This window comes from Pezoporus flaviventris, unplaced genomic scaffold (assembly GCF_033815535.1).
Source record: "Pezoporus flaviventris isolate CSIRO_AGI_PZ_B2104156 unplaced genomic scaffold, CSIRO_AGI_Pfla_v1 ptg000001l, whole genome shotgun sequence".
Taxonomy (NCBI): domain Eukaryota; kingdom Metazoa; phylum Chordata; class Aves; order Psittaciformes; family Psittacidae; genus Pezoporus; species Pezoporus flaviventris.
Window position 1 is genome coordinate 51,847,324 of NW_026892549.1, and position 288,358 is coordinate 52,135,681.

General features: G+C 39.6%; 1 protein-coding gene across 6 annotated transcripts; it reads right to left on the reverse strand.

Moving 5' to 3' along the window:
- Positions 1–71,240: 71,240 nt before the first annotated feature.
- GULP1 (GULP PTB domain containing engulfment adaptor 1) lies at positions 71,241–227,242 on the reverse strand. Of its 6 annotated transcripts, none has more exons than XM_061457850.1 (12): positions 227,016–227,242; positions 151,455–151,547; positions 139,466–139,527; positions 114,392–114,463; positions 104,479–104,577; positions 101,647–101,784; positions 99,187–99,303; positions 98,726–98,818; positions 87,686–87,910; positions 84,470–84,608; positions 78,523–78,617; positions 71,241–71,555 (listed from the first exon to the last, which is right to left on the reverse strand). In XM_061457850.1, exons 2-12 carry the CDS (start codon positions 151,480–151,482, stop codon positions 71,484–71,486), a joined length of 1,140 nt encoding a protein of 379 aa, XP_061313834.1. In that variant the 5' UTR covers positions 151,483–151,547; positions 227,016–227,242; the 3' UTR covers positions 71,241–71,483. The 6 variants fall into 6 exon arrangements, with proteins under 6 accessions (XP_061313834.1, XP_061313844.1, XP_061313870.1 ...); XM_061457860.1 differs by having other exon boundaries at positions 78,512–78,617; XM_061457842.1 differs by lacking the exon at positions 71,241–71,555 and adding an exon at positions 75,265–76,619.
- Between the last annotated feature and the right edge of the window lie 61,116 nt (positions 227,243–288,358).

Consider the following 288,358-nt stretch of genomic DNA (forward strand, 5'->3'; position numbering starts at 1 on the left):
TTTCTATCAGATGTATGGCTGTCATAGGTTTACAGGGAAGAAAAAAAAAAGAGAGAATATCAATCACATGCTGAACACCATCTTCCTCAAAGCAAATAAAAATAATACCATCAAAAGAAGTTCAGGGGGAGGAAGAAAATAGATACCAGTATTCTGTATTCTGCTTTTGAAGAATCTCACCTGTCTGTCTCATACACAGACAGAGCTATCTGTGTCAGGGTACTTGTATCAAGGCAAAAAAAAAAAAAAAAAAAAAAGGGCAGGAATTAAACCCAGAATGTAAACATGAAAAGAGCCCTGAACTTGAATTAAGATGGTTACACTGCCGAAACAGAAAAATGACTGAACAAAGAAAACACTAGTCCTACATAGAGTGCTACCTTTCAAAAATCCAGAAAAATCTCAGGTTTAGTATTGTGTTACTTAATGGAGTGAGATAGCTAGGTGCTTACCTTATGAATTACATAAAAACTTTATACCTTATTCCCCTCAATATATCAATTCCCCTTTATATCAATTCCTCTCAAGCACTTCAGAGTTATCCAGAGTCTGTCCAGATTTTTAGCCAACAGATCAGAAGTTTGCACCTGCCTGTTCAGATCTCTATTGAATTGGTGGTAACTTTCAGGATCATAATGCTGTGGTATAGAAGTGCAATTCAGTGCCTGACACTGGACAGCATATGAGCCATGTGAGAGGAGTTAGGCACAGAAGATTAAGCATCCTCTTAAATCAGATCCCTACTGAGAGAATTTATAGGTCTTTAACACCAACAAAAATTGGCTAGTATTAACCATGCAGCCCAGCAGGACTGCAGAGGTACGCATGCAGGAATGCAGAGGTTCCCAAACATGGCTTCTTTCAAGAAGGGTGATACCAAAACTTAAAATGGGTCCTTTTCAGCAAAGCTAGTAAGCTTGCAAGCCATGTCACAACCATGCATCTTGACCATTTTTAGTTATCTTCAGCTTGGAGATCTCTGCCCAGCTTTCTCTTGTGAACACTGCCCATGAGTACCCAGCAGAGAGATTCAACATGGAGCCCATAGAATCAGGTTGTCAGGGGGAGAGGAGGGAAAGCAGTAGCTAAAGGTAATATTGAAATGTTCTCCTGTCTACCTGATGATGTCTGTCTCACAGTGGTAATAGAATTTAGACAGTTCAAAAGCCCAGGCCACATTTCAGCCTGTGCAGGTGGATTATAGTGCCACTGCAAACATCTGTACTGTGGTAACGCAAAAGCTGTGCTCTTAGAATGGTCCTCCAGCCTTCACCTTTGGCTCCACTCTCTGTTGCTGTGCTGGAGCCTAGGAGGGGGTCTCCAGGGAGCATTGTGCAGCTGTCTAGCAGAGATCTCTTGCCAAAGTAATTTCCTTTCAACAGGAAGCAGGCTTTGAGAATACCTTAAGCATCTTCAGCCTTCTACTTGGTAGAAAGATACTGGAGGCTTGGGGATATTTCTCAGCCACTCTAACAGCAATTGAGTTTCCCTTAATACTGTACTAAAGGGTAACATTTTAGTTCTGCCTTGGAAAGGTGATTGATATATATTGAACAGTCAATGCTATTTCCTGTGCAGTTTTCTCTCTAAATGTCCTTTCCAGGTGTTGCCTCTTGCTATAGTTTGAAAGATTGGTAGAGATTATAGCACTGAGTATAGAGACCAAAGAATATTCTATTATGAATGACATCCTAGATGCAGTATAACTATATATAGCTATTAATTATTGAAAAGTGGATTTTTTTTCTTTATTTTTGTTGCAGCAATGGTAATATACAGAGTAATAAGGATGAAAGGACATTGTATAAATTACAGATTACTCGGACAGCTTCCCTAGTATTTTCCTATTTTCTTTTCCCTGGTAAGACAAAATGCTGTAAGGAAAATCAGTTATCAAGAGGCTTAAAAACTACCAGTGCAATGGCTACTCTAGACTGCAAAGTAATGTGTTTACTCGTATCACACAACAGAACATCATACAGACACAGACGAGTAGGGACAACCAAGCTAATATGACATTTCATTACTTCACTAAAACACTAATGTTCTTGCCTAATAGAATAACTTTACAGGTACACCTTTCTTTTCAAAATAGACCAATTATTGTTCTCTGGTATATAAAAAAGTGTGAAGTGATTGGCCTCCCCTCCACAACTTTAATTCCTGCATTTTTCTTGTTGCTGTGCCCAAGACCATTCCCTACATACTTAAGCTGCTATAGTTGTAAAATAAAAAAGAATAAAAGAAAGCATACATCATTTTCAGTGGATATATTTCATGTTATTTAGGAAGTAACAAAAGCATGGGCACCTTTTTATAGAACAAACCAAAACAAAAACCTTAAAATACATGCTCTAGAGTGACTAACATGGACTTCTCACTGTGAACTCCTATGAGAGAAGTATTGCAGGTTGGACTCCAGCATGTTCTGACACGGTAATATAGCCCCTTTTTCACTGTGTTTCTCAAAGACTCCTGTTCCAGTGTACTTTTACTGGAAAGAGAATTAATGTTTCCTCCAAATTCCAGACTTCCAAAGCATATTCATCTACGGCCTTAAATCTCCTTTAGAAAACAAGGCATCCACACAGTTCCATCAAGCAGCAGTGGAAAGGCCCAGAAGAAATGTCTGATTATCCACATCCCTGAAGCCTGGTATTTTCACTGATACCTAGGACATTTGATATGAAATCCACTAATCAATCTGATAAAGTAGTAATGATCTTGTTTCCTTTTAATCTAATGCTTTTGAAAACCCCTGCCTAGTTCTAGTTTAGTATCAGTATTAGTTTCAAGGAAAGATCATTTACGAGGTATTCACTGTCTTCAAATTACATGCTTGTGATGGATTCTTCTGTAAATCCCATGAATGAGGGATAAGAGTAACAAAATCATTTCAGTGTATATACTTAAAAAAGTAGCTTTCCACATTTTTTATGCTGACAATCCAAGCCAAATATCACATGGCTGTTAGGAATGATTTATTTTATCCCTCCTTGCCACCATTGTGGGCATTATTCAAGAAAGTCAAAGCAAAATTCTGCAATGCAGTTCATCTTCCACCTGTTCCATTTCTACTGTGTTTACTTCTGAGAAAGGATAACATTACAAGTGTATGGCTTTTTCTTTGAGTCCAGGAGAATATGTCATATGCAGCTTTTTTTGAAACCTATTTCGGGCAGAATGAACAAGCTGTGCTAAAAGATGTTAGAAAGTATGTTTTTCCTGTCTTGAGAAAATGAACCAAACCACCTCCTCCCACATATTACATTTAGAGGCGGGGATACACTGTGAGTAGCAGTATTTAGGCCTACTTTTGGATATTGGTGGCTGATAACAATAGTCTGGGAGCTCAGATTGATGCTGCAGGTTGCCAAATAGTGCTCTGTAATGCCACTAGGCAGTGATGGTTTTTGCATTAGACTTAAAAGCATTGCCAGCAGAGGCACCACACTATTGGCTAGTAGTGTGATTCCTGCAAATACTGGTTCAGAAATGGAGCAAGTTGCAAAATGCCTCCAAGCATGCCAGCACTATAAAGTACTTGATTTCCCCACCTCTTTGGCTCCCTATTCCTCCCTGAAATCCTATTTCACCTCTAATAACAGGAGTATATGCATTTATGTTCTGAATTTCCAGCTGCTCCTAGCACATGCTTTCTGTGCAACAGTCCTGGATGCCAGGAAATTCTAGAAGCAGGGACATAACACTACTCCTACCCATTCCCAGATCTCTTCCCCATTTCTCTATTAAGAAGTTGAAAAAAAACAAACAAAAAAACCAAACAAACAAAAAACACCCATAGCTTTTGTGGAAAGCAAAGTAGGCCTCCAACTAGGTCTTCTCATCAGCTTACCTGGATAAGAAACTGTTGATTATTCCCAGCAGCCCAAGCTGCTTCTCAAAGGTTTATTCCACCTGTACCCTCTAACAGAGCAGCCTCTTTAAGTTCTGTGGAGATGCTGTGCAGCCTCAGAGCTGGGCAGGCACTTCCAGCCTTTCTGGGCAGCTCCACTTTTCAGTGTAAGAAACTGGGAAAGCTTGGGGCAACAGTGCAGGATGCAGGGCAAGACAGATGCTGGATGCAAGGCAGCAGCCACCACACACAGGAGAAGCTGCTTGCTCCACAGTGGTCAGCATAAGGCAGCATGTCATTTCAGGACACAAGATGCTTATTTTAAAAGATTTATTATCTGACCACCATTCTCCTAATGTTGTGGTTTGTTGGTTTTTTTTTCCCCCTTTGTCTGTTTTGGCTGTGTAATGACTCTATGCAGATTTAAAATGAAGCTCATTTGTACTCGGTTATTCAGGCAACGAAACAATGAGATTAATTCACAAGAAAAAATGAGAATCCCATTCACCTCCTGTGGGCTGTGAAAGCAACCCTTGTGCCAGGCAGCAACAACAGTGGAGCTCTAATTTAGCTCAAATTTAGCTCAAATTAGGGGTTATTGACATAGCTACAGCATGAACACAGCACTGAGAGGCTTGGGACATCTCACTTCCTTCCAGCGGTAGTGATGCATGCCCAGGAGGGCAGCTCACCAGCAGTGGTGACCACACTGCCTCCAGCCTGAGACACCACTGGTGCTCTGTGTCCCAGCTCCCATACTGCCAGTGCCTGGCAGAGCCCTCTGCACTAATTTGTACTCAAATCCCTGAAGGTTTAGGCTTTATCCTGTTGTGGAGGACACACTGGTGCTGGCAGTAGGATTTGCTTTCCAATGTCAGAGAAAAACTCGAAAGGCCCTGGGAACATCCTGTGTAAAAGCATAGTAAATAATTGTTGGTTTGGGACTTCTTTTATGACATACCAGAAAAGAAAATAACATCAGTAAGGAATACTGCAATTTTATATGATGCAAAGAAGAGCAATCTATTACTTTGTGAAATGTAACAATGACTTTTTATCTGACAATGTCCTCATCACATCAACAACAGGCCATTTAATAGAGGAATTTATGGTGGCTGTAGAGATTGTGCTGCTTAGGACAGACACCATTCCTGTCCTGTTATCACCCTTCCAGTTTTCCCAACACTTTTGTGGAAGAAGGTAAAGGTATAGCAAAGAGGATAAATACAATTTCTGCTTATCCTGTCAATTCAAGCCATGTAATTTTCAAAATCTCAGTATTTCTACTGTGTTAAAACTGCTTTTCTTTTTTCCTGTTAAATTCAGAGATCTATTTTTAGCCTTTGTAATATCTTTACATGTTTCTGAACTGCGCAGTTCTGCATAGTTGAAATGCATAAAAAGCTTCAAGCCATAGCTTCTGTGAAAATTATTCCTCACCTGTGTCTTAATTTCTAAGGAATTTAGGATTCCTCTTCCAATAGCTATTGGTGTCTAATAAGGGAGGAAAGGTACTGAGAATGAGAAAAAAATTATGCTTTCCAGGAGACATTCAACATTTCAGATCAAAACAAAATTCCAGAACAAGTTCTGCAGATACTGGCACCAAAGTAGAAATGTGGAGGAATACCACAATGCAAAGTTAATTCCCCCGGGCCTCCACAACTTGTGCTTGCTTAGAACAGCAGTTTTGTGTGGTAATGAGAAAGATGTAAATAAACAGGGCAGAGATGAACATAAGACAGTTTTCTGATAGAAGAAGAGTATAAAAACTGTTGACTGGACCTAGGTCTCAAAACTACCAGCATTTCTCTTTTCTGGAAGGTATCTGCTGTCATAGGAAGAAACGGGAGGTATTGGAAGCAAGCAATGTAAATGACTCCTAAAGCCTGAGTGGAAGACTGCCGCAGTAAACAGAAAGATGAAGTGCCACTCCCTAAGGACATCTCTACTCAATACAGGATCTGAAAATCCTCATTGCTTTGTTTCAGATCCACAATGTGCAAATCCAGACAGTTACTGCAGTTTGAAACCACCCCACGCAAACAATCATAAGAGTCTAGAAACTGCTGAGGTGAGTAGCTCCAGAGAGGAAGCCTTCAACACTGTAGCGGAGGGACGCTCAGCCTCCGGAGCCCTCAATTAAGAGCAGCAAAAGCCATCTAAACAGTCTCAAGACCTCGACAGGACTTGCCCAGGAGCCGGCAGGGTGACGGCAAGCTGACGTGAGCAGCTGACTCACAGGGGACGGTGCCAGGAGGGACGGCACCAGCCCTCAGTAGTTAAAAACTTGCCCCAGGGGGAAGAGTGATCCGCAGCTTGGCGAACACGGTGGGCGAACGGGGCGTAGCGCGCAGTTTGCGCAGGCAGGGCGGGTGAGTTGGTGTGTACAGGCCTCATAAAGAGGACGTGGCCTGGGAGCTCTGCTCTGGCTGCCGTGGGGGTGGCCATCGTAGGCACCCAGACAGAGCCGATGACAGGGGAGGCTACAGCTCAGAGCTCGGGAGTGTACAAAGTGCCTCTTGAGGCGAGGTTGCACAATGGGCAGGGCTGCACTCGGTGCGCCCTGGTGGAGGTCTTGCTGCAGCAGGGGCCTGAGCTGCGGGACGCTGTCGGTAAACGACGTCAGGGAAGCTGAGAGGAAGCAGGACTGTTTGTCCCAGGCCCAAACTGTGCAGGGGCCTCAAGCGTCCAACCTAGCTCATACAGGCAAGAAGGAGGGCATTCCAGAAAGCTGGGAGCTAGTAACAAAAAAAAAAAAAAAAAAAAAAAAAAGGGGGAAGAGGAAGCAAGGGGAAACAAGGGGCTTCGTTCTAAATGTGACGTCTCCACCCGGAACAAGGGGCTAACGAGGAAACACCTGAACAATTGGCTACAGCAGAAAAGAGGATCGCTACTGGTGCTGCCAGAAAAAGCAGCGAGTCATAGTGGTAGGGGACTCCACTTTGAAAGGCACAGAGGCACCCACTGTTGCCCTGACCCAGTCTCAAGGGAGGTGCATTGCCCACCAGGGGCTCAGATAAGGGATGTTGCAGAGGGGCTGCCTGATCTAGTAAGTCCCACTGACTTGCCCACTTCTAGTGGTCCATGTGGGTGCTAGTGATACAGATAGCAGCAGCCTGGAGAAAATTAGGAAGGACTGCAGAGCCCTGGTGGGGGGTGGAGGGGGTAGGGTCTCTGGAACTCAGTATTTTTATAAATTCTCCAGGATACAGGGGAGGACCTTAAAAAGGCCAGGTGGATTTGTCAGGTTAATAAATGGTTAGGGCAGTGGTGCCATAGTCGGGGGTTTGGGTATTTAGAACATGGGACTCAGTGTGGGAGGGCAGGTGTGCTTGAGGCTGCTGGAGTTACATGACAAGGAAGGGGAAGAGCTGTTTTGGTAAGAGGCTTGCCAGACTGGTCAAGGATGCTTTAAACTAGATGTGTTGGGAGAAGAGGGCATCATTCCATTCCCACACACCCAGTCAGTTGCCAGCACCTATAATAAGTGCTCAGAGCAATGTAGAGATATTTCAGCTGCTGCAGCCAATGAGCTGGCTTCATTCGGAGCTTGGCTTAGATGCCTCCTATATAAATGCCTGTAGTATGGGGAACAAACGAGGAAATAGATATATGTGCATGTCTGTGGGGATGTGGTATAACTGGTATCACAGAAACATGATGGGATGGCTCCTATGACTGGAGTGTTGGAATGAAAGGTTACAGGCTCTTTAGAAAAGACAGGCTTATCAGACGGGGAGGGGGAGTTGCTGTGTATGTCAGTGATAGGTTGGAGAGTATGGAACTCTGTCTGGGGACAGGTGATCAGTTAACAGAGTTTGTGGGTCAGGGTCAAAGGGAGAACAGCCAGTGGGGATGTTGCTGTGAGGATCTGTTACAGACCGCCTGATCAAGAGGACTCTGTGGATGAAGCGCTCTATAGACAGATAGGAACAGCTTCAAGGTCGCAGGCTGTTGTCCTCATGGGGGACTTCAACCATCCTGATGTCTGTTAGAGGGGTGGTACAGCCCAGCACAAGCAATTCAGGAAGTTCCTTGATTGTGTGGAAGACAACTTCCTCTTGCAAGTAATAGGGGAGCTGACAAGCAGAGGTGCCATGCTTGACCTCGTGCTCACCAACATGGAGGGGCTGGTTGGAAATGTGATGCTTCAGAGTAGCTGATCATGTTGGCTGTAGCAATCATGAGATGGTCTAATTCAAGATCCTCAGGACAGTGAGAAGAGTGTGCAACAAGCTCACTGCCCTGGATTTCAAGAGAGCAGACTTTGGCCTTTTCAGGAGCCTGCTTAGTAAGGTTCCATGGGATATAGCCCTAGAGGGCAGGGGGGTCCAAGGCTGTTGGCTGATATTCAAAGTTCCCCTGCTACAAACTCAGGACTGTTGCATTTCAACTAGAAGGAAGTGTGGCAGGAGGGCCAGGAGACCTCCATGGATGGATAAGGAGCTGCTGAGGAAACTTAGAGGGGAAAAAAAAGTCTTCTAAAAGATAGAAGCAAGGACAGGCAGCCTGGGAAGAATACAGGGATGTTGTCCAGGAAGCTAGGGACCAGGTTAGGAAAGCTAAGGCCCAGTTAGAATTAATTTGGTAAGGGAATTGAAAGATAACAGAAAGGAATTATATAGGTACGTAGCAAATAAAAGACAGACTAGGGTGCCGCAGAAAATACATGGACTCAGTCAGAGATCAGTGCAATCAGAAAAAAGCCGTTTATTGCAAATCCTTAACTCCTTAAATGCTATTGCTTACAAACACTTACAGTGATTTGCCATAGTACGATTGGATACATGTCTTGAAGACCCTTAGCGACTAACATATAATTGGCTAAGCACAGGTGCGAGAACTTGACCTCGAAAGCTTGCCAACAGTCCACAGTTCTCATAACTCGGTGAATTCCAGCTTCTTATCTTGCTTGCTTAAGCTTCCTCGGGCCTCTCATGGCCTTGCTGTGTCTTTCGGGATTATTCAGAGTTCATGTACCAAATATTCATTCTCCTGTGAGGACACTGTCTCCACACTAGGGACAACGTGGGCCATCTCTGGAAGCTGTCAAGGAGAACTGGCTACCCTGGATTTGGAGAAGGCTGAGGTTCTTAATGGCTTCTTTGCCTCAGTCTTCACTGGCAAATGCTCCCATCACACCATGCCAGTCTTGGAAGGCAGATACAGGGACTGTGAGAATGAAGGCCTTAGGCTGGCTGTAGGAGAGGGTCAGATTCGGGACCGTCTGAAGAACCTGAAAGTGCACAAGTCCATGGGACCTGATGAAATCCATCCGCGGGTCCTGAAGGAGCTGGTGAATGAAGTTGCTAAGCCTCTGTCCATCATATTTGAAAAATGATGGCAGTCAGGTGAAGTTCCCAACGACTGGAAAAAAGATAATATTTTCAAGAAGGGGAAAATGGATGACCTGGGGAATTACAGACCAGTCAGTCTCACCTCTGTGCCTGACAAAATCTTGGAGCAGATTCTCCTGGAAAGCATGCTAAGGCACATGAAAAACAACAAGGTGCTGATGACAGCCAGCATGGCTTCACTAAGGGGAAATCCTGCCAGACCAATTTGGTGGCCTTCTATGATGGGGCTACGGAACTGATGAACAGGGGCAGAGCAGTTGGCATCATCTACATGGACATGTGCAAAGTGTTTGACACTGTCCTGTATGGCATCCTTGTCTCTTAAATTGGAGAGACATCAATTTGATAAATGGACCACTTGGTGGATAAAGAACTGGCTGGATGGCTGCACACAGAGCTGTGGTCAACGGCTCAATGTCCACTTGGAAAATAGTAACGAGTGGTGTCCCTCAGGGATCAGAGTTGGGACTGGTCTTGTTCGACATCTTTATCAGTGACGTGGACAGTGGGATTGAGTGTGCTCTCAGCAAGTTTGCTGATGATACCAAGCTGCATGGTTCAGTTGATATGCTGGAGGGAGGGAATGCCATCTAGAGGGACCTTGACATGCTTGTGAGGTGTGCCGATGCCACCCTTATGAAGTCTAACCAAGCCAAGTGCAAGGTCCTACACCTGGGTCAGGGCAATCCCAGGCACAGCTGCAGATGGGGCAGAGAAGAGATTAGAGCAGCCCTGCAGAGGAGAACTTAGGGGTGTTGGTTGATGAGAAAATGAACATGAGTGGGCAATGTGTGCTCACAGCCCAGAAAGCCAACCGTATCCTGGGCTGCATCAAAAGGAGCATGACCAGCAGGTCGAAGGAGGTGATCCTGCTCCTCTACTCTGCTCTTGTATTCTGCCCTCTGCAGTATTGTGTGTAGTTCTGGTGTCCTCAACATAAAAAGGAGAGGAAACTGTTGGAACAAGTCCAGAGGAGGACCACGAGGATGATCAGGGGACTGGAGCACCTCCTGTATGAAGACAGTCTGAGAAAGTTGTGGCTGTTCAGCCTGGAGAAGAGAAAGCTGAGAAGGCTGCATGGACACCTCATAGCAGCCTTCCAGTATCTGAATGGGGGCTATAAGAATGCTGGGGATGGACTCTTCATTAGGGACTGTAGTGATAGGACAAGGGGTGATGGGTTAAACTTAAAATAGGGGAAGTTTAGATTGGATATAAGGAAGAAGTTCTTTCCTGTTAGGGTGATGAGGCACTGGAATGGGTTGCCCAAGGAAGTTGTGAATGCTCTATCCTTGGCAGTGTTCAAGGCCAGGTTGGATGGAGTCTTGGGTGGCATGGTTTAGTGCGAGATGTCCCTGCCCATGGCAGGGGGGTTGGAACTAGATGATCTTAAAGTCCTTTCCAACCCTAACTATTCTATGTTTCTATGATATAAATGGTAGACAAAATAGAAATGACTGAGGCTAGCACTTCTTTGGTTTTTATCATTTCTTAGTTTTAACCTGACTTGAAGGAACTGCACACAGTCCAAACCCAAACAAAATATTGCATTAATTTTTTCTTCCAGGCTTAATATTCTTTTCTTTAAAGCAGGACAAAGTAAATTTATTTTAATTACTCACCTTACATACAATAGAAGGGTATACAGTCACAAATAAAGCCTGCCACAATTATAACCCCCTTTTGAAAATTTTAATCAGGGAATAAAGCTTTTAACATGTTTTCTAGCTGGTAATCTTGAGAGATCTTGGTTCTGCTGAGGTGGTATTCTGGAGTTAAGGTATGTGTTACACATTCCTTTTGGTAAACTCAGCACTGTGAAAGGCTGTTAGCCCATTTTCGAAATGGTCAGGCAAATCCACTCTCTTCTGGATCTAGAACAATTTACTCCACTTTTGCTTTTTTTTATTGTTGTTCTGTATTGCATGAATGCCAGATACTGATGTTGTCTGAAAGGTTAATCTAACTTTACTCGATTCGTTTTTACCTTCAAGTTGCCTTCCTTTCCATACCTTTTGGACAGCTAGCCGACATGAGTAAGCAAATACTTCTGCTTTTATGGTTACTTTTGTGGCTACGTACAACTTACAGTCTCCAATAGAGTGAGTGAGGTATGAAGACCTGGTAGCGCAGTATAACCAATCTGGTGCATGGTATTCTGGGATGAGCATTCCTCATTTTCCTCTGTCTGTACTGTCTCCTGTAATGAATTCTTCACTAAGATGGGCTGATAATGGTCTACCTTCTGCATTTAGAAATTGACTCTCTTTGAATTCTTGTCCTTTTTCTTATGAAATCTTTATTTATAAATCACAAGAAAGAAGAAAGAATCTCCCAAACCACTCCCAAAACTCAAGGCCTGACATTAAGCCTCCCTGGCTGGAAGCATAATTTCAAATCCCCATGTTTGTAGGAGAATTTCTGAATAGTTTCATAAGATGGTCTCAAGATGAGAGAAAAACTTAGTTACTTAAACCAGATAAATTAAAAAACAAAATTTGCTCAATTGTAGCTGCATACTTCATGCCAGTTTTTCTTACCCACACAGACTAGGAAGGAGAAAATAAATACCAATAAATTGAAGTTGCAATTCTTCATATGCCTTGATTGTTTAGTACATGCTTACTTGTAACTTCACAGCCAATTAGGATTCATAAAACAGAACTTATGCAAGAACATATTTAGTGCTTTATTAGGCTTTGTTTGGCCCACTGAGCAGAAAGACTGTTCTTAGTGTGAAATGGGCAAGTTCAACAAGAGAAGCCTCCCTGGAGCTCAGAAGCATGAATAAGCAGAACAGAGGAGGGCTGATGTGTGGCATGCAGCCCAAGTCTGCAGTGGCCCATTGTATTTTGTTTCAGTAATTGCTGAAAGCAGGACAACATGGACTGAGGGAATATCTACAGGACAACTTAATTCACTTTTTCACTCTATGAAAAACCTTAACTTGAATCCACTTACTTGCTTAATTTTGGAATATTGGGCCAGATCCAGCTGAGACCTTGGCACATCCTATTATGCTGCTGGGATATAATAAAATAACAACAATGGAAGTCCTGAGGAAAAACATCCCTCATCATGCTCTGTATATACAAAAAAGCAGAGCTTGAGGCCAGGCTAATGGAAAAAAAGAAATAAAAAATCTGTCATTTGCTTCCAAACTCCTGCTTCCTTCTTTTAGCCTACTAATGACTCAAACTTTCAACTTCAGAAAGCTCTGCTAATTTATGAATAGGTTTTTCCTATTTTCTTGCTCTTCTTGAAGTTTCATTTCTATATTTGCTCAGATTTTCTTCAGACAGTGTTGTGGGGGAAGGGATGTTCAAAACAAAGCTCAAGAAAGAAGAGCCCGTATTATAAGAAGTGTTGACTTTCAAAGAACTACGTGGCTTAAAATAAGTGGAATGATCTGTAGCAAACATGATCCCAGTATAAGTACAAGAAACTGGTTTATCTTACACTGATAACTTTGCAAGTTCTAAGCATAAATCAAGCCATTAAACAGTGCCATAAAATGGTTAAATGTGAAAGACTGCAGTGAGTAATTCAGCATTGCAGAATATGGTAATAAAAAAAAATTCCAGACCAAAAAAGGAATAGCATGAAAAGTGGCATGTTGTAGATAGTTGGCTGCAAAGCTCTCAAACATCGTTGCTTAAAGCAAATAGTAATGCAAAGAAAGTCAAATAGTAAATATTCTTCCTTTGTGGGTTAGGCAGCGTGTGCTAGCCATAGACATTTTAATACTTAACACTTCAGTCAGCTTGTTATGAAGTTAATACCATCCACACTATGAAGTAACAAGCTAGAGGGGCATATGGAAAGTAGTATGGCAAATTTAGCATATTAGAAAATATGCTTAGGAGGTTGGTAACACAAACCTGCTGGCAAATCCTTAAAAATATCAACCACTTTGTTTAAAGAAAAAGGTGTAGTGTCTCCTCAATGACTTGCAGCATGGGGCCTGATAACAAAGCATTCCATTCATAAAGATACATGAGTCTTTATAAAGAGACCCAGAAGTATTTCCGCATTATGCAGCTAACCTCCCTCCCTTAATTTTAGGGCAAATAGGCATTTGCTTTTACTAGATTAATTTATGAGATGTTGATTGTCTCCACAGCCCATAACAATATTAATTATTTGCAAACCAAAATAATTTATTTCCATTCCCCTCAAGGCCCTTTGGTTCTTTCTAGAGGAAATGTCTTTTTCTGTTTTGGTTTGTCAGTAGATATTTATTTATTATTTTAGGGCAGAGGTTTGTTTTTTTTTTTGAGGCATTGGAGATGGAAAGGACTGATTTAGTCATTTAGGACTAACTTAGTCACAGGCATGGTCTTGCAGTTCAGCCCATTTATCAAGTGACCTTGGTTCTTGCTATATTTCCCCATGTTACTGTCTTCTGGCACTCATAATAGGGGAATTCCCCTGAGATTTAGAACTGAGTCTCCTTTCTCATCTTTTTCCTTCTGTCCTTTGACATTGACCCTTTGTCCCTTACCTTCTTCTGCATGGCTTCATCTTTGAAAAATGTTATTTTACTTAATATAACTTCACTTCTGCTTTTCTTGGTAGATGTGTTAACAGTGTAACACTTTCCCTCTTATGGACAGATCACTGATTGGGAATACCAAAAAGTACCCTCTGGTGTTACCATTTTTCTCTAGCTTCCTGAGACTCTACTATGCAATGAGGATATCTCTGTCTTACAGGGAATAGGGAAGTTGAGGCCCTTGGTAGAGAAAAGTGTCTCTTTACATAAACAGGTAAATCCAGAGGAGATCATTCCAATATCTCAATGTTTTTTCTCTTTAAGGAATAAAAAATGCCAACAAGTCCTTAAAATCTGGGTCTTGAAGTCTTACAATTATATAATGGTCTGGAATGGATGGTTTAGAAAGACACTCATTAACAGATAGTTTGTGAATTATTGCTGAATGTAGCTAGTTTTCCAAAATTTGAGCTACATCCTGGAGCTTGACCCTGGCTGAGTCATCGGAATGACACTAATGCATAAGTGCTAAAAAGAAGAATAATGTACCAGTGAGCAGCAATACAAAATCTGTCTCCACACTGGTGATGTTTAAAGGCTGAAGTTTTAAAGGTTAACTACTTACAGTGAACAACATGTGAGTCTTTCAGTCTGCTGCTTCTGCCTTTTGGTTGCTACTCTCAAAGTTTCTATTGATAGATCTGAGAATTTGATTTAACGTGGCAGGCTTTGATGATTTTAAAATGTATTTCAGACACAATAAATGGCTATGCTAATAGCTTAATTGATTAGCTAGCTTTCTCTTCAGTGCTTTACTCTTTAACTAATTCCTAGTTTGTAACACATTTGTCAATACAAACCTCCTTACTCTTTGAGCAGAAATTGAAAATATTATCCACTAAATACAGCAGTTTCACTTTGTCAGTGACCCTACATAGGATATAGATATAATTTCGATTTCAGACTGAATTGAGGGTAAGATAATGAGTTTAGCTTCATGTTTATCAGTTAATCCTTTTCCATTAGGTTTTCAAGTACGATACGAGTTCGATTTGTTCTTCCGTTTGCATGTATGTTTTAAAAATCTCTGCTATATTTTTCTTTTCAAATGACATAATTTCTTCAGGATGTGTTTACTTTTGTCTTGTTATTTTTGCTGGAAACCATGAAAATAAACAGCTCCTTGGCAGCCATATATATCATACTGACCCAATTTATAGCATCTGCCTTGCAACTCTGTGTGGCATCATTTGCCAAGTGTTCTGTAACTCCAAAATAATAAGAAAATAATAGTGAAGTGTTCATACCTTCCATGCTCTCTATTCTGTATCCCACATGTCCCACAGAGCCTACATAATGAAATGTTTTGTTTGATAGATTGTTGAGTCAACACAGAGAAATAGAGTCAAACCCATGCTGGAAGTATTAATTGAGCAATGCTTATGGCTCCCCAGGCCAAAGTTCCTGCATCAGCTGTAAAATATACAGTGCTGTATCCATTACTAAAGGAAGCTGTTGAAGAGTAGTGATTAATTAGCAAATTCTAATGACAGAACAGAATATCATTCAGCAGACAAGAAAAAAAAACCCAAACAACAGAAAACACGTGCATAAAATGGTACCTAAATTCTTTGAATTAAATTTTGCTTTCAGATACGTATGTGTTGCTTTCCTCTGATTTTTAGTACACTGCTATTAACACTGAGTTGGGTTTTTTTTTTGGACTTCTAAACTGTATTTGTGAACAGCCAACACATACATTTGTGTATTTGTGAACTGTACAAGTCAATTTGGTATACACAGTTTACTATGTAGATAGCACTTATGCAGCCTTCTTCTAAAGCCTTACTGTGCATTTTGGAACATTAAAATTATTTAAAGGAATGAAGTATTCACTGAGCCTTAAAATTACCTTTTTTCTTCTTTTTAGCTCGAACTCTGGAAGACTAATGTAAAAAGAATTAGTACATTTCTTTCTGCTAGCTGTAGATAGAATACTTCTCTTCCTCCTCCTTTCCTCTTATACCTGCCCAGAGAGAGGCTGACAAGATTATATTCTGAGATCTGCAGAATAGAACTGAAGAACTCCACCCTATTGGTTTCCGAAAGCTGACTCTTTCATCTTCTCAGCTGTCATATTTCCTTTGTGCTTTTTCTTTTTTTTCCTAATATAGCTTCCTCCTCAATGAATTTCTGTGATTTTTCCAGTACTAAATATGTCAGCCAGATTCTCAAGATTTTCTTCATTTCCCTAGACTTTCTGCAGCATGGCTGTTTTTGCTGGAGCATGTTAAAAATTATATTCTATATGGCTTCAGAAAGAAATGATCTAGTTGATGCCTCAAATTAATTCTTTGGAGGCTATCACTTGCCCTTATTTTGAGCGATACTCTCATTGCATAGTTTATGAGAACCAGCTATCTGAAAGAAATAATGAGATGTAAAAACTGTGATAGGTAGGGAAAGTAGCAGAAAGATCTTTTCAAATGGGCAAGCTGTGAGGTAGGTAAGCCTAATGATACCTTTCTTACTCATTATTTTTTTAAGAGAGATGAATTGCCAAGAGACAAAGGAAAGCATGACAGTGCAGAAGCTGCAGAAAACATCCCTGAGGCTGAAGCTGGCCCAAGGCTGCCCCTCTTACCATGACGGTATGAGCCATCACTTGTGGGCTGTAGAAGCATGGCTAGCCAGCCTTACTCTTTTCTCCCCAAGACCTTGCATTCCTTCTTGAAGTGGTGTCTCAGAGAAAGAAGAGCTTTACTCTCTCTCGCTTAGGAGGCTATTCAACTGGTGTCTCCTGCATCCTGCACCTGATTCCATGTGTACTACATTAGAGGCCCATTTCTCCCTCACCAACACCGGAACAAGCTGCTCATACCAGAATGAATGTCTTCAGGCATATTGCTTGATTTCCCAGATGGCTTATGTCTGCCTGCCATTTGTATATGCTCTAAATAAAACCTGTTTTCTTTTCAGCAGGGCCTGTATACACCATAGCTTACACAACCACATAAGCATGAGTGTTAGACCTGGAATTTTCAAATGCGTTTATCAGATTCCTTAACTATTTTATTTCACAGAAAATATTTTGCCATCCAAACTGCATTAAGGTTTCACAGCACATGTTCAGCAACTTAAACAGTCAAATAAACAGAAAACACTTGAATAATCTTAATGGTTTTGGTATCCTAAGTTATCTGAGTCATAACAGGTATGGAGAGATCAGACCAGTAGGGCCATTAAATCAAAGTTAAATCATCAGGTTTCCCTGAATACATAGAAAACAACATAATATTTTAAGTCATGGACCTGGGCCTGAATAAATGTACTTTTCTTTTTCTGCATGAGCTAGATCTGCAGCTGACTAGCTTGCCACAGAAGCCAAAGTAGGGTGGGAGAAGCTGGCGTCTTAACAGCTTTCCCACCCACACTTCCATCTCATCTCTGCCCTAAAATTGTCCTCTCAGAATTGTCTGGCATCTCACACGATCAGGAATTATGAAGAAGGACATATATAATTCATTTTATCAGCATATTTTCCTTCCACTCCCCCCCCCCCCTTATTCAGATTTTGCTTCCATGCACAGCTGTGTCTTAGAAGTCCCAGCACTTCACCAGATCAGCTGCTTTCATGGGTGTTGCTTTATGTCTCAGTCGTTGGAGGAATGTAAGTCGATCAGTCAGGAATAGGTCAAAAGAGGAAATAATAAGAGTTTCCCACACACAGATACTTGTTCATGTCTATTCAAAGATGCACCGTCTGATAATTACTGAGGAATTGGATTTTTCATTATATGACAGTCAGAACAGGGAAACTGATTTCTGCAGTGCTGAGATCCTAAAGTATTTTGAAACCAGTTTTATTCCATTAAAGCAATTAAGTGTTTGCAGCTATAAAAGATGACTGAAACTACCCTTTAAAATCAAGGCTATAAAATCTCTGCTTACTAAGTGAGCATCATGTAACTGCTTGGTGAGGATGGAGAAAACATTCAGAATGTTATGCTACATGCATTCTCAAACATAAAAACAGCATAAAAATTCCACTTTCAATTAAATACAATAATACTAGTTCAGTACTTAATTTGAAAAACTTTCTAATTAGTTGACCCATAGCAATGCTCCACATTGAAGCTACAGAAATAATATAACAGTTCTGAAAATTTACATAACATACAAGTTGACATTAGTATATCCTACAGCATACAGTGAATATTCTAAAAATATTAGTGAAAACTGCTACAAACACTGGGTTGTGTTCTGCTATAGTTTTGCTTTGGAAGTAGTGAGCACCCATAGCTATTAGCGCCTTTGCCTTTAAAGCTGTCGTCTCACAACTGTCACATTACAGTTATTTCTGCTATATACTTGTGAGTTTTGAGAGACTATAAGGACCTGGCTAACCTACATCATTTCTTTCTACAGTGCACTGTAACTGCATTTAAAGTTGGTATCAGTCATCAAGCTTTTAGATACTATACAAACAAAAAGCATATTTTTGTGAATATCTCCCTGAACAGTGATAGTTTGTTTACAGAGTTGCTCAGCAGCTTCACTTCCCATTGACTTCAGTTGCTGGCTCCTCAGGTTTACAAAGTTTTCAAAGGGAGGAATGATGGAAAAGGGAGCATGTATACTATTTTAAGAGCTATACTGCTAGATTTTTTTAATATTTAGATCGATTCAGAACAGGTATTTCAGTTTATTTCTAAATATTTTGCTATAACAGACTACTATGTGTGCTTAGTAAAAGCAAAGAAAATCGTAAGCCTTTTAGGGTTTTCAAAGCAGCTGAACCAATTCTTTGCCCAGCACCCACTGAAATTTGTTGGGATTTGACTGTCTAATTCCCCTATACTTCACTGAAAATACCATCTTTGTGGCCAGCTGTGGAAAAGCCTTAACACACATCATCTCAACACACAATTAAAACTAAAAAGGGAGGCCAAATGCCACAAAATTGTGCAGAAATTAAGGCAGCTCTGCATTCAGGGACAAGGTAAGATAAAATGTCAGATCCTAAGGAAGACGAGTATTTTAGCATCATCTGAACTACTTTTCACCAGAATAAAACACAGAAAATTCTAAATAGTTTGATTTTGAGGAATTAGCCTTGTATAGAAACTATTTTGTAGTGAACGTCTATGTGAACTTTTGCACAATTACAGTTAATTAGCAGGCACCCTGATACTTTATGACCAAAAGCTTACACATGTGAATAGAGTCATAGAATCATAGAATAGTTAGGGTTGGAAAGGACCTTAAGATCATCTAGTTCCAACCCCCCCGCCATGGGCAGGGACATCTCGCACTAAACCATGCCACCCAAGACTCCATCCAACCTGGCCTTGAACACTGCCAAGGATAGAGCATTCACAACTTCCTTGGGCAACCCATTCCAGTGCCTCACCACCCTAACAGGAAAGAACTTCTTCCTTATATCCAATCTAAACTTCCCCTGTTTAAGTTTTAACCAATTACCCCTTGTCCTATCACTACAGTCTCTAGTGAATAGTCCATCCCCAGCATACCTGGATTCCAGATACTGGAAGGCTGCTATGAGGTCTCCATGCAGCCTTTTCAAGGCTGAACAGCCACAACTTTCTCAGACTGTCTTCATACAGGAGGTGCTCCAGTCCCCTGATCATCCTCGTGGTCCTCCTCTGGACTTGTTCCAACAGTTTCCTCTCCTTTTTATGTTGAGGACACCAGAACTACACACAATACTCCAACTGAGGTCTCACAAGAGCAGAGTAGAGGGGCAGGATCACCTCCTTCGACCTGCTGGTCATGCTCCTTTTGATGCAGCCCAGGATACAGTTGGCTTTCTCGGCTGCGAGCACACACTGAAGCTGGCTCATGTTTATTTTCTCATCAACCAACACCCCGAAGTCCCTCTCTGCAGGGCTGCTCTGAACCTCTTCTCTGCCCAACCTGTAGCTGTGCCTGGGATTGCCCTGACCCAGGTGTAGGACCTTGCACTTGGCTTGGTTAGACTTCATAAGGGTGGCATCGGCACACCTCACATGTGTGTCAAGGTCTCTCTGGGGATGGCATTTCTATCGAATTGATGTCTCTCCAATGTAGAGACAATAGTTCCATTATTGTCAACAGGAGCATTATTTATGCATATGTCTAAAAATCTTATAATTTACTTCTGCATTTCACTCTCAAAAATTTTATCATAATGTCTTCAAAATGATGGAAGATTTTATGCTAAATGAAACAGAATAAAATTATAATAGGTACGGTAAAAAGTGTTTGTTTCCATCCTTCAAATTTTTCTAAACTCTGAGGCTACAGGGAGTTAGGTGTTTTCCAGACATCCTTAGTGTTAGAAGCTTTATATTAAGTGAACCTTAGAGAATAATGGGTTCCTATTTTTCTGAAATAAAAAGCCAGAGTTAGCCAATGTTAGGTGAGTGTTTTGAGGACATTTAAGAATGAACACAATCAGAAATGCCACAGTGGAAATATGAAATATGAAATACATGAGTTTACAGAAACTGAAGTTAATTTTTTTTTTTATTTTTTTTTTTTAGGCAGAGAGACTGTATCCCAAAACCTGTGTCAAACTGGAATACTTCGGATTCCACTCCCTAATTCCTGAATTAACACTGCATAGTTAATATCAGCTTTGGCCTTCTTACATCTATCCCATCCCCAAGATTAAATAAAATGGATACAATAAGGCAATGATGACATGTTTGGCAATATTTATGAACCCCAAACTATACAGCCCTGATCTTTCAGACCTTACATGGCAGAAATTCTGATATAGTTCTTTTCCTCATGCGCTTTTTAGGATTAATATGTTTTTCACATGAAGTCTCTTAGAGATTTATTTACTTACAAGAAAGCTTCCTACTTCCCAGACTCATGCTGAATCATCTAGAATCTAGATAATCTCCTAAATTACTCCTCTTTTGGAAATTTAAACCAAGGCATAGCAATTAATAAATAAAGGGTTCCCCCCAGGACACATAAGCACAGGGAGGAAATAGTCTAACCCTGCCCTGATAGACTTACAGGCCAAGTTACAAACATCTGTCAAGGTAGTTTGGATGTACGGTTGCTCTCTGAAGTTCCTTGAGTCCATTCAATCCAGAACATGAATGATTTGGAGTCTTAAATTCCTACTATTTCTGTTTTTTACTGTGAAGGTGGTGAGGCACTGGAATGGGTTGCCCAAGGAGGTTGTGAATGCTCCATTCCTGGCAGTGTTCAAGGCCAGGTTGAATAGAGTCTTGGGTGACATGGTTTAGTGTGAGGTGTCCCTGCCCATGGCAGGGGGGTTGGAACTAGATGATCTTAAGGTCCTTTCCAACCCTAACTATTCTATGATTCTATGATCTATGATTCTATAATATATGTTTTAAGGAAAAGCAAAGACGGGAGGGGGGGTAGTGGGGAAGGAGAATAATAATTTATTTACAAAATATTAATGAATGTTTCACTCTTTTTCTGCCAATTTAACATTTAAGTTTAATGGCTATAAAATGTCAGTTTCTCAAATGTGAACATTTGGGAAAACATCACTGGTTTGTGTAAGCAAAATCACATACACAAAGCAGCAATATTTTTAATAAAAACACCAGACACTTTTTTCTAGATTCACTGTGGCTATATGCATAGAATGGCAGCTTCTGCTAACCCAGTCTGACACAAATATGCTTGGCCCTTTTAGCACCACTCCTAAAACTCCATTTTCCCTAGGACAATGCTAGCCAATTGGCTAACATTAGCTCCTGTCATCCCCTTTACTCCAGTTGAGATAGGCTAAAGCTATCTGAGACCAGTGTGAATCACAGAAACTCCTTCTTGCATGAAATCCCCACTGCTAGCTGCCTAGTATATAACAATGATTCATAAGGCCTTCTAGGCTACATGCCAGCACTAGCTGTAGCCTTGAGGTTAACTTCTCTGGTCAGCAGAAATGACCAGAAAGAAAAGCCAAGAAGCTATGACTAAAGCCTGCATTAAGAACAACTTTTTCACCCCTACGTAACCCCATAGCATCAACCCTTACTGATACTGTGTATCAACACACATCCATTACCACTTTAAAACTCATTAGCTGCAGCACAATGTTCAAAATTTCATTTTAGTTCCCCTTTCAAGTGAAATTCTGACCTGTAGTTGTCTTGCATTTACCCATTATCCAGTCTGTCATGAGACTTGGTTTCAGCACTGGCTCATATCCACCTCCAGTGGCTCTGAATATCTCTTTCGCAATACTAGCTAGGTCATTGCTATATTGAGTCTTTAACCATCACATTAAACATAAGCTTGAGAGACTGGATCCAATCAAGAGGTCCTTGCCTGATTTATCTATGAACAAAGCGTTACTCTTGCATGAAGTTATAGTTCAGCAGCATTCAACGTGTCTGAACCCTAATTTCAACCCAGCAATAGACTGATTTTCCTCAAATCTGAAATTATTTGAAACTAAAAAAAACTAATTAGGGTGTTTCTGTTGGCATTAGTCCTTTTTTTTCTGTGAGGATGAAACATATTTCAATTGAATGTAGTTCAAGCTCCTTAAACACTGCCAGCTAAAACACAAATCTGAACCTAACCAAGAATCCTCTCTGAGTAATAGAACTAATTTTAAATCCAACATTTTGGCACTGTTAAAACTAGGCAAACAGCTTCATATGGAGCTGCTGATTTACTCTTGTCTACATTAAACTTAACCCTAACACTAACCTTAGCCCTAACCTCAGTCACAGACCAACACCTGCTACCACTACAGAATGAGTAAACTGTTTGGGTCCTAAGTGAAAGCTGTAATCCCATCCTGGAAAAAATGGCCCCTTGTCAGTTCAAGCACTGACCCTAATTTGTTCACTAGCCCTAACCCGATTTTTTTTTTTAACTAGTCCTCTACAGGCCATAAGTGAGAACCAGCCCTAAAATTAAAAGGTTTCTAAATCTATACAATAGCCTTAGATTATAATCTCCTGCCATTTGAATCCAAAACCTCAGCAAAATCTCACCCGCATTCATCAAACAATCTGTTTTAAACATCTTTACCCTTGGTGCCTCATTAAAGCAGCTGGATAAATTGGCTTACATAAAAAAAAAAAAAATTTTTTTTAAGAATCTGCCTTTCAGACTCAAAATCATAAACTACCTAAGAAGAGGTAGTTTATGAAAGAAAATTTTGCATTTATCTTACTAGATCCCCTTAACCCAGCAAGTTTCCACCTCTGACTGAAAAACCACGAGTTGTCCAGCTGGCATAAAGCTCAGCCTGTGCATCTCAGCTGGCTGAAACTTCGCCATCAGTCCACTGACAACATTCTCACTGCTTCTGCTGGCTAAGCCAGCACAGGAAACATTCAGATTTGCTTTTGATCCTTAGATAGTGCAGCTTTAGAAAGAATGAACATACTAGCTGGTCAGGGTCAAATAGGTAACTACATGGCAATTTTGCTTGCTATGGTAATTTTCTGACTATAAGTGATTTCTCACTGTCATTTTTATACCACTCCTGGCAACTTGGCTAGTGCCAAACTGACCAGCTGAAAGGCATGTGCTGTATTACTTTTTTTAGGTATAAATACAACTTTTTTACTCTTTATACAAAGTAAAAGTCCAGGTTAAAAAAGGTCAAGTGAATCATTAAACAGAAGAACCACAAAATATAATTAATACTGCTAAAAGTACATATCCTAGCATATACAGTGCAATTTTGCATGTTTAACAGGACGCTTTTAGGTATCAGTTCTTCCAGGCACCTGCGCTTCCAAAAGTAGAATCAACTTTAAGCAAGTATACAAGCAGTTTGAAGTGTGACATCACCTGAGTTCAAGAAAGAAGAAAAAAATTAAATTGTAACAGTCAATTTGAAGCAGGGCAACTGGGAGAAGCAAAGCTGTACAGATTGGACTCCTGTGTTTGCCATGGAGGGATAATGTGAGACCTGCCTGAAACTACAATAGCATTTAGTTATCCGTAACTACTGCCCAGGTCCTCATAATTCTAAGGATAAATTTGAACATCTCTAGGTACAGATACATTTTGCTTTTTCTCTATTTCTAGGAACATTTCTGGTGATTGACTGCCTCCTGGACAGTTGCATTGTCATGGGAAACCCCAGAACTGATAGTATTGCCAGTTTCAGTGATGCCAGAATACAGATGTCTAGACAGGGAATGTATCGGTACCCTATCTGGTCAATACTTGGGACCTATGACCTTTTAATAGGTGGGATTATTGCTTTTTGCATCTGATGCCCAGCTGTTTTTTTGAGGTATATCATGGTTTCACTTGTGGTAAGGTGAGCATTCATGCCATATTGCTTTTTCTGTAGTTCGTTTTCTTTCAGTTGTAGTTACTCCAGCCATTGAATCATAAAGAATACAGAGCTAGTATTACACACACCAGGTTCAGACTGTGGTGAGTTGTTTTACTGTTAGAGCAACACTGTTTACTTTGACCTGATATTATTAAAAGATGCATAAGGACAAATTTCTGTACTACTTAAAACCATCCAACCTCCTGTGGTAGGGAGCACAAACCCAAAATTTAAGTAAGACTTGGTAGAACTTTAGGTCATTTTGGACAATCAGTTTGTTTAATGCTAAGTGTCCTTTTTGATACCTCTTTCATCTTGGAAGTGGAAATACTTCTCACTGGGATGGAAGGGGGAATGTTACTGGCATTGACTAAAATCAGCAAAACTTCAGGGTTTAATTGGATGAAGATTTTTTTGTCCAGTAATCATCTGAACTGTGGTATGTGTCACAACTGTTTGAACTCTCTCAACAGTCTTCCTGGATCTTGGTAAGATCAGTAGCCAAAGCCAAAGACTCAGATAAATACCAGATGCCAGGTGCTTGGTGTCTCTGGACTTACTACAGTTCAACAATATTGACTCATACAGGGCGCTTTTCAGTTTGCGGTTTCCACTCAAGGTCACATTTTAGCTTGCATTAGGCAATATACATGTGAGCTGTTCTTAATAAGCAATTCCCATTTGGAAAACTGCAATCATAAAGCTCAGTTACCTCAGTTTCTCCTTTCTATTGAAAACAAAATTTACAGGGTATCTGCAGGTACCTACATAGTGTGCCTATTAAGCCAAAGCCCAAGAAATGGTTTCTCTAATGGAACAGTCAGTTCACAATAACTGTTGTGACAGACCCCTTAGACAAAGGAAAGATCATCATCTCTATTGCACTGGAGCAAGCCATGTACTCTGAATGGCACATTCCAGTTTTAAGAGGTAACAGATATGCCCAAGAACACATTCAATAACATTGGTCCTTTTCAAAACTCATGGAGTCCCTTCTGACTTATTCCAAGATGTTATTAATCACCATGCTGTTAGTGAAGACCTCAAAAGAAATTTTGCTTTGGTTTAGAGAGTTTATACAAAAGCACTTATAAACTAAATACACAACATAGAAGAGTGTGTGCAAGGGAAGAGGTAACAAGGAAGACAGTAGATGAAAAGATATTAAAATTATTAGAAGAGTTTGAAATTTCTTTGATTTCTTTTATTCTGTGAAAGGAAACCTGGATAAAGAGCTCTGTGAGGAACAGCAGACATGGCAAGCCCAGATTAGGAGGAAGATGGGGAAGGAGTTATGGAAGAGCAATCAGGAAAGGAGAAAATAATTCTGAGAGAAGAGAGTTACAGTTAACAGGAATAATGAAAGACATGAAGGAGAGAAAACAGTGGAAGGAAGAAATCAGCAATCCTGACATACCCTGAAAATCAGACATGGCAAATTGGGAGAAAAGTGTCCAAAGTAAAAAAAAATAAGGCTCAAAACCAACTCTGCTGCTGTTAATACCACTCTGAGCCCCAGAGTTTCTGACCAAGAGAGGGAGTAGGAAGAAAAGGCATCTGACTGCCTATTGGTCTGGAAGCCAGCCAGCAGCACTGCAAAACTTCTACTTTTCTTACAATTTATTTTTTAATTTTTGCAACTGATTAAAACCCTTGCTCTCTGTGCCTTTTCTAGGAGGAAACCTGGCATGAGCAACATTGGTTTTGCTCTGTAATTTCTTCCTCTTACAATGCTTATGTTTTGGCTTTTCCACTATAAAAAATGCCTTTGCCACTGAAGCACAAATTATTCCACATCACAGCACTGAATTTTAGTTAGTAATTTTGTATATAGCAAATATTTTAAATTATTAATTGTCGTGGTTTAAACCCAGTCAGACAACTTGTATTGCTTAAATCACCATCTTCTACTTTTCTTCATTATATCAAAGACTAGATTCTTTGCTGATTTTTATAGGTGTTTTTTCTTGTTCAGCTTATGACATAAATCTGTATGTAGCAAGTCTGTTTTTTTCAAAAATTTTTTAACAGGAGTAGAAGTCCTAAATTAACTATCAGTCAACATCTTTCTTCCTGAGGATTTCTAATAACTGAATCAACCTCCAAAATTCTGCTAAAATCCTCATGTGATGATTTTCATTATTTCCAGGACTCTGTAAATGACCTGTTTGAGGTCCAGTGCATAGCCAGAATAATTAGTTTCTTTTTCAAACACATTTTGCCCTGAAACTTCAGGATAATTGTAGTTTTTCCTCTTATTCATTTGCAACAACAAAGCAGGTCAGCAGGACTGAGGGAAACTGAAATAAACTAGAATAGGAGCTGAGATGGAAATACTTCAATTGAAAATCTGCTCTCAGAAATGCAGGATTGGTTTTAACCAAATTAGAGATATATCAGTTTGCTAGTTCAGCATGATACCTCATATTTTAAAAATCACAAATTAGCAATTGTTTCCTATCTGAGGGACTAGGGTTTTTTGTCCAAAATATCCTGCCATGGCAGTTCAGGGTCTGGGGAAATATTAGTTGCTACTGGTTCTTATAGTAGTGCTTCTGGCTATGCCTGCTCCAGTAAAAAAATTTTGCCTGAGGACATATTTTGGGCCCTGAGGCCAAGTGGATTCCGATGGTCTATGTCAATGCTAGACAACTGCTTTCAGTCTCCAACAGGAAGGTTCCGGGAGATCTGTCTATGAGGAACAGTCACTAGAGCCATTTAGCTGCCAATACACCAAAGTGTGCCCAGGAATTGTTTGAGTACAGCATTGACTGGAAAAGGATTAATTCATGCCAAGTAAAGTTCTGTTTACTAGCACAGATGTTCACAACCCCACGCTTGGAAATGTTCCCAGGCATGCTTAGATTCAGTCATGTAGACACAGCCCATAGGTATAACTGTGTTTCAAGGGGACCCATGCACTAGAGATGTGGTTTCTGATCCATATGTAGTGTAGATACTCTTTTATTGGTGTCCCAGAATCTCCATGGGAATAAGTAAAAACAGTGGCTCTGTTCTGTCTCTGTTTAACATGGGAAGGAGGGAAAAAATTTGGGGTGTTTGGGCTTTTTAATAAATCACTGGTTTGCATGAAGTATGTTCTAGGTAAGCCACACAATGAACACATTAGAAATTTGCAAAGAAAAACCCATGTTGGTAGTGGATGTTAAGAAGGTCTTTTATCATTCCTGCTCATCTTCAAAGCAGTTGTGAAATTTATCATATATATACAAAAGTTTCTTTTTATGGATTCAGAAAATATTGCTAAGCCACCCATGCTACACACACTCAGATTCAATAAATTTTGGGAAGGCTCAAGTTCAAATCCATTCCAGTTGCCAGAAAAACACACCAAAAAGAGAGCAGCAAATATAAACCAGAACAAGAATCTAAATAAAATACATTGTAAGGTTCCCTTATCCTGTTGTATTCCAGTAAATTATGCATGCTTTTCTGTGTGTTTTGGCACTAGGAAAAAAAATACAAAGCTGCCTCTTAATTCTGCAAACATGAGAAGTATACATATCCGTTACAAGAAGTTACTTCAGATCTGCTATGAAATGTTTTAAGCAATTTATGTCATTTTGACATCTTGTCACTTCAAAGCAAGAATGTAACAATTCATCACAGGAAGAAGAGTTTCCTGAATTGGGCTTTGCAAGGTGTAACACAAGTGAAGTGCTGTACAGCATCTTTCAGTGTTTACTTTGATTTTTGTTCAAAAGTAGAAATGCTTCAGAGAAATGCTTTGACAAATACCTCCTTTGTGCAATTCTCAGTATCTTCAAAAAGTCATGGACATTTTTTAGTATGAATACAGACACGTGCATATATATGGTTTGTGCCTGATTGTGGGAAATGGCTGAGGAAAAAACAGGGTTTGTTTAGTGGATCATCATACTCGAACTCATTAACAGTACAAAATAAACTATTTTCTACCTGCACCTCAGTTGATGTGAATGTTCTGCTAAATGCAGTCCTCAGAATGATTGGCTAATTTTTGACAAACACAGGCTGCCATTGGTCTGGCTGCCATTCAAATGTATATAATTGTTTCAGATTGAGCCAAGAGCATGATGAGGCCATGTGAGGCCAGCAAAAGGGGAGGAGGGAAAGTTTGGATAGGAGGCTTCCTGTATGGAAAACATCTGCACTGGAGACAGTGATACTGCACTTTCACTGTAGTGCTGCTTAGATATTTACAGAATTACACAGCATCAGCAGGACCCATTGCTCACCCAGCCTGCCCAGGTACGCTGCTTTGGGTGACCCAGGGATGCAAGAGCATGTTCAGAAACACATCCCCTTCTCCAAAGGCAGCTACCTTATTTAGTGGTGGCTACTCAAAACAAACTTTTGAAACAACTCTATTTTGTCATCAGTTTGAATGTCAGCTTCCCCCCAAAATAAAATCTTGTAAATTGTTCACTTTATTTTTCATTCAGAGTGGTTGAATGCCTGAGCTATGAAGGTCTGTGTTTTCACAAAATGTAATTAGGAAGTTAAAAGGTTTGTTGTTTTTTTCCTACAAATTTTACCCTGTCAGTTCTAGTGACCTTCTGAGGAGAATGGTGTAAATAAGTTAACATTTTTAAGAACTTGTTTCATATATGTCTTACACCTGAAGCCAAGCAGCAAAAGCCAACTCATGTAACTAAAGAGAAAGAACAGTAACAGAGACCGTAAGAACAAAAGAGATGTGCAAAACAACAGTTTTCTCTAAAGAAAGTGTTAACTTATTTTAAAAGATGATAGTCCTTATGTTTTCCATGTTACAGGTAACAGATTTCTTTTTCTGGTATAAACACTATTTAGTGAGCATGCTTAGGAAGAACATCTTGAAAACCAAAGTGATTATACATGATACTTCATCCTGCTGACATCCTACAGGAATTTGCCCTCCTAAAGATCATTTTAGTGTTTATCTCTCTATAACAGCACTTCTCACTCATGTGCTCTCCCTCTTTCAACCACTTTATATCCAGATTAACCTCCCTCCACTTTATATACAGATTATCAAACAGGAACGGAAGGCAACTTGTTCAAAGTTATGCAGCACATAATTTCCTGAAGACTATCCTCCAAATACATAATAAAGTATCAACAGGAGAGGCAAGACACTCCTATGGCTTAGGAGTTACATTAGGAAAAATGTGACTCAGAAAGTGTCATGGCAATAAAAAACAGAGGCATATAAGGAAGTATGGAATATCAGAAAAGACCCATTCTGTGGCTGGATAGGATAGTTTACCACTGTGATGTTACCACTTTGCATGCATTTCTGGTGTTTATCCTTCTAAAAGGATCCATAAAATAATTACACCACCGTTTCAAGAGCTGGAAAACCTACCTTACAGGATATTAATGGAGATCCAGTGAGTTGACATGTTAAATATGCTTAGCAGGAGATAGATTGTGATTTGTAAGAAACTAGTAAAACATTTTTAATTTATCTGATAAATTTTATAAAAATAAAATCTAATAAATGTTAAAGAATCGAAACCCAAAATAGAACAAAAATTAGTATTAAGAATTAGCTATTAGAACTGTTTTTCATTTTATGACATATGTTCAGGTCCTTGGACACTTTCCAACAAGGCTCAATACCTCTTAGAGCTGATAAAGCTCTAGCACACATCAGTGACTTGCTAGTAAGCTCACTCAGAACAGACTGCAAATCAGAATTATCACATTATTCACTTCTGAGCTTACTCTATGCATAGACAGTGAATCCCACATAAAACAGCAAGATGCAGTCTGTCCAGCAGATGGACTATATGAGCTGGAAGGAACACTACACACATATGAAAGGATAAGGTCACACCATAAAGAACAGCAGTAGGAGGGAGTAGGACAGGTATTGTCCATTCCTACCCTTCTATTTTCATGAGGTATTAAGAGATGTGATAAAGAAGAGATACCTGTTGTCAGGGTGGGGATAAACAAATGGTGTGGGGATGCTAAAGGAGGTAAACAGGTCATTTCCCCCAGAGTCCCAAGGTCCCAATAGAGGATAGCAGGTTTCTCCTACACGAGCAAGATAGAGAGGTCCTCTCCACTCTTTTTTACCATTGCAGTCAAGTGAGGCAAAAGCCAGTTCTGAGCCAGCTTATCCTGGCCTCATGTGACCTTAGCAGAAGACGACAAGAAGGAGCCTAGCTATACAGAGCTTGCCAGTGGGTGCAGTCACTGAGAAATTCCGTGTCAGACTCAGTACCTTGACTATCTGCCAGTGATCCAGCATGCCTGAACATTGCTTCAGAACATTGCTTCAAAACATTGTTGTGTGACTTCAGTATGTTAAGAAATAAGACTGATGCAGCAAGCGATGTTACAGTTCTCTATATCCAATTAATTTGCATAGAAAAATACTTTTGTAAGAACACCACTGAATTCTTTCTACTTGAGACAAACTATTTATGTAAGTTGTATTGTTCTGGCATAAGGCAGCTACTAAAAGCTATTATATTGTTTTGTTTTATTATGTATGACATTTACATACATATACATTTTCTGATTATTAACATGAAAATAAAATATGAGATTGATTTTTACTTTTAATCCTTATTTTCATTTGCATTTTGGGATCATCATTCTACAAAACTGATATACATGCTCTCAGGCTGGAAGCAATTTTGTTTATATGGCATGAATTGTTGTTCTGAATCATAAAATCCTATGAGGAAACCTCAATTTCTGCTGTAATTGTTTCCATTAAAAAAAACAGGCCATTTCCAGCATATAAACATCCACGCTGACTTTGGTATTGCCTTGTAAGATGAAAAAAATATCTTGTGTTTGCAAGGTTTAAACCATGACAGTAAGAAAAACAATTTCAATAAAGAACAAAGCATCATATTCCCAAACAGTGGATTACAGTAGCCCAAACTGAAATACCCACCTGACTTATCTTTGCATTTAATTGGAATATACCTCCTTAGGAAGACACAGTAACAAAGAATGGAAAAACAACATTGCATACAATTTTTACTAAGAATTGATACACATTAGTTTGGATCTGGGATCTTAAGACTTTTCTTTATGTGCCTTAGCACATTATTTCTACAAATCTAGGGACTTTTGATTGCTTTCCTTGTACATAAATTATAATTCATGTATTGAAAAAAACAAAACTAAAACGAGGAGCAGACATGACAGCACTAGAGAACTGCCTGCTGTTTCAGCAAAACTATTAGCTACCCAGCTCCTCCGTATGCAGCAAATGAAACTGAATGATTAGATTTCCTCTTCTGGCAGTCTCACAAATTGCAACCAAAAAGGAGCAGGCAGTTTTTTTCTACTTGTATTCTGCAATGTATCATATGCACTACACAGATTTTATTTGCTCTGACTCCTTTGGATCACATCTCTCCATCTTTCCTGAGGTGAAAAACATAATCCTTGAGAAAACAGATTGGTAAAACTGGAGTGGAGTATCACATACATATATAAATGTTTCTGAGTTTAATCATGGTGGGATGAGAGTTGAAACTTCTGGACACTAAGAGAAAACACTATTTCCTTGGTCAGAAAGAGGAAGACTAAAGAGATAAGTCTGGATAAGTTTTTATAAAAGCATATTCTTCAATTTATCTTAACTATGAAGAGATGCAAATATTCTTCTTATCTTTGATAAAAGAAGATAGCCAGCTTCTTTTCTGAATCTTATGAACTGGTGTTGCTTGTTTTCCATGACAGATATTTGCCTGTCTTTTTCTCATGGAAACACATTTTCTGCAGCTTACTCTGTTTTGAAGACTGAAAGTGGAAGTTCTGAAGTGGACTTCAGTATGTTGCAGACAGCAACAGGAGAAAGCCCTCTACTTGCTCACTATCCATTTGTAAATCAGACCTATTCGTTACAGTTGCAACGTGGGAGAGGGGAGAATAGGACTGAAGAAAATACGGATTCAGAGTTAAAATTGTGCAATCTGATCTCAGGTTGTAAAACCATTGTGCAACCTGATCTCAGATCTTAAAAGAAGCAAAGTCCTTAAAAACTGACAATTGTGACGATAAAATTGTTGCAGAGATCATTTCTTAGGATTTAGCCTACCAAATCAGTCATTAAAATGGTTTGTTATCTTGGTGAAACTTTGCTATCTGAAAAATGCAATAAATAAGGTATATAAGATACCTTATAGATATAATACATAAGATTAGATATAGATATAATACATAAGATTGATAAATAAGTAATGAATACCTGGGTAAACACAAGTTTTTGTAGTACAAGTGTTCTAACCATACTGGCAAAGAGTGCATAAATCATTAGGAAGAGGCTATAAGACTAGCAATTAGTGTATATATGACTACCCCACTTAAAGTTATCCTTAAATAAAAGCAGAGAATGAATACTGGGGCACAAAACACAGTCAATACTTTCCACCTCATACAGCTTGGGAAAGTGATCTCAGCCTTCTTACAGTAAATGTTGAATCAAAGGAATGGGCTCTACCTGTGTAGACTAAGAGCAGACACAGTGAGTAAGAGAAAGGAAATGCAACAAATCAGCAAGATGTTGAAATAACCTTTCCAATGGGGAAAGAATGCAACATGGATCAAGTTAATCTGAGTGAAGATGTCTGTCATATTTTCTTTCTTGGCAGTGGGCAGTTCAAGCTAAAAGGCTAGAAGCACCCTTGACTCAACAGTAACTGACTGGCAGCAAGCATGAAAGTGCATATTGCACAGCCAAAGCAAAGCCAAGCCATGTGTGCCACCCGAAACCCAGCACAAGGCTTACACACTTTTTGGACTTATGCTAGCACCTCCAGCACTATTGCACGATAACTGTCCCAGCTCAGATCAGAAGCAATACAGATTAATTCATGCAGTGCTGTGCTCAAACTCTGCCTTTTGGCTGCCTTTCTTTGTCTGGAACCACCACACAGAGCACTGTGTTCTCACTTAAGCTGCATCCTAAGTCTCTGAAGACCTATTGCTATGCATTTAGTGATCAGGATACAAGTCCTTCACATGATTATTATTATGCTCAGAGCACTTAGAAATGTTCTTCAGCATTCATTTGGCTTGAGGTGGAAGCTTCTGAACCCTATTACCACATGAAGGACTGGGAGGCAGGGCAACATCATTTTTACTACAGACCTGGGCAAGTCTGAACTCCATTGCCTCACTTTCCTATTTTGCAGGCAAAGCATGCCTTAAGTATATGCTGTATATAAAAGACACAGAAATAAGTGTATCCATGAAGTGTCATCTGGCACTGCCTGGGTAGTACAGCCCCAGAATAAAAGCAGAACATTTACATTAACTGTATGTTGCACTTTTCAGAGAACAGAGGCTGTCAGAGTTCACATCCTCTGTAGGCTGTTGCAGAGAAAGATGCCATTAAGTCCAAAACAAAGTCCTATTCACAGCACAAAGAGTAATTTTGCTTGTGTACAGCACTTCATGTGTTCATATGGTTGCATCATATTAGTTATTTAATAAGATAAAGATGAGTTGGAATTTAACATGTCTGGAGGCATTTCTGGTTTCCAGGAAGCGTCAACCCTATTCACTCTTCAAAACTGAAAAAAATTTACATCCATGATCCTGTTAGGATCCACCTTATTCAACAAACCAGTATTTTTATAAAAGCTCTCTACCTCTTTATCTTGAATCAACTTATTCTCTACAGTGGTGCTTCATGACCCCTTGTCACTTTAAAGAGTCTAATTCTTAGACCTTTGAAAGGCTAAGTTGTAAGGCTGGAGATAAGACAGGTGTATTGCTTTGGGTTTGGGAGATACTCCAGACCACAGAAGGCAACCACGCATGCTGACAGAGCAGTTGCTTCATCTGTTAAACACCATAATTGCAGGGAGTGAAGGTGATAAGATTTGCATGAAGAACAGTTTGGGAATGAGCTCTGAGGCCTTGGTGCTTGACAAGCCCTGGGGCGATGAGTTGAAACATTGAAGGACAGGAAAAGTAAACAAGCAAGCCTTGGGAGGATGGGCCAGGATGTAGTTGTGGGGGGAATCGCAGTTGGAGGCCAGAGGATGTGGGGGTTGTGAGAGGGTCTGCAGCATTGTGATTGGACTATTTACCTGGAGAGTTTTACAGGGGCCAATGAGATTGAACGTTGTATGTATGTGCAGGTCGGGAAAGTACTGAACAAGGGGATAAAAAGGGCTTGGTGGTAATAAACGAGGATTTGAGTCTCTGCAGCAGCTTGAATCTGTGTCGTGAAATGCCACAAATAATGTGATCTCTCTTCACTGGAAATGTAGAAGTGTAACATGCCTGTCCATGCACAAGGGTGTAATGCATCCAGACACCCCTGCAGTGAGGGTGGATGGATGCAAGACACTTTTCAGGGGACCCAGCCATCTTACAGCTGCCACCTCTGCAGCAACACTGTGAAGAAGATGCTGTCTGTACTCATCTTCCACTGATTTGCTATTACTAAGAAAGGATAAGCTGTACATAGGGCAGAAAAAAAAACAAGCCCACCTTCACAAAGTCACATGGAAATGTGTAATCAGACCAGGGGAAACACGAAGGCACAGTAAAGACACAAATAAGTGGAAATCTAATTTAGCAAACATCATTAGTTTAGGACTATCAGCCCTACGACTATCATTGATGGTTTCCAACAAATGCATGCTTTTTTCTTACTTAATGAGGTACTGTGATTAATTGCAAAAGGACTAATACAACTGGCATCATGATCAAATATTTTTTGAAATAGCATGCAATTTTTCAATGTTTCAGTCAATAAATGCAAAAAATCAGTTAATAAATTCTATATTATTTGTTCTGTAGATGACTAGATTGTTCTAGTGCTGTTTTAAGGAGCTATGACGTTTACATAAAGTCATCTACAAATCATGGTATATGTGCGTAGGCTGCACTTGTTTTTATTCATAGCCCACATGAAATAGTATTAGAGAAAATAGGATAAAAGAGAACAGTTTTTAAAAGTACATTCCTGGAACTTGATCCTGTGCTGTATTTTCCTAATTTCACCTCAACAAGTTGTCTCTACTTAATCTGTCCTTTTCAAGAAAATCCTGGTAATGTGTGGGAAGGACTTAAATTTTCCAAAACTTGGAGACAAGCTAGAGCATTGTCAAGAGAGGATATTTTTCTTTGTTACTCCCTGACAAATACACACAAACTGTATGTATATGTCAAGATTTCTGACATTGCCATGCATCACATTTTTTTCTCTTTTAAAGGACATTTCAGCTAACGATGTGTTAGGTAAGCATTTAGGGCCATCTTGTAAATAACAGACTACCAAATCAGTTATAAATATAATAAACTAATACTGAACAGTTATTTTTTTTAATCTAAAGATCACATATGTTTTCCTGAAATAAAACGAATTCTGTATAACTAGATTTTCTGTTTGAGAAATTTGCAGCACAAGGATGTTTATGATTTCTGAATGTTGAAAATCAAAGCAGACATTGATGTGGATGGTTTTGCACATCTAATGGCTATACCTAATTTCATCTGACAGTCTTCTTTCTTCTGCTCTCAGAAACAGAGATGGTGCTGCTGATTTTTGATAAAGGAGCTGGAAGGAACTAACTATTTTGTGAGTAAGTTTCAAAGGTACATTAAGTTCTTTTGCTGTATCTGCCCACAAATGGCAAAATATGTTCAATGTGCAATTTCATTGGAAATAAGGGAAGAAAGGAAAATACTTCTGCCTTGCTTGCATGAATGCAGTAGCATTCCTAATATACACTCACAACAACACATGCATTAATTTTTCATAGTAACAGCTCATTCTGTGTATGTGTGATAATAGAAAAAATATTTGGTTTTATTTTTATCTGTGTGCAGAAGGGCTAACATTAATAGGTAAATAGTTTTATTCTGTCTATCTCAGACATGCTTATACTCAACACATTGTATAAGATGAGTCAGAATTAATGAGAGGCACTGTTACGCTAGGCAGAGAGCATTTTCTCTTTCCAAAGATCCAAGAACACTAAGCAATTAAAGCTACTACTGTAGTATTTTAAATATTTAAATATTGTAACACAGACCTAAAATAGTTGAGTAGTGTTGACACCAATTGCACATTCCCCACATTTCTTTTGTATTTTTATTTTCTTAGCCTGATGCTTTGTCCTTTGGGAAAGCCTGTTTTATTATTTTAATCAGGGAATGGTTTTTTTTTTAGTCAAATAGAGATGCGTGAAATGAGTTTTCCATATTTCTCTTTTTATATGAAGGAAAAAACCCCAAGCAGAAAAAAGTATGATATATGTTTTATTTTTTTTTCTGACCCTCTTTCTGCTAGTTAACGGGTTTTGTTTGTATGTATACATAAGGCAAGAGATAAGAGAATTAAAGTCTTGGAACTTGCAGGTCTTGATACAAAGAGTTGGTAGAAAACATACTCTAGGAAAAAAGTCTTGGAGTTGTAGGAAATTTCAAGTCCTTTATAAGAAATTTTAGATTGGGGAAATAAACAACTAGGAGAAAAAATAAGACATATTTGATAATAAAATATGAATATTTGAATTTATGATCTTTCAATGCATCATTCAAAAACTCTATACCAGCAATGTGAAAATCTGTGCCACCTCATTCATGGAATGCCCAGAGTTAGTAATTAATTCATCCAAAAAGATGAATGTGACTTTACTCTTTACTTTTAAAGAGTGCTGGGAAATGTGCTTCAGCCATGGACCACTTTACTGGATTACATTAATTTGTAATGCATTTCTTCAAAATTTTTTTCTTAATTCAGAAGGAGAAGTGATTTATGAAATATTTATATGCTTTTATGTAATTAACTGAGGTAGTTCTCACTGAAAGGTTCATGCAAGGATTCCTTCTGGATATGGAATTTTACCTGATTGTGCTTTAATGGAGACAGCCTAGCTAATATGCAGAAAGAGATATTTTCAGTAAAGCTGAGACATAAGGGCAGCAAGTCCAGACTTGTAATATATTTTGTATACTATATATATAGCTCTTCAAATTTTAACTTCTTAATTTGGCAACTATGTTTCAGTTTTTTAAGCACATACTTCTCTTTCGATTACTGTGAAAAGCCACAAAACAAACAACAACAAAACAAAAACAAAAACAACAACCAAACAAAAAAAAAAAACAAAACCCACCAAACCCCAAGCATACCACCCTCCACCCCAAAAAAAACAGATCGTCTCTGTTTTACCTACTTGCCTATATATCCTCTTGGATGGTTTTGATAGATTCTGTCTTGGCTGCTTGGCTGCATTCATAATATTAAAAGCAGTGTCATAACTGTTTATGGGAAGTCACATAGGTATACAGGGAAAGGATTTGTGTCTTTTAGCATTTAGATTCAGATCTTGGACAATCAAACATATAAGGCAGAGCTGAGTATTCCTTTTGCCAAATCCTTGCATCTATGAAGCTTGCCAGACAATCAAGTAAATGAGAAGAGTCACACTGAACCAAATTAAATTTTCCTTTTCCTGTGTGGAAGGCTATCGCACCATCAGAAGCTCAGCTCAACACAAGCCCACAGGTGCTTGTCCCAGCCAGAAAGATACCCAGAGGTTGGAAGCTCATGCAGTGATGTTAAGGCTAAAGGGAAGCTTATGTGATAAGCTGTTTGATTCTCCAAGTATTATTATTCATCTCACAAAGCTGAAGGATAAATAAAATTGTACATAAAAGGTAAAAATGAAAACTAGGTTTAACTCCAATGACAGAAGGAGAAGAGATGTTGCAAACCAAGTGCCATGAATTGTTTTGGTACCATAAGTGCTTCAAATGGTTGAACAACACAATTAAAAGAAATTCATAGAATAATTTTAATAGATATAATTTATCTCTGAGATTAATGTCTGATCTCTAAGAAAGATCTCTGTTCATTTTGTGAAAAAATTATACACTGGAGAAGCTAACTATCTACTGCTGAAGGGCTTTGTGAAACGTTTTCTTACTGTGGTGGCAGGACATAGGACAGTGCGAGGATTCCCCTAATTGTGAAAAATTCACTGGGGACAAATAGATCTCGTAATCCAGAGCTCATAGACTGAAACTGTTTATCGTTTAATGAGAATACGTTTCTCAGGATTAACACTTGAATAGAACTGTCAACAAATAGTATCTCTGCCATATTATATAATGAATTTAACTGTCTCACTCTTAGGAAATAATTGTATTTTAATAAATTAGCACTCACTGGAGAATATCTGAAGAAACTGTAAATCAAATGAAATGTTATTTAGAGAGGAAATTGTGAGAGTGATGTAACTAACAGCACATCAAAATGAAACATTTTGTCCCTGCAAATGCTCTGGAAATAGGCAGATATATTCTATGCTGATTACAGTGTTACAGGTAACGACATGACACCAATAAACCTACCACAGATTTACACCACGGAGCAGAGTGAAGCCATTTCTCTCATCTAATAAGGCAAATGGATGATAAAATCATAGAATCATAGAATAGTTAGGGTTGGAAAGGATCTTAAGATCATCAAGTTCCAACCCCATTGCCATGGGCAGGAACACCTCACGCTAAACCGTATTACCCAAGGCCTCGTCCAAACTGGTCTTGAACACTGCCAGGGATGGAGCATTCACAACCTCCCTGGGCAACCTATTCCAGTGCCTCACCACCCTAACAGGAAAGAATTTCCTCCTTATATCCAATCTAAACTTCCCCTGTTTAAGTTTTAACCCGTTAATGTACTCACTAAAATATCTGTTGGCAGTTGTGATGGGTGCTCCCACAGAAAGCGATCGTATTCCTGGGACAAGGAGTTCACCAGCAGATGCCGTGTTTTACTTCTAGCACTGTTGAGGGGATGCTGTGATAGAGATACAGGGCAGGAGGCTGCACATTTCTGTCCCAGAGAGAAAATGCAAGAACAATCACCTACTGATACAACCCCCACTATCTATCATGTCTAATTAGTGCTCTGCAGATGAACAGAGAAGATTCCCATCCTAAGGACTACTTTGACATCTGTCCATAGCTCCTGCCCCGTATCCAGTGGATAACGTAGCTATTGCTCCCAGCAGCCTGGCACAGAACTGTGTGCTGAATACTTTCACACCTACCTGTGTGAGGCTTTGTTGGCTGATTTAAATAAAGACATTCAGGATGATTAAACTGCCTTCCAGGTGATCATCTTGTTTTAGAGAAAGCAAGAAGCTCCCAGTATCAGAACTTACTCAGTTATATGAGGCAACAGCATGTGCTAGTCCATGGTCATCTTCTTGGCTGCTACCCACCTGATAAAAACAACTGCTGTGAAAAATTCAAGGACCATGCAGAATTTAGCTGTTCTATGCACGTGTTTCAGCAATGTATCACCCAAATGAATAATGGATTACCTTTTAAATAGCAGCCTTGCCATAAAGATGTTGAAGTCCTCAGATAAAACACTGCTTTACCAAAGAGGCTCTGCAATGGCATTTGTAAGGGTTTAATGTTGTTCAGTGTTGCCAGCAGCAATTCAGTATGCAGAGCCATAATGGAAAAGTACCATAGAGAACAAACTCAGGATCTATGCAGTGATCTGTCCATCTCATAGGACCTCAGAGGTGGCAGAAATGATAACCTGAGGCTAAACAGGCCATATTAAAGCACCAGTCCAAACAGAAAAACCTGCACAAGTTTCATAGGTGAAAGTGTAATATCTAACCACTAAACAGGAGACCTACAAACAGAAGGAACTTAAATTTGTCCTCAGACTAGCAGTCACTCTACTGCAATCCAGAAAATTCAAGTGCCCCACTGAGTGACTAGATGAATAAATCCAAATCATTTCTGTGAGGAACAGGAGCAGACAACTAGCACTGGAGCACTGACAGCTCTGCTACTTCATGCTGCATCTCTCATGCTGGCTAAAGACAGCATCTGCATGGGGCTTCCAATGTGAACTTTTAAGTCTGATCTTTGTAGCCCAAAAATGCAAACCCTGTGTCATGCACAACAGAGAGTTAGAAGTAGCACAAACCAAATTTCCTATAAATATGCCAACCATTGTTCTTATACCATTATTCATTTGGGTTGGTACAGATTATCTAGGGAAGGGGATGACTTTATTACACATTATTACATATTCAGCACTCAGCAATCTGCTCTCTGATGCAGTCAGTCAATCCCATGTCACCAGTTCTGGGAAAGAAAATTCCCTTGGATCAGCTTGTAATTCTGGCTATAAAAACTTTACCTTTCCAAATCCCCTTCTCTCCTAAATGCTTTGGACTTGATATAAGCTATGGAAGATTTCCTGAAAGGTGGGCTACAGCAGAACACAGATGGGTCCACAGATCACAATATCTCTTTCTCTCTTAAAGCTTTTTGATTCTGCTGTTGTATGTCACTGATCTGTGACAGAATTCGATCTGAAACAAGAAAGGAAAAATTACCTCCCACCATAGTGCTTGAGCTGGTCCTAAAAGTGCCCTTGATGATCCAGTTAGCATTTGCTGTGTGCAATGCTTCTTCATCTCTTCTCTCAGTGGAAAAGTGTGTGCATGTAAGCTGGTAAGTATGTTTGCATCAGTGTTTTGCAGTGTGATTTAATCACAAGTAATGCACAGGATTAGCAAAATGTTATTTTTCATGACCAAAAGAAAGCAAATCCTGATGTCTTGCTCTAGCATGTGATAAAAGCAATGGGGGATTACCCATTTTACATATTTTCAGTTTGTCATCACATTTCTTTGTCCTTTTAACAAAACAACAAACAGGAGATGAAAATGTGGATTTTATCATGAACCTCTAGATATTTTTCATCACTATGAAAATCCCTTATACATAACTGAATTTAACTAAAGGAGATTCTGATTTAGATAGATTTAGATAGCGTGTGTAGCTGAGACTTACTCAGCTCTAGGACAGGATGTAATCAAAAGAGGAATCTAATTGGCACTTACTGCAGTAAACTACTTAGATTGTATAAACAATAATAATCATGTCCCAGATAGTAAGTTTGGGTTTGGGACTTTTTTAAGTTAAAAAGTAAAGCTGAAGTATTCAGTTTATTAGTAAAATACAGTTAAAAGAAAGTATTTTTATATCTATCAAATTTAATGTATTCACTTAAAATGTGAATTAAGTAAAGCATATAGATGAGCCTAGATGGAAAATAAAAGATGGGATTCACTACTTCTGGATATTTTGTTAAAAGAGAGCCATATATATCTTGAGCTTTCAATAGGATTTTTTTCTACAGGGCTGTGAATTTGACCCCTAAAGTCATTTTAGTAGTAGCTGCAACATAGGTAGGGTTCTGGTAACAAGGATTTTCTGCTTATCAGGAGATGTAGCATTTGCTGTCAGTAACTCCAGCTGGCACCAAGTAACTTGTCTTTCTCATCACCAGATCTGGCCTCCTACGTGTTGAGAATTATGGTGTTTGTTGCTTCACATTCTTGCCCATTTTCTTTAGGACATGACCCTCTTCCACAAGGCTGGGAAGTTTAGGGAGGAACTCCATCAAGAAAAACTTCTTGGATGTTTATGCATACCTACTCATAACAAGGTTTAGCTGCCAGAAATTTTTTTATATTTACTCCATTTGCCAGTTTTCTATAAAAAACAAAAGGATCTGGAATTAAATGATTTGCATTCAGTACAAGCCATTAATGTATCCAAGCGCTGTTGGATGTTGAAGTAGAAAGTAATAGCTTTTCTTGATAATGAAGTCTTTCACAAAATAGACACCATATTTTACTTAGCTGTGGACAGAAATAACTGCTATTGTGAATATATCCAACTTCTCATAAAAACATTTTCTTTATCAACACTTTGTTTTTATCAAACTTTGAGGAAAAGATTTTCCTGACCAGTGCTTTCTACCTCTAAGTCCTCATGTAGCTTAATAAAGGTAGTCAAGGTTTTAATAAAGTTTAATTAAAGCTACATACCATGGAATCATTATGTGCAGCACATGTTCACTATGTTCAGCATGCCTGCAAGTGAACAGTCCTTTTGCTTATTCTAATCTTCAATGGAAACCCATCAAAATGTCAAATATGTTTGCAAACTGACCTGTAATCCAAAACAGTTTGCCTCAATCCTCCTGATAGTGTTGATGTGAGTTGTGTCAGTAATTAAAGTTTGGACTAAGCAGGAGACAAAGCTGCAAGTGGCTACAGTTCACAATGTGGAATACTGTAAATGAAGACAACAAACATTAGCCTATTTTACAAATAAACATACATGCTTAAAAACTTTTCTGTTCTGTTACCAAAGAAAGAAAATTAAATAAATTGAGCTGAAGACCTACTCTGGCGTATGAAATGAGTAAAATAAAAGATGATAGGAACAGAAATCACTCTTTAAAGAAAATACAATTAAAAAATAAGGCTGTTAGTAAAGCACTGCAGAGCTCAAAAGGCTTTTTGAATTACCACCTGGAAGTGACACATATGTATTTCAAAGCATGCACGCCAGGCCTATAAACATGCAAGTGTGCATGTGTTCTTGAGATGACCATGTCAGCTAAGGATAAAGGAAAGCATTCAAAACATATGTCTCATGAGTATTTTCCAGAAAAAAGTATAGTTGAGGGGAAAATAAAATAAAAATGAAAAATATAAATAACCCAAACAAAATCCAACTGAGAAACAGAATTGAAGAAGCTCATTCAAGAGTCTTCTCAGTTTTCTCTTAAAAAAATTATCTATATATAGGGCCATAACTTATGAATAATGTTGTAATATTCTTATCTGTCTCTTTCTGGTAAACAATAGACTAAATAACAATGAAATAATGGAATACATATGTGGCTGCCATTCACTGGACACATTAGAAATTTTCTACAATTTCTACATCTGTACTTGTATCCAGAGTAAACCCAAGACCCTATTCAGGCTTTCCGTCAGCAAACAGGGATCCTGCAACAAGCAACCTGCAGTATCAGTACTCAGATTGTTTGAATATTGTGAGTTTGAAAAAACAAAAAAATCCTTCATTTTTGCTGGACTAGAGCTGGCGACCCTCCCCTCAAAGCTGCCTGATCTGCATTTGAAATGTAACCAGAAACTGAAACAGTTGGCAACTAATTTTGTCAGTTGAAGATAAGGAGGTTTTATTTCTGGTATTGAGGTGTAAAAATAAGACTAAAACAGACAAATAAATGTGGCAAGTTTCTAAGCACTTTACTCCTTGTGCCACCTCTCTGAAACAAGGACAAATGCAAACCTCACCCCACCTTCTGAGGGGTGACTTGGATACTATGTGTAGTAAGAGTCATTCACCATTTACACATTGGGGTTTATGGTACATACTAAGTGTTCAGCGAATGCTCTATTTCTCTACTGAATATTTCTAGGTTGTTAATTTTCATTGCTTTCTAAATGCTTACATCAGAACCAGAATAATTGAGACCAGGGCAAAACAAACTTCAAGCTTAGGTCAAGCTGCTCAGGGCCTTGTTTAGTGCAGCACAAAATGCCTACAGGCATGGAAAGCCCAGAAACTATCTGGGCTACCTGCTACAGTGCTTAATCAGTTCAGCTGCAGATTTGTATCCAGCAGAGTTCCCCTACCTGCAATTTGTGACTTTTATGCCTCATCCTTTTGCTTCATCCTTTTTGTCTTCATCCTCTGAGAAGAGCCTACCTCTGTCATTCCTGTAACATTCACCTCCAAGGGAACTAAAGGCAGCAATGAGATGCTCTCTGCCTTCTGCTCTCCATGCTGAATAAACCTCAGCCCCTCTATACTTGACACGGTCCAATCCCAACCATCTTGGTGGACCTCTGCTGGACCCTCATAATTTGTCAGCATCCCTCTTGTCCTGGGATGCCCAAAATGGGACACTGTGCTCCAGATGTGACTCCACAAGTACCACATAGAAAGTAATAATCACTTCCCTCAACCTGCTGGCTATGTCTATGCTACAAATGTTGTGTGTTTATTTTAGGGCCCCATGAGGATCTGGGAATCAGCCTGGGCCACTGGCCAGCTTCTATGCTCTCAGCCTTTCTTTTGCTTCCTGCCTTGGGGCTCCTGCAGACATTTCTTCTTCCTTCAGCCTGACCCTTAGCCTGTCCTTTCTGGAGTCATTCCCTAACTAAACTCATCTTTAGCTTTCATCTATCTGACAGGGTCCTAGCTCCATCACATATTTTGTAGTCACACTGTGTAGCCCAGAAGATACAAATTATTGGTGTGCTTGCTTTATGGCCACACAGCACATCTTTGTGCTAAAGCGTGGAAGAACTTAGATCAAGATCCAGACATAATAGGGGTGTTTCCAGTACAAAAAGACTATTTGTCAATAGCTACCACACAGTCCTCCTGCATTAGGAACAGGAAATGCTGTGGTATCTCAAACACTGCCATATGAAAGAGTTTTAAACTCTTAATTTTTAATACTCTTAGACAGTAACCAAGTTGCTATATTCATCCTGAGAGCAAACCACAGAAATTCCCTTAGTCTGGTACGTTTGTTTTCTTGTCAATATGGAGAACCTTAGGAAAGACTGACAGAAATGTGTACTATGCTCATATGTGCTGATGTTGCTTCAGAGAAGCCTTGCAACATGCTGGCTTCCCCCACAAGATTTGAATGTTACTTTTGTCTACCAGCTATATCCAATCCTTGTGCTCTAGATTGCAAACTGTGAATATTCTCTTTTGTACTACCTGTTTTCATGCTGTGTAAAAACACAGATGTTTACTTTGTTTTTTTAAATGCTTGCTGTTCACAGACAGATGTGTGCATTCATACAGGTCCATACAAATCAGAGATGCACACACTTGAAGCAGAAGCTGCTTGTCCTTGTTAGGTATTTGAGAGCTGCCTCCTTTGTTCATGTTTCGCCTGTTGTTTGCTAAAGCAGCTGGTGAGCAAGAGGGACCCAGGCAATTTACTTCTCAGTAATTAAGCCCCAAGAGGTCACATGACTCATGCCCTCCACTTTTCCACAGATGATTTCCATCAGCGGTTGGCAGGGATCTGCCTTTAGGAAGGCTCCCAAACAGATGCTCTGCACAGACTGTTTCTGCTTCTCTGCCACGTCTTTGCCTGGAAGGGTGCTTTGGGCTACACATGCCCAAAAAGGAAAAAAGGGGGCAGGGGAGAGGGTCCTGGGAGAGTATATGAAAGCCCCAGTAAACTACTTCGTTACATTAACAATTAACAATCTTACACAGAAGGGAGAGGAAGTCACAGGCTGCCTTGCAGGGACTATCGGACTGCTTGTTACAATCAAAACTCCAGGGATATAAAGACTGTAATGAGAAAACTTGAGAATAATGAAAGATATCTTCATTGCATTAGTCAGAGTCAGAATGCCTGTACTGCAAATTTTACTGTCATTAATGCCAGGTCCAGTTTTGGCTCAGTTACAAACAATCTCCACTCATTACAAACCTGAGGTGTGATCATATGTATATCTCAAACTGTTTTAAAATGCTTTTTGGTTGAACTTTTCTATAAAATGAAGCTATAAAATGGCAGAAATGTACCTCAAGCTGCACGTTTTAGAAGAACTTGAACAATACAAAAGCACAGATTAGTGAAAACTGCAGTTCCTGCTAGGAAAGCTTATATTTCTATTTTTTAAAATGTTAGGCTTCTTGCTTCATTTCAACTTGGCACATCTACAAAGGAAATGTTTTGTAGGAGTTTTATAATAAGAATAGGATGCTTCAGTAATGGAATAAATAAATCTAATGCTGAAAATACATATAATGTGAATTAATTTGCATTTCTGTATTTTATTTAACTTTTCACTATAGGCTAAGCTTGCAAATTAATTTCCAATAGTAACAACATTTTCAAAAAATACGCTATATAATCTAAGCACCTATTGAAAGGAAGTGATAATGTCAGTATGAATTAGCTTATATGTTCCCATCTACAGATGTTAATTTCCCCCCTATTTTAAGTCAGAATTGCAGTGTAAGTGGTGCAATAACAAATATCTGCCAGGACAAGTTTTTTTATTAAGCAAGTCCATTTCACTCAGGTTCCCTTCACACACACACACACACACACACACACACACACACACACACACACCCCGCCAATGAGTTTTACTACATTATGGGGGGTTTTGTTATAATTGACTGCTTTAGCTTTAACCAGGAGAAGTAAAAACTGCTACACCTAAATACAAGACCATAAAGTCAACAGAAATAGTGTCATTGGTATTGACTTATTTAGAATCAGCGCCATTTATACCTTCTTGTAGATATTTGAGAGCCTTAAATTTCATTGATCTTGAGTAAGACTATATACAAAATTATCTATATACTTTTATTGTTTTCAGGGGGTCAAGAACTGATTTAAGCCTGAATTATTTGAAGGAACTTATTTGCTGTATTTGATTTTGACTGCAGTTCCCCTATGTGCCTTGCAAAGTAGATTAGAAACCTTCTCATGTCTAATGACCTTACATAAGGCCAGCTTACAGTAAGCAGCTATCTGCATGACACCACTGTCGTAACTGAGTTTACTTGGCAACACTGGTTTGGACAAGCCCCAGATGAACTCGCCCTTTTTATGTAAAGCAACTACTTTCTCATAAGAGTTAAAGTTGAAAGATAGGCCAGTATGGTCCAGACAATCTCTGTGCTATCATGCATGTCATTAATTATGATTCATCCTTTATCTCAAATATGATGTGCTCATTAGGATGAAACGTGTATTGTTTAATGAGACATTTGACTTTATTATTTTTTCCCAACTGTTCAGGGAAATTTATATGGCTGAGTTTAAAGCATAGCCAAATTGACAGACAGTTTGGCATTAGTCACTTTTTTTCCAAGATTTAGTCCAACAGTGTCTTATTGAATACAGCTGCAAAATTCAGATCTTCCAGATGGTCACCACAATTCTCAGAGACTAAGAAGCCAAGACATTGGTGCCAGCTTATGTAATGAGCCTTAAAATACTGACATGTACAAGCAAATCCACGTGTCTTTACTGTGACTTTTTTCATTAGTAGACATGGTGAACATGTATGATGTTTACTATGAGGTTGGTATTACCAGAAATTAACAGGAGGGTATACGCTTTATGTGATTGGAAATTATGGATTTGATTCAGATTGTTAATGATGGCTTTCATGTGGTAGTGGTAAAGAAGGACAGCAATCATTCCTAGCTTAGTTTCTTCTCCAGGGCATATTGGCTTTCTCATGTCAAATAATGACAGATTTTTAGCATCTGAACAGATAATCACTGCTTTTATTTTCTGTGGCTGTGGGCTGTTCTTAAGGGGAAGAAAAAAACAAGAAAATCAAGTTCCAATCAGTAAACCAGGATTTCACACACACACATACACACACACACACACCCCCCACACACACCCCCTTTCTGCATGCCTAGCTCCTATGGCTTAAATTTCATAGAAGACATACTTTACCCTGTAATGGTTTGTAAGAATAATTGTAGAGGGGAGGTTGTTCCAAGGCTTCTCAGTTTCGTTCACTACAGTTTGGAATCCATCTTATCAGTTTTAAAGAACTGTCTAAAGCTAATAACATGCTCTAAAAGCATTACATAAAGAGAGCCCCGTCCTTGTTATTTAAATACTTGCCTTCCAGTCCTAGCGCTCTCACTTCTTCCTCAGCAACAGAGAACTTAACATGCAGTTGATTTCTGATTTTGAAATCACAAAAAGGAAAGTTATGGGATGAAACAGAAAATAACAATTGATTCAGTTACAAAGCTACAGTTACAAAAGCAGACCCTCATCTTATATGAAAATAAGGGTTGCTGAGCATCTCAAAGGGCCAGAACTGCCTCCTGACAAAATATAACAATATAATTTAGTTTGATACTTCTTTGAGACATCAGCACCTCCCTGAGAAGGAGGAGGAAACTGCATGATATTTTAAAGTTTAGATGATCCAGCAGGCAGTTACACTAATGGCACAACCCTCTCCTACAATCCCATGTGACACTTTTTCTAGATTTTAACTAAAATAATTGTATGCGTGTAAAATGTATTTCAACATGATAAAATTACACTCTTCTTTTGCCCAGTTGCAGAAATCATTTGTTACAAAATTCTGAGAACTGGATTTCTTGAGGTGTTTTGCATGAATTATGTTTTAAATAGTATTATTAAATAAGATTTGAATTATTCTTACAAGGTTATATTCTATTCTAATAACTAACAATAAAAATATACAATACAAATTATAGAATTGCAAATGACATGGTCACATCTTAATCTTTTTTGGTCTATTAATTGGAAAATATACAACTAGATATTTTTATAGATAAGTGTTTTGATAGCAAGAATTAGGATGGAGAGATACTAAGTTCTAGACACAGATATAGACCCCATTCAAAACTCAGCTGAATAAAATAAAATCATGCCAGTTTAAATCAGCTGCAAATCTGGCCTGTGAATATGTTGTTTTCCATTTGGAAGGAGGGATATGCAATATATCAACTAGCCATACCCAGGAAAAATGATCCAAGGTTATTTATCCAGGGAAATCATTAAGCTGTTTGATTTTGCACTGTGTCCATGAACTTTACACACCATTGAGGCTGAACATACAGTTTTAATTCCCAGAAAGAAAAGAATAAAATTAGCCAAAATGCTGTATTTTTCTCCTCTGCCCTATTTAAAAGAGGTTAGTAGCATTAAAAAGTCACCAGTGAACTAAAAGTCACTACCATGGTGCAGAGCTGAAGGCTTATAGAAAGTGACAAGTCCTGGAGAAGTGGAGGTAGTTTGGGAAAGAGAAGAAAGGGAGAGGAGAACATAACCATTTGGGACAAGGGTAACCCAGGCAAGGGGAGAGAGACATGAAAGCACTAAAAGACATGAAGGAAGGAAAGGAGGTTAGATGCAGAAGCAACACACTGTGTAGATAATAAACATACCTTAGGAGAATCTACATTCAAGAAATGCTACACACATTCATATATTGACTATGTTTGGGTTTTGTTTGTTGTTTGTTGTTGTTGTTGTTGTTTTTTTGTCTAGAGGAAGTTTTCCAGAACTCTGAGCACCTTCTGTTCCTATTGCTCTTCTGTTCTCTTCCTCTTTCATAACCTATAAGCTCTCTGATTCTATCAGCAGCCACCTGCACCAGGAAGCCTGCAGCACTTTGTCATGCATCCAGACACCCTGCACCACCTCAAAGAAGATGCTGGAAATTAGGAGATGCTTCCAACTAGTTCTTTCCCGTACCACTCAAAATGCTCAGATCCCACATTGTCCTGGTCGTAGCCAAACATCACCATAAATGTCTGGGTTACCAGTGTACTGTAATTATCACAATAAACAACCTAAATACTCATGCACAATTAATTATGAATACTCTACAGCACGAAGTACTACCTGATGCCCTTGCCACAAGACCTCCAAATATAATTCTTGACAGCGAGGAGCCCCTTAGCTCCATGAGAGCCACATGCTGTGGTCCCACCACATCCATGTGCTCCTGGCTCAGACCGGCCAGCCTCTGCAGAGCACCTTTGCTTCCCACCCCTGGGAGCTCTTGAGATACATCATCATTCCAGGGGTCCAGTAGGGATGCAGGTTAGCCCTTGGGACAAAGCACAACTGCTTCCCACCCAGCTAATGCAGACTGACTTTCTTAAAATACAAGCAGTTCCTGAACATCAAGTCTCTTGTGTTCTGCCTGATCTTTCTCTTGCTGCTGCGCTCCCTGGGGATTGCACAGAATTAATAGTACTGGCACCATGACTCAGTACTACCCACAATATTTATATTGCTGTGCCAGCTTTTTTTGGTAAACAATTATTTCAACACCTTTTTCTTACCAACCTGCTAGACTGAAGATAAGAACACTTAGAATTTACACCATAGTACACAGAATACTTTTGAGGTGTTCACTAAGTTATTACCATCTGCCAGACACTCTTTTAAAATACACCACATCTAGCAAAAGTGGATGTGATTAAATGAGATCTCACAGATGTATTCTTACTGTCTGCGATTAAGCTGAATACCTCTGATTTTTATTTTGTTTTTTATTTCCCCCCCCTAGCCTAAGCTTATCTGTACATACTCCAAGGACTTGATTTGCTGATTTTTCTCACATGGTTTCCTTTGAGATTTTTTATAGTCTTTGGCACAAGCAACAGACTTAACAATTTCCTTGATGTTTGATATTTATTTAGGGCAAATATAATCCATCTATCCTATATTACAATCCTTGAATGTCAATTTAAACACATTTTTCTCAGAATAAATACCATTAATGGCAAAAAAGCCATCTAGGATTGCTAAGGACTAATATTGTGCTGTAATGACTGTGCTACTCTAATACATTCAATCCATTTTACTGGGTCTTACCTTTCACAGGACTTCCAGAAATTGCAGATCTCTTTTGGAGTCTAGACAGGTTTATAGTTTCTTGTATTGAATGGAAATATGCAGTTTCTTGGCCTTCACATCAGTGCATTCTTGCCATACATCCAGAACAATGTTTCTTTAGGCATCAGTATCTCATGTGTTTGTATTCAACCTGAAATATTTAGAATTGTTGCTAAAAAAGCAGACTCTTAGAGTTGTTTGCCAGGTGCCATTGCTTACTAGGTCCTATTTAAAGTCCCTAGTCATTCTGTCCCACAGAGCCCCTGTATCTAATTGTTGTTGTCCCCTTGCTTTTCATTGTTCCCTGCACCACTGACATCACCTGGGTGTTGCAAATCTCTGTTCAGTGTGTTCAAGGCCAGGTGGATGAGGCTTTGAGCAGCCTGGTTAGTGGAAGGTGTCCCTGTATGTGGTAGGGGCCTGGAACTAGGTCAGCTTTAAGGTCCTTTCCAACCCAAACCATTCTGTGATTCTATGATAATGATTCTGGAATGGCAACTTCACTATGCTCTGGAGCTCTTGTGTCCATTGATCCCTACAGATATTCCTGTTCCAGTGACCCTGGTCCCTCCAGATGTGTGGAGGTGGGTGTAGCCTGCTTGCCTCTTGCCACTGGCTATGGGAAATCCTTGGAGCCACAGGGAAGCATTCCAGAACAGGCTGGGCAGAGAGGGAACTCACAGCTGGGGCAAGTCAGGAGACACATGGCAAAGGCAGGATGCTGATCCATGGCAAGGCCTCTGTGGGAATAAAAAGAAGCTTTTCCCCTGAGGGGATTATATAAAATTTGCTGCAAAGCAGAAAACAACAGAAAGTTTCCTGACTGAGACCAAGAAAAAGGAACACATCCTGTCTTTCAAAGACAAAGAGGGCTGGCAAAGGTTTAGATCCTTTTATTTTTATCTCCTTTCTTTTGAGATTTCTCTGTTTCATAAGTTACCTTGTTCCAGATATTATGCAAACAGTTTTGGGGTTTTGGTAGTGTTTTTTTTTTTTTTTTTTGTATGTTTGCTTTGAACAAGGGTTGCAGACAGATCTAAAAATCTTGGCTGACTTGGGATCCTGTCAGCCTTCCTAAACAAATAGTGCTCTTGTCACCCTATCTGCCAATGCACTGATCACTCTTCGGGCAGGTCCAAATCAGCACACAGAGGCTGACCACTGTTGTGGTATTTATATGCAGTGACAAACATGACAACATGATATATTTTTGTTGTATACTCAAGTTTCTTCAACTGAAATGTTTTGGATTCTCTATGATCTCCTGGATGTGAGAAGATAACCTGCTTTCTACAACTTACATCTGAATTGCACTGACTGGCCAACTTCTAATTATTTTATCAGAGATTTCTTCTGGTCCTGCAGTAGTCTCCAACAAAATTTTGTCCTAGATCCCAGTTCCTGTCTTTTATTAGATTTTCAGCACCCTCTTCTCACATCGTGTTCAGAAATCTCTGACTGTAATTCATAACTTCCCTTTCCTTCTTCCCTTTCCCTGGTCAACATCACTTAATTCTTGCACAACACACAAAAACCCGTATGGGCATGCTTTGGAGAGAGTCTCTAAAAGTACAGTTATGCAAAAAGAAAAATGGGCCAGATTAATTTGTTAAGTAAGGAAGTTCCACTTCTGGAAGAAGATCGTTGCTTTCATAAGGAGTTAGCTAGATGATTTAAACTTAAACAGGAGAAGTTCAGGTTAGATATAATGAATAAGTTCTTTACTGTGAGGGTGGTGAGGCACTGGAATGGGTTGCCCAGAGAAGCTGTGAATGCTCCATCGCTGGCAGTGTTCAAGGCCAGGTTGGGCAAAGCCTTAGGCTACATGGTCTAGAGTGAGACGTTCCTGACCATGGCAGGGGGTTGGAACTAGACGATCTTAAGGTCCTTTCCAATCCAAACCACTCTATGATTCTATGATTTTCATGAACATAATTTTTTAAGAGACAAGAAAATTAAGTTTAAACCCATTACTCCTTGTCTTGTTGCTGCAGTCCTTGATAAAGAATCCTTCTACAGATCTACAAAGCAAGAAAACCCTGGTTAAGTGTCTCTAGCATAAGTAAGTTGTTTGTTTGGGGTTTTTTCCCTTCCTTTTTTTCTTCCCCCCCCTTTTTTTTTTAAATCCATGAGCTGTTGCCTTCAGAAAATATTTTTAAGTCTCTTGTTTATTAGCAAGGTGTTTTAAATTATCTTGTTTACAGTTGTAATGAGAGGTATAGATGAGTGGCGACGCTGTACTTTCAATTACACTTCAGATTTGTGGCATAGTATTCCATCTCTGCCTCGTGACAGAGGGACAATCAACTATTTTCCACAACAGATGGAGATTCCTTGGCATGGATTAAAAGCCAATAAATAAATAAATAAATAAGCAACCTGTCTTTTGGTACAATCAGGAAAATTCAATGCTTGGCACCGAGACACCCCACAAGACTGGCCCACAACTGTGTCTCAGAAAACTCCTTATTGCAGATGCCTATATTTTCTGAAGTTTTCACCCCAAATCAAAAATCTAAGTGTCCAGTTTTATCTACTCTCAGTTGTATTCTTTACATGGGAACTAATTTTTTTTCTTCCAGTGAGAAAGCATGCATCAGATACAGGACAGTTTACATCACCTCCAACAGTTATAGAGGAGCCTACAGATATCTTGTAAAGTGACCCTCAAGGCTTTCGTACAAATCAAAATACAATTTCCTCTGTTCACGCATGGAACGAGATGGCCAAAAAGCCTAAGCACAAGTATTTAACCAGAAAGCCTGGCACAGAATGTGCACTTGCAGTCAGCACTGGAGAAGAGGATGGTGGTTAAAATCCCAAGTGCAGAGCACTGAGGGAAAAGACTGAGCATGATGGGAGGGGGTCTTTGAGTCAGTCAAATTAAATCCAGGGATCAAACAAGGATTAACTGGGTTCCAATGGCTCAAAGTGCCCAGAAGTGCTCAGGTACTTCTTAACAGACCTCTGAATTGCAGCACTGTCTCTCCACTGCTGCTATCTAAACTTTCAGTGACTTGCATCAGGTTGTATTTTCCACTGAATTTCTGTGGAGTTTTGATACTGAATTCCCCCTGCTTCCTAAGAAAACCACTTTTAAAATATTGGAAAATCAATCTGCATATAAGTGAGGATATCTAAGCAAGGTTACACCTACATGGGGTAACTTTTAATGCAGTTTTGATGTTCAATTTTCAAATGTCTCAGGTTTTTAATGCAAGGACTCTTGCAAGTATACAGTTTTCAAAGTGAATCATATAATGTTCATCACCAAGAAGGTGGCATGCAGTTGTACCTTCTATTAACAGATAGAAAGAGCAGATGGGCCCACATAATTTAATAATTTCTGGCAACATTAGTTTTAGATACAAAACATTTTGAGAAAAAACACACTAGATTTTCCCCACAGGCATCAATAAAACCAAAATCAACTAACTCTCAAATAAAACAGTCTAATAAGCACATTACTAATTTTTTTTTTTTAATTCTTGCTGTAATTTGGTACAGTGTCACCTTCACACACAATGCTGTTGCAGCATAGCAAGCCACACAAAGAGAGCCATCTGTGTGTAATAGAAATTAAATCGACTACCCTGTAGTCAGCATTTCACCAGGCAATCATTTTAAAAGGCTGTTATGAAACATTGCAGGTTCCTGCTGCGATTTGGTTTCTATAAATATGTGGCCCTTGTAATTGTTTAAAATCATAGATGTGATATGCTTTACTGAAGAGAAGTACAGGAATGGAATTAAATGGGAAATACAGATAAAGTAATAAACAGAATATACCAAAACGAAGATGCTTGTTCTGTTTTTGCTTGGACTTTGCAAGCAATACTGCCAGCAGTCTGATAACTACTCCTTCCACCTTCTTCCATGCTATCATTCACAACTGTATAGCTTGCTACTGAGCCTGCAACAGAGTTTTCTGTGTGAAACACTCAACTCACATATTAAATGGATTTTATACCCACAGTTTAAAGTAGTATGACAAAGTGTCTGGAAAGGACTACAGAAATTTAGTGGACTTGTCTTACAGGAGATATTTCTTATACTAATTCCTGTTCAATCTGTAGGAAGATAACTGGAAGCACAAGTTTTTTTAAAAATGCATAAAATAATAAAATAATGTATTATGACACTTTTTTTTTCTTTTCAACTCTATGAGCTGTTGTCTTTAAAAGGTTCTAAAGACTCTCGTTTAATAGTAAGGTGCATTAAATTATCTTGTTTACAGTTGTAGTGAGAGGTATAGATGAGCTCTCTCCTTGTGATCTTCTTCAATTCTCATCTTTCATCATTTCTGTACTCCCTGCCTGTTAAGGACATATTCCTGCCCGACCATTCTCCCTTCAGACTGCCTCACTCCTAATCCTATGGGAAGTACCTCTTCCTCATGTGTTAAAGCAAACCAACAGGAAAACCAAAACTCCAAACCAACCAAGAAAACCAAACCACCCCCCCCCTCCCCAACATTAGCAAACCTGAATGACAATAGCATCTCTGCTTCCCAAGGTACCACAAGGCACTCACAGCAGTCATACTGAACCACAGGACATTGAAGCCACTTCCTGGGTGACACAATCAACACTAGCATGCAAAGGTTGGAAGCTGCTAATGCTAACATATTTACTCATCCCCCTTTACTTCCCCTAAATTCTCCTGTGGTTTTGACCACTGTTGCTGTGCTCTGGACTAACAGAAAGCTGCCCAGTTTTTATGTACTTGCCATGGTCATGTGCTGAGAGGTCTTCTTCCTCAGCTTGGGAATGCCACAAGGATGAGAGGAAACCCTTCTTGCTCAGCTCCAGCAAGGTTATTTCTGTCTTGCAGAGATTTGAAGGCATGGATGCTGCAGCAGCTATAGGGTTTGGAAGGATTTCTGTGGGCCGTTTTTTCAGATGTAGGTATCTCAGCCTTCTTTGGCCTCTTGCTATATGCATAGACAGGGTGGGACATTCTGAATAATTAATGAATCACTGCTGTTATGGTATGGCTGTAAATGATTAACAATTCAACAGGAGCTGCTCTGCCAAGCTGCTAAAAGAGAACAAAAATGGGACAGGCCTGATTAAACTCCCCTGTTGTGCCAACAGCAGTGAATGTATTTGTGATTCTGTGAAAATAAAGTATATGGTTGTCAAAGTTTCCTTAACAGAGCAGCCCAAGATCTGCAAACTGTATGTTCAGACTTGGATCAAAACCATGGAGCATGTTGGAGTTTAGCTTGGATTTGAGCTTTTCCAGAAACAACAGAAAGTTGGTATCACTTCAGATTAGGGACAGAACAAAGAAGTAAAATCTTCATTGCAGAGTTCAGCTGTGGCCATGTCATGTGAAAGAAGGTCAGGTTACTAGTGACCGTGCTATAAGTTTTACTGTTAAAATTCCATAAGAAGTAAGAAAACCCTCACTAATATTTGACCTAAAAACATTGCAGACCAATCGTATTAATGAAATTAACTTCAGTTAAAGTTTGCTAAGAAGTTTACTAAGAAGTCTTTCATTGCTTTTAATGGTTTGGGATTTTTTTACCTTGGAAATGCTGGCTGCATATTCATCTACATAATTTCATTATAATATTCTAAGTGTGATATCTTTTGGCTTAAGAAACATGAGATTTGTGAAGAACAATCTAGGTTATTAATAAACATTTAAACTTCTTTTCCTTATGAAATAAACAGGATTTTCTATTTCCACTTTAATGTATTCTGTCATGGCCAGAAAATTAGCTAAAGGTTGCATCAAGGATTATGGATTATCTGTTCTTGAAGTGTGGCACATTTCTTTAAAAGCCTGCAGCCATCCCTGTGAAACTGTGTTGAGGATCTAAGACAAAATCTGACTGAGTCATTATGGCCTAACCTCTGAGCTAACACCAGTTTTATTTAGCACAGAATGGACAACCACAGACTGATTGAAAACTTCATATATTAGAAAGGTGGTCATATCAGAATGTCTCTACTATGTGTTATCTTTCTTTCCTTTCTTGTTAGAAGCAAGGCTCTGGGCTCTGTGGATAGATCAAAGCTATTGGTAAGCACACAATGATAAAGCAAAAATCATGTTAATGTCCTTAGATTAAAAAAACAAAACAAAACAAAACAAACACCCCACCAGAAAAAAAACAAAACACCACAAAAATCTTCTGAACAATTTTTAACCTTTTACGTGCGTCCCTGCCCATAGCAGGGGGCTGGAACTGAATGGTCTTTGAGGTCCCTTCCAACCCAAACAATTCTGTGATTTTATGGTGGTTTAGGATGATGTTGTTCTCTAAATGTTTGAAGAAAGAATAACATATTAATCATGTTATTTCCCAGTTTTCATTCCATTTCCCAAACGCAGCTCTTCCTCCCTTTTCCACGTCAAAGTCTGTTCTATAATCCTGTCCTTTCAGTGGCAGCCCTGTATTTATAGGAAAGAACAACCTTAGTTAAGGAGGCCTACTGCTTACAACATAGTACCTTTAGAAGCTGGTTCTGGCAAATTTAAGAGCCAGTCATTGAAAGCCATGCTGGGTAAAATTTTTTCACAAAGAGGACAGTCTTGAACTATGGAGTATCAGCAGATATGGGGAAGGAATAAGACATAAGACTGGACTCCTGAAGAGTGTACTTCTCTACTGCACCCCACTGCTTTACCAGAATACAGGGCAGTTAGAACATCCGACCCACAGGTTGATTTGGCTGAGAGAGAAAATTAACCAAGTAACACTTTGTAACAACTTGTTTAATAGAACTAGGTACTAGGATATGTGTGTATATATATATATATATATATATATATATATATATATATGAAAACACAGACATTAAGACAGAACACATTCTGCATATAATTATAGCCATCTTTGCTTAAGTTGTGAAAATTAAATGATTTTTCTTCTAACAAAACCTCACCAAAATGTGGTGTTTTGACTGAACTGCCCTTCCACTTTTAACTGACACATTGTTATATTTTTTGTTTCTACTTAAGATTGCCTTAGCCATTTTAGAGTAACAGTGTATGTTGCACATATCCAGTTTCATGAAACACCTCCGTCTGTAGCAAGCCAACATAGAATCATAGAATTATGGAATGGTTTGGCTTGGAAAAGGCCTTAAGATCATCTAGTTCCCACACCTCTGCCATGGGCACGGATGACTCACGCTAGACCATGTCACCCAGACTCTTCAGTTTAGCAACAACTTTACATTCTTGATCCCTTTCTTTGAAATTCCCCTTTACTCTTCACTGAAAATGTTGGAGTAAATAAAAATATTCCTCATTTCTCCTGCATTTTTCAGATCTGCAAAGCAAAGCTGGCATTAACTATATATCATATAAATTGGGAATCATTAGGGTATGTAAGCTTGCGGATTGCAGTAGAAGTCTGGGTGGACAGTAGTATTTCTCAAAATTCATAGCAGCATTTATCTGGCAGTGATGAATTCCACAGTTCTGGTTACTTACTGTGTTACTGTGGACTTTTCCAGAGGATGTTTGGGTTTTTTGTTTGAATGTATATATATATATATAGACCTGTACAAAAGCATTTGCATTTAGACACACACACATATAAATCTTTGCATAGTTAAAGTCAAGAGCTGGAGTTTAACGTGTTTGCTGCTAAGCCACTCTTGCCATGTTCTTAAAAAGATGAACAGTTTGTGTTCTTTTCTAGACTGCAGGTTGACTTCATATAAACAAAGATAATTATTATGAACTTCATATTTAAACACTTTTCGTTATTCAAGAGGAAGAAAACAAGAATTAACTGGACTCCCTAGAGACATGATTAGAAATACATTATTCTGATTGTTACAGGGGAGGAAAAATGTCTGCCAAGCCTGGGAGAGAGAAGTACCTATGTTACCTGGCAAGTGTCTGAGGGTACCCATGGAAGAACCACTGTCAGCTTGAAATAATTTGTTACACTCTGTCAAACAAAGGCTATTATGAAAGAATAGCAAATGAATTAAATGCATAATCCATGAAAGGATCACATAAAAAAATACTCCCACGTACCAACATATATGTCTATCCCTCTGACCCAGGAAGTCCTTGCTGTTCGCAGTTAATATGTTCCATGATTTTGAAACACACATTGACTGGAGAAGGGCTGCTTGCTCCATGCACTGTCATGGGTTCCACACACATTGGTCATTGGATATGAAGTCAGGCAGCAAGTACTTGGGAAGCCAAAGAGAATGCCAGAAGTGTCACAGGAGGTCTAATATAAATCTCCCTTTTAACTAACAGGCTGCTAATATGAAAACTTACTGGTTTTGTCCCCAGCCCAAACCTCTCTCACCAACCTTTGTGCTTATGCTTATTAGCCCAGCCAGACTGACCAGACACCAAAGGAAACCGATAAAGCTGTCATAATCTGGCCTGGCTCAGCCAAAGTTTTGGCAGTTTGTGCATCGACAGACTGCATCCTACAGCCCTTTCAGGCTGGGCTGCAGCACACATCACCCTTTTCTCCACCTTAACCACTCCTGACTAAAAAGTGTTTTATCCACAGCAGAAGTCAGGAAAGCCTCTGGCCATACTGGCAAAGACACGGAAGAAAAGCTACTTGTAGCTAATATAGCTGAAGAGGAAAGGAGTTTGTGGGGAGACTTTTGACCGCAAGAGCTAAGAGACTGCCTTTTCACTGCTGCTTGACACATTTCCTCCAACCATCAAGGAAATCCCTCACACAGGATTCTAACTGTGCCCTGGGGTTCCCAGGAATTGAGATGGCTAATTATGACAGCCAGAGGAAGTGGCCCATTTGGGAATTAATCCATCGATCAGTGGTGAAGATGAAGCTGGAAGCTTTACAGTCTGTTTGGATGTGTGGTCTCATCCTTAGTTAATGCACAAGTTTGGAGGATGCACTGCCTTCGGTCCCTTTTTTGGAATTCTTAACAAATAGCACATGGGCCTTCAGCAATACACAGCAGGATGAAACTATTAGCAGGAATACTGGTCATGGAAAACTGTGTGGGTGGCAGAGTTTGGACAGTCAAGGTAGACAAATCTGTGGGGCAACAATTCATTTTTCTGTGTGCATTTAATCTGCCATAGCCACAGACCAGTCCTGAGACAGCACCATGGAAATCAAGAGTACATTTGGCTTGGATTCAATCAGCATTCCTCACCAAATGAACTGCTGAAGACCATGATGGTAACCACACAAAGAAAGTAGTTCCAGACAGACTTTAAGGGGAAGCTGGGACTGACTAGTAAGAAGTAGCTGGTCTGCCTTTCATAAGGTTTAAATACTTAGGCTTCAAGCAAGTCCTATAGCAGTGGCACTTGGAAGCCTGGTTTCTCTCTTGGCAGGTGCTCCAGAGGGAGTAATTAAAGCATTTGAAGAAAAAAAACAATCAAGGCCTATCAAGTGAGGTTCAAGACTGGATTTCTTTTCAAGAGCAAAAAGGAAAGTCCTGTATAAACTAGTCAAGAGACCAGACTGATGAATGTGGCTGTGAGTATACAAACACGATTCTTGTGTCTGCACAGAGACTGCTGGGGTGAGGAAGAAGGGAGCTGGAAGAGTAAGGAGAAATCCATAGCTGAAACATCAAGAGCTCATTTAAGTTCAGAGTAGGGTACAAACAGCCACCATGACATACCGGACAAAACGTATGCAAGACATCCTTGACTCTGAAACACCTATGCAGTACATAGGTTATTTGAGAGTCAACAAGGGCAGCCAGCACTGAGACTTCTAGGCTTCCTTGTCCCTCTCTTCCCACTCTGGAACAGTGCCTCACTGTCCCCAGCAGTTTCAACTATACCAATGACCATGTCCATGGAGCTAGTGCAAGAAGGGCCTGCTGGGCCACACAACCCCTCCTACGTATTTGGGTGCAGTGAACCTTTATAGCAACAGTGATCTCTGTCTTGCATCATCTTGCAGGAGGTGACTTTCTCCACCTGCCTGACTTGCTTAGGGCACAGCAGGGGCCAGATGGCTTTGCAAAACAGCCCAGAGTTGCTGGCTGCAACAGATTTGTTTGTGCCATTGTACACATGCATATCGCAGAATAATGGAACTGGAAGCAGGAGACTGTTGGATGTTACTGGTGGCTGTAAAGGCACATGCAACTTGGCTTGCCTCCTGCTGGACACCAACACACTGAGCACCAGAGGGTCACCTGAACACAGAAGTCCAGACATCACACCCCATAGCTGACCTCAAGGTGTAGAGAGACATCTATTGCGCCACAAACCCACTCCCTAAGGGTGTGGCCTCCTGGAATTTGGCTCCACTGTAGAGGGCTTTTAATGCCCTTGAGTTTCTGATGTTCTTTAAGTTTAAAGGAAGAAGGATCACAGTGGTAGAACACTATAAAAAGATAGAGTTTATACATGCAGCCTGCCATCCAATGGCACTAACATGTAGAAAAAGAACCAGGGACATTTTTCTGACTTTATCCCGCTACACCAACAATGGTAAAGAAACTGGGAAATGTTCAATTCAGCAATGCAACTGGAAGGTAAACACACCCTAACGAATCAGCTTTTAAAAGCTAGCATGCAGAAGACAACCCCAGAACAGCACATGAGAATTTCGGTCAGAAATAATTTTTATAAAACAAAAGCATGGCACTGTTCTCTTTTCCTGCCTTATGAATTTGGCAATGTTTTTCTAGCATATATTCATTATGTGTTGGTATGACATAAACAGTAACACCAAAATAAAGCTAACAGTCAACAGCTGGCTGGACAAAAAAAAAAAGCCAAACTAGAGTATAAGGTGGTAGCAACACTGCCCTACGAAGATGCCCTAAAAAGAGAACTAGACATTACTTGGACTGCAGAAAAAGAGTCCATATTGTGCAGAATTCAAACATACTATTCAAACAGTTTCAGAAGTGGCTGCATCAGTACGTGTGTTTGCAGTAACACCATGTATCAGGTTTTACTGTCCTGTCAAGGAGTCCCAATTGGAAATGCAGCCAGTCAACCTGCACAGGTGATCTCAGCCATGGAAGTTATTGCTTATGATATCTTTGGTCAGAAAAAAATGGAGCAAAGGTCTTCAGGCAGCTTCCAAAACTTAAAAAACCTTGAACTGGTCCTACATTTCAGCAGGTCTCAGTATGCACAGTACTTGCTACTCGGTATGCTCACACATAAATAGGTACAACCATTAGCTTGTGCTTAAAACAGGGCTCTCCTGGAAAGCAGCCACAAGTGCTACTTACAAGCTTGTAACACTGGATCATTTTCAGCTGCATAAGGTATGGGGAAAAAAAGCACAACCATAGGGAGACACAGAGACTACAAACTAATTCAGTATTGCTGGAAGACAGCATACTTTTTGGGGCCAACCAGAATACTTTTGCCAACTTTTCTTGGTAGGCTTGCTTACCCTTTGAAACATCAACATGCAACTTAAGACTCCTAGGAAGAAGACTGGATTTTAAGTTTTAAGAAAGAAAGGTGTCTTGCCATTATTTCTAGGCAGAAAGGCCTGAATATTGAAATATACACAGCCTGTATATTTCACACATTTCCAAACAGTTCTCTAGGAAAATTAAAATAATGAAAAAAGAAAAATGAAATCACAAAATCTAAGTAATTAGAAGAAACATAAATAGTATTCAAACAAACAGAAGCTAGAATGTTCTGTGTACAAATACCTACTCCAAGTTTTCAAAGCTTTCATTTATAAAACATAGGGCTACTGCATTTTTTATATACACCTCTAAACTCTCTCTTGCTTATTGTCTTTTTTCTTATTAATTAAAGAAATTAATTAATTATGGGGAGTCAGAATGTGCCTCTATTCAATCTAAATTCTGCTGGAACGTATATGAAAGTTTATTTGCTCATGGGTTTACTCTCAGGCTGAGAAAAAGTAAGTTTTAAATGTTCTCTGCTTTATAACAGCTGAGAGAGAAGCCCACGTCTGAAATGCCTCCGACATCTGTCTGCACTTATTTACACTGTGCTTGAAATCCTGATGGAGATCGACTTGACATTTCCACAAACTGTCAACTCTGGCAATTTGTATTCTTATCCAGAAACTGCTGTGTATGAAGCAGCTCCCCATTTAACCACCACAAACCTCCAGAGCTGTATTTTGAAGCATCAGCCTCCATAGGAAAAGCATCCAGAATACTCATTTGCACATTTCTGTCTGAACATCACACAATGTCATGTGTACAGGAACAGATACCAGCTTTCTTGTTCTAATGTGAGTAGATGAATAAGCAAAATCTCACTTTAGATAGTTTGTCTCCATTTTTTTTCCTGAAAAATTATACCTATCAATAGCACAGTGATACAGCAGTATTTACACACTTAAAAGATATTGCTTAATAGCATTTTATGAACAAGTTAAAAATTCACAAATGCTCAAAAATTTATCTTTTCAGACCAGTTAAACATCACGAGTGTTTTCTGTGATGTGTTTTCTGTGACGTGTTTTCTGTGATGTGTTCTCATGCAAATTCAGGTTTTTCCTCTTGATCTCACATTAGCTTTCTCATTGCTTCCCAGTACCCTCTGCAACCATAAAGTTTGCTTATGAACACAGCAAAAAGACTGCTAAAGTCATAATCTCGTACACTTTTTCAGCAGTGAATGCCTTTTACAAGTAATGCTTGTGCATTGGATTAGTTAAATACTGTTTTGAATATTGTCTTGTTTTTTTTTCCCTTTGGCATTCAACTTCTTAACTGGAGAGGTCTGTGAGAGACTGAATCTGTGGTCCCAAGAAAACAAATCCCTGTTTTCCTAAGTTTCAATTCATTATGGCTATATGACTCATGTCCCTTTAGTAGCCTTACTGCTTTATTTATTAGAGTGCCAAGAGGCAATTTATCTTGTTTACTTAGGTCTCTAGTCACTAGTCACAGTCAGCAAGGCAGACAATGGCAGCAACAGTAAGTTCTGTGTTTGTGTGCTAGACTAAGGTGTACAGAGAGGTTCCCAGAGACAGGGAAACTGAGGAAGAGCTGACAGCCCTGACAGGAGCTCTCATGAGAGGCTGACATGGCTTGGGCATTGCCAGAGCAACTGCAGGAGAGTGAAACTGCCTGGGAAGGAGTAGGAGTTTGCAAAGATGAGCGTGTGAGAAGGACCCTGTGCCCTGCTTGTAGGCCCACAGGCCAGGGAAGTGCTCTGGGTCTCTGTCAGGATGCTGGACACTCGCCTCAGAGTTAAAACCAGTGCTCCTTCAGAGAAAGCCCCTGGGATGTCTGACACTTCCAAGCAGATGGAACCGGTAAGAAAAGAGACTCAGTACAGGCAGTAGGTTGCAATGAGTGGTCATACAAATGTAAGATGTGCCAACCAGAAATGAGGTACTCCCGGGCTTGCTACTCACAAACCAAGAAAACCTGCTTGGCAGTATTTCAGTTGGTGACAGCCTTGGCTGCAGTGATCACAATGTTGTGGAGTTTGGGATCTGGCTGAGCACACTGAAGATTAGTACAAAGACAAATACTTCAGATTTTAGAAGAGCAAACTTCAGCTCACGCAGAGCTCGGTTGGGAGGGATTCTGTGAGAAGCTTCCATGAAGGACAAAGGTGCTAGCAAATGCTGCAAGTTCTTCAAAAACGTTCTCCTGGAAGCACAGAGCCACTTCATCCCCTTTTAAAGGTACGGAAGTAGGGGGAGCAAGAGAAACCTCCTCAGCTTAACTGCAAGCTTCTAAGTCTGCTCAAAACCACAAGAAAAGTGTACCAGAGATGGAAAAGCAGATGACTACCCAATGAAAACTAGAAGGGCATTGCCAGGGTGTGAAAAGATGCAGTTAGAAAAGCAAAAATTCATCTAGAAATGAAATTATCCAGAGATGTCAAAAACTGGGGAGCAGCTCTGTGGAAAGGGACCCAGGGGTCCTGGTGGACAAGCAGCTCAATACACTGTGTTGCTGCAACAAAGAAAGGTAACAGGATGTTGGGTTACATCAACAAGGGCATCACCAGGCCAGATAAAGAAGTCATTGTCCCACTCTACTCAGCCCTTGACAAGCAACAACAGAAATACTGTGTTCCATTTTGGTCCCCACTATACAAAAAAATCTGTGGAAAGGCTGGAGAGGGTCCAGAGAAGAGTCACAGAGATGACCAAAGGACTACGAAGCTGTATGAGGAAAGGATAAGAGAGCTGGGTTTGTTCAACCTTGGGAAAAGAACATTTAGAGAGGTAGAACTTGTCACCGTGTTCCAGTATTTAAAGGGTGGCTACAGAGAAGATGGAGATGCCCTTTTTACAAGGAGTTGCATGAAAACACAAAGGATAATGGGCACAAGATGCTCTTGAGGAGATTCCAGTTGGACACTAGAAGAGTATTTATCGCAACAAGAACAATCAGTCACTGGAATAAGATCTCCAGGGAAACGGTGGATTCCCCACCCTTGTATAATTTGGGTGGCTGGGCCATTTTTCCTAGACTGTGCTTTTGCCAAGAAGGAGCAAATGATCCCTGAGGTCCCTTCCAGCCTGGTATTCTATGATATTTCTGACTTTTAAATAATACCCAGTTTTTTTAAAATACCTACATTTAAAAGGGCTATTAAATAATGGAACCTTCTATGACATTGCATTACTTCAGTTTCATACATCAATCCATTGCAATGTTACAACAGCATTCAATTGTGATGGCATAGATCACAGCCTTATCTAATCTTTTTAAAAGGTACATTAAATATAATGGCAATTTATAGGTACTAGCAAAATACACACAGTGAATACTAACAATCCTGTCTCGAGGGACAGATCTTAGTGCTGATTCACAACCTTAAAAAATGAGAAAACAGACACAACTGGTAAAGTCAATATAAAAACTTTTGGTCATTAGACACTTCTACTGATAATACGGAAACAGTATCAAGCATTTTTAATGTCAGATCATTAGCTAAAAATACACAAATATTGCCTCACTTGGGAATATTTAGCATGGTTAAGCCCAGTCAGATAAGCAATCCCATAAAGTATTTTTATTTTCATGGGATTTCTCACTAACTCTCACTTATCTCAAAAACTGTCTTACCTTTCTGTCCAAATGTAGTTGCTTGATTTGCATCTCAGGTTTATCTGTCACAAGTTACACCTGATCATGTCATTATTTTACAGGATTGAAGTGTCTCAGAAATTCAGATCTATTCTGGCTTCTTCAAGTATCTAATACACAGAAGGCTGTAAAAACATGAGGAACCCATTCCTGCATCTTTTAAACTGTAGGTGACATTTACCTGGCATTACAATAGCTCTCTTCCACTACAAAAAATTAGCAAAGTATGTATGTGAATGATACTATTGTTCTAACATACCCTAAAAAGTAATGATGATAGTGAAGAAAAAAACCCCCAGATTTCTACAGTCTATCAAGGCCCTTCAAACAGATTGTTTCTGCCTCCCTCTCCCCAAACCATATCTTCTATAGAATCTTATCCCAACATAGTACATAAGCTAAGTATTTTGTCAGTCTTTCCACAGTGTTAAGGATCACTTTATTTGAAAACAGTGAAGTTCCTTTCAAAAATCAAGAACACCAAAATGTTTAGAAAGCACAATAGCTTTCAAAAGTTAACCAGTTCCCAGGGAACTCATTTAGTTATATTCACAGAATCATAGAATAGTTAGGGTTGGAAAGGACTTAAGATCATGTTGTTCCAACCCCCCTGCTATGAGCAGTATTCAGTGAAACACGGCTAAAATACTTCAATCCTAATTTCTGTGAAAAAGCTTCAAAAGCATCTTGTTTTTACTGAATAAAACGCTCACAGAATACAATCATACAAGAAATAAAAGTTGCAACAATTCAAATGACAAACATGGCAGAGTCCCAAGTAGCTTTTATGAATGCTCAGTTAAACAGATTTTCAGAGTTGCGTTTTAGTCAGAAAAGCTTGTGTGTAGGAAGGACGAAGCTGCAAAAGAAGTGAAATTGCTGAAAATTCTTTAGGGTCTATTCCAAGACTCCTGTTTTGGAAAAGCTCTTATCATAAGGAGATTAATCTATATAAACAATTCATTAATAGGTTTACAAAATATCAGGATGATTATTCTTACTGTCATGCTTTCCAGTCAATACTGCAATAAGGACAATTAGCTAAGCACTTCTGTAATGGTGTAATACAGAAGACAGTCCTTCTGGAAGCCTTCATCAGATAAACAACTTTGCTAGGTCCTTAGTATGGTACCATCTACCAGAAATCAGGATAAACGGATGGAAACTAGAGCTTGTGGCAAGCTGGCATCTTGGAGGAGGCTCAGTGTGAGTCACCTACTCTATGTAATGAAGATACAACAGGGGGTAGAAAAAATATTCCTTGTTTCTGGCTAGCTCAAACAGCTCCAATAGCAGTTCTTGTGGACTGTAAATACGGCAAATCTGCATCTTGGCATCCCTCACACAATCCTCGGGCAGAACCAGAGAAGTTATCAAATCAGTTAAGTTTCACCAGAAAAATGCAGTGTTACTAAATTGTGGAAAGTTGGCACAAGATGACATTCCCCCCCCCCCGCCCTTTTTCTCCTATACTCCTTTTCTAATCTATTTCTGTTCCTTCTTTTTCTTTATTGCAAGGCATAAGTTTTGCTGAATTAAATAGTGGAAAACACAGAGGGGAAAAAAACCAAAAAAAACATTCCAAAGGCTCAAATATACTGATTGTGGCTGCTGTCATTCATATGAGCCTTAGAATAGGTGCAATCCATCCCAGAATTCACTGTAGGAGACTGAACTCGCAGGGTTTATTATCTGAAATGCTACATAAATCAGACTCTCAGAAATCTCTCAAAACAAAAGGCAAATTGCATATTCATGCACTTGGAAACCTTTCCCCCATCACACACAAAAAATTATGTATGCAGTCCATGAAATCCAGTGAAAGTCTTGTAGTTCCAGGAAGAGCTTTGGTCTGATGAATAAATAAATGTGCTGTTTCATTTAATCTAAGCCCCGGCACTTACTGAATCTCAAGAAGGCTACATATATGACAAATGTCAGATTTTTATTTTGACAAAAAGTTGCCTACCATTCTGTCAAACTAAATACAAGGATATATTTGAAATCCTGTTCTCTATTTCGTTGATGAGAACTGCTATGTACTTATCACCAGCTGATGACAATGCAATATATCTCTCAGTCTCTCATTAAAAATATGTCTTAAAGGGTGGCAGGGGATGCTGGCTAATTATGTACCAAGCTAACTTCTTGTTTTTCAGCTGAGGGTTACAGAACACCTGGCATTTTTGGTTGCATTTTAAAACATATGGCCAGTTATTTGGACTTTTTTTTTTTTTTTGTGACTTCTGCATCCTTTAATTTTTAAAGCAACAACAAAACTCCAATGTGACAAATTAAGACAACTGAGAGCTCTCCTGCCATTGTTAACACTTTTCTTGTCTTAAGAGGGTGTTCAAAGGTGGACAATGCCTAGTAACTGATGGGATGGAATGAAAATAGCAGCTCTGGATGTTTTAACTAGAGATTTCCCACAGCAAGTGACACTCTCTTCCTTTGCAGAAGGGACTCTTTTTGTGAAGCAGAATTGCTTGGTGAGACTGCGTGCTTAGTTTCACAAATTGAAAAATAATCATCATAATGAAACCTCAGAGCCAGCCCCACTTCTTGGCATGCTCAGTTACCTTTGGGATTACACAACCACGCTTACTTCTGCAAGCGTGAGAATTTTTTTCTTCCTTTCTTCCATAAGTGAAGCCAAAATGAAATAAAATTCGTTTTGCCACATGAAGGACTTGATCTTTGCCAACTTGAATTATTTGATCAATTATACTTTCAGTGCAAATCATATCAGTCATGTGGAAGGACAAAAGACAGCCACTTACAAACCCATCCAAAGTAAAGACAATGGGTTAAGGCAAGAACATCCTGCAGTTGTGCTCAGTAATTTATCAAAGGTGAAAAAGATAAAACACAGACACCAACCATGTATCAGCTTGTTTGATTTAAGAAGAAGTCTAACCTAAGCATCTCAGTTACTCAGGTATGGTGTAATAAGCAGGAAGGAAGAGAAAAATAGTTCATATACAAGAAAAGGAACAGAAAGCAATGAATCTTGCTTCTAGCTGTTAATACAGGTTCAGTGTCATGCCAGCAGAGTAGGTGGGCAGCCAAGTGAAACTGAAATCTAGTTTTCCACATCCACAAAGGGATGATCATCATGATCAGCAATGTGATCCCACAGTTTGAAAAAGTTTAAGAAAAAAAAAAAGTGGAGGTGAAAGAAAAGATACCAGAAATTTAAAAAAGCATGGACAAACCCGGGAGCAGCCAGTCACACTGGTATTTTCTTTTTGTTGGAGTATAAATTTACAAGTAAAAAAAAAAGTCTTATTCACAACTGATTTACCACTGTATCTCCAAACTAGTAGATGATGTTACTATCTTTTCACAGGCTTCTGTGAAGTGAATTGCCTATGGTCACACAATTAGCAGAATCACTTCACATTCCCAGCCTAAACCAGCTATTGAGATTTGATTTTTTTTTTTCCTGAGCAGGAGGAGCACTCCCATTTACTCTAAACAGAGCAAGAACAATCACCCAGACTTCTTGTACTGCTCTCAAAAATATATTTTAAAAGTAACAGTCTGAAGATTTAGCACATGACATTACTGCACTATCTGGAAAAGAACATTGATACAAGTGGGAGACATGTTCTGAGAAAGAATAGCTCATGTTTATAACTCACAGGAGATTACATATACCCCTTACTTGCTAGCCCTGACAGCATCCATTCCCATAAACTGTTAAAGCCCCATTTCCACAAATGGAAAAGGTTAAACGGGTATTGAGTATTACCTTGAAGAGAAAGTTTGCAATGGAAGTAATTAACGGAGGGTTTAAGTTTACCTTTCTCAAAAGCATCAACACCATATGCAACAGCCTGTACTACTAACAGACCTGACTTACAGAGCTTGCTTTGTAGGATTCTGCAAGACTTCAATTACCTCCTTTACTCCTTAAATAACCATCAGGGTCATTTAGTAGCTAAGTATATTTGAGCGGCTACATATATATATATATATATATAAAAAGACAATAAACCCAGCCAATTAAATCCGTGAAACACTATGGAGTTACTCACTAATTATTAGTACTAGGTAGCTGCATATAGAACAAGATTTTTCTCTGTTGATTACAGATTCGTCCCAGCAAATAAGGCAACTTTTACACACTTCAGCACTAAACCATTCTTTGTGGCAGGTTCTGCCCAACAATTAAGCATCTCTCCACCCTCCCTTCCACTGGGCATTTTACTGAATGAAAGTTGTGTTCTGGGATGCAATTTATTTAAAAACATTTATTTTAGGCAAAATTAAACAGACATTTGAGATTACATAAAATACAATTTCCAATTGGATCACATAACCTTTTCATTAAAAATGCACTGTTGTGTTGATGTAAGTATTTTTGTACGGATTGACCAGGTATGTAATATTTAACCATGCCATTTGCAGTCAATTATAATAAAAAACAGTAACAAAAAAGGTTTCTTAAAATGTGCAAATATTATTTTGGTGTTACCATTGATAATAAATGACCACTAAATAGATGCTCATTATGTAAAGCTTTTTAAAGTACAATAAAAATACAAATTCTATTTGTTAAAAAAAGCCATTCCTATGGCTACTAAACATCCTCATTATACAAATTCCAAAATACTATATGACAAACAAAATTATAAAGATTTCTCTTTATGAAACATATACTATTAGTGATTTGATATATTTTAATATATATATTTATATATAACACTCTACATGAATGTTGAATACAGAATAGGAAAGAGGAAGACTAAAGTAATAATCCAATTAATTTTTGTGGACTTCAAAGGTATATGCAGAAGTATGTTGTTGAACAAGGCATAAACATATGCACGTGGTGCTGAATTTGCAAACTGTTTTTTCATAGTGAACTGTAACTGTTACAGACAAAACCGTAAGTATTAAAAAAAACTTCTAATGGAAAAGGAATGAAAACAAGAAAAATCTAAAATTTTGGGGTTTTTTTCCACATCTGTGTGTTTTGAGGGAAAAATACTAGAGTTTTTAAAGTTTTTGAATTGAAATAATGTTCAGTTTGGGCATCAAAACACTAATGATAATTTTCTGAGATAGGTTTAAGATGGTATTTTATTGCTTATGCTGAAGATTAACAAAGAGTATGCATAGACAGATCAGCATTCAACTTGCTAGCAGCTGAAGACTGCAGTTACTTCTGTAACAACCAGTGGGTATGAAAGACTTATGAAGTTATACAGAATTCTTACAGCAAGCTTTAAAATTATTAAAATTATTTAAAATTATAGTAAGACTTATTGCATTAAAGCAGACAGTGAAAAAAAAATCAACAGAGCCTGACTGTAAACACTCAGGTGTTGAAAGTAACTTACAGGACTGAGCCCAGTAAATGGAATGCCTGCTTATATACAAAATTACACAAACTCCTAAGTAAATGCAAGACCATAAACTTCTTTCTAAGTTATGGTTATCATATAATGAATTCCATATTACATACTTTAAAATTCAGCTATAAAATATCAAAAGGGCGGGCAGTTACTTTGTCCAGTCTGCAATCAGCAGTTCTTCTATGCTCATTAAACACTGATAAGCATACTAACAATTTGTTAGTTTATAAAACATGAATTAAGGACCTAAAAGTCTTCTGGATTTTGTAAACTAGTAATGACATATATACAGCATAGTAATGATACACAATAAAGGAGATCAATTACACGGCATCCAGATTTACCTTTTAAGCATGTATTAATGGTTAGTATTTTCTGCATTTTCACTGCAATTTGAACATTTTTTACTAAATATTAAACATTTTATTGCTTGAATATTAAATAATGACTTAAAAGCATAATTTCAAAATGCTGCCAGGTAAAGTATTACATGTAAATCATGCTTGCAGGTCTGCAAACAGAGAGAGGTATGTGCGAGCTTTCTGAAGAACTTCTCCAGGCTCATAGTCATAAAACATAGTAATCTGGGGCAAAATGTGAGAGAAAGAAACATAACAGCGTAATTTAATTCATATTTCATAAACAAATATAACTTCTTACATTTGTACAGGGCAAGACTAGAACTAAGTTGGATTTTTACAGAAGCAAATCTCACAAGAGTTTACATGTTGAAGAAAGCAACTTTTGGCACATGGATAATATCTACGAATACATGTTCAGGATTAAAAAAAACAACCGAACAACACTGTGTAGGATTTTCACATATAGTTTCTTGGCATCAGCACCTGCTGTCTAGTGGGTCAAGACAAAACACTGTGCCTTCAAGAGTTAATCCCATTTTGAACCCCTCCTGCAATGAAACAAAACATAGTTAACTAAAAGGAAAGTGACTTTTTGAGGGTTAAACTCTTTCTAAAAACATCTGAATTTAGCCTAACTTTAGGACATTTCTCTCTTTATTTTGGAAGAAGCAGAATAATGGCTGAATTTTGACCTGACCTTCAAGAGAAAAGTTACCTTTGAGTCAAGAAAATTTCAGTCTGTTAGGTAAAAGTACTGTAAAGTTATAAGCCATTGGAAACAAGGGCTCTGAATAGAAATGCTATGAGAACATCATCTCCAGGGACAGCTGCCATAACCTTCAGTTCACCATTGTCTTAACATACAGTTCACTTAGAGAATGTTGATTGCATGCTATGAAATCAGTAACAGTTGCTTTCATGAAGTAAATGTCTTGCAAATAAAATAAATCTTCTTGCAAAGCAACCTGTACTGGGATTACGCATAAACTCAAGCCTTTCCTCACAATGTACAGCAGTAGCTGAAGCATGCCTTTTAGCTTCGAAAGATAAATCCCAAATCAAACCAGCTTAATTTCAAACAGATTTAAACCACAGGCTAGAATTTTGAAAGCATATCAATAATTAATAACCCCACCAGCTACTGTCATCAGAAGAGTAATACTGAGAAACAGAATAAACTTCCTGGCAATAGTTATTAAATGGTCTGAGATTTTCCAATTAAAATTTGAATATTCCTACAGGCAAATCCATTCTATGAGATGAAGAGCCAGTAGCTCCAACTGCGTCACCCAGTTTGCCCTACCTGGATGACATGGTGCTGCCAAAACTCACCAACATATCTGACTTTTTTTTCCCTTTATTCGCCCTGTACTTCTCAAAGGGATAACAGGATTTGAAAAAATATTTCAAGCAAAAGATATCTGATGCTCCAAGTCAAACACCTCCTGTTGTTCATTTACCAAAAGGATATTATTAATTGATGTAACTGCAGTCACAGATGGGGAAATTCAGAATTAGCCCTACAGTCTATCCTATCATATTGTAAACCCTGCAGTTATTACACTGTGTCTGAAATGCTTACCTTTTGAAGCACTTCAGATATGCTCTGAAGCATATCTAAAGGCTGCTTCCAGTTTTGTGATTGTAAAAGGGATAGTTTGTGCTTCAACCTGAGGATGCTTGATAGAGGTACAACAGAGGTACAACAGCTACAGCAACTACTTTAGCAAGGACAACCATCTTCATTTTTAGCAATCCAGAGAGGCCTTCACAGAACACGCATCTCATTCATGTCCTGCATGCTCTTACCTTTCTATACATTCAAGCACTGTTTGTTGCTGTCTTAAGAAGCTGCACTTCCAATGCCTTTTCTCTGGCTAGCTAAAAGCAAATCAGCTTATACATTTTGGAAGCACATACATCCCACTGCTTTTATGTTGATCATGTGTGATTTTTTAATTTTTTATTCCATACAAAATGGTATTTTGTCATTTAACACTTAGCTTGTGTTTGCTGTTAGTGCTTTGAACTATTTCTGCTTTCTTGAAGAACAATGCTCTCCTTATCTTTCCTTCTTTAACTTCAGACCACTTTCCCCCCTATTTAGTCCTCCTCCTCTTTGAAGATATGATATTCTGCATTTAAAATGATCATATTTTCACGTACTTGGAATGTGATCAGCATTAATCCATTAAGAGATTGCTGCACTATATGTATCATAATTATTTTTAAAAGCATTTTAACTTTATTACCGTAACTATTGTCTGTTGTAAAAATAGTGATGTGGCAGCCAGGTGCTGTTACCAGTTGCGTACTTGAGAACCCAGCTTCTATTATAGGCAGAACTGATAAGGAAGGAAAACCTACTACTACAGTATCAGGAACTGGAGTGTTAACACATTCATACTTTAAAATGGCTCATGCACTTAACTGTCTATAAAAGGAACATGACATTTCAATGTTCATCTGTTAAATGACACAAAACAGACTGTCATTAAATGTCAGATACTACAGTTACTAGCAGGTTCAAAGTTCCATGCCAACCACACGATCAAAAAAGACCAACAACATAAAGAGGACATCAAGGTAATCTAGATCGCCAGCTGGGGATTTTTCAGGGTTTAAAAGAATGTAAACCTCAGAGGTTCAGTTTTCTGTTTGTTTGGTTTTTTTCATGAAAATCTAAGTGAAGGACAAGAAGTGCGTAGGAGTTTAAACCAAAGAATTGGCTTAACTAATGTTCCTATTAAATTAAATGCAGTCTTCAAAAAGGGGGGGGATAATAAATCAGAACATCCTTGTCTAGCGGATTCCTTGGCAAAGCGATTGCCATAAAATTTCCAAGGATCACAAAAGCATGGACTTCAGATCTCCCCAGCCATCTCTATTCCTAATCCTTCAAATTTTGCAAAATAACTCCAAATTCTTAAATGGTTTTTGGACTCTTCAAACTTGTATTTTGGCAAATATACCCTGTATTTTTTAAAAAAAGGCAATTAGCTGTAATCAAGCAAGCTGTGGGAACATAAGGTTTTAAAAAAAGATTCTCCTTTATGTTCAGACACAGCTGAAGTGTAATTAATGCAGATAACAGAAGTATCCTATGCTTCAGTTCTCACAGCTATGCAGAACTCTTCTGAGATTTATATCTGCTTTCAGGAATTTCACTTTATACATACATCTGAACTGCATACATCTCTGTCAAATCCTCTGGCTCCTACTTGAAGCTGCTACATTATTAGTATCCGTTACACAGTATATGTCTACTTCAGACTCTCCACTTCAAAACCCAGCATTTGCAGCTGTCATAATAATGAAGTCAGTTGGAATGACCAAGCAGATTACAAATTATGATTTTTTCTCTTTTTCTAATAAACTCAATTAATGTGTAATGCAGAATATATTTTCTTTTAAAATGACATAATAGTCAGCACTTGATACACATTACATACTATACATATTAAAGGTTACATTAATTTTAATACACAGCATTTAAAGCATTTTGCCTTGTGAAATTCAGACACTTCAGCTTCAAGTAACATGTCTTAAGCATAACACACTGCCTGTTCATTAAAACACATGTGTGCCACGGCTTCCTGTACTTTAAAGATTCATGAAAGAGTAACTCCTCATGTGATCAGCAAATCTCTCAAATCTGCTGATTTTTAGGGAATGCAGAAAAGGCCATTCCCTGTTACTGGACAGGAGTGGAAGGGCTACGAAGTGCGCATCTATATTGCACCTTGCTTCTCTGTTCATATCCTCATGATGACCATGTCAAGTAACTTTTTATTTTCAAGGTGATTTAATACAAGGACTGAACATCTTAGTTACCCAGATGAATAACGGTATTGAACTAAAGGATATGACTGGTCTCTTGAAGAGAGTAGCAAAGCTTTTCACTAGTGAAAGCAACCTGAAAACAAAGCCTCTTCCAAAACACCCACTTTTTTAGTTTCTCTAAGACATGAGCTATTCTGGTTAAAAACAGTAAACAGTAAAAGACAAAGAACTCTTTTTTTCCCAGAAGATAAATTTGCCAAAACCTCACTGCTTTGAGATTGACCCGTCACTTCACAGTAACTTCACTTCATGAGCTTAAGTCAATGCAAACGCTATGAACCAATGATAAATTTACACATCTCTGAGATGATAATTTAAAGGGCTGAGGGTAACTTATTTCAGATAGAAAGACATCAATCCTACTGGCTGCTTCAGGGCATGCAGGGGAATGGCTTGCAGCTCATGGAAGCTTTGAGATTTTAATAAATTATAGCACCTGTTGCTGGTATGATTCATGATCTAGGGAAACTTCCCCTCAACTGCAAGATTTCTGAGAAAACAGACAGATTAAATTTATTAATGTCTGAATGCAGTAAAAATAGTGAAATTAAAATATGTTTCAGCATAAAGGTGGGGGAAATGGAAGGTTGAACAGTCATCAAGAGAGAGGCCTGAGCTGTAAAAGTCACATCTCAGTATGAGTTTTGAGCTCTCCAAAAAGATCAACAGAGACTGGACTGAGAAATGGAACAGAAAGAGCTTAAGTGTGAAATCTGGACCCTCCCTGAAGTTTAAATACAAAAGTGTTCTCCCAGAGGTCAGGAAAATTTATCTGATCCTTTTAAATTCAGAATATTGGATGCAAAGAAAAGCACCCACTACTTAATGGGCTTATTCTCCAAAGCCTCTTCTGTGCTGCACTTTCCCTTCTCTCTTTGCTTACACATCACCTTCCAACACACACATACACTGAGACAGCTTTTCTGCAGACAGGCATATGTTTGACAAGGCATCTGACATAGCTTTACAGGAGAAACAGGGCAAGAGAGTCTGGACTGAGCTGCTCCAATCAGGTTGTCACTGGCTGCTGCTGAGACAGCTTGCTTACCACTCAGTGCAGGATAAGCTGTATTTAACGCCCTCTCAGAGTGAGTCTATATATTTGAACTATTAGATGTGTTCATAAGCAACTTACCTTTGTGTATTTAATGAAATATGTATTTACTGAAAGTCAGACTGTACTTTCATAATGTGAACAGATTCCTTCAGTTTGCATTCCAGAGAAGGAAAGAAGCCTGTATTTTTCTTACATGTTTCTTTACATTTTCCAGAGTACATTGAATATTCTGTGCTTTTACCTTTTGCAGCATCCATTTCACCTTCCTTCTTATCAGCTGTATATCTAACAACCACTGACTTCTAGTACAGCTATCTTCTGCTCATTTCAAGCTTTTAAGTAATTATTTCCAAGTAAAAAAACATTCACAAATGTGACTGTATTACATAAAAATATATGTATCAAAGGTTTTGCTTAAACCATTTCACTAAGGACAATCTGATAACGAAGACTGGAGATTTCACTAGTACACATGGAAAATAAACAGCAATGAAAATAAAGGCTTAGTATTAGCAGCTGATAAGAAAAAGAATCAGCTTTCCTACCTTAAAAAACTGCAGACCACTAAAAGTTTTAAAAGTTACATGAAAGATTTACATATGTACACACATATTCATAAAAATAAAGACACCAGACATGAACACATGCACACTTCAATTGTAAATGCATTAAATATCATTATTAAAAAATGATATACCAACCATCGCTGACGCTAGGCACCAAGGACAGCACAAGAAGATAAAAGAGATATTAATAAAAATATGTTTCAATCTGCATTTTACCACCTAGTATAATACTGTACATAACTTTTGTTTTGGACAAAGTTAGAATTGTTAGAATTTTATTTTTGTTTTCATACCTTGTTAACTTTATACTTGTTCTCAACTGGATTATATATGAACAAGCTTTGTTTCTACATATAGACCCACTAGTTAATTTTCAGTGGAAGTGTCAGGGTATGCTAAGACTGATAGACTAGACGCTCCAATTGCGAGATAAAGCATACAAAACAAAGCTGGAAAAACAAAACTTGTATGTGCAGAGGGGAATGCAGGACCAAGGCAATATTCTTTGCAACGGGGTGTAATAATGGCATCAGGTTTGGAGGTTTTGTTATTGTTTGTCTGCTTTTTTGGTCAAGAGAATACAAACAAGGATGCGAGTTTCTCATTTTATGACTTTGAAAATCTTTGATAAGGATTTCTAGGGTTCCATTCACTGATGTTTTATGAGGTGACAGCACTTTGCAGGCTTATATGCTAACAATCAAACTAACATTACCTGTAATAAGAACTCTTATAGTGTGTGACGCTTGGGTATTTTCATAGGATTCTTCCTAGTAGCCAGAGATGCTACAGTATACTTTTTCCTGAAGTGGGCTATAGACAATGGAAACACTGATGTATATCAGTGTGAGGTGCTAGAAGATTTGCTTTTTGTGCTAAAGGGCTTGGCAATAACATTATTTCATTTACAAAACCCAAGCATTTTTACAGGAATTGCAAAGAAGCCAATTTTGGCTTTTATCTGCTATCTGAAATTATATGGGCCAGAGTACAGGTGACCAACAACCTCAGTTTCTTACTTCACTGTGAGTGGAGTTTGCCAGGGGCAACACCCTAAACTGACATGGAAAATGAAATTTCATAGTGAATAGGAATTAAAAGATTTTACTCAGGAAAACTAAATGGTGTTTAAATCTTATTTCAGCCATTTTGAAATGTTTCTGCTGCTCTCCAGGCAGAAAAAAAGGAACTGAAGGAGCCAGAGAGCTAGCTCTCTTGGACCTTGTGGGATCTTGAGAGAAAAGAGGGCTAGAAGCCCTGGGAACGCTTTCTGCTGAGGAGCCAGGATCCTAGAAATTCAAGTTTCCAGTATTTTCAGCTGTCTGTTTTGCTGGCAGGCTGCTGAAAAACACACAGATAAGCAAGCTGGCAAGGAACTAGCACTCTGGAAAGTCTGACTGAAGGCAGTGAGTTATTCCAAAACTTGATGGCTTTCTCCTAGAACTGCTTCAAAATTGGATCAGCAACTGAACAGATACAATTGAGTGTTTTAGAATCAGCAAACATTTTCTGACAAATGCTTCCACTCAGAATTCTTGAATCAATTCTCAACAGTTTTAAGTGCTCCAGAGTGCCACAGTCAAATACAGCTGGTTTTAAAGGCACCTGAAGCACATAGTTTGCCTGTGGAAATGCTATGAAAAACCAGACTGATATCACTGATGGAAAGGTGAGGGTAAACTGGGATGATGGTGATTGCTAGAACTGAAGAGTAACAAGATCAGTGGATCTGTAGGGCTCTTGCCTCAGCTCTCTTTTTTTAGTTCCCTCAGAACCTTCCCAGATAGGAACAACAGTATCCAATTTGATTACACTGCTGTGAACCCCTAAATTAGTGCAGGTGTCCATATTAATACCAAGTAAGGATCTTCAGGCAAATTCAAACTCCAACTCAAAGACCATGAGACACACAAAAAAAAAGTCAAAACCGTTTTTTTCTGTATGCATTTGTGTGTAGTCCAGAATACATTTTCAGAATACTGTAAACATATATTTCAAGAAGAGTCATACGGCCACAGAAAACTGCATAATTGATAACTTCGTAGTTACCTGCATCTCATCTAGTTTGGACTGAATGTCTGGAGGGAAATCTCCTGCTCCACAGCTAAAAGGGTCAAAAGGTTCTGCTCCAAAAAGGTCTCTCTCTGGAACAAGAGAAAAGTGAGTCACTGAGAGAAAAGGTACGGGCTACAACGATAACTCTTTGAAAAAGCCAGCTTACATCTCCTTAAAGGCTGAACAGTAACACCTCCAGATCTACAACTGATTAACCACAACATCCAAATTTAAAGCCAGGTCTTGATTAGTTTTCCTAAGTTTAATGTTCAAATTTTTCCAAGAACACCATCAACCTCTGTTGAAGGCTCACTCAGATTTCATTAACACTTCTGCCTCTTAAAGGAATTTTGGGGATCTGATAAGTTGCAATTTGAAGAGGGTATCTCCAAATTAAATATGCTCTTGATTTGGTGTGTATGAGGAGTTTCAGAAACGGGAAGGGAACAGGACATCGGTTGTCAAATTTCACCCTAATATTATGTCAGAAAAATATTCTTGCAAACAAACTAGCCTTCATGTCCCCTGTTTGCCACTTCCCACCGTCAGGGTTAAGGACATCTTCATAAGGACAACATCTGCTCTTCATCATGGAAGGGAAGGCCTTCATTTGGTAAGAGTTCCTCAGTGCACAGCTGATATTAACTAACACTATTTGTTAGGGTTTTAAAATATTGGATAAGATCAAGTCAAAAATGAATGAAAAAAATATGGGACCATGAAAAATCGCTTATCCTAAAATGCCACTAAATCTGGATCCATAATGGAATGAGTGCAAATTTCTCTCTTTCAATACCATACATCAATACCATACAGTTTCTCACTTTCCTTAACTGTAGTATGCTTTGTAGAGGTCAGGGGATTCTCCAATCCTTTTTTTTTTTTTTGAACAGTTTTTTCAAATCTTCAGTTCCCTCTACATGTAATGTTCCATCTATACAGTTTTTCTATCCCACACTGGGTTGAACTAAAGCAGTAAGAGAATTATTTTGCTACCCCTACTCAACCACACTGATTGCAAAATTTACAGAGCCAAATTAATAGTCTTTTCATTAGTAGAAATAAAATTAAAAACATATCCTATCTATCTCCTAACTTTCAAAGTTGTCCAGCAAGAAACCTGGGAAGCGTACTACCTACCTTAAAACAATGCTAGCTTAAGAACATGAGAATAAAAGGGGCTATTAGTAACTTTGAAATTACTAGCTAATTTTAGATTTAGAATTTAGATTTAGAAGAAAATTTTATCTGTTACATCCAAGATACAAAAGCTGACAACTGAATACTTAAAACAAAACCCATGTTGCAGTGTTACCAGTCACGTTATAAATACCGAAGCATGTGCATGTAGCTAAACAGTCTTTACTTTGGCATCCCTGTTGTCAGAATTTTAAATATGTAGTTGTCTAAGCTCTTCAACAATTATTGCGCATGTCAGTCTTCTCATGGGTTTTGACCTGATTTATTAGGCTTTATCAGGTTGCACAATAAGCATTTTAAATTATTAGCGGCTACCAGCATTTACTCCCATAATAAAGTACAGAAACAAAAAGGAACTTGATTAATTACATATTTCAAAAACTGTGGCTAAACAGTTCTGAACTGCCACATGGGACTAGGAGATGGTCCAGATCAGAGAGCTTTATTCCAAAAGCCTATCTTACTCAAAAAAAGAAAAATCTAGTTTTTCCTGGCGGAGGCAGACCACCTGCATGCAAAAGAGACTTTAACTAGGGCAATCTAATGTAAAAATTAGGATCTATCTTGTCCATTGCCCCTTTCGGAGCCAAAATGGGTCTGCTCCAGTACAACTACTGTCCTTCCATGCTCTGATGCTCCTATGAAGTAACCTTCAGATGTGCAGCAGCTTTGACTTTCATTCTAGGCTCTACTGGGCAAAAAGTGATTATGCTTTATGCTACTTGTAAGCGTATCTGTTCACTATATAGGTCCGTTTTCTTCTTCTCCTCCCCTCTCCCCCCACCCCAGGTTCTTTTTACCCTTATAAGGAGCTAACAGTTTTCTGTGTGGTCAGACAGCTAAAAGCAGCCAGTTTCAGCACCAAGCCACAGCAAATATTCAAGGAATGTGTTTAGAAAAAAGAAACCCTTTAAAGAACACAACTCTTGCATTTCTTAGCGCTGAAATATGACATCGCTAGTTTGAAAGCAAGTACTTTGTACACTACTATGGATATTATCTCATTCATGCCTTATTATAAGGCTTTTAGTAATGACAGCACTTCTGAGCTCATCAGCAGGAGAATGGCAGAAGCTTCAGCTCTGTTAATATGTTTCCTGTCTTCAGGTGAAGGATAACTTCATTTATATTGTTATTCAAAGCCGACTAAAATTAACTGGTGTATAATTTATTCTAGAGTGAAAGAACCTAATAAACCCTGTACAGAATCAAATTCAAAACAGTGAATATTTCCTAGCTGGGTTTCTATGAAAAATTATTATCTGGGGAGCTATCTCTACCCATTTCAGTAAACCACCTGAAAAACGCCGTAGTAGAACTGCTTCCCTGCATTTAAAATTTGTATGCTATATGAGAGTGCACTGCTAAGAGTCAGGGAGAGAGGAAGTTCCATGAAATATTTTCAATAGCATCATCGGTATTTCTCTTTTGAATAGAAGCTGAAGAACATATGGAAATTGGACGAATACTAAAATTAGTAACTGCAGAGTTGCACTACTGCATGGGATCTCCATAAGCTTTTCTGCTACTGTTCACTCCACCATTTATGGGGGGCTCCTTTTCAGCAGAGGTGGGATAAATTACTCATTTTTTATTTCAGGCAAGAAGATTAACTATAACAATAATATCTTGCCTAGCATACTCCCCAAAATAACTGCAGCAGATAGAGGCATTTCTTTCTCCAATACACAGCAACCAGTAAACCTCTGAAAATGATCCTTTCAAACAGCACATATAATTTCCTTTCCTTTTCCCATTCCTTTCTAAATGGAAATAAATTTATAGTGTGGAAAATGAACCAACAAATTCAAAAGACACGAAATGTTTGTTTTACATTCACAACTTAAATCACAAAGCCATTAACAGGTACATTCTTGTTTCTGTGACATTCAGGACAAGAAACACGTAATACTGGAGGAGCAGCAACCTGAACTCTGCAATAAACCAAAACCTAACAATTCCTAAACAAAACTACAAATATTTGGCATTCTGCATCTTTACCTTAGCTATCATCCAGGCACAGTTTTGTTTACATATACTTTCCCCAGTCCTAGAGCAGCTGTGGTGACAAATAAAAATTAATCATGCTGAAGACAGGCACCCATGAAAATATTTGGAATAAGCTGAGGTAGTAAAGTCCAGGAAGCGTTTCCCTTAGCTGAAGGCTACTCCGTATTTGCTTATTTTGGAGTTACTACAGGATAAAAAATGGTTCCACCATTATTTTGACAACATACTCTTAAATGTCTCTGGAAAGATAGCATCTGGGAGCATACTTCTACATCTGCCAGTAGTGACCTTGGATTGTTCAAGATGTGTTTGAGTGATATAAATGTTGAACAATTGAATAATGTTATTCTCCGGTTCTTTTCTAAGATACAATAATGCTGTGCCTACAAGAAACACATAAAATAATTTCTCTTTTAATTAATTAAATTTAATAAATTATTTCTGTCCTTTAAGATAACTTGCAAGAACATTTGCAATCCCTTACTCCACGAGGAAGCAGCAGCAAAGTCACAAAGTAGAGATAACATAAAAGATGACCTCAGAAAATGGGAGACTCCAAACATCGCTTCCTCTGGGGCGCCACCTATTTGACTTATACTGGAGAAAGAAATGTCAGCTTGCTTGCACTGGCAGCAATAACACCATGCAAAACAATATACTATTGTAGATTATTACAGCACTGTAACATTGCATAGCTTGAATAAGATTCTTACAGGATTTGAACTTTCTCATCAAAGACAATAAGTCTTTGTTTGATTATAAAGTATTCCTCTTCTGTAATATACGTCATATCTGAAATATGCCGAAGTGTGTTCATAGCTGATGAATGCAACCATTTTCAATGTATAAAGTACCATGACAGACTAAAAGAGCAGGAATCAAAAGTATAAAGACTACGATGTTCTTCTGTAACCTCTCTCTGAAGCACGGCACACTGAGGAGCAGAGAATTCACAGATACTGCCTGCGGGATCTCTGAACTACGTTATCTGAATTTAATGCAAATGAATGAAGTACAGAAGAAGCAACTATTTTAAGCAGCACTCATTACTAAATAAGCAATATATTTATAGTAATTTCTGTATTACAAAGCCCACTGACAAAATAATCACAAAACCTAGCTGGGATTCTCAAGACTCCTCAGCATTGAGTGCTGGCTCCCACATGATTTCTAGCCACAATTTCAATGAAACAGCCAGGACAAAGCTTAAAAAAAAACAAAACAAAAACCCCCCAAAACCCCAAAACCAAACCAAACCAAAACCCAGACCAAACCAAAATGAAAACAAAACACCCCCCCCCAAAAAAAAACCCTAAGCTAAAAGCACCCAAAAAAGAAAAACCCAACCCCACCAAAAAAAACAAGCCCAAACCAAAACCCTTGTCATGTACTTCACTTGAAATTATTTTCAAAGCTGTACATGAACAACTGAGATTGATTTTATGGCACTGTCTGTAGTTTCCAAAAAACCAATTTCAAAACAAAAAAGGAGTTCTTGGAGGGAGTGTCTTTGAATATTTTTTTTCCTGTACAAAGCCATGGAATTTCTCTTAACATTCCTAATCTAATGTTCTTTTAAGTTATTTAAGAACAGTTAATATTAACTATTCTTAATGGTTTTAAATTATGTTAATACACCCTTTGAGAGACCCATAGAAATTAATATAAATTAATCTAATATCTTCACTTGAAAAGGAACAGATGTTTTTACTGAATCAATAGCCTGGACATCTACTTTCTTTTTAAATGGTGACAGCCATTCTGAGCAATAGAACCAAAAAGCATGTAGGATATGGTACTGGGGAAGACATTCACTGAGTTAAATTTTACAATGCATTTATAACTGTACACAGCTTTCATTCATACCTGAAAATTCTACATACCAGAAGCATTCCCTAAAAAACGTAGAAACTCTCCAAATGTGGTTTTACATGGTGTCAGGCAGTAATACTAATGTTCCTTACCCACACTAAAACATGAATCAGAAATACAAGATACTACACACAGACTGATACTTCTACTGCCTCTAACATTGCTTTTGTATGTTCCACGCCCCTCTCCCCCAACAGATTTCCAAAGCTTTTAAAAATATAGTGTGGACTCCTAAAAGATTTCCAGTGAAGCCAAGAACCTTACCCTAGCTGCTTTCAAGCCTTTGGAAAATAAAATTGCTATTACTAATCATCTTTTCAATATCTTTTAGGAGTAATTCATAGATCTGGAAAGGCTCATCAACTATAACCGAATAAGAAAGCTGTAGATGGTATGAAAAGTAGTATTAAAAATAGTATTCCAAGACAGTCTGCATCTTGAGGGATTTCTTCAACTCTTCCTTCTGCACCATCATCGCCATACTTACTCCACCTTCTGTCTTCCCCAGAATTGTAGGTATTAGATGCTACAACTGTGGCTTGACAAGGAAAGAACTAAGAGGAAGTAAAAGTATTTCTTGAAGTAAGTACAAAAAAGATATCATAAAAGAAAAGCCATGTTAAAACCCCCAACCAAACTCCTTCAATCTGTATATATAATAATTCAGCAAGTAAATAAATTTGTAACTTGGCAGCAACAATGATGACTCTGGGAAGATGGTATAAAAACAAAATGGCATTATTGAATGTGATTTACAAAAACTGTATTGTCTTTTCATGCAAAATGTACGTAATTTTTTTAAAATGCTTTACTAAAAATATAATGTAAGTAAAATTAGGTTAGATGTTACAAAACTTACTGATCTCTGTAGATCTACTGGGTACTGGAGGAGGCTGTGTACCATTGCGAGTAGGTGTTGATGACTGAGGGGATATGGGAGAAAAGGGAACCATATCAAAGATGTCAGTGGAAGGTGATTTAGGTGTCACACTGCCTGCCTACAATAAGGACAATAAATATTAGGGCAATAATTCACATGAAAAAGATCACAATACTGAATTGTTCAGCATGCAGATAAGAGCCACAGTTTCAGAAAATGTTAAACATAACCATCAGCATGCAAAAACCAGCCCCTGACACCAAGTAAATGGCATTTGCAGATCAGAGTCTGACACATACTAAAACTCTCCGATACGTAAGCAGCATTGTAATTTTTCCTTTTTCAGTCCATCTGGTACAGCCAGAAATGTAACACAGTTAAACCTGAGAAAGCTGGTAACAAGCAGCTCTCTACTGCAGATATATGAATACAGATATCTTCACAAGACTCATTTAAGGTAACACTGCAACAAGAATATGCTATGCTCCAGACAAGTAGTTAAAATTAAAATATACAATCTAAACGCTTCTTGTTCAATAATTCTTCCCTACACCATAACTTACTTGGCAACCTAAAAACCTGTTATGACTAAAGCTTCAAATGTATTTTTTCATTAGTAACAACATGGACATCCAATACACTGAATACAACAGAGTAAAGCTCTCATTTTTGAATGTGAACAGAAGAGATTTCATTAGAAAGGCCCAGGAATTTGGAAGGCTTCAATAAAAGCAAGGAAACGCCAAACCCAACAATAACTAACTATGGTTCTACAGCCATATTTATTTTTGAATGATTCATTCCTCCTACATCAGTCTACTACTTCAAGACACACTTAAGTCAGAATAAAACGAACACTAAAGACAGATGATGAAATAGATTAAAACTGAGATTTGCAAGCTGAAAGCAAAATATGTGTTCAAAACTAGTTTGCATATTAATGTTATTACTTCCACAACACAAAACCCCCTACGTTCTGTGTATCAGAAAGACTATACAGCCAGGCACAGGGAAAGCCCACTTCTTTTAAATAAGATTCAATTTAACCAAAATATATACATGAAAATTATTAAGAAGTTAAATTAGTCACATGGATCCTATTTCAGAATACATGAATACAAAAATCTTGCAAGCACATAGTCTTTAGTACTGCTGACCCATGAGAGAGTTTCTTGGACCTAAATCTTATTTTAGAATGCTACCTTAAGTGCCTCTCCTGCAACAACTGAAGCTGCCCTCTCACAGCACAAAGCACAGATTTCTAATCCAAGTGTAGAGATAGCCCTAACTACCTCTATTTCTCTCTCAAGGATGCAGTAGTTCCTGAGAAGGAAAGGATATTGATCCACAGTCTTCCACTGAATACATTACTTAAAAAGAAAAACAGACTCACAAGTCCTACATTTCCTATTTCTAAGGGATTCTGAATTCATATTTTAAATTTGCATTATAATACAGGCAACTGAAAGCAGCCTCACGACTACATGCCTTGGTCCTCGTAGGGGATTTTAACTACCCCGATATTTGCTGGAAGACTTACACATCCAATCATTCACAGTCTAGGAGGTACCTCCAGTGCATTGATGACAACTTCTTAAGGCAAATGGTGGACGAACCAACTAGGAGAGGAGCTCTGCTGGATCTAGTACTCACCAACAAGGAGGGTCTGGTTGCTGCAGTGACCATGAGATGGTGGAGTTTAGGATCCTGTGTGGGAGGAACAGAATACCTAGCAAGGCCACAGTTCCGGATTTCCGAAGGGCAAACTTTGGCCTCTTCAATCAATTGCTAAGGGAAGTATCATGGCAAAGGGTACTAGGTGGTAAAGGGGCTCAAGATAGTTGGTCAGCATTCAAGGACCACTTCTTCCAAGCTCAGAATCAGAGTGTCCCAAAGGGTAGGAAGTCAAGTAGGGTAGCCAGGAGGCCAGCATGGTTAAACAAGGAACTGCTGGGCAAACTCATGCGGAAAAAGAGAATCTATGGATTATGGAAGGAGGGGCTGGCCACTTGGGAGGAACAACAGGCTCTTACTGCTATGGCCATGGACCTTGCATTAACCTCCCGGCACCTCTGTGCACAATCAGAGAACCAGTATAATTTAGGTCAAGGCAACCACTGGATGTCATCTGCTCCCATTCAAAGCAGGGCAATGGATGTGCTTGACCCAAAGGACACATAATAATGAATCCCACATTCCTTGCTTCATAGAAACAAAACTCTCTGATTCTAGACAGGCTTTTGTCTACACCAGGAAGGTGGCATCAGGTTTAATTCGTAAGTACATGCCATATATTAATCTACATTTCCCATCAACACTGATGGATAATCCTAGAATCTCATGGAGAGAGTAAATGCCAATGTAGATTCTCCTTATTTGCTAAGTGTTTATTAAATGCATTTATCTAGAAGCTAAATAAGTAAGCAGTATTTATATTTAGTCTTGAGTCTCTTAGGAAAAAAAAAAAGGCAAACCCAAACTTTACACTTCCATTTCCTGGCTATATGCCATTCTGCTGAGTTACTGGCCATGTTTGTACTACTGCTACAGCTAGTTCAAGTAAAGCTATAATTTGGTTAAGAAATGCACATTTTGAATATATATAAGCATAAGAAGCACTTTTATTTAGTGAACACATGCAGAAAGCCAGGATGTTTCCCAAATACAGCCAAATGTTACTTACAAATGGAAAAAAAAGTTGAGAGTATAAGCATACTGATATGAAAAAGCAAGAAATATGCCCATTTTGTATAAGAATAATTTTCAACCTTAATTTTGCACAGAGTTTTTATAATGTATGCTAAAAGCTATATAATGGCTGTTTACTTTAATATTAATTCACTGGCGAAACAAGGAAGTCCTTGAAGTTGGATTTTTAGTTTTGTTATTTTTTAATATCTATTCTTAATAAAAATAATTTTAATGAAAGATTAGAGGTAATTAATTAATGGACTAATTTAAACATATTGGGAAAATAGGAATTTATGTTTTGGGGATGAGAGAAAAAAGCTATGTAGAAATAAGAGTAAATTTTCACAAATTCCTCATTGTAAGAGTTTCTCTCAAGAATCTAAGACACATTTGCTCTGTCCTTTAACCACTGTACAAAATGCACATTTTTAATACAAGTTAACACACAACAGAGAACAAAGGAAAGCAAAAAAAAATTAAAAAGCTTTTGCACAGCAGGATTACACGAGGTCTTGGCCAACTGTATTCACTGGTTGGCCTTGGAAGACCACTTTTTGAAGGTGGTGGTATTAACAATCCAGGTGGTAGTTTAGAGTTGGGAGAACTCCTAAGAGTAACTGTAATGGAAGAGGTATCTAAACAAGGAGGCGAATCCTCACTGTTACACCAGAAAAAAGTAGAGAGTCTTTGAAACATATGTTCATCATTATCACACTTTATGTGCAGCAGCTGAAAAGGAATCACAGAAAGAGAAAACATTCTGAGGAATAGAACGTGGGTAACATCAGGAAAAGAAGAAAGAAAAAAAGAGAAAACCAAAATAAAGCACATTTCATACTTCAAAAAAGTTCGTCAGCAACTTGCTGTTCATTGCTACAGTTACAAGATACAGAACCTGAAATTTTCTTAAAACAAAATCGAAAAATACACCACAGTAAGAGGTGACCCAGTATTAAACTCAAACGAAAATGACTTGCTCCTTGATAATCACACCAAACAAAAAGAGAGACATCTTTCCAAAAGTGGGTGTCTCAGATGCATTGACAAATGTCTAAATCCAGTAACATACCAGCAATATCTCATATCTGCATATGTAAATTAGAAGGTAAGCACATATCCACGAGGAAAAGTTACTCTGGTGCTTAAAGCACAGGTCAGAATTTTCTTTCTGCAAACCAGGAAACACATTTTTATACCACCAATATTTAAAGAACATTTTAAAATCTTCTTACAGTACAAGCTCACAGTGCACAAATTTTAATGTTTACATTAATACTAGAATTTGTTTCATTTCCCTGTCCATAGAATTTGAGAACCTAAACATTTATGGACAGTAATACGCTTCTGCCATCTTTTCTGTGTGGATGAATAGCCACTTGAACTTGATATTTTCAGTAGGTATCTCAAAAGCTAAGACTCAGTGTTGCAAAGCAAAGGAATCCTCATGTCCCTACAACAGCAGCACAGGATGCAGGACAAAATAAAACTTTGCTGTTGTGGAAATAAAAATGTTAAGGATTGCAAGATTCCCTGGGCCTCTTTCACAAATCCACAGAACAGCTTTGAACAGAGGTAAATGAGTAACATCTACACCAGAATACAGATGGTAAGAACATACACCTAAGATGAAAAAGGGGTAACTGCAAGGTTCTGGTCTGAATTAGGCAGACAAGAACCTCAAGCTAGCTGCCTCTTATGACTGGGGAGTATTTAACTTTATATTACAGCAAGATTCAGTGTATATCAAGAGCAAAACTGGAGGTTTTGTCCACTTTGATAAAAAACAAAAACCTTTGATTTTTTTCTGAATGGGAAATATCAGCAAAACTGAAAGGCTTCAAAAGAAACGGATCTTGCCTAGGTGAAATTAGGAACAAAGAGCCTGTAGTACTGATCCTGGGAAGAAAATCAAAAAGGAAATGTATTTAAATATTTAAGAAACATGCCCAGCCAATCTTTCTGTTGGGACCAAGTTGTACTCCTATCTCAAAATCTGAGGAAAACAGCTTTGGGCAGTTAAAACAAGGCTTTGGAGGACAGACTGATCTTTGAATCTTAACAGAAGGGACTGAACACTTGTGCAGCCAGTTCTTGGCTAGAGTGAAGAGTTTATATACTCAGAAGGCAGGAATTTCATATGTGCTGTAGGTACCTTGCCTAAAAATCCCTTTGACTTGCTCAGGCTGAAGCAGTAGTAGGTAATTGCAGCAAAAATTTTTAAGCCTGCTTTTCCTCTCTTCCAACAGTGTTACAAAATTGATATGACATGACTACTTCATTAGAAGCTTGCATAGCTCCACTAGAGCAGGATTTAATCAATTATTTTTTTTTCCAGAGTTATGCAAAAAATAAAAAAAACATCTCAACTCCTTTTAACCTAAGTCTTAGTTCCTTTCTTCACAAATAAGCTAGGTTAAGGGTACAGGTATTCAAATTCAGTAACTACGCCATATTTATGAGAAGACCAACAAAAGCATCCAAAAAATCTCTATTCAAAAGTTGTGATTTGTAATTCATAAGAAAAAAAGTTATCACAATTGCAAAGAATTAATCTGTTGCCAAGCTGGAATTGTGAAACAGAGGGTGTGGAATGGTAGTCAATCAAAATGAAAGCAAAAAACTGTAAGACAGAATTTTCATTATTCTTTCAAGAGTATCACTAGAGGTAGAAGACCTGTAATGCTACTGTGTAATTACTACTATGCAATACTTGATGCTATATATATATATGTATGTATGTATGTATACAAAACCCAGATCTCATAATAGCAAGCACCAGAAGACACTAAATACAAACAGAGTACTTAAGCCAAGTATTTCCCTGAAATGCAAAACAACACAGGATGAATAGTGTCCATAAAAAAGCATGTATGTCACATGAAAAGAATTATACACAAACCAGCAAAATGCATACAGGGTGCAAAGCAGCAAAACTGTAAGAACATGTATCAGATCCAGACAATAAAAGGTTTCAAGCCAAAACTGGAATATACACTATTTGTATCATTCGAGCCCTGAACACCGTGCAGTCACATATCCGATAAACCATGATCTTAGGACACCCATACAGGGTGTCAAGCTTCACATGACAGTTTAAGGAATGTGTCTTGTTCTTGGAATGAATTTTCACCTGCAATTCTACATTTGCAGTGTAGTACAGAAGCCCACCACTGGGAGCTGGGACCTTTGTGGTAAACACTGTTCTGCATGTTGCGTCTCATGACTCGCTATCAGCCCACTGTGAGGCTAACAATGGTCTTCTGCTTGCAGCCCTATGTATCTAAGCAGCCCACAGACAGGGAAGATATAGCAGGGAAATGTATTCAACAATGGAAAATAATATACTGGGAGGTCCCAAAGAGAAGCACTGAAAAGAAGGGTTTTAAAAAGTATATAGCATAAAAAGGGTGTAACTTCTGAAACTTAATACTTTTCCACCAAATCATAAAGGAAGAAAAATGTAGTAAAAATACATTAAATTGCCGTTTTATAAGGCAATTGTTTTTTGTCTGAGCTTCTCACTGTGTAACACTGAACATGTAGTATTGGTCAGGTTGATAAATTACTTTCCAATTTGAGCCTTATTTCATCAACACAAGAAAACAATATGATATCATCCTAAGTGAAATGAATATCAGTTCAGTGGACCTGGTCTCCATTATCAGTAGATGTGATAATGTGCCTGTCAAAGGATTTATTTTTTACTCATTCTACTTAGCATGCTGCTGAAAATGTGCACTATTTGGCTCTATCATACTAGAAAATGTAGCATGACTTAGTTTTTGTTAATCAAGAAATCATTTCAAAATTGTCTGCTTTTACTAGGTGTATCAAGACACTGATTGCAATCTTTGAGTCATATTGTCATACGAATCACACAAGCTTATCGATGAATTAGAAAATTTTATCCTTCCTTAGAACATTCAGCTTGGTTAATATACTGTAGCTGTTGAAACAAGTTCAGAAGAGGGCTATGGGGATGATTCAGGGGCTGAAGGACTTCCTGTATGAAGACAGGCTGAGAAAGCTGGGGCTGTTCAGCCAGGAGAAGAAAAGGCTGCGTGGAGACCTCATAGCAGCCTTCCAGTATCTGAAAGGGGCCTGTAAGGCTGCTGGAGAGGGACTCACCTCCAGGGACTGTAGAGACAGGACAACGGGTAATGGGTTTACACTTAAATAGGGAAATTTCAGGTTAGATATAAGGAAGAAGTTTTTTACTGTGAGGGTGGTGAGGCACTGGAACAGGTCGCCAAAAAAAGTGGTGAATGTTCCATCTTTGGCAGTGTTCAAGGCCAGGTTGGACAGAATCTTGCGCAACATGGTCTAGCGTGAGGTGTCCCTGCCCATGGCAGGGGGTTGGAACTGGATGATCTTAAGGTCCTTTCCAACCCCAACCATCCTATGATTCTGTGATACAGAATTGTTGCAGTGGATAACTGCAGTGAATCTTCTAGGGAACTGTGAGTGACTCTGAATTGGACATTATGCAGTTAATTACAGAACCAGAGATTACAAGTTACCTGAGATTTTTGACTACTAATGATATATTAATTTGCTAACTCATAAAATACTGTATAAGCATTAATAGTTTCATTAATTCACTGCTACACCTTCAGTTCATTTAGTACTTTTACAATAACCTGAAATCTGATATAGGCAATTTCAAAATTATTTAACAACAAAAACATAATTGAATTTTAAACCCTCATGAAAAAGTGCTCACTGAACTGAATACAGAATATTAAAAATTGAAAGAGCAGAAGACAGGTGAAGAAAAAGTTAACAATTTCCCACTTGGCAGTCTTAATGGAAACATGAATCAAGTGATAGGCTAAACACATTCCAAAACTGTTTTTTGAAATATGCATACAGTTTCAATGTCTATCTTGGGGTTTTCTCAAGGGCATGGTAAGGTGTTTTAATGAAGGTAATAGATGCAGGTGGCCTACACTTCCAAGTCACAATTAAAGAACTTAAAAAAAAATCTAATCCATCAGTACCGTTAATGTTCTATTCATTTTTAAATGGAGGTTTTTTTGTAACACTGCCATGATAGGAATATGTATTAAATACTACTTCTTCGACAATACTTATGATGAATGGAAGAACATTGTTCTTTTCGGGGCTGTTTGTCCCAATATCTTTTCCTGCTGCCTTTCAATTTTGCTTCTTTCATATTTCATCATTCTCTCTTTTACATTATTTTCCTGAATATTCCTGTTTTCTTCTATCTAACTTCAGAGTCATGCACACGTCACAACTTCCTTCTCTACCTTAAACAGAAGGCCAGTTTGGATGGGGCCTTGAGCAAACTGGTCTTGTGGAACATGTCCCTGCCCATGGCAGTCAGGTTGGAATTAGATGAGCTTTAAGGTTCCTTCCAACCCAAACCATTCTATGATTCTATAAAACATGCTACTCAAAAAGAAAATTTTAAAGGCATGCATGTTAAACTTCAGCCAAGCCTAAAACAGCTTAAAAATCTCTCCTATTCATCAGAGGTTCCCTAGTGGCCTACAATGGTTTACTGCTCAGACAACTATAAAAACTGAGGGTGCTAACTGTACCTAACTGCTAACCCACATGAAGGCTGTGAGTACAGTTAACCCAGGCTGCTTCAGGCAACACTACAAATATAAATAGCAAACAAAGAAATCATGTGAAACCGTGCTCCCAGGGATGCACTGATCTTTGCAGGATGGATTTATACACAGCAACATCCAAAATCTTATTGTGATACAAATTTGAACAGTGTCATCAGAGTCAAACAATAAAATGAAAATCACATTGTCCTCACATAATCAAGACCAACGCAAAAAAGACTAATGTATTGCCAAGCGACCAAAACAGATGAAAATTAAACAGCACAGATATATATAGAAGTAATGGAAACTTTAGCTGCACATGCAAGGGAGTGAGAGACAAAAGAAACATCCCATGCCAACATTTCCCATGGCACATGTAAACACAGCAATAAAGGCATACTAAGGAAACTCCTAGTTTGGTACAGTATGTCCTTGACAGATCTATTTCGGAAAATAAGAAAAAGTGACAGTTTCTATTGCATAACACTTCCGCATTGGCAAATACAGACTTTTTAGGGACTAAATTTCTAAAGCTTTAAAAAGACTAGTGTACTTAAAAGCTTCTATGCAAAAGCAGAAAAGTGGTCACTAAGCAGTCTATTATTTACTGAATGTGCTGAACAAAACTTAAATCTAAATAGTTACAGTACCCTGAGAAAAAAACTGTGCAGAAGATTGATAATTTAATGTTCAACTTTAACAATACATTTTAACGCAGAAGTATTTTGATTATACAACCTAGATTTCTTTTTTTTCATTTCCAACTTTGATCTCATTGCTTTTATAATGCTTCTTTTATATGTTCAGAAAGAAATTTTGTTTTTCCCATACAGTTTGTGAACTAATAGGAAAAGCACCTAAATTAGATTGATAACGATTTATTTTATTTTCTTTCTCTTGGTTAAACCACTTACAGATTTTGGACAAGTCACCATTTGTACCAGTCTTTGTAAAAAAATTTGATGACAGAGATCAGGAAATCATAGAATCATAGAATCGTTAGGTTTGGAAAGGACCTTAAGATCATCTAGTTCCAACCCCCCTGCCGTGGGCAGGGACACCTCACTCTAAATCATATCACCCAAAGCCTCGTCCAACCTGGCCTTGAACACTGCCAGGGTTGGACCATTCACAACCTCCCTGGGCAACCTATTCCAGTGCCTCACCACCCTAACAGGAAAGAATTTCCTTCTTATATCCAACCTAAACTTCCCCTGTTTAAGTTTTAACCCGTTGCCCCTTGTCCTATCACTACAGTCCCTAATGAAGAGTCCCTCTCCAGCATCCCTATAGGCCCCGTTCAGATACTGGAAGGCTGCTATGAGGTCTCCACGCAGCCTTCTCTTCTCCAGGCTGAACAGCCCCAACTTCCTCAGCCTGTCTTCATACAGGAGGTGCTCCAGTCCCCTGATCATCCTTGTGGCCCTTCTCTGGACTTGTTCCAGCAGTTCCATGTCCTTTTTGTGTTGAGGACACCAGAACTGCACACAGTACTCCAGGTGAGGTCTCACAAGAGCAGAGTAGAGGGGCAGGATCACCTCCTTCGACCTGCTGGTCACGCTCCTTTTGATGCAGCCCAGGATACGGTTGGCTTTCTGGGCTGCAAGATGTTTTAGCATTATTTTTTGCAAATAAGAGTTCCACACTATTTCCCAAGAGTTCAGTATGCAAACACGTGACCAACTCCTTTTAGAAAAGTAGATCTGTCAGTAAAGTCACACACTGCAGTCCAGACTGCTAAGTCCAATTTATTCTTGAGCATCACATATATAAAATAGCATCTCTGATATTTTTAAAACATTCTGGAACCAAAAGAGGATCTAAATTTTAAGTCTTGATAGTATTACATTTAGTCCTGCACTTGAATTCCAGCAAATGGCTTTATGTATGTCTTCAGATTTAGTTAGCCAGACTATTTTAAATGACAGCAGGAAATCAGATGATTTTATTTTAAATGACAGTCTGGATGTACCTACTTACAACTGAAGCATGGCAAGATTATGGTGTGGTTTTTTTTTTAAATGTGCAATGAGGCAAACATTTAAAACTATATACGTATTAAGTTTATCCATGCACAGTTTAAAGATTCTATTGTCCTTTTGGCATGAAATGAGAACAGAGATGCAATCTGGTCCTGTTTATGGGAAAATCATGGTCTAGCTTTAGCTTTACTGTCAGAACAAGAAGAAATGGCTTTTGATAAACACAAAACAGTGTCAAGTGTCAGTGAAATAATGCAAAAAGTACTGAACTTCAAATTTCTGAAGGTATTTTCTACCTACTTCATTAATGGGAAGACTAATGTGTCTAAAATAATTAAAGACACAAAAATCAATCAACATCAGATGGAAGAAGCAGGAATAAATAAATGATAGACTGGCACTGAATAAAAATTTTACCATGGTTTTTCAGTTACTGACAAGTGGGAAAGACTTTCCGTACTAGAAAGTATTTTATCAAATAAAGCATGGCAGTGACATCACTTGGTGTCTGTAACAGCACTGTTTCATACTACAGGTGCAGTAAATATTAAAAGCCCTAAGTCTTCTCTCACAGGAAAGGAAAATAGACACCCACTGTCAGCCTGACACTGTGCCTGCTTAGACCACATGGCCTCTGGTCTCCATTCCATAGCAATGCAGGATTGAAGAAGAGGACGCAGCTCAGAACACGATATCTGTGTCTGTATTTGTCATGTTCTGGGAACTGTCATCACAGGACCTTGAAATACCTTCTGTTTCCTTAACCATATACTTGTTTAATCAAGTTGCCAGTGTTGACTTCTGAAGTGTTAAATCAATTGCTGATTAGCAAGTGTGTCTGTGACCATGCATTAATCACTAAAGGAAGAGAACAGTCAAGAGACAGGAAAGCCATTTCAGCACAGCTGGCAAATGTTAAGAAAGTACATGTAAGCATCCAAATACAAAAAAGAAAGCATAAGATATGAAAATCCAAGGTACTATTTAAGCAAAACCAGAAGCAACCTTATAGTCATCTGTAGTTGGCTCCTGAAACTATTTCTTTACAAATTACTGCAATGCTAGTAATGATGGCACATATACTTTTATCACATTTACATATCAACTATGAGGGCTTAAACTTCCTACCAATTCTGTTTAAAAAAGTTTCAGAAATCACTCATATGGCACTGGTATCTCTTCATAATTCAACAGCCCGAATATGAGAGCTGTGAGGAAACCTGAAATCTGTCATTTAATAAATCTCCTTTAAATAATGGGAATGGTTATGTTATATTCACATTATGTAACAAAAGGAGTATCTGCAGGGAAGCAAGTTTTCCCATATCTAACCAAAAGTACTTAAGAAGTGATTCAGGTGAGATCTTACTCCTGATGCTGCATACTCTGCTTCATTAATGCAAGCTATTTTATTTCAGTATTTAACAAAATACTATTGCCAGATTAAGAAGTTTTACTTCTGACAAAATAGTCACAAGATAAAACTGCTATTTTTCTTTTCAAAATGGAAAATTTTGTCTTCCAAAACAGGAAGACTCAGAGCAGCAGTTACAGATATTTTTAGCCATATGGTACTTAAAAGTTTTAAATTTAAATACAGAAAAAAAAAAATCTTTCATAAGTTTTTTAAAACCAAAGTGATCTTTTTCATCATAGAAATTAGTGGAAATAGAAAATATTCTTTGTGCCACTTCTGCTCTTTTTCTAATAGGAGTTGATGTTTTGCAATCTCATTCTTGAAATTATAGTTGAATTGAATTAAAAATATAAAAACCTAATTGCAAACTATAATAGGCAATTGTCTTATGAATTGTAATTTCCTTTCATACATATTTGTTGCTCATAGTAAAAGAAGAGACAGGTATCATCAAATCACATCCACTGCTATTCCACCCACTTTGACATCTGATCCCTTTATTGGACTCAATCTTAAAAATATTTATGCTTTCTTTTCCCTATACTGAAGTCAATTCATAACCTCCCTATCCCATTTCTTCACTTATTTTCAACCTAATTGCTGAATTTATATGTACTTACTCTTATGCTACCATATTTAAGAGCTCTGATTTACAAGGTACACAATTACGCTTAAAACAGACCTACTTGAATGATGTCTCTTGGTACAAAAGTTAATAGCATTTTGTGGACACAGTTTTGTTCCTAAATTGAAGAAAGACATTTTCCTAAAAATGTGTTTGGTTTTGTCTGTTTGTTTTATTATCAGCTGCTCAACTGATTATCTCCAAGAGTACATACAAATTGGGCAACTTGTTCCAATTATTTATTCATTTATATAAATCTATTTTGTGGCAGAATTGATCTAGATATTAAATGGGCTGTTAGATTGCTCTTACTGTAATTCTAATGATGAGGAAACTCAAATCTGTGACAGGATATGTCTGTGGTTTTCTTTTTAAAGACTAAGAAGTAAATAAAACAATAAAATGATGTGTGAAAACTAACAGCTGGTACTGATTTACTATAATGCATTATTATTTTAATATTAATCATTCTCAATATTAAATAATTTTGTTGTAACATAAGTGTTATTTGAGCAATATGAATATTCATTGTACCAGTAGTAATTAACAATAAAACACCATCTAGGGAGAGTATTTACAAACGACTGTCAAACTTACAACTTTTGATCTCACCTTTTTAATAAGGAATGAGACAATACTGCCTTACAAGACAAAATAAATCACAAACTACAGGATATTTTAGATCATTATTAATAATTTTGTCACTAAATGTAATTCCCAAATTCTTCATTAATTTAAATGAAAGAGAAATGTTTCTATCACAAGAGACTTAAGAGCTTGTTTAACTGAATTCAAAGATACATTTAGTTATTGTATTCATAATTAAAATCAAGCTAGCTGCTATCCCAACTGACGAAAATTAAACATTAAAGAATTAACTAGATTGAATTTAAATCTAGCATTAAAGTTGACTACCTATCACTGAATGCTTCATAATTGAAAAGACATCCATAATTTACACTTCCACTGTGGCAGTTATGTAGTATTTATAATTTATGGTGCTCTCCTCTAGATTTTAGTAAAACAAAATGACAGTTCCTCATGGGAACAAGCGTCTAATCAGTATCAAGAGTGTGTATAGACACTCGTGAAAAAATTGCCGTCACCATTATAAACATCCTTTCACATTGCCCAAAATCTAAATCTAAACATCCATTTAAAGTGAAATGGTGTACATGCAGGGCAGGTACAAGGCAGCCCAAAATGCACAGCTAAAAAGCAGTCCATCTTTTTCTAAAATTTTTCTATATGCACATTAAGAAATTTTATTTAGTTTCAGTTACCTAATGTTGTATAGATAGAACACACTTCTAAGAAGAGGGGAGTCATTAGGATAAGACTGCAATGAAACCTGCATTTTTTTCTTATCCACCTAGATACAAGAAACTGTCAGGCAATCATTTAAAAAAGTACTGTTGTCACAATCACCTACAAGAACTGCAGAAAGCATTAGAAATTTCCAATTATGAGGAAGCCACACTTGCTCCTTTTTACCTACCTATCCATGTTAGTTCCTGAGACCTAATGACTCTTCTGAAAGACAGACAAAATTTTTGAAAACTCACTTAGCCAATATCAGTTGTAAGTAACACTATGCTTGTGACAGAAATTCCTAGAAAAATCCCAAGTAGCATTTGTGAACCAGATCCTCTAAGTGCAAAACAGACTTCTTCATCCTCAGAAATCTACTAGAATGAGTATTCGCTGGATTTAGGCAGCAACAAATAGGTATGACAAGGGGATTAAAGAATCACAATTTGGAAGTCTGCAATTTGCATTTCTCTTGGCTTGTCACAATCCTACTGTTACTTCAGTACCGCATTTCAACATACATGTTACACGATTGATCACGATCACTGGAACCAGAATGGATGCTAATAATTATTGTAACAATGATTATAAATTTAGATATAACAGTTACGTTCATGTACTTACTGGAGATGCATGTACTTGTGTTATTCTTAACTGGTTTTCCAAATCTTGAACTTTATTTTTCAGTTCTGTGTTTTCAGTTTCTAATTCTTGAATCTACAAAGTAAGTGGTTACTGCAGCAGGTATTGGGATAGTCATTCATTTCACAACAGCATCTACTGAGAGTAAGTTTCATCTGAGATATGGTGATTTAGAAGCAGTAGTTATTTGATTACCAAACAAGAATTAAATCTTGCTATCTTCCATACTTATATATTGCTTTTCTCTTTAATGACCTTGCAAGATGGCAAAACATAAAATACTGTTTCACAGTTATCACGTCTTTTTTCAGCTTTCTTTTTTTATTCTGTTGCAGTTCTTAGCAATCTGAGAATAATGCTGGAAACTATGCTGTCACAAAAAGCAAATAACAAAATAATACAGTAGCATATTATCTCTTTAAAAAACATAATTCAGAACTTACTCTTTTCTGTAAACCTGCAATTTGTTTCCTTGTTTCAACATCTTTTCCTCCAGATTCCAGAAATTTCCTGTAAGCTAAGTCAAATGCTTGACCAATTGTTAAAGTTATCTCTTCCGCCTTTACATAAAACATAAGATTGAAATTAGTATAAGAAGAATATTTTATATAATTACTTTTATTTCAGATGATCATAAAATACTTTATACCATATATCATGTTCAAAGGGTTTGCTTCATACAACCTGAAGTCAACGCCACAAAGGAGCATGGCAAACATTCTTCAGCAAAATAACTTGACAGAAAATGCTACAAAAGCAACTTAAAAGAACTGCAGATAAAGAAGGGAGACTGAATAGGCAGAACACAATTAGCTAATTTTTAGTACAAATTATGCCTCTAGCTTCTGTAAATACAGATAGCATGCTGCAGTATGTTATTTTCTGTTGATTTCTGAAGCAAATACAGGCTTTTCAATCATTAAATAAACTGTTTTACTTTTAATGGATTCATGTTTTCATATGGATGTTTTGACTCCCTACTGCTTTTAAATCTGGATTTCAAGTTACTTTTACAAGTCCGATAAAATCTCAAACAGTATGCAGTAGATAAATGTATCTCTGATAAAAAAATCTAACCAAATAGTATTTGAATCTATACATGCAAAATAGAATAATTTAGTAGTTCTATGCTGATTCACATCATATATTATGATCTGTATATACACCAGTGCAGAAAATCTACTTTAAAAGTAACAGGGGTAAAAATAAGAGTATAGGACACACAAAGGTTTCAGAAAGAAAATGCTGACTTACAAGAGGCACTAATAAAAGGTGAACACATGGCTATGCCATTTGCCTTAGAACTTTAGTAGACAAAGTAAACACAGTAATAACTTGTGGTTTTAAACAACTGGCAGGGGAACAAGAAATGCTGGAAAACATTAATCTGGCTAACACAAAACTAGAACTTTTATCTCCTTTATTGAAATGAAAACCTGAAAATTATTTTTTCTCATGAAAGCAGAGCATTCTGCCCAATGCGAGGAACATTTTTCCTTTACTATCTGTAAGAACACCAAGGGCTAGATGCATAAAACTGGTATAAAACATATGAGGCTCTCAGGCTTCTACCCATCACTACAACAGTAAAGTCATTCAGTAGAGTTGCATGAAGACCTGAATTCTACAGGAATGAGGAATTAACCCCTCTATATTTTTATTTTGGGGGGAAAAAAAAAAAAGCCACCCAGCCAACTTTATTTAAAAAATAAAATAAATAAATAAAAAAAAAATAAAAACACAAGAAATTATTTTTACCCAATTAGACCAAAAAATCCTGAACCAGTACTGCTTTAAAGAGCAACTGCTTATGTCAGTAAAAGAAAACTGTAATGGACACTGGAAGTATGCAGTCCTGCCTTCTTGGGAGGACAAACAAAAGCTGGCCGAAATAAGTAGTACCAACTGAGGTGGAATTCTTTTAAATCTGAAAGTACTAATGAGCAAAGAGTGAAACAGGAAAAAAGTACATCTAGTGAAGTATCAGGTTAGAGAGAAGAAAAAACGGTGCACGGGTCTGGAATAAAAATGGTACTAATGGGTGGAGACTACAAGGGCAACTTAAAATTATGGGAAAATATGTGGCAAAGAGGTACAGGATAGAAATTTGCAGAGAAATTAACAGATGTATATAGTAATTATGAACAATATCTACTGAAGGCACTGAAGCAATGGAGGTGAACAACAAAATTACCAGAAACTGTGAAGTAACACATAATACTACATAATTGCATATAAACAGAAGTGAATATGCATCCAAAAAAAAAAAAAAAAAATGTTTCCTTAGTATTTCCTTTGCATGAAGCTACTTCATAATAAAACAAAAAGAGAAGCTTCAGATTACAAAAAACCCTAAAACATCCATTTTTGGTGCTGATTCCACTGTTTTTATTTATTACTTTCTGCTAGAATAAACACATGACCCTGTTTCAGCTAGAATAAACACATGACCCTGTTTCAGCTGGACACCATTTTCTTTATTGCCTATCTTAATTTTTCCTGCTATTGCACATTTTTGAACAGTTGCCCTGTTCCATCTCAGAAGAGCCTGTGAGGGTATCTCAGCCACAGGATTGCAGCAATCTCTGCAAAACAGCTGTGCAAACATTTTAAGCTTGGAGGGATGAAGCCTGTTCCTTGAGAGCACTGCAGATGCTTGGCCTAGGATATTGAGCTGGGTAGTAAGAACTGTCCCAGAAAACCACCTTTGATCAATGAAAAAAAAGGCTCACCTTTAAATAAATGCATCTAAGTTAACAAGACATTATAATGGCATGAAAGACTGTACCAAAGTGACCCCAATCAAAAGGCAGGCTGTCTGCCTTTATTAACCATCCCTGGTTTATTTCGAAGCAGAGCAATCAAAGTCACACAAATTCTCTTAAAGCATCTTGAATACTTACACACTTTTCACTGTCAAATACATAGCAAAGATGCTTATTTGATTCTGAGTCTTTGCATATGAAAGTAAATATTCTCTTGTCAGTTTTATCATCAGCACAAAATGATATCCTATGGAGTTGACAGTTGTGCTGGACTTCCTGAAAATAAGAAAAAAAAAACAAAAATTTGTTTTCAAAAAATTACTGTACTTCCTCAGGATAAAGACACACAAAGTACATCTCTGGATTTCCTGATGTGCGTAAGAGCAGGCAAACTGCAGTGGCATTTCGAATGGCTCTCACTGTACATGAAAGTCCCCAAGAATGAAGCTAGAGTATAACAGAAGTTAGCAGACTCATCTCCTAACAAATGTTCCCATTTTTACTCAATGTAAGCAGGAAGTTTTTATTTGGACAGCATTTATCTGGAAGTATTTACTTGGCAGTAATTTCTGTTTTAGAAAATTTGTTTTACGGTTGATCTGTGTCTCTGTGCAATTAATTTTAGGGACTGATTCTGTAAAATACCCTGTTCTTTTTCCAGGTGCGTACCATCTTTAGATTTCATCATCTCCCAGGGTTTATTAAAATGATTTCACTGAAATAAGTGCTTGCCTTTCTATCTTTAATATAGAAATAAAATTACTTCTGTTATCCAAATACAGGAGCATAGAGAAATAAATTAGACATCTAAATAACTGCTTACTTAAGGTGCAACACAAAACAGCTTTTAAACATTATTATTTGCATATTTCAATACTATATTGCACTTTCCATTAAAAAGCATGTTCCAACTACTTAAAAAGTTGTGGTGGCAATGCTCTTAGACTGAGAGAGCTTGAAAAGACTGAAATAAACTATCTCAACTACTTTTTTCGTTGTTTTTCTTCAACAAGTCTCTTCTTGGTATTTTATTTTATTTGGCTTATTGCATGGGAAAGAAGCATTTGTTTTAAAGGAAAATATGCAGTTTAGATATTAACTGTCATCTATTAAAAAAAAAAAGAAGAAAGTTTCTGTGCAGCACTGGGGTTCCCAGATTGCTACAAACTCATAAATAAGGGCATGCCCTCTCTGCATGCAACCATTTAGCAAAAAGATGTACCGTACAGACAATCTTTTCTCCTTGCATTCCTGTTCTCAGTCTTTACAGCCATTCTTCTGTGCATCCTATTTCTCCCATGTCCCCAGATCTATCTCAGATTTAATTTCTTTCTCTTTAACAGTTGCTCTTTAAGTTACATACAACATATGCTTGTTCTGGCTCTTTTACATTTCTAGATCCATGTAACTACTTTATTTCATTTAAGGACAGAACCACTTTTCCACAATCCTCCTTTTTTGAGTGCCAGGTATAAAATCAAGTCCTGATTCATGAGCAAGCCACCTGTTCCTAACACAACTAACAGTCGTCGCATAAACCATAATAGTCATCGCATAAACCAGTATTCCTCTGTAATAATACTGACCTGTTCCAAAAACACATAGAAAAAATTACTTTAATCAGCGATTATAACATGGAATTTGAATAATTTCCCAAAGCATCTACAAATTGTGCAAAAAGAATTGTAGTTTTAAGAAATAAAGTGGGGAAAAGAAAAAGACTACTCGTACTTAATTACTATTTGAGTTGTAATAACAACATTGCTTAGAGATATGAATGTTTCTGCTCCCCTGGGAACTTTCATCCCACAGATTTATGTTAAACCCCGCATGAACAGTTAGGAAGACTAATGTATTTTGGCACTTAAAACTGTTATTTTAAAATAGTTTTTTTGGGTTCACTACCCCCTTCTGCCCTATGACATCGGGAAGATGCAAAACCTGCAATTAGTTGACATGGATATTTGTTGCCTAACTGTTGAAATTGTGGTTATATTAAGAATCTGAACTGAAAATGGATTACAAATATATATATAGCCTTGAACTAAATTTCCTTTACCTCTTCTCAAAATACCACTGTCTGAATGGCAGCAATTACTCCACAATTAAGAAGCAGTAGCAAATAGTTTATGCAAATCCAACATTCACCATACGTGTAAAAGACACGAGAGCATTCAGATGTTAAGAATTACTGACTATTGAACAAATACTTTTTAGCTTGATTATATTTATCTCATTATTCCTCTTTGATTCTGTGAGGAAGATCTTTTGCTTACTACGTAACCCCTTCCAAAATACCGGACCAAACAAAGGAACAGAAAACCCATCAATGGGATGACTTAATGCGCTGAAAAGGTGGGAATTCTCATGCTGTGCCAGATGAAAAGCCTACAGTAGTGCTTATAGCCTGCTACATGAAGTTTATATAGAAATGGGTAACACACTTGAGAAATGTACACATTCTTGGGAGGGTTGATACAACTTGAAAAATAATAATTAAAAGCAAGAAATGAAGGGGGAAAATGAGCATGTTAAGGAAAGAGAGGTGCGATTCCAAGGCAGCGGTATGAAGAATGAGTCACCGAAAACAAACTATCTCCTCATTCACCATCTGAAAAGGTGTTTATCATATGCGGTATTAGCATCTATCACAGTATTTCTATCATCCTCAGTTTTAAGGTTTTGGTGCGAAAGGATTAAAAAAATTAAATCGCACATTAGCTACAGTCTGTATTTTGGCATACCATGTAACTGGGATGTCACCCATGCCTTGTAGTAAGAAATGGTATTTTAGAAGAATTTTTCATAGAATCATAGTACGGTTAGGGTTGGAAAGAACCTCATCTAGTTCCAACCCACAATTGCTTTCATTATAATACTTTTTAAAAACAGAAAACAATAAAAACATTAAAAATCTTTAAAACAGTACTTAATTACTAGTTTAGCACAATAAACATAGAAGTCTCTCACCTTTGTTTTTGGATCTAGAATTTTTACACCATAGATTGAGATTTGTAATTCAACTTTGGGTGTCTTCTGGCCTTCAGATTTCTTGATATGTCTTGCAAACTATAACATGAAAAACAGAACAGCAACCACATTAATACTACGTTTTCTTTATGTTGGGATTTATTTTAATTTTAACTACTTCTCATTTCTTCTGAACTCCTTCCACCTGATACTGTTTCTTCCTTCCTTCAGAAAGCTCTTACAAACAACATCAACCATTCCCAAAGTCATAGGCACAGAACAGCATTTCTGACTGCACACTAACAAATATTCCTGTAATTCAGGAAGAAAATTAAAATTACTTAGCTGATTCTCTTGAAACTTTTATCTGGTGTTTATGCACTTAATTTAAGCTTTTGCTTGAGACTTCTAGGAGAACAGGAGAAACATTAACACCTTCAGACAGTTTGCCAACTGTGTGGTTGTTGAGCAGTGAACACTTTTATGCTTTCCACATCCCACTGTTTCTACACTCACTTCTGTGCACACGCATACAGGGTACTTCCCATATGGAACTTCCCATATTCTCTAAGGAAATCAGTTCTTTTAAACAGGTGAAACTGCTGCAGCTGTCAACACCTAAGAAATATTTGATTTCTTCTACCATATTCTCAAGATTTATTTCATAACAGTTCACTACACAGCTAGACACATGAGTGGGTCAGGTTATGTGTTCTATTCAACTCATTTTCCATCCTTTTGTATCTCCTCTTCTAGTAGCTCGAGTTGACCTGTCTTTCTCTTGGGAACACTGCATCTAAAGTAAGCAGAATACCTAACATTTGCTACTGCATAACAGTTAAGTGTCATGAATTTGGGGAACTTTCTTACCAGAGATACAGAATCGTTCTGTATTTTGCTCTGTTACCAGCCCTTTTCTTCAAAAGTCTCTGACACCCTAGAATGCTATTTTTAAAAGCATGAATAAGGATGATGGTTCACTGATGGCCAGAGGAGTTGGGGTCTCTGCTTAACAGCTGTATGTTTGAACACACTGTCCTCAAACTTGCTCCTACTCAAGTATAATTGAGCACATATTTCACTATCAGTACAAGTTAAATATATAAAGAGCCAGTGAATACAATGACTTTTAGTGGCATAAAGAGTCTGGGACATCAGCAAGGGTGTTCATGTATTTTTAAGAAAGAATACCGAATTACCTGATTGTGATTATCAAGTATTGGACTGCAGCCAACTGATACCTCCCCCATAAATGCCTAAACCCCTCATTTTAATTGATTATTCAAGTGGTAACTGAGGGTTTGGGGTTTTGCTCTGTCATTATTTCTATGCCAGTATAGTACTTGGGAAGTCTTTCCATGAACTCAATTGCTTTACAGAATATGACTGACTCCATCTGTTTTATTTCATTTTGCTTGTAGGCAGCTCTATTCATGGCAAATTATTAAGTGGTTTTACAAACCACCGTAAAAGCACGCAATTAACCTGCTTTTCCCTTCCTCCCAATTTTACTCCTCATTTTGAAAGCACACTTCTTGAAAATTTTAGTAATTAAACATTAATTTATAACTAATCCCATTAACTTCATATAGTAACATAACCTATCTAGTTTACTACTGATTAATGTATCACGTGAGCTGATACAGTTTGACAGGCTTCACAAGTTAGTTAAAACAGAAACCAAACAAACCAACCCAAACAAAGCAGCCCACCTAAACCACTCCATGCCATTCTCAAAACCAACTTAAATCTAAATACCCGTATTACATTTCAACAGCTAGAACACTACAGTCATTAGCCAGACATGACAACTCACTAGTGAAAAAACAACCAGTCAAAAGTCAAGCAAATCTAACATAACTTGTAGTTTTTCTAATGTTTTTCTACATACCTTCTAGTTTTGCCTCACTTCAGTATCATATGAATACAGCTCTTGAATCCTCTTCCTTTCCTATTTATCTTGAAGAATATTTCTCACATATTTGGCGTATACTTTTAATACAGTTTAATGGCTATTCTGATCCCTTTATTTTAATTGAGGAGGGTCATCTTACAAGCATCTTTTTATAATAAAAAAAATAGTTATAGAAAATAAAATTTAAAAAAGTTTATCACTTGTTTACAGGCATTATGGCCAACAACTTCTCTTGACCTTCTAAGACAATTCAAATTTGCTACAGAAAAAAACATAATTTTTCTTTAATAAAAATTACTAATTAAAAATCCCTCAAAATGTGACTTAAATATTATACCAGCAGTTTAACCTGTTTTATTCTTAACTCTCCACTTTAAAAAATAGGAAAATAATAAGCCAATCAATGTTTCATTAGCACAGATATTTTTTCCAAGATTAATATAAAACTAAAATTGTCTCCAAGATAATTTTTGTATGTTTTTTCAATACCCCCACTCTGTCAACTTTCTTTTCTGATTTGTAATTTGATTAAGTCCTTTTACCGGATAAAACTTTGAGGATTTATATAGTCCTTTCTCATAGTACAACAGGGATCTTTGCTTGTCTTTCTTTGCTATGCATTAAATGGAATGACCACAAAAACCACAGATCACCTGGACAGTTTGGGCATCTCAATTTCCAATGTACTTTAGAGTGTACAAAAACATGACTATACAACAGATAACCCTGGGGCAATCTCAGTTTGAAACAGCCTTGTAAGCTGAATGAACTCTGGCTTTTTTTACAGTGCCCCTTTAAAACCAGAAGCTCACAAATATTTTGTGCAGTAACAGAGGAGGCATAAGTAATACTGATTTTACTGAGTTAAAGACATAGTATATGTTTAGAATAATGCTTGGTTTTCCAACTGTAATCATCTTCTCAGAGTCCCCAACAGCTCCATGAGAACTTTTAAAAGTAGGTCTGAATAAACTGCATGAGTTTTAGAACAGCTGGCCAAAGCTTGCTCCAAGTAGCCAAGAAGTCTTACAAGTGAGGAAGTTCCAGAAGATATTCCTGTGCCAATACTAAAAAAAAGGGTAAACAAAATAGCCCTATCACATCTCCTTCTCAAAAGGCTTAAATCCAGTTCAAGAACCGGAGAATTCAAGTGAGATATAATTAATGGTGATCACTATGGGTTTTACAAAAAATGCAGCTTGTCAAAATAGGCAAAGCAGTTGTCTGAGTTTTGAATGCTGTTATATTTGGGAAATGAAGCAATACAAAGAAAATATTAGTTAACTTAGCTACATTAGCCTCCACATGCAGTTATAAACAGGAAATTGTCACTGGGAAGATATGTTTCTAATGTATTCCAGCAGGGTTTATTTCTTAAGCATGACATTACTGAACAATGACCAGAAGGAAAATAATTACGGATAAAATCTGCAGGCAGAAAAAACTAGAGGAAAAATAAGGAGAAAAGTAACTCATGAACTGAAATCTAAACCATTACAGAGGAAGCTTGCAGATCATGAAAGCTGATGAAGGGGCAAATAACAGAGAAAATACCTTACCAGCCAGACCACCACAAATTGCCTGTATTGCAAACAAACCACCTCTGTTGCAATATCAATTTTGCAAATTATACATATGGGAACAAACTTGTTTTCTTGGAAAACCACCCTGTGAAGATGAAAATTAAAGTCTTGATGTCATGGTAGGCTTTCTGCTAACTGTGGACCTGTTCATGAAACTACAGTTGGGAAGATTAATGCAATCCTTGGATATTTCAAAACCATCCTCAAGAAGATAAAAATGGCTGCACTGAATTGGCTGCTTGTGAGAACTGACTCAGACTCTGTGTTCTGAGGTTTTTAAATGCAGAAGGATTGCAATTGACAAATTGGAGAAAAACTACAGGATATTTACAAAGTGTTAGCAGAGGACTGGAAGCCCACTTTATAAGAAACTCCATCAAATCAAAACCAAGCTAATGGAGAAAGAAAAACACGGAAGAATCTCTTCAACAGAGGCATCTAGAGAGACAAATGAACTTTTTAATCAAAGGTTTACTAGGATACAGTAACTGAAAAGTACACCTAGATAGATTTAGAAAATTGGATGCAGTTACTTTTCATGCTTTTCCTGCCCACTCCCTCTTCTGTGTAATAACACAGAACACAGAGATACTGATCAGTAATTTCTTTTATATCTGCCTTTCTCATGACAATGCCAAGTTTGGCTACCTCCCAGACTTGTGCAGGGTATGAACAGCAAATCCTAAACTTAGTCAGGTATCAGCCAATTTGCTTCCTTTTTCTTCTATTTTTTCTACTACTTCTACCTGAACAGAATGTGAGGGACCTCTGGACAGAGGAGATAGAGGAGATGTACATGCATTTTCTTCCCCTTTCAGCACACATTTGAAACAAAGTAATATTTGTAGCTTACACAGTAACAAGATTATTTAAGAGGGTAAAAATCTCTATCCTCCCATTGGCATCAAAATGGACAAGGATATAAAATTATAATGAATCACAACATGGCTTGGGAAGAGATACGATGTGCCAAATTCTTAAGCTGTTAGTTTATACATATATTGCTCTCAGGCAAGACACTCAGATTTGTCCCAATAATCATGTGAGCAGCTCTGTGGGATGGGATAGCTTTTATTTAATTAACATCGTATTTCTCTTGAATATTTTAGGGAAAGCAACAAATACAAATAAAGCTTTTTGCTATTGGTTAACTTAGCTTATTTTTTTTTTCTAATAATAAAAGAAAAAACTTGAATATTCCCTGTCTTTTACTACAGTAGCAGGGAAAATTGCATACTTAAGACTCTTACTAAAATTGTATTTGAAATGCTTGTGCATTAAGTCTTTGCAAACCACGATCAGAGGATTAATCAATGAAAATAATATGAAGAAAAAAAAAAATCACACTTTAAAAACAGCCAAGGGCTTTAGTTAAAGAAATAATGGCTAAACAAATTATAACAAAATCTATTTAAGAGATGCCAAGCTAAACTATTTGTTTCTATCTTAATATTTTACACCTCACTGCACAATTCAAGAGTTTATAAAAAAAAAATTGAAACATCAAAAGCAGATGTTTCTGTGATTTGAGTGTTAATCTTCAGCCCAGGGAACAGGGTGTCCATGACTCATTTTACACAGGCTTCCAGGGAGACGACAGACATTGCATTTCACATGGACGTTTGAGGGCAACACAGTTGTCTAAACTGAGACACAGCTTTATACCTGGCTTTGACAAGATGCTTCCCCTCTTTTCTCGTAACTATATTCATTATAAGGAAAGATCCCTGAAAAACAACAAAAGGCCCTATTTCTTTTGCTGTGACTATGTGTCACCTTTTTGGTCATATTATGGTCTAAACCCTCATGCACATTTTATGTTGGTATAATGAAATTATGACTTCTGGAAAATAGCTGGCAAAAGAGAAGGATGAAGAGGCCACAGATATGCAAACCTGAATCTCTCAGCTGGGTAGGGAGAAAGCTGTTTCAGAAATCCATTTCTGTGGAGCATGCTGTATTTTATTTTCCAAAGACATCTGCTGGATTTGTTTGGGGTTGTGGTTTTTTTTGGCTTTGGGGGGGGGGGGGGGGGCGGGGGGAGGGGTGGTGGGGGGAGTGTTTGTTGTTTTGTTTGGTTGTGTGGGATTTTGGGGATTTCTTGCAGGTTTTGGTGGTTTCTTTTTTATGGTTGGGTGTTTTTGTTTGTGGTTTGTTGGAGTGGCCTTTGGTTTTGGTTGCTTTTTTTGAGAGAGGATAAACAGGTTTTCTCTTCAACTCTTCTCATTTGATGTGCTTTGGTCTTCAGGCTGTCCCTGGCTGGTCCTAGACCACACATTCTGCTTTCTCCAGCACTTCGAAAGAGAACAGCCATGGCTGTAAGGCTTGTCTGGAAACATCTTTATCTCAATATTACAAGATTTTCTGTACTCCACCTTCCTCTGTCCTTTCAACAAGTGAAACCCAGCTTTGACACAAAAGGCAGCTCAGAATAATATCCATTATGGACTATTATAGCCACAGAATAATATCCAATGATGGCCTATTAAGGACAGCAGCAGGACAGCATCACAGCCTGCATGGAGGTGCACTCTTCAATTTCTGTATCCTTATCCAAGGGGCTGAATAAGAATATTTCAAGTGGCTTCACAGTGATTAACTCTTTTTACATTATATTTGGTTATCTTTATTTACAGAAAACAGGAAAAAAGGAGACTGATACCCCAAAATTTAGGTGAGTGAGCAGCTGCACGGTACTTGGTTACCGGCTTGGTTTAAACCACAACATCCCTAACACCCCTCCACACTAGCTTCTTATTAGTGTGCATTTTCTTATATGATGTCCTTTACATCTGTTATGCTGATCTTTTCACCTTTTTATGCCCCTGGCAACCCCTCGAGCACTTTTTCAGAAGGACCAAATTAATACCTACATTCTGATTTAGCAGTTACATCCTTCATTAATCAAGGAAAGTAAACATTCCACTTTATAAAGTGTGATTTGACAGCATAAGCACATGTGAATAATGTAGGCATGTTCTGATAGTTCTGTCACACCTTGGTACCATTTTCCTTAGTTTTTATTTCACTCTATAAATTAGTCAGAGTAGAAAAAACCTGCTTCTAATGAATTATGAGAACAGTTGGCCTTATCTTAAAAATAAAAATAAAACACTTTAAAACATATGCGTCCAACTGTCTTCTTTCTCCTGCAGCACAGCTCCAAGAAATTTGAAAACAGGAGGGGAAACCCTAACTTGAAAAAAAATACTGGATAACTCTCTAGAAAAATTAATAAAGACGTCCAAAAAATCCCTCTATATTCGAATTGCAACTGACCCAGCAAAACTGTCAAGCGTCAAGAAAACAAAGTAGTAGTATTTCAGATAGAACAAGTACATTGAAGCATCAGGAAGAATTTCCTGCAAGTTATTGTATTTTACTGTAGAACATCAGCTCCACCTGCTGGTACAAGTAAGTCCACAGGATGGATGAAAAGTTCATAGATGTTACAGTTTTTGCATAAACCTACGTTTAGCAAAAGAGTCTCTGTGCTGTAAAAAAGTTAAGAGCTTTTGATTTAAAAGAAGTGAAGAGTTGTGTATCAAATGTCTCCTCTAACAGAGCTTGATGACATGAGGGCTTAAGAAAAATAGTTTTCAGTGACAGTATTTCATGGTCTATAAATCACTGTAAGCACATGACTCCAAAAGGTTATTTGTGCCATTCTGCCCCCCCCCCATAAAAATAGCTCCAAATATTAAGAAAGTCAGCTGCTTTTCTGCTAGCTATTAACTTTCATTAAAACCAAATTATGATTAACAACGTGATTCAAACCAAATCCATTAAAACAACAAACCAATATAGCATCACAAGTTACACATCTCAAAAACTCCTACTCCAAAAACCACTGTATATGTTTTCTTTTGATATAAGAAATTAGTTTTCAAGCTGTTTTCACTGGTTTCAAATTTTTAGTTCATATTTTCTGAAAAAAGCCACAGATGTGTGGTTCACACATGCGTAAGTACCTCTAGGCTTCTCTTCAAAGAATCCAGATGCGCAACATAAGTCAGTGTTGAAAACAGTATTCAATTAATTGAGGATTGCTTCAGACATAAAACCTCTTTATTACTTTCTGATTTTTTTTCCAAGATTTTCCAAGTCTTTCCAAAAATTGCCTTTAATTACTTTGTGAGTTTTCCAATAGACCTGTGATTATATAAGATCCCATGTAATACTTGAACTCTAAGCTCCAAACTTCCAAGCTTGATGAAAGTAATGTAATTCTGTCAGCAACAATGCAGACATGTATCTCTCCAAGGAGGCTTATTTAGGGAACATGTAAAATGTTAGAAGAGGTATCTACATACTTCAATGACACAACATGTATATACCAAAAATTTCTACTTTTATGTTTTAGTGCTAGGCTGGCAACTGTTGTCTGCGTGTGCTGTCCCCTCCCTCAAGACAGATAAGCTAGAATAGTTCTGCCTCTTCCTATACTTAACAGAACAGTTACTTGAAATATTTTTTGGTCTTGCTTTCAAAGCAAACTATTTCAAGATACCAAATCATAAAACCCAACCTACCAAAACCCTCCAGTGATCAGCGAGAGCTCAGGGTAGCCTGGAGTTTCCCCAGTTAGACAGACAGAGAGCTGCTGCTTTACTTGGGAGGAGTGTGATAAAACATCATAAAAATAGAACCAAAACTTCTCCATAGCAAGATATTATCTTGACAGATTTCTGCAAGGAATTTACTTTGCTCAGGGTAATAGAACTGTATAAACACAAAATATCTAAACAACAGTCTTCACTCCAGTATCAGCCATAAACTGTATGAAATTCACTCAAAACCATACATTTTGTTTCCACTGGTAGCATGCTGCAATTGTTAAAAAAAGGGTCATACTTACATTAGCCTAAAACACTTGAAAACAACTAGGCAATAATGTCTCTGACGAACTGCAGAAGAGTAAATCTTTTTGGCATAAAATGGTCTAAGAATTGACTAAGCGAATCTCAAGGCAGCTGTACTACGTTGGTAGAGCAAAAATAATGGCAAAGAACTTCTGTTTCGATACCTGAGCAAAAATACTAACCAATCTCGTAAAGATGGCTTTTTTAAGGCAAACTTCAGTCCTAAAAGCTGAGCTGTGAATAGTGTTTCATGACTTCTTTCTTCCTTTATTATAGTAACAACACAGAATCAAACTTTTGTGTATTGATTTCCAAATTTTTCTGTCCATTTCCAAGGAACTTCTGTTTAAATGAATAATGAAAAACCCACAAAAACTTATAGAAAGTACAATAATAGGCAGAACAATTTTTACGTCTATTACGCCTAAATAATGCTCCAATGGCTGTAAGCAGCTAAGCATGAAACAATGGAATTCTACATCAATGTGAGCTAGCAGGCAAATGAAATCAGCATTCCCTACCACAACTCATAGCATTTGTAGAGCTTTAAGCATATGAGCTCTTGCTCAAATAGTCAAGTCAAAGCCATGTTACCTGTTAGCAACCCTCAATAAGTCATTTCACTAGGATACTTTTGAGTAGGCTGCTGAGTCCCTCATTGCCCAAAGACACGTAACCAAGAAGAAATTTTAAATGTCTGGTTTTCTCAGCCATCTGTGTACCAGCACATAGATGGTGTTTGTGCACACAGGCCATTTCCAACACAACACAAAGACCTAAAGGACAAGGCAATAATGCCCCTTGGCTTGTTTTAAGCCCTATTATCTCACTACAGCTTTATTTCCAGACATATCACCAATTATCACAGCTGGAGGGTGAACAACATTCATGCCAGTGTCACATACATTCCCATCCAGTCTAACAGTCAATGTGGATCAGACGTGTTAGTTTAAGGTGAAAAGCAGTCAGGGACAGCCAGTACTCACAGAGCTATCACAGCCCACTTATGGCATGGTCTAACATTCTTACTCCTGTTCTCTGCCATGAACAGCTTACTTTAAGTGGGAGGGTACTCTATGTTTTGCAGCAAGAGGCAACTCACCAAAGTGGGGCTCACAGAAAGCAACATACAGCCCAGAGAAATGCAGGTCAGGCATTACTGATGTCATTAGGAAGAGTTCATTTTCTTAAATTCTCTGGCAAACTGTTCGGAGTGCCATCATGAGAGGTACTCAACAGCCACAAAGTGAGGATGGCAGCTAAAATAAATTGTTGCTACCTAAGTTTGTATTGATGAAGCCCTAAATTTTCCAAAGAACAAGCATTATGTATTAAAGTATATAAACTTTGTATTATAAATAGTTGCATAATTTAGAACTAAGTATTTGTACAGAAGAACACCAAATAACACAAGACATAAGTACCTACACACTGATGAAGAGATTAGTAAAAGCGACTGCTTCTAGCATATACCTAAAACCACAATGTGTCTTATCTCTGAAAACAAGCGAAGAATACATTCCATTTATAGCTTATTAAAAATTCCTTCTTACCTTTAATTTTCTAACAGCATCTCTTACAACTTCAGTGCCTTTGGGCTGCTCCACTTCCGTACTGCCAAGAAACTGAGAAGATTATAATTTGTGAGTAATAAATTATGCCTTGAAAGGCCTAATTAAATCAAGTAATCTTAATTTCCAAATAATATTTTGGGAAGACAACTGTTTAAATACTTGATGAATAACAAATATTCATATAGCTATTTCTAATCAAGAGAATAACAAGAATTAAATTCTAATTAGGCAAATACAAGAATTATCAAAAGCAGCTTTTAAAACACATTTTATCTTGATCCTCTGCAAGTCTATAAATTAGAGATTGTTAAGTACCTTTTCCCACTAGGAAATTACCATTTTGGTAATATAATCTCTTTTAGAGAACAGTGAAACAATGCAAAAAAAAACCCTATGTAAGATACTTTTCATGAATCAACATGAGCCAATGGTTTGGACTATGTTACTAAAACTTTCATACAGTGAGGCAAAACAAATTAAGAAGGCCTGATTTTGCTCTCCAAGCTGCTTGGTAGTTATGTCATAGGTTTAAAGGAACTGGGTTCCAATCTTACACAAAACCAAGGCTCATGCTCAAAGAATTTTTATTAAAGGCCAAATCTTTACCAAGCAAGGTCTTAATGAAAACAAAACATACACCTGTTATTATAGAAAGCACGATACTTCAAAGGACTTTACAATTTATTTGCACGCTGAAATGCCTTTACATTCTTCTATACTGTTTTGCTTTCCTTCTATTGAACGGTTACAAAAAGTATAATAATTCTGCCCAAAATGCATCTATGTAATAATTATTTTGAATTGCCTGGTTTTCATATTGAGGTACAGTTGATTCAAGTCACACCATGTACTTGTACATGCTAAAATATTATTATCAAGAAACAACAACCCCCTCTTTTTTTGTCTAAAGGACACAATTTTCTGTGTAACATGATACACAGAGGTATGTATAATTTTTAAGACTTAGCAGTTTCAAAAGGAACCTAAATTTGCCAAGCTACAGATAACTTTCAACATAGTATCTCTGAAGTTTAAAATCTTATTAAAACTTCAAAACATGTTTACTGTAGTCAATGTCCTCAAGCTTTACTCCTGCGAAGAAACCAATAATTAAGTCCCATTACGTATGTGTTACTGACTCTGAAATATGATGTGCCATCTTGAATACAACAGTGTGTAAATCAAAAGACCACGGACATCTGCTTACTATATTCTCTTTAACAGTTCTCCAGCTAAGAGACCAAGGTTTTGTAGTAACAAAGCAGAAACTTCAATTATTGATTTCACAGAATCATAGAATCCAGAATAGTTAGGGTTGGAAAGGACCTTAAGATCATCTAGTTCCAACCCCCCTGTCATGGGGAGGGACACCTCACATTAAACCATGTCACCCAAGGCTCTGTCCAACCTGGCCTTGAACACTGCCAGGGATGGAGCATTCACAACCTCCCTGGGCAACCTATTCCAGTGCCTCACCACCCTAACAGGAAAGAATTTCCTCCTGTTATCCAACCTAAACTTTCCCTGTTTAAGTTTTAGCCCATTACCCCTTGTCCTATCACTACAGTCCCTAATGAATAGCCCATCCCCAGCATCTCTGTAACCCCCCTTCAGATACTGGAAGGCTGCTATGAGGTCTCCACGCAGCCTTCTCTTTTCCAGGCTGAAGAGCCCCAACTTTCTCAGCCTATCTTCATATGGGAGGTGCTCCAGTCCCCTGATCATCCTCGTGGCCCTCCCCTGGACTTGTTTCAACAGTCCCATGTCCTTTTTATGTTGAGGACACCAGAACTGTACACAGTACTCCAAGTGAGGTCTCATAATGTCTTTCACCTAACATCGCCAATGACTTTAAATAGAGGGTGTGTTCTTCCTTGTGAAAGTGACACACACAGAAAAAGAAGAATAATTCTTTGACATTATGGATACTACACGTGACAGAGACAGAAAGTGCAATGAAAAAAAAGTAACCACAAGTTTAAATGGACAAGAAAGTAGATAATGTCAGATGATGATCTAGGAGGAATGCTGATAATACTAGATATCTGTACACAAGATACCTATACACCACACACCTGGCACAACACAAGAGACAGAGGTAGAACTGCTGTAAAGTTTGTGAGCAGGCCACGGCACACTATATACAGTACAGGAATCCTTCATAGCCACAGGAACTAAGAGCTGCAAGTGTGGACAAGGCTCAAGGAGGAGAGCACAAGTCACTGCTGCCCATAGTGAAGTGGAAGACAGCTGAGCTACTAACTCGCATTACTGCCTTAGAAAACGTAAGCACCATATTAAGCTTTTGCCACAGCTGTGGAACCTGTAAATGTCACTAATTTTTTAAGAAATGTTCCCAAATCCATTTCTGGTCATGAAGGAGAGGGAGAAGTAAGACATCTTAACTAGAAAGATCAATTGCTGAAAGCACAGGTTTAAATGATTGACAATACCTGAAGAAACATACTAACTGGGTTTGCTCAACAAGTTATACAAGAAATAAACAACCAAGATCTGAGATATGTGGAAGCATCATAGAATTGTATTATAGCATCACAACAAGCATTATATCATTATCTATGGAACATAACTTAACCAGCCAGAATTCCAACAGTCATATGCAATAGGCTGTCTTCCAGATGAGTATCTGTTTTAACATTAAGCATCACTATTAAAATTCTTATTGCTCTTGGCAGTTTTGAACTGGATGTGGAGTTAGAGCTTATGCATAATAAACTGTTCAGCATAGGAAAATGTATTTAATCCAGAATTATGAAGAATATTTGCAGCTTAAGTGTTAATATTAATCAGACTGTGCGGCATGGGTTACATTGCTCGAATCTGATATCTATTTGCATCTCTGTTAACTGCACTTGTTTAGCTTGCTTTCTTTGTTGCTGTTAGTTTTTTTAATTCGGGTAAGCTAAAACTTTAGTTATCACCTGCTTACAGATTTCATCCCCAGCTTTCATAAGCTTTTTCATTTTAATCTTTTTTTTTTTCCTTTGGTAAGAGATTAATAAAGAGAAAAGCAGCAATAAAGAGCAAATAGTCTGAATATTTGTATTAATTAGACTGATGTAATTAGGAGGGAAATATTAACAGAACTTCAAATCAAGACAAGTTATTTTCTAATTACAACAGAATGATGACTATGTAATATATGTTTAACATATACCTAATACATTAACTGAAGGCTTTTTAACTGCTTCCTTTTTCTGCTCTGTGCCTTTTCTGTGTGATTTGTCCTATCCTCATATTTTGCTCAATATTAGGTACCAATTACTATGGCATTAATCGTAATAGTTAAGCTAAGCAAACACATACGTATTTGCAAAGCTGAGACTTCAAACGACAAATGCAATATGACAAAGTCCTCTGTGTTTATATAATCCCTAACACAATGGATTGCACTGCCACCTCTGGGATTTCCAAAGTAACTAACAATTAATTCACCATCCTCATGAAATAGGGAGATGGCCATGTCATTATCCTCTTTACAGCAGATTTTTCTCAACAGACCTTACACAAACACAGAGAATAAATATTTGTTATATCAGGAGCTCAGTACAGGTGTGGCATGAATGGTCTAAATATTCATCATGAAACAGTTTCTGCAACAGCAACTGCAAAGCAAAATCAGTAAATATTAGATTTCCTTTTTCAAGATCAGGCTCATTTAGAAAGCAATGCTGATGCAGAATTCTAGATGGGAACTTGATAAGTCAGTGACTGCTCTGACCACTTCCAGGTTCCCTTCTGCAGCTATGAACCTTCTGCAGACCTGGCTGTTGAGCAGAGCCAAGCTAAGACTACTCCTACACATAGCTGCAGAAGAGCAAACCAGAAAATGACGTAGCAGTTCCCCTCAGATCATTCACTATTAAACCTATATGCAAATTAATAAAAGCATTGCATTTTTAAGTCTTCATTAACATCCAATATGTAATATAGGTGAAAAATGTTTTTATATATGATTGTTACATGTATTTACTGTTTGCAGCTAGTAAAAGAGTTATTCTTGAATGTGGTGTACATAATGCATGATAAGCCAACTCCAACAAAAATGCCACCTTTTAAAATGTTTATATACTGTTGAGTGCTAATGACAAAATCACCATAACCATACTGTGTTTCAGTTAGATACTTTAAGAAGTTTGAAGAGGATGACATTTAATATTTTGTTTAACATAAAGCAAGCTAAGGCAGTCTTTTTCCTATATGAATTACATTTTTCATTGCAGTCTTTCATTCTTCCAACCATATTCCCTACAAAACTGATAAAAGGTTATTTTTCTAATATATTACTTATTCTGATCTCACTTGCAGCTGTCTTATCAGAAAAAAAAACCTTTTATGAGGTCAATGAATCTTATCAGTCAAAACAATTTAACTGTTCCTTTAAAATACATTAAGGGTTGCTATTTCCTCACTGATGTCTGCATTAAGAAAATGAGCTGTTGACCAGCCATACAGGAGACAAACACCTCAAACTGGTTATAATTTAATATTAGCAGACAACCAGATGTGCTCACTCCACATGCAAAGATTTGCATGATAGTGCAGCTGCAGAGAATGAACAGACACTGTTTCAACATACCAGAATTAACAGAAGTTTTATCATTGAGAACTGGGAGAATAATTCAGCGCTGAATTATTCTCCCAGTAATGGCCAGGGGAGCTGTCTTGCACAACAAACTAGCATGCAGACCTCTTGTGAAATGAAAACTTTCCTACATATTTAGATTGAGCAAGACATGTTTTGGTCCAATTCCATACTGATTAAAAATGCTTTTATAGTTGTACTTTGGCTAGAGAAACTATTAAAAGAAAAGGTAGGTCTTTCTTTGCCTTTATTCTGCTGGCTTAATTAAAAGTCAATTTCAAATGTAGGGTGACTTCAGGCATTCCAAATCCTTTACAGTTCTGACAAGTCTACTGCTGTTACCATCTGCCTCAGCTGCAAGTAAGGTCAGGTGAATTAACAGTTCACTTTTTTCCTTGCCCTAAACAAGATGCCCTCCAGTAATTCTACCCAATCTGCTTACATTTCAGACCTCAACATTCTACTTTTTTACATGTGAAGCATATCCAGATGCTTTTCTTCAGAACTCAAGGGGAAAAACAAAAACTTATCCATCCTTTGGAAAAGTTACTTTTATCAGAGTCAAAGAGAATCATTAAATCTAGAACTTGACTAAGAAAGAGTTTTAGGTGAACTTTTGAATAGTTAATGTAGACCTCCACTCTTCCAGTAGAGAGCAGTGTAGGTATTTCAAAACTAAAACAACATCTGTTTTCTTTTGTCATCACATTTCAATCTTTCAAACACCCATCCTGAACAGTGCCACACTGAAATTACTCTGAAATCCCTAAACATTAAAAGTTCCCTTGTATGCAGATATAAACACAACTGTATTAAAAAAAGGACTTATACTTTACTATATACTAATACAATAAAGGAGAAAAGCAATACAAAATTACTGGATACCTACTGCCAGAATTTGACAAATTAGCTCCTTCTACAGCAGAAATTAAAGGATGTTGATTTACTGATGAAAGGAAGACAACTGAATCCACATTCTAATAACATCAGAATAACAGTATATAATACACAATGAGAACAAAAGAGACATGGGACCACTTCTGAAGCTATGCAGAAAACAGATGAACAAATGTCTATGCAGTTTTTGCTCAACCTTGCATATGCGAGTCTTCTTTTTCAATTAAGCAGTGTAAATACCCACCTTTTTCTGTTTTGGATTCCTTCTCCTTTTCCACCCCACAATGCAGCTCCTCACTCGCAACAGCTTCCATGGTTTTGCCAGAGTACATAAATGTTTGGTTTTTTCCTTTTTGGGGAGCATTTCTCAACAGCAACACCTTAAAAAACAACTGCCTCTCCTAGGCATGACTGCTGCTCAAATGAGAGCAGAAATCAAACTCACCACGTGGGAGGGAGATACAGAAAAGTGCCACAGACATCAGCACATTCCGTGGATATCCCCTGCTCATCTGATATGTCATGTGCCACACAAACAGTGACTAACACAGGAAAACAATTCTGTGCCTTTTTCTGAGGGAGTGTTCAAGTACTATTTGCAATAAAGGAAGGAATGCATGATTAAAAAGAGAAAAAAAACAAACAAGAGAGGTCTTCTAACAGAAATCTTACAGAAATCAAATATTATCAGGTATTTCATCCATCAGTAGAATTAAGCCAAATTCATAAGGGAAACACAGGGGTGAAGATATTTACAGTAATTAAGATATAAAGAAAGAAAAACCTATTTAATAAGCTACTGAAATATAGAGGGTGGGTGAGAAGAGCATTAGAGAAAGGACTATAAAATAATTAGGCAGTGGTTAACTGAAGAATCTTCCAGATACAGTAAAAAACACTGTGCTTGATTTTAAGCAACCTCTCAACAAGCCACACTGGTTTAATTTGTATTTTTTTCTATTCTCTAGAAGTGCAGTAACTTAAGAATTCTTCACTATCAGCCATGTAAACAATCATCTCAGTCTTTAAATTTGGTGCTATGACTAAATAATAAAGAACATAATGTGGTAACTAAAGCTTAACATATTTTTGAACATTTGATGGACATAGACAATACAGACATTTCTTTGTCTGTGTCTACAGACACTTCACCAGGCTCTGGATGTGGTTCTTGTCAGGAATCCAAATATCTGGAAGCAGGAATATCTAAAAATATTCTGGTAAAGATGCCTGAAAAACTGAGGACATATGGCAGTGCTAATCCTGCCTATACCTGTCTTCTAACCCAAGTTCAGATTTAATGAGAAATTATATAGCTGCTCACTAGGAAGAAATCTGAAGTGTGGTCCAAATAAATTGAATCTAGTTAAGCACAATTTTAAAGGCAAAATAATGAGATTAAATTATATCATATCAGGTCATATTCTTCCTCAAGTCCCACTGCATTTGAATCCACAGCCAAATGGGAAAAAAACAAAGGGCACAGAAAAAGGAAAATACAATAGGATTATGCATTCATATTAACATAACCAGTTTGTTTGCAAGCAGAACTTCAGGAGAATTTATGATACCACTCTGTAAATGACCAAAACTTAGTATCATATGCTGAAGGGGCTATCAACAAGGATATATTTAAAACCAAATCAGATAGCAACACAGCCATCAAAGATGTTCTCTGCATAAACGTGTCTAATTCTAAAGATAAAATAATGTTAAGAAATAAAGCTAGTACCTTTGCAAGGAAGATAAGAGCAGGCTGGAATACAGAAAGAAAGCAGGAAAAGTAAAGAGCTTATCTTGTCAAGACTGTCACTATAGAAAAAAATACCAGTTGTACAAGAAAAAACATTCAGTATTTCTTCAATCCATCAATCACCACAGCACTTCAGAAGCACATCTCCAACTGTATCATGCTCTGAAAATGTTGTCAGGCTGAATCTGAAGAGGGTAACAGACCTAGGATGGGGTGGGGGGGGCGGGGGAAGGGGCTGTACGGTGCTCTCCCATTGCATGCAGCATCACCAGCCACCATACAGCTACCCAAATTTTAGCCACAGGCTGAGAATAAACACAGCTACATGCACACTTATTTCCATCTCTAACAACTGGATAAGGAAAAGCAGTTCTTTGGCAGTGCTCTGCAGACCTGTTGGCTGGAGCTAACAGCTCACTGCTGGTCTAAGTGAGCATTATGTTCCCACTCAGTGAAATTACAGAGGCAGCAACAGAAGGATAATAGGAATATCCCTTAGGGATATACCAGCTTGGAGCAAAAATCAGCAAGCTGAGTAATTTTTAGAAAATTCTTTAAAAACATTTGCTGCATAGGAAAAGAGCTTAAAAAGGAAAATTTTAAGAATGCAAAATGACAGCAATGCCAGTATTAGTAGAAAACCGTACTGAAAGCCTGCTTTTCTTTTAAGCCCAGATGCACTTCCCACAGCTGATAAATAAAAAAAAAATAGAGGTAATATTTATCATGAAATAAACAAGGTCAAAGGAAGATGGTAGTGAAAGCCAACTGATCACTGGAGAAAAATAATTTCTTACCATACATTCCCTGGTGACTGAGGGAAACACATTCTTTTGACATCATTCTTTCTTCGTGTATTCTGCAATGTTCATTAGTCTCACATGCAAGAATCCTGTGCTCGGAGACTTGATAAAATGAAGTGGTAAAATAAAGAACACCGCACTTCCAAACTCTGGTTTCAATTTGGACATATCAGTATTTCCAGTTTTGGCCTTTTCACATGAGAACAGGTTTGGGTTTGTTGTGGTTTTGGGTTTTATCTGGTGTGTGATCCTCTCCCCAGGATCTGTCAGCTCTTTTTACTACAACAGATGTCTGTGGGTAATCCAAAGGCACCACCTTCAAGTTATTATAGCTCCTTCACTTTCAGTACAAAAGCATTAACACTTTACACAGAGATTCACCTAATGTTGAACAATGGCATCAAATTACTTTACAAACCTGTTTCTCTGCTCCTATTCATCAACTCTGCAGAGCCTCCTGTCGTGTATCATTGTTACTGCCTGGAAGTTTTAAGATAAATAACAAGAGAAAACTCATCAAATGAGCATACTGTTGATTACTTTGACCTGGCTTGATCATATTCATGGTCTGAATGACTTCTGCTTGGCTAGAAAATGACCAAGCCATCCAGCTATAGATACTGAATAACATCCCTGCCAGCTCCTGCAATCTTCTATCATTACTCTTGTATTAGTTTAGATTTTATTTAGTCTCTCACCTCCAAGAACTGGCAATTCTAAATTCAGTGCTGAATCTTAAAATGTAAGAATTATCATTATTGAGCCAACATTCAGTGAAGGTGATTACTCAGGTTATACTTCTGATAATGTGGGTGCAAGGGAAGAGTGCACCTGTACATTCACAAAACCATTCTGTATCCAGACATGGAAAATGGAACTAATCAACACCCTTCCTTTAGAAACTTATATTCCAAATATGAAGCCGCTCTGATACTCACTCACTGAAGATATACCACACAGCTTGAATACCTAATTCTGAAAATCTGTATTCCTGATGGGATTGTTCCCAGTAAAAAAAAATACTTGCTTTACCTGAACTGAAGGGAATCCACCTAAAAGTAATTCAACATCATTATTTTAAACATTGACTTTTCAGCTTTGAAAGTGCATAACAGAGTGGACAGGTCTGTCAGCTTTACAATTCCATAATTAGTGGACTTAGTTCTGCACCACAGAACTGGATTCAACTCAAGGATCATTTTTTTATGGAAACAGTAAAGTGAGACTAAGCCTGCAAATTTGCTGACATATTTTTCACCTAGCTCTAGATATTTTGAAATATCTTACTGTAAGAAAGCTGATGTTATCTTTTCATTTATTTTCATAAACCAGGCGCCAGTACAGTGATTTAATTCATATTAACTGTAAGGCAACTTCAACAATTCCTACATTCCACTAAAATGTACTGTTTGTACAAAATGTAGCTGTCCTCAAAACAGCTCTGCACCTACAGAGTGTTTTGCAAAGATATCAAATGTAACTGTTAGAAAACTTTAGAACACAGAGACCACCTTTGCTTTAATTCCCCCTTAATCTCTGAAAATGCCAGCTAGCAACACTGGCAATTCCAGAGGGACCTTCACTGCACTGCAGTATGAACAAAATGTTTTTGCTGTTACTACTTGCATAAACCCACTGTCTACCTGGACTGAGGTTACAGTTCCATTGCTTTAGCATTCCCAAAATGCTGAAGGACAGCCCTGCCCTCCACCTCCTCAAAAAACTCCAACTATTACAACGCTACAATTAAAGGAATAGCAAGATCAAGATCCCAAGTGCTAGTATTCTCACAACATTTTTAGGAATTACCACATAACACCCTGCATAAGATATGCAAAACTGTTGTCCTAGGTTTTGGCTCTGTTTTGCCCTGCTGCTATATCAACCCGCTGGTTTTCATAATGCCACTGTTCCTTTAACTGTAGCATGTACTGGTCTGCTCTGTGTTAGCGTTCCGCAGGCTATCTGGCCTTCTTCACAAAATACGCCAAGTTAAAGCTTGAACTCAAGTGTTCTCAGGCTCCACCTGTCCTGGTCACATTTTTTTTTTTTCCTGCTGCAAACATTCAGCCTATCAAACAGAACGTCCCCAAGAACAATTAAAACTGAACTGAGATGACAAACAACCCTTATGAAGAAACAAGCTATGCTGTCAATTATTTGATAACAAAACCAATCTTAGCTCACAAAACAGGCAAAAACTGCTTTGCCAGTAAGATGAAGCGTTGTAAAGCTGAAAGCATTTTGATTAACTCACAACTTCTTTAATGTAGTGAGGCAGCTGGATTAGGGGTGCACCCCTGAGCCACAAGAGTAAACAGGCCACAACGTCATTCAGAATGCGGCTGCTGCTTCAAAGAGATATTTCCCAGATGACTTCATTGCTAGGCATGAATCCAAGAGCAGGCTTCAGATTCTCTTTTCATAACAACATGTACAAGATCATCCAGGAGTTTCCATGTGCTGTTTCAAGGTGCGACTATGCAATTCCGAGTGTTCAGCTTCCAATAACTTCTGCAGCTTAAAGCTGGACAAAAAATCTTAAGAGCCTTCTTCTGTTCAATGCAAATTAACTCTACAAGTTGTGTAAGAAGTTGTAATGGATTTTTATATATATAAATATATATATTGAGACAAATGGAAAAGTGTTGAAGTTACTCGTTTGGACTGGAAAATACTAACATTATCTTACAAAAACAGATACAATTCCAGAGTAATTTTCAATTTTTTGAATAATGTTTATTTTTCCCTAAACTGATTTCTGCCTTCTCTGACTAACACGATAATGCTGAACTTGTCATATCACACTCTTTTGCCATGGTAACATATAATGACAAACAGAAACATGAATTCCCTGTGGGACAAAAAAAACAAAAAACAAAAAAACAAACCAACAAAAAAAAAACCCAAACAAAACAGAAAAAGCCATAGTTAGGAACAAAATTCTCACTGAAACACAAATAGCCTTAGTAATAGGAACAAATAATTATTGTCCATAACTCTCAATTTATTAAAGCCCTTTTCCAGTTTAATGTTAAATATGAAATTGCCTACATTAAGGGCATTGCACCTCTTCTGAATCTCTGAACTACCTTTGTTGGGTTTTTCAATTTTTTTGTTTCCTAAACTGTAGAGTTTAGAGTTCCTATACTGAGAATCACTACATTTGTAAAAATAAAGAATGAACCTAACATTTTCTTAGTAAAGCAATTTCAGGGGGGAAATACGCTGAGTCACTATGAAAAGTGTAACCCATAATCACATGGATAATCTACAACAACTTGTTAAAAGAAGTGCCATACCCACATAAATTAATAGAAATATTTTCACAAAAGTGGCCAAGAAAATGTCTGTTTTCTAACTAAAATGCAATTTTTTATTTTGATCCTAAAAACTACTTCCTAAGCTCCACCTTCTACTTTGATTGTATAGTTAGTTTTGCACAAATTACATCTGCAAACATCTTTGGGAGTTACTGTATTCACAGAATATCCTCAGAAATTGTCAGGGAATATTTGACTGGGGTAGCCAAGTGAAAATTAGGTTAGCTATCTGTGGAAGTTAAAGAAGATCCATGCAGCAGACAAAGCAGAGTAGTAACTGTGAACCAAAAACTGCATCACGTTTAAAGTTCTAAGAAAGTATCTAAATAAAGTGAGTATCTTGTAGGAAAAGGACAGGGAAATCAGCACTGGTTCTGGGTGTTTTGATTATCTGAAATGAAGAGGTAACAGCATAAAGAAAGCACACATAGGAGGCAAGCTGAAAGAGCAAATGCGTAACAGAGGCTGAAGTGCACCAGAACATATAGAAGCTTAAGGCTAAATGGGTGGCACTTAAACAAAGCAGTTAGATAACATTTCAATCTATTACAGATTCATGACTACAGTTAAAGAATCTTCAGGAATCACATTTAAGATTTTTACGGAATAATAGAAAAATATTGGAAATCTTGCTTTCAAAGACATGGAATGTATCCTTAACATACATCTACCTTATTATCTGAGAATGTCCTGCCTGTAAAAGAAAGCCGAATCCTGCTCTGAATCTTCCTTCTTCAATTCCAGCATGGATTCTGGAAGCAAGTACTGCATAGGCAATGAACCCTAACAAGAAAAGCACTTCTTATATTGGTTTAGTTGTGCTGGATCTTTCACTTTTCCTTCATAGAACTAGAAGTGTATCCCCTGTGACGATTACTGTTTTATGAACCTGTTCATATTCTCTTGTCATCTGTTTATTTAGAAGAAACTGCCATTTCTTCACATAATCTCACATGAAAGCCAACTATAAAACATATGTGATCACCATAATTCAACACTTGGCCTTCAGGTACTTCCAAGAACATCATTAAATGAGTTTTCCTAAAACCTAACTAGGATGAGAGTCATTTAATTTAAAATAATACTTGGAACAGAAAGAACTGCCTCATTAAGCTACCATTCTTTAGATATGTAAATCAAATTTGCAGAGCACTACCTAAACATTGGAGATATTTTTCCCTCTAAATAATATAAATTAGGAACCAGAATTTTTATTAGAAAGATTATTTTAGCAAAGTGGAAAAATGTTTAATAATGACTACTTCAACTTGACAACACCAGATATGAAATGAAACCACTAGTATTGTGACTGTAAGATCTATCAGCAGATGAGACGAACATCTCAGATGAACTGTTCTAAGAGAATATAACTGTGTTGGAAAGTAATTCATAAATTATCTTCCAATGGCAATTAATCCAACACTAATGTTGGCTGTCATTTTGCTTTATAAAAAATACTATGCTTTTCAATAAAAGACCTATATTGTGGTGCTAAAGGAGTAAAATTAATCTAGTCTAGATGATTATAGTGATACCTGTATTGTTAGGTGAACATAAAGTAAGAAAACAGCATATTTCAAAATCCTTCATGTAAGGATTGAGAGTCTTCTCTAAATAGAAACATAATACTTTTTACTAAGACAGCATGTACTGAGAACACATTTAGTCTTGAGCTCAAGGCACTAAAGTAGAATTCAAAATTTGGGGTCTGATTTGAAAACAGATTTGGGGCAGATATGCAGAAAATCTCCAGTATTACCTCAGTATCTTTGAGGATAACAATTCACCCATTTCTTGTCTACATTATCATTTAATTAACCCAACTGAGAAAAACGCTCATGAGAATCAAGTCCAAGGTCTTCTGTTGCTCACATATTCTGAACTTTGACCTGTGCTTGACTGCTTCAGGGCAGCACCTAGAGTCTCTGCCTCATTATTCTACAGGCTCTACAAACACAGGAAAGTTCACCCTTAGTTTCAAAGAATGCATGATCTAATGAATTTGATAAATTACACTAGCCTCTTGGAAATGCACAGCATAATTTCAGTTAGTATGTCTGAGTGTTATTCATAAAAATCAGTATAAAACATCTCACCCATTCTTCCTTGTACACATCAGTCTAACAGCAAATACTAATACAAGGAAGATATTGTAAAATACTTTACTACAAGAAAAGTAGTTGTAAAAACTTACAACTAGTACAAAATTAACAGAGTGCTCTTCAATTTTGAAAATAAAACACATGTGAAGAGGTCCAACTTTTCCACCTCCATCTTGCCTGATTACCTAAAGGCAAGATGGGGAAGATGGCAAGCCACTGCAATACATCTCTAAGAAGCATAAGGATGATTCACTTATCCACATACCAAAGTAAGATGTTTTCAAACATCCATTAAGAAAAAAAAACAAACAAAACCTCAAACACCAAAACTGTACCGTTTTAAAGCTTTTAAAAATGGTTTGAACATTAAGTATGCACATGCAATTTCAGTGAATGCTTTTTCATTTTGAGAATGGGTTTGCTTTTAATATTCAGTTCCTCAAAGCCTCATAAATTGCAAGTTGGGATGTGGCCTCTTAATTCTGAGATGTGCCAGAATATGTAACAGATGTTAGAAAGACCTACACATTCCTGACTTATATAGCTTTTCAGAAATAATCCTATATTCATGAGTAGACAAGACTTCCTTCCCACCTAATCTTATTAACAGAATGCTCTAATTAATGTGATTTGCTTATCTCTGACTCTTGACTGTCTCCCACTTCAAAAGCATAAAGTGCTACAGCATTAGTAGATTATACGGTTTAGGGACATTTTTAGTACATGCTTCAAATTATGTGTTCCTTCAAATGCACTCCCTGGTTCCACACATATCATTAAGATTTGATGTATATCCTTGTTTCCACATTTTCTTTCTTTTCAGTAATACTAGAACAACAAATCGAGAAAAGACTTGTAAAACTACAGGAACTGACTAGATTTTATTTCCCTAAAGAATTCAGCATAAAGAAAATATTACTTATGCAAAAGTATAAAGTATGAAAAAAAAAAAAAAGCTTAGACCAATGAAACCCATCACTCTCTCCCTTTTAGTGGCTAATAATCATTTCTAGTGAAAATGTAAGACATTTTAACAAAGCCTTACAAATTGGTTCATGTATTTTTCCTTTGCTATGTTCCAAACCAGAAATAATAATCCAGTAAGTTGCACCTAAAATTCTCAGGTTCTAAGTTCAAAATACTTTTCAAAACAGGCAAAAGTTGGCTTTACACCTTCAGAATCAGAGTAATCTGATATTCATTAGAGTTTGGAAACCACAACTGCTTAGTGTATGTTATTGTCATGGTTTAAGCCCAGCTGCCACGAAGCCTGCTCACTCCCTCCCTCCCTTCCTCTTCACCCTGCTCTCGGAGGGATGGGGAGGAGAATTGAAAGAAAGTAACTCCTATGGGTTGAGATAAGAACAGTCCAGTAACTAAGGTATAACACAAAACCACTACCACCAATAATGATAATGCTACCACCAATAATAACAATGATAGGGGAAATAACAAGGGAAAAGAATACACCAATAATAACAATGCTACCACCAATAATAACAATGATAAGGGAAATAACAAGGGAAAAGAATACAACCGCTCACCACCCACCGGCTGATACCCAGTGTGACCGAGCAGTGATCTAGCCCTTCCAGGTAACTGCCCTCAGTTCTACATCCTGGGCATGACGTGCTGTGGTATGGAATACCTCTTTGGTTGGTTGGGTCAGGTGTCCTGTCTCTGCTTCCTCCTGGCTTTGCCTCCTCCCTGGCAGAGAATGAGACTCACAAAGTCCTTGGTCAGAGTAAACATGACTTAGCAACAACTAAGAACATCCGTGTTATCAGCACTGTTCCCAGGCCAAAAGTCAAAACCACAGCACTGCACCAGCTACTAAGAAGGAGAAAAATGACTGCTACTGCTGAACCCAGGACAGTTATTATTTTATTAAAGTCAGAGACTGCAGCTGCTAGCATGTCTGATGGTTTCTTGAAGATGAATCATTACGGAGATCATGGTGTATTTGTGAAACCCTTCTGAATGGTGAACACCCTAGCTGTTGGACAGATTCCTATAGTCTTGCTTGTGTTGGAAAAATTGTATGTTCTTGTCAAAGTTTCTGTTGAAAAAGTTGTGCTATTCTCTTATTTTCTATGACCCAGTTTTATTCTGGTTGTTTTCCTAGTTTATTTTGGAAATTTCCTGATTATTTCTGGTGAATAATAGATGTAAGGTGGTGGCAGTAGCTCCATAAAAATAGGAAAGGCTGAGCAAAAGAAATACCTCGCTATTTCCAAAAGTAAAAATAGGAGACAAGAAGGACTTAATTCATCTGCAGTCCTGGTTCTAATTTAAAACAAGAATAGTCTCTAAATCACTGCTGGCCACCTAGCCCATGAGTACAATAATCCAGACGTTTGAACTCTGCAGCCTATTACTTCCAGTGTCTGGCATGCAACTCACTTGACACTTGACAGTTCTGAAGCTAAAAAGCCTGCTTAAAGAAACCTCACCTTCTCACAGCTGACAGCTCACATGGAAATAGTGCAGAAAGAATCCCCAGAGGGCATGCTAATGAGGGTACTCGTTAGTTTCAAGCAAACTTAAGAAGTGGGAATAAATACCAGCAACAGAGAAGGAACAGAAAGAGATGTGGAGAGCTGAGTAAATCTTTGCTGATCTTCAGGTCTTAGGAGCTTCCATCCTTATTCTTTGCATGCTTTTTTGTTTTTCGCTTTGTTAATTCTGTTTGGACTAACCTCTGAGTTTTGTTCATTTGTCTCAAATTGACATTCGTATCACTCACTGCCTATTAAACAATTGGTGCTTGCTCTTGCCTGGTGCTGACGAACTCGTGATTCTGAGTACCTTTCACAGTAAAATGAAGATTTATATTCAAATACTAATTTATTCTTTTTCTGAAGAATAAAAAAAATGACATTATAAAAGTTATTTATAAAGCTGCTAATAATTTTGAGTCTTTTCTCAACAGTATCATTGCTCAGCTCTTTTGAGACAGATATTGGAGCAGTGATGTGCCTGTTTAAAACTCAGTTTAAAACTTTTAGTTAACACAGTAACTTTAGAAATATGCTTTAGATACTGTGTTCAATACTAAATGCCATTATTGCTGCTGCAAGCGAGCTCCTATTACTACTGCTTCTACTTGTTTTTTCTGTACACACACAAGGCTTGACTTCACGAATGAAGATTTGGGAAGGGCTTTACTCATACTTATTACAAGCGCGCTAATGACTAAAAAGACCAATGTGAGATAGGCAAATCTGGCTGCAAAAACCACAGAGAAAGGTCTCCTTGGGTGGTATAGGTGCGGCGTAATTCTTTCTACGTCTTTTCTCCTCGAGACTAGTTCTGCGTGAGTCCTCAAAGGAGTCAAAGGCATTATGTCTACTGTGTCTCCAAGTCTCCCGATTAGAGGCCAAGGTGGACCACTGATGGTAGTCAATATGGCCAAGGTTGAGGTATTGTTTCAGGGAGTCCTTATATCTCCTCTTTGGGGCACTTCTCTTGTGGCAGCCAGGGGCGAGTTCACCATAAAACACAACCTTAGGGAGGCAGTGATCCTCCATCCTGGAGACGTGCCCTGCCCAGCACAGCTGCAATTTCAGCAATATGGCCTCGATACTGGTGACCCCTGCCTGTTCAAGGACAGTAACATTTGACACATAGTCAGTCCAATGGATGCTTAGAATTGTACTGAGGCAGCGCTGACGCAAGAGTTCGAGGAGTTGCAGGTGATGGCGGTAGATAACCGATTCAGACCCATATAAAAGAGTAGACAGTACAATGGCTCTACAGACACTGATCTTTGTACTTTTCTTCCGGGGGTTTATTGCACCAGACTCTTTTATGGAGTTTTCCAAAGGCTCTATATGCCTTTGCTATTCTGTTGTCTATCTCTTTGTCAATCGTGGCATCTGAGGAAATAATGCTTCCCAGACAACTGAACTGCTGAACTGACTTAAGCTCTGACTCGCCCATAGTAATGTGGTACTTCTTCTTGTGGTGCGGGTAATCTTCTTGTGGTGCGGGTTGGTAGAGAACTACTGTCTTCTTCAAGCTGAATTCCAGCCCAAAAAGCTCAGCTGCCTCTGCAAAGCAAGATGTTAAATGCTGCAGAGCTGCTGCTGTGTGGGCAACAAGGGCATCATCACCAGCAAAAAGCAGCTCACAGACAAGATGATTTAGGGTCTTAGTGTGGGCCTTCACACGACTTAGATTGAATAGGCTACCATCAGTATATCAAATATAAATGCCGTTTTGTTTGTTGAGGTCTACCGTAGACCTTTGGAGCATCATGCTGAAGAAGATTGTGAATAAAGTTGGTGTGAGAATGCAATCTTGTTTCACACCATTGGTTATTGGGAAGGGCTCAGAGAGTGCATTGCCATATCTGACTTGGCCATGCTGATGCTCATGTAACAGAATAATCATTTTGAGGAACTTGGGGGACAACCTAATCGTTCCAAGATCAGCCACAGGCCTTTTCTGCTCAGTGTCAAAAGCTTTGGTGAGATCAACAAAAGTTACATAGAGCCCCTTAGTCTGTTCTCTACACTTTTCTTGCAGTTGTCTGAGAACAAATACCATGTCTGTGGTACTTCTATTAGCTCTGAAACCACACTGACTTTCAGGTAGAAGTTCTTCTGCGATAGCAGGTACTAATCTGTTTAATAGTATTCTTACAAGAATTTTTCCAGCAATGGAGAGCAGAGTTGTACCTCGGTAGCTTGAGCTGTCTGACTTTACACCTTTTTTCTTATACAGAGTGATGATGATTGCATCATGAAAAACTGATGGTAATTTACCTTGTTCCCAACAGCGCACAACGAGCTCGTGAAATTTATCATGAAGTGCTTGGCCTCCATACTTCCAGATTTCAGGTGGGATTCTGTCAACCCCAGCTGCCTTGCCAGTTTTCACCTGCTGTATAGCCTTAAGAGTCTCTCCCATGGTAGGGGCCAAATCAAATTCGTTTTTCACCAGATGTTGTAAAATGTGCTGGATTCCTTCGCCTTAGACTACACGGTTAGCACTAAAGAGTGTTTGAAAATGTTCAGACCAACGATTCAGGATGGAGATTTTATCTGTAAGAAGCACTCGGCCATCTGCACTGAGTAAGGGGCTTTGAACCTGAAATATGGGTCCGTACACTGGCTTCAGAGCCTCATAGACTCCTCCGTGGTCACCCAGGTCTGCACATAATTGACTCTTTTCTGCTAGGGTGAGCCACCACTTCTTCTGGATGTCTCGAAGCTTCTGTTTAAGTTTGTAAGATGAAAGGCTGCTTTTCTTACATGGCAAAGTGGCTGACCGAGGTGTGCTTGATGAACAGATCTCTTCTTTGTCAGAAATTCCTGGACCTCCTGGTTGCTATCATCAAACCAGTCTTTGTTTTTCTTTAAGGAGAACCCAAAGGATTCTTCGGAGGTCTGCAGGATGCTATTTTTAATATGTTGCCAAAGCGCCTCAGGAGAAAAATCTATAAGCTGGTCTTCAAGTCTAGTTTGAAGGTTAGCCTGAAAGCTGTTCCTCACTGCAGCTACTTGGAGATTATTAACATTAAGCAGCCTCCTCAGAATGCCGCCCCTCTTAGGTTTGGACTTGAAGTGGAAATTAGGTTTGCAACGCACAAGGCAGTGGTCTGTTTGACATTCTGCACTAGGAATCACTCAGGTGTGACAGACATCATGAATATTTCTCTGGTGCACTAAGACATAATCAATAAGGTGCCAGTGTTTAGATCGAGGATGCATTCAGGTTGTTTTCTGGCTGTCTTTCTGCTGGAAAATAGTGTTGGTGATAGTAAGCTGTTGCTCTGCACAGAACTCTAGTAAGAGGCGACCATTATCATTGCAGCTGCCAACACCATGCTTGCCTAGTACTCCTTTCCAGGCTTCAAAGTTCTTACCTACTCGGGCGTTGAAGTCACCAAGGATTACGATCTTATCTTCTATAGAACCTTTTGAATGAGGTGACGCAGGTCGGAGCAGAATTTATCCTTTTCTGCAGGGTCAGCTTGCAGAGTTGGAGCATATATGCTGAAAAGAACATGTTGCTTATTGTGTAGTGGAAGACGTAGGGAGATAATACGATCAGAATGACCTATCGGCAAATTTTCAAGTTTAGAGACGATGGAGTTTTTAATCATGAAGCCAACTCCAGAAAGATGACTTTCAGTTTTGGATTTGCCTGGCCAGTAGAGTCTATAGCTGGCACCATATTCTTTAAGGCTACCTTCCTCATGAAGGCGAACTTCACTGAGAGCAGCAATATCGATGTTAAGTCGTGACAATTTGTGGGCAATTAGTGCAGAATGGCGCTCAAGATCCCTGCTGTTCACTGTATCAGGCATGGTTCTGATGTTCCAACATGCAAGTGTCAATCTGGACACACCTTTGGAGGCAGGTGTATGCCTTTGTCTCTTTGTCTTTAATTGACTGCAACAGAAGATGCCCGCTGGCCGCGGCTAGCCAACCAGGTGGAGGGGGAGATGAGCTTTGATTAGGCCACCTTTTCTAGGCCTCTCTCCATATGGAACAAGCAGTGCTCTCCTTGAAAAAAGGCTGCTTGGTCATTCAGGATGTTGCCAAACAAGACTGTCATCTCCTGGGTCAGCCTCGAGCAACCAATGTCCTGAACCACCTGCATGCAGGGTTGGGTCTGCGACTTCCAGTGCACCTTATCACCTGCCGTTTCATCCTTCACATGTCGCTGCAGGGCTTTGCAAGTGTGGGTAAACCCTTCAGGCCTGCACCGTGGATTTTTAGGTGAGGCACAGCGTGCGCGGAACTGGCTCCACCCTTTACACCTGAGGTTTAACTGCCAGGGCCTAGCGAGCTTGGACGGTGACAGCAAAGTCCTCAGGTCGTAGGTTTGATTAGAGTCCTGTAAGGCCATCCATCTAAGAGAAGGACACTCTGTTTTTTCTGTATATCACATATATATACAAATGTACTTTCAGAACTTGCTGGATTAACACTTTAACATATGGCTCTTCTACATTCCAACAAACAGCTCTTCTACTCCAAGACCCCTGGAAAGAATCACAGTTTATGCAACAAAAATAATTTAAAGAATGCACCTGGCACAGATGGGCCTCAGGTACAATGCTGCAAACCACTGTACTCTGTTAATCATGCCAACAACACAAGTCTTCTGAATCGCAGACTGTGCCAGATAAATCAGTATGATGAAATTCCCTGCTGCAGATTTTCAAGCTTAAGTAAAAGGAGATCAAAACTTAACACACAGGTGATCAAATCTCAGAGTAAAAGGCTACAAAAATCCTTGACCCAGGAAGAAATTTCCCATGTATATTTAAGTTATTGGCTTCATAATCCAGAAGTCACATGAATTCCAGAAATTCTGTATCTGGGTATTTTACACATAACTGACAGAGGGCTATAGACACCTGGAAAAAGAAAACTGCTGTTCCGCACAGTTTTTTGAATTTCTTAGCCAGTGTTTAGCCATAGAAGATACCAGCACTCCAATTATAAGGAAGTGACGTTTTCAAAGCTTTCAGGTAACAGTAAATGGACATGAATGACAAAACTCTGGGTGCGGAAGTACACAGAAACCATGATCCACATGCCGACTAATTCTTGCAAAACAATCTCAATATCCTGACATGTAGGGGCCCATGTGGGCTACTCAAGCATATGCAACAGGCATTCATAGAGTCTTTAAACTTGTGTGTGCATTCATATGCAGATGAGATAAAAAACTGCCTGCAAAAAGAGAAAATGCTAGTATAGCTATAGCAACAAAAATTTATAGTAGAAGTGCTGTTTATGCCATAAAAACATGGCTTTGATAATACCATACACTAATGACTGTGATATGCATATATTCAAAAGACATAATTGCACCTAGAGCCCTGCTACAGCAGTTGCGTCCATTAGAAGCGGCATGGTATTTCTGACTTAAAATTCTTGTCCAAAATGCCTGCTCCATGAAAATATTATCTACCATTCCTCAATGATAAATAAGTTGAAGGTATAAGAAATCCCATAAGTTTGAAAACCTAACAATACTCTGTTTATTGTACTACAGTAAAGAATAATAACGTAAGATACTGCTGAGCAAGGTCTTTTTGCAGAGTATTTGTTACTAATGCCTTTTTTTTTCTGCCTTTCCTACAGTTGCAATAGAAGACCAAGATACATACTGAAAAATTGAAAGGAAAGATCATCCACGGAACTGCAAAACAATTCACAATGTCACCAAACCCCACAATAATACAAAGTAAGAGAATTTTAACAGTCTTTTGTGGGAAGGCTTTGCTCATTTATCTTTAAAGTTTCAAATTTAAACTTCATCAAGAATCATAAATATGTATTTGACAATATTCAAACCTTTAAAAGAAGTCTAAAGTAAACATTAAGGCAGTAGCTGTATCAGCACTAGGAAGCCATCACATCTCCTTGTAAAATAAACTCCCACGTTTATTTTACATGCTTACCAGCATGTTATTATGTAAAACAGCAGCTCTTTGGCCTAAGGTAAGGTCAAAGCTACAGACTCCACAGTATACTAGTAGCCAATATAAACACCAGGCTCGCAAAACAGCACCTTGAATGTGCAAAACGGAAAGATATGCATGTGGAAATTTGATATAAACAAACAAACAAAAATAGCCAAGTGCCTATAAATCACATACATCATTTACTACAAAGAGACACAGAACACATTGCTGGTTTGGGCAGTGGTAACTTTTTATCATCAGAAAGGCATTCCTCAGGGTAGTTACCAGTTAAATTGTGACAGGAATAAGCCTAGTCTTAAGGTTTCAGACAGATTCGATTATGAAGTCACACTTCAATCACTTCTGTTTTGGAGAAAGGAAACTGGCCAAAAATTAAAGAAAATTCACTTAAGGGAAAAAGAGAACATTTTCCCCCCTCCAGCATAGAAAATTACACAAACATCTATTCTTAGGAAGATTACAGAAAAAAGCTGACACAAAAAGAGAAATATGAGGTTTGCTTAGTATCCTGGTAACATGAAAATTGCTATGTTGCTATGTGTTCTACAAATGTACCCCATGTTTGACAATTATACTATCAAAATTTTAAATCATCTTTTTGAGGGAAAAAGAGCAACCATGATTCTTTAATTTCATCAAATCACAGAATCATAGGACAGTCTGGGTTAGAAGGGACCTTCAAAGGTCATCTAGCCCAACACCCTGCAATAAGCAGGGACATCTTTGACTAGATCAGGTTGCCCAGAACCACATCCAGCCTGGCCTTGAACGTCTCCAGGGATAGTGCATCCACTGCCTCTCTGGGCAACCTGTGCCAGTATTGGACCACTCTCATTGTAAAGAATTTTTTCCTCACATCCGGCCTGAATATCCACTTTTAGTTTAAAAGCGTAACCCCTCATCCTATTGCAACAGGTCCTGCTAAAATGTCTCCCCATCTTTCTTATAAGCCCCTTTTAAGAAAACAATAGGGCCATAATAAGGTCTCCCTGGAGCCTTCTCTTCTCCAGGCTGAACAATCCCAACTCTCTCAGCCTTTCCTCATAGGAGAGGTGTTCCAGCCCTCTGATCACTTTAGTAGGCCTGCCTGAAGTGATATAGTCAAGAAAAATAAAGGATCAAATAGCTGACAGTTCTACATAATGATTTTCTGTTGATTCAAATTTTTAAAATTGGTTGGGTTTTTGTTGTGGGTTTTGTGTGGTTTTGTTTTGTTGTTTTTTTTTTAACATATGCTGTAGTACATTACCATAGAATCATAGAATAGTTTGGGTTGGAAGGGACCTTCAAAGGTCATCTTGTTCAACCTCCTGCAATAAGCAAGGACATCTCTGCAGCTTCCTGCTTAGTATTTAGACAGGAGGTTGAGGAGACCCTGCAAGGTCAGAAGCCACACTGAACAAGAGCAGAACTGGAATGACACTTAGGCATACATTAAATAAAAGTAAAGACTTGTTTGGACCAAGAGGCTTTCTGTTAGGCTGAGAACAGACTTTCTTTGGATAGTGTCATGGCTTTCTTTGCATAGTGTCATGGCAACTAAGTACCATGCAGACTCACTCTCCCTAACCCTCTGATGGCATAGAGAAGATTATCAGAGAAAAAGATAAGACTTGTGAGTTGAGATAAGAACAGTTTAATAATTGAAATAAAGTAAATATAATAACAACAATAATAGGGTAAAGAGAGAGAGGAATAAAACTCAAGAAACCCAAAACACAATACAATTGCTCACCACCCATTGACTGATACCCAGCCCAGCTCCAAGTGGCGATCAGCAGCTCCCCCTGGTTTCCGTACAGAGCATGGCATTCTGTGGTATGAAATACCCTTTGGCTAGTTTGGGTCAGGTGTCATGCTCCTGCTTCCTCCTGGCTTCTTGTACCCTTCCTCACTAGCAGAGCATGAGAGACTGAAAAGTCCTTGAATTTACAGTCAGTGCTGCTAAACTACAACTAAAACATTAGCATTATCAGTGTTATTCTCATACTAAATCCAAAACACTCCACTGTACCAGCTACTGGGAGGAAAATTAACCCTATCCCAGCTAAAACCAGGACAGATAGGAATTCCCCATCCCTTTTTTTTTACTCCAGAAGCAGTTGATGCTGCTGTTTCTACAGTTATCACCAGCCTATCACCATTCTTTTTATTCTGTTTGTATCTTCTGCATAGCTGTACTGACACTTATTCACAAGATACAATGAGGCACGAAAGGTGAGGGAGGTTTCTTTTTTCTCTAGAAGACCACAGACCAAAGGACATTTTTCAGTGAATGAATAATTCATAGTTTCATCTTCCTCTTAGAACAGAACGTTGCAAACACAACAGAAGGGATTACCAGTATAGGAAACTGAGTCCCAGTTTTTGAAACGATTTTTATATTAAGAAATACAAAAATCATATAAGAACTTTATCCAGAACAGAGCATAGTGGAATGTTACTGAATTATCCTCCTAGGTTAGGCAAATAATACCCAATTACTCAGTTTACGCTGAGTTATTCTGATTCCTGTATATTTTCTCCTCCTGTTAGCAAACCATTTTCTAACTTGTTCTTTTGGAAGATGTATTTCCTGTGAACAGATGTCATCACATTAATCAAAATAATGTAGAATTACATTTTAACTGGAATAAGAAATCATAAGTAAGTCTTCTCTTTTTACTGTGCAAAAATTCCATTATTATTCTACGGTATTTCCAGAGTATTTAACATTTCAATACATCCAGCAGATAGGATCATCACACCTTTGCTGTTGTTCAAAAGAAGACTGAGCTATTAATTTTAATTTTTCTACTACTGTAAGCATGCAACCTGATGTTAAATTCCTTTGCACTCAAAATTTCCATCCATTTAGCAATCCATTAAAAGAAAACAGAGCATCAAGCAGAAAAGGAACACTGGTCTGCTTTCTAGAAAAACATCAAATAACTCAGAAAAAAAATCAACTGGTCACTATTTAAGAAACAGGAATTTTTAACCTGCAAAACAGACATCTACTAAGATTTTCTTTGTTATTTCATTTAGCTAATACATGTCTCTGCAGTTCTAAAATGAAAAGCAAGATAGAACACACTGTTTAATGCAGGAGCACAAAACAACTTCATATTTTCTTACCTTTGCATTATAGGGAATATAATGCTTTGATAAGGCTTCAGGAGTGTGCATCCATGTTTTGTCTACAGAAAAGCAAAATAAAAGAGGCACCGAATAGGTTATTCACTTGTTAATTATTATTGCATCTATATAGAAAAACATAAAGGAATCTCCTTTTACCCAGAGAAGTACCTGTCTGAAGTAGTTACTGGGGCTTGAGGGAAATGCAGCTTATCTCACAACTTCCAAAACATTACATGAAAGAGCATTACTTCTCTTATGGACATTTTAACTAACAAGGTTTACAGTAAGAATTCCAACTCCTCTCCCCCCAGATATATTTATTGGTCTAAGGTTGTTTGCTGTTTCTGCCTCAGATCAGCATTTTCTGCATCCTGATGTTGTTTAAAGCACTGACTGCGTATCATTCTTCTAATTATTGGATTTTGATGAATTATGTACTTTTTGATGGATTATCAAAATGTTAACAGGACAAAGGAAATTATTTGGGGAAAAATATCAGAGCAATAACTGCTAGCAAAAAGCCCTAAACCTTCAACAGGAGAATAGAAACAAGTCACACTGTGGTAACTGATTCAGAAGATTAGATCTTCTTGAGTATTTGCTTATATATCCTAAATGAACGTGCATATTTTCCTTTCATGATTGTCACATCACAAGACTGCACTATTGTATTACTTTTCCCATTGCATGTTTCATATGGTGACATGATTCTATGATTATTTTTAAATACATCTTCCCACCTTGATTTTAATGGTCATTTGCATTCTACATAATTTAAGGTGCAATTCCAAATGTCAGAAAACACTAATTTTTATTAGAAGTTTACAAACCTTGTTTAGAAAGTTTTCTCATTTGAAAGAATTTAAGAAAAACAGATGTTCTAAAATACTAAATTGCATTACCAACCTCTTGAAAGATTCTGTAACACTTAGTAGTATTTTATACTCCATACACTCAATATTTAGTCTTTTCTACTACGAGTATTTTTACTACTCCTATTTTAATTAGCATGAATTAAAGTTAGAAATCTGTAACTTTATTCAAATAAGAAAGAATAATAGGTTAAAGCAAAATTCTACCCTTGAGTATTCACAGATAATTCCCCTTGCCTTTAATTGGAGTTGAAGTTACAGCAATTACTTTTTTGTTACACGTAAAAACAATAAAATTCTGTTCACTTGAAACTGCTCAAGAGCAAAAAGTGTGACATTTATTGACAATAAACCAATAACTAAACATTTTTGAATATACAGAAGCAAAAAACACTGCTAAACAAGATATTTGCCATAGTCACCGCAGTACCAGGTTCAAAACTGCAAAGCTGGAGGATTATTTTTTTTCTTTAAGCAGATTTCATTCTAGATTACAGTAATGTTCAGCTCCATTACTGAAACGTGGTATTATCACTTCTTAATTAAGCAAGCATGATTTTTCCATTCAGCAGCACCCAGGAGTAAAATTATGCACTGAAGTGGCTCTTCCTTTCAATTGTTGCTCCTGACTGAATACCGGAACCAAGATCTACACTCGTTTCCCAGAATATTTTAAGACCTGGAACTTGGTCTCTATTTTCAGTACAATATCAAAAGCTGATGTTATCTACAAATAAAAAATAACAATCAGTATTAATTAGGAATGTAGAAGAAAGCCTGATGCCACAGAAAATACATGGACTCAGTCAGAGATCAATGTAATCAGCCGTTTATTACAAAGCCTTAACTCCTTATGTACTATTTCTTACATGCACTTACACTGATTTGGCATATTATGATTGAGTACATGTCTTGAAGACCCTCAGTGACTAACATATAATTGGTTAAGCACAGGTGTGAGAACTTGACCTCGAAAGCTTGCCAACAGTCCACAGTTCTCATTAGCTCGGTGAATTCCAGCTTCTTCTCATCTTGCTTGCTTAAGCTTCCTCCGGCCTCTCATGGCCTTGCTGTATCTTTCAGGATTATTCAGAGTTTATGTACCAATTATGCATTCTCCTGTGAGAAAACTGCCTCCACAGCCTGACATCCTAAAAGATAATTCTAAGCATTGTTTTTTAGGTCAGCGCACTGCTGAAGGCCAGACAAGCAGACTGGTGACTGGCCTTAATGGCAAGAGGCACAGAGGAAGCTGGCACATAAGGCAGGATTACTGTCTGCTCCATCATGCTTACTGCAGCAGAGCAAAGACCTGCACAGTGCAAACTGCAACTCTGAACTGTGCATTCACATCACTAATGTCAATGTTTTATTTACCCATTTCCTACATGCTAACTGTTCACTAGCTTCAGCAAGTATACTGTGATATTTATAAATTCATAAAGGAAAATCTAGTAAACATAAAACATTGAACCTCTTAAAAAAAAAATAAAATAACACCAAAACCATTCCTCCATTCATTTCACGCCTAGTACTAGCACAAAGAAATGACAGGGCTGTAGCTTCTGAAGCAATTTCACAGGCAGACAACTGATTACACAGGTACCAGTAAAACTAACTGCTCTTTGCAAGTGCTTCCTCCTTCCTTCTTCCCATTCCCAAATAGGGCAAGTTCAAACCTGAAAAAAAGGTGATTTTATTTTGGAGCCAAGTTTGAAGTGCTGGTCTTAATTAAGCACCTGATAATCTTCTCAATATAATTACTGAGTAGATGGAAATCTTTCAAATATTATTATTAGGTACAAAGCTTCACTTCAAATGTTTTTGTGAAATCATCCACTTGCCTACCAACCTCAATCTGCAATCTTACAGGGATTGCAGCAAACACTTTATGCTGCTAGGAAAGTGTTTAAGTGTTGGTACCCCTATTTAGGGGGAAGATTTAGAAATATGGATGTGTTCTCCCAGCTGAAAATGAAATCAGTAATTTAGCAGAGTACCAAAAAGATGCCTGGATTCTACAAGTCTTGTGCCATTGGTTAAAACAGTGAGTTGGCATGCTACATTTCCAATAACCAGATGTGGATCTGCACAAACTGTGACACAGATACTGAAGTTTTCCATTGACACTGGAAGCCCATTTCCTGGAGGCAGGTAATAATTACAGAATGGTGGCACTTCTGAAAGAACTCTTTAACACTAAACAAAATCTAAAGTAGACAAATTCACATTGATCGCACAGATATGGAAAAAAAAATCACTCAAGTTACTATGGGGAAGTTCGTTACTTGCATTTCCTTCTGAATTCTAAGTTATGATGTTGGATTTGTGTCACTTTCAGTAGTTGTTTGAAATACTGCTTAAAGTTAGTTTGATTTCACAGCAGTTGAGCAATACCAAATTCCAGACATTTTGCAACCAATAAACTAGAAAAATATGAAAAACAGGAATTCAGTTAAAACTGTTTAAAAGTATTTAAAAAAGTATTCACGTAAGTACCCGATGTAGATGTGGCTTGGGATTTGCACGATCCCTCACTTTTTAAATTCATTTTAAATGGGTTTTCACAGCTTACTACTTAATTATTCGTTCTGAAGCAACAAACAAAATATGAAACCCTACAATAAAAATCACAGTTGATATTATTATTTTACTAGTTATGGAGCAGCAAGAGTTCTAGGCACTTCATAAATAAATAAAACACTAAGTCCTGAAGGACTAAAAGCCAAGATAAAACCAAAACTGACAACTGCATGCATCTAACATAAGAGTACTACAAAGTGAAAAGAGACTCATGCTATCACATCAGGTGAAAACTACAGTTATTTTTAGATTTTGGCTGAAAGTCTTAATCTAGGTTGCCTCCACACTTACATTAAAGTTTAAGTGCCTGGTTATTTTTGTAGATTCAGGAGTTTGAGCCATCCAGAATCCATTAAAACCTAAGCAGAGTTTAGCTTGAATAAGATATGAGAGATTCTACAAGGTAATAGCCTAAGTATGAGTCGATTTTGCCAAACATACTGGCACTGCGAGGAGAAAAGATGGGTAAAAGGATCACTGCTCAGGATTCAGAAGCACAGGTTAAGCCACAGCCCTGCTTAAAGACAGTAATCTTGTAACCTCGCCTCAACACCTCTTCACATGCATGGCATACTAACTGTGCAGCACAGCGGGCTTTTTGAGAGCCCCCGTAGAAGCAGCACAGCATCTCAGCCAGTTTTTAAGAGAATCTGGCTTGAGTGAGAGCTTCTCAGGTGTAGCTCCCTGCCGGCATACAGTAGCCTGCTAAGAGCAGTGAAAAAAAATGCATAAAATTAGCATTCCGAAGATCTAGGGTTTGACAGAATTGCAAGGGAGGAGGAGGCAAGGGGATGGGCACTTTCATGGTCAGAGGATTAACTGTGCTCAGTATTGAGACTTCACTCCTCTCTAGACTCCCTTAAATCACCCCTTCCATTCTAAAAGAAAGATTCTTTTAAAATATGCATGTCACTACAACTGCTAGGTCATCACACACTCTGGGAGCACCAGTGTGAGTCATTTCAGAGGCCTTGGCAGTGCTGGGAGAGCCAGGGAAGAGGAATGTGCTGACAAATCACACGCTGAAGTCAACAGACTCAGGAACTTTATAAAGTACCCATAAAAACTGTGATGCACTAGGATGACACTAGGTTAGATAAAAGCACAGCTGACCACTTATCTCACAAAAGGGAAAGCAGTAACAGTGGCGAGAAATTGTTCTCTGAGATTAATTTCCCCACACATTACTGGCCACAGCTATAGAACAGATTGAGTAAAGAGGCACTGATGTACTATTTTCTATAAATGGCAAAACAACTCTCAACAGTGCAAGTTTAGTTAACTGCCTCCCTGAATTCCACTCATGTTCTTTTTATTTAGTGCCACAACGAAACTTCTGAAACTGAAATGAAACAATGAAAAGTCATTTCTTGAAGGTAAAAAATACCACGTTCGTTCTTTACTGAATTGAAGTACCTCTGACATCAATGGATGTCTTTTCTTCCTGCTATAGAAAGAAAGATCTTATGTGACAATCATCCTAGTAACAGTCTCCTGAAGGGGAGAGTACCCCATGAGATCAATGCTACATGTAGGTACTGATGCCTCAGGAACAAATGGCTTATTTGCTTCAGTGTGTGTACGCATGTATCTACATCTTTCATTTTTTTCTAGATTATCTACTTTTGTATAAATCAAGAAAACCGTCACAATGGGGAATCGGTCAAATAATTTCCTTTATCCTGCACTACAACAGAAACAGGCAGGTACTCCCAAACCTCAATTACGCTAAGTCAGACAACAAGGGAGAATCTGTCTTCTTGACTGCTGCAGACAATGAATGGTTTGATACACCAAGCCATGAGACTTAATGTTTGTTACTGAAGTTTTCAGCTGAATATAATACCTAAACATTATTATTAAACATAAATCAGGAATGACTGAGTACAATCTGTGTATCTAAATAGCAGTAGTTTATTAAAGTTATTGCTATGTTACTATGATTAAGCAAGTGAAATTATGAATCAGATTCTGCATGTATAGGCAAATACCCATCAATATACATAATGAAAAAATAATTACTTTGGGGGTATTTTTGTTGGGTTTTTCACCCCTAAGCATAAAATATTCTTTGGAGGCATATTTATTCTTTGCAGGTTTATTCATTCTTTGCCAAAGACAACAAAGCTGTATCTCCCTAGAACAGACAGAGCTTTACAGAATGCTTTGTCTTTCTATGTCCTTCTCTCACAATATTTAGGACCTCATGAACGGTTTTGAACAGCTGATTACTAAAACAGCAAAATGACATCACAGAATACTGGGTTGGCATGGTCATCAAGTTAAGAAAAGTAAGTATTTGCAATTCCTCTAATAGCAACACTCATTGCATTCCCTATGCATTTATACTACATATTTTTAAGATATGGATGCTACTACATAAGTTTTGACAAAAAAGAAAGATAGGATCAAAATAGTGTATATTAGTGCAACTAACCAGTAATTAGCAAACCTTTGCTTTTGTATTTCTTGATGTTAAGAACTTTGGCTTCCTAAATCGAAGGGGAAAAGAAGAAAAAAAATAAAATCTGAGCTATTTGAACTGTACCTCTTCTTGCCACAAGAAGAACTACACTGTGTCTTTGATAAAAGGTTCTAGTTGAAGTTGAAAAAGAGATTACTTGTATAGCATAATTTATTTAAGTGACCACATTTACAAATGCTTTCAACTGAGAAGTGTGTACAGATAAAACCTCCAACCCCAACTTTCACATTTTGAGTCAGAGTTCAGTCAGCTGCTCCCATATAACTAAAAATAAGTTTGGAAAAGTATCAATTAGGCTTGTAAAAATTGTTAAAAAAGGCAAGTTTTAGAAGAATTTCAAACTGTTAAAGTAAGAACATTACACGTGTCACTTCAGTAGGGCAAAACAAAGGAAAAGGAATGGAAATTGGAATCTTGGTGCAGTTAAAAATAGAATTTTATTTTTCTAATTCAGTAAGATTAAAATAAAGTAATAGAAAAATTTAATTGGATTTTTTTTTTAAATGCCAATAAACTGGGAAGAGAAGAAATGAGTAGCAGCAACAACTCAGAACAGCTACAGTATGTGTATCTGTAGCTTTCTCTTGCTATGGTACATCTTTTTCAGTACCTAAAGAATTTGTTTACTCAAAATATTTTCCCAAGTCATGTATCTTGGATGTTGTTTGCAATTTTCCAGCAGCTTTATAAGACAAAGCACTTTAAAACAAAGCAGTCATTGTGATTCCACTCAAGGTATGGTTGGTATACATCCAAACTTATTTCACACAGAATAACACATCTTGTCATTAGTTAGACGTTCATCCAGTTAACTCGCAGACTACCTATGTAATTCAAGCATTTAGGTTGTAGTTTGTGAAGTTACTTGCAATAGTACACTTGGACAAGAACTCTACATTGTACACTCATAACAACTTACTTTAAAAATTTATTAGCTCAAAAGACATGTTTGCCAAGCTGCCACGCAAATCACTTAACATTCTCTAAATTAGGCTGTATAAATTTTAATAGGGTAGAAACTAAAAGGCTTAAGGCTCCTACAATGCTGTTCCATTTTAAAGTCAGTTTTCAGTGCTTTATGGTTAAGCAGTGCATATATGTTCTTGAAAGGAACTCCTTAGGTTTTGCAGAAGCAACAAATAGTTATTGTGGTAAATATGATTGTTAACTTGCCTAGAATATTCTTTAAAGCGAGTGACGGATAAGATTATTTCTGCAATATCCTTCCAAAAATAAAGCAGATAAAACAGCCAACAGGATATTACTCTCCCATTCTTGTGTTAACAGAAAGGAAAGAAAAATTAGGCTTTATTATTTGGTATTAGCCTAAATTATCTGTGCAGATTCAATATGAATCTTACAGAGAAAGTTTCCAAAACTTACTCCTCATTTGTAACTATGCATCCTCTAAATACATGCTATAATCATCTCTTTCCTAAACAATAAGATCTGTTCCTTCTGCTTTCAGAATATAAATACATACACAGCTGCATGTAAGTACATGCAAAGAGACAAATGCACAGTCCAAAAGAGGCACTTGGTCACTGAATATCGGCTTTTTACACAAACTCCTCTTCTGAAGCCCAAGGAGCAGTATTTGGAACACATAAAACCTCTTTGTATTATAAAAATATTAATCTAATTTTTTTTTGTGTGTGTGAAGTGAGACCAACTGAATATAATATTTGGTATACAAAAAAGTACCCTTCTTTCCTCCCAACATTTACTATTGAAAAAAAAAAAAAACCCACCAAAGAAATCCTACAAACAATCAAGCAGCAGCATTTTGGGGATGGGGGAGGATGAGGATATTTAGAGCTAGTTTTTTTCCTGGAAGGTGATGAGCTCTTTTATGAAAAGTTAGTATGTCATGACAAGAATATCTAAAGAATGCAATGACAAAGATCGTGACTACTTATATGCCTTTAAGGTGTACAAGTACCTACTCCTCCTTCATGTTTTTTATCATTACTGTTAATGTGGAAGTCCAGCATATAACAGCCTGTTTGTTTAAATCACTAATGTGAAATATTCTCCCTGACAGAATGAAAGCATTTGCTTTAGGACTAAACTTACCATCTTCACCCTTCTGTTGTCTAGTCTAATTAAAAAAAAAAGAAAAATAAACTAAAACATTTGCAATCTCTGGAATGCCGCATAACTTGACAATGAAATTTGTATTACAGCCAGTCCATACACATAAAAGAGCATCCTATAACATCTGACTGCAATTTTTTGTCAGGCCCTGCCCATTAAATGCATCTTCCATAAATGAGACTCATGAAATTTCATTGCACAGAAACATTATTGCTGAAATTTAATGATTTATGGCAGGCTATTACTTCAATATATTCCATTTAGCATCATGAACACTATCTACATCTTATAAGCTGATTATGTGGCACCAATTACCAACCTTACAAACTGAAATTATATGGAATAAAAACATTCAAAAAAACTCAGATTCCTGGATACAACTGCAGCTTTGGCATTGAACTTAATGCCATACATAAACTAAGGTTGGCATTTATTTTGGGGTGAAGGACGACAATTACTGTGTAATAAAGAATGAACTAAATTCAACTGTGATTTACACCCTCCACAACCCCACTGAAGTTCACTGGATTTCACACATTGTAATTCGGTACTAAATTTAGCCCAAAGTAGACCTACGTATCTACATCTTTATCTCTATTTTGAGACACTTCAGTAGTTTCACTCTTTTAACTCCAGCAGGTTTGGATTAGTCATTCCGTATTTAGAAATGTCTCTTCCTAAGAGGAACAGTAGGTTTACCCATTTCTGATAAGGGAAAGCCAATAAATACTAGTAATAAACACTAGTTAATTTTTGTTTACTTCTATGCACCAGTTCTTACACTAATGGTTTTGAATGCAAAGCCACAGAATCAATAAAATATGCCAAACTCATCTGAGAGAGGCACCTCCCTTCCCTAAAATAAAATAACCAAACCAAACAAAAAGGTCTCATGATTAATACTTTCTGTTTTGTGTATACATTATTACCCATACACACAGTCGCATACAAATTAAGGACAAATACCTAAATCAATTTAGATGTCAATACACTAATAATGAGAAAAATTTACATTAAAATTGAGCATTAACAAAGATCTTTTACAGGAGAATTACATTAATAACCCTAAAATGCTTAGAAGAGAGACTGAATTTATCAAGATACATACATATTTCAAGATGAACAGACTGTGATCTGCACTAAGATTTTTGCACAACATTTCAAAGTACATGCTACCACACCTGACTTTAAAGATAGAAATAAGAAGACCCTTTAAGAAAACATGACCCAAAATGGTTTACATAAAAAAGCAAGTTCCTTATACTGTTATAGATACATTAATGTTTTCACAAGTTTTGTCATAATAACTAATCAGCAAGAACATACATAACAACACTGTTGTTCTTTAATTTGGCTTTGTGGGAGATCCTTAAAAAAAAATAATCTGTAAAACCTGTATCAATAGAGTATACTGCATTCATTGATAAATGAAACAAATTGGTTTGTATAGTCATATAATATTTCTGCGACAGAGATTTTTCTTCTTAACACATGTAACTGGTAGTCCAACCAACCTGAAGTCAAGACAAAGGCTATTTTACTTCAAACAAGTACTAAGCTTTTTCATATCTAAACATGCAACTTTAGCAAATGCTAAATAGATTTTATTAGTTCATAAAGTTTGTTTCCTTGTTTTATTAGCTTATGGCTAACTGATAAGAATAGATATCACAACTCTTAACTGGTAAAAGATTCCATTTATTATTACTTATGTAAGTGCTTCCTGAAACAAACTGATTTTGCTTAAACTTCATTTTCCTGTATTTTTCATAGTCATTATTAGGATGAAAGATGAACAGCCTGAATTTATTCAATTTGAGATTGAAGTGTATCAAACAAATGAAAATAATGACATCTATAATATAAACATTAACTATCCAGGTTAGAAGTCCTGGTTTGTGCTTAATCTCAGGCAGCCAGCCAGCCAATGACTACTAGCTGTTTTTAAGGTGAGAGCACTCAGTATACGTTCTCAGTTGAAGTGGGTGTTTCATGCCCAAATCATGGCCCCCAAAAATGAATTTACATTGAGTACTTGCTCTAGATATGACAGCTGTAGCACAAATTTCTGCTGCAAAATGAATTATTGGTAATATTCAAAATGGGGTCTGTGCTCTACTCTGATTTAGGACAAATATGCTGTTCCCATAACACAGGCTCTCAATGCACATAAACAATCATGTCACATCATATCTATGAGGAACTCTTTTTCTTTAAAGAATCAGGGTTAATTTAAAAAAGATCTCACTTCCTTTCTCTTCTAGCAACTCACATTTCCTTTGCAACTTGGTCATGAAAGTACAGGTTGCTATCCAGCCTCCAGCAGTTAAATCAACAGTTAAAAAAACCAAGAAAGCTTGAGTTTAGTGCTTCTCTTCTTGCTTTGTCTACCAATGTCTGCAAATGATGAAATAATTTCCTTAATGCTTAGAAGGAAAGTTTTGTTGCTTGCATCAGGCGATGGTGCAAGAACAGAGTTCTTCAAGTACAGAGCTCTTCAAGTACAACACAGTCCAAATCATTCCAGTCACCAGCTAACCCGGTTCAAGAAGATATGGCACTACTGTTTTCTCTGTATGCATCATATTAAAAGTCTAGTATAGACTGACTGTGACCACGGAAATTAGGGGACACTTACTCCAGAAATCTGCATAATTCACATAACCTTCGGCTTTTATGAAAATACTTGTATTTGTTTAAATTCCCCTTACAATCCTGTATTTTTAAGACTGCTGTTTATGTAGTTCCAAGGCAACAGACCAATGCAAACTTGTAATTACCACAAACCCCACCAGCACAGTCACCAGGAGACTAATTTGGATTTAGAGAGAGCTGCTAGCGAAGTCACAGTACTCAGTTAACTCCTCAAAATATCCTCATGCTCTTGTGCACAGAAGAAACCCATAAACCACCCACCAACCCCAGGCACGAAAACTGCGGTATCCCTGAGTTCTGGGAGTAAAACCAGGAAATACAATAAAATAAGTTCATCAAATGAATGTGTTTGAACCTGTTCTTAAATATAATTATTAGAGATGAACACTGATACTGCCAAGTTTTTCCCAACTTCAGTTGGCATGAAAAATACGTAATTTTCACTTATTCTTGACAAGTGCTTAACAGAAATTTGCATTTTTCCTAGGATACAAGAACAAAAATAACATTAAGTAAATTTCATGAGTAAATACCATAAGTAAAATTAATGGATGACAGTATTTAACTCTCATGGTTGCTCACGTTCTGGATCATTTTTAAGATCCGGAATAATCACACCTGACAGCTTTTTTGGTAACACCTCTTTCTGACTGGGCTAAATGCTCTGTCTAAAAAAACCCAGCTTATATTTAATCATAAACAGACCATGAAAAGAGAATAAAGCAAGCCAGAAGAGCAACATACATAATTAAATATTTAGTGGTTTGATATTCTTTTGGAAAGCATACAATTTGAAGATTGCTACAAATTCAGAACAGCTTCTTAAAGCTAAGACTTATTCTGCTGCATGAGATACTTCAAGTACATTAAATACAGTTTTCTAAAATAGCTTGCCAAGAATAAGAGCCCATTAATATATATATAATAAATACAGAAGTCACTAACTTTTCAAACTTCTAAAAACTTACAGCACATGCTCTGGAGTGTGCAGGGTTAAAAAAGAAAAAAGTGTGTGTATTCCAGATATATATACACACACACATACACAAGCAGATGCCTCAATCAAGAAAATATTATGAAATTCAACCTAAGCCTTACAATCCACGAAGCTCTGCAAGTATCAATCAAGAATGCTTTGCTCTGTACATCTCAGAGAAGATTGCCTGATTGCCTGTTTTTACCTAGTTAATTAGGTATGATTATTCATAAGTACTTCCTTATATGATTCTTTATATTCTAAAGAATTTATACAGGATATTTACATCTCACATGGAACATATGCTAAATTTCTTACCTTTCTTCCTGCTAAAAGCACGATTCATGTTGAAAAATCTATCCAGTCAAAGACGTTCTTGGCTTTGTTGATTTTTCACACACACAATTTAACCTGCAGAATAATACACAGAAGAAAACAGAGAAGACAGACATTACTGTATTTGAAGTAAGCTCACTATCTTCATATTAGAGACAATGCAAATAAGCGTCAGAGTTCTGAAATAATTCAGGGAAATAAAAGCGAGATGTGCTTTGCTGACAAAGAAACTGCAGAACTGAGAAGATTTATGTTCAAATGCCCAGTGGTACTTCATACAGAAAGAAATATGTGAAGCTCTTCTCACCGAGATTTCACAGATACAGAGCATATGGTATTATATGTGAAGAGAAATACTACCCACAAATAGGCTGAGAAGAAAGCTTTGAAATGAATGCTGACTACAAGACTTCATAAAAACATTCAGTTCACATTTGCACTACCTTATTTTGTGTCATTTAGGCTGTCAGATTATTTCAAGCTATGCTGTCATCTTCATGTGGGCTTGACATTGAAAAAAAAAAATCACGATATAAAGACTTCACTCAGGGATTCAATACTAAAAAAAAAAAAATGGCTCTCGATGCAACTGCCTCCTTGCTCCGACTACAACAGATCACACAGTAATTGCTGCATTTTCTTCACTTAACACCACCAATAAACTCAAAATTTTATCTTAACTTCTGATCCACAAGATTTTATTCCTTACCAACATTCCTCAGCAAAACAAATTAGATACAACACATCCAATGTCGTTCAAACCCATTCTCATTTGTTAGTATATTTTCTTTTGTCAGTCACATGTGAGAATACCCCCACCACCCCTTTCCATTCTTTTCAGATATTCAAGGCAAAAGCTGCACGAGCACCCCTTCTCTGCTCTCAAAGCAGTCCACTCAAAGAAAAAAAAAAAGGGCAGAAAATAAAAGCACTTGGTATCAGATTATCTTTGAAATCACTTACACTATCTTTGCTTTGAATAAACGCAAACTTAAGCCAGTATTTCAAATGTCAGTATCAAGATGACTAACTTGTTTAAGATACTTTATACAGCTCATGAACACTTTTTGTGGTGCTTGCCCCCCTCTTTAAATAGTGTTCAATACCAATTAAACCAAATATATACCAATTTCCATGTGAACACTTGATATTTTACAGATTAGAACACAAGTGCAACTGCAGCTAAAAAAAAAAAACCTTCATTTTATTTTCAAATAATCACTGATGTGGTAGGACTACTTCTCTATATAATCCTGTGAGAATGAAGGAATAATCCCTGTTTACCTGAACTGTAGTACCCTAGATGTGCAACCAACTAACTTTTTGCTCTTTAAAGTACATTTACCAGATCATTTGGTTTTTACAGACTTTGCTAAGTAGTTCAGAAGGGAGGATGCAATGACATAAGCAAAGGTAGTAGGATAGATTTTCCATCTTGTTATTTTGATACGAAGTCAAGAAACAACACATTAGGTACACTACACAGCGGATTTTAACAGGAAAACTGAAGAAGCCCTGCATACACCTGTAACCATTCCTCCTGTTTGCCTAAAATGTATCATCAGTGTTACACAGAAAGATGTGGACAGACGTCAGTGAAACCCAAACACACTGCTAAGGGTTACAAAATCCTAGGAATTATTTCAACAGCCTCCCTGGAATGGGCAATAGCACTACTGGAGTAATTCCAGTTAATACTCACCCGTGAGGGCGTTTCATCAAAAGCTGCCAACGCATGAGTAGTTCTCACAGGGAAGGCACAGAGTAGGACTTTCAACAGTTGAAATTATAATAATTAATTCAGTTTAAATGAAGTAACAAACAGCAAAGAACATCAGAATTTTGACTTTGCAAGCAACTGGTAAGTAAGTGTGTTTAGCTTAGACATTTACCTTCAGAAGCAACACACGCAGCCTATTACATACCATACAGATACATAAGCAATGGAAGAATTTTGTTTAGGATGTTCACCTTCTTCATGAACTATTACAGTCAGTGACGAAAGCAGTTTTGAGGAAAAAGAGCTCTTAGATATCTCTGGCAGTTGTCTTACACAGCACTTGAGCAACCACTTCAGTTCTCCACTATGGAATTATAATACGCCCTTTTTCAGAACCCCTTTTTCTCTGTGTGTGTGTGTATTCTTGTCCTCATCCAAGAGACTACTAAGTAGCATATTTGAGATGGCTTACTGAGTAGAGAATCTCCTTAAGACTGCATGCACATCATGAAGCTGTTGACTAAGCCACACTTCTAAAGATCACCACTGAAGTATTTTGTTTAAAAGACAGCATAACTAAACATGTGGGGTTTGCATAGACAAGGAAATACTACCATTAATCTACCTTTGGCCTAATAAAGGCCAAAATTTATTGAGTGCATGCCTAAAAATTGACAGCATTTGCCAAATGTGTGCTCATAATTTCAGTTCCAATGAAACATCAATAGAACAAAATACGGAAGTGGATTAGGTAACAACTAGTATTAAAATACTTAATCAATTTACTTCCACTTATCACAAGGAATGAAACACTTAGCTTACATGCAACTGTTTTTAAAATTCCCTTCAATTCTGATATGAACAACTTCATCAATCTCCCAGATTCAGAAAAAGGATTTCTCTTCTGAAATCCTGTATGGATTCTGATCCCATCTGGATCTGGATGGGTTAAATAACCATAAAATTTTGCTATTAAAAAAGATAAATAAACCAACTCAAATTCCACAAGGCTAATTTCAAATTCCTCAGCTGGGCTCAGGAGAAGAGGGTCATGCCAGACTTGTAAGCAGCACTAATAAGTTTCTTATCAGGAGAAGAGCAAAGTTATGCTTTGATACCTGTGATATCATTGTTCACAATATTCAAACAGAGAAACAAAGCTCTAAGGAGAAAGCAAGCTGTTCTCTGACCATGGATGCTAGACAGGTTTTCTGTTAGAATATGATTTTGTTTCCGCCAATGCTCAACACACAAAAGCGGCTGGAAGAAACTGAGTTACAAAACAGTCTGTTAGAAGCCTGTAATGAAGTCAAAAAGAAGGCAAGTCTGAAAATCCAATTATGCTACAGCCCTGTGTAGAAAGGGGGAGGTCTTCTTATGACACCCTTTGTTCTGAAAGGGTAAAGCAGTCCCAACAATCAGAGACACTAGGGAATAGGAATGTGGACCAAACCACTTCATCACTCATCACTCAGGAAGACACACCTATATAAGGAATGTTTCTTCACCTTACTCCTAGGAGTTTTCTTTAGCTTTGTCCAGAAACCAAACCCTACTAGGAAATACAAACCTGCATGTGATTTTCACAAAATGGTTAATTGACAAAACATGAAGAGTTCTTACAGGTATAAACTAGGGAAATTTGGGGTTGTATCAGGTTATTTTGTTGGGGGCAGAGGGAAAAGAGACTGAAAGGGAAATACAAAAAAGTAAAAATAAAATAAAAAGATAGAGAGAAAAGGCTTAGAAAAGTAATGATAATAAAAAAAAACAACCCACAAATAACAGCCAAATATCCCAGGTGGGGGAAACACAACATTCTCAGTCTGAACAGTGAAATAGGCATGTGGCATGGAAGGTTATTTAAGTTGCCCTATCAAACTTTAAACAGTAGCAGTGGGGAAAGCAAACACCCTCCTTTCTCCTTTGTCTTCACTGTCATTAACCCCTTCCTTTTCACAGTGAGGTGCTTCTCAGAGTGAGAAGGAAACTGCAAAATGGCAGGGGGTGCAATGAAATTAGTGGGTTTGGCGACAGTGGTGGTTGCAGGCATTTGGGCTGGTGAGTGCAAGGGTGCTAAGTTTTGAAGGTGAAATCACCTCCTCTGTAATTATTTAATGTCAACGATAAGGTTAGTTGCTGTCTTCTATGCTTCATGCAGCAAAGGAAGCTGAACAAAGGATGAAGAGTGGCAGTCTTCCAGCTTTCAGCACAAGCAGGTGCAGTGCTACCCGGACACTGAAACACCACTGAGGCTTCCACAGACATCTTTACATGCCTGTGTGTGCTCCTTCACAATGTTGTGGTTTGATATGTTTTCTAAATTTAGAGCTGTCTCAGACAAGCCAAGAGAAGGGGTACTTCTGAAGGGGGTAAAACAAACCACCAGAGTAACTGCTCTCATTTATCTCTTTATTTCCTTTTAAAAATAGGGTATTCCTCAGGATTCCCCCTTGCAGACAGTTCCTTCAAATGGCATGGACTATAACAACCTTTTTTTGGTGTACTTCTTTTTCATTTAACAAATAATTTTTCCAACAAAACCTCCCTGAAACCCCCAACTTGCACCCTTACACTCCCTTTAATAAAAATCTAAATTCCATACCGCCCCTTCCCACACACACACATCACAGAGTTTCCATACAAAGTCAAATTTAACTTCAGAAGACCTGAAGATTCAGAGTCTTTTCCCTCTCAGACCCCAACATTTCAAGCATACGGGATAACACTTCTTAAAGAACAAAAAAACAAAATATCTCAAAGCCTGTTTTCAAAAGGGCTGCAGCACACCGGAATGTGTGATTCATTTACTTGAAATGAAACTTACACTCACACAGTTACTGCTGAAGGCAGGATGAGAAACTTGAAATTTCTTTTTCTGAGTTAGACCAAAACACCAGGACACTATTGTCCAGATCTGACATGTGACATAATGTAGGAAAATTATGATATTAAGACTATATGAAGTGATAAACAAAAACCAGATAAACACTGCCATATCATGATGCACTCCCTTTTAAATGGCAAGTAACTGAAACACTAACTTCCTGCAACCCTTTCTCCTATGAAAGACTAAAATCAAAAGAATATGTTGACACATCAATGAACAAAATTCAGTGCAGACCCAAACTTACACTCACATGCATCCTTTCTTAATGTTCAGGAAGCAAGCAGTTCCATTCCTGGTGATGAAAATACTAGTCTCTTTTGAGTTTGTAAGTAATAATAGCCTATAGGAGTATAAACCACAAACAGCATTTAAAGAGAACTTAGTGCTATGAAATTCTGTAGAAAAAAATATATCTTCAAGATCCTCAAAACAGCCTCAATAAAAATGAACAAGTGTCAGCTGCAAGTTCTTAGTCTGTGCGTGGGCTTTGTAACTGTACAGAAGCACAAATGGAGTACAAAAGAAAACATTCAGTCACTAAAAAGCTTTAAAGTTTTATTAATCTCTGCATTTTCAGAAACATTCATTAGCCAGAATCAAGTGGCAGGCCTAGTTTCTGGCTGGAAATATATCTGAGATTAACTTTTGTATTTTTTCACATGTACAGAAGAGGGGGGAAATTAACTGGTCATGAACTGGTCTTTTATCTAACATTCTCATACTCCCTACTACTAAAGTATACCTTGCTGTTGAGATGATGGTATTCTGAATGGGGCAGAGCTCAAACAACAACTCTTCTGGACTGTCAGCCTGCAGTGAGGGAGGCATGAGACTGAAGGGACACAGGAATCACCGAGGGGCTAACCAAGTGAGAACAAAGACAGAAGTGGTCTGACAAAGACCAAATCCGCTAAAAATCACGTCCCTAAAATGTAGCTTATCTTCCAATACACTCACTCTCCTTCTGTGAAAGGGATGAGCAAGAACACCCTTATTCAAAGGCTAAAAACATCCCTCTGGTCTGACAGACATCACAGCCCCTGTTCCCCCAAAATTCCTGAAAACAGCTCAAAGGTATGTGAAAATCACATATGCACTATTTTTTTTTTAACTCTCTCAACCAGTATAAGCCCAGTACCATTGTAGTGAGTGCTTTTCCCCACACAGCAAGAAGTCTTTCAGACCACAGGTAAACCATTTCTCATACAGTAGATCTGTCAAAGCTAAAGGTATTCACACAAACTCTAAGCACAAGAAGACAGCAGTGTTTTGCTATAAATATCAACATCAAACACATACCAGGAACCAGAAAAATCTATATGGAACTCATAGCAAGTTTCCAAAAAGTTCTGGTAAGTGGCTTTTTACTCTTCCAATTCCTAAAAATAACCTGCTCCTTTCAATAGTACAAAAAAAACCACAGATGAGTAACAGGTGATAAGGGGATATCACTTTAATCAGCAAAAACAACTCCTTAGGCAAGGTTGCCACTAATTTTTTGTTTACAGCAAGAATATCAACATCAGGAAATATAACAAGAATAAATTACACTATTAAAAATTCAGCTCTGAAGAAAATATGCTTGAAACTGCTGCAAGCACCAATAAATCCTCAGACAAGTTGCTAATGGCATAATCTTAAGACAAAAAAAAAAAACAAAACAAAACAGAGAAATACAAAATTCATTTGTTTCATAAAACCAGTCTCTAGATCTGGCTTTTAAAGCATTAAAAAATAAATTAAAAAAATGCTCAGCGTATTTATTTTTAAGCAATTATTTTGTATTATGCTTGTGCTGGTATGTATTAGTGGATTACATTACTCATGGAACAAACTGAATTTTATACTGTACAAACAAGTAACCTTAAAACCAGGAATACTCCCTTCTTTCCAAACATGTTATATTTTGCACGAAAAATTGATATTTTGTTCACTGTGACGGAATAATCACATCCAGAATACCAGAAAAGCTTCCTTCTTCCTCAAATCCAGAAGTGTCTAGTGAAATACAAATGATTTCAGTTGTGTCAGCCTAATTTTTACTCTGCTGTACAAGAACTTACAGATGTCAGATGCTCAGAGCCAACAGAAAGGCTTTATACATGTTCCCTCTCAAAGCACTTGGCTACTTTCATCTGCTTCCAAAAGACAGATGACAAGCATCTTGCTCACTTGCAGACAAAAGGTTCTGTATTTGACATCCCATTAGCCATCTGATCGTCCATATGGAATCTGAAGAAGATTCTTGCCCACCCCACTAGTTTCACCTCAACAATGGAGAGCCTTGGGAGCTTTGTTAGTGTTTTAACAGCAATGGGGTGGGATTCATCAAGGGGATCCACCACCACAGGTAAACACAGACGAGCTCTTAAAAATTGAACAGTTCTAGTAGGAGGGATACTGGACTCAAGTTTTTGACACACAGCATGAATAATTCTCCAAAATTTTACACCCAGCCCTTGCTTGGATGTTTATATACAATTAAAAGTAAAGATATGTCCTAATGAAGAATATAGTTACATCTATTTTGGCAACATCCTTTCTCCTCGGGAAGAGCTGACTGCTCCATGCACAATCTAGAGAAGCTATTTATTTAATTACTAGCAGATTAAGATGTGTAATTACCTCCCAGAGTATAAAGTTGGTGACCACAATGGGAACATAAGCCAAATCAGTTTCATGATCAATGATTCTATTGTATTACAAGTCATTACCATAAAGTACAACAAGACAAGAACCTTAGCCCAAGCCCCATGCTTGAAAAACACTATTACAGCAAATACCAGCTCGAAGTAAGGTACGATATACTGAAACTGTGAGATCAAGAGGAACAACTTTGAGAGCCAATAATCAGCATTGTGATGAGTGACTATTAATCCGGACAGATCTGTCTCTGCTTCCTCCCGGCTTCCCCTCCTCCCTGGCAGAGCACGAGACTTACAAAGTCCTTGGTCAGGGTAAACATTACTTAGCAACAACCAAAAACATCGGTATTATCAGCACTGTTCCTAGGCTGAAAGTCAAAACACAGCACTGCACCAGCTACCAAGAAGGAGAAAAATTGACTGCTACTGCTAAACCCAGGACAAAACCACATTCCCTTACTATTAAAGTAAATAGATTTCTCATTGATGTTAATATATTCATAATCTTTGCTTTAATTGGTTGGCCTCAAAGACAGCATTAAATTTTATTTATACAGATGAGATAGGCTTTACGTGATTTCAACAGTTTTCAAAATTGAAAAAAGTTGGTAATACCCATTTTTGTCACTTCTACTTAAATGAATCTCTGAGCTAGATTATATTGGGTTTTAGGCTTTATCATATTACATTCCTTTATCTTATCTTCTTTAATCCTTCTGAATACATTCTGAGGAATCCCAACATTTCAACAAGGATGTGATATGATGTTAAAAGCACAGATATTAAAATAACGCAATAGCATGGGAACCAAAATCATATTGATAACAAATTAATCTCATCTCCATCTTGTAGATCAGGTATGTGTTCAAGTAATTCATTACAATTTGCATTAAGGAGAAATATCAAGGTATTTCACAATACTACAGTTATTCTAAATCTTTTTTTGAGATTTTGGTAAGTGATGCATCCTAGAGTAATTTCGTAGAAATTACTGGGATATAGACTATTGCATAATAGAATTTCAAAGCTATCAAGACTTAAATTTCTCCAGCTTTCCTGAATAGGAGTGCTCTGTATCTTTTTACATGGTCAGGACTAAGGAGAACATTTAAGTGTTTAAAAGCATGGCAATCAGCAAGGTTAGACTCAAACATTCACTGTATCACACACAGAATGGTACCGGCTACTAGGGACTAGGAAGACATTATTGAAGTCCCTGGCTCAAATTAATTTCCATGTAGTTCAAATATGCTGCAAGTCTACCATATTCTCATTTTTTGTCAGCTTTACATAGAAAAACTCTCAATGAGGTATCTCCAATATCTGGGGAGGAAGGAGTGTCTTCTGATCTTTACAAGTGTACGACAGCTTGAGAACGATCTACTATGAAATGGATAGCTCATGGTGATTTAAGGCTCACAGCTCGTTCGTTCCCCAGGTAGGTACCATAACTCACTCACTCCCCAGGTAGGTACCAATCTGTGCTGAACTTCCAGAACCAGAGGAGAGAAATAAATAGAAGTCATCCTCCTGAGTATATGGAGAAAATTTAGACAGCTACTATTAACAGATTAAATGACTGAGCCCATAATTGAACTACAGGATGTAAAAGGAGAGGTATGTGAAAAGCAGGCACCAATATCTTTCCAAAGAAAGTAATTTTTAGACTTTCCTTGAAAACTGGGGGGAAAACAGGGGGAAAACCCAAACAAACAAACAAAAACACCCAACCAAACAAGCAAAGCACAGAAAAACAGAGTTAAAAACTAGAAATGGGCCCTTGCCAGAAAGTTTCTATTGAATGGCTTAAATACCTATGATAGGCATTTATTTTCCCTTTCTTTCTATACAGATCTGAGCTATCAACTCTGGCCTATGGCTTTGGGTACAGGAATTAGATTCATAAACACTGAAGCAAAACTCTTTCACAGCACCTCAGTTCTTTCAGAAATTTAAGCTTCACTACCAAGGTTTCAAGAAATCAGTTTACAGATCCACAGTGTATAAAAAACTACTCCATTTAAATATGCTTTTTAAATTTATTTTTGCAGCTGAAGACTGCAAGTTAATTCCACTTGAACTTTATACATACATATTTAACATCTGTCTCTACCAGTCAGCACCAAGCATCTGAATGTCCAGTGCTGACTTCCTTGGAAAGCATAACCTGTAGAGGCTACCAGCTGTCCTGTAGTAAGAGAAAACTCCACTAGCATGTGGACTCTTGAGAGACTCTTGTAGCATGTAGCCATAGAGAATCTCCTCCTAGATAGTTGTTTATTTTGAGAGAAGAACCCAAAGCAAAACCACAAAACAACTCTCTACTGCATTAATGCACTGGAGACCATGCTGCTTTCAAGAACCAAACCTAGAAGTCATCTGGGGAAAAAAAAAAAATCAGAGGGATCAACATAAAATTCCACCCCATATCCAACTGTTACACCAAACTACATGCTACTCTCTCCTCCTCCTTCCCCCAACAGCATAGATTGATGTTGTCAATTTTATCAGGGAGAGATGAAAATCAAAATTAGTAATTAGCAGTTACCTTGAGAACTGAAAGCATAAAACATTATTTCAGCTAGGAGAAAAAAATTACATGTGAAATTACTTGCATGCCTTGATAAGCTGGAAAGGAAGAGAAGAGGAAGTATTGTTTTAAGTGAGGATTAAAAGAGACAAAGTACTACAGTATAGTGTGGATGGAAGTTCCCCATTACTCTACCAAATCTCTATGTTCCTTTTTCTTCACTTTGTTTACGACTATGAGCATGCCAGCTCTAATTTGTTTCTTAAACTATCTATATTTAAATCTTATTGGAATACCACTGCACATATGCTTATGCAAAATTAATCACACCTTCCCTTTTCATCCAAGAATGTGAGTGTCTGCTAACTGGATTTTCAAAACTATACCTTGCTGGTCATGACTCTCTGATATTTTTAAAAACAGCTTAGCTTTGTATGTTTAACCTTCCAGAAATTAACCTGTACTGTAACTGGACTCTGACTTCAAGAAAACACAAGAACTATTAACGCCACCACCGTTTTTTAAACTTCATTAACATCAGAAGCAACAAGATGAGAACATAATTACTACAGGAGACAAATTAAAATAATCTCTCACTTTACAGCTCCTTCAAAAGGAGAGTATCATTGAAAGTGCCAGTATAAGAATTCTTTTCAAGAAGTAAAACCTCAAGATGCTCCCACATGAATTAACACACAGACTAGAGTCTACACCAGTTAGTAGGTATCAAGTTTTTAAATGTAGTTTGAATCAAGCTAGTGGGAAACTAAACAGAAGCACTTAACTAAGCAGCCAAAGAAAAACAAAACAAAAACCAACCCCAAACTTACACTAAAACAAATGAACCAACCCCTGAATTTCCTTCAAATTCTCTGGAGAGTCTCATAAGCCACCCCCTTCCCCTCTGGATAAAAAAAATACAGAAGTCAGAACTAATAAGCCAAATGATTATTTCTTTTTTTATGCCAAACCAATGTTGGAGCTAAAACTGGTATAACAAAGTAAGTTAGTTGCTTGTTAACAGTGGAGAAGCTGCCTCCTCTCCCATAATGCATTCACCATCTATGAAATCTTTCAACAAAGGATGTAGAAGCATCCATTGACATTAGATACAGTTTACAAGTACTCCTATAAGATTATTATCATTCCATCTTGTAGGTGCATAAATTAAGACGGAGGCACAATACCCGGCTTCCCAATGGCACTGAAAGATTGGACAGCTGCAGTAAAACCCAGGACTTTTGAATTTCACATTTGTGCATAAGGATTTCTCTAAATGGAAAATATTTTCTAGCAGGTTTTTTGGGTGACGAGGATTTTTTGGTTTGGGTTTTGGTTTCTGTGGGGGTTTTGTTGTTGGTTTTGTTTTTTTACAACAAGCTTAGATAGTTCCTATTTATTTTACAGTTAGCATGACACTACTACAGAATCAGAATGTAACTTTTCAAACAGAAGATCTCTACTGCTATTTCATTAACTGATAGCTACATGGAGCTTTCAAAGCAGAAAAGATAAAAAAGGTGGAAATACGAACAGGACAGTGTGCCAACTTCTACTAAATTTATGACCCCATTCCTCGTGTTATGGTCAGTAACATAGCTAGATCAACAAAAGAGGATGGATGTCAGTCCTACCTGCTCCACCCAGGCTTCAAAAGCAGGATTGCTGTGCCCATGGTAATACTGTGAATCACTGAATTTGTACATATTCAAGGCCTTCACCACGGATTACAGTGAAGCTTACCCACAAAGGCAGAAGGGCAGTCAAGTATATGCACTTTTTAAGAGTCTTACATATTGATGTCTCAGTACGGCAGAGTAAACACATAATAGATATGCTTGAGAGTTACTTTTGGAGCAATAAGGATTAAATTCACCCAGGAAGACAAAACATTCTTGAAGAGGCAGGGATGAAGGCAGCATGCAGAAGGGGACACGTAGACAGAATCCCTACTTACCACCACACAACCTTGAACCCCAGAAAAGCGTAAGTTAAAAAATCAATTTAAAATACGATAAGTTGATTTTTTGAAGTTCCTTTAAAAATGCTTTTATTTTAGGTGCTACAAAGTTCACAGAAGTTTTTAATACTTTGTTGTTTTGTGGTTTTGTTGGTTTTTTTTTAATGCCCAGTAACATGTAGCAGTGACATGGCAGGCCTTTATTTTCTGATATTCCTGCATCACTGAAACATGACTTATTTAATCATGTTTTTTGGTGTTTTTTTCTTAAATACATCAAAACCTAAGCGTTCTTCTCTGATAAAGCAGATTTTGGTTTACATCAGTATGATTCGATTACATTTATTCATAAACCTCCTTTGGAGCTTTCATCTCTATCTCAAATTCCACAGAGATTTAAAAATGCATTTAAATAGTATACATGACTACTGAGCCAATTAGGTAAGCTTTTATTAATGGCTAAATCATGCATCAAGTTTTTGAGCTGTCAAAGTAAAGACTTTCATAAACCCCACAAAATGTTATGAACAAAGCTGTCATTTACAGCCTGGGCAATATTTAAGCGAAGCAAAATATCTGGCTCACATTTTCACACATTTGTAAGCCTCTTGGGTTTCTGTACTTCCGTTTCAACAGAAGTGTCTCAAGTACCAAAACATTAATAATATCAGGAATTATGGTTACAGAACTGTGGAAATATCACTTCTAGTACATCTATGGATGATAACTTCCTCCTGCAAATGGTGGATGAGCCGACCAGGAGAGGAGCGCTGCTGGATCTCATCCTCACTAACAAGGAGGATCTGGTCGAAGCAGTAAGGGTTGAGGGCTGCCTTGGTTGCAGCGACCACGAGATGGTGGAGTTCAGGATCTTGTGTGGCAGGACTAGTAGAATACCAAGTAGAATTGCAACCCTGGACTTTAGCAGGGCAAACTTTGGCCTTTTCAAGCAATTGCTAGGGGAAATCCCATGGGCAGGGCTGCTTGAAGGTAAAGGGGCCCAAGATAGTTGGTTGACATTCAAGGACTGCTTTTTCCGTGCTCAAGATCGGAGCATCCCGACACGTAGGAAGTCAAGGAAGAGGGCCAAGAGACCTGCGTGCCTAAATAGGGAATTGCTGGGTATGCTCAAGTGGAAGAGGAGAGTCTACAGGTCATGGAAGGAGGGGCTGGACACTTGGGAGGAATATAAGGCTGCTGCTAGAGGATGTAGGAAGGCAGCTAGGAGGACTAAGGCATCCTTAGAATTAAACCTGGCAAGAAGGGTCAAGGACAGCAAAAAGAGCTTTTTTAAATACATGGCAGACAAAACTAACACCAGAGGCAATGTAGGCCCACTGATGAACGGGATGGGTGCCCTGGTGACAGAAGATAAAGAGATGGCAGAGTTACTGAATGCCTTCTTTGTCTCTGTCTACTCTGCTGCAGGCAGTCCTGAAGAGCCCTGTACCCCTGAGGCCTTAGATGAAGTCAGGTCGACGGAGCGGTTTGCCTTAGTCGATGAGGAATGGGTTAGAGACCAGTTGAGCAATCTGGACATCCATAAATCCATAGGTCCAGATGGGATGCACCCGCGGGTGCTGAGGGAACTGGCGGAAGTCATTGCTAGACCACTCTCCATCATCTTTACCAAGTCTTGGGAAACGGGAGAGGTGCCTGAGGACTGGAGGAAAGCAAATGTCACTCCAGTCTTCAAAAAGGGCAAGAAGGAGGACCCGGGTAACTACAGACCGGTCAGCCTCACCTCCATCCCTGGGAAAGTGATGGAACACCTTATCCTTGGTGCGATCTTAAGGCATATCAAGGATAAGAAGGTTATGAGGGGCAGTCAACATGGCTTCACCAGGGGGAAATCATGTTTGACCAATCTCTTAGCCTTTTATGAGGAAATAACACGGTGGATGGATGATGGCAGAGCGGTGGATGTGGTCTACCTTGACCTCAGCAAAGCATTTGACACAGTCTCCCACAGCATCCTCACGGCTAAAATGAGGAAGTGTGGACTGGATGATCAGGTAGTGAGGTGGACTGCGAACTGGCTGAAGGAGAGAAGCCAGAGAGTTGCAGTCTATGGGGCTGAGTCTAGTTGGAGGCCTGTAACTAGTGGAGTGCCTCAAGGGTCAGTACTGGGACCGGTATTATTTAATATATTCATCAATGATTTAGATGAGGGAATTGAGTGTACTATCAGCAAGTTTGCTGATGACACTAAGCTGGGAGGAGTGGCTGATACGCCAGAAGGCTGTGCTGCCATCCAGCGAGACCTGGACCGGCTGGAGAGTTGGGCAGGGAGTAACTTGATGAAATATAACAAGGGAAAGTGTAGAGTCCTGCATCTGGGCAGGAACAACCCCAGGTTCCAGTATAGGTTGGGGAACGACCTGCTAGAAAGCAGTGTAGGGGAGAGGGACCTGGAGGTCCTAGTGGACAACAGGATGACCATGAGCCAACACTGTGCCCTTGTGGCTAAGAAGGCCAATGGCATCCTGGGGTGTATTAGAAGGGGGGTGATTAGTAGGTCGAGAGAGGTCCTCCTTCCCCTCTACTCTGCCCTGGTGAGACCGCATCTGGAGTATTGTGTCCAGTTCTGGGCCCCTCAGTTCAAGAAGGACAGGGACCTGCTCGAGAGAGTCCAGCGCAGGGCAACAAAGATGATTAAGGGAGTGGAACATCTCCCTTATGAGGAAAGACTGAGGGAGCTGGGTCTCTATAGTTTGGAGAAGAGGAGACTGAGGGGTGACCTTATCAGTGTCTATAAATACATAAAGGGGGAGTGTCACGAGGACGGAGCCAGGCTCTACTCAGTGGCAAACAATGATAGGACAAGGGGTAATGGGTACAAACTGGAACACAAGAGGTTCCACTTAAACTTGAGAAGAAACTTCTTCTCAGTGAGGGTGACGGAACACTGGAACAGGCTGCCCAGGGAGGTTGTGGAGTCTCCTTCCCTGGAGACATTCAAAACCCGCCTGGACACATTCCTGTGTAACATTATCTAGGTGTTCCTGCTCCGGCAGGGGGATTGGACTAGATGATCTTTCGAGGTCCCTTCCAATCTCTAACATACTGTGATACTGTGATCTAAGATCTTGAATACACTTCAGGTAGCTTCAGTCTTCCCACTTCTCTGGTACAAAAGAGTTAAAGGAGAGGATGAAAAGGAAGCAGCAATTTATTACAAAAAGGAAGTAACCCAAATAGGGGGAAGGCACTCCTGCTTTTGTATTTCTGTTTGTTCCCTTCCAACCGTAACTATCCCATGATTCTATGATTATTATTAAGCTTTTTCTGATTTTAGTTATGTTACTTCTGTCTGTAAAAGGTCAGAAACAAAACAGCCTCCTGACACAGATTAATGTGATAAACCTCTAAATTTGAACTGAATTAGAGGCAGTGATTTATAAATATAAAACCAAATAAACAATAAGAAAATAAATACAACATGAATTATAATACTGTACTTTGATTCTTAACAAGATATGTTTTCATGCTAAATCCATAACCATTGAAACGTGAAATGCAATTCTCTCCCTGTTGTAAGAGCAGTCAAAAAAATATTACAGCTGATCTTTCCACTCCAGGAGGACAAAAAAATACAGAACTCTTCATACTTGTCAGGAATGTTAACTTTAGGGAGAGAGATCTAAAAAATAATCTATGAATGGAAACAAGAAGTGGCAACAGATTGCATCTGGAAGTTTAGAGTGACATCTTTTTCAATTTCACATACCATATAACTAGTGTCAGCTAAAATGAAATTACCTAATAAATAAGAACCTGCTGAGGAAAGCCACTGAGCTGCTTACCACAGATGGATTGACTGGTTTTTAATTTAATGCTTTACATGACTCAGAAGTACAGAAGAACAGACTTGCATTCAAAAATGGAATTCAGGGTTTGGTAGATGAGATCTGTGCAACTTCTCTGTCTAAACCTCTGCTAGAGATGAAAAGAATAAAATATAGTAGAGCTGTCTCACAAAACCATTAGGGTTGACCTCTGATATTTTGATTCATCTCTTTACTCATAGCAAGAAGTATACCTCTATAAATGCAGAATTTGAAAGCCATTATGTACTCCTAATAAGGCCAGATGTCATATTTTCCGTAGGTAAGTAAAGAAAGGGAAGCAAGTAGTTCTGACAAGGAATTTCAAAAGCAGAACATTGTAACCCAAGTAAGCATTTAGATAGCAAAGAGCCAACTACAAACACAGGTGCTTTTTCCAAGCACAGTTCAAGTCACATGGGGGCAGGGGACAAGTCACAAATGCAAAACAAAAATGCATTGGTTTTGCTTGGTTGTTGTTTTTTTTTAAACACAGGTTATATGTATTCAGGCTCTTGACAGCCTTTTTGGAAACCACTTGACACACTTTTCTCCACCTGCCACACTGAAGAGCAACTGGCTGGGTCACCATTGCATTCCTTGTCACTGCAATCCATGTGCGTTCCATAAAGTCAGTCAGGCTATTCTGTAAGATTACAGCAAATCGTAAAGCCCCACGGATTATTACCCAGTCCTGGTGATACATGTGGGTGCTAGGGACATAGACAGCAGTAGACTGGGGAACATAAAGAAGGACTACAGAGCCCTGGGAAAGGTGGTTAGGGGCTCTGGAGCTCAGGTAGTCTTTTCATCAATTCTCCAGGGTACAAGGGAGGACTAGCTAGGAGGATTAGCCAGGTTAATAAATGGTTAAAAGGGTGGTGTCATAGTCAGGGGTTTGGGTGTCTTGAACACAGGACCCAAGTTTGTAGGCCAGGTCTAGTGGGGGCTAGTGGAGCTGCTCTGATAAAGAAGGGAAAGAGCAGTTTTGATAGGAGGCTTGCCAGACTGGTCAAGGAGGCTTTAAACTAGATGTGTTGGGGGAGGGGGCCATCATTCCATCCCAACACACCCAGTCAGTTGCCAGAACCTATAATAAATGCTTGGAGCAATGTAGAGATATCCCAGCTGCTCCAGCCAATGAGCCAGCTTCAGCTGAAGCTCGGCTCAGATGCCTCTATACAAATGCCCTTAGCATGGGGAACAAACAAGAGGAATTAGAGATGTGTGCACATCTACGGGGGTATGATATAATAGGCATAGCAGAAACATGGTGGGATGGCTCCTAGGACTGGAGTGTTGGAATGGAAGGTTGCAGGCTCTTTAGGAAGGACAGGCCTGGCAGGGAGGGAGGGGGAGTTGCCCTTTATGTTAGGGATAGGCTGGAGAGTATGGAACTCTGTCTGGGGACAGGTGAGCAGTCAACAGAGAGTTCGTGGGTCAGGGTTAAAGGGAATATAGCTATGGGAGACATTACTGTGGGCATCTGTTACAGACCGCCTGATCAAGGAGAACCTGCGGATGAAGCACTCCATAGACAGATAGGAAAAGCCTCATGCTCACAGGCCCTTGTTCTCATGGGTGACTTCAACCACCCTGACATCTGTTGGAAGGACGGTACGGCCTGGCACAAGCAATCCAGGAGGTTCCTCAATTGTGTAGAAGACAACTTCCTTCTGAAAGTAATAGAGGATCTGACAAGGAGAGGTGCCATGCTTGACCTCGCGCTCACCAACAGGGAAGGGCTGGTTGGAAATGCGACGCTCCAGGGCAGCCTTGGATGCAGAGATCATGAGATGCTAAAATTTGAGATCCTCAGGACAGTGAGAAGAGCATGCAGCAAGCTCACTGCCCTGGACTTCAAAAGAGCAGACTTTGGCCTCTTCAGGAACCTGCTTCGGAAGGTTCCATGGGATACAGCCCTAGAGGGCAGAGGGGCCCAAGACTGTTGGTTGATATTCAAGGATCACCTGCTACAAGCTCAGGAGTGCTGCATCCCAACCAGAAGGAAGTGCAGGAGGGCCAGGAGATCTCCTTGGATGGATAAGGAGCTCCCGAGGAAAATTCAATTGAAAAATAATAAGTGGAAGCAAGGACAGGTGGCATGGGAAGAGTACAGGGATGTTGTCCGAGAAGCTAGGGACCAGGTTAGGAAAGCTAAGGTCCAGTTAGAATTAAACTTAGCTAGAGGTATTAAAGATAACAGGAAGGGATTCTACAAGTACATAGCAAACAAAAAACAGACAAGGGAGAATGTAGGCCACCTCAGGAAACTCTCAGGAGAACTGGCTACACAGGATTTGGAGAAGGCTGAGGTTCTGAATGACTTCTTTGCCTCGGTCTTCACTGCCAAAGGCTCTGACTGCACCACCCAAGTCTTGGAAGGCAGATGCAGGGACTGTGAGAATGAAGACCAAGAAGGGGAAAATGGATGACCCGGGGAATTACAGACCAGTCAGTCTCACCTCTGTGCCTGGCAACATCTTGGAGCAGATTCTCCTGGAAGGCATGCTAAGGCACATGAAAAACAACAAGATGCTTGGTGACAGCCAGCATGGCTTCACTAAGGGGAAATCCTGCCTGACCAATTTGGTGGCCTTCTGCGATGGGGCTACAGAACTGATGGACAGGGGTAGAGCAGTTGATGTCATCTACCTGGACTTGTGCAAAGTATTCGACACTGTCCCACACGACATCCTTGTCTCTGAACTGGAGCGACATCAATTTGATGGATGGACCACTCGGTGGATAAAGAACTGGCTGGATGGCCGCACGCAAAGAGTTGTGGTCAATGGCTCAATGTCCAGCTGGAGACCAGTAACGAGTGGTGTCCCTCAGGATCGGTGTTGGGACCGGTCTTGTTCAACATCTTTGTCGGTGACATGGGCAGTGGGATTGAGTGCGCCCTCAGCAAGTTTGCAGATGACACCAAGCTGTGTGGTTCGGTTGATATGCTGGAGGGAAGGGATGTTATCCAGAAGAACCTTGACACGTTTGTGAGGTGGGCTGATGTCAACCTTATGAAGTTTAACCATGCCAAGTGCAAGGTCCTACACCTGGGTCGGAGCAACCCCAGGCACAGCTACAGGTTGGGCAGAGAAGAGATTCTGAGCAGCCCTGCAGAGAGGGACTTCGGGGTGCTGGTCGATGAGAAAATGAACATGAGCCGGCAGTGTGTGCTTGCAGCCCAGAAAGCCAACCATATCCTGGGCTGCATTAAAAGGAGCGTGACCAGCAGGTCGAAGGAGGTGATCCTGCCCCTCTACTCTGCTCTTGTGAGACCTCACCTGGAGTATTGGGTGCAGTTCTGGTGACCTCAACATAAAAAGGACATGGAACTGTTGGAACAAGTCCAGAGAAGGGCCACGAGGATGATCAGGGGACTGGAGCACCTCCCCTATGAAGACAGTCTGAGAAAGTTGGGGCTGTTCAGCCTGGAGAAGAGAAGGCTGCGTGGAGACCTCACAGCAGCCTTCCAGTATCTGAAGGGGGCCTATAGGGATGCTGGGGAGGGACTCTTCATTAGAGACTGTAGTGACAGGACAAGGGGTAATGGGTTAAAACTTAAACAGGGGAAGTTTAGATTGGATATAAGGAGGAAATTCTTTCCTGTTAAGGTGGTGAGGCACTGGAATAGGTTGCCCAGGGAGGTTGTGAATGCTCCATCCCTGGCAGTGTTCAAGGCCAGGTTGGACGAGGCCTCGGGTGATATGATTTAGCGTAAGGTGTCCCTGCCCACAGCAGGGGGGTTGGAACTAGATGATCTTAAGGTCCTTTCCAACCCTAACAATTCTATGATTCTATGATTCTAAGATTGGAGCAGTGATGCAGGAGGGCATCTAAGAAGTTCACTGACGGCATCAGGCTGGTGACACTTCTGAATGACAGCAGATTTTGGTGCTGATGAACCCCTTTCTTTTACAGATGAGTCCTCAGTTCCGGTTCTTTTAATTAACAGGGATAAAGCAGACAGAAATGTTTCAAACATACCTTAAACTAAAGGATAATTAGAGTTTGACCTTACACATTATGCCAAAAGGCACCGCAATGCACCCATTTATTCTAATAATACCACAAGAAGTTTGAGATTAAAATGATATAACTACTTGACTTTCAGAAATGCTGAAGCCTAAAGCTGAATTAAAAATAATGCAACCTAGATGCAGGTTTAAAAAAAAAAGGATAATTGCCTATAAAGAAGAATGTAATTAGAAATGTGTCAGAATCTTCACCACCTGCAAACTTCAAGAGTTTAATGGCCCTCTAAAAAGGAGTGACTCTCCCCCAAACAGCAGGATGCCTGTAATATAGGTGACCCTAGGAAACTCAAGGTAACATCCTGAAACAGACCGAGAAGAAATTTTACATTTTCAGTCATTTGGCTGCAGCCTTGGATGGCTCCTTGCCAGTACTACACAGACAACAAAGAGAACTGAGAAAGAGCAGTGACAAAACCAGCCTAGCTGTTTGGAAGCGGAAGCAGAGACCTAGTGGCAGACAGACAATGGCAGCAGCTTGGCAGAAATAGCAAAGGAGGGAAACAGAGCTTTAATAAACAGATCGTGGTCAGCAATACTGAGCCCACAGATTTTTATAAGTACACCTAAACTTGTTAGCTCTGAAAACAGGATGCACATACAATGAAAGAAAAACAAGAACTAAAAGAGATCCCAATCAGGCAGACACCTGGGAATGAACATTAGATTTCACTGCTTTTCTTGTAGGCTTAAAGACTTACAGGAAGAACTTCAAAATCCAGATTATACACATAACAGCTCTGCCATCATATTTGAACACCATCTTAGTATGTTTTACTCACACTCAGAATACCATAAAAATAAAAAAAAATGGTTTTAACTGTTTTAAGGTAAAAAAAACTTTTAATGCATGTTATTTATACATGGATAATATTACTTATTAAAACATACAGCTCCAAACCATGACCCACCAATTTAGTTACCACCTTATGAGATATTTTGTACAGTTTTGACTTAATCATAATTACTGCTACTTGAAAATCAATCTACACTATAGCTTGATTCTTCTAGAAACTTTGCTAATGCACTTTAACCACTTACCATCTAGCCAGCTGAAAACCACTTCACAGAAACATAGCTATTTAAACATGTTTTGTTCTGATGTCACGCTATCATTAGTCATGTGAACAGTTTTACATTTGATTTTAACACACTCTTAGAGCAGTTGTGCTTTTCCCTGCCTTCTGTCCCCAAACACTCCTACTTATGTTGCCCTTCTCCCACACTGGCACAAAGTCCTTCACTGCCGACTTCCACACTGGCTCATACTGCAGTTCTGAACTGGAAACCACAGCATCAATATACATCAGAAATCTTTCAGTAAGTAAGGGCCTGGGTGAAGTGACAGTCAGACTTAGGTCCCCAGGCAAGTTCCTCTGAAATAGCCAGAAAAGACATTAATTCAACTCATTCATCTTCAATCTGCTGCCTCTGTACAGCATTCTGAGACACCAGCTCAGCTAGACAAAACCACTGTGAGGCTAACATGGAGACAAATTCTCTATCTCAGAAAAACTGTTTTAAGTAACTAAGCACAGCTCAGCACTAAACTTACAAAAAATGTAAAACATCAGTAAATGCAAAAGTCAGAGTTCATTAGCTTGCTCTAACCACATGAAGACATTTTTACTATGTTCATTTTTTGGCCATAAAGCTATAAATCCAAACACAGAGTCTAGGCAAACAAACATTACCTCAACTTCAATGAAACAAAGCTTTGGCAATTAAATGTTAAACAGCATTTCTGCATTAAGTGCAACTGATTTCTTAATCTTGAGAATTTAACTCCACATACCTATTGAAAAAATTAACACAAGAAGCATTACATGTCCCACTGGCTGCTCCTGCAGGTCTCTAAAGAGTACTTAACACAAACCGTAATTTATGGTATCTAACTCTTGGACTTGAAGTATCTCAAATGCCACTTCAGAGTATTAAGCCAACTGCTGTTTAAAATTATGTGTAAATTAGTTGAATCATGACCCTCCACTGGAAAAATCTGCCTTATGGATCATGTCCTTAGGGAGTTGAATGCTGTAGTGACAACTTACCACTGAGCTAATCAAGAATCAGAAAATGAATTTAAAATTAACTAAAGCAGAGTCACTGGAAAAAAAAAAAAAAATCAATAGTGTTATCCAGATGAACCAGGTCATGCATGCTAGAACCTCCTACCATTTACTACTGCAGTACACTACTGTTACAGTAAACATACGTTCTAACCTTTTGCAAAATAACACAGAGAAGTTGAAACATTTTTTTTCACTACCAGGAATTTAGAACACATTTACTAATTCAGAGTTTTTAGATCCTGTCACTGGTCAACATCTGATTTTGAAAATGTCAGTGATTAATCCCAGCCCTAAACCTTTCCGTGTGTGAGTCTATATATTTTCCATGTAATTTCTGCTGTAAATTTGCAACACTACATTCCTCATTTACTCAGTAACTGATGGACACTAAAACTAAATACACCTTTAAAAGCCCAAGGATCCACTATTCTTAAAATAAAGGACTTTGAACTTAAAACCACCTTTGTCTTTAAATTCCAGTACTCCAAATATTTGATAAGCCTGCTGCAAATCAGCAAAAGAATTTGTATCTAAGCATCCTAAATAAACCTGTTTCATGTAAGTCTATCTCTACGAAATGATTCTGTGCTTTGGACTGGTAATGAGTCCTATCAACGTTTTTTGCCAATCGGTCTGGCTTTGCCCTACCCTGTGGTAGGAGAGACCTTTTAGGTAGCGTTTTTCAAGTGCAGAGATAAAAGGAGAATCCAGTACATACATAGGAGAGATTTTGAGTTGCTGTTGTCAGAAAGAAAAAAATCCATCTCCTCCCATTTGTTCCCAGGCTACAAGACCCTTTTCTGCAACTGACACGCTTTGAGTTTTTCTTTTTGAGTATTATTTGTCTTCATACACCCCCTTTTTTTTTTTCCTCAGCTCCTATCTGCCCCACAAGAAAGGTCTTTTAATGAAGAACACTTACCTACGTAGTAGAAGAGTCTAAAGAAGAAAGCTATCTACTTGTATACCCGTTGTTTTATTTTAGAGAGGAAGTCAAGAACAAGCCTTACATCCCAGCCATCCATGAAATAAGAACCACAGGACCTGTCTGAAATACAATTGGGAAGTAACAGCATAAAGTCATCAACACACACACTGACTTTCTGAAAACCAGCAGGAACTGAAGTTATCCTTGGTCATCCTACAAGATAATGCCACAGCAATAATTCAAAATTCAAGGAACTTTTACTTGAGGCATGGTTTGTATAACACCTATATTGGAGACATCAAGAGACACAAAGGAGGTCAGAAGGGAACTGCACACTACTGATCCGTCTTTAAGAAGTAATGAAATCATGTGAGCACTTTTAAGAGGCTATAATATCATAGCAATAGCCATCTTGGTGTCAGATTAAAGATAACCTTCGGGAAAGCCAGTAGCATCGACAGACTGACTCATCCTAATCTGACTTTAGCTCTACACTTTCTCTGAGGTACTTCAATGGATTTGGGAATTTAAAACCAAATGAAGCGATATGCACTTGCTCTAAAGCACATTGCTGAAACTGAAATAAGCAAGACAAGAGAAAGCTTTTATTAACCACTAGAATGCTAAACAAATGTTTTGTTTATACTCTCAAAACAACAGAAATTTGCTACATAATTTTAGCCTACCTTCCTTTCAGCTAAAAAAAACATTCGGTTTTCCAAAGCCTCTTAGCTCCCTATCCACACTTTGAAAATATTTAAATTATTTAATGTTTTTAACAAGTATATCATAACCACTTCCATAAATAAATTTTTATCCATAACATTCTAAGTCTGCAAATTTTGCCTTTTTTCTAATATATCAAGGGAAACTTTCCTTTATCCAGACAAACACTTTTTGTCTAAAGAGAAGAGAAGCAAGGAGGTTGCAGCTTCAGGGGACTGTAGCAGTATTTTCAATCTAAGCAATGAGTTATCAGGTGTGGAAAACAGAAAGGGCAGAAAAAGTAAGGAGGGGTGGGGGGAAAAGAGTGCAAAAGCCGATTTGTAATAGTCATGCCAACAAGCATTATTCTCTCACTCAACAAAAGGATTAGTGAAACACAGTTATTAGACTGAGCGAGCTCTGGGTCAACAACTTGGTCCTGCCATTCACTCCACAGCTGACTTCACCTAACAGGCACTGCTTAATAGGTGAAATGGACAGAAGCAGACCTCTAACCCATAAAGTCTGTGAACTTAGCCTTGTGGCTTTGTTATGAGTGCTTTAAATGGAAAATAAACAAAATGTAAGTTGGAATAGTTCATCGCAATCTTAAAATACCACTCAACCAAAAAAAATCAAATATTTGCATAATCCTTTTCTGTACAGCAGATCACAGCAACAATTAAAAGGGCTTACCCTTTTGCGTTCAGATTTCTTGTGAAGGTACAGAGCAGACACTAATTTTCATGTGGAATAGATCACTCCTTTGTCAACATTTTTGAACCTTTGTTACTGCTGCTTTATAGCTTTTCATGTACTGGAATAAAAAGAAACAGTGACAGATATAAGCTGTGAACAAGTTTATTATCGAAGCACAGAAATTATTTTCTCATATTTGATTCTTTTCTCAAATTTAGAAAGTACAGCTTAATGGAAATATTTCACACAATTTAATACAATTTTGCTGCTAACCAGACTAGAATGTTGGAAGCAATAGAACTTTATGTTCAAATAGGAATTCCAATTTAAATCTTTTCCCATAATTTCCTTATCCACACTGTCCTCACCAATAAAATAACCATTTAACACACAGAACAGCAGTTTTGACTATTTCTTGGTTAGAAGAGAATGCTGTACTCCCACACATGCTAAGAAATGTGTCTGTAAATTTAAACAGGATGCTGGGAGGTACCAGCCTGTCAGCCTCCTCAATCTGACTGGGAAGATGATGGAACAGATGCTCCTCAAAACTAAGCTAAGGCACATGGAAGACAGGGAAGTGACTCCAAACAGCCACCACTGCCTCACCAAAGGCAAGTCCTGCCTGACCAGCCTAGCAGTCTTCTATAACGGAGTGACTACATCAGTGAGCAAGTCAACAACCATGGATGTCATCTCTCTGAAATTCTGTAAGGCCTTTGACACGGTCCCCCACAACATTCTCTCTAAACTGGGGAGATATGGATTTGATGGGTGGACTGTTTGGTGGATGAGAAACTGGCTGGATGGCTGCCACTGAGTGGTCAACAGTTCAATGTTCAGATGGAGATCAGTGACAAGTGGTGTTTCTCAGGGGACTGTACTGGGACCAGTACTGTTTAATATCTTCATCAATGACAGACACTGGGATCAAGTGCAGCCTCAGAGAGTTTACAGATGACACCAAGCTGAATGATGCAGTTGACACACCTAGGGAATGGAATGCCATCCAGAAGGACCTGGACAATCGTGGGAAGTGAGCCTGTGTGAACTTCATGAGATTCCACAAGGCCAATGGAAAGTCCCGCACTTGGGTCAGGGCAATCCTCAGTACCAATACAGGCTGAGGCATGAAGGGATTTAGAGCCGCCCTGCCAAGAAGGACTTTGGAGTACTGATGGATGAAAAGCTGGACATAAGCCAGCAAAGTGCACTCACAGACCAGTAGGACAACTGTATCCTGGGCTGCATTGAAAGAAGTGTAGCTATGAGGTCAAGGGAGGAGATTCTGCCCCTCTGCTCTGGTGAGACCACAGGGAGTATGAAGATGATCAGAGGGATGGAGGACCACTCCAATGAAGAATGGCTGAGAGAGCTGGGCTTCTTCAGCCTGGAGGAGGCTCCAGAGAGACCGTATTGCTGCCTTTCAGCACTTAAAGAGGGCTTATAAGAAAGATGGGGATGAACTTTTTAACAGGGTCTGCTGCAATAAGATATGGGGTAATAGTTTTAAACTAAAGGAGGGTAGTAGACTTAAACTAGACAGAAGGAAGAAATTTTTTACAAAGAGGGTGGTGAAGCACCAGACCAGGCTGCCCAGAGAGGTGGTGGATGCCCCATACCTAGAAATATTCAAGGTCAGGTTGGATGGGGCTTTGAGCAACTTGGGTTAGTGGAAGGTGTGCCTAAGCATTGCATGAGGGATGAATTATTTCACTCAACAATTTCACTTGCTACTATCAGGCCTTTATAAGAATACCAAGACAGTATGTTGCTAAAGGGCATCTCCTTAAGGTATGTTCTGGAGTTACAATAGACAAAAATTTTCCCTTTATCTAATCTGAAATCTGTCCTGTACCATTTCATCATCATGGCAGTACCGAACTCAACAAGCAAACGCTACACTCACACTGATGCTCTGTTTCTTATACTTTTCTTCATAAATGAATGCAAAAGGTAGAGAAGTGATATTTTCAGCTTTTGCAATAACATGGTTTTGTTTCTAATCCAAACCTGTACTATTTATGAACTTGATATTCCAGACAGAAGATAAAACCATTATTGCACATGTAATGATGTTGTGGCTCTACTTGAGCCTGTACAGCCAAGCACCTCCTGTCTCCCTGAAGACAGCAGAAGCTCTAAATCCTCAGCCCCCTCTCTCCAAACTCAGGTTTTGAAGACAGCATCCACTTGAACATTTTCGTGTCTACTGACACAGGATCCAATCCAGAAAACAAGTCCAAAACATATTTAACTGTTGTTCGCACCTAGATTGACACCTTGTTTGTGAGATTTAAATTACTGCTTACTTAAAAAATAAAAATATTAAACAACTTCTACTTGCCTCTCCCTATTTTTTCTTGTAGCTCTATGGTAACAGTATTCCACCAGTATTTTTCACAGTAAAAGCAGAACAAGAGAAAAGGTCATAAAATGCTCTGGAAGGCAACACTTATTAACGCAGCGTTCAAGATTGGATCAGAAGAAGCAGCAGAACTGGGAATCACTGATCCAATGGCTCTGCTCTTTTTTTTATTTGCAGTTCACCCTACAGTGCCTGAAGTTGTTGACAGTGCTCTGTCAGCAAACTTATTCGCAAACTCATTCATATTGCACTGTCCACGGTGACTGTAACCAACATTTCAAGAATTGCATTTATAGAGCAACTGTCAGTAGAAGGACTCAGATGTGCAGCAAAAACGCAATTCACCAGTTATATTCAAGGTGCAGACATTTCAGAAATCATGCAGAGAGGTTCTTAAACTGGAATTGTCAGAGAAAGGCATGTAAGACCTTCTGAGATGCTCTGCTGCTGTTCCTCTGACACGCTCTGTTGTTGTACAAAATCTCTTCGGCTTTAAGCAGCTGGTAAAACAGCATTTGTAACATTAAGTAGCACCACCTCTCCTCAATTACAGATTCTGTTTATCACAGTAACAAGACAAATATTTATAAAGTGCACTACATGTAAAAATTGTAAAGAATTTTTTCACTTACACATGTCAAATGATTCAACAATCAGGCACAGGTTCATAATACCCACATCATATAACAATACATGGGAAGACCAGCACACTTGAGACTCAGCTATCAAAATACATTCCAAATTATACACGTCCAGTATGCAGTGTAAGTTCTTCCTAAATATTTCAGGTTTACTCCACCTTCAAGAGAGGGCAGAGCTTCTTTATAATTATAGCTTAATAGAAGTTATAGCAGTTTTAGAAGACATCAAATAGCATTTAATCATGGCTATAACATCCATGTAAGGTACAGTATATGCCTGACATCATCTCAAGAGCAAAATGTCCCAAACCATTTAAACTATGCTCTTTCAAAACTCCTGGATGAATAACCAGTGTCCTAGTGGGCACATACAGCATATCCAGTGCAAATACCTTGACTGATTTAAAAAAAAAAAAAAAAAGAAATCCAACCCTTAAAGCCACATGAAAGGCAAGTCTCCACACACAGTCCCAACAGCCTCAGCTAAGCAACCAGTCCTCCTAAAACTCCCCTTTCCAACTTGGCTTACATCCATCCCTCTCTACCTATCTTCCCCAGTTCACAGATTCATCCCCTACTGCGTTCCTACAGAATTTAAATGTAAAATATTTTGCAAAACAAAGATGAAAATCTTAATTACATTTTCCTTCATTTGCAAGGTCACAAAAATAATTGTTATAGATATTCTGGTCCAGCAGATGTAAAAAAGAATCTGCTATTCCACACATGGGATTAAAAGCCTTCTATGTCTCAGCACCTTGGTGTCTGTGCATTTCATACTACAATTTGCTTTATTTAATGTTTAAAATATATATTTCTTTTTTTCCTTGGATCTGTAGTGCGTGTAGTAATGCGACTTAATCCTGACTATTTGAAAAATCATGGCAGTCAGGTGAAGTTCCCAACAACTGGAAAAAGGGAAATATAACCCCCATTTTCAAAATGGATGACCCAGGGAAATTACAGACCAGTCAGTCTCACCTCTGTGCCTGGCAACATCTTGGAGCAGATTCTCCTGGAAGGCATGCTAAGGCACATGAAAAACAACAAGATGCTTGGTGACAGCCAGCATGGCTTCACTAAGGGGAAATCCTGCCTGACCAATTTGGTGGCCTTCTATGATGGGGCTACAGAACTGATGGACAGGGGTAGAGCAGTTGATGTCATCTACCTGGACTTGTGCAAAGTATTCGACACTGTCCCACACGACATCCTTGTCTCTGAACTGGAGCGACATCAATTTGATGGATGGACCACTCGGTGGATAAAGAACTGGCTGGATGGCCACACACGAAGAGTTGTGGTCAATGACTCAATGTCCAGCTGGAGACCAGTAACGAGTGGTGTCCCTCAGGATCGGTGTTGGGACCGGTCTTGTTCAACATCTTTGTCGGTGACATGGGCAGTGGGATTGAGTGCGCCCTCAGCAAGTTTGCAGATGACACCAAGCTGTGTGGTTCGGTTGATATGCTGGAGGGAAGGGATGTCATCCAGAAGAACCTTGACACGTTTGTGAGGTGGGCTGATGCCAACCTCATGAAGTTTAACCATGCCAAGTGCTGGGTCGGAGCAATCCCAGGCACAGCTACAGGTTGGGCAAAGAAGAGATTCAGAGCAGCCCTGCGGAGAAGAACTTGGGGGTGCTACTCGATAAGAAAATGAACATGAGCAGGCAGTGTGCACTTGCAGCCCAGAAAGCCAACCATATCCTGGGCTGCATCAAAAGGAGTGTGACCAGCAGGTCAAAGGAGGTGATCCTGCCCCTCTACTCTGCTCTCATGAGACCTCAGTTGAAGTACTGTGTTCAGTTCTGGTGTCCTCAACATAAAAACGACATGGAACTGTTGGAACAAGTCCAGAGGAGGGCCACGAGGATGATCAGGGGACTGGAGCACCTCCTGTATGAAGACAGGCTGAGAAAGTTGGGGCTGTTCAGCCTGGAGAAAGAAAGACTGCATGGAGACCTCACAGCAGCCTTCCAGTATCTGAAGGGGGCCTATAGGGATGCTGGGGAGGGACTCATAAGGGACTAGTGATAGGACAAGGGGTAACGGGGTTAAAACTTAAACAGAGGAGGTTCAGATTGGATATGGGGAAATTCTTTGCTGTTAGGGTGGTGAGGCACTGGAATAGGTTGCCCAGGGAGGTTGTGAATGCTCCATCCTTGGCAGTGTTCAAGGCCAGGTTGGATGGAGTCTTGGACGACATGGTTCAGTGCAAGATGTCCCTGCCCATGGCAGGGGGGTTGGAACTAGATGATCTTGAGGTCCTTTCCAACCCTAACTATTCCATGATTTTAAATCATAATACTAACATGTAAAGGCCTAAAGTAATTCTAGGGTAGGTGATAGAAGAGAAAAAGCAATGCTGAAGTACTCAAAACAATTAAACCCCTGTGCAATGCAAACATTACAGTATGTTCCATAAAGTAATGAGCTACAGCAGATTAAGGAAGGAAGCAGCTAGAACACGGATTAGATAACAACAACTGTATTAAAGTCAAAAAGAAACTTCTTGACAAGTCTGACATTCATTTAAACAACCTGCTGCCCATATAATCTTCCAAAAAAAGTTGGGGGGGGGAAGGGGAAAGTTTTCCAATATTTGCTATGGTGTTAAGAGCTTCCAAGGATGCAAATACAAATAAGCAAACCAACTGGTATCAAAAAATCAAAATCCACTAAGCCAAGTTCTTCAGGTTAATTTGGGGAGCAGGATGCTAGGGTGCTTCTCAGGGGAGGCCAGCTCTGACTTTTTTACAGTTCAAACTCACACTGTCCTCTTCACAGGGAAAAGGCCGGGGGGAGAGAAATAATATAAATTACTGGATTCCCAGATTAGACAGTCATTTCTCACACTTTGAGCAAGAATTTATTTGCAAAGATGAAACTAAAAATGCAGGCACTCAAGCAGGGAAGAAACATCAAAGTAGAATGTCGCTTAGTTCCTCTGTATGAGAGGAATTTATCCCAGAATATCTCTAAGACTAGAGAAATGAGCAAGAGATACAGCCCTATCACAGGATGCAACAACTATTTTATTCCTACGTTTTAATTAATGCCCAAATAACAGTTAGAGCAAGGAAAATCTCTTTACATTTGCAGAGAAGTCTCAAAATTGACTGCACCCTAAAGAATCGAAGGCAAACTGAAGAAATGCAATCTGTCTAAAATCCTACTTATCTTACAGCTTCTTGATAGGCAGCAGGTCCAGTCATGAGCACGAGTTGTGTTAACCCCTTAATTCAAATGCAACTGTTTCAGAACACATCAACATCAGGACAGATTTTTATTTGTCTCACAGGTATTGAGAGAGTGCATCACTACTGACACGCCAGCAGCTGCAGGACTCAGCAGAAGTCATTGCTTCATACTCCCCTACAGATACTGGGAAGGAGTGTAGGGGAATTTTAGTCAGCTAGCAAAAGTCACTGTCTAATGTGAATTACTCTGCTCAGCACAGACAAGCCAACTATGACTCACTGACTAACCTTTACCACTGTGACAAGGGCTGATCTGACTGCCAGAATAAACAAAATAGTCCATGAACCCTTCTTTTTTTCCGACAACACATTTCTTTTTTTTCTTGATGATGTCATGAATCTATTTTCCACTTGTGCTATTATTACTCTCACTAAAAATAAAAAATGTAGAAATTACAACAATTGAGATGCTGGGGTGCTGGACAACAGAAATTTTCATAAAAATATGAAAGAACAATGAAGCACAAAAATTGGACAGGACACTGCTTGAGAATTAAGGTACAGTTCTATGCTTATTTTTTATCTGACCATTAAATGTCACCTAACTGTGCCTCAATTACTGACCTGGAAAACAGAGATGATATGAGCACACTGAAGTGAACACTTCTGGAATAATCAGAAAGAGATTTACAGGAATTTTCACCTATTGGTAGAAAGTATTTATTATGGAGGGCAATTAAAGTAGGGGAAGCTGACAGAAATTAAAAATGTTTTGCTGTGTGCTAAGTAAGTACTAACTATGAATACAAACCTTTTAGCACTACATCTTATTTATTAATTTAAACCTACACAAAAATATTTACAAGAAACTGAATCAAAACAATTATCAAACAAGAACTCCACATTTCTACCAAGAAAACTAATACACAGCTCCTTACCTTGCAACAGATGATTCCATCCTCGAGCTCATTACCTAAGAAATGATTTCATGTTTTCTACAAATCTATTCTTAGATAAACTGATTTGCAGAGATGGATTCATATGAGATAGTTGTTTACAAACATAAATACAACAGATTGTCATGGTAAAATTTAACACATATTAAATAAAAAAGTGCCACAGAAACAAGAAAAAATCCCTGACCAAGTAACACTTACATTCTCCTAGAAAAATGTGAGATGAGAAATCTGTAAAACATCTACAATGTCGATGAAAAAATCCAAACTAAAATGTTCAACTGTCAGAATATTTTAATTCAGGTGGAGATTATAAAAAAAAAAAGGTTTTCTGATCTATACTCACGCTAGCCTCAAAACAGCTACAAGATTAAATAGTTTCAAGCAAATCATGACAGTAATATCAGATCGAAATAACAGAGATAAATCAGCCCAGTCATTCACTACAAAAAAATTATGCATAAGGCATTGAATGACTTTTCCTTATGTCTTTGAGGAATAAAGAGAGGTATGTACACATGCAAGCACATATGTGTGTGTGTTTATACATGCATAGAGCACCAGTGTACAATTTTCTGCATTTTGTCCTGCAGTCAGTGATCTTAACAGTCCTGTGATCATGAGAGCCTCAAAAGCAGGCAAGCAATCTTTCCTTCAGCTGTTTGCTCCTTTCCCCTTCAAGTTCGAGTGGGGATGAGACAGAAAGAACAATGTGAACCTCAAAAGCTGTTGTTTTGCTATCAAGAAGCCCAAACTTCCTCATTTAGGAGTTGGGATTTGGAACTCTTTTTCAATGTAATTATTCTATTGCTTTTTGCTCACCATGGCTCATGCAAGACCACTTTGTTTTCTGTGCGCTCAAGCATGTGAGGACACCAGAGTTCCTCACTTGACAGTAAAAATACCTTGCCTTCAAGGGCAGCTTTACCCTCCGAACCTGTTCTGCACTGTGCTGAATTTATTCCCACAGGATCCATCTTCATCATAAAACAGGTTTATATTGTAACTCTGTGTAGTGTGGGATTTACTGTTTGGTAAGGATGGTTTCCTCATACAGCTGCTATAGCCTGGCAAGTTCAAAGTATTACTTGCACTACCATGAAATACTACCCATGCACATCCACTGCATAATTAATCGAGGCAGATGAAATCAGCCCAGAATGTATCACATTCATGCAGCAAAAAGCAGTTTCTACAGCAAGAAACACCAGTGATGCCTTGAGGACATACTGCAAATGCACCACACTGACTAGGAAATTTTGTGTGAAGATGGGAAACTCACATATCATTAAAGTCTTGAGTCAAACATTTAGGAGCTGTAAAATATTGTCATGGTTTAAGCCCAGCCACAGAGCCCTTGCTCACTCCTACCCTTCCTCCCCCTGCTCCCGGAGGGATGGGGAGGAGAATCGAAAGAATGTAACTCCCATGGGTTGACATAAGAAGAGTCCAATAACTAAGGTATAACACAAAACCACTGCTGCTACCACCAATAATAACAATGATAAGGGAAATAACAAGGGAAAAGAATACAACCGCTCACCACCCACCAGCCGATACCCAGCCCGACCGAGCAGTGACCTAGCCCTTCTGGGTAACTGCCCCCAGTTCTACATCCTGGGCATGACGTGCTGTGGTATGGAATACCTCTTTGGCTAGTTTGGGTCAAGTGTCCTGTCTCTGCTTCCTCCTGGCTTCCCCTCCTCCCTGGCAGAGCATGAGACTCACAAAATCCTTGGTCAGCATAAACATGACTTAGCAACAACTAAAAACATCGGTGTTAACCAGCGTTGTTCCCAGGCCCAAAGACAAAACCAAAGCACTGCACCAGCCACTAAGAAGGAGAAAAATGACTGCTGCTGCCGAACCCAAGACAAATATTTAATAGTAAGCCTCTTGAAACATGACCAACAGAGATTAAAATAATAATAAAAAAGCCAAACAAAACTTCAGTTGTATTCAGCCAGATTTCAGTGTGTACTCCATACAATACTGGTTACCACAAGAAGAAAACAAGACAGTGATTATAAACATTGTCTAGAGACAGTTATCAAGCTGGGAATGGAGCTAGAGGAGACACAGAAGAATAAATGCAAACAAGTTAAATTTAATTGCTGAAAATGGGGGGGGGGGGGGGGGGGAGGCAGGGGAGAATCTATAGTAGATGGCTGTACTAAATGGATTCTCCAACCCAAACTTGGGAAACATTGCCTTTACATTTCAAGGACTATCGTGCAGTACGTCAGGTAAACAAAGCTGAGGGTCGAGTGACGAATGCCAGAAAACTTTTCCAGTTTGCTAAGCTGACACACAAACAGAAAAATAAGGCAATGGTTAGGTTCTACTACCTATCACATTAACTGTTCACTCCTGAAAAAAAGCTGTGGTTTTCGGGCTTTACTGAAGTCTACAGTGCAATACACAAATAAGATTATCTTGAAACAGCCAACACATAAGCCTCTTCACATGTCCCAGCTTCTCTTTTTAACTGGACTTCAAAACGTCTGCGTATCAGAGGTAATCTTATGTTCAAACTCACATGCCTCCTCAGGCGCAAAAACATGTCAAGTTTGAGACACCAGGGTGTCACATAGATGAAGCCTGAACTTTTCAGCAGGTACTCAACTTTGTTTTTAGACTTAGAACAGTTTTATCATTTAAAACCTGTGAATATCCACAGAACTGCTCGACACCTGCTCCTCACCCCCAGAGGAATTCACCTCACTATATTTAAGCAATTGGACACACTGATTTTTCAGCACAGGTTCTCTAAATCCAATACTCCTATAAAAAAGCCCAACCAAACTATAATTCAAATCTTTCTCTATAAGCCTGCAGTCTGCTTTTCTCGAGCTCATTTAAGGGAACACATACTCTGCTTTTTTCTCCTGTTTGGATGACAATTTTGATTTAAACAGCCTGACAAGTTACTTATTTAAGGCCAGTTTTCAAGAAAAGAATTATTTTTATCTTGTGATAAATCTAGATTAGGCTTGTGATCTGTAAGAAATTATTTAAATTAGGCCAGGTTACAGATAACAGCCTGCCTAAATCCATGAAGCCCAGAGAGCTGCATAAAACAGAATAGCATAAGCATCACAGCCCTTGAAAATATGATTTATGGTTATCAGAGAATCATAAAACAGTTAGGGTTGGAAAGGACCTTAAGACCATCAAGTTCCAACCCCCCTGCCATGGGTAGGACACCTCACACTAAACCATGTCACCCAAGGCTCTGTCCAACCCAGCCTTGAACACCACCAGGGATGGAGCATTCACAACTTCCTTGGGCAAACCTTTCCAGTGCCTCACCACCCTCACAGTAAAGAACTTCCTCCTTATATCCAATCTAAACTTCCCCTGTTTAAGTTTTAACCAATTACCCCTTGTCCTATCACTACAGTCCCTAATGAAGAGTCCCTCCCCAGCATCTTTCCACAAATGGATGTAGAAAGAAAACAGAGTTGTTACGCCTGGAAAATTGCCAATACAAATAGTGTAGCCTAAGTAATTTTCTAAACAGCTATATTACTTCCCAATAATAAAATATATTTGCTGTGTATACGGACAGAAAGTAGTGAGAAAATGTACTGAACATCAAAACATAATATAGTTTAATTCTTCAATCCTGCATTTATTTAGGAAAATAACCCAAACAATCTGAAGTTTTCCATGCAGTACATAAAAACGTATTAAGAGCTCCAAATCATATAATACTCAATCCCAACTAACTGATAACTTCATTTAGTATGATGAAAGTAGTGGCCACATATTGATATACAGTCCCATTTGGAGCATCTAACAGTGATATCACTTAGCATAAGAAAATGTCGTTAGCAGAGAAACTATACAAAGCATAAAATTTATCTCTTATGATACATTAGCTGTACCTTCTTTAATTACTGCAGTTATGAAAACTCATTAATAGAAGTGATGTCAACATCTGTTAATTCAGTAACGTTCAGTATTGTTAATCAAAAATGCCTTCATCATTAAAGCCACAGAATTTTGTACATTGACACTCAACCAACTGCTAAGGATTGGCAGGGTTCAGAGATTAGCCCCTGCCATCTGCAAATGAATACGCATCAAGTCTTTATTTGATCAGTGAAAAAGAAGAAGTTACAGTGATTACAACCAAAACATACAGAACCCCATTTAAAGAAAGACTAAGGAAGTGATTTTGGTCCACAGGATTACTGGATGAGATACAATGACATCTTCAGAACATAAACTGACCCTCCAGATATTCTGTAGCACATCACTTCTAATCAAGGCTTCAAACATTTAAAAAAGTAATAAAATAAAATCAGAATATGCTGAGACACTAGCAGTTGCCAGCATCAAAGACTGACATTAGTGAATCTGTCTAAAGGCAAAAACTCCATCCAGACTTGTAATTTGACTCACGTTCTTGGTCTAAAGATCTGAACATACGTGATTCAAACTGGTGAATGATTCTACTTAGTTGCTTGGTTTGGTTTTTTTTTCTTCTCTTACCTATCAATTTTCTGTTCTGACACAGCCATAACACAGAATAGTATAAGGTGAGAAATCAGTTTTTTAATCATTGAGTTCAGCTCATGAAGAGTGCTGGAGGTGTAGCATGCAGGGGAAAAAGGCTTTGATTTAGATGCTCTCCACTGTACCTTGATCCACAAGAGGTGTTCAAAGTTGAGGGAGGAGAGTCCAATGTGATTCAAGTGATTCTAATTTCAAATGAGATAGTCGGTGGTACTAGGGAAATCCAGGCTGGGGCTAAAGAGCTCTGCAAGGGTGTGCTTGACATTACAGGGTGGCACCTTCCACTAGACCAAGTTGCTCAAAGCCCCAGATGTAAATAAGTAGACTGTATCTACAAAAAGGTGTTGAAGAAAATACAAAAAACAGAACTACCAAACTACAAACCTACATTTAATTATCTATCCCTAAAATAGACTACATGGAAATAATCTCTGATTCACTATATATTTTAATCTAAAATAGAGATATTGTATAGGTACTTACACAATGGAAAAATTCCTGTAGCAAGAAGTAAAACAATTATCTTATTTAAAGTATTTTAGATGTGTTTCCCAACTGTATCATCAAACACAGATTTATAAAAACCTAATAGCTTTAAGATGGCTAAGTTCAATTTTCATCTTAAAAATTTCATTTTAAAAGCTCTCAGAGATCTATATTTTCAACATTACTTTATGGGTATTAAATAAAAACACAATACTGTATAACATTCTTTCAATATTGTATACATTCAAGTAAGGATCCCATAGACAACCTCACTGCAGATGCTCAGCAATACAAAGATTAATAGTTTTAAGATATGCCACACATCACCACTCTTCCCCAAGGTCTCACTACTAAAGCAAGCAACTCCCTTGAGTTCCCATGAAATAAGAGGCATCTTATAGTATTTATGTGGATGTGGAAGGCTGTTTTCAGATTCCACTTACACTAGATAAGAACAATTCCCTCTTCAAACTCAACTCTGTTAATGTCCTCCAAGAAATCAGCAAGCATCACTTCCATTGATGGCTTGGCTTTGCGAGTGAAGATTTGGGAAGGCCTTTAACCACACTTACTACAAGCACGATGACCAAGGGCATGCGGGATATCCAAATCTGGTTGGAGAAAAAGGCTGCTTAGGCAATCAGGAAGTGTCCAACCACGACTGTCAACTCCTGAGCTAACTCGAGCTACCCATGCGCTGGTCCGCCCACATACAATGTTGGATCTGCAGCTTCCCATGCACCTTGTCACCTACGGTTTAGACCCTCGCCCGTCCATACAGACAAGTGAGAGTAAGCCCTCCCGCCTGCGCAGTGGATTTTTTAGGCGAAGCACAGCTTGCGCAGAACTGGCCCCACCCTTTACACCTGAGGTTTAACTGCCACGGCCTAGTTAGCTAGGACGGTGACAGCAAAGTCCATAGGTCGTAGGTTTTGCAAGAGTGTCCTTCTCTTTGATGGAAGACCATATAAGGCTAGACAAGCACCATCAGCCCGGGTTTGAAGATAGGAGTTTTCCTTCTCCTATGAGGAAGGCCTGTCTTCGCTAACAAAAGACCTTTTTACCCATGCATTCTGAACAAGACTGTCATCTCCTGGGTCAATCACAAGCGAAGAAGATATGCAGTAAGTTAATTAGGTAAGAAGATACGGTACAGCCTCTTCCTTCCACTAAAGCTTGTTTTGATATTCTAAAATAGATGAAAATTATCTTCACAGAAACTCTAAACTAGTTAAGAGTTCTTTGGTAAATTTATCTTCTCAAAATACCATCCTGATTCTAGTGCTCATTTCTTCCCCTATCCTTATTTGAAAATCATTTTTCAGTTCATTTGAAATTTTTAATTTCTCCCAACTTTAATTTTTCCCTCCTTTGCTTTCTAAAGAAGAAAATTGGTACACAAGCAGGATAGCATGGAGATAAGGTATTAATCTGATTCCACATGGTCATTCTTAAAATTTCTTCTGCTGTAGGTATATTCCACAGCAACTACAGGCTTTGGTGTTCAAGTCATCCAATACTGAATTCCACTGCTCCTACTTAACTCCTTTGTGATGCTCTCCTACGACTCCAAGTTAGCCTGAGCTACAACTGAATTTGTCCAGTGAATTTCTCCTGCAAAAAACTGCCAAAAACAATCCAGGGTTTTTTAAAACCTAAAAGACAAATTTTATCTAAACATCTGTGATAGCAAATCACCTGAGAAAACACAGGTGACTGGTCCAACAAATGCCTTTTTTCCCTGCCGACCTGTTCCCTGCCAATGAATGCCTTGTGGGCTCAACTTGAGCCAAGTCAGTAGGTTTGCCAGCCTGTAAACTGGCTTAGTCAATTCTAGTTTTCACAGAGGACTAGTCCAAGTCTCTAGGGATTTGCTAGCTCTCTGCAGCTTCTGAACTTCATGTAAGCTATGACTTTCTGCAGCATTTGCCAGGTACTATGCTGTCTGTGGGAACTCCTTTCTCATAAGCAGAGCCATCTGCCCTGAGGAATGTTGCCTCCCGTCTTCCAGTTGGCACCTCTAACCAACATGTTCTTAAAAAGGAATGCAAGCATACAAGTAAAACAGAAAGAAAACTGAAACAGTTTTTCAAGCACAATTCAGTATTTTCACAAGGATCACTCTACCTCAAGGAAAGACAACAATCAAAAAGGCATCTGATCACAAGTACCATGCCTACATTGCTAGTCTTGCTATTAAAGCTAAACTATGCTAATTTAAACACCACTTCAGAACTTTTTTCATCAATGATTTACCACAACAAAAAACAAAAGGGAATGAAATGGACCAACTGTGCAAAAAAATGATGAGTAAGATGCTCCATCCCCTGAATTTCCTAGGTCCTGTGTGAAGAACACAACTGTGTTTTCAACCTCGGGAGAATGAGAAGAGCCCACAATACTAAGAAAACAACGCTACAATGCACTCTACTTGAGGTTCAGCTCAATGCATTGGCCAAGGCACCAAAGTATTTCTGAGTACAGCCTGAAACCATAAATGATAAAAAGCTAAAATACCAGGAACATAAAGACCAAGCCTTTCTTGCAATATGGCTTACTATAATAAGAAAAAGGACAAAGTGAATCTGCACCTGTCACAATCCTAAGGAACAGCTCATTTCTCAAATGTTACCACAGAAGTTACGGAGGTTTGAAAAAATGAGACAAATGCAAGAAGCACAAATCAAAGAGAAGCTACCTAATAAATACATTCACTACGATGGCAGAACCTTCTACAATGCCAGTGGGTAAATGAAAGTGTTTTGGGAACTTATCTCTGGACCTTAAGATCACATTACATTTTAGCAAAAAATCCCTAAGCAAAGGAGACTGTTCCAAATGCAGCAGCCAAAAACTTACCAGAGAGCAAAGCTAGGAAGCAAGAGCATTCCTAAATTCAGAGATCAGAATTACCTCTTGTACCTGTCACACGCCATTAAATTTTATCAAGGAAAGATTTCTACCTCTGAAAAGTTAAAGCGAAACCTTCCAGTTCCAATATAAACATTTCAAAGGATGGATGCAATGTTGTTTCCAAATGGTAGTTTGTTCAAAAAATTAATCATCTTCATTGTCAAAAACCAATGGCTCACCTCCAGAGTTAGTTATCCAGCATCTGGTTTAGTGACTGATTCCTGTTATGTGTCTCTCTCCAAATGAAAACATGCATTACAACCTGCTGTCTTCCAATATAGCAAAGGCATTTCTCACTTTTGTTTCCAATAAGCATTAAATCTCTAATTGCCAATCTTATACTCATTTTTATGGATCTTCTCTACAGCCACCCAGTTTCTCAACAACTTTGCAAGCAGATATTATGGTCATGGCTATATTTTAGAACCAAACTTCATTAAGACATAGCAAAGCAAAAAACACCTACTTCATTTACACTTCAGCTCACTCTAACAGGCCACAGACTTCACCATCTCTTGCCAATATGCAAGAAATACAATACACAAGGAATTCAGACTTAGAGGTGTCACAGAAGGCAGCCTCCTTAGAAATCAATTATTTCAGACATCAGCGATTGGTAAAGCCTTAAACACTAATACAACCGAGATACCAGAATACCTTGCAGTCACTTATATGGGCCTGAAGAAGTTCCAGTGGTATCTTGAGGACACCAAGAAAAACCCAAAACAATAAAAAAACCTAGTTTAAGAAATAGCCAGCCCAGCTGAGGCTTCTGGAGCAGAAACAGTATCTTCTGAATGTCAGCACACTCAGCGGTACCATCTGCTGTAGCTCACCTGTTTGATTTAACACCTCTTACAAAAGGTTGACAGAAACAAGAATCATGTTTTGAGAAAAACAAGCAGTGCATTAAATGTAATGCCAATTCCCTGGCTTACAACATTGTCAATATGCCATTCAATTATACCATAAACCCACTACCACTTATCTGCTTAAAAACCAAAAGAAACAATGGAATACATACTTTTTTTTTTTTTTTTGGCAGAACACATTCCCTCACAGAAGGTGCTGCCAGGTTTCATTTCATCTTGATGATACTGGACCCTAATAACTTCATTCAAGCAAATCACAGAAGACGCATGTACCTTTTACAGCAATATAGTGTGACTGCAACCTTCAGGCTGCTGCTTAGTTTTAACAACAGGGGGATATTGCTAATGCTAGAGAGGTATAAAAGTTCATTAAGCCTTCATGGCTGTAGCAGTGGTCCTTTTCCTCTACTGCTATTCCCTGATCTTTTTCAGAACTGTCTTGTAAGAGATAAAAGCTACTACATTTGGCAGCAAGATGTTTATCACATTGTAAAAATCTCAGAAAAATTGTTCCACAATTGATATTGAAGTCTTAGTGTATAACAAAGGGAAGAATAACTGATGAACCATAACAATTACACATACAAGGAGCTTCTAAGTAACTTTGTTTCACACAGATCTGTTCCACTTGGTATTAACACCCACTAGATTTTCAGCTCCAATTTACTCCCAGGGAACAAGCACAGACCTTTTGCCTCAACCTTTAATGACATTCCAAAAAGCATGTCAAATTGCAATGAACTGAAATAGCAGCCTTTTTTTTTTTTTTTTTACCAAGCCAGTAATTTCATGTTTCATAATGCATGGAGTTCTTTTATTACTCTGAGTATGCAGCACTGAAAAGAGACAACCTGTTTTACATGCATCTTCTTAAACTGCAGCTAATAGCTGTATTTCCCAATACAACAGCACGCAGTTTAGAAGAACACTGCACGCCGGGAAAGCCCTTCCTGGACACTTAATACCCTGCCAATCCATGTCTACAAAATTCAGGTAATAATGTACTCTTCAAATTACAATTCTGTCTTCTCTTCACAAAAACAAAAAGCAAATCTCACTCTCTTTCTCTGCTTCCTCCCAGCTTCCCCTCCTCAAAAAGTCCTTGGTCAGAGTAAACATGACTTAGCAACAACTAAAAGCATTGGTGTTATCAGTGTTGTCCTCAAGCTGAAACTCAAAAACACAGCACTGTACCAGCTACTAAGAAGGAGAAAAATGACTGCTACTGCTGAAACCAGGACAGGTATCCACCCCTTATTCCACACCATTCATGTCATGCTCAGATCCCACATTTTTCAATTTACCATCACTACTGTCTCATTTATATACATATATTTATATATATATATATATGCATACACACAGAGAGACAGATATCATTCCTTAGTGCATGGACCAATCCTTATAAAGCTGCTGAGTTAATCTGGCCTATGATGTCATGCTCAATCTCTTGTAACAGTCTTTCAGAGCTGGAGAGATGGTGTGCAGTGTCAGACTGCTGCCTGCTGATGACACTGCAGAACTCATCTGGTCACTGCTGAACTTACCCGGTCTCATCGAAGTTCATTCTCTGTTGGGATGATGGTCGGGGGGAAGCCAGGGCCAGTTGCTGGCGACCTGAAGACATCCAATTGGTGGGTTATAAAAGTGCTACATAGCAGGCAACAGCATACACTCGAGTTCATTGCCTGTTGTCGCCTAAAATCAAATCCCATTGAGGTATGCATCGGACATCCCCATCTTCCCACATTACCCACCAAGTATATCCAGGTCCCTAAGCAAAAGCAATCCCACGAGTGGGTTTGCCTTTACCTGAAACAGGAATAACCCAGACTGTCTTCCCCAGCAAATTCTTCATGCGCACCACAGGCACTTTATCCCCTTCTACAGTATGTAAAAGTACTGACTGGGCTGGGCCAGCCCTGTTGGCAGATCCTCTGGTGTTAACCAACCAGGTGGCTTTTGGTAAATGTGTATCCCAATGGCTGAAAGTCCTACCACCCACTGCTCTCAGTGTAGTTTTTAACAGCCCATTGTACCGTTCGATTTTCCCAGAGGCTGGTGCATGGTAGGGGATGTGATATACCCACTCAATGCCATTCTCTTTGGCCCAAGTGTCTACAAGATTGTCGCAGAAATGAGTCCCATTGTCTGACTCAGTTCTCTCTGGGATGCCGTGTTGCCACAAGATTTGTTTCTCAAGGTCCAGGATAGTGTTCCAGGCAGTGGCATGGGGCACAGCGTATGTTTCCAGCCACCCGGTGGTTGCTTCCACCATGGTAAGGAAATGGTGCTTGCCTTGGCAGGTTGGTGGGAGCGTGATATAACCAATCTGCCAGGCCTCCCCATATTTATACTTCAGCCATCATCATCCATACCAAAGAGGCTTTAACCATTTAGCTTGCTTAATTGCAGCACGTTCCACAGTCATGAATAAACTGGGCAATAGTGTCCATTGTTTAGTCCAACCCTCGATCACGAGCCCATCTATATGTTGCATCTCTGCCCTGATGGCCTGAAGTGTCATGGGCCCACCGGGCCAAAAATAATTCACCTTTATGTTGCCAATCTAGTCCATCTGAGCCACTTCAATCTTAGCAGCTTTATCCACTTGTTGGTTGCTCTGGTGTTTCTCAGTGGCCTGACTCTTGGGTACCTGAGCATCTACATGGCGCACCTTCATCACCAGGTTCTGCACCCGGGAAGCAATATCTTGCCACAATGCAGCAGCATAGATGGGTTTACCTCTGCATTGCCAGTTGCTCTGCTTCCATTGCTGCAACCACCCCCACAGAGCATTTGCCACCAACCATGAGTCAGTATAGAGATAAAATACTGGCCACTTTTCCTGTTCAGCAATGTCCAAGGCCAGCTGGATGGCTTTCACCTCAGCAAACAGATGCGATCCTCTCCTTCAGCAGTTTCTGCAACTTGTCATCAAGGACTCTATACAGCTGCCTTCCACCACTGATGATTTCTCAAAATATGGCAGGACCCATCAGTAAACAAGGCATATTGCATTTCCCTTTCTGACAGTTCACTATATGGTGGGGCTCTTCAACACACATCACCTCCTCCTTTGGTGACATTCCAAACTCTTTGCCCTCTGGCCAGTCCATAATGACTTCTAGAATTCCTGGACAACTGGGATTTCCTGTTCGAGTTTGTTGTGTAATTAGTGCAGCCCACTTACTCCATGTAGCGCCGGTCGCATGATGTGTAGTGGAGACCCTGCCTTTGAACATCCAGCCCAGCACGGGCAACTAGGGTGCCAGGAGGAGCTGTGCTTCAGTGCCAATCACTTCTGAAGCAGCTCGAACCCCTTCATAGGCTGCCAGGACCTCTTTTCCAGTATTTCTCAGATCCTCTGTATCCCCATCTCCAAACACCAAGGGGCTGATCTTGAGTCTCCCCTGGAGCTTTCTGTCAGAGGCTCCAGGTAGGACCATTCTCACCGGCTGTGGTGTAGAGTACATTTTTTACATCTGGCCTGGTCCGCACAGGTCCAAGGGCTACTGCATGAACTATCTCTCATTTAATTTCTCAAAGTCTTGTTGTTACTCAGGGCCCCATTTAAAATTATTCTTCTTCCGGGTCACATGATAGAGAGGGCTTACAATCAAACTGTAATTTGGGATGTGCATTCTCCAGAATGCTACAGCATCTAAGAAAGCTTGTTTTTCTTTCTTATTAGTTAGTGGAGACATTGCTGTTGTTAATCACATCCGTGTGGATCAGGCAATGTATACCTTGCCATTTTATTCCTCAAAATTTAATCTCCTGTTCAGGTCCCTTGACCAAACTCCGTTTTATGGCAAAACCAGCCATCAGACACGATAAAGTCATCAATGTATTGCAGGTGTTCTGGAGCTTGCCCCTCTTCCAGTGCAGTCTGGATCAGTCCATGGCAGATGGTAGGACTGTGTTTCCACCCCTGGGACAGTCATTTCCAAGAGTACTGGATGCCCCTCCAAGTAAAAGCGAAGTGTGGCCTGCACTCTGCTGCCAAAGGAATTAAGGAAAATGCATTGGCAATATCAGTCATGTTATGTCACTTGGCTGCCTTTGAGTCCAGCTCATACTGAAGTTCTAGCATGTCCAGTACGGCAGCACTCAATGGTGGTGTGACTTCATTCAGGCCACGACAATCTCCACTCTCCATTAGAGTTTTGCACTGGCCATATGGGGCTATTAAAGGATGAGCGGGTCCTGCTGATCACTCCTTGACTCTGCAGTCTGAGGATCAGCTTATGGATGAGAATCAGGGAGTCTCAGTTAGCGTGATATTGCTGACAGTGCGCCTTTGTGGTGACAATTGGCACTTGTTCGACCATCAGCAACCCCACAACAGAAGGATTCTCTGAGAGACCAGGCAAGGTGGACAGCTGCTCAATTTCCTCAGTCTCCAAAGCAGCAATACCAAAAGCCCATTGGTACCCTTTCGGGTCTTTGAAGTACCCTCCCCTCAGACAGTCTATGCCAAGGATGCATGGAGCATCTGGCCCAGTCACAATGAGGTGCTTTTGCCAGTTCCTCCCAGTCAGCCTGATTTCAGCCTCCAGCACAGTCAACTCTTGGGATCCTCTTGTCACTCCAGAAATAGAAATGGGTTCCACCCCTTGACAGTTTGATGGCATCAGGGTACACTGTGCACCAGTACCTACTAGAGCCTTATACTTTTCTGGGACTGAGGTGCCAGGCCATCTGATCCAAACAGTCCAGTAAATCCAATTGTCCCCTACCTCCACCTGGGGGGACGCAGGGCCCCTCTAATACTGATCACAATTATTGGGCACTTACATCTTGTTGACAGGGATTAGTCTTCTTTATCACAGGAGCTGGAGTAAAATCAGCTCTTCCACTCCACCTGGAAACCTGTTCACCAGAGACTGAAGCCACAGTTTTCATGGCATGATCAGCCTTGACCTTTGTTCTCCTCTTCAATTCACGCACCCGTTCCTCCAGAGCTGAGGTAGGTTTTCCATCCCACTTTCTCATGTATTCTCCATGATCCCACAGGTAAAACCATAGGGTGGCCCACAGCATGTAACTCCTATACCTTCTCTCTCAAGCAGCAGGATGCCCTTTGTTAATAGCTGAGTTATGGCTTGGTACACTTGGGGAGCTGGATAGATTGTTTCTCAATTGTTTGAACTCCTGGGACAGTTTTTCCACAGCTAAAATGATGAAAGGGGTGAGACTGTCTTCAAACTCTCAGGGTTGATGAATCATTTCCCCCACTGTTGGTGGTGCTACGTCATGTCAGGTTATTGATGCCAATGAGTGGGCATATGATGATGGTGCACTCCGTGTAAATTTCCGTCACATGGGTCATGTACATTCAACTTCATTTGGATCTACGTATGCATTCCCAGCATCCAGCCTGCAACACATCATCTCTACAATGGCTGTTATCCTATGCAAATTAGGATAATCACTCCGATATGGATATTTGTGTCAAATCTTGCCATTGCTATTCCAGGGCCATTTCTTTGAAAGCACCACACAAAGATGCTCTGTCTCGGGTAGCTTGTCAATTTGCTCCACAGAAAAATGAGGGGCCAGTATCTTAACACCTGCTCAGCTGTGGTAATAAGCCAAAATAGGTTTTTTATCCTAGATTGTTAATGGCATATGCAGCAGTTAAACAGAATCAGTCTTTCAATATTACAGCAATTTACTATATTTAGGAACAACAATGCATGTCCTTTTAAATGAGTCTTAAGGTATTTCTTAACTTAGAAAAATACCATCATGTAATTAGAAAAATGTTAAAATTACTAGATGTTATAATCCACAAACAACCACCAAAACCCACACAGAGTCCCAGGAACTAAAATTGAATCACTTGCCACCTGCTAGACATAACCTGCCAAGCTGTTAGCTTGCAATCTGAAGGCTTGCATTTGCTCAGTGGCTGACCTGCTGCACATCGCAGTGTCTTACCATGAAAAATGGCTTTCAAGCTCAGCTGCCTTCTAAGTGCCATCCATCATCAGAAGAAACAGATTATCCTCTTTACAGGCAGCTACTTTACCAAATTCTTCTGGCTCTGTTCCATCAGTCACTCCCATGCCACCCTGAGGAAAAGCAAACCCCAGCTCTGCACCTCACACTTTCTGAAGCGCTGAATGAAAAGCAATTACTGTTTGATGCCATTTATAAGGAAACTGAGGGGGAAAGACAGCTCCATTATTTACCAGCCTCCTGCTCGCTGCACCAGTCAGTAGTTCACAGGGGGCAGATAGAGGCAGAATGTGAACTTAAAATAGGAGAGTTGAGTACCATGTTTTGCATAACACAGAACCATAAACAAACCCACACACAGCAGGCTGCCCTTTGGAAGCCCTTCTAAAAATACATGTACACACACTTGTCCCTGACACAAAACACCATAAGGATTATTATGTGCTGTCCCAGAACAAGATGGCCTAATAAGGCTGTTTTGTTTTCCTCTAAGACTTCCTCCCCACAGTTAGTTCATACTCAAGTATTACAAATTCCCTTTCAAATCAAAGATTCCCTTTCCCAAATGAAAGATTCCCTTTCAAATCAAAGCATCTGCTCTTCCATTCTCAGTACAATGAATAAATTGTGGAGGAGACCTATCTGCAACCAAAAAAACAAAACCAAAATACCCCAAACCTGGCCTTTGCCTACCCATTACTGCCCTGCAGACCCTGCAAAAGGGTCTGTCAGGTTAAACCTACACCTGAGTCTTGTGCAAGCTCAGTTCATAAGGCCGTAGAATGCTGCTACAAAACAAGCCACAAACACAGCAGGATTCTGCACCACAATCAAAAGGCATTAAAACCTAGATGCATTTCAAGAATGCTAGTTCCTTCCCCTCTTACCTCCCCTCCAAGCAAAGGGGAGGGTAAGAGAAAGCTCATAGGATTATCAGCTCATTGCTCAAATCCAGCTGAGAAAATGAGATGTCTGGAAGAGCCTTTATAGTCTTTTCTGACTAGACATTTGAGAGGATAAGGAGGGAGATTACAGCCACCACTTCCCTGTTTGTGGTCTGTGCTTAAAACAGTGCAGTCACTGTCTGAGGAGTAACACAGTCAGCTGGGCTCTGTACTTCTCACCTTTCTTTTACACAGCAGCTTATAGTAATTTAAGGATGACTAGATTTCATATGCTGTTTTGCTCCAACCTGGCTTTCTGAGTGACATACACCATTAACGTGCTTAGTGAAAACCTGGTGAGAAATTTGAACCATCTGTAAACTGAAGAACTTTTCAAATCATCACTGCAAAACACATAAACTTGTGTCCCTCCTTTTGAAATACATGCTCAAACCACATTCCACAGACATATCTGACTACATCTTAAAATGTTATTATTCTTTGCTGCCAACTGCAAACCTACTGTGCCAGCAGAAAACAGAAGGTCCCACAAGTTCAAGGGATTCTTGACACCTCGACACAACAATGTGTGAAACCTAAAGCAACCAAGAGAGATACAATGTGCTATACTTCACAGGCACATAGTCAAAAGCAACTACAGCAGCACTGTGTGGTTTTTTGAGGAAGGAAGGGACTAACTTTAATCCCTGCCCATCCCCAAAACAAGGTGTTTTCAGCATCCAGTTTTTATCTGGAAGCCAGGAAATGGTCAAGGAATCAGCTGGTACAATCCTAACATAGTCCTTCAGGCTCCCCTCCTCACTGAGGAGGGAACATCCCACTCTGCCCAGGAGTCTGGTACAGCTATAGCAGCTGCAGCAGCAACCCCTGCCAACACTGTACAGTCAGAAGGAGCTCAAGGCACTGAAGTACTCACAAGCAGCTTCTCCAGAGAACCTTTCCCCAAACAGCAGGTGCAGACATCCCTAGGATGCTGCAGCCAGAGCACATGGGCAGCACTGGACTGTCTCTTTCTTATCAAAGTCCTCTGCTGAAGATGTGATTCCAACCTTCACCTTTGTCTACAACGAGCACCAATTTTTAAACAATGCTGTCCTCCTTTTTCCACTGCAGAAAAGATGGTAGAACCATTACGTCTGGTTCCTTCATTTCCATCCCTTCTCAAAACAAAAAAGTCCATTATCTCCAACACAAAGAGGACCTTTTGTCAGGTGCCTTTATGGCATTTCCGTGGTTACACCAGTAGTGGTTTTGTGTCTTTCCACCTTTAACCATGGTGACAGATCAACCAGTATGCCACAAAGTGCTTTCTCCCACCTCATTCCTCCCATGACAGGTGGTTATCATGTGCATCCCATGAATCTTTCATTAAATCAGAGTTAAAAATTGGCTCAATCCCTCAATCAGAGAGAAGCTTCTTCGCTGGAAAATGTGTGCAGTATCAGGAAAACCTAGGTAGTAAAAAGGGATGGAAAAAAGCTGGAGGAGAGGAGGGTGAGCAGAGGGACAGAAATCTTAAGTGTAATAAAAGAGGTGATGTTGTCCTATCTGCCTGACCATTACTGTCTAGGAACTACAGTTCAAAACAATTCTTTTTCTTTTCTACAAAGAAGGACTATTTTATTTACAGAAAATTAGCTGCCTTTGAATTTATGACAAATTGCAAGATGAAAGTTATGTCTAATAAAAAGTTACATTATCCAAAATCACAGAGAGTGTGTTAACTGTTGGATTTTGACACAAAAAACTACTGTCAACCCTTCCTCAAGCTCACCAGACTCAGTCTATGTTAATTTAGTTGCTTCCAAAATAAATTCCACTCTAAATGGCCTAATCATGCTGCTTCAGACCAATTACTACCTTGGTTCCCAAGGTTCTTTTTTTTCCCCCAAAGAGATTAAAACTGAGAATTTATTTATCAATGGTTTGAGTCTCCAGTTGTCTGGCAGGTCTACTGAATGAACCCTTCTACCATGCTAATACGGTTACAGCAGAAAATTCAAGGCTCAGTCAGCCTTGCTCTTCCTGCATTTGTTCTGCAGTTCGCATGTTACACTACTTGAGGCTGTTAACTTTACTAACCAATGTATTGAAGTCATTAGCTATTTGTATTTTTCCTTTGTGAAAAGTAAGAAAATCTTCTCTAAATATAAAGGAAGAATATACAGTAACTTGTAAAGGGATATTTAGGTTCTAAAGAGGTGTACCAGCACTCATGCTCACTGTATCAAGAAGTATTGCCTACTCCAGAATTTCGTACAACAAAAAAAAAAACACCAGGTAATCACTTATTAGGCTAGTCAGATGTTTATTACCTTGACCTTAAGCATGCTATAGCAGACCAAAGGATGAATATAACTCATATAAGACTATATATGGTACAGTAAAGGCTTCTCTTGTGGCAAGAGCATCTGGATCTGTAGCAGGGACAGGAAAATTATTTCATTTTTCATTCCATATAGGCTCCACTATTTTTGCTTCTCACCTTAGATAAATGCTACCAGCAATTTGTAAAAATGAAAAATTCAAACGAAAAAGCTCGGCTTTATTACACCCTTAAGTAATAGGGTTTTTCGTTTCCAGTTTAGACATAATAAGCATCCAGTACTACTGTTTAAATTAATACTAAAGGCAGAAAGGAAGAGGGAAAGCAAATAAAATCTTACATTAATCCCACAGGTGGGGTTAAAGATGCCAAGAAAGAGCTTCAGATTATTGCCACTTACAGTATGTTAGTCTAGCACTATGGAACCATAAGATCACATTGGCAGACCAGGCTCTGTTCAATAAATAAATAAATAAATAGACATTCACAAGGCTGTTTTTCATTAGATATTTGGCATGCTAGTGAGAGTAATGGGGAAATACAGATAAAAATAACAACTTTTCCAGTCATCCCCTCTCTTCTTTACTAATAAACAAGACACCTGAACAGTGCTCACTCCAGCTAAACAAATCTAACAATTTTCATAATGCAAGTACTAATATTTAGGAGTTTATTCTTAGGCAGAAAGGCAAAGGAAAAAGATTGACAAATAAGTGAAGCTCATACAGACTCTTTCTACACAAAGGCTGACTGTCCCATGTGACAAGCGCAAGCAGAAAGGGCCCATTTATATTTCTCTGTTACTAACAATCACAGCTGAAATGTGTCTTTAGGAGCCTGATCTGAAGTTCAGAAGACTTTCAATACACTGCTCATTCTGCAAAACTCCCATTTCTGGGTTCTCTTTTATGCAAAGGCCATCTTAATCTGATGCTAAGGGAACACCAAGGTGGGGGCTGAAAACACAGTGAATGCTGCCTTGAAACACCACCTCTTTGCAGACAAAAATGAGCTTTATATATACCTAAAAAATTTAAAAATAAACACAAAAAAAAAAAAAAAAAGAAAACCCACATCAACCACCAAAACAACTTGTACAATCCCAGCTTCTGTTTACAGAACACTTCCATAGAAAAGTTCACATCTTATGGCATATCATCAGAGCATCCAGCTATTTTTATTTTATTTCTGAGAAATATTTTTATTGAGAAACTTCAGCGTCAGCTATGATACTTCACACATGCCAGACTGGAACTCCTCACTCAGACTCTTGACAGCATGGCCCTTGGTGTTTAATATTGCTCATGATACTGTACATAAACACATCCTCCCTCTCCATGCCCTTTTATTTAATCACAAATCTTTTATCTGAAATTCAAGTGTATTCTTACAACATAAACCATACAAATTAAAATCCCTTTCATATTGAGAGAATTATTAAAGGGGTTTGTAAGCAACTCAGCTGATCAAGCAAAAAAAAAAAAACAGGGCACTTACCTATTTGCATATTTATAGCACATAAAGTGGTTGTTGGGCTGTAAAAGGAATTTCTCCTCCCCAGATCCTTGTACCACAGCCTGAAATTTAAACCACTAACCCAAATCATAGAGCAGATCTTAACTACAGAGCCCTGCTAATTTCAAAATCCATCTGACTAGGCCACTGATACTGGCTTCTTATGCTAGTAGTACGCAACAACCTCAATGGGAATGGAACAAGCTGAACCTTACCACAGAAGTTCAGAAAGCACTATTCTTTCTTAAGATACCACCACCAATAAAATAGCTAGATTTCTGTTTTCTCTCACAGCGCTAATGATAACATCATTCTCAACAGACATATCAACTAAAGCAGCGACAACGGCATCTGTACATTCTGTGATCTAATCCATCTGAGCACTGAAATAAAAGTAAAGCAACAGATAAAATAAACAGCATGTGAAAGTGAGATAAAGAATATCCAAGAAGTCACATCAAGGAATCATAAATTTTTAACAGCAGTTGACATAAGTCTGAAGATATGTACTGGTTAGAAAGATCTTAACCACACTGTTCTAAGATAAAGTTTAGCTTCCTCTATTCCTCAGTTATGGTTTCATCTGACCTGAAGTGACAAAAGAAAGCATTCAGTTGGCAAAAGGACTGTGAGTGTACCGACTTTCTCCTGTGTAAACAGCACACTGAAACCTCGTGTTATATTGCTGATCCAGCAACAAATACAGATTAACTCCATCTACATTAGTAACCAATATAACTGATTACCTGTTAGTGTTAATAAACACATTTATACGATCAGGTGTAGATAATCACTAAACTAAACATACATGACAACAAAACAGGATTATTGCTGAATCCATTCTAAATGGCTCTGTCCTCTATACCTGTCTTCCATCCCACCTCAAAGGAATCTGTTCAAAAAATCAAAAAACATAGTCTTTGGTTCAAACTCTTCATAACTTGTAAAATTACTTCAGGATCTTCAATCCATGCTTGCATATGTTACTAATACTTTGGACATCATATTTATGCATTCTAATACTTGGTCAGACATGAACCAAGAGATGATCTGTATTACAGCTGATCCTTTGCATGTAAACCTCTAGAAGAAAAAGCCACTGGTACCAAGGAGTAATTAACTCCCAAGGGTTGAAAGCGTGTAAGAATTCTCTGGGACACAAATCCACTACACCTCTCCCAAAAATGTTACAGATTCTTACAAGCTCTTACTGAAAATCACTAAAATGCCTTCTCTGGGCAAATTAAACATGTCTAGTATAGGGCTTTGCATATGTCTACCATCTGCATAAGGGACTGAAGGATCTCACCAAATGCATTAGCAATTTATATTCCCACACATTCCACATAATTTTAAAATAAGTTTTAATGTGCACAGACATTTCCTCTGAAGATATCAAATGTGGATAAATAAAACAGAAAAGAGAATTTTCAGTGGTCTGCAGAGGTTCATATTGAAAAAAACATATCAGCATCCACAGACGTGTGAAACTAAATGTTTTTCAATGCACAAAGTAGCTTGTTCACCCCAGAACTCAGTGGGCACAGAACAGCACAGCAGTCGCTGCCCTGCAGGCTTACACATATGGAATAAGGTCCACAGGTCATTTTACAGACTTGTCACAGGAACTTGTAAACTCTGACACCCCGAACTCAGCATCCAAGAGAAGCCCTTCATCTTTTCACCACTGTGAAAAATCAGTATTTTTAGAATCCAGCCAGTGAAGTCATGCAAAGACATAACACTGATAATTAATTATTTGCTAATCATGCCTCGGTTTCCAGATGAATACCACCAGAAATACTTCATTTATTCTTTTAATTCACATTAGATGTTGTTACAATTACAAAAAATGAACACAGACAGTTCTAGAAGACTGTCTCTAACTTTCAAAGACTTTAAAACAAGCTCCATTTTGTATTTCAATATAAACAGATCATTCCACAATCACCATGCTATTCAGAGGTACTCTATAAATGAGAAAGCAGCTCTGTATTCGAGAGAAACATAAGGCAAAAGTTGAATATTCTGGTATCTAAATACCCATCATAGCTTAATGAAAGCTTACCACCTTCTTTCCATTTAAAAGAAGTCAGATCCAGAGATCATTCATAACTGTAGGATTTTTCCATTGATTTTTATGGACAATGATCGGTGAATTCATTTTCTTGACAAAAACATTAGATTTCAAAGCTGTCTCTCAGCATAGACTAGCCTGTGTTTTCAGAACAAAGAGACTGTATATATCATTTATACATGTACTCAAGCAATCAAAAAACTGAAATATTTCAGAATGAATAAGACTAGTTTTATGTAAGCATCAGTACCATTTTACTTCCAGTCTTGCTCATGTTTAAAGAGTTCTAAAACTTAAATATACCAAATAGATGAAGTTAATCATTTACATCCCAGCTGACAATGAACTCAAATTATTAAAGAACAATTCAATAGTTCATGCTCCTATCAGCATGGGTTAGGACTGGATACATTACCAAATACATGTAGCTGTTTTTTTACTAGGTCATAAATAATGATTACTGCCATACACTGTACTTCATGTCTGCATAACACTGACTGTCATCAGCATCTATTTGTAGAAAACTGCAATATAAACATTTATAAAGCAGACACAATACACTAGCTTAAACAGTAATGCATGTAATTGCTAGTACACAGCCATATGCTGAAATTTCATCTCTCTTTATATTTAACTTTTACAACATAGGCAAATCAGACAATTATATAGCCCACAGTCTTCTGAAATTGCTTACTGAACAGAAAATTGGAATCAGCTGCCAGTTCAATTTTTTTTACAACATTTTAAATAAAACAAAGGAGGTCTATTGCCGGACTTGTGAAAGAGCTCTAATGAATGCCAATTATAAGACCAATTAGGGAAACAAATATAACATCATGCTCTCTGTAAGATATTAGCTCAATGATTGTTTTTTTATAAGCTCATTAGCCATGGATGTTGAACAAGAAGCAAATGATCCAGAAACAATGATTCTGCAAAAATGTTTACTGTCAAATCCCATTAATAATTTAATCCCTATAAACTATACACACACCAAAAAAAAAAGAAAAAAAATCACAACATAAGAGAGTGGAAAACAAAGGACTCAGCAGCAGATGTTTCAGCTGGAAATTCACTTTTCCAACAAGGCAAGCCTTTCCACTAGCACAGCCCAGGAGAATGACTTTCAGGATTTCTAACTGAAGTCGTCTATCACACCAGTGCAGTTTAAGGCCCTATCCTCTTAAAAATCTGACTGACTGATTATGCCAGTCTCCCGCTTTCTGGATGTTTGGGCAATATAATCACTCAAAAGTTGTAAAATGGCAGAATAAAGTCTATGCAATCCTGACTGGGATTCCTTACATGTAGGGATAACGACAGTATGAGATTAAGTAATGCAAGACTTTCTATAAACTATTGCCTTGTTTAGGACATAAAATGGATACTGCTCACTGTTGTGGTTTAAAACCAGTCAGGTAGCTTGTTCACTCACTCCCCCCCTTCTTTCCCTCCCCCTACTCCCAGAGGGACAGAGAGGAGAATTGAAAAGAATGCGACTCCCACGGGCTGAGATAAGAACAGTATAGTAACTAAGGTATAACACAAATCAATACTGCTACCACCAATAATAATAATGATACGAGAAATAACAAGGGAAGAGAGTACAACACCTCACTAACCGCCGACCGATAACTCGCCCCCCCCAGCCCGACCAAGCACTGACCGATACCTCGCCCAACCCCACAGTGAACTAGCCCTTCTGGGTAGCTGCCCCCAGTTTACATAGTGGGCATGACGTGCTGTGGTATGGAATACCTCTTTGGCTAGTTTGGGTCAGGTGTCCTGTCTCTGCTTCCTCCCGGCTTCCCCTCCTCCCTGGCAGAGCATGAGGCTGACAAAGTCCTTGGTCAGACCAAACATTTGAGCAGTAACTAAAAACATCGGTGCTATCAGCACTGTTCCCAGGCCGAAAGTCAAAAACACAGCACTGCACCAGCCACCAAGAAGGAGAAAAAATAAGTGCTACTGCTGAACCCAGGACACTCACCAAATGGGCAACTTTTTTGATGGCCCACTGGAAAAGCCTGCTGTGTTACTTACTGCAAACTCCTCAAAGCAGAGTCAGAAGACAAGGGACGCTCACAAGAGAAAGCTCTATGGCACCTCTCACCAGAGCATTTTATGGCCCATAAACTTCAATGTATTTCAACACTCACTTTCAGAAATAACGTCCTCATTTTGCATTTAGTTGCTGTGGATATTCAATGTTATCACAGAACTGGAGGTCCCAATCTGAAATTACCATCGCCACAAAATGTTTAGCTGCCTACTCTAGTGAGAGGCAGTTTCAACTCAGCTACACTCGAACACTCAATTGAACTGATTTGCTGCAGGTACAGTAAACCCCTGTAGAAGCTAAAGAAACTATCTACCAAGGAAACACCTGTCTCAGCCCCCAGGTATTATTTCCTGAAAAGCTATAAAATATGAAGTCATTTATGTTCAAAGCAAGCTGCCCTTGATTTTAAGTACGAGAGTCAGCACTTCCTCAAATCAGAGACATGAACTAAAGTCAAGTATACCTAACACCAACAAAAACATTACTACAGCATCTTGGACCAGTATCAAGTAGGAAAAACAGGGAGAAAAATCATGTTCTCCAGAACAGTATTTGATTAGTTAAGTTCTATTTCAGACTCTGGAGAGAAGAATAAGTTTTCAAGGACAAAGTTCTGTCTTCTCATCATATGCAAAACTTTCTGTTCAAATTCCTTTTAGCATCTTTAGTGCTTGTTCTCCAGTCTGGCTACTTAAATTCCTTCCCTCTTATGCGCCGTGATTGTCCTGATTCCCAGTCTCTCCCCACTTATAAAAAATCTCCATAAAGGCTCCTTAGCCATTTTTAATCTTCTCAGTCCATGGTCTCTGTCTTTTTATCCAGTAAGTCTAAATTCTGTCTTAACTACCAGTTTCTCACACGATGTCTACCTCCTCTGAACAGATACTCAACAGACCTTGCTTTTCCGTTCCCCTTAAGATTACTATCTCATCTAGTACTGGCTCCTAGTTTAAGTTCTCTTTTCTTCCCAGCTCCAGGCTCTCTGCCTTAAAATCTTAATCCAAGTTATCACAGAATCCCAGAATCATTTAGGACGGAAAAGACATTTAAGATGATCAAGTCCAATCATTTGATCTCTTTTACAAATCCAATGTTTTTATAGCCATGATCTTATCTGTCTTTTAAAAACCATTAAAAACACAGAGGTGCAGTGCGATAATCTGACCTATTTCCCCAGGTAAACAAGAGGCCAACATGCACAGTTTACAAGTGGGTTGGGTTTTTTTTCCAGTATTCAGAGATAGTTAAAAAACACTGCTGGCTTTCTGTTATAAAGTAAATGATTTAATATTTTCTCTTTAGCATTTCCACATATTTGAAGTACAGTTGTGCTCTGTAGAAGTATCTATTCTTAAAAATTATTACAGCTGTGTTTGTCTGCAAATTGCAACCCAACTACCTGAAATATACCAATAATCATGGCTAGACTTCCCTCACACTTCTGCCCTCCCATCTCCCAAATAGACATTTTTCTTCCACTTGGCACACACAACAAGTTCAAACTCTTCAATTTGAACCAACTATTTAATTCAAACAGGCTGGGAGCATGTTTACTTACGCATGTACACAAAACTTTTAAACTATAAACAGCACCATATCAAATCCTTTGGCTACTACTTATACAGAGGGAGTCCAAAGCAAGTGCCAAGCAATACAGATAGAACTTTTTACATGAACTCACAGCTTTCCTCAGTCTAACATAAAAACTCTTTTTCCTCATTAAAATTACAATCTACTAGCTAATATGAAAATAAACCTAAAGGCCTCTCCCAACATGCAATCCAAAATAGTTACTCCAAATACCTTATAAGTGCTAGAAAAATCTAACACAACAGTAATACCTGTCAAGAAGCTAAAAAAAATTTCTGATCATGCTAACGCACTAAGAACAGGTGATGTAGAGAGAGCCAGACATTGCACCAAGAAATACTGAACTATAAATGGAATAAACAGAGGGGCAGTAATAAACAGGAGCAACAGGGAAATTAGAATTTCCACAGGCTGCCTTTCAACATCCCATCTGTGGCTGATGCCATGAATCTTTGAATACTAAAACAACCCATGTGACATTACAAACTTCACACTGTTTATAACCACTTTATCACATGGAATGCTCTCCCACTCCCAAATTGTCCTAGAGTGTATTAAAGCATGATAACATGACTGTGAAAGCATACACACAGTATTTCTGGAATGGAGCTGCTCCCATACGGTTTGCTTAAACCAGAGGCTGATGTGCTCAGATTTGTCTGCACTCATCAGTGTGTCTGATCCATAAGCAAGTGCATAACCTCAAGAACGCAACCATACAATGTTTCTTAATTTAGAAGACTCTTAATAAAACACAGAAATTGTCATTCTATGTATGTCTAATTTTTTTCCTACTTCTTTATCCTATTAACCCCTCCTATCCATGTTATGCTACTGCAATAAGTGTCAGAGTTCAACAACTAGAACTAAAAGTAGCCAGGTGAAACAAAGCACCAGATGCACTATTAAAAACTCTTGCAGCAATTAAAAGATATCAATTTCAGCAATAATCTTTTGTATAGTGTAGCTAGGTGTTCTCCAATAAATCTTAGATGTATGAACCAACAATGCAAGCAGCAGTAAAAAAGACACCACCACAAAATTATACTGCCTTTACTACTTTGCAACCCTAACCCCACAGACAGCTGATCCACCTTTATGAAACTGCAAACTATTCAAATTTATCTCAACAAAAGCAACTCCTTAAATAAACCACAGCAAATTCAGAATTATGTTAGCCATTTTGTTATTGTCGACGTACACAACAATGTACTCACTAGTCAGCATGTAAAGATGCTTTTGTTGCACTTGGATTATGCAGAACTGCAAATTATGGATTTATAAAAACCAAGTCATCTCCTTTTTGGGGACTAAATGTTTTATACTGAAGCTTACAAATACAACAAGCCACTTCGGGTTTGTACCAAAATTAACACGTCTAACATTCAGGGAGAGGTGCTCTCAGTGTTCTTTGAAAGCAAGCTCCTTTGGCCTGGTCAAATTAAGTGACAAAAGTAGACTCCTCTTCATAACTAACATCATTTTTAAAAGTGCCCAGGATTAAAGTGATCAAGTGTTAAGTCAAAAACAAGTAGAAATATTTAAATGTAAGTAAGAATAAACTCTTTGCATAACTTTAAAAGTATCTACATTTTAAATGAAACTTTTTTGACAGTAATACACAATTGAGCTACTTGTACTGATAAAAGGTATCTAGAACCCTTCATTTAATCTAATTAAAGAGAGTGAGAGTTTAAACACCAATAGAAAACAAACATACGCAATTACATTGGGAGGGTGGGGAAATGTCCTGCTAGGTAGACTAAAACATGGTAGTCCTGCTTCATGACAAGTGTCCCTGAGGTGTTACCTGAGGTGCTACATAGATATGGATCCTATGTGAGCAAGTCTCTCTTCCAAGAGCAAAGATAATCCTGGAATGTAAGAAAAGCCCTGGGGATATGTATTAATGGTAGACACAATTTAGTGATATATCTATATAAGAGATAATATGCTGACAGCCTTAAAATATTTTCTGTTTCCAAGCAGTAAATATAAACTCAAGCTTTGTCAACAGCTCAACCTATGAATTAAATGGCTGCAAATGCACAAATCTTGAAAGAAAAACTTCTATTTCTCTACCACCAATTTCCCAGTTAGCCCTGGTGAGACCTCACCTAAAGTACTGTGTCCAGTTCTGGGCTCCCCAGCACAAGAGAGACATGTAGCTCCTGGAGCAAGTCCAGTGAAGGGCTTACTAGAATGATTAAGAGTCTAGAGCATCTCGCATGAAGAAATGCTGAGGGAGCTGGGCCTGTCCAGTCTAGAGAAGAGAAGGCTGAAGGGAAATCTGATCAATGGGTGTAAGTATCTGAAGAGAGGGTGTCAGCTGTCCTAGGTGATAGAACAAGAGACAATGGGCATAAACTAAAACACAGGAAGTATCACCTGAACAAAGAACTTCCCTAATGTGAGGGTGACTGAACATTGGCATATATTGCCCAGAGAGGTTGTGGATTGTCCTTCCCTGGAAATATTCTTGAGCAATGTGCTCTACGGGACCCTGCTTGAGCAGGGAGGTTGGACTAGGTAATCTCCAGTAGTCCCTTCCACCTCAATCATTCTGAGATTTGCAATCCAGAACTCTGTGCAATCCCACATATTCTCATTTAACAGGTATCAGCACTCAACGTGTATTTTAGGACTGGAAAAGCAGCAGGACACTGCACTACCACTTGTGATACTACTAATATGATACTATTATTTCAAAGTCTAGGACATTAGGATTAATGTACCCCATTCACTTGACAAAAAAAAAAAAAGATTACTGCTATGACAGAAGCCTACAGCACTGATTTATTTTTACTTAAATGGCTATTTTCTCTTTGAACTTGAAAAAACATACTTTAAGCATATTAGCCCTAATAGTTTCCATGAATCTCCAAAAGGCTTGCTGAAACTCATGATATTATCACACTTGCATCTTAAGTCCTACTCATTATTTAGATCAGCAGTGTATTCCAGCTAAAATTAAAAATAGCATTTTCTTCAGTACATTTGAATTTCTCAACAGAGAAGGTAAGAGAACAATAATAGGAAAAGCCTCCTTCGTAAAACATACTAAGTATTAAAAAAAAAAAGTATTAAAGGCGGTTAAAAATGTCCTGTTACATGACATCACTGCTATGCAGCAGATGAAGGGAAAACAATTTTGATTAGGGCTTGTCTTTTTATCTGGAGGAGAACACCAGTTCATATTTAACCCAAGCGATTTTGGTACATTTTTATTAGATCTGCATCAGATCTTAAGAACTAGTTTAGAAATCTGGATATGCAGAGAGTCACAGGAGAAGAGCATTCATGAAACACAGTAAAAGACTGAAATTGCATCCTTGGTTAAAATTGCAGGTAGACCTGAAATGGCAACACAGTAGCATTTCTATCAAAAAGCCATAAAAGAGAGACACATGAAAGCAACCCAGTTTACAGTTATACCTATTCCTTGTTTTTTCCTGAGGTATCACAGATAGGGATCAGGCACAATAAACAAATGTAGCCAATACTCCTTCAAATTTCAAATTCTTGTTTTCATCAATTAGGTTATCAGTAACTGCTATGAGTAAACTGGGAAATGCAGCAAGACATATGCATACAGTTTCAATGCAAAAAGAAAAACACTGAAGTGACACTGAACTGTAAAAAAAAAAAAAATCAGTGACCAAATCTTGCATTTGCAAGGTTAACAAAAACATGATGGAGCAATAGAGGTATAAAGAGAAGAACAGATAATATTTTTTTTAATAATAAATAAAAATCATCAGCTGAAACAGGCAACTGAAGAAAACACATGACAAAAAAATCTAATGTTTTCAAATTTTATCCAATTAAAAAGAATCATGGAAAGAAGAAAAATGCCTCCAGACAAAAAATTAACAAGCAGCAAACAGTAAGTAACAGAAGTGATATATAGAAAGGGTACTGATTGAGCAAGCACAGCCTATGAAGCAACCATGGGAAGCTTCCCAGTAACAGACAGAAGATCCTAAAATTCTTTCATGTAATAATAACCTTCAAAGCCTCTAGACAGACATTACTACATAGCTGCTTGCAAGGGGAGGACAGACAGCAGAGACAACACACAGGACTTCCAACTCCAGTAGTTTTTCTCTTAATTTCTAAGGAGCTCTAAAGCATACCAAGCTATAAAAAAAAAAAAAAAAAAAAAGTAAATATAAGAAAAAAACTTGGCAAGCCTGAAACTTGTGCACATAGGGGAAAGGGTCATTTAGAACACTGCTGAACAAAGAATATTGAAATGACATCTGAAAAATAACAAGCCCAACTAGGATCATTAGCTTTTCCTTTAAAAATACAGAAAGTACAACCAAAGGTACTACCCAGTTTTAAACCCATCCACTCTTCTGAAGGAATTCACAAGAAAAAAAAAAACAGATTTGCAAATTCTGGGAGCATATGGAACACGTAGTTCTTCAAGCCAGAATATGACATCTACAGCAAACTGAGAATTCACACAGAAAAATAGGCAAACTATATGATTTATACCCCATCCCAAAAAATCTGGAACACTGAAGAGACTTCGGCGAAAAAAGGAAATTCATATATACTGTACATATATTGGATGTGTCACACCTATACTGCTAAAGCACAATTAACTATGAGTAAGAGATTGTTTCTACTGAGAAAACAGACTGAAGAGGGCTAAAATGAAAGTTTCAAGAAAACAAAATTGGATAAAAAGTGAAACAAATGGGAAGGATAATAAGAAATAGAGATGACTGAGTTGCACGACCATAATAAAGAATGACATTAAATTTCACAATGTTGTGCACTTGTAAGGCCACTCCAAAATAAAGTGCTACTGGGGTTTCATCCAGTATGACAGGGCTTAATGGATAAATTTTTAAGACCAAGAAAAAAATAATCTTTTCATCAGGAGTTTTATTATAGGCAACTATCACTCAAAATCAGCAGAATGCAGGCTATGAGCAAGAACCCATTGTTTCTGCCACATCACTCTCCAGTCAGATACACATCTTCTGCAGGGAAACTAATGTAAATCTCTTTTATAACCATTCATCAGATTTTGTATGTAAAATGTAAAATGTAAAACTTTTATTAGAGCAGGACAGTAAGTTCCAAAATCACTACCAATTGGGAGAGAGGCAAAAGGAAAAATGGGATTACCCTGATATAGTCTAATTCGACTAGAAACTAGCTTTAAATAAATAAATACATAAATTAATTTAAATGGTCTGCCTTCATTTTCAAGATAAACCGGTCCCTTTAACCACCAGAATTCTTCTCTATTCAAGCAGCAGCAACACCATTAACAGTAAAAAGATCCTTCAAAAGGCAATTAAGTATGTTCCAACATTAAGTATCTTATGGTAAAACTTACAATAGTGGAGATGCAAAGTAAAAATTATCTTTAGCAACCTATTTCAATTGTGAGTGGGGGAGCCACTACCAACAGTCACTGGAGAAGCCAGTATCACCACATTGCTTGCTCTGGCCTGAAAAGCAATCAGCCTATGGATCTAGTCATCAGCCTATGGATCTAGTCTACAGCCTATGGATCTAGTCTACATAATTATATTCACCTCTGTTGATCTATTCAACAACGATAAGAATATTAGCTCCTGTTCTACAGAGATCAGTATTCACCTAATTCAACTCAAAACCATGAAACGATAGTCTTCAACAAAAACTTTTCTTAATCTCTTATAAACACATGAAATCTGAGACCAAAATTCTGCAAAATGACTTTAGACACATCCGAGTATTTCTGATGAAGAAAGACAGGCATAAGCATACAAAGAATGGAATTAACACTACAGCTATAATTGGGAGTGTCACAGAAATAGGCAGGGTTTTGCCATGAAATTCCATCTACACAATGGACAGTCAGCCTGATAGTTAACATGATGCTATGTACATCACCATAAAGGTTTGATTAAGGTATTCTTGGTTATTTGCAATGGAAAGAACACTGAATACACAATACACTTTTTAAATAAGTAATACTAGAATATTATGTTAGTAACAAAAACAGGGAAAGAAAACCAGTAAGCTCGCTTCTTTAAGTGGTTAACAGGGCCAGTTATGGAAGTCTGCATTTTAAAACGAACACGAAATTGAAACACAAAGAAAACTAGTGAAAAATACACTCAATTTCTGTTTCTTTTCTATATTATTTAATGGATACAATAAACGTTCTGATGTGTTCAGAAGTCAATACATTCTCCATTTTTAAAAAAAAGGTAAAAGGCAATAAAAGAATCTGTGTTTTTCCTGATAGAGCTCAGCAAGAAAACCAGCCTCACTAATGCACATGCTCAGGAATCCGAATTTATGACAAAGCTAAATAAACTGGATATAGTAACAACAAGCTCTACATTTTTCCACAATACAGCGCTGTTTATCCTCACTTGTTAAAGTGATTGTGGCTTGAAGACTAAAACTTCATCAATGAAGGCCAGACAGAGACTATGTTTATACAGATGAATCTGTTCTGGTCAGGTCAGTGATGAACTACACTGCAAGCAGTGAAAAAACCTGCATACTCTTTAACTAAGGCTTACAGCTTAGCTCCCTCTGCTTTGAAAAGAAACTTCACTGCGCCTTACACTGCTGATGTTACACTGATGCACCACAATCTGACTGAACATATATAAATGGACCTATTACACTTCCCAATTCTTGGTCATGATGATCCAGTTTCCAACATCAAATCGTATGGGGGGGGGGGGAGGGGGAGGGAAAAGGGGAGGGGAAGTCTTTAGACCATAAACAAACAGGATCACATTATCCAGAACACATGCCTCACAACAAGCACAAGAACCACCAAGTAAATAACAAAGAAAATATTCAAGAGCATCTGGCAAAATTCACTGTCCTGAATTCAAAATATTCAAAGCGATTATTTCCAACCAACCACTTAGTTCTTTCAGAACTGAGATCTTTGGCATTCTAGTATGCTCTTTACTGTCAAGTGAGACAAGGAGGCACAAAGGCACAAAATGTAATCAGTTCTAAGCAATGTTAAGTTTGACGGCTTTGTAATGGAAAATAACTGTGGTGCTTGAAGGTAGTTGACATAGTTTCAGGTCCTTAGGACCTTAGTACAAAGAATGTAAGAAAAGCAGAATAGAAAAAACGGACCTGGGGATGGGGAGTATCTGGGACTAGCAGATATCAGGGTGGGCACAGTTAAACTAACTGATAAGTAGAAGGACAGGATGATTGCTATGTTTGTGGTGTTAATAAACCCATTAAGCTGGTGTAAACATCAACTGAGGAGTATCTGGGACTAGCTGATGTCCAGGATGGGAGCAGTTACCAGTTTAAGTAGAAGGGCAGGATGATTGCTATGTCTGTAATGTTAATTAAGCTGGTTATGAAGATTGTTGGGAAAAGTAAACGACTCTTAAAGACCACCACATTTTTGTATGCATGCCGCAAACTTTTTGGAAAATGATGTAACATGCCCAGTGACCATATAAGGACGGCCTGTACAGCAGTACGGGACCACACGTTAGGAGGAGCTATGGCCCGTGTCTCCCGGCGCCGCAATAAAGAATACTTGCTTGTCAACTTGAAACTGCTGGCAAGTTTGTTCCTGGAGTTTTCTCCGAATCACAAGGCATATTTCTTCAGTAGTCTGAAATCCCTCCCCTGCAATTTGGTTAAGCAACTAAGAACTTTATTCGGCAAAAGTAACTTCCAGATGACCTAGCAAATGGAATTGGATTAAACTGCAACAGATTATTTCAGTGTTTAAGCGGTCATGGGTATGCCAGTAACGTAACACATCTCAAATATATTCCACTAATCTTACTAAACATGCTCTTATTTACCTTCCACTAAACATCTATTTTATGGTCCGTTTCTTCATACGTTTTAATCACTGCCCAGTTATAACGTAAAAAACTTGAAAACCAAAATTGTAAAGTAGAGTCACAACAGAGATAATTATCTGAGTAAGAAGTACCTAAGGGACTGCTGTAGTAATGTTGGGGGTTATGACTATAAGCACATGCACTGTTTTGCATATCTGACACTACAGACTTGTTACAGCTGAAAGCTTTCCTTTCAGACTCTTTTAAAGAAGCATATCTAGGCATATCCCACAAAGCTGTCTAAGGAAGGCGTAACACCCCTCAACGATTCTTTGAGGGTGCAAGGGCAAGAGAAAGATAGGAACAAGGAAAAAGGAAGAAAAATATGTGCATGCAGGGGAGGGAAACTACGCCTCTAGTTTAGAGCTGAAAGGATTTTAACTACACTTAAACCAAAATCTCTTTCATTCCTCAGCTTTTGCTTGCTCAGCTTTTATTTTTCTGACTCACTACTTGAAAGCTCCTAGATCCTAATCAAGCCTAACAGTGCTACAGAGGAAACACACCTCAAAAATGGGAAGGGGGAGAAAATCTTATTTAGGAATTTTTCATAAGCCATAAAATTATAAAAACTCTGATATCCTCCAGAAATGGTAATAAAAATGCAACATAATAAAGTACAACATCCGTAAGTCATCAAAATATGACTTGGTTCTTTACTTTGGATATCAAGAGCTTAGACAGTGACTGTTCATTCTGATACTGAACTTGCGTTTGAGATATCCCAGATTGCTCCAGGAGTGGGGTTTGGAAAGAAGTTAAGGTTCGGACAACTGGTATCACAGATGAGGAAATTCTTAAAAACATCAGTGAGTCAGTGAAGAGCAAAGTTATTCAGACACACAAAGGGTATGAAACACACAGAGTCTTCTCAAAAACTCTGTTGTCAGACTCCGTGGGAAGAAGCTTTCTACTCCATTTTAAATTATCCGCCTGACCAGCAAAAGGAGCTACTTATGTTCCACTTCTTCGAAAATCTCACCTATTAGCACTTGACAATTATTCACTTTGCCCACACAATACCATCTCTCATCTGTGTTAGCTCCCTGTCATTTTCTTCAACTGGCTTTGAATAAAATATATAAACAAATGATGCTGCATCTATTTTTACAAGGTTTTAGTGAGTACAGTTCTTAAGATTCTTTTATTTATTTATAAGACTAAAATGCTGATTTATGAAATTTGGGAATTTAACAGTAAACAAAACAGACTAATATGGGAGCAAAACTGACACAAAGAAAGATATTCTATACATGTATTCAAGTTCAACAAAAAAGCATTTTCTCTTAGGATATCCTTTATCCTATTAGGTTCAAACTCGGGACAAACAAAGTAAACCTCTGCAAACTGTTCACTAAAGCATGTCCATCTTTTCTCAGTCCAAGGCTGGGTATAGAATTCATGGTGCAAATCATTCTACATTTTGAAAACAGGTAACAGTGAAGGCCATCAGTTACACAGGGAGCAAGATGAAGAATGTGTATTAACATGTACATGCTATGCTTGCCATCAAATACAAAACGCTCATACAGAATAGTCTATAAAATGTACACTGCCCTGTTTCTTAATTATCTGTTTTAAATGCATAGCTACATGAAGCATGGTACCATGGCATATTATTGAAAATTAGTCAAGCCCTTCTTCCTTCCCTCAAAAAAAACAGCAACAAAACAGAAAGTCCAGTGTGACAATTTTACATTGAAACATAGAATGGTTTGAGTTGGAAAGGATTTTAAGGTCATCTGGTTCCAACCTTCCTGCCACGGACAAGGACACCTCACACTAGACCATGTTCCCAAAGGCTCTGTCCAACCTGGCCTTGAATACTGCCAGGGATGGAGGTAATGGCTATTCAGAGAATAGCAGAACTATTCCCTGCTGCATTTGTCCAAAACTGCACAGTAAACATACATAATACAGAACACTGTGCATCAGTTACTCAAAAGTATAGCACACTATCCTAGTCCACTCTGCTACAGATATTCTCCTTCCTTGCAGCAGCCATGTCAGTTGTGCAGTAAAATAACTTCTGCTTTCCCAATCAGTACAAAAGTAAAATAAATATTAGCACTTTTCTAAGAGAAACAGTCAACAGTGCTATCAATTGCACTTCAGTTTCCTGACAGATTACTACAATACCTATGCTTGCTCTGTGAATTTTCCACACTGGCAGATTTGCCGTGTCTGTAGCCATCAGCTGCCTTGTGCCACCCCATACAGAAGCAGTGAAAAAAGAGCTGATGACCACAGGCAACATAACTGTACTGACAGCTGTGGATATTACCAGTGCAAGCACATTATTCACTACTTCAAGGCTGAAATGCCAGCTAATGATGTGGATTCACAAGTCACTCTTCATATTGGAGAGAATTATTAATAAAAAATCAGTCTAGCTGTTTAATAGTTACATTTAATATCCTCAGACTAAAACATGGGGAATGAAACTGCAGCCTCTGGGAGAAGCATTTAATTTTGAAAGAGAAAACACTAAATAAATAGTCATATGCTCTTTGAGTTTACATTTGCTGCTAATGACAGACTACTTGTGACAAAGGTATGAGATTGCATGTCAGTATGGTCAGATTAAAACACAGTGTGCTGTTTTAGCTATCTTTCAGTGCAGAAGCAGTAAGTCTTTGAGAGAACCAAAGCTGGGAACTATAGTTTCCTATAGCCTTCTGCCAGACTGGATGGTTTCTTAAGAAGTACCACATCTAACCTGTGGGGACTAAGCCAGAAACAGAGCTCCTATGGGATAGGAGGTTGCAGAATCATTTTTACAAGTTGGAATGATCCCAGATGAGTTCTTTTGGTCCTCAAAAAAAAAAAAACTAGTATGCTTTTCTTTTTTTTTTTTTTTTTTTGAGAGTATAAGCATAGCAAGCAATTTAATGAGAATACCAACATTTTTAAGTGGCTGTGTAAGAAAATATTACTTTTTTTAAATCCTGATTTCCCAGCCATGGACTTTGGCTAAGTCCCATTCATATGTTGCCTTAAGCTTAAGAGTAGACAAAAACGTCTGAAAACAAAACCAATCTGTTGCTAAGAAAAAACTACTATAAACTTTTATTACAAGAACATGCGTAAAGCACTGCATTGGTAGTTACACATGAGCTGTTTCCTCCAGTTAGGTGAAATCTGGAAATTATCTTTTTCAAGAGCGTTAGCATTAACACACTAAAGTTGTGGTTTAGCAGCCTTAACATACTGCATTTCACACCACCAAACACAGCAGAAGCAAACAATTAAGTGCAATTACTATATGGCACCTGAAGATAAGAGAATTAGTAACAACTCCAGCTGCAAAATTTGCTGGAAAAGTATTTCTTCCATCCTAAGCCTATTTGCACAACATGATAAATTGAATAATACAACAACATATAACTTACAAAACTAGTAATGCAATTTTTAGGCCGCTTCAATCAAGAAAAAGATTGTACTAATCTCAGATGTTAAAGAATTTTGTGTTTACAAATCCACAGTACACTCTTCTTTAAAGCTTACACATGTGAAACAGATTAAGGGGCACAATGGTGGGGGATTTGTCTCTCAAACTACTTTCTGCTGCCTACAGTCCCCTGCTGTTTTCTGTCCCAAGTAAAGATTCAGCATCACATACACCATATACACTTCACCTGTCATTGCTATTATTAAACAGGCTTTCTCATGTTATTTTAATTACAGTTACTCTAAAATAGGAATGACTTGTGTATAGCATACCCCACAATATGAAACCACCATTTAGCTGTAACCCCAGCTGTCCACTGCTTTGGAAGTGATGGTTCTGTCACCTTATCAATTGGGAAGAAAAAGATAAGCTGTCAGTATTTTCAGTGCTAGCATTGAATCTCCTTCCACTTCAGCATCTTCAACAAAGACCATCAGCAGAGACCTCTCTTACAACTGAATAGAAACACAAATGACAAAAGATACTAGTCAGAAAGTTTAATTTTCATCTAAGACCAAAACGTGTATCAACGGAAGCTCAAGACACAGCAGTGCCGCTGATTTAGGGCAAGTCTCACAAGACCTGTTTTTCTTGAAGACCCGAAAAGAAATTTTGAGCTTATGTTAAACAAAATGAATCTGTTTTCAATATAAAGTAAGTTTCAGATGTGCATAAGTTAAAAAAAAAAAACAAACAGCACACCCCCCAAAAACAACCTTTAAAGAAGGAAAACAGAAAGACAAAAGCCTATATTACATTTAATCTCATCATTTTATGATTTTTTTGCTAGGGAACCTGACTCATAATCTTTGAATGCATGCATCTGCCAACACAGAATGTAGGAAGAAGGCATTAGAGACAGCATGTATCTGCAGAGCATGGCATTTGGAAAGACTGTCTGGACAAACGTTAAGAAAATAGGTTTGAGGACACACCAAACTTCTTTAAACAACTAATGTAACTGGCATGCAAACATGACTGCTGATCCAAACAACATTTTTAGATGTGACTGCAGGAAAAATAATTTCTTTATTGTCAACACAGTCCTTTATCTAGGCTCATTACCTCATTTCTGTAATACTTTCCAGAAGATTTCACAATAGATTAAGAAAAAAAAACTGTTCTTTCAAGAGACACCTTCTTTAAAAGACATACTACACACACACACAAAATAAAAGCTCTCAATCTGACAAAACAGAAATATGTTAATATTAGGAGTACCTTATGCATAGGAAAAACAATAGTTGCACAGGGCAGCAGGTAGAAATTGCCAGCACTGGCAAAATAGCTACTTGTCAAAGCCCAGGTGGCACAGACTACAGCTATGAAGAAACCAGCTCTCCCGGAGGTCCCCCTGACACAAGGAGTTTCAAGACTGGGGTGAGAATGGACAACCACCTTCCCTCCAGCCACCTTTCCCCATACACCAGCAGCCTTAGCCCAACCTTTCATCTAGTGGAAACAAAATTTGATGTTGACAACTGTGAATGAAAAACTTTTAAGGGCTATGTGTCCTAGATCACCTGAAAAGGTTAGACACAGTGCTTAAGTTCCTAATGGGCCATCCTGCCTAGAAGGAACTGAAGAGCTAACACCTGCATTTAAAAGGACAAAAATGAAAACAGGCTACTAAATAGCAGGTAGTAATCAGGATTCTGCACTTTGCCCAGGATTGCCCCCATTAAAACCAGGGGGATGGAGAGAGCTGAGAAAGAATGAAAAACAAAATCAGAGAATCCAGCAGTCCTCAAAACCGATTTCATCTAAAAATAATAAGTAGGAATTTAAATGTAGTTTTAATGTTATTTTAGGGAAGACTGAAACACCTGGGAGATAAGGCTCCTCTATCCATATTTATTCCCAAGCACAGGAGAACCCACTTGCCCTATTCCAGTAAAGCAATGTAGCATGCTAGAAACAGCCATCAGACACGTTTGAATGCCAAGATTTTTCTTAAAAGCCATACACTTTTCAAAATAAAAGTATTCTTTACTTGCACTGGTCAGGATCTCTCTGCAGTACCGGAAAAAACAGATCAAAGAATTCCACAGATCACTTTTTCCACAGCTCTACTTTCTGCTGACAAAAAATTAGCCCCAAATATTATCAGATACTTCTTAGTTCTACAGAGCTTAAAAAAAAAAAAAAAAAAAATGTAGTAAGATTGAGTCAGCTGCAGCCTGCTCCAACCAATGCATTATTAAGAGAATTGTTTACCAAGTTACACTTGTGAAAACTCATGAAAGGCAATGGTGTTCAAGGTATCACTGACAAAATAAACTGAAAACCATTTGAACCTTTATAACTGCAAATGAGATAGAAAATGGAGAAAACCCAGCTCATTCTCAGAATAAAACCTGAATATGCAAGCTTCGAGTTAGACATAAAATATATGCAGTACTAACAAAATTAGTACAATATACAGTATATACATTAATAAACTGAGTAGATCAGACTCTAGAATAACAAACAATGTCTCAATAACTCCCCTTCAAAACAGAAAAACAAAAAAAAAAATCTGCAGAAGTTAAAGAAATCCAGTATCTCAGTCTAAGGAGTTTTATGGTACTACTTTGCCACGTTATCAAGTAGCCTATGTGAAACTGTACGTGTTACAAAGTCCAAGTTCTGCTTCTTGCTCCACTGAAAGCTATTTGCCTGTTTCAAACTCAGATCCTTCCTCTTCTACAGAAATATTTGCTTCATTAGGCTACAAAATCCTATGTTCTCTTTCTTTGCCTAGTATGTAATTACACCCAAAAAAGGTAAGTCATTTAAACTGATTCGGAGAAAACTCCAGGAACAAACTCGCCAACAGTTTCAAGTTGACAAGCAAGTATTCTTTATTGCGGCGCCGGGAGACACGGGCCATAGCTCCTCCTAACGTGTGGTCCCGTACTGCTGTACAGGCCATCCTTATATGGTCACTGGGCATGTTACATCATTTTCCAAAAAGTTTGCGGCATGCATACAAAAATGTGGTGGTCTTTAAGGGTCGTTTACTTTTCCCAACAATCTTCATAACCAGCTTAATTAACATTACAGACATAGCAATCATCCTGCCCTTCCACTTAAACTGATAACTGCTCCCATCCTGGACATCAGCTAGTCCCAGATACTCCTCAGTTGATATTTACACCAGCTTAATGGGTTTATTAACACCACAAACATAGCAATCATCCTGTCCTTCTACTTATCAGTTAGTTTAACTGTGCCCATCCTGGACATCTGCTAGTCCCAGATACTCCCCATCCCCAGGTCCAGGTTCTATTCTGCTTTTCTTAACATTCTTTGTACTAAGGTCCTAAGGACCTGAAACTATGTCAACTACCTTCAAGCACCACAGTTATTTTCCATTACAAAGCCATCAAACTTAACATTGCTTAAAACTGATTACATTTTGTGCTTTTGTGCCTCCTTGTCTCACAACCTAAGAAAACTTTATTTTAATCCAGAGCACCCTCTTAGCTTGGTGATTAGAACATCTGCTTAAACTGGCAGAGGGGAGGAGGAATGAAAGTGTAGATTCTACTATGGGAATTCATGGTGGGTTTCCAGCTGGATAAATTCTCTACTGAAATCCTGGATGAAATCTTTGTGGTAATGCCACTTCCTCCTCTTGATGTTTAGTGTAACAAACACGGTTTGAAACAACACAGCAAGTGGAGGCATTTCAGATGACCTTCTCCTTAATAGATGGAATGGAGCTAAAGCCTAGATAGCAAGAATTTTTAAGACTTAAGAGCTACTTATGACCATTCTCAGAGTTCTTTCAGTGCCACTGGGCAAATTAAATGGCACAGAGAGGGTCTACACTTGCACATCTAAAACTAAAAGGTGAGCAGTAACTCACTATAATCCTACTACTGCATTCTGCTATTCCTGCTAGGTCACAGGTATATATGCCTTCAGGACAGACCACAAGGTGACAAGTAATTTAGTAAACATACCTCCCTCCTCCTGCCCCTGTCCAGCATGGGCCATTAAGTGTAAATCCAGATAAAGCCAACATATTAAGTGGTAATAGCTGGCTATTCTCAACAGCAAATCTACAAAACAGTTTCATGTAGCATTTGAGTAATGAGGCACCTTCAGCGAAGCACTAGCAGTAGAGCAGTTAATACTAACTGCATGAAAAAAGTAAGGGGCTGATCTCAGGGATTTAGGACATACCAGGAAGGAACCAACTTCCATTGGGAACAAGAATATTAATAAATATTATCTATATGAAAAGTTGCATACTGAAGGCAATGACCTGATGAGAACTTTGTTCAGCTGCTGTGCAGAGCCACTATGTGTTCTCGCAGGGACATCATTGTTCATTCTTCTCTGGAATACACCCTGATTCTCTAAAGGAGTTTATGCCTTCAAAAATCAGATGACAAGCAAAAAAGGGCCTGGGGAAAAATGTTACAGTTTTTTGTGCCCAATTAGCATATTCTTATATAACAATTCTATTAAGTCATTAATTGAGGAATTTTTGTTTCAAGAGCTACTTGAAACACAGCCTCAACTTCTGCCATGCATTTCACCACTGACAATAACTGAAAATTCTAGGGGTGCAGTGATTTTTGTCAAGAGGACCTGGTGGGCTTTTCAGCTCCCAGTGCCTTACTTACTCTCTTATATAAAAAAAAAAAAAAAAATTACAGAATTAGAATCCTGCCACAAGTGTGAACAAATAAAGGACAGAGTAGTTCATTTCTTGTTCTGTTTCAAACTATGCGAGTCCTCCAGTTCAAGTAGATGTCTGCCTTTAATGATTTCATTTTCTTATGACATGTTCAAGCAATATGCTTGAGGGATTATCTCTAGAGAGAAACTGATTTTATAATCATAATACAAATGCCAGTTTATTCTATTTCACCACTCAAGTTCTTCATGCTTATTATGATTACTAAAGCGCCCAGTAATATTTACAAATGCTGTATGACACACCCATGCAGACACACTGCTATTGAACCATACAAGGTGACCTTGCCTAGAGGCAAGAGACTAACAAATTATCGTAATGAGCTTGTAAAGAACACTCTGAGATATCACATCTATTCTCTGTAACTACCTGAGGTTGTTAAGGAGGTGGGTGTCAGTCTCTTCTGCCAAGTAACAATTACTAGGGCAAGAGGAAATGGTCTCAAGTTGTACCTGGGGATGTTTAAATTGGATATCTGGAAAAATTTCCTCACAGAAAGGATTGTCAACCATTGGAACAGGATGTCCAGGAAGTGGTTGAGGCACCATCCCTGGAGGTAAATGATTTAGTGGTATACTTAGTGGCAGTGTTAGGTTAATAGTTGGACTCAATGATCTGAAAGGTCTTTTCCAACCAAAACAATTCTGTTTCTAGGATGAGGTGAATATAGAACAGCAGATGCTCAATCTTTGAACTCTCAGAAGACCTCAAGAAAATTACAAAACTTCTGCCAAAAACTAATGAGGCAGTACCAACTGATAGATGTTTAACAAACACTCCCATCCACTCTTGTTACCCACATCTTCCTCCTTTCTGGTCCTCTACTGTCAGTTTTGTGTTTTCCCATGCAATTTAAAATGCCTGGGCTGCATCAAAAGGATCATGACCAGCAGGTTGAAGGAGGTGATCCTGCCTCTACTCTGCTCTTGTGAGACCTCACCATGAGTATTGGGTGCAGTTCTGGTGTCCTCAACATAAAAAGGACATGGAACTGTTGGAACAAGTCCAGAGAAGGGCCACGAGGATGATCAGGGGACTGGAGCACCTCCCATATGAAGACAGGCTGAGGAAGTTGGGGCTGTTCAGCCTGGAGAAGAAAAGGCTGCATGGAGATCTCACAGCAGCCTTCCAGTATCTGAAGGGGGCCTATAGGAATGCTGGGAAGGGACTATTCATTAGGGACTGTAGTGACAGGACAAGGTGTAACAGGTTAAAACTTAAAACAGGGGAAGTTTAGATTGGATATAAGGAGGAAATTCTTTCCTGTTAGGGTAGTGAGGCACTGGAATAGGTTGCCCAGGGAGGTTGTGAATGCTCCATCCCTGGCAGTGTTCAAGACCAGGTTGGATGAGGCCTTGGGTGTCATGGTTTAGTGTGAGGTGTCCCTGCCCATGGCAGGGGGGTTGGAACTAGATGATCTTAAGGTCCTTTCCAACCGTAACTATTCTATTATTATACGATTCTATGATTCTATGAACACAGAGTTGCAGTTCTAGCTGTCACAACCTAGCACTGTCTCCTTTACTTTTCTGGCATCAAAATAATTTTAATTTCTGTACTTATCACTTGCAAGACACACCCAGTGCTAGCTGGATCACTTTTAAGACTGTCATCCTTACTTCTAAGGCAGTTAGATTGTACTTGCTTCAGCTTATTTTTAGTCTCTTTCCGCTGATATCCCTGCCACTGTAGCTCTGCCAAAAGCACAGACCACACTGTTCCCTTGTACCCTTCCACACTGTGCCACAACCCCTAGGTTTTTAATCCATAGATCACTCTTTATTCAACCTCTTCAAGTCAATATATGCCGTTAAAGAAGACCTATAATCACTAAGACATCTATACACTTAAAAATAAAATGTGTATCAAAAAGCATAAGGCTAATAATCATGACCTTTTTCCCCTTCACTATTTTGCTGTTCCTTTCCCCAAATACACGTGGATAATCTCCAAACATCAGAGGTTGTCCCTGACAGGCCAGTACACAACAAATCGATCAAGCAAATCTATAATTATGAGGCAAAGTTTACTGTTTGTTCTGAAATTGCCATAATAATAGGAGCTTGACCTTCCAAAACATTTTTTTTTTCCCTCGGGTGAATTATTTTTTCTTATTTTGATTATCATCGGAAGCAGGAGAGGTCTTAAGATTCCAAGCATTATTTATCGCTACAAAAACTGAAAGGTACGACTGAAGTTATGTTAGCCTAACATGTAAGGGAAAAAATATCACAAAAAAAGACAAAAGTATTTCTAAAAGGACAGGCTCTTAGTTATCCACATAAAATGTAAAAAGGATGCTTATTTATATTTATACTGAGTAGATCTAACATACTGCTAAAACATTGTATATGTGCATTCAAAACACCTTCATCATCACCTTCATGTATGACTTGCTTTCCTGTTTAGTAGTTACATAAACTCATTTTGAGTTACATCTACATAAATATGACTTTTTAAAAACCTGCAACGTAACTGTAGGAACATAAAATTAAAAACGTGAAAGTTGCATGGTATTTAAATTAGAAATGTAATGACTGTCTTAAGTTCAAAAAAGACACCAAAAATCCAGATTTTTGTAAGGGCCCAAACTGCTTTGGATGAAAAATACAATTAACCTTTACGGGCTTTTGATTAACTCTCGATGCCTTTCAATAAATCAGAAGGATGGTGCAAATAAATGAGGCACATACTTTTCCATATTCCTCCAGAGAACCACCATACAACTTTCACACCCTCTTAAGCTAAGAATTTCTCAGCCAAATGCTGCAGTCCTTTCTCTGATTTCAGTTTTCTATCCACATGACGATCCGACAAACTACTCCTGTACTCCACCCTTCCAACACCCGGGTGCTTCATGGAGTTAAAATTAACTTGGTGGTTTGGGTTTGGCTACGAACTGAAGATCCTCCTTTGTGAAACAATTGTGCGTTCATCAGCCTTCAGCGGCGAGCTCGGCTCGCCTCCTAGCACCACCGAGCTGCCACGGCAAAGCCCTCAGAAGAAAAACAAAACCTTGTCTCAGATAATGGCTTTACTGTACGGAGCGGGGGGGGGGGGGGGAATATAAAAAGCGGAATGAAGGGCATTTAATTATTTTCAGCTACTTGAATTTCAAAAAACTCTCACCCATGGCATAGCGCATGCCTAAAATCCCCAAGTCCTTGCGGTTTCCAAGTTGGAGAAAAAAGCCTACGCAAGCTGTGCGCACCGCAAGTTCCGCACCGCTCGCCTAACTACCGCAGGTGTACGGCCGCCTCCCGCGCTGAGACCTGTCCCGCACACCAGCCGTGAAGACCAGGGAGGCTCCCCTCGATCCCGGGAGCAAGCCCCGTTACTCACGCCGACACCCCTCCTTGCTCCCGCCGCCCGGCCCCGGCCCGCCCGCCTCGCCCGTTCACCCGTCGTCTGGGAAGTTTGCTGCCTCGGGCAGCGGCTGAGCCCGGGACAGCGCTGCTGCCGCAGCAATCAACAGGCGCCCGCACCTCCCTGGCCGCTGTCTCTCGCCAACCGCACCGCGGGACTCATCGGTGAACCCGGATGCCCTCGGCCCCGGGAGGGACAGTGAGGAGCCTTCGGACTGTGCCGCGCATGCAGGCTGCCCTCGGGGCCGCGGTACCTGACGAGGTGATGGAGGTCGTCCCGCCGCGCCGGTACACAGCGCCCGCTCCTGCCTCAGCAGCGGAGAAAGTTTCCTGACGTCAGCGCGGCCGGGCTAGGGACCCCGCCTGTCTGCCGGGCTCGCTGCCCGCCAGGCCGGGCTGCCGCTGCTCCCGGGCTCCCCCTGCCTCCTGCCACCGGCCGGCACGGGCGGAACCTGGAGGCGGTACAGCCGTCAGCGCGGGCGCCCAACGGCGGCTGAAGGAGGCGTGCCTCGCGGCGTTCGGCAGGGGGCGCCATCGCGGCCTCGCGAGAGAGGCTCGGGTTAGGGAGCTAGGCTGGGCGCGCCCGAGCCCCGCAGGCCTCCGGCTGGGGTGGCTAGTAGCGAGGGCACCGGGGAAGGGGCGGCACTGGAGTCCGGACAAGGCGAACGCTGGGGAAGGTGCGGCAATGGAGTTCGGACAGGGCGAGCGCCTCCTGTTTCAGCCCGGCGGCGGACTCAGGTTCGTTGAGAGCCCCGTTGGAGAGGAGGGGAGCAGGCCTCTCGGAGCCGTACAAAACTGGCAGGCGTGCACACCTCATCTGTATCGTAGTTTATTTCATTTAAGCTCTTCTTTAAGGAAAGTCTGATGAAGAAATGGGAGGGAAAAAAAGCCGTGAAGAGTAGGCGGTAGCTGAGAAAGTGGGGAATGCAAGTTAGTAGGTCCACATTCCTCAGGAAAACGTATTCTGAGGGTTAATAGGCACTTCCACAGGTCTTTGGTACATCTACAATGAAGAATATAATCATTTTGGTAAGGTGAAGGTAGGTAACATCATCCTGATTTTGACATTTTATCTGTGGTATGGCAGTCCCAGTTGTGTTTTAGAAACACCAGAACAGTGTAAACCAGTATTTTTTTATGACAGTCACAGCACATGTAACAGGGACAACATATTTCCTGTAAATAGGCAAGGAATGAATGTCTGCCATATTTTTTTTTATTCCTGGTAGCCTTCTGCTGTGATATTGCCAGTAAGGAAGCACGAGATAGTGTCGTTGGAAAGGCAGGAAGTTCATCTGACATTCCTCTGCCTCAGTTTTTTCAAAGCACACTGAAAGATGCCTTTCATTTTTTCTTAATCAGTAGACAAACCTCTAGAATAGCCATTTAGAGAGCAGGACAAAACGTCACTGAAATCAAAGCAAAGGTGTTTTGTCTGCAGGGGGTATTTTCCTTTTTTTTTTTTTAAAGGCAAGACAGATGGCAGTTTACAGTTAGGAGTGGAAAGATCGCTATAGGAAAAAACATGAAAGTTAGAAGTCAAGAGCCGGCAGCTTTTAAAATCAGAAATCCTTAGGTAATTACTGCTAATGTTGTCCATCACAAGTTTGTATTGTTGTGTTACATTTAGGCTTTGGTTGCTTATTTTTGATGTTTGTGTGATTGGTTTTTCAAGCAACAAGGCAGTTTGTGTACTGCCTTCTTAGGCAAAAATAAGGTTCATTTCAGTGTCAGGAAGCATCTTTATTTATTTGGCATTTCATAACATACATTCAAAAGTAGTCTGTTGTATGTCAAATACAAGTACTCAGACTTGTTCAGTAAATGTGCTGGTTTGGTTTTATTTTGATTAAAGCTTAGCTGCAGCCTCTGTACTAGAGTGAGTCTCAAAGTTTTGATCTACCTCATAAAAAATATATATATATACTTCTTTTTAAAGTTATGGACTCCCTTATACATGTTTTATCTTTCAGTAGAAAATCCTCAGTACAATTTTACTAAAATAAAAGGTCGGTAGCTTAGTCATAGCAGCAAAGCAGAGCATATGTTACACAAACAGAAAACATTTTGGGTATGGAAATACATGTAATCTTCAGTTTTTCAAAGGTGATTAGGAAAGCAAGTAAAAATTAAGGGCACTTTAAAATTTTTTTACAGTACCGTAGCAAGTTATTCATCAGAGAAAGTTAAAAATAAAATATGATACAGGGGAATTCTTTTAGTTACCGGGTTTTGCAGAAGTCAAGTATATTTGATGAAGTCAGGTTAGATTTTGTCCAAAATCAACTTATACTATTTTAAATGCAATAAAAATATAAGTAGAGAATATATTACTCAGGCAAGGACATTCTTCCTGTTATAAAAACTTCATCTCAGCCATGGTCTAATTCAATTATTTTATTACAGTTGATTAATATCGAGAGGCAATAAGCAAGCAGCGCTGGGTGCGCAAGGGAGTCTCCGCTCCACCAAAGATGCATACCGGGATCTTTGGAGTATAGTCTCTTATACTTCTTGGTCTTGGGTTTCAGCCAGTCTGTCATCTCTTTTACCCAGAGGTCGATGTGGCTCATTTCCATTGTTCTTTTCTTGTTGCTGGGGTCTTTCTCCGGCGAAGACGTTGCTGAACTTCTTGGTAACGTATTAACAGAAAAACGCTTACAAGCTTAGCTGCAGACTTAGCATTTTGTTCTATACCTTATATGGCTATTTGCCTAGTATCCAAGTTTCACAATATCCTGTAACAGGGTGTATCTCCTGGTTATCAAACCCCCTAAAGGCATTCAAGCAGTTAAAAAAAGCTCTTTTTGAACAGTGAAGTGGTTGAGTAAGAGGGATTATTCCTTTGTCTCCTCTTCCCTTTCATCATTGTATTGGCAGGAACATCTGTCATAATAATGATCATTCCTATATTCTCCACGCATGGTACAATGGTCACAAGGACTTCTAAGTTGCTGATACGAATCATCCCTGTATACTCCACATTCCAAAATCCCTTCTGCATGCAAATAATTTTTTCTCTTTAGCAAATGAGACATTTTATAATACGTAAAAAAAAATTTATGCAGTATATAGGAAGCTTCCGATTTCTTCCAAGATGTTTTTGACATAATCTGTATTGCAGTGTTTAAATAAAAAGTTATTTTCAACTTAAAGTTGATGCATATTATTCAAAGGGAATAGAAGATGATGTGATTTCTTTCTTCTACTGCCATTTTCCTCCTTCAACAGTGGCAACCTAGGGTTGCAATGAGAACGTTATTTGAGAAAAAAAATTAGAGCAAAAATACATGAACAAAACCACATGAACAGCATTAGTACCTATTCATCTTAATTGTTAACTCGTGTGATCCAGGAGCAAAAGGCTAGGAACAAAAAGAAGAAAACAGTGACTTCCTCAGTAGTCTTGGTCCCCCAAAACTTAAAGTGGACAAAGTTGGGTCATTACTGGGGCTGTCATTCTTGAGTGTTGCAGAGTTGAACAAAAAGCTAGGCACACAAGAAATTAAGAGTATGCTCAAGAGTGAGCAAAGTCACATTTATAAACACATGCTGGCACCCTGGCTTCTTACATGAATGGATTTGTTTATTATTCTTATGAGCCTGCAAATGACAGTCATGTAAACAGATGGTGGTGACTGAGTGAAGATAATAGAAAATGAGCAAAAGCAATGAAATCAGTATTCATTTAGATCTGGACCTATGCCAAGATCAAAGAATAAATATTAATCACTTGGACTGATTTACCAGAAAACAGTTACTAGAAGGAACTAAGATTAAAGGATTGCACCAATTACAAAACCTGATGAGCTTCACCTCTCTACTGAGCACTGTCTTGCTTCTAAGGTAGACCAAAAGCTACCTAGCATTACTCTGTGAGGCTGTTAAATAACAAACAAAAAGAAAGCGCTATTCAGTCTTTCTAGTGGAGAAACACTGCAGGGAAGCTTTTACTCCTGAAGTCGTATTTAACTTCTAGACCTTTTAATATTATCATGGTGGTACAATGTATGCCCCCATTCAAAACTTTCCTTACACATTGTTAAACAAAAATCACATCCCCACATTGATCTTGGTGATCTTAGGAGGATGTAAAAAAAGCTCTGCATTTCAGTCAAGGGAAGAACATCATTAGCAGTGCCATCGGTTTCTGTGTCAGACATGAGCAGGGTGTCAACAATGCTGAAGTGTGGGTGGCAGTAGAAGTGACTGATTTAGTGTTGGTCATTGTAAACCTGAGCATGAGATTGTTGTAACTAGGGACATATCTAAACAGGATGGCCTTCTATGCAATACCTCATAGAATTTTCATCCCAAAGGGGGTCGGTTTCTGTGTCCCTGAAGCTTTTTGTGGAAGTATGTAACATTAAAAGTGCTGTAGACACCATTGCAAAATATTTCCAAATAGAAAAGCAGTTTTTGTTGCAGAACTGTCGCAGACCTTACTTTTTGTAGTAGCTTACTACTTTTGTAAATCTCACATCTACAAAACCAAGAGAAGGAAAGAGACTTCTGCCATTTCATTCTGAAGTTTTGAGAAAAGGAAGAAGCAATAGAGAGCTTTTATTAAAACCAAAAGGCTAATATGTAGTGTTCTTTGCAGAAAACAAGTACACAAAATGCTCAATATCGTTGGGTTTTTGTGGGTTTTTTGTTGTTCTGAGCCAGTTATCCTTTAAAATGTGGCCAGAATGTCTACCTATGAAATTATCTGAAGTTGCTTCATTACAAAAACCTAGAACAGTAAGACAGCCTAAAACTCAACCACACCGTTTAGCTTAAGACAGAAAGAATAAAAGAAATCATTAATCATCTGCACTATATGTATGGACATCAGTTTTTAAAACTATCTAGGATTTTAAAACAATGCAACAAAAATATACTTGGGGATGCCTAAACCAAAGTAATATTTCAAGTCTGCTCTCATTGAACTCTCAAGTATTTTTCCTGGAGATTTCAGAGAGTAATATTATATTAGAAAACTGTTTATATAAGAATAAAACCTCTAAATAGAAAAAAAAATTGTCTTAAGTCTTTGCTTTTAGGGTTTCTCTTACATGACATGTTAGGAAGGAGATTGGGCTCTGGAAGAATCTCTCATCCCTTGACATAAACACATAAACAGGTAAATTGGAAGCTAAAATCCTCAAGGTTATTTAGTAAAATAGCCTCAACAACGTTTCACAAAAGCTAAGAATTATTTGAGGCCCTTAATCAAGCCCAAATCAATATTTTTATATGCATATGTTGTAACCCAGACTTTCCTCTGTTTTCCTTTGCTTCTTTTCCATATATAATACTTTGTACTTTATACAAGATTGGATGTACATGCATGTGCAGTTAAGGATGAGTTTTACTTCCTCACATAGGATACATCTCACCAAGACTGTGGTTTATATGTCTAAGACAATCTAAATGATGCATGCATTTAATATGCATGTTAAACCCCCTTGGATTATTTTCCACATATAATGTAAAACTGAAAAGTTCCAAAAGAGAATATATTTGGTAACAATGGTAGAAGGCTAGAGGAAGATCATGGGATATGAAAGCTGAAGACAGCACAGGGTTAATACTGAAACAAAGAACCTAACACTGGAAAATTAGGAAAGCCATGTTAGAAAAAAAGCCATTTGTGATATGTAGGAGAGGAAATAAACATCCAGTTACAACTACACTGTTGTGGAAATTCTGTAGTGCAGTTAATTATCTACATTATTTGTGTTCTGTGGAAGTGAACTCTCTTCTCTTGTAGTCAACTGCACCATGTTTTTTAAAACCACTTATCTCCATCATGAGTCATTAAAACTAGCAAAGTCATGATACATTTCTTGCTTACTCATTTTTTGTAGGAAAAAAAAATGTGTTTTTTACAGAAGTTCAACACTGTAAATATTTTTATATACACCCTCTGTCCTGGGATATACATGTCTGGAAAGCAGACAAAGCCATTAATCTCTCCAGTGTCTGTTACATCTGAGACTAAGAATCCTCAGTAAATTGCAGACAATGAATTTATCTTTTCAGGTAAAACAAGAGTAAAAATAGGTATCACTTTGGATTCTGGAACTGATAATTGCCAGTCAGGTACAGAGTTCTTCAGAGCATAAACAAGTACCTTCAAGTAAGGAGAACAGAACTCCACTTTTTAATTGAAAATGAGCCCCCGATTTAGCATCTGCAAATAGAGACTTTGAGCAGACTTGTTCAGATACTTGAATTAACTTAATGTTTTCCTCTAAGCTTCTTAGCTACTCTTCTTGAATTACAGGAGTGAGAAATAAATTATATAATTATTCCTTAGCTGACAATTGATGCATGTGATTTATGTACACATTCATAAATCTTAAGTGCTTTCATCAGACATAAGTTCACACATTTCCATAGCTACCAGACCATGAGATTTCTCTCTTACTCTCTGCCAAACATTTCAAATTCAGACTTTTTTTTCCTTACATCATTATTACTGGGTTTGTCCTTTCATAGCAATCCTTTTTTATGCTTTAGGACAAAAAACAGCTCAGCCTGTGGACAGCTTATAAATGGACTTGGATGTTGCAGGTAAAATTCAACTCTTGTCTAAAAGGTAGTAGTGCATCATATAAAATAAAGTAACAGGTGCAAGGAACTTATACAATCTGGAGGACACTAAAACATGTCTAAAATTCCACCTACAACTGATACTGTGCTGAACTCGCTCCAGGAGTTGCTGACTTGGAGTTATAACTCTTACAAAAATAAACTGCGGTCTTTGATGCTCATTCCTTCAGCAGTCCCATACATCTGCCTTTAGCTATGGACAAGGCAATCCCTTGGTCAGTGCTGTCCATCTGCCACAGAATGAGGTTAAGAATTGGCTTCCCCTTACCAGATGCAGTTAGCATTGCTGTTAGAGTTCTTCTTATGACAGTGATCTTCAGATGCTTTTCATGAAAACAGAGAATGGCAAGTTAAAAGAGTAAACATTTCCCAGAATTTGGACCATATGTGATACTATGTCTGAAATAGCTATTGCTTAAAACTAACCTGAAACTGGTCAGGCAAAAAGCCCAGCTGAGCTTTCAAAAGAAATGCCATAGAGAGTGCATTTGAAGCTTATGTGTAATTACATGGAGTGCAATACATGAAATCTCAAAAATTGCTGTTGATGCAGCAGCATTTTAATACTGTAATAAAAACGCATTCAAGATGAACCCAAACTCATATCAAGAACTGCTACATCCCCTTAGTGACTATTTAACATTCAGCACGTCTCAAAAGCAGAGCCTAAGCATCCATTTGAAAGTAATAGCTGTTCTAATTTGTGATGGTTGATATTATTATATTACTCAAAAATGTCATGGGTGCTTATCTATTGAAAAAAGAGCAAACAGTTCACAGAACTGCACTGATGTAACACATTGCTGGGCAAAACACAGCAAGTAAGTTTATTTCTCCATGCTAATATTTCCTGATACCAGCTCACAAGTCAATCCATACAGGTGAATAACAAACACACACTTTCATACTCCCATATGTGGGTGGAGAGAATTTCTGGTATTTAGATACCTACCTCTGGGTAGCCCATCTATCCATGTCAATGAAGAAAACATCATGTTTGTTCTAACCAAAGATAGTTTCAATTACGAAACTGGGAATAAAGTTACTCAATCTTTCCAATTCCTAGTAAGTGGAAAATTTTAAAATTATCACAAATTGGTTTATTCTTATTTTTCTCCCTATTATTCTGTTACACACCATTAAATACCAACCTTTCTTTCATTAGTCCTTTCTAATATCTTGTTCGTTTGGGGGTCTGTCGTGGTTTAAACCCAGTCAGGTAACTCGTTCACTCACACCCCCCCCTTCTTTCCCTCCCCCTAGGGACGGAGAGGAGAATCAAAAAGAATGCAACTCCCACGGGTTGAGATAAGAACAGTTTAGTAACTAAGGTATAACACAGATCACTACTGCTACCACCAATGATAATAATAATAAAGGAAATAACAAGGGAAGAGAATACAACACCTCAGCACCAGCTGACCGATAACTCGCCCCCCAAGCCCGACCAAGCTCCGACCGATACCTCCTCCAACCCTGCAGTCTCCCAGCCCTTCTGGCTCACTCCCAGTTACATCCTGGGCATGACGTGCTGTGGTATGGAATACCTCTTTGGTCAGTTTGGGTCAGGTGTCCTGTCTCTGCTTCCTCCTGGTTTCCCCTCCCCCCTGGCAGAGCATGAGGCTCACAAAGTCCTTGGCCAAACCAAAACATCGTTATCAGCTCTGTTCCCAGGCCGAAAGTCAAAACACAGCACTGCATCAGCTACCAAGAAGGGGAAAAATGACTGCTACTGCTGAACCCAGGACATTATCCACCCCTTATTCCATACCATTCACGTCATGCTCAGATCCCACATTTTCAATATACCATCACTCTTATCTAAGTGCATGGACCAGTAGCTATAAAGCTGCTGAGTCCATCTGGTCCATGATGTCAGGCTCCATCTCTTGTAACAGTCTTCCAGAGCAGGAGAGACTGTGTGCAGTGTTCACACTCGTGAATAACCTGGGCAATAGCGTCCATTGCTAAGTCCACCCCTCGATCATGAGTCCATCTCTATGTTGCATCTCTGCTCTGATGGCCTGAAGTGCCATGGGCCCACCAGGCTCAAAATAATTCACTGTCCCCTTCAGCAGTTTCTGCAGCTTGTTGCTGGGGACTCCATACAGCTGCCTTCCATCTCCGATGCTTCCAAAGCACTGGAGGGGCCCAGTGGACTAGATACTTGCCCATACTGTCCCACACACCCTGCCACTCACGACTGTCCAGCCTTGGAGAAAACCTTTTGGTCCCCCTATATCCTCGTCTAACCCCAGACAAGACCCAAACCTGACTCTGCTTAACTTTTGAGATCAGACAAAATGGTTGTGGGTAGAACACAGTCTGTGTGTGTGCCAACATGCTGATCCCCATCACAATCAGCAGGCAGGTCCCAAGGATGCACAAAGGCCATTCAAAACCCTCAGAACTCTCAAACGATGCTGCTGTACTTGTCACTGGGGCTGGTGTAGCTGCTGTGCTTGCCGGCTCTCCCACCGCCAGCTTCTCTTTTCCTGAGTCCAGCTCTTCCTCCTCTGCCTTGCGGGGAAATGCTGCGTGGTCTCCTGCATCCTCCTGGGGCTCGGCGGGCGGCTTCCGGGGGGATGCTCTCGGCCGTCGCGGGGCTCGGCTTGGCCGCGGGGCTCAGCTCCTCCGCGGGGCTCGGCTCTTCCGCGGGGCTCGGCTCCTCCGCCGCCTTCTCCCGCTGCTCGGCAGCCGCCTCCTTCTGCTCCTCGACCGCCCCGACCTCCTCCACCGGCAGCCGTCCCCTCGCGGCCTCCGGCCCCGCTCCCGCCGCCGCTTGGTCCCCGGGGCTGCTCTCCCGGGCCGCTTCGGCTGCCGCCGGCTCCCGGGGCCGCTCCCCCTCGGCTTCCCGCAGCCTCACGAAAATGGAGAGTAGGGTGAGGGCCAGGACGGTGAAGAGCAGCCGGACGGCCACGTACAAGTCGACGGCCAGGTACAAGTCCACAGCCACGTCCGTCCCGCCCTGCTGCTGGAGCCCGCCCGTATTACAAGCCATTGCCATAAAGCACAGTGAGACAAGAACCTTAGCCCAGGCCCCACACTTGATAAACACTAACACAGCAAATACCGGCTCTAAGTAAGTTACAACATTCTGAAGCTGTGAGATCAACAAGAACAACTCTGAGAGCCAATAAATCAGCATTGTGACGAGTGACTATTAATCCAGTCAGATCTGTCGTTATCTCAACCCCTCGTGCCCCACGTTGGGCGCCAAAAAGAACTGTCGTGGTTTAAACCCAGTCAGGTAACTCGTTCACTCACACCCCCCCCTTCTTTCCCTCCCCCTAGGGACGGAGAGGAGAATCAAAAAGAATGCAACTCCCACGGGTTGAGATAAGAACAGTTTAGTACCTAAGGTATAACACAAATCACTACTGCTACCACCAATGATAATAATGATAAAGGAAATAACAAGGGAAGAGAATACAACACCTCAGCACCAGCTGACCTATAACTCCCCCCCCAAGCCCGACCAAGCTCTGACCGATACCTCCTCCAACCCTGCAGTCTCCCAGCCCTTCTGGCTCACTCCCAGTTACATCCTGGGCATGACGTGCTGTGGTATGGAATACCTCTTTGATCAGTTTGGGTCAGGTGTCCTGTCTCTGCTTCCTCCTGGTTTTCCCTCCCCCCTGGCAGAGCATGAGGCTCACAAAGTCCTTGGCCAAATCAAAACATCGTTATCAGCTCTGTTCCCAGGCCGAAAGTCAAAACACAGCACTGCGTCAGCTACCAAGAAGGGGAAAAATGACTGCTACTGCTGAACCCAGGACAGGGTCCATCCCCCAACACATCTTGTTCTTGTACAACACAACACTATTCAACTTCTGTGTCCAACACTGCACAGAGCTACTTTCTGGGTGAAGATCATGACACCAAACCATCTCATGCATGGGCAGATGATAAGTAGCAGTAGAAACAAAAACATAACTGTCACTCAGTAGCTGTTTATTTCAAGTAGTGATGCATACATCCACTTCTTAATTTCCTATAGAAGACTAAGACATGCTCAACATGCCTGAATTAAAACAGTAGAGAGATGGGCTGGAACTTCTGCTCTGAAGGTGTTGTGGTGGAAGCGCTCAACTGGTTCTGAAGTTCAACTTGTCTGCTCACTTCCCCAGTGTTACAAGTATCATGTTTGTCCAAAATCAAATTTCTGTTGGCTTGCAGCCTTCTGTGGTTTAAGCCCAGCCAGTAACTCAGAACCACACAGCTGCTTGTTCACTCTTCCCTTATTCCTTCACCAGCTCCAGAAGGGATGGGGAAGAGAATCAAAAGGATGTAAATCCCCCAGGGATGAGATAAGAACAGTCCAGTAACTAAGATATAACACAAATCACTACTGCTACCACCAATAATAATAATGATAAGAAAAATAACAAGGGGGGAGAATACGACCCACAGACCAATACCCAGCCTGACCCCAGCAGCAATATGCGCCTTCAGGGTAACTCCCCCCAGTTTATATACCAGACATGACATGCTGTGGTATGGAATACCCCTTTGGCTACTTTGGGTCAAGTGTCCTGTCTCTACTTCCTACTCGCTTCCCGTGCCCTTCCTCACTGACAGGGCATGAGACTGAAAAGTCCTTGATCAGAGTAAACATTACTTAGCAACAATTGAAAACATCAGTGTTATCAGCATTGTTCTCAGGCTAAAGTTGAAAACACATCACTGCACAGCTACTAAGAAGAAAAATGACTGCTACAGCTGAACCCAGGACACAGCCTCAAGTAGCTTCTGGACAATCAGACCTCCTCTTGTTGTCTGCTCAGGCATTAAATACTAATGAACGCTACCAGTTCCCATTTTCTGTGCCTTGTGTCTGAAGGGCACAAGATGGAGGCCTCTTTTTATTTAAACTACAGCAGAAGAGAATTACAACTACTCAACAAGCAACATACCAAGAAGTAAACATATAGCACAGATTAAACATGTTGCCATAAGATGAATGCCACTTTCACGGTTACAGCGAACATCTGCCTTTAATCTATATTGCTCATTAACGGGAAGTATTGTACACTTGGGATTAATTATAGTAAATAATGCTGAAATGGATACCACATGGATACATTTTTCTTGTATTAATGTGAGTACTAAAAGGAAGCAAAACGAAGCGAAACTCCCCCAGAAAAGGCTGTTTGGCTGTAACTTAAGTTTTGCACAAAATGCCAAAGAAAATTATGTGATTCCTATAATTTCTGATTGCAAAAACGTTTTAAAGGATTACTGCCCTTCACCCTTGAACACTTGCTCCCTCACCTTTTACTATGGTGGGCTGTTTGTGTAGCCTCTTTATGATTTTATGGACAGATTTCCTGTGTTGAAGAGAGAAATCTAAAAACATAGAATTTATTTTTTCTTTACCACTTATCTATTTGAGATCAGGGTCTTAAAAACAACTGATTAGGAAAACTAAAGACAGCATATTGCAACTAGCAAAGACCAAAGAAGAGGCAAGAAACATACTAAGGGAGCAGGAGGCTAATTGTATCAGCTGTAGGTTAACAGAAATCATAGGGTGAAATCACACTGTACAGTGAGATATTTATTTACCTCTTTCACTAAAAGAAAATTACTGCAGTTTTGGCATTATACTTGGTCTAACTAATATCACCCTTTGGTCAATATATGCCTAAGGAATGCAGGATTGGTTTATCTACATGAAATGCAAATTAAGAATTTTATTAGTGCTAGCTTCAGTGTCAATGATGTAAATTGTATTCAATTGAGTGGGACTTAGAAGATTATTGTTAGGTTCAGAACTATAAACTAAGGTATGAAGAGCTCTTTTTAACAACTTCTGCCTTTGTTCTATTCAGAAAAAAAAATAAATCTCTTCTAATCATTAACATGACATTTTGGAGGATTTATTTAGTTCCTGTCTCCTTAGAATTACTGTTTCTAAGTGTACACCCCTAGTTAGTTATTTAGAGAACTCATAGCATATAAACTTTACTTTTAAAGCAAATTTTAACATTATTTATAAAATTATTAAAAAATCAGCAAACAAATACTGTTACTTCAGAAGAACTATTCAGCATCTCCAAAGAGATACATTTCCAAAGAAAAGTTTGGGACTTCAGTCTTTAACTCCTTTTTCAAATAAAATGCACATCAAGGGAAGAAATGCAAGCATTTTAGGTACATAATGTTGTAGTTCTGTAGGAATACAGCAAGAGTTAACTAACCAGATTAACTCAAGAATTAACTCATATAGGTATCTGAAAATTAATTACTTTGAGTTTAAAACCCCCAAAGACGAAGAACAAAACTCTGCAAAATACATCAAGATCTGGGGAACCAGTAAGTAAAAAGTAACAAAAAATAAAAATCTTTGCTCTTCGTGAAATGCTAGCAGAAAGTAAGTCAACATCCTTTTCTTTCAGTCACTTCTTGCCATATTTGGTTTCACTCTTTTTGTCTGAAATAGGATAAAGGAAGCCTCTCGCCTTTATTCACAGAGCTGTTAAGGATAAAAATACATGCAAATGACTAAAACAATGCAGCCAACAATAAATGGAGTCTAGAAACTCCTTGTATCTACAGGCTTAGGGTGGGGAGAAAGGAATTCTTATGAAAGTATGTCTGTGAAACTTATGAAAGTATGCATATTGTTGTGGTTTAAAACCAGTCAGGCAGCTCATTCACTCACCCCCCCCCTTCTTTCTCTCCCCCTACTCCCGGAGGGACAGAGAGGAGAACCAAAAAGTCCATATAGTGGGCATGACGTGCTGTGGTATGAAATACCTCTTTGGCTAGTTTGGGTCAGGTGTCCTGTCTCTGCTTCCTCCCGGCTTCCCCTCCTCCCTGGCAGAGCAGGAGGCTCAGAAAGTCCTTGGCCAGACCAAACATTTGAGCGGTAACTAAAAACATCGGTGCTATCAGCACCGTTCCCAGGCCGAAAGTCAAAAACACAGCACTGCACCAGCTACTAAGAAGGATTAAAAATGACTGCTACTGCTGAACCCAGGACACATATTAAAAAAAAAAACAGAACAGAGAGAACTCTCAAAAAAGAAACTGGTGGGAAAAGGAAGAGTAAATAATGATAACTGGGGTAACATATGACCCAAAGAAGGGAGGAGACAATAAAATCAGCTATTTACAAGCTGTGGGACATACTTTACTTACAGTTTATGCATGGGCTGTTTACTGTCAGAGCTTAACAGAGGAAAGATCTCAACTTCAGTAGCAAAATGAATTGATGTTTCCCCCCTGACCATTGTTAATTCATCTCATTAAAAAACAAATAAATAAAAAATAGATGAAATGAGAACATTAACCTACCTGGATAGATTTCCTTGTATTTATCTTGCTTTTTATACTGTGCCCAAACATTTTATTATTATAAGCCATATTCTGGAATCCGGTACTGAGAAGACCCAAAAGATCACTTTGCATGTACCCTGCTGTTTCATTTTTGTTCCACACTTGTTTCAACACTTTATCTAGTCTGAATTTTCAAAATTGTGACCTTAGAAACTAATAAAGGAGAGCAAGAGGGAAGAAACATTATAGGTTAGTATGATTTTCACAAGAAAAAGTTAAACTAGTGTATGTGAAGTTAAATCTAAGTACTTTTATATGAGAACTTATCAGTGTGCCCCACTTATCACCACATCTGTGTCATCATTGTGAATCTTTCTATGCTACACAATGCCAAGGAACATTTAATTGTTAAAAGTTTATGCATTTAAAAAATGCATCATACAGGGACAGCTATTTTTGCCATCTTATTACAGTTTAATTATTTTGGAGACATCTTCAGTGTCAACACATTACGGAGCATTCTTTTGCAATTTTATTAAAAAGGAAAGATGATTGATTCACGTCTCCTTATTGAAATCAACACCAGCTGGATTTTATGCCCCAATCATAATGCTGATGTGTGTTTAGCATATGAGCAGCAGAACAGAGAGGTTCTGTTTCCTACTTATTTTTCTTATATAGCAAAGAGAAAAAAGCATTATAAAAACAATAGGAAAAAAAGGAACATGACACAGTGGCTATAAATATTCAAGTTTGAAGAAAGTTAACATCAATAGCAGTCAAAAATACTGCTTAGGTGTGTGTATTCATTTCCAAAAGAAACTTCTAACATTTAACCAAAGTAAAGCAAAGCAGACACAAAGTGCACAGGATCACAAGTTTAAACAGCTGTTATCAGAGAGAAGGGCTTTACTTTGCCGTAAAAATATTTTTGTTAGAAAGAAGTAAAAATTCCAGATTAAAGAAGACCATAGTTGCAAGTCAGCAAATCAAGTTAGAGGTACTTTGATGTCCTTGGTTATGAAATGTTAATAAAAACATCTAGAAAGAAATAGTTATTGATCCCCATGGGTGGATATTTTCAAACTAGCTTGTTGTATTAAAAAAAATAGTCTTACAGCCAGCTCTGTTGAAAGAACCTCTGATATGAGCAGAGATGGGAGCATTCCGCTAACAAAAAAAAAAGAAACAAAACTACCAAAAAAACACCAAAACCCACAAAACCACAAGATTTAAGCTTTCTGTTAGAAATGAGTCCGGAAAAATATGAATTCTCTCCTTAAAGTGTAGGGTGTACACTTAGAGAAGTAAAGAAGAGACAATTCTCTAAATTTTTTTATCAAAATAGTTTATCAGTGTTTCATTTTCCCCTGTATAACTTGGATTGCATTAAAACAACGGAAATATCAAGGTGTTCGATAATCTGTGCGAAGAAACTCCAGATCTGAAATAAAATACAGCATGAGGGTAACACTTCCCTCTTTTTTAACTCACAGCACACAAAAACTCATAGAGAAGGAAGAAATAACAGAGCCGCTTGATAGAAAAAAATCCAGCTTTTATACATTTAAAATTGTTTTAAGTGTTTGAAACTTGATTGACTCAGCTGCAGTGGGTCTTTAACTGAACTTGCTGTGTAACACTAGTTAATTCTAAAACTGACGAAGGTTAACCACTATAGGAAGCTGACCTTTAAGATTAAATCTGATTTTAAGTACATGTAACAGCAAACTGACTAGTAGTATTCCATCACATTGTCTTAGCTTTTGTTACTAACTAGGACAAAATGGATTGCTGGAAGTGTATTCCCATTATAACTCTGATCTTGATTTTGTATCCAGCAGTAAACTTTAGATAATGAGGCTGTCATTCAGTGCAGTGTTCAATTGTAGGGTAATGGAGCAAGTAAGAAAAGAATCCTTAGGGCAGTAAAATGTGAGCACGTTGAGGTGATCAGTGTAAGCTAATAGAAAAGTTTTTCTTGGCATTTAAAATATAATCAAGTAAACAGCATTCAGAAAATTGTGTGCATTACTCACAGTTTAAATACTGCAAGATTAGGTTAATGCAGAAGAACTTGGGCTCTTAATTATGTTGGCAGCTTCACGGAATCCTAAAATTAGTATTTTTTTAGAAGGACACTGATTGGAATTTATTCCTCATTCCAGATGTGTTTGCAGACTGAAAACAAAACTACCCTCCTCTTCCCAGTCCCACGAGTGGTAAAGAATATAAACCATACTATTTAAAAAACTTCCAGGAGCTGATTAAAAATAAATTTGTATAAACAAGAAACTTAGAAAGTTTTGTGACTGCCCTGTTTGCATAGGGGTTCAACCATTTTCTAATAAAGCAAAGTATTTTTGAAAATCTCAGTATAAAGAAATGCTAATACAGTATTTGTTCAACTCAGCTGATAATTTGGTTATATTCTGTAAGTAAAAATATTATAATTTTAAAATACACCTTTCTTTTTACATTATTGTATTTGAGTGTTCGGATGATCAAAGCAGATACAAAAGGCTGTTTTTCCTCTTACAAAATGGAAACCAGGTTAACACTTTCCATAATGCAGGCCCTAGGGAAAAAGTGCCTGCAGAAGAAGGTCTCTCTCCTCTCCAGCTTAGCAACAGGAAAAAGTCAGTGCATTTTATGATGTTAAATTCTACCTCTTCACCTCAGTGTAAAATATCGTAAAATACCTTAAAATACATCAGAAGCCCCAAAACACAGATGAGGTCATGGCCCTTTTCATTACACGACTCTAGAGTCAACTGGATATTCCTTGAAAGCTAACTGAACCATGTATAAACCCTAATTTGAATGATATTTCCACCACTGTGAAACCAATTAAAGCCACGCTTCATTTTAACAGAGGCGTGTGCTGTAAATTTGGATACAAAATGCATTCACTATTATGCATTTCTTAAAGTATGTCTTCCTATTTTCCCTAAATTTCATGCAAATAGAAGGCTGTGTGTTAATTTTAAATCACTGTTGTGCAGGCAGCAAAATACACATCTTAATATTTTATCATTTGATAAATGATAAAACAAATCCTTTCCCAGTGTCCTAAATAGATTTTTTTCCCTACTCTTCAATTATGTTCACCAGTTGCAGTATTAGCACAGCTTCCAGAGATCAAGAAATAGTGAATGAGGAGAAAGCTTGCACATTCCAATGTACACTCTTAAAAGACTGAATATACTTCTGAAATGTATAATTTTACAATGCAAAAAATGTCCCATATTAATCTCACTATGATGCTGCCCAGCTACTGTGATTTTTAATCATTTCTTAGACCAGTAACTTGCCAATAACAGGTGAACTCCAAAAAGGCAAAGTCCTATTGTTAACGTCGAGACAAACACATAACCACCGGGATGGTTATATGAGGTGCTTTATTGAGGCGCTGGGAACCAGGGGTATGCACCCAAATCTGGTTCCGATTCCCGTCACATCGCGTTCGCAATTTATACACTAAAATTTCGTAACTAATACATATTCAACACAGATTACATCATTGACTAATACATACGCATCAAAGATTGCTACATCAATTTATTACGACATCATCCTCTTTTGCGCTTGCGCCGCCCCCTCTGGTGGTCGTCCTGATGAAGTAAGGAGTCTTCCTCAGATGAAGTAAGAAGTCTTCCTCAGGACCTTTTCCTTACTTGGATATATACCAACCCTTGTGTGGACGCTAGCATTTTCTTATCAGCTTCTGGTATGCTCTTCTGGCTACCTTATGCATAGGTTCCATTTGGGTATAGTCTCCAGTATATACCTTTCTAAATCCACCCATACACATATTATTGCAACACTGGTTACAGAACAACCGTAATACAAAATTGCAAAGTTACAACATTTTCTAATATATAAAACCTCACTATTGATTTATAAATTTCTCAAATATAATCATTTCTACTATTTTATATGATTATTTTATTGTAAAAAACTTCACCTCCTCTAACATTTCCCCCCTTTGAAAATACTTCATTTAACTTAAGCAAGTATTTTCATTATCTTAGGTAGCCGTCTCCTGATAAGTAGGTGGAGGTGTGGGGCTCTTTGAATGTTTCCTAGTTACTGCTCCTATGATTCGATGAGTCCAAGCACTGTTGCGAGTTATTTCCTTTCGTATACAAAGATACATCAGATATGTTATCAAAAACACAATTAATATTACAATTGCGGTTTGTATGAGGGAACGAATCCATCCAGTAAGGTGAAGGCCCAGTCTGTTAAATATTGTCCCTAGCCAATCTTGTTCAGCCTTTTCTTTTTCCTTTTCTATTTCTCGTTCAATGTTGGTTAGTTGGGAAATGTTGTGTTCTATATCTGCAGTCACATAAGGAATGTGAATACAGCAATGATCCACTCTGTCCTTTAAATATTCACAGACACCATGTTCCTTAAGTAACAACATGTCTAATGCCATTCTGTTCTGCAAAGTCATTTTAGTTGTTGCCTGTAATTGCAAATTTAAATCTTTGAATCCTTTCTTTGTTATCCTGGCTAATCTTTTTGTTTGGCCAATCAGGCTGTCAATCATCTCTCTATTTCGATATGCTGCTACTTGGGCAAATAGGGATTCAAAAGCCCATCCTATTTTAACTCCTGTGGAGGGTTCCTGCCAAGTGTCTTCATCGTCACTGTCGTTATCATCTATATCTCTTTTTGTTCGAATTTGCGGGGTTTCTAATCTGCCTTTGAATGGTGACTTCTTCCAAATTGGACAAAGAGTCAGTAATCCTAGGGTGATTCTTTAGCTGGACCTTCCACGGATAGGTGGGTAGTCCAGGTTCCATCACTTGCTGCCCATACAAAATGTCCTATGCTACGCACCGTAGAATATTTACAGTCTACATTGTCAATTGGGACCTGTATCACCTTTCCTCCAATTCTCAGTCCTCGACATGCACATCCTGCCATTAGAGCAATTTTAACTGGAGGTATTGTGATTTCTTCGGGGTCAGAGTCACAATCTAAAATTTTGGTACAATTCCACCAAGGAACATTTTTGATAACATCTCGACTAACTCTGTTTATGGACAACAAATTATCGATGTTTATGTTTTCTGTCATATTTTGCTTTCCTGTCCATCTAAGGCACCAAAATGTGTTTCCAATATATTGAAATTTCTGCAAAATGCTCATTGACCAAGCTGTGTCCCAGTTTTTGTTTTTTTCACATTCCCATACTTTTTCTTGTTTGTTTAGTTTCTTTATCATAAATACATTTTCCGACTCCTCCTTCATAAGAGGTAAACTGCGAGTTTAGTTTCTTTTCACATAATGACTTTGTTATGGAGGTTCCCAGAATACCTTCCTTATGATATTCTGTCACCGTTATATTTTTCGTTACCTCTTTTTCCTGACAAGTGATTGTTCCGTTAATTTCTGAAAGTGAAAGCGTTATTATTCCCCATTCAATCGGTTCTCCAGCTGCTTTGGGTATCGGCAAACATGCTGTTATTCTACTTGTGTTTTTCATTTTTGCGAAATCCTTAATCAGACCTATCATTAGGTTTTCTTCGGGATTTCGGCAATATGATTGAATTATCTGTGTGGGATTCACTGATCTTTTAGTTCTTTTTCCTGTAACTTTGATTTTGCTGTAGCTAACTGTAGATTTAGTTCTATAGAACCGTTTACCTTTAAAAGTGTTGGTCCCATCAGAATGGTTTCCGTGAACTTGCAGGTCAGAATGGCATCTTGTTTTAAGTTTTGTCAATCCATTTTTCTGAGAAATTCCTAGGATAGGACTAAACGTCAATTGTGTTAATGACCAAATGACAATCAAAATTTTGTAACAAAACCCAGACATCTTATTTACATTTCAGCTTCAGTTTCGTAGGGCCTAGTATCTGTGTTTCCCAGACTTTTGGAACTCTTTTTACCCGCGTATAATGTATCCAAGAATCCGCCCCTTCTACCTTTACTGCAGTGAACCTTGTTAATAGTACTTGATGAGGTCCGTCCCACCTTTCTTTTAATGGTTCCTCATTCTAATTTCAGATGTATACTTGATCTCCTGGCTGAATGTCATGCACTGGATTTTCCAAGGACAATGGCCTGTTCCACACCAGGGTGCTTCTCAGTCTGGTTAGGGTTTTACCTAGAGATAGCACATAATTGTAAACATCCTGGTTCCCTTTAATGTGGGTATTGGGATTAGGTTCTGGTGCCTCATATGGTTTCCCATAGAGAATTTCATAGGGGCTTACTGACATTCCACTTCTAGGTTTTATTCTGATATGCAACAAGGCTATAGGCAGTGCTTGTGGCCATTTTATTTTGGCCTCTTGGCATATTTTACTGATTTGTCTTTTTATTGTCTGATTCATCTTTTCCACCTGCCCACTAGATTGGGGTCTCCAGGGAGTATGTAGATTCCATGATATTCCTAACAGTTTACTTATCTCCTGTACTATTGTTGCGATAAAGTGTGGGCCTCTGTCTGATGATATTCCTAAAGGAACACCAAATCGTGGAATAATTTCTCTGAGCAACCACTTTACTGTCTCTTTTGCCTGATTGGTGTGACAGGGAAGGGCCTCCGGCTATCCAGAAAAGGTGTCAACCCCTACTAATAAGTATTTGTACCTTTGTGTCTTTGGTAATTCCACAAAATCAATTTGCCAATAATCTCCTGGTTCCATCCCTATTCTGATCCTTCCCATTTCAGCCTGTCTCCTTACTATTGGGTTATTTTTCAAACAAATTTCGCATTTTGACCCTACTGATTTTGCCATGTTTAACATCTGTGTGGAAATTATTCCTCGCTTTAAATAAGTCACCAATGCTTCTGCACCCCAATGACATTTCTGATGTTCGTTCTGTAGAATTTTTCGCATTATAGCTCGCGGCACTATTATTTGTCCAGTTACTGTTATATACCATCCTTCAGAATTCTTTTGAGCCTTTAGAAGTCCTGCCAATTTCTCATCTTCCTTTGAATAGTTTGGGTCTTGTGAGAGATAGGTATGGAGTGGGCTTACCTTGAGAGGTATCAGTGCCATTATATTCCATACCTTCCGGGCCACTTGTCGAGCTGTCCGGTCTGCCGATGTATTTCCTTCAGATATCTTTGAAGTTCCTCCTTGATGCGCTTTGCAATGCATGATGGCCACCTGTTTAGGCTTTTGCACAGCAATTATTAATTCCAAAATTTCTTTTTGATATTTTATGTTAGTCCCTTGAGAAGATAGAAGCCCTCGTTCTTTCCATAATGCTCCATGTATATGTACTACACCGAACACGTACTTTGAATCTGTCCAGATATTTACCTTTTTGTCGTTACTCAGTTCCAGTGCTCTCAGAAGAGCTATGAGTTCAGCCCATTGTGCTGATGTTCCAGGAGGTAGCGCTTTTGCTTCAATTATCTTTTGCTGTGTTGTTACAGCATATCCTGCATACCGTGTTCCATTTTCCACAAAGCTGCTACCATCTGTGAAAAGTTCCCAGTCAGGTTCTTCGAGAGGTTCATCCTTTAAATCTGTTCTAGTTGCATATGTATGCTCGATAACCTCTATACAGTTGTGTTCAAGTGTCCCTTTTTCTAGGTCTGTTCCTAGAAAGGCTGCTGGATTTAACAGGTTAGTAGTCTTTAAGCTTACATCATCTTGTTCTGTTAAAATTGCTTGATATTTCATCATCCTGCTAGGGGATAACCAGTACCCCCCTTTTTGTTCCAAGACGATTGTCACCATATGTGGCACAAACACTTCCATGTGTTTTCCCCCAGAAAACACTTCCAGTTTTCTGGCCTCCTGTATTAGAACAATAGTCACTGCTACTGCTCTCAAACATACAGGCCATCTCGCACTTACTGGGTCCAGCTGTTTTGAGAAATATCCTACTGGTCTCTTCCAGCTCCCAAGTTTCTGAGTTAACACTCCCAGCGCTAATCTCTGTCTCTCATGGATGAATAACTGAAAGTCCTTTGTCAGATCTGGGAGTCCCAAAGCCAGAGATTTCATTAATGCCTCTTTCAGTTTCTTAAAGGCCTCTTTCTGTGGTTTATTCCAAACAAAAACAGGTGATTTTTGGGCCTCATACAGGGGTTTAGCAATGAGTCCATAGCCCATTATCCATAATCTGCACCACCCTCCCATACCCAAAAATGTTCTTAACTCATGTAGGTTCCATGGTTCTGGAATGGCACAAATTGCCTCTATGCGATTTATTCCCAGCTTTCGCTGCCCTTGTGAAATTTCACATCCTAAGTACAACACAGTTGTGCATGCAATTTGCGCCTTTTCTTTTGAGACCTTATACCCGTTCAGGCCTAGTTGGTTTAAGATTTCAATGGTTACCTTTATACACAATGACTCCTGTTCTGTTGCAATAAAGATGTCATCAACATATTGCAATAGGAGATATTGTGATCTCGGTACCTGTATTTTTCCTCGAGTGGTCCATGTTTCCAGTTCTTTGGCCAGCTGGTTTCCGAAGAGAGTTGGACTGTTCTTAAATTCCTGCGGGAGTCTGGTCCATGTCAATTGGGTCTTTCGTCCATTCTGTGGGTTTTCCCATTCAAATGCAAACAATTTCCTGCTACTTTTGTCAAGAGGAATGAAGAAAAAGGCATCTTTTAAATCAATCACTGTAAACCATTTATACTTTTCCTTCACAGATGTTAACAATGTGTAAGGGTTTGCAACCACTGGGTGGATATCTTTTGTTATTTCATTTATGGCACTCAGATCCTGGACTAACCTGTACTCACCATTAGGTTTCTTCACGGGAAAAATTGGGGTGTTATATTCTGATTCACATTCTTCTAAAATTTGGTATTTTAAAAATTTCTCAATTGTTTTTATAATTCCATATCTTGCTTCTAATTTCAGGGGATATTGTTTAACTCTTACTGGCCCAGCTCCATCCTTTAATTCCACTATTACTGGCTGAGCGGTTTTTGATTTTCCTGGAATTTCTGTTTCCCAAACTGTTGGTATTACAGCTTGTTCTACCTCCTCCGGGATTTGAGCAATAGGTTTATCTTTCAAAACCAAAATTTGTCCTGCCTTGGATTCCAGAATCTGCATTATTAATTCACCATTTTCAAAAATAATTGTTGCATCCAATTTAGCTAACAGATCTCTTCCTAAAAGAGGAACAGGACGTTCAGGCATATACAGAAATTCATGTGTCAACTCTTTCCCCCCAAATCGCAAATCTAGGGGCTGTAGGAATGGCTGTGTTTCTTCCTTCCCTGTGGCCCCTATTATTGTGGTTGTCTTTTTCCCTAACCTTCCGTGTAAGTCATTTAAGACTGAATAGGTAGCCCCTGTGTCCACTAAAAATTTTACTTCTTCTTCTCCTAACTGTATTTTCACAAGGGGCTCCTTAACTCTTGCTTCGGTTAGTCAGCTTTGATTATTATATTCCCCCAGCACCACTGCTTGAGCTACTTCCGATCCCACAAAAGGGTTCCTTGGAGACATAATTCTTCCCTTTAATGGACATTCATTTTTCCAGTGTCCCTCCTGTTTGCAGTTTGCACACTGATTATATCCTATTCTTTCCACATTTATTCCCGTGCTCGGATTACAGAATCCTCTTCCTCGTCCTCGTCCCCGCACATTTCCTCTCCCTCTACCCCTAGAGTTAGCGAAGCCCTGCTCTCTCCCCTGGACCACTGCCAATAGATTTTGCTGTTGCCTCTGGGAATTCTCTTTTTCTCTCTTGTTATACACCTTCCAAGCCACTTCTAGCAATCTGTCTAAGTTTTGCAAGTCTACTCCCTCCAGCTTCTGCAATTTCTTCCTAATGTCATCCTGAGACTGCCCCAAAAAGGTCAAAGCCAATTGTGCCTTAGCCTGTTCAGTTTCCACATCCAGATCCGTATATTTCTTTGCTGTCTCTTTATGTCTTTCCAAGAAAGCAGACGGTGATTCTGTCTTTTCCTGCCTTACGTTATATAGCTTTGACCAATTTATTGTTTTAGGTATAGCATTCTGCACTCCAACAATCACCCAATCTTGATACCTTCGCAAATTCCTCATTCCCCTTGCCGTGTTATAATCCCACATTGGATCTTCTGTAGGGAAATTTTGATCTACATTTCCTTCAACCAGTCCCTGTCGTATATCCTCCCGAACCCTTTCTCTTGCAGCCTGCAACACCATTTCCTTTTCTGTTGAATCCATAAGGGTGTCTAAAAGCACCTGGATGTCATCCCAGTCTGGATTCTGGGTTTTAATGATCATTTTCATTACACGGGCTACGCTATCAGGATTCTCTCTATATGTTCCCTGCTGATTGTTTCCAGAGAACCAAATTCCCAGGAGAAAAGGGCACTTTAACATACACAGGTCCTTCCGTTCCAACTCCCTGTCTTAAAGGTGCAAGCACTGCACTAGGTGCCTGAGATGCCTGAGTCTGCACTTTCTTTTTCATTCTCCCCTCTGACGAGTTCGGTGTGAAACTGGAGTAGCAGAAATCTCTGTTTCTCTGCAATCACAATCACTCTCATTCTCAAGACCATTATCACTATCATTCTCCTCCCCCCTTTCTTCCTTTGCTACTAGCGGTGCAAGCGGAGCCACTGCCAAATCAAGATTTTCATCATCTTTCTGGTGCTGCAAACTGTTTTCTACAGCAAGACATCCAACACACTTCTTCTCAGTAACACATCCTTTACATTGTTCATTTGCACTTGCTTTAACAACTAAAATCCCACAAGACTTCTGCCATTCCTTATTGTTCCTTAAAGTAAAGAAAAGGTCTACATATGGCACTTCATCCCATTTTTCTTCCCTTCTACAAAACAACATTAGTTGCAAAATAGTATTATATTCCAGAGTCCCATTTTCAGGCCACTTTTCCTGATCCCCTAGTTGATACTGTGTCCACCAAACATTACAATAATCAATCAATTTACTTCTCTGCATACTTTGCCCAAATCCCCTTTCCTTCCAATGGCTTAGCAAACAGCCTAGTGGAGAGGACTTGGGAATTGGCGGCATCTTGTGAGTACAAAGGAGTTTCCTTTTGTACCACAAATCCTAAGGAAAACTTGTTTCCTGTACAACACTAAGTTACAACACTTATCTACACTGATGCTGTTCCTGCAGCATAAATACCAATACCGAACCATGTTTGCCGAACCTGCAGAGCTTTCGCTACTGTCTAACGGATGGCGCCTAGGCTTTTACCCCGAGAGCTCTCTAGCCCCAACCAAGCGCAGCTTTCGCCACGTCTAACAGGCAGGCTTTACTACTAGCCCAGCCACACACACAGCTTTTTGCTGCGTGTAACAGGCAGGCTTTTTACCAGACCTTTACCAAAGGTCAATACCATGCATTTACCAAAAATCGGTACCGTAACCTAGATCAAAAAGCACCTTTCTTACCGTATCAGAGGTCCGTCGTGAGCAGTGGAGGTCGGTCGCGGTCGATAGCTCCCCGAGAATCTCTCGGTGCCGGCTGGAGCAGGATCGAAACGCGATCCGCCTCAGCAATGCCCGCGAGGTCCCATCTGGGTCGCCAAAAATGTTAGCGTCGAGACAAACACATAACCACTGGGATGGTTATATGAGGTGCTTTATTGAGGCGCCGGGAACCAGGGGTACGCACCCAAATCTGGTTCCGATTCCCGTCACATCACGTTCGCAATTTATACACTAAAATTTCATAACTAATACATATTCAACACAGATTACATCATTGACTAATACATATGCATCAAAGATTGCTACATCAATTTATTACAACATCATCCTCTTCTGCGCTTGCGCCGCCCCCTCTGGTGGTCGTCCTGATGAAGTAAGGAGTCTTCCTCAGATGAAGTAAGAAGTCTTCCTCAGGACCTTTTCCTTACTTGGATATATACCAACCCTTGTGTGGACGCTAGCATTTTCTTATCAGCTTCTGGTATGCTCTTCTTATGCATAGGTTCCATTTGGGTATAGTCTCCAGTATATACCTTTCTAAATCCACCCATACACATACTATTGCAACACTGGTTACAGAACAACCGTAATACAAAATTGGAAAGTTACAACATTTTCTAATATATAAAACCTCACTATTGATTTATAAATTTCTCAAATATAATCATTTCTACTATTTTATATGATTATTTCATTGTAAAAAACTTCACCTCCTCTAACACTATTGCAAGTCACTTTCAAAATGAACACAGCAAATATAAAAATTAAAATAATGACTCCTCTCTTACCTGAACTCCTTTTCAAGCCCATGTAGCTTATTTTAAGACACAGTTGTTACAGCACAGTCCTCCTAGAAACTTAAGAACAGTAAAGTACAGGTGAATTCTCAGGAAGCAGTTCATTAGGATGATGGGGTGGTACAAAATGAACAGAAGATAAGCAAAATGGATTGTCTGTTCAGTGAACCTGCCTGTAGATATACTTCACAGCCTTTTCTCACTTGCTTTATGAGCATTTGCCAGGAAAGGTTCATATGCCCTGTCAGGGGAGGTGCTGAGCTGTGGTGATTAGCTATAGGACAAGGGAAATGAAATGAAGCTGCATCAGGGGAAGTTCAGATTGGACATGAGGGAAAGGTTCTTCACTGAGAGGGTGGTTGGTCACTGGAACAGGCTGCCCAGTGAAGTGATCACAACATGAAGCCTGTCAGATTTAAGAGTGCCTGGACAACTCTTTTAGTCATATGATTTAGTTTTAGGTATTCCCTGGGGAGCAGGGAGTTCGGCTTGGTAATCCTTATCAGTCCCTTCCAACTTGAGATATTCTGTGATTGTATACAAGTAACTGGTACCTGGATAATGTATTTTCTTTTACATCACTAAGTTCTTAATGCAAAAAAAAAAAATCTAATTTTTCTGCCTACTTACACACTGGATAAAGGGCAGTATAAGGTAGTTCAACATGTGGACTGATTCTACTCATTTAGCAAATTCTGAAACTGACAATTTATCTGTTGATGCATATTGTGCTGTCAGGCAGTAACCTAAATTATGTTTGTTATTCATGTTTGGAGCTGTTGTTTGTAATACTGCATCCTGTTCCTGCAAACAAGATTTGGAGCCAGTAAAATGCTGCTTTCCTCAAATATTGTGGGCTTGTCCTTTTTGAAACAAGTGTTAGACTTGCTCAAATTTCTCTTTCCTGGTAGAAAGAGAAAGCCTAAGTCCAGTATCGGAGGAAAAGAAAGTAAGAAAGAAGCAACCTCTCCTGTGAAGGACATTGCTGTAAAAGAGAACACAACAACGTATTGACTTTTCTTAATAAATTGCAGGGAAAATATTCATGCCTCTGTACCTTATGTAATATTCCCAGATATATCAAGGTTTGGATTTCCCTCTTCCCCCCATTGCTTAGCATATAGTGTATGTATTGTAAATATGTTATATATTGTGAATTATATGTGCAATATATATTAAAATACTGGATTCTGAAAAGTAAAGGTTACTATAGAGCAGAGATGAAATAGCTCTGCTCCAGCACAAAACTGAACTAAATACAGACAATTCTTTCTGAATATGGACATGTCCCTGCTCAGATTTCTGAAATTGGTTATGTATAACATGAAACAAATAAAGATAGTGACATGAACTAGCTGGGAGAGATACCAAGATATTTTTTTCTAAACCTGAAACAAACAAACCTATATTCCTCCCTGCCTTCCAGGTTATTTTCTTGATGGTTATAATCCCAAGCAGGGAAAAAATCCTGGGGGGATTTGAGAAGAATGGTCAAACTGGCATTGTGTTGTAGTTCAAAATGGAATCCTGACACTTTTTAGAGTATCAGAATACATCAAGATACCATGTAAACAACATCATCATGAGTATCTAACGGACAGGAGGGAAGGAAAAAAAAGTACACTAACTGTATGTATCTTTCCTGGGGTAGATTTTTCTTACAGAAATAGCCACTTTTCCCTTTGTCTCTCCAAAAGGAATCATACATATGATATCAGGAAATAAAGGGCACCTGTCTTTGATAATTCCTGTATGGATGGAAATTACAGAATTCCAATAAGAAAACAGATCTGCTAGCTACATCATAATAGAATCAGCAATGTGTAAATCTGCTTTACCCAAATTTTTTCAGCCAAGGTAATATGCTACCTAATCCAGTCAAAACACAAATATTGTTCAGTTGCATGTAGTCCTTCAGGGCATTTGATAGCATGCTTTTTTTATTATTATTTTAAATAGAAGAGAAAGGGTTGTTTGGTTGTGGGTTTCTTTTTTTCTTTTGAAATTGGTATTGTCCTTCCTGAAGGAAAAGTTCTTGAAGAGCTCATAAAACCCACGTGGTCAAGGAAGGTAGGCAGGGGGAATGTATTTCTGTCATGGTTTAAACCCAATCATACAGCCTGTTCACTCACTTCCCCCCCTTCTTGCCCTCCCCCTACTCCCGGAGGGACGGAGAGGAGAATCGAAAAGAATGCAACTCCCACGAGAACAGTTTAGTAACTAAGGTATAACACAAATCAAACCTGCTACCACCAATAATAATAATGATAAAGGAAATAACAAGGGAAGAGAATACAACACCTCAGCACCAGCCGACTCATAACTCGCCCCCCCCCCCCAAGCCCAATCAAGCACCGACCGATACCTCCTCCAACCCTGCAGTCCCAGCCCTTCCGGGTAACTCCCAGTTACATCCTGGGCATGATGTGCTGTGGTATGGAATGACTTCTTTGGTCAGTTCGGGTCAGGTGTCCTGTCTCTGCTTCCTCCTGGTTTTCCCTCCTCCCTGGCAGAGCATGAGGCTCACAAAGTCCTTGGCCAAACCAAAACATCATTGTTATCAGCTCTGTTCCCAGGCTGAAAGTCAAAACACAGCACTGCACCAGCTACAAAGAAGGAGAAAAATGACTGATACTGCTGAACCCAGGACACTTGACATCTTTTGTAGACTCTATCAAAGATGTCTTGGTACCTACTATCGGAAAAAAACAGACTGAAAAGCAGAGTCGCTTGCAGTAACGTGACTGCACACTCATACTGGGACAGTTAGTGTCTTCTAGGCAAGAGAATTATTTTTAAAGATGCAGTATTTTGCTGAAGGTAAAGGAAATTCACTGCCCACATGCCTCATTTAGTGTCCATGCTAAAGGAGCCTAATCAATGCTTGCTGACGGCGAGGAGAAGCAAGACACGACAAACCAATGTGAGTGGTAAGCAAGCTTCTACTTTACTCGTGTCACACATCGCTTATATCCTCGTAGTGTTAATTATGCCTACTAGTCACAACAGCATTGGTTAGTTCTAAACGGTTTCATTTACATTCTCCTCCCACAACCGGTTTCTGGTTACATGTGAGGCCTACGCTATGTAAGCACACACATATAACCTCACCCCATATATTTCACTTCTGCCGGGCCCTGCCACAGGCCCATGCAGGGATCACGGTACATGACCATTATGGGTGCCTTAGACTCTGATGCTGTGACTCGGCCATGCACTTGTGCAGGGGGAGAGTCCTGATCTGCAAAAACGCACAAGTAATTTAAAACAAACAACGCCTTGGACAGTCTTTCTTGCACATAATGGATGTCACTGAACTTTTCAAGGTACCGTTTCAGGGTCTGATTCGCCCGCTCAACTATTGCCTGTCCCGTGGGTGAATGGGGAATGCCAGTCACATGTTTGACTCCCCATTGTTGACAAAATTGGCGCATTCTTTCACTTACATAGGCAGGCCCATTGTCCATTTTTATTTGCTGAGGTACTCCCATGATGGCAAAACAGCTTGTTAGATGCCATACTACGTGGGAACCCTTTTCTCCTGACTGGGCTGTAGCCCGTAGGAATCTGCTATATGTGTCAATTGTGACGCGTACATACTTTAGGCGCCCAAACTGCTGCACATGGGTGACATCCATCTGCCACAATTCACAAGGGCCTAAGCCCTGAGGGTTCACCCCGATCCCCAGTCCTGGCCCATGATGGCTACAGCTGGGGCAGGCCCTAACAATGCCTCTCGCTTCTTCCATTGTGATCTTAAATTGGCGGAATAGTCCCTTGGCATTCTGGTGAAAAGTGTTGTGGGCCTCCCTGGCCTTTACAAAGTCGCTCAGAGGTGCAGCAATGGAAACTAATTGATCTGCTCTATCATTGCCTTCCCCCAATCCCTGCGACCATTTATAACTCCGTATGTAAATGATGGCATAAGCACACTCCCGCTGGTGAATGGCCACCTGCAGCTGACGCAGCAGGTCAAACAACTGCTGGTTTTGACATTCTCTGAGTCGAGCATCCTCAATGCGCTGAACCACACCTGTGACATACATAGAATCAGAAATTACATTTAGTTCTGTGTGATGCCAGTTCAGAAAGGTCCAAATGACCGCCGCCAGTTCTAAAGTTTGCAGTGAGTCCTCTGCTTCCGCGGCTAATATCTGTTGGTGCCATTTTTCATCCTGCATCCAGGTTGCCGCTGCACGCCGAGACTTCTTTCCGGTGTCTGTAAAAACCGTTACTGCATTGGCCAGCGGACGCTCACTCCTTTTTGGTATCTTGATTCATTCTTACTGGCTGAGCTCCACAGCCTGAGATAGCAGGCTGGCTTGTAACGCCTGTGAATGCTGGAGATACCACTCAAGATCCCGCCATTTTATCGCCAAATAAATGGTTCCAGGTTCCTGGGCCGTTAATTGTAACACCCTCATACGACCCTTTTGAACCAATTCTGCTAAATTTTCAATTTTCTGTTGGATAGTAGTTTTGGGTTGGATAGCGGTAAAAAGCCATTCCAGTATCTTCACCTCCTCCCCCTTTTTCTTTTTGCTGTGTCAGTGCACCCAAAAGTTGCTTAGGGCCTTGTAGTATTGTAAGGTCTATGGGAAGGTCTAGGTCCCGACGGTCAACCCATCGCTGTACGATTTGTGTGCTAATGCGCTGAATGGTTAGCCGCTGTTCTGACGTGGGTGGCACCGGCCATGCTGGGTCGGTACCTTGCAAAAGGGGTCTCAAGGTGTCAATGTCATCATTTGAAATGCCCACGACGGGACGTAGCCATTGGATATCTCCAAGTAAGCGCTGTGCGTCATGCAAGGTTGATATTTGAATGTCAAGTTGCAGTTTTTGTGGTCATACTTGGCCCTCCGTAATATGCCAGCCTAAATATTTCCAAGCAGGGCCGCGCTGAATTTTTTCAGATGCAATAACAAGTCCTTGCCTGCTCAGTTGCTGCTCCAGTAGTGTCTCTTGGTCCGTAGTGAAGGGTTGATTTTGGGCGAATAAAATATCGTCCATATAGTGGTAAATTAATGTTCCTGGCCATATCTGGCGAAGGGGCTGGAGCACATTGGCCACAAACAGTTGACACAGGGCAGGGCTATTTTTCATGCCCTGTGGCAATACAGTCCATTCAAAGCAGCAGAAAGGTGCTGCTTTATTTTGTGTTGGCAAGGTAAAGGCAAATCGTGCGGTGTCTACTGGATGCAGCTTAATTGTGAAAAAGCAGTCTTTGAGATCAATAATCAGCAGGTGCCAACCCTCAGGAAGCATAGCAGGGTTGGGCAATCCTGGTTGTAAGGCACCCATTGCTTGTATCTGTGCATTGACAGCTCTCAAATCCTGTAGAAATCTTTATTTTCCTGATTTCTTTTTTATGACAAAAATCGGCGTATTCCAGGGACTCGTAGAAGGTCGAAGATGTCCCTGCTGTAGTTGTTCCTGCACTAAAATTTGCGCTTGCTCTAGACTTTCCTTTTTCAGCGGCCACTGCTCGACCCACACTGGGCTGTTAGTAGTCCATGTGAGCTGGATCGAGAAAGTCCAATGTGCAGCGACCACTCCTAAAAATGTTGGTTAGTCAGCACAAGTCCCAACTGGTCTAGCGCATCTCGGCCAATTAGGGCATTGACCCCATTTGGCAGCGGCATGATGGTTGCATAGATGGAGGCAACCTGACCATCGACGGCCACCTGTATTAAGTCAGAGCTGCGCTGCACAGAAGCAGTACCACCAACACCTTCAACCCCGCCAAAAGTAGGGTGGCACGGCCACCAGTGTGGCCACTTGTCAGTGTTTATTATGGTGATGTTGGCTCCAGTGTCCAGTAATGCTGGTAGGTTTAGGCGCTGATTCCCTCGAGACCATGTGGAGTCAACTACGGGTCTGGTGGTCATTGGGACAGTTAACATAATAAGGCCTCCCATTGAGCCAAATCCTTGAGACCCACGCTTGGCCAGTGGGCCAATATCTTGCATTGCAGAAGTTAATTGTGGCAAGGGGACAAGCTGGGCAATTTTGCTCCCCTCAGGGATATGAATCGGAGGAAATGACGTTTGAGCTACAATGCAAATTTCTCCTGTAAAGTCTGCATCAAGCAGTCCAGGTAAAACAAACAGACCCTTCAGTCCACTGGAGGATCGTCCAAGCAGCAGCGCTCCATGGGCCTGTCCATTGATTATTAGTGGTCCCTGTACAGCGGTGGGGATCTTACACGGCCGTTGATCAATGAGGGTCACATCTATTGCGGTTGCCAGGTCCAAGCCGAGGCTCCCTCTTGTGGCGGGCCGTAGGCCGGCTGGGAGCCACAGCTCCCGGAAGGTGATGTCGCAGTTGGCGCTGACCACTGGGCAGCGGCCTGAACGGGGGCCATAATTGTTATCTGCGTGCGGCGGCCATTCGCGCTCCTCTGTCCGTTTCCCGAACGGCTGCAGGCTTCTGTGCTGTGGTTGTCTCGCTGACAATTAGAGCACCACACAGTCTTTCTGCAGTTTCGTTTCATATGTCCTCCGTCACCACATCGGAAACAACGAGGCGGCTTCCCTCCACGTCTTAGTTGGGCCGGCACTGTATTGTTGGATCAGAGAGGACCCAGCGCTGCAAAAGCCTGTATCTGTGCCTGAGCTGCCTCCCTCTGTGCTTGAACTATCTCTTTTCCTATCGCTTTGACAGTTTCTAGAAGTATTGCCTGAGTTCCTACGGGCACCCTGCTCATGTGTTCTAACATAAGTTCTATGGTGGCATCTGCGGGTAGAGTAACTAAGATACCTTTTGTATAGACATTGCTATTTTCCATGACACACTGGCACAACAGCGGACCCTTCATATATTCCGGAGTATCTGCTGTGCTGATGGCTGTAGTTACTCTATCCACAAAATCAGCAAATGGTTCATCTTTCCCTTGTTTAATGGACATGTACGAGGGGGTAGGGGGCACCGTGTGCACCCTCTGAATGGCTTCCCTGGCAGTACGCATGGATTCCAGGCAAACATCTGGCCCCATTTGTACTTGAATGTCTATAGTAGCAAACTACCCAGTTCCCATCAGTTGTTCCGTTGTGACACCAAACAGCGGGTCATGCTGACCTCTGTGCAGATTAGATGATCTATCACAGAGCTGCTGCCAGTGTGCCTGCCACAATAACTGCTGCGCTTGCATCATGATCATCCTAATTATTCCCTTAATGTCTTCAGGGCATAAAACAGTACCGCTCCATATATAACCTAACATCTGTTTAGCGGGCTCACCATGCAATCCTGACTCATTTACTGTACTCCGTAACTGAGTTAAGAATTTCCAATCTAGGGCATAATGGGTTCCCTGTGCTCCTCCCAGTCCATCTGGTTCATACCGGACCGTAAAGGCTCGCAGTTCCTCCAAATCTCCTGCTAGCGCATAATCTCCATTTTCTACTTGCGTGCTTTAAAATAGCTCCCCAATCAAGCCGGCACTGAGGCACCACCCTCTTCCTTTCAGCTTCCTCAACATTCATCGTGCCTATCCCTTCTAATATACTTTCTCTGTCCTTTTCAAAATCCCTACTTTCAGAATCCTTCTGCTTTTCAAAACTCAACTGCAGTGGTGGGGGAGCAGAGAGTTGCACCTCCTCCGCTGCACCTTCTGATGAAGAAGGAGGGGGGGGGAAAGAAGGTGGGGGGGAGAAACCCTGTGCTCCAAGCACAGGGAGTGCCCTGCAAGTTGGGGGAAACGATTTGTAATCTTCCCCCGGCTTCAACCAACTGGGGACGTCTGTCCCTAGTTTCTCCATTGCTACAGCGGCAGTTTTCTTTTCTTCCTTATATTTTTTTACACAATTTATTACTTCTCTCCGTGGCTTACCATGTTTCTTTGCCGTTTTATCATCATTAAGCATTGAGTCAAATAGTTCATCGCCAAACTTTTGCCACTCACTCTCCTCAAAAACTGTATTAGGATCTACAAAAAATCCCTTAGCCTTCCCTACAGCCACTAGACCTGCTAGGTGCTTTAGAGTCTCAGGCTTAATTCCCCGCTTTTCTAAAAAGCACTGTAATAAATCAAGGGCTACCTCTTGATCCATTTTCTTCAGCCGGCTTTTCCCCGTTGCGGATCGTCCTCTTCTGGATCATCCTGTAACCACGGTCTCCAGATCATCCGTTACCGGATCGTCCCCCCGTGCAGCTGTATCTGGCTCGCCCCAGCGGCAGACTCCTTTTGGTCAGTCCAAGCACCCGGGTCAGACACACCACGGCAGTGGTACTGCTCCGTGCTCCCTGGCCGCTGCCGCCGTCGCCGCTCACACTCGCTGTTCCCGGCTTCTAGTCCCAATTATTGGGGTTCCTGTTCGGGCGCCATTTGCCGACAGCGAGGAGAAGCAAGACACGACAACCCAATATGAGTGGTAAGCAAGCTTCTACTTTATTCGTGTCTCACATCGCTTATATCCTTGTAATGTTAATTATGCCTACTAGTCACAACAGCATTGGTTAGTTCTAAACGGTTTCATTTACATTCTCCTCCCACATCCAGTTTCTGGTTACATGTGAGGCCTACACTTTGCTTTGCTCGCACAAGGCTTCTAAGGATCCATGGCCTTGCTCTTGGAGCCATTCTGCAACAAATGCTCTCTTACATTATCAACCACTTACATTTCTGTTTTGGTCTAAATTGCAAGTAGTTTAGATAAAATACTGTGTGAGCAGTGTAAGTGTTGAAACCTGACATACCATACAGCTATCGCATGCCATCTCCATGCATTTTCATGCACTGTGGTTAAACTTATTGCTTTCCCTTCACCTGAGGTTTTTCCAATCTGTTGCCATCTGTCAGACATTTGTTTTAGTAAAGCTTATAATACCTAAAAAGTATTTTCAGTTCTTTGCAAATTTGGTTAGAACTGGCCCCAGGTTCTGCAGCCCATGGAAGTCTGTAGTGGAGCAGATACTCATCTGAAGCTGTGGAGGGTCCCACAGGAAGCTGTGACCCCGTGGGAATCTCTCGCTGGAGCAGGCTCCTGGCAAGACTTGCAGCCCTGTGGAGAGAGCAGCCCACGTGGAGCAGGTTTGCTGCAGGACTTTTGACCCCATGGGGCCCCCACGCTGGAGCACTCTGATCCTGATAGACTGCACCCATGGAAGGGACCCAGGCTGGAGCAGTTCATGAAGAACTGCAGCCAATGGGAAGGTCTCATTTGGAATAAGTTGGTGGAGGACTGTTTTCTGTGGGAGGGACCCCATGCCGCAGCAGGGGAAGAGTGTGAGAAGTCCTCCCCCTGAGGAGGAGAGAGCTGCAGAGATGATGTGTGGTGAACTGACTTCAGCTCCTCTTCCCAGTCCCCCTGCAGTGCTGGAGAAGGGGGGGAAGTGATAGAGAAAACCAGGAGTAAAGTTGATCCTGGTAAGAAGAGAATGGTGGGGAGAAGAGGTTTTAAAGATTTGGGTTTATTTATCATTGTCCTACTCTGATTTATTGGTAACAAATTCAGATAATTTCGCCAAATGGAGTCTATTTTACTGGTACAGATGGTAGCTGGTGAGTGATCTCTCCCTGTCCTTATCTCAACCCACAATCCTTTTGAAATATTTTGTCTCCCCTGCCCAGCTGAGGAGAAGAGTGATAGAGCAGCTTTGGTAGGCAGTAGGCATCCAGCTAGGGTCAACACACCACACATAGAAAGATAAATTGTGGCTCGACCAACCCCTGTGACATTTCTGTGTTTGCCTTGAAATTGTGACTGGCACAGACTCGACTGCCTAAGAACTCTTCCCCAAACCCCCTCTTGACCCAATCAGCCTGCCCTAGTTATTATACCTTCTATCATGTACTGGGTAGTACACACCAATATTCCTCTTCCTCTGGGAAGTTCTGAACTGTTCCCTCTATTTTATTTTTCCATTGTGCAATTGCCAAGAAGCAGGATTTTTCTCTCCCTAGTTTGTAAAGATTGTTCTTACAGGGTGTCATGGTCTCTACTTTAGTAGCTTAGCTTTATGGCTGGCTAACCACTGCTGTGAAGTGGAAAGCTTCAGTCCAAAAGGTCCTTGCATTCAGTCAGCAGGGTGATGTATGAAAACACAATATAAACATCTAGGAACTAGAACAATTGTAAATTAGCTACACTTTGACTTTTTAATCTTTATAGAAATGATGTTCTTTAGACCAGCATCTGAGGACAAGTTTTGGTCAATTAATGGACCAAGTAGCTTGAATAGGAATGAGTATTGTTGGGAGGAAGACAAAAATGAGGAACACATATCACACAGCTTTTTCCACAGTGCACTATGAAATGAAATGTTTTTGACACACTAAATGTTTTCTACATCCAATTCACAAAGCACTAACTATGCCCTCTGCTCCATTATTTTTCACCTATGTATACAGCTTTTACATGGAAATACAAATACAAAGCTCATTGCTACATTTTGTTTGTTTCTATGAATGTGAAAAATCCCTCTTTTTTTTTTCTCCTAAAATGTTATCATGTCATATTTCATGGTAAAAGTACAGATTTTCAACTTTCTGTCATTGACAGACCACAGAATTCCCAAAACTAAGGAAAAGTTAAACAATATTTTGATACTTTCATATAGCGTTTAAATCCACACAATTTTAAATGCAAAACATTAACTGCATAATAGCTTCTCCAGATTTAGGCAGTTTTTTGCTTGTTTTTTTTAATGGCTTACCACAATGCTGAGTACAAATATGTTACGAAAGTGCAATCCAGTTTGCTCTGTTGACTGCAACAGGTCATTGTAAGGAAGCCAGTGCTGGTTCTGGCTAGGGTAGAGTTCATTTTCTGTGTTTCAGATTTGTGCTTCAGGCAGTGTTGATAACATAGGGATGTTTTTGTTACTGGTGAGCTGGGCTTACACAGAGCCAAGGCCTTTTCTGTCCTTCACCCCACCCCAGCAGCAAGTAGGATGGGGGCATAAGTTGCTGGGAGGGGACACAGCCAGGACCACTGACCCCAACTGGCAAAGAAATATTCCATGCCTATGGGGTCATGCTCAGCATATAGAGCTGCAGGAAGAAGGAAGAGGGGGGAGTGGGGGGGTGGGGGGTCACGGCATTCGGAGTGATGGCGTTTGTCTTCCCAAGTAACCATTACACATGATGGAGCCCTGTTTGCCTGGGGATGGCTGAACATCTGCCTGACCATGGGAAGTGGGGAATTAATTCCTTGTTCTGCTTTGCTTGTTTGCATGGATTTTGCTTTACATGTTAAACTGTCTTTGTCTCAGCCCAGGAGTTCTTTTTTACTCCTCCTATTCTGTCCCTGCCCTTCTGTGCAGGGGGAATGAGCAACTAGCTGTAGCTGCTTAGTTGCCAGCTGGGGGTAAAACATGGCACCAAGTAATGCAAAGGAATGAAGCTATTTTTTCCTGTTTAAAACAGCTTAAGAAAACAGTTTTAAACATAATTGCCTTGTTCTTTTGCCTTGTTTTTGTAAGAAATAAAGGAGATGCTCAAATCTTCAACGGAAGAGTGAAAAAGTGTTTAAATAGTATTCTGAATTACACGTATCACAAAGATGAGGAAATTTAAATGGAAAAAACTTGGGTTCTTAAACCATAGCCTGTGAACATCCAACACAAATATTTCAGTGGTTTTATACAAGGACAATAATCATCTTCAGGGATCCCCAAACTACAAGTTAGTATTGCTAAATGTGTAATATTCCACAACACAGAGAATTAAGAACACACATTTGTCCTGTGTAAATGATTTCTTGCTCTTCTGAGTTCAGTATAACATTCATGGCATTTTGTCTCATTACTTTTGTCCATGTAAAATGAAATGGCCATCAGAACAGATACCCAGAACATAAAACTACGGTAGACAGAGGTAACACTTCTTGCAGAAGCCTCAGACTTTGCAAAGGCCAGGATTCAGATATCTACCCTCCCCCTCACCTAAATTAAAATCTTTACTGGTTTTAGACTATATGGGAAGTTACACATGCTTCTTTCTTAGTGAGTGTATTGCTTTGCTTTTATTCCTTGCATTTGGCCAATTTTACGTAGCAGAGATTGTGAGGAATCAGCAAATAAATCTGGTTAGCTTAAAAGTATAATCAGTTAAACGTGCAATTCAGTTTTTAGAACCTCTGCTGACATGGAATCAAAATGCAGTCCCCTCATACATTTCTTATACACAGTTGATCCTCCTGTACCTGTCTTCATGGTTCCAAGTATATTACCAAGTTTACCTTGTTTAAAGCTGTTGGGGTTTGGTAAGTTCAGTTAAGCCTATTGTTGGTACATAGGCAACATGCTATGCTAGTCCAGACCATACACCTCAGTGACCACCTGGCTGTAGGAGAGGTATACTTAACACTGCACCTAAGAATCCAAGGCCTTGGATCATATAGAGCAGGGGTCCTGCTGGCTCAGCCCACAGTTCTCTCCCTGTCTGCATGTGGGGCCTCCATTGGCAGGAATTCTGACTCTGGAATTGGGGCACAGATAGGTCAGGATTTAACCTTTCTGCTAGCAGTAGCTATAATGAAAACAAATTTGGGCAGTCCTTTGAAATGAGTCTGTCAAGTTGGTCTGCTATAACAACCTAACCAAGATCAAATTGCTTTGATTGTCTAAAAGGCTGGATGGCATTGGGACCGATCTTGTTCAACATCTTTGTCGGTTGTAAGCGGCAAGGAGAAGCAGACAGGCCAACCCAATATGGGTGATAAGCAAACTTCTACTTTATTTGTGACGCAGTTCACTTATATAGGAGTGGTATTTAGCTACGCCTCCTAGTCACAACAGTATTGGTTAGATCCACACAGCTTCCTCCACATTCTCCTCCCACATGTGGTATCCGGTTACCTGCGGGGCCTGACCCTTGCCTTGCTCGCACAGGCCTCTAAGGCTCCATGGCCTTGCTCTTAGAGCCATTCTGTAACAATTCCCCCCTTTTTCTTTGTGCGAGCAAGGCATTGTGGGTTATTCTGTTCACCTGTTTTATCACACAACTATAAGCAAGTCTAATAGTTACAATGATTAACCTAACAATGATACATAAGTGCAGTACTTCAAATAGCAGTGTTTTAAGTCAACCTGCAATGCCTCATGAGGACAACCATTTAGTTATCCCTAGATCACTGCTCACTTGCAGTTGCTGGGTAAGTTGAGCCAGGGTTTTCAGCTGTGTGTGTATCAAATTAAAATGACCAGAAAGATTCATGCAACACATTCCATCAAACTCTTCACATCCATGTCCCTGTTCCAACAACAAAAGGTTCTGCAGTGTTGCATGTCTTACAGAGTCAACATTTAAACAACAAATCAGAAATTGCCTTCGATGTAGTATTTGTCTGCTTAGCAACTCAGTCTGCTTAGTTGAGCCAAGGCCCCGGCTGAAGCACTTACAGTGATTTGGCATATTATGATTGGATACATGTTTTGAAGACCCTTAGTGACTAACATAGAATTGGTTAAACACAGGTGTGAGAACTCAACCTTGAAAGCTTGCCAACAGTCCACAGTTCTCATTAACTTGGTGAATTCCAGCCTCTTATCTTGCTTGCTTAAGCTTCTTCGGGCCTCTCATGGCCTTGCTGTATCTTTCAGGACTATTCAAAGTTTATGTACCAATTATGCATTCTCCCGTGAGAGCACTGTCTCCACATCTCCCCCTTTTGTTTTATCCAGTAACAAGTCGCTACTACAGCAAGGCACACACACATTTACATTAGCAGAGGAACTATTACAGGGTGCAGCAGCATGTTGAAGATGCTGATGGCAGTGAGGGACTAGCCAAAGAAATTTCTTACCAGTGGAATTCTCCCACCCTCTTAGTTTGTTCTATCACCTGCTTTATAACACTACCATTGTATTAAAATCTTTCTAGCTTTTGCCTAAGCATTTTCTAGCAGCTACTGCAAGTTTCCGTACTCTAACATCTCTTTTACAAGTGACAAATCTATACAATACAAGGTGCAGTTTCTTATTAGCAACTAGCTAGTAAATACAGATGGTTTTATACACAAAATCACAACCTCTAATAATAGCTACTTTACAAGCACACATATTCAGGATGTTACTTTTCAGTTGTCCCCAAGTAATGTTTTGCAGTTATTTGTTCTTTCTCTTCCTCTATCTCATTCTGCTTGGGGTATTCACGGTCAGCTCCTGTAGCTGAGGCATCAGGTTTATCCATTCGTCTGTCCAGCTCATGGCAAGGCTTCACAAACTTTGCAGGAAGTCGCCATGGACCTGTAGGCAGGAGGACACAAATATACCCCCTCCCCCAGGTTATCAGTTCTTGAGAAGTAGACAGGTTAGACAGGTTAAATGCAGCATCATTACTCTCTCTCTCTCTCTCCACACCCCCCCCCCTTTTTTTTTTTCTTTTTTTTTTTATTCCCTGTAAAAGCCATCCTGCTGGGCAGCAACTATAGCGGCCTGCCTGCTTCAGCAGCAACCATAAATACCCACCAGCAACAGCACCTTTACGTTAACCCTTTCATGCCCGAAATGTTAAACAGCTACCCATTGAAAGCTTTTGCATGAACCCAACAACAAGAAAAATACACAGAACACCGTCTGCCCTCAGCACACACATACAAACACATGCATATGGGATCCCAGAAGCACACGCCGCACAACTACAATATTTGAAGCACAAAATCCAGACAATCATTACTCCCACTACAGTTCCACGCACAGAACATGGCACAAGGACCCTGTGGAGACTAATAGCAAACCAGCTCCGAGAAGCAGTGCAAGGTGGCAGGCTCAACCTTAGCGGGCGTCCCGGCAGAGGCTCTGCCTCCCCCACATCGTATGAGGCTTGGACTTTTATACTGACCAAAATGCACACTCATTCCGACACGGGTGGCCAGCCTGTGCTGGAAGAAGTGGCCAGCAGTATCTACAAAGGTCTCCAAGGGTTGATAGAAACCTGGACATACTTATTTTTACCAACTTCTACTACATGAGTATCACAGAGAAACTGTATGGGCTCCCCCTGTCAATTGCAAGAAAAAATCATAACATATACAGCTTGAGTATAAGAGGATTTTAACACATATGTGGTCACTGTCAGGCCTCCTTAACTATTTTGAGATCAAGAGCTTCCCACTCTTTAGCCCCCTGCGGTGTAGTAAACACAGGATATGCAAAGATGCACATTGCAGAAAATTCCCCAGTAATGATCGCATCCTTGGTTACCCACTGTTACAACTGAGCGTCTCCAGGGCCAGTGAGTCTGAGCAGACCGACCTGGGAGACGAAGAGTCAGGGTCTGGAAGCAGAGGATATAAATCTGGCTCGGATTCAGCGGATTCGGGGGCTGATCCTGTGCCGAACTCGGGGTCTCCGTTGCTCGCAGCTGTGTCTTTCTTATCAGATGTCTCTTGTTCGGTATGTAGCCATCTGCAGACCTGGCTCCTCCGTAACTGAGTTAAAAATTTCCACTCTAGGGCACAGTGGGTTGGAAAGGCTAGCAGTTCCTTTAAATCTCCCACTAGCGCATGATCTCTGTTTTCTACTGCATGCTTCAAAATGGCGCCACAATCAATCCGGTGCTGAGGCACAGCCCTCTTTCTTTCGGATTCCTCGACATTTATCATGTGTATCCCGTCTAATATACTTTCTCTGTCCTTTTCAAAGTCCCTACTTTCGGAACTGGGGTGGTGGGAGAGCAGGGGGTTACACCTCCTCCACGGCACCTTCTGATGGAGGGGGAGAAAAGGAAGGGTGGGGGGGAACCCTGTGCTCCTGTGAGTTGGGGGAAACAAGTTGTAATCTTCCCCCGGTTTCAACCGAGCTGTTCCGGGTCCCTGATACTCAGGGCCCTGTAATCCGGGTCCCCGCTAACCGGGGCCCTGTAATCCGGGTCCCCGCAACCAGGGCCCTGTAATCCGGGTCCCCGTTAACCGGGGCCCTGTAATCCGGGTCGCCGGTAGCCGGGGCCCATTAGTCCACGGTCCCTGTTTGGGCGCCATTTGTAAGCGGCGAGGAGAAGCAGACAGGCCAACCTAATATGGGTGATAAGCAAACTTCTGCTTTATTTGTGACGCAGTTCACTTATATAGGCGTGGTATTTAGCCACGCCTCCTAGGCACAACAGTATTGGTTAGATCCACACAGCCTCCTCCACATTCTCCTCCCATATCCTGTATCCAGTTACCTGTGGAGCCTGCCCCTTGCCTTGCTCGCACAGGCCTCTAAGGCTCCATGGCCTTGCTCTTAGAGCCATTCTGCAACAGTTGGTGACATGGACAGCAGGATTAAGTGCACCCTCAGCAGCTTTGCCAATGGTACCAAGCTGTGTGGTTTGATAAGCTGGTCCAGGTCCAAAGGGACATTGACACTCTTGAGAAGTGGGCCAATGCCAGCCTCATAAAGTTCAGCCAAGCCAAGTGCAAGGTCCTACACCTGGGTTGGGGCAATCCCAGGCACAGCTACAGTTTGAGCAGAGAAGAGGTTCAGAGCAGCCCTGCAGAGAAGGACTTGGGGGTGTTGGTCTATGAGAAACTTAACATGAGCCAACAGTATGTGCTTGCAGCCCAGAAAGCCAACCATATCCTGGGCTGTATCAAAAGGAGCGTGACCAGCAGGTCAAAGGAGATGAGCCTTCCCCTCTATTCTGCTCTCATGAGACCTCACTTGGAGTACTGTGTACCATTCTGGTGTCACAGAATCATAGAATAGTTAAGGTTGGAAAGGACCTTAAGATCATCTAGTTCCAACCCCGCTGCCATGGGCAGGGACACCTCACACTAAACAATGACACCCAAGGCTCTGTCCAACCAGGCCCTGAACACTGCCAGGGATGGAGCATTCACAGCTTCCTTGGGCAAACCTATTCCAGTGCTTCACCACTCTTACAGTAACAAACTTCCTCCTTATATCCAATCTAAACTTCCCCTGTTTAAGTTTTAACCCATTACCCCCTGTCCTATCACTACAGTCCCTAATGAATAGTCCCTCCCCAGCATCCCTTTAGGCCCCCTTCAGATACCGGAAGGCTGCTGTGAGGTCTCCACGCAGCCTTCTCTTCTCCAGGCTGAGGAGCCCCAACTTTCTCAGCCTGTCTTCATATGGGAGGTGCTCCAGTCCCCTGATCATCCTTGTGGCCCTCCTCTGGACTTGTTCCAACAGTTCCATGTCCTTTTTATGCTGAGGACACCAGAACTGTACGCAATACTCCAAGTGAGGTCTCGTGGGTGTGGAGTCGAGAAGCAGGATCACCTCCCTCGGTCTGCTGGTCACACTCCTTTTAATGCAGCCCAGGATACTGCTGGCTTTCTGGGCTGCAAGTGCACACTGCTGGCTCATGTTAAGTTTCTCGTTGACCAACACCCCCAGGTCCTTCTCTGCAGGGCTACTCTGAATCTCTTCTCTGCCCAACCTGTAGCTGTACCTGGGGTTGCTCCGACCCAGATGTAGGACCTTGCACTTGGCATGGTTAAACTTCATAAGGGTGGCATCGGCACACCTCACAAGCATGTCAAGGTCCCTCTGGATGGCATCCCTTCCCTCCAGCATATCAACTGAACAACACATCTTGGTGTCATTGGCAAACTTGTTGAGGGCGCACTCAATCCCACTGTCCATTTCACCAACAAAGATGTTAAACAAGACCGGTCCCAACACCGATCCCTGAGGGACACCACTTGTTACTGGTCTCCAGCTGGACATTGAGCCATTGACCACAAACCTACATGTTGATTGATTTAGTCAGCTGATCAGAGCTAGCCCAGCTAGAGCCGCAGCTGGCAAGCTTCAGTGACTGCAAGGCTCAACAGAGATTATGAAAATCAGAGGGGATAGCGCAGAGGCATCACGATTCTTGACATCTCCTGATCCCCGAAGCCCCAGCAGCCCTTGTGAGAGAGCGGCTGACGTGGCGGGGGGCGTTCCCACGGTGACGGTGACCACCCCCCTGCCCCTTGCCTTGAAAGAGCCTCTGAGAGGGCAGCAACGTATCACTGCCCACCAGGCGCAGGGAGGAACAAGCAGGTCATGTTGCTGACCCTGTTGCTGGTGTCCCAGACTGCTGACCAATATGGTCGCCTCCAGAAAGAGAGCTTGCAGTAAGAAGACTGTAGCAACTCAGACAGAGACCCCATCCCAAACCGTGGCTGTTCAGGTCTCTGGATGCAGGGAGTGCCTGAGCCTGCTGCTTCTGGGGGAGGGAGGACAGCATTCCACCTGCGTGAGGTGTGAGCAGGTGGAAGATCTGCTTAGCTTGGTGACAAAACTTAAGGAGGAGGTTGAGACGCTGAGGACCATCAGGGAGTGTGAAAGGGAGATCAACTGGTGGAGTAACTCCCTGGCGTGCCAGTTGGAACGGTTCCAGGGAGATACCCCCCAAAAGGGGAAGGACCCCCTGCCTTCTCACACAGAGGGGGATGGCCCAAGACAGCCCCTGCCCTGTATAGCTGTTGCGCAGAGGTGGGGGACCAAAAAAGACGACGAGGGTTGGAAGTGAGTTCCAGTTTGGCGTCCTATGCAACCCTCCTCCCTTCCTGCCCTGCTTCCCCAGGTGTCCCTCCATAATAGGTTTGAGGCCCTGGATCTTGAAGGAGAGGTAGGTGAGGATGTGGTGCAAGGCCCACCTACAAGGCCATAGAGGAAAAGGCGGTCAACTTCGCACCTCAAGACTGCCTCTGATAAGAAAGAAAGAAAGGTCATTGTAGTAGACGATTCCCTTCTGAGAGGAACAGAGGGCCCGATATGCAGAGTTGACCCTCATCATAGGGAAGTGTGTAGTCTGACTGGAGCCCGGATCAGGGATATCACCAGGGCGCTCCCCAACCTGGTGCACCCGACAGACTACTACCCGCTGCTGGTCTTCCAGACAGGTGGGGAGGAAGCTGCTTCCCACAGTCTGAGGGGGATGAAGAAAGACTACAGGGCCTTGGGGTGGATGGTGAAAGAGTCTGGGGCTCAAGTGATCTTCTCCTCACTCCTTCCATCTTCCACTGATGATGTGGGAAGGAATGGGAAGATTCAGTCCATAAACAATTGGCTTCGAGACTGGTGCTACAGGCAGGGCTTTGGATTCTTTGATAACAGCTGGTTTTATAGGGCACCAGTCTGGACAATGGCATGTGGGAAAGGTTTATCTCACAGAGGCAAAAGGATGCTGGGGCACGAATTAGCAGGGCTCATTTGGAGAGCTTTAAACTAGATTCGAAGGGGGATGGGGTTGTAGCTGGGCTTGCCCCAGTGGGGCAGCACTCCAGAATTGATGAAGACCAGGAGGCCTCCTATAATCCTAGGGTGAATTCGGTGTGCTCAGCTCGCTCCCTGGAATGTCTGTACACCAATGCGCGCAGCATGGGAAATAAGCAGGAGGAGTTGGAAACCTGCGTAAAGTCAGGAGACTATGATCTGGTGGCAATTACAGAGACGTGGTGGGACAGCTCACATGACTGGAATATAGTCATGGAGGGCTATGTCCTTTTCAGGAAAGACAGGCCAGCCAGGCGGGGTGGTGGGGTTGCTCTTTATGTGCGGGAGCAACTACAATGCACCGAGTTCTGTCCAGGGACAGGTGACAAGCGAGTTGAGAGTCTGTGGGTGAGAATTAAGGGGCAGGCTGGCAGGGGGGATACTGTTGTGGGTGTCTGTTACAGACCACCAGATCAGGGTGAGGAAGTTGACGAGGCCTTCTACAGGCAGCTGAGAGCGGCCTCACAGTCACAGGCCGTGGTCGTCGTGGGGGATTTTAACTTCCCTGATGTTTGCTGGAAGGACCAGCCACAGTCCAGGAGGTTCCTCCAGTGTATGGATGATAACTTCCTCCTGCAAATGGTGGATGAGCCAACCAGGAGAGGAGCGATGCTGGATCTCATCCTCACTAACAAGGAGGGTCTGGTCGAAGCAGTAAAGGTTGAGAGCTGCCTTGGTTGCAGCGACCACGAGATGGTGGAATTCAGGATCTTGTGTGGTAGGACCAGTAGAATAGCAAGTAGAATTGCAACCCTGGACTTTAGCAGGGCAAACTTTGGACTTTTCAAGCATTTGCTAGGGGAGATCCCATGGGCAAGGCTGCTTGAAGGTAAAGGGGCCCAAGATAGTTGGTTGGCATTCAAGGACTGCTTTTTCCGAGCTCAAGATCAGAGCATCCTGACATGTAGGAAGTCAAGGAAGAGGGTCAGGAGACCTGCGTGGCTGAATAGGGAATTGCTGGGTATGCTTAAGTGGAAGAGGAGAGTTTACAGGTCATGGAAGGAGGGGCTGGACACTTGGGAGGAATATAAGGCTGCTGCTAGAGGATGTGGAAGGCAGCTAAGATGACTAAGGCCTCCTTAGAATTAAATCTGGCGAGAGGGGTCAAGGACAGCAGAAAAAGCTTTTTCAAATACATGGCAGATAAAACTAACACCAGAGGCAATGTAGGCCCACTGATGAATGGGATGGGTGCCCTGGTGACAGAAGGTACAGAGATGGCAGAGTTACTGAATGCCTTCTTTTTCTCTGTCTACTCTGCCGGAGGCAGTCCTGAAGAGTCCTTTACCCCTGAGACCTTAGATGAAGTCAGGTCAACGGAGCAGTTTGCCTTAGTCGATGAGGAATGGGTTAGAGACCAGTTGAGCGATCTGGACATCCATAAATCCATAGGTCCAGATGGGATTCACCTGCAGGTGCTGAGGGAACTGGCAGAAGTCATTGCTAGGCCACTCTTCATCATCTTTACCAAGTCTTGGGAAACGGGAGAGGTGCCTGAGGACTGGAGGAAAGCAAATGTCACTCCAGTCTTCAAAAAGGGCAAGAAGGAGGACCCGGGTAACTATAGACCGGTCAGCCTCACCTCCATCCCTGGGAAAGTGATGGAACACCTTATCCTTGGTGCGATCTTAAGGCATATCAAGGATAAGAGGGTTATGAGGGGCAGTCAACATGGCTTCACCAAGTGGAAATCATGCTTCACCAATCTCATAGCTTTTTATGAGGAAATAACACGGTGGATGGATGATGGCAGAGCGGTGGATGTGGTCTACCTTGACTTCAGCAAAGCATTTGACACAGTCTCCCACAGCATCCTCACAGCTAAATTGAGGAAGTGTGGTCTGGATGATCAGGTAGTGAGGTGGACTGTGAGCTGGCTGAAGGAGAGAAGCCAGAGAGTTGTAGTCTATGGGGCTGAGTCTACTTGGAGGCCTGTATCTAGTGGAGTGCCTCAAGGGTCAATACTGGGACCAGTATTATTTAATATATTCATCAACGATTTAGATGAGGGAATTGAGTGTACTATCAGCAAGTTTGCTGATGACACTAAGCTGGGAGGAGTGGCTGATACGCCAGAAGGCTGTGCTGCCATCCAGCGAGACCTGGGCAGGCTGGAGAGTTGGGCAGGGAATAACTTGATGAAATATAACAAGGGAAAGTGTAGAGTCCTGCATCTGGGCAGGAACAACCCCAGGTTCCAGTATAGGTTAGGGAACGACCTGCTAGAAAGCAGTGTAGGGGAGAGGGACCTGGAGGTCCTAGTGGCCGACAGGATGACCATGAGCCAACACTGTGCCCTTGTGGCCAAGAAGGCCAATGTCATCCTGGGGTGTATTAGAAGGGGGGTGATTAGTAGGTCGAGAGAGGTCCTCCTTCCCCTCTACTCTGCCCTGGTGAGACCGCATCTGGAGTATTGTGTCCAGTTCTGGGCCCCTCAGTTCAAGAAGGACAGGGACCTGCTGGAGAGAGTCCAGCGCAGGGCAACGAAGATGATTAAGGGAGTGGAGCATCTCCGTTATGAGGAAAGACTGAGGGAGCTGGGTCTCTATAGTTTGGAGAAGAGGAGACTGAGGGGTGACCTTCTTAGTGTATACAAATATGTAAAGGGGGAGTGTCACGAGGATGGAGCCAGGCTCTACTCAGTGGCAAACAATGATAGGACAAGGGGTAATGGGTACAAACTGGAACACAAGAGGTTCCACTTAAACTTGAGAAGAAACTTCTTCTCAGTGAGGGTGACAGAACACTGGAACAGGCTGCCCAGGGAGGCTGAGGAGTCTCCTTCCCTGGAGACATTCAAAACCCGCCTGGACACATTCCTGTGTAACATTATCTAGGTGTTCCTGCTCCGGCAGGGGGATTGGACTAGATGATCTTTCGAGGTCCCTTCCAATCTCTAGCATACTGTGATACTGTGATGTTGCCAGCCAGCCAGTTCTTTATCCACTGAGTGGTCCACCTGTCAAATTGATATCTCTACAATTTAGAGACAAGGATGTCCTGTGGGACAGTGTTGAATGCTTTGCACAAGTCCAGATAGATGACATCAATTGCTCTACCCCTGTCCATCAGTTCCATAGCCCCATCCTAGAAGGCCACCAAATTGGTCAGGCAGAATTTCCCCTTAGTGAAGCCATGCTGGCTGTCACAAAACACCTTGCTGTTTTTCATGTGACTTAGCATGCCTTCCAGGATAATCTGCTCCAAGATTTTGGCAGGCACAGAGGTGAGACTGACTGGTCTGTAGTGGCCTCAAAATAAAAAGGACATAGAGCTGTTGGAGCAAGTCCAGAGGAGGCCACAAGGACTATCAGGGGGCTGGGACACCTCCTGGACAAAGGCAGGTGGAGAAAGTTGGGGTTGTTCAGTCTGCAGAAGGCTATATGGAGACTTTTTAGCAGCCTTCCAGTATCTGAAGGGGGTCTGCAAGAATTGTGGAGAGGGATTCTTCATCAGGGACTGTAGCAATAGGACAAGAGGCAAGGGGTTCAAACTTAAACAAAGGAAGTTTAGGTTGGATATAAGGAAGTTCTTTACTGTGATGGCGGTGAAGCACTGGAATGGTTTGCCCAAGGAAGCTGTGAATGCTCCATCCCTGGCAGTGTTCAGGGCCTGGTTGGACAGAGCCTTGGGTGTCATTGTTTAGTGTGAGGTGTCCCTGCCTATGGCAGCGGGGCTGGAACTAGATGATCTTAAGGTCCTTTCCAACCATAACTATTCTATGATTCTGTGACACCAGAATGGTACACAGTACTCCAAGTGAGGTCTCATGAGAGCAGAATAGAGGGGCAGGCTCATCTCCTTTGACCTGCTGGTCACGCTCCTTTTGATGCCGCCCAGGATACGGTTGGCTTTCTGGGCTGCGAGCACATACTGTTGGCTCATGTTAAGTTTCTCATAGACCAACACCCCCAAGTCCTTCTCTGCAGGGCTGCTCTGAACTTCTTCTCTGCTCAAACTGTAGCTGTGCCTGGGATTGCCCCAACCCAGGTGTAGCCCTTGCTAGCCAAGCACTTGGCTTGGCTGAACTTTATGAGGCTGGCATTGGCCCCCTTCTCAAGAACGGTGTCAGGTGTCCCTGCCCATGGCAGAGGGGTTGGAACTAGATGATCTTAAGGCCCTTTCCTGTAAGCGGCGAGGAGAAGCAGACAGGTCAACCCAATATGGGTGATAAGCAAACTTCTACTTTATTTGTGACGCAGTTCACATATATACAGGAGTGGTATTCAGCCACTCCTTCTTGGCACTATAGTATTGGTTAGTCCCCCACAGCTTCCTCCACATTCTCCTCCCATGTCTGGTCTCCGGTTACCTGTGGGGGCCACCCCCTGACTTGCTTGCACAGTCCTCCAGAACTCTATGGTCCTGCTCTCAGAGTCATTCTGCAACAATTCCCCCCTTTTTCTTTGTGCAAGCAAGGCATTATGGGTTATTCTGTTCACCTGTTTTATCACACAACTATAAACAAGTCTAATAGCTACGATGATTAACCTAATCAATGATACATAAGTGCAATACTTTTAAACAGTGTTTGACTCAACCTGTAATGCCCCGTGAAGACAACCATCTAGTTATTCTTAGGATATTGCTCATTTACAGTTGCTGGGTAAGCTGAGCCAGGGTTCTCAGCTGTGCGTGCATCGAATTAGCATAATCAGAGAGACTCATACAACACATTCCATCAAACTCTTCACATCCATGTCCCTGTTCCAACAACAAAAGGTTCTGCAGTGTTGCATGTCTTACAGAGTCAACATTAAAACAAATCAGGAATTGCCTTCGATGTAGAATTGTCTGCTTAGCAACTCAGCAACCCAGTCTGCTTAGTTGAGCCAAGGCCCCGGCTGAAGCACTTACAGTGATTTGGCATATTATGATTGGATACATGTTTTGAAGACCCTTAGTGACTAACATATAATTGGTTAAACACAGGTGTGAGAACTCAACCTTGAAAGCTTGCCAACAGTCCACAGTTCTCATTAACTTGGTGAATTCCAGCCTCTTATCTTGCTTGCTTAAGCTTCTTCGGGCCTCTCATGGCCTTGCTGTATCTTTCAGGACTATTCAAAGTTTATGTACCAATTATGCATTCTCCTGTGAGAACACTGTCTCCACATCTTCCCCCTTTATGTTTTATATATGGTTTGGGTGACCCTACTTGAGCAGGGGATCTGGGCTAGATTATATCCCCAACATATGCCAACTAGAGGCTGCCTGGGCCTGCCCCTTTTTTCTGCTGTATGGCTCTCTGATAACAGGCTGTATAGCTCTCTGCTCCTTCACATCAAGGTCTGGCATGGCATGTGTCCCCACTGCTCCACACCTGCTGGGTTGCAGCCAACAGCAGAGCTGAAGGTTCTTCTTGGTGGCAAACACAGAAGCCAACCCAGTCTTGCCCTTGATTGTGGTAGCAGGCATTTGGTCAGCCTCAGTCCTTGCACCTTGTTGTCAATGCACAGTTTCACCTGCTTCATCCAGTAACAAGTCGCTACTACAGCAAGGCACACACACATTTACATTAGCAGAGTAACTATTACAGGGTGCAGCAGCATGTTGAAGATGCTGATGGCACTGAAGGACTAGCCAAAGAAATTTCTTACCAGTGGAATTCTCCCCCCCTCTTAATTTGTTCCATCACCTGCTTTATAACACTACCATTGTATTAAAATTTTTCTAGCTTTTGCCTTAGCATTTTCTAGCAGCTACTGCAAATTTACATACTCTAACATCTCTTTTACAAGTGACAAATCTATACAATACAAGGTGCAGTTTCTTATTAGCAACTAGCTAGTAAATACAGGTGGTTTTATACACAAAATCACAACCTCTAATAATAGCTATTTTACAAGCACACATATTCAGGATCAAGAAAAAATCATAACATATACAGCTTCAGTATAAGAGGATTTTAACGCATACGTGGTCACTGTTTGTCAGGCCTCCTTAACTATTTTGAGATCAAGAGCTTCCCACTCTTTAGCCCCTTGCTGTGTAGTAAACACAGGATATGCAAAGATGCACATTGCAGAAAATTCCCCAGTAATGATCGCATCCTTGGTTACCCACTGTTACAACTGAGCGTCTCCAGGGCCAGTGAGTCTGAGCAGACCGACCTGGGAGACGAAGAGTCAGGGTCTGGAAGCAGAGGATATAAATCTGGCTCGGATTCAGCGGATTCGGGGGCTGATCCTGCGCCGAACTCAGGGTCTCCGTTGCTCGCAGCTGTGTCTTTCTTATCAGATGTCTCTTGTTCGGTATGTAGCCATCTGCAGACCTGGCTCCTCCGTAACCGAGTTAAAAATTTTTTCACTCTAGGGCATAGTGGGTTGGAGAGGCTAGCAGTTCCTTTAAATCTCCCGCTAGCGCATGATCTCTATTTTCTACTGTGTGCTTCAAAATGGCGCCGCAATCGATCCGGCGTCGAGGCACCGCCCTCTTTCTTTCGGATTCCTCGACATTTAACATACGTATCCCATCTAATATACTTTCTCTGTCCTTTTCAAAGTCCCTACTTTCGGAACTGGGGTGGTGGGGGAGCAGGGGGTTACACCTCCTCCGCGGCACCTTCTGATGGAGGAGGAGAAAAGAAAGGGGGGGGGGGGGTGGGAAACCCTGTGCTCCCGCAAGTTGGGGGGAACGAGTTGTAATCTTCCCCCGGTTTCAACCGACCAGGGACGTCTGTTCCTAGTATCTCCGTTGCTGCCGCGGCAGTTTTCCGCCTTGTATCTTTTTATACAGTTTATTACTTCCCTCCGTGGTTTACCGAGTTTCTTTGCCGTTTTATCATCATTAAGCACTGAGTCAAATAGTTCATCACCAAACTTTCACCACTCACTCTCCTCAAATATTGTATTAGGATCTGCAAAAAATCTCTTAGCCTTCCCTACAGCCACTAGACCTGCTAGCTGCTTTAGAGTCTCAGGCTCAATTCCCCACTTTTATAAAAAGCAATGTAAAAAGTTCAGGGTTCAGTTCCCCGCTTTTATAAGAAGCACTGTAATAAGTCCAGGGCTACCTCTCGGTCCATTTTCATGGCCGGACTTTTCCGGATCGTCTTCTTCTGGGTCGTCCTGTAACCTCGGTCTCCGGATCGGCCTCCCGAGGCAGCAGTGTCTGGTTCGCCCCAGCGGCGGATTCCTTTCAGTTAGTCCAAGCACCCGGGTCCATCACGCCACCACAGCAGCATTGCCCGCGCTTCCCGTCCGCTGCCGCCGGCGCCACTCACTCGCCGTTCCGGGTCCCTGTTAAGTGGGGTCCTGTATCCGGGTCCCCGCTGACCGAGGCCCTGTATCCGGGTCCCCGTTAAACCGGGGCCCTGTATCCGGGTCCCCGTTAACCGGGGCCCTGTATCCGGGTCCCCGCTAGTCGGGGCCCTGTAATCCGGGTCCCCGCTAGTCGGGGCCCTGTAATCCAGGTCCCCAGTGACCGGGGCCCTGTATCTGGGTCCCCAGTGACTGGGGCCCTGTATCCGGGTCCCCGCTAGTTGGGGCCCTGTAGTCCGCGTCCCTGTTCGGGCGCCATTTGTAAGCGGCGAGGAGAAGCAGACAGGCCAACCCAATATGGGTGATAAGCAAACTTCTACTTTATTTGTGACGCAGTTCACACATATATATAGGAGTGGTATTCAGCCACTCCTTGGCACAACAGTATTGGTTAGCCCCCCACAGCTTCCTCCACATTCTTCTCCCATGTCCGCTCTCCGGTTACCTGTGGGGGCCACCCCCTGCCTTGCTTGCACAGTCCTCCAGAACTCTATGGTCCTGCTCTTAGAGTCATTCTGCAACACTTTCCAACCCTAACTGTTCTATGATTATTCTGTATAGACTAGGTGTCGTGGTTTAAACCCAGTCGGGTAACTTGTTCACTCACTCCCAGTGAGTGGTGCCGAGCTGACAACAATCGAGGTCCGTGTCCCCCCCCCCCCGGGGTTCTCCCCTTCCCCACTCCCAGAGGAACGGGGAGGAGGATCGAAAAAGTGCACCTCCCACGGGTTGAGACAAGAACAGTCCAGCAACCAATGTACAACACAAATCACCACCGCTACTATCAACTACAACAATGATAAGGGAAAATAACAAGGGAAGAGAATACAATACCACCGGCCAAGAAAACGAGTTCCACCCGGAAGCCCGTGTCCTTCCGGGTAACTCCCAGTTACCCCCCACCCCGGGCATGACGTGCTGTGGTATGGAATACCTCCCTGGCTAGCCCGGGTCAGGCGCCCCTGGTCTCTGCTTCCTCCCGGCTTCCCCTCCTCCCTGGTAGAGCATGAGCCTCACAAAGTCCTTGGTCAGGGTAAACATCACTTAGCAACAACTGAAAACATCGACTTCACCAACACTGTTCTCAGGCTGGAAGTCAAAACACAGCACTGCACCAGCTAACACAAAGGAAAAAAAAACATGACTGCTACTGCTGAACCCAGGACACTAGGATAATTAACTTACTAAATAGAAAAACATTTCATTAGCTATGAAAGGTAGCACAGAAAAAAAAGTCTTAACAGGGAGCTCTCTTCTAGCCATTTACTGTCTTCACAGTGCAGCTCCTTGCTTCCAGCCTTTGTCTCAAATAACTGACTGAGTTGTAGTATCCACTCCAGTTAAGTGCCTTTGGGTCTCCAGGTGGTTCCTTCTTTTCTTAGGAGTCCTGCCCAGTTGCTGATCTTCTGTATGAACTGCAGCTCCTAGCTCATACCCGCAGCTCGTTTGTCTAACCCCTATTTCAGCCTCTGCACCCCTCTTGCTCAAACCTGCCACAGTGTCTGTGCCCTGACACACTTTATCTCTCTTCTTCCAGGGCACATAGCCGAGAGCACACAAAACTATTTCCATATATTGATACGCGGATTGACCCCACAACTCATTGAAGTTGTAAAGTAGGTATGCTTTTATTCAGCACTGAGGTGCATGGGGATAGCTCCTCCAAAGTATGCACACCCAGGGTCGTTTTTCCCTCAACATTTATTCTCTTAAGTTATACATATGCATTAGATTGCTCGATACGCCTATACATATTTAGTATCTATCCCCACTTCATATTATAATGAGCTAGAAGGTCCTTTGCGTCTGTGCAGTGCCCCCCTCTGGTCATGGGCAGGGGTCTCAAGATGAAGTAAATGAGTCTTCCTCCTGTGAGTAGGAGTCTTAAAGATGAAGTAAATGAGTCTTTCTCTTCATAAACTTTTCACCTTTTAGTCTTCACGTGTGGCCTTAGGGTTTGGTCGGTGTCCCAGCCATAACCCATCTGCTTCTCCCCCTTGTCAGTAGAACCAGGTGTCTGCTTTTCCGTATCAATAGAACCAGCTGTCTTTGTTCTGCGTAATAGGCATGATAGGTATTTACAGCAGACAATACTTTTGTTTAAGCAAGCGAATTCCTCTAACCCCCTTGTACATTGGTTAACCCTGTATCAATCCCCCCTTCTTCTATAAAGTGAGTAAATTCTTTTACTATATTATTAATGACAGAGCTATCCATGTTCCTTCTATCGGTTTATGAAGTGATTTCGATATACATTGTATTATGCAAAGTACAATCATTAAAATGAGTAGTCCTATATCTAAGATTAGAAGGCCTTTTTTAAGTATTTCCCTGAACCATCCAGTAACTCCTAGCTTATTTAGCCATTCATCCAATCTGCCTCCAACAATTCTAAGCTCTTGCATATTTTCCTGCAATTTTTGCAGCTTATCATGAATTGATTCAGAATGGTCAGATAAGTTCATGCAGCACATACCTTCGAAATCCCCACAACCATGTTCATGGGCAATTGACATAAAAAGTCAATTGCTGCTTGGTTTTGTAAATATGCGTGTCTTATACTATCTGTGTCTGTGGCAAGTGAGGATATCACATCTGAAGTTATATTTAATTGCTTCGCCACCCAACATGCCAAATGATGTATATCTGCCAATGCTTTCCTGGCAGCTATACTTGGCACAAATAATGTGCCAAAAATCTTGCTGTGTGATTCCAGATTCTTAAAGTGGAATCGCAATTCGTGCCTAATTGCTCAATGGGTCGTTTGTCTCTGTGGAGGCTGCCTTTCATGTCCTGGACTAAATGCCTTTTGGAGGCTGCAAACAGGGATAATTTACCTAGATAACATGGTTCTCCAAAGGTTTTGGAAGGAATTCCTGGCCATGCACGGTCTCCACATATCAAGAAATATCCTGGGGGTAGAGCTTTGGGTATTTTATCATTGTATCATAACATTGGAGATGATCCTGAATAGTAAGCGGTTATATTATGATACCATGTCTTCCCACTAGTTACCTTGGTCTCAGGGACTTTGTTTGACCATGTATTAAAAGTTATACAGCTCTGATTAGTTTTGTCAGATTCCAGGAGTTGGAGTTCTTGCATTGGGATAGTGGAATGATTTAAGTTTTTTATTATTACACCCATTTGGGTTGATGCAACTGTCCAATCGGTCCCTCGAGCTCTCTTGACCATTTTGATCACTGTGGTAAGATTTAGAACCAAGTCATTCCTTACTCATCCCTGAAAATCAAAGGGGCTCCAGTATGGTATACCAATTAGGCACGTTTGAAAATGATTTCCCACCTGTGCCAAGGTCAGACAGAAATCAGTAACCCCAGTCTTGTTTGCCCGTGTGAGCCAGACATTTGTGTTCGACCCCAGTATTGATGTTTCTTTTTCTATGGCTTGGACCATGGTATAGATATAAAGGATTAATATCAATAACTGCTTCATTTTAACTAACTATGCTACTTAAATATATGTCTATTATAATTGGGTCAAGCTTCATGCAATATGTGCAGAACTTGCATCACACTACCCTTATCTCATATAGAGGTAGTAAGTGATACCCGGATTTATATTTTGATTACAATTACAACATTGTGTTGACACTCATGGATCACTCTATCTTTCACAAGTTAGTTTTAATTTCAGTCTGTTATTACCACTTGATGTGATTTTCCAGGGAGCCTTTGGAGCCTTCTTGAGTATGATGAATCCAGATGTTTTGTTCTCTAATTTTGATAGCTGTGAAAGTTGTGAGTAGTACTTGGAATGGCCCTTTCCACCTTGGTTCGAGATCTTCTTCCCCTGTGGGTCTGAAAGATTTTGTATACACATAATCCCCAGGTTGTATAGTATGTGTGGGATTATCCAGTCCTCTGTTTTGAGTTCCAGCCACATGTTTTTCAATTTTCCTGAGTTGTTTTCCTAACTCTATTATATAGTTATTCATAGTCTCTTCTCCCACTTGGAGAGACATTCCCTGTTGGACTCCATATGGTCTTCCATACAGAATTTCCAAAGGACTCAACCCTTCTCGAGTTCTTGGTTTAGTTTGAATTCTCAACAGAGCTAATGGAAGTGTCTGGGCCAAGGTAGACTGGCCTCCTGACCCAATTTCACAATTTGTTGTTTAATTAGATGGTTCATTTTCTCCACCTGACCACTTGATTGAGGGTGGCAGGGAGTATGAAGTTGCCAATCAATACCTAAATGTTTGTTAATTTGTTGTACCACTTTTGAAACAAAATGTGGTCCTCTGTCTGAAGACATAGTGGCTGGAACTCTATATCATGGTATTATTTCCTGTAACAATATCTTTGTTACCTCCCAGGCTTGTGTGCTTCTAGTTGGAAAGGCTTCTGGCCAACCTGAAAAGGTGTCTGTTAGTACCAACAAACGTCTATGCCCCCTTTTTCTTGGCAGTTCCATGAAGTCAATCTGCCATTGTTGGCCTTGTCCATTACCTCTGCCAATTTGGCCTATTTTAAGTTTGGGAGTAATTTTGGGGTTTGTTTGAAGGCAAAAATCACACTGTTGAGTTACTTGTTGGATAGTAGCATACAAATTTTTAGCTATGATTTTGTTTATTAAGTCTTTATGTAAGGCATCCATTCCCCAGTCTGTTTTCTGATGCTCATTTTTTATAAGGGCCCATAACAAAGAGGGGGGAACAGTTATTTTCCGTTGCGGTGTGCGAGCCCACCCCTCCTTATTTAGTATTCCATCCTGATCTGTGATTAATTTCTGATCTTCCTTATTGTAATTTGGCTTACCTTCTAAAGGAATGTTCCCATCAGAAATTAAGGCTCCTTCAATAATTACCTCTCCTTTTGCTGCTTCTTTTGCCTCTCTGTCCACCAGTTCATTTCCTTCTTCCTGCATCAAGCTCACCTTCTGGTGTGCCTTAATGTGCATAATTGCGATCTTCTCAGGCAGCTGGACTGCTTCCAACAATCTCACTATCTCCTGTGCATGTTTGATGTTTTTCCCCTGTGAATTCAACAGTCCTCTTTCTTTCCAAATAGCTCCGTGTGCATGCACAACTCCAAACGCATATCTTGAGTCTGTATAGATGTTTATATTTTTTCCTTTTGCTAGTTCCAGAGCTCTAGTTAGAGTGATCAGTTCTGCCTTTTGTGCAGAGGTGTTTGTTGGTAGTGATCCAGATTCTATTACTTCTCTGCAAATGGTGATCGCATATCCAGCATGTCACTTTCCACTGATGACATAGCTGCTTCCATCAGCAAACCAGGTTTCTGCGTTGTCCAAAGGGGTACCTTTCAGGTCTGGATGGCTGGAATATGTGTCCTCAATGGTTTTCAGGCAATCATCATAGAATCATAGAATCTTTAGGGTTGGAAAGGACCTTAAGACCATCTAGTTCCAACCCCCCTGCCATGGGCAGGGATCATGTATAGGTTCTCCTTTGTTTCCGCTGAGGAAAGAAGCTGGGTTGACAATGTTACTTGTTACTATTTCTATATCATCTTGTTCCACCATGATAGCTTGATATCTTAAGAAACTCTGATAGGAAAGCCAATGCCCACCTTTTATCTCCAGTACTGCAGACACTGTATGGGACACTAGCACTGTTATTTTCTGGCCCTGAGTGAATTTGCTTGCTTCTTAAATATTTAGCATGACTGCTGGTACGGCTCTAAGGCACCCAGGCCATCCTCTAGACGTAGAGTCCAATTGCGTAGAAAAATAAGCAACTGCTCGCCAATATGGGCTCAAGTTCTGAGCTAGTATTCCCAAGGCAATTCCCTGTCTCTCGTGAGAAAACAAAAAGAATGGTTTACTCACGTCTGGAATTCCTAGGGCCGGAGTTGACATAAGGGCATCCTTTAGTTGGTTGAAGGCATGAGTAGCCTCTTTTGTCCACTGAAGATCTCTGTTTCCATCAGCAATGAGTGCATATAGAGGCTTTACATGCAACCCATAGTTGTAGATCCACAGCCTACACCATCCTGTCATTCCCAGGAAGTTTCATAGTTCTTCTATTGTCTGAGGCTTTGGGGTTTGGCATATTGTCTCTTTATGGTTCTGTCCCAAAGTTCATTGTCCGGCACTTATCTCATATCCCAGGTAAATTACTTTTTGTTTCACTATTTGGGCCTTTTTCTTGGATACCCTGTATCCCTGAAGTCCTAGAAAATTTAAAAGGCTTACTGTCCAGGCCATACAAGCTTCCTCTGTCTGGGTAGTGATTAAGGTGTCATCTACATACTGCAATATTTTCCCTTTTTTCAGATGGGGCCTCCCAGGATTCTAAAACTTTTGCCAGTTGTTCTCCAAACAGGGTGGGACTGTTTTTAAATCCCTGAGGCAGCACCATCCATGTGAGGTGAGTTCTGCGTCCACTCCTAGGGTTTTCCCATTCAAATGAAAAAATTTTATGGCTGGCTTCATGGAGAGGGAGGTAAAAGAAGGCATCTTTCAAATCTAAAACAGTAAACCAAGTTAGCTCTGGTGTCAGGCATGTTAACAGGGTATATGGATTTACTACCACTGGGTAAAGATCCTCAGTTACTTTGTTGACAGCTCGTAAGTCCTGCACTATCCGATATGTCCCATCAGGTTTACGGACCGGTAAAATAGGGGTGTTGAAATCAGACAGGCACTCCTTTAATAGTCACAGCTGCAAGAAGTTTTCAATTATTGGGCCGATTCCTTCCCTGTCTTCCTTTTTCAAAGGGTATTGTTTGACTCTGACTGACTGTTTTCCTTCCTTGAGCTTGAGCTGTATCGAGGGTGCATTTTTGGCTTTTCCAGGTATATCTGTAGCCCATACTCCTGGAAATACTTGGTCTAATACATCCTCTCTAATCTTTTCCCCTGTTTGATGTGTAATTAGAATTAAACTTAACACTTCTATGTATTGTTGGTCATTTACCTTTAAGGTGATCTTGCCTTCATTGAAGGTGATGACTGCCCCCAACTGTTGTAATAAGTCCCTCCCCAAGAGAGCCTTTGGGGAGTTGGGCATATATACAAATTTGTGAATGCCCCATTGTTTACCTAGTTGGTATTTTAATGGTTTGCAAAAATACACCTTTTCACTTTGGCCAGTTGCTCCTTTTACAGTAATATATTCATTCCCTAAGGGTATCAGGGCTTTATTTAAAACCGAATACGTTGTGCCCATGTCGACCAAAAATTCGACTTCCTTTTCTTTATCCCCTAGCTTCATTATAACCAGTGGATCTGCTAGGGAAGATTCCCCCAGTTCTCGTCAGTCTTCTTTCACATGTGTGATCACCCTCCCCTGTCTGATTTTGTTTGTATGGCCGTTTGTTTTATTTTCCAGACATTCACTCTTCCAGTGTCCAAATTTCTTGCACAATGCACGTTGATCTTTACCTAGTTGGGGCCCTTGTCTTTGTTCCCTTCTTCCCCCTTCTTCCACTACCGCCACTAATCTCCGCACTCCTTGTTTGTAACTTTCCTCCCGATTACTAAATGCTCGCCATGCTTCATCCAAGAGGACTTATAAATTTCTTCCCTCCGTTGGTCGTAATTTTTGAAGTTTTTTCCTAATATCCCCCATGGATTGTCCCAAAAAGAGAGACATTAATTATTCCCACCTCTGAGCCCTGATCTAGTGGTGTATTATGGCACATTGCTTCCCTCAATCGATCTAGGAATTCAGATGGTGATTCTAAGGGGCCCTGCTTTACCCCTTACAAGACTGACCAATTTATAGTTTTTGGGATGGTCCTTTCTACCCCTTTAATAATCCATTCTTGGTATGCCTGCAATCTTTCTCGCTCTGCTGATCAATTTGGGTCCCACTTCGGGTCTTGAAGCGGAAAAATCTCCTTTACATCTTGCTGCTTTACTCGATAGTAGACCTCAGCTAGATTCGCTGCTGGTTTTAATATTAATTGTTTCTCTGTTTCTGTCATTGCTTCTAGCAGCAACTGTATGTCATTCCAATCTGGATTATGTTGTTTCACTAGGAAATGCAAATGTTTTGTAATGCCTACAAGGTCATTACAGTAATCCTTTGCAACCTTTTTCCATGTTTCCAGATCCAGGGTAGAAAAGGGTACTTTAATTAGCATCGTAGTTCCTTCAGGTCCTATTGCCTCTCTAAGAGGTGCCTGCAAGACAGGCTTCTGCTGGGTTCACGAGGAGACTGGACCCCCTGGAGGAGTAACGGCATTGTCCGAATCCATATTCTCCTGTCTTTTGGGTGGGGGTCTGAATATATCTATTAATTCCTGATCTGTATCTTGGTGAATTTTATCATGTTTAGTGCACCTTTGACCAATATTGCATGATGAACAACATCGCTTTGGCTTGTTTCAATTTTCTCTCCTATCCCTTTCCAGGGCCAACACCAAGGGATCCTGGGGCGGCACCATTCCACAGGTTCTCTGCCATTCCAGGTGGTTTTGGAGAGTGAAGAACATATCTGCATATGATACTTCATTCCGCTCCCCTTCCCTTCTTAAAAATAACATTAGTTGTAACATAGTATAATCCAGTGTCCCATTAAGTGGCCACTTTGCCCCGTCTTCTAATTAATAGAGAGTATTACAGTACTTAATCAGGGTTCTCTTATTTTCCATGCCCCCGG

Coding starts and splice junctions, on each gene's coding strand:
- GULP1 (XM_061457842.1), bottom strand. CDS start 151,482: ATGAATCGTGCTTTTAGCAGGAAGAAAG. Junction 114,464..139,465: donor ATATTCCCTATAATGCAAAG/GTAAGAAAATAT, acceptor TAATCTTCTCAG/TTTCTTGGCAGTACGGAAGT. Junction 98,819..99,186: donor TTGCAGGTTTACAGAAAAGA/GTAAGTTCTGAA, acceptor CTTACTTTGTAG/ATTCAAGAATTAGAAACTGA.